The following is a 288,358-nucleotide window of genomic DNA, read 5'->3' as shown; positions in this document are numbered from 1 at the left end:
GGGAAAGAACCCAATAAGACCAGCAGAGGGAAACGAACAGAATGGGGAGCACAGGGACAAGACATGATAATAAATGACAAACATGACAGAAACCCAAAATTAATACATAAATATTCCCTTACCTTTGCTGTTCTTCCATCAGAAGACCTGTAAGGGATTATACTCACCAAATTAGCGTTCAGTTTTCAAGTCTGCGTCTTTCGGTTCTCAAAATAGCCTGATTTTGGTAAAAATGTGTAGGCAAAATTGAAGTCCCGAAACACAACATGTACAAAGTGAAAACACAAATGAACAGAAATATAACCGGACAGCGTGTAACCCAAAAATACAACAAAATACACTCAACCAACAAAACAGACGAACACAGAACAACGGATCGGCGATAGCTAGTAGACCGGCGACGACGACCGCCGAGCGCCACCCGAACAAGAAGGGGAGTCACCTTCGGTAATATTTGTGACAAAATAGTCAGGAAATGTTTCAACTTTAGTTTGAACACTGAAGTGACCTATGTGTCTCTTTAGGAAGGAAAAAACAATAAACATAGAAAAAGAGAAAAAAAAACAGAAACCCCACCCCGATTGTCGGACTAAAACAACAATCCCAACAATCAAACATGAATACACTTGTAGAGATACTGTCACGTTCTGACCTTTATTTCCTTTGTTTTGTCTTTATTTAGTATGGTCAGGGCATGAGTTGGGGTGGACAGTCTATGTTTGTGTTTCTGTTTTTCCTATTACTGTGTTTGGCCTGATCTGGTTCTCAATCAGAGGCAGCTGTTTATTGTTGTCCCTGATTGAGAACCATATTTAGGTAGCCTGGGATTCACTGTTGGTTTGTGGGTGTTTGTTTCCGTGTGTGTGTTTGTCGCCACACGGTACTGTTTTGGTTTGATTATTTCACGTATTCGTTTATTGTTTTTGTATTTCATAGTGTTCAGTGTTTTCTTATTAAAATCGTCATGAACACTTACCACGCCACATCTTGGTCCGATCCTTACTCCTCTTCGGACGAAGAGGAAGAAATCTGCCGTTACAGATACGTTGTTGCTCGCTTTCCATCTTGCTCTTACTAGCTTAACCTTGGCTTAAACTAAAACCTGCGAGCTCTCTAAGTTGAAAACAAACGTTGTGAATAGACATTTATGGCTGAATATTTACTGACCACAGCAAGGGCTGCTTGAGTCTCTTTTCAGGAGAGGAGAAAGATAAATGGGGGGGGGGGGGATCAGTGGGCCTAAGCCCACTAATTTGCTTCGCCCAGTGGATATTGACAAAATATACCCTCCTGTAAATGTAATAGAACTCACCTCGGGGGGAAAAAATTGGTTTGTTGAAAATGTACAAATCAATTATAGCGACCAGATAGCGGGGTAAACGGATCCAAATTCCAAGGAGATATCAGCCGTTCAGTTCCAGGACAGCAAGGATAAGAAAAAACAAAAAACTGCATCTTATCCCCCAGAGAAACCATCCTGGTTCAGACGCGGTTCAGTTCTTTGAGATAAGTGAACACTTCTCCCGGTGTGTTGAAGAGATGACTTCGGCCTTTGTATGGAACATTCATCCGCGCAGGGTGGATGAGGTAGCCGGTGATGTTCTTTTCCTTCAGTGCTTTGGCGGCAGGTCTGAACTGTTTGCGACGTCTGGCGCTCATATCCGGGAAAAGGCTGACCCTCTTGCCATTGATGGTGATGTCCCCTTTGGCTCTTGCGAGTTGCAGTATCTTCTCTCTGTCCTGAAAACGGAAGAACCTGTTCAGGACGGCCTGTGGGGGCTCATCTGGCCTGGGTTTCAGTGCTGATGTTCTGTGGGCACGTTCGATTTCCAACGGCTTGGTGAAGTTGATTATGCCTAGGACATCAGGGATCCATTGAGCGAAGAAACTGACCGGGTCACGGCCCTCGCTGTCCTCTTTCAATCCCACCACATGGATATTGCTACGTCTGTTATGGTTCTCCATCTGGTCTACCTTGTTTTTGAGGTTAGCATTGTCCTTCTGCAGTTGTATCAGAACCTGGTCATGTCGAGTGATGGTATCTTCAACTGTGCTAATGCACAGTCATTCTCAAAAGGAGATCATTCATGGAGGATTTCAGGTCATCAATGGAAGAATGGAGTTTAGATGATTTCTTGTACATTTTCAGAGAAAGACCTTTGTTACCACCATGAATTTCCCGGAGGAGAGTAGCCAGCATGTCGGCAGGCTCGCAAGAGCATGGCTCTTTGGGAAGGTAAGTACTTGACAATTTATCAGCTGATGTTAGAATATTGTTTCAATGTTGTTATTTAGGTAATAATAGAATAAATTTGAATAGCTCGGTTTGTCAACGTCTGCTCAGCTCCGTGGCATCACGAGCTCCCAATAAGGGGGCAGTTCTCCCCTGGTGTAGAGTCAAACAGCCTGCACTCCGATTGTGAGGTGTCCGCATGGTCCTTAAGCACACCGGTGAGCGTTTTTCTTTACAGCCTACAATTCCACAACTCTTCAACCATCAAAAGGTTTCGGGCTGGACCAAAAACATTTGGAGCTGAAGCCCTGGATGCCCACCCGTAACAACGCCAACGATCAGCTGCTTGGCACAGGCCTATAACCTGACTACACATCCACATCGCTTTGGCCAAACATCATGCCCACTAGCATTTCTTCTGGAGAGATAAGGTAGTGGAAATTGAGTCATCAGGCAAACACCTGCCTGCTCGCCCAGCATCACTACTCTGGACGGTTCTGACTTAGAATATGTGGACAACTACAAATACCTAGGTATCTGGTTGGACTGTAAACTCTCCTTCCAGACTCACATTAAGCATCTCCAATCCAAAATCAAATCTAAAATCAGCTTCCTTTTTCACAACAAAGCCTCCTTCACTCATGCTGCCAAACATACCCTCGTAAAACTGACTATCCTACCGATCCTTGACTTCGGCGATGTCATTTACAAAATAGCCTCCAACACTCTACTCAGCAAATCGGATGCAGTCTATCACAGTATCATCCATTTTGTCACCAAAGCCCCATATACTACCCACCATTGCGACCTGTATGCTCTCGTTGGCTTCGCTTCATATTCGTGGCCCACTGGCTCCAGGTCATCTATAAGTCTTTGCTAGGTAAAGCCCCGCCTTATCTCAGCTCACTGTTCACCATAGCAGCACCCACCCGTAGCACCTGCTCCAGCAGGTATATTTCACTGGACACCCCCAAAGCTTATTCCTTCTTCGGCCGCCTTTCCTTCCAGTTCTCTGCTGCCAATGACTGGAACGAACTGCAAAAATCACTGAAGCTGGAGACTCATATCTCCCTCACTAGCTTTAAGCCCCAGCTGCCAGAGAAGCTCATAGATCACTGCACATGTACATAGCCCACATGTACATTAGCCCCTCCAACTACCTCATCCCCATACTGTTATCTATTTGATTTATTTTGCTCCTTTGCACCCCAGTATCTCTACCTGTACACTCATCTTCTGCACATCTATCACTCCAGTGTTTAATTGCTATATTGTAATTATTTCGCCACTATGGGCTATTTATTGCCTTACCTCCGTTATCCTCCCTCATTTGCACCCACTGTATATATACTTTTTGTATTGTACTATTGACTGTATGTTTGTTTATTCCATGTGTAACTCTGTGGTGTTGTTTGTGTTGCACTGCTTTGCTTTATCTTGGCCAGGTCACAGTTGTAAATGAGAACTTGTTCTCAACTAGCCTACCTGGCTGAATAAAGGTGAAATAAAAAAAGATGTTTTTATTTTTGTAAACATACCTATACCCTGGTAATGACAAACACGCTGGCAACACTAGATGGCGATAGATTTTCATAAGAATGTACTTTTCCAAAATTCTCTGTTTATGCCTACAGAACAATTTAATCTGGAGTAAGTATTCCAAATACAGTACACCATGTAAGACTAAGGAGTTGGTTTACAATTTGATCACTGGTTTACTAATGCTGCTTTTGAATTTTGTCAGAGGCGTGTGTGTGTGTGTGTGTGTGTGTGTGTGTGTGTGTGTGTGTGTGTGTGTGTGTGTGTGTGTGTGTGTGTGTGTGTGTGTGTGTGTGTGTGTGTGTGTGTGTGTGTGTGTGTGTGTGTGTGTGTGTGTGTGTGTGTGTGTGTGTGTGTGTGTGTGTGTGTGTGTGTGTGTGTGTGTGTGTGTGTGTGTGCAGGACAGGGATGTGACATAACAAACATATGCCTTCTCTCAAAGAATCAGACACATCTTGTCGGTCCTCAGTTGAAAACACAAAGAATCATGCTGTGAACAATGCAACAAAATACATTAAATGTCATTTCTACGTAACTTTTGTAGTGTAATATACATAGTCTATAGTAGCCAGAAGCATCCCTGCTGCTCTGGAATTAAATAACTCAACAGAATAGAACAGTAAATATGTTGCAATGTATTGTTTTAGATTTCATTAGATGAGGAAAGACTATGTCAAAGTGTGAACACATTTGCACCTAATGCAATAAATATGAAAAACAATCAATAGTTAGTTCACAGTCCAAAACATACATGATCACAAACACTTTTGATTGATTATGTTCTGGTTAGATCTGCACCTTGAGATGAGGGTTGTGTAATGCTGAAAGAATGCATGAGATCATGTGACTACATCATCAGCAACAAGTGATTTCATTCACTATCGAAACTGCTGTTAGTGTGCCGATGCCACTCATTTGCCAAGCACCTAGGCAGTCCTTATGAAGACTATATGAAGCATCTGTAGTGCTTATAAATACTTTGTGAATTATCTATGAAGCTCTATTATACCTTTCTTCCTTGCCTCTCTGCTGTTTAGTTCCTGAGATCAGAAACCCAACATACCCATTAAAATTACGGGCTGTAGGACCCGCTGGCACAGGAGAAAGGCAAACTGCTTGACGCTGGTGTTCACCCTGTTTTATACAAACAAGCGGGGGCACAGAGTGGGCTCGTGTGCAAAGCCTGGTTTTGAGAGGTGGCATCCAGGCATGCTGTGCCCGAAGACAGAGAGTAACAATAGGTGGACACACCACAGGGCCCTAACCAGCCAGGCATGATACTCACGAAGCGCTATTAATCTCTCTCCCTCGTTTTCTCTTCTCTCTTTCTTTATCTCTCTCTCTCTCATATACACACACACACACACACACACACACACACACACACACACACACACACACACACACACACACACACACACACACACACACACACACACACACACACACACACACACACACACACACATAGCCTACACACATAAGCCCTGAATATACCTTTATTGAATCCAATTGATGTATTCTAGTTGTCCACAAGAAGGCGCTGTTTACTTTTGCTCAATATCTGCTGAATTGCTGAGCAGGGGTCAAATCTAGACTCCAAGATGTGCTAAGCTTTTGAGTAGTTGTCTGATAATAGGGAAAGGCTGACATGACCATTCTATGTTATTTTTATGAGAATTATGAGACTTAATCTGAGAAATAGTCCAGAAAACTACAAATATCTTTGACACTTCTCTGTTTTCTCAATGACATTCAAATCAGCATTAAAAAGGTGCAAGATTAAGTTTGTTCCACCTGAGCGAGTGATGACACACCAAATGTGTTTGATCGATCGAGGGAAAAGCGCAGGAATATGCTTTTGTAGGCTACAGTCCAAGTATGTCGGCATCCAAAGATGATCTAACTTGAATAAACGCTTGGAGGCAGTGGTGTAAAGTACTTAAGTAAAAATACTTTTAAGTACTACTTAAGTAGTTTTTAGGGATATGTATCTGTACTTTACTTTACTAATTATATTTTTGACTACTTTTACTCCAATACATTCCTAAAGAATGTACCTTTTACTCCTTACATTTTCCCTAACACACAAAAGTACTCGTTACATTTTGAATGCTTAGTAGGACATGAAAATGGTCTAATTCACAAGCTTATCAAGAGAACATCCCTGCTCATCCCTACTGCCTCTGATCTGGCAGACTCACTGAACACAAATGCTTCGTTTGTAAATGATGTCTGAGTGTTGATCCTGGCTATCCGTAAATTTAAAAAACAAGACAATCGTGTCCTCTGGTTATTTTACTTTTGATACTTAAGTGCATTTAAAATCAAATACTTTTAGACTTTTACTCAAATAGTATTTTACTGGGTGACTTTTACATTAGTCATTTTCTTTTGAAGTGTCTTTACTTTTACTCAAGTATGAAAATTGGGTACTTTTCCACCACTGCTTGGAGGTAAGGATGACAGCAGTGGTGTGGTCTTCGGCAATACGGATATCCCTTATTAAAGACATCTACATAGAGCATTAACGTGAATCACACTGCTGCTCGCTAGTTGCACCTTACGGATTGTGGCTGTTGTGGATGACTGTTCACAAATCTAAATGTGTATTTGAACTCAAGATGGTTGAATTCAAGAAGTTTAAACTGACTATCAGTCATTGTTTTTGAAACCAGTGGACAGCCAGTGAAAAATGCATTTTTGCAACAGCTGAATAGTGCGGATCCCAGCCTATGGAATAAAAGTGGGCTTTTATTGCTCAATCTACTTCATGCTGATAAAAACAAAATCCATATGCCTAATGGACACATGCTCAAACTTGCACACTTTTGATAGACTTAAAGAGGCAATCTGTAGTTGTTACATCCATTTTTTTTGTTGACTAATAAATTATATATCCATTGATTCTTGAAGAATATAACTTATAAATGCCTCATGAGCTTAGTTCAACTGTCATACTACATGAGAACCCAAAATATACACTTGTTTTTCTCCAATGTTTATAAACATTGTAAATGTAAACGCTGTATAGCCTCATAACATGGTTTAAACAATCATTTTGATATCATATCATGGATGGTCAGTCCTTGAATCGATAGCTCTGTCTATTCATCTCAGAGTGATTACATTTCTCCAGGCCCATCCCTCAACTTTTTACCAAAACAGAGGCGAGCCGACGATTTTGTTAATGTTTCATCTGTGGATTTGCCCTTTAAACAGCTGCATATTATCAAGATATCAAAGTGTCACCAACAAAAAGGTAAACAATAGGCCTATAGCAAATGCAGCATATGGCATTAATTTTTCACATGTAAATAGCACTTTTCAGTAGTGCTGAAAGCATGCCATGCCATAAGGGCAGCATTTATTTATCAGCAGGGTAGCCTAGTGGTTAGAGCATTGGACTAGTAACTGGAAGGCTGCAAGTTCAAACCCCCGAGCTGACAAGGTACAAATCTGCCGTTCTGCCCCTGAACAGGCAGTTAACCCACTGTTCCCAGGCTGTCATTGTAAATAGGAATTTTTTCTTAACTGACTTGCCTAGTAAAATAAAGGTTTTGGGTTTTTGCTCAGGTAAATCAATTTCGCTAATCTATACTTCCATTATTTATATAAATCCTATTCTGGAAGATCAAGGGGTATAACATTTTTCGGAATGACTGGAATTCTGATATACTTTGGTTTTTAATGTAAAGATATAATTTAATTGTATTATTATATGTATTAGAAAGCAATGGGTTAGAATAAGACTACATTACCAACCCATAAAGTAAAATGTTACATCTATATACGGCCTGCTATGTAAACTTTAACATTGATTTATCCTGCAATGATTTTGTTCAATTGGTAACATACATTTTTGTCTTCTTCTAATGCCTCTTGAGGAAGGAAGTAATCTGAAAGTAACTGGATGTAATCTGATTACATTACTGAGTTTGGGTAATCCAAAGAATTACATTACTGATCACTATTTTGGACAAGTAGCTAGTAACAGATTATATTTAGAAAGTAACCTACCCAACCCTGCCTATTATCCATACAACATCATGTTGCTCAGACAAATTTATCAGAAAGGCCTGCTATATATATATATATATATATATATATATATATATATATATATATATATATATTGATAATTGCAGAAAGTGCCTAATGTGTAGGGTATATGGAAGGCTTGTTTCCAAATATTTTTATAATCAGTGTTGCTGCTGCTATAATTCCAGGCCAAGACAACTGGAGATGGGGAAAGAAATATCAATTACCAAAAATATGTAAAGGCCAAATAATTATTCATGGGGAGGGGTTCGGTGGGTGATATACTAATACATTGCAATGATATCGTATTCTCAATTGAATAACCCAAGTGTCTCTGACAAAAACTGTCCTCCCACAAAACGTTCTGTCCGTGAAATCGAACAATAATTAAACTTTATCTAACTTTTCTCGAAACTCATCTGTTGGATTGAGTTAGCCCGGCCCATCTGGAGCAGCAAATGGCCCAACTCACCAGGGAGCAGGGAGGAGGTGAGGGGGTGAGAGTAGAGGGGGAGAGAAAGAGGGGATCGGATTGAAAACAGATCAGTCTGAAGATCTCACCACCGCATGTCTAGAACAACTGTCGATTAAAATCGAGTCTTCCAGCGAAAACACGCAATGCGCTTTCATATGAAAAAACGCAAAAGGGAGTGAGAAATTTACTACTTGAAGATGATGGATTGTAAAAGTTAGATGCGAGTATAAATGCGCCCCTCCGAATTAAATGAGTTATCTGAGGAATGCAGTGCCGGTAATTTCGAGTAGAATTTCAAACTTTTCTTGAAGTGCACCTCAATGGACTTTTTTCAAAGGGACATATCCTGTCCAAGCGGTTTTGATTGAAAAAGTAGAGTTTCAGTACTATAGTTCCCGGATTCTTTGCGGAGAATCATCGGACAAAGTGAACAAGAGTACGGGGTCTAAATAAATCATTCAAGGTAAGAAAAGTTTTTGTTGTGGTGTAGCCTAGATGACAGCTTTCACAACCGCAAATGTATTTGGATACATTTTACAATTCCAATTGTTCTTATTTTCTTATTTGACAACTCTTGATGTTGAATGTAATATGTGTTTAAACTTAAACCACTATCCCGCAGTCACAGTTTAATATTACGTGTCAAGGACAGAAGGGGTTTGGGGTAACTCCACATCTCATTTACTTTGAAATTATTTTACATAGGAATCTAAATAATTCTGTCCTGCAACTTGATCCAAATGTGGAGAGATGTGATCAGAAAGCTGCAGCGCCAGTCCTACTGACTTCCAAATGCCTCAAGAGTAGTAGAGCTATTGTGATCACTTACCATCTTTATCTATGATCCCAAAAGTTTGTTCAAAGTTCAGTGTAAACAATAACTTTTATTTTGCAATACATTTTGTGCATATTTTTTATGGTTGAGATTGAAGGACTCATTTTGAGAGGCTATAACCTCTGGAAGGTTTGTGTTTTCAAATATTGTTGTATTGTCAATCATCATTTTTTTGTGCATTCTGATAGACATATTGCATAGACTACATGCCAACTCAAGGTAGTGGATACAAATTGATAGTGTCGAAGAAAGTGAAAGGTAGGTGCTCAGGAGTGCTCTCACTTCACTCTGTGTACAGACTATTTCAAGGTCCCTCTCATTTAAACACTTGCAAATAAAGATTTAAAAAATAAATGCTTCAAGTGCTTGGCATGCTGTATAATTAAGGCCACCTTCTTGGATGTCCCTGGTCAGTAGGAGTTGTGTAGCTTACTTATTGTTGAAAGATTCTCAGTTAGCTTGTTTGCACTGTAGCCTGAGTAATCAACAAACACTTGATGCTTTTGTGCTGGGTAAAAACACCTATATTTGCGCTTGGCTTTTACCCATCTAGAGTGTGTGCTAATAATCCCTAGGCTCACGCCTGAACTAATAATATGAGCACCATTTTCTTCCTTGCTTTGGTCTCAGATCAGTTATAGAACAACTGGTTTTAGGGTTGTGTGTCATTTCATAGGATAGATTCCTTAATCAGTGACTTTCATCAACTCAATGTTAAATGTGATAAAAGTCATGTGAAAGTTATTTTATGTTAAAACTGCAGGGTTTTACAAAGGAACAATAGGAGTTTCTCTAGAGAATGAAGTGAAAAGAAAACAGTGAAATTACAGAAATGATTAAGAGTAAGGAAAAAGTAGGAGAGAACCAATGTTTCAGGAAAAATCTGACTTTTTCCAAAAGCATTTTTGGTCTTGTGTATTTCTACGTTGCGCATGGTGTGTGTCACTGTGCATGGTGTGTATCTCTGTGCATGGTGTGTATCTCTGTGCATGCACCGTGAGTGTGTTTTTAATTTAATATGATGATGCCCATGCAGTTGGAGGGATCATTAGCATAAGAAAAAAGGTTTAGTGCATTTGCCATTGTGCTGAATGAAGAGTTCCAGCAGTCAGACCCAGGGAGAGTGAAAGGATGTAAAGAAATGATGGGGCTATTCAGCTTATTCAGACCCTGCCTGGGGCTCCCTTCTCTGGGCTCTGAAACCCATGGTGGCGATGTCACTTTCATCTCCCGAGCCAGATCCAGCCTCTCTCTTTTCTGTTTCCCCGTACCCCGTTTCCCCCCGTTTCTCTCTTTCACACGTCTCTCCACAGCTAGACCCACTTTATTGATCTTCTCCTTTTCTTCTCTGGAAGTCTGCGTTAAATGTAATGAACCGAATACTGGAAAGGATGGGAGGGGAGGCTTTTCTGAAAGACAAATACCGATGAAGTCTAGCGTGCAGAAGGGAGAAGAGGAAAATAACCCCCCCCCCCTATGGAGAGATCTGAAAAGTTTAGAAAATAACAGGGTCTTCTTCTTTCTCCCTCACTCTCTCACCTCAGTGAGCTAAGACACTGTACTGTACTAATAAAGGCATTTCATTTACCGCTGCATGGTATTCCTAGATTGCTGTCCCTCTTAAACTTAAAGGGATTCTCTGATACTTTTTTTATACTTTTTAGCCAGTTTCTGAAAGTAGCACTCACCAGCCAAACGTGGTCCCTGAAAACTGTGTACTATGTCACACACTGTATGTTCATATATGCACACCACATCATTTCTCTCTGTCTGTCTGTTGTTACAAATACATTTTTACAAGCATTGGATTTTATATACACATTTGCATTGATTACATAAAAAATATTTTAAAAATGTTACAAGTCCGGTACAGATTATATATATTATTTTCAGTCATAACTATTACAGATGAATAACTAATACAGATTAAATCACCATGTTAATGTCCAAAAGTGGAAGGCTCTCTTTCCCCTGAAAACCGGAACATCCAGTTTTTGGGTGCCCAGCAGATGCTAGCTGTCACTCATATAGCAAGGGGCTGAAGCTCATTGGTTAAACTCGAATTGCCCCCCACGTGAGGGAAAATGGCACAGCATAGGTTTCAGAAAAACAATTGCTTTCAAACTAGGGATTTTGTGCTAATTGAGGTAAATCTGCACATAGATTATACATGTATGAACTACACATTGACACATCCAGCCCAAAGCGGGAGGTAAAAAATATACTTAGTAGTCACCAACGTACCAGAGCATGTCTTTAACTGCTCTGTTATATAGAGAAAGGTCAGTATTTCAGTTATTACGTTTAGAAAATGGTTGTGCTTACAAAATAATTGTTGTTATGCTTCTAAGAGAACTACAGCTGGTTCATCTCTCCATAGATTACATTTTGTTCCAGAAGGCTGATTTCCCACAATTATGTGCTTGTTTTGATTGTCAAAATACATGATTATATTAGGCCACTATGATTTTAAACCACACAGTTTAGATACACAGTGAAAACGTTGATGGTTGAATTTAATCCAAAGTGCCCTACAGTGAATTTAAAATGTATTTTCATCTTTCGATTATTGTTAAGGAAAATGAACATGCCAAATTCCCAACTTGTTAGGCCTGCTGTATGTTTTGGAACACGTTATTGAGGTCAACACTATTTCCCTTTTATCTACATGAAGTATATCCCTGACATTTTGTACAATGAGTGGTTGCTATGGAGTGAAATTAGCTTTATCATTCTAGACTAATCAGAGACACCACTTTGAGCCTGTGGGACTATACTGGGTGTCTAGCAGGATCTTGCAGCCTTCCTTCAGCCCAGCCCGTGGGGAGCTGTGGAGGGTGGCTGAAGTACACTCATGTATGGAGCTCAATTGGTGGGAATTTAATGGCCATTTAGGGAGCTGTAAAAAGACAGCTATGTGATGAGTTAGTCTAGTCGGCCGCGCCTTGCTCTTCTTACAACGAGCCTGTACTTGAGATGGGGGGGCAAAGTGGGAAGTGGGGAGAAACACAGAGACGACTAAAGTGCCAGCAGCCGGCAGAGTAGCTACACTCATTTATTTTCAGGGTCCCTGTTTGAGTTCCTCTCTGCGTTGGCTTGGATGGCAAGAGGACACAATCAAGGCTTTTTAGTGGCTGTTGTCCCACACCCTCGAGGCATCCGGCTCATTCTCTCTCAAGTGTCTGGGGTTAAATAGGATCACATGATATCCGGTCTGTGAGAGAGAGAGTGCAGTTCAGCCCTCCCTGACTGGCCTTGTCCCCTCATCCCCCTCTACATCTCCTACAGGTTTGGCTAGGAGTGAGCACTGAGATCCGACCTCGTCCCCTTCTCCATCTCATAGTGCCAGCCATGAATGAGACACACAGTCACATGGAAAGTGAGGTCTCATTGGGTTGAGAGCATTGACTTCTGTTGTCAAAAGAAAATGGGAAACCGGTATGGCCTAGTTCTTTGTAAAAGCCATATGTCATTGTAGAAGTAAAGGAGCGAGCCCGGTGTGGTTTTAACTAGCCATTTAAGTACTGTAAGGTAAAATCACTGACAACCTCCTTCCATCGCGATTGATGTCATCAATCATGGGAGGCGGTAGGCACAGCGAGTCCCCCTCATCAAAAGGCAAGAAGCTAGGCTGCAATTATGAAGGACCTAGTTTCTCTCGAGGAAACACTATTTCCAGGTTTCTGTTAGTCACGCAACAAGGCCTAATGATCTATTTCCTCTAGACCTACCCATTTATTTCACCAAATTGTCCCAGTCAATCACAATGACAGGCACTAAAGTGGAGATATTTGGGGGGCTTTTGGACTTTAAGTGAGTGTCCAGAATGCCCCCCTATTCCCTTTATAGTGCATTAGTTGTGAGAAGAGTCCGGGTTAAAATAAGTGCACTACATAGGGAATAGTGTGCCACTTTGGGGCCTCTGGACTCCATGACTCTGTAGTCTCAGCCTACCTTTACATGTCCAAGCTGTTCTCTGAGGGAGGATGGAATGAAACTTCAACAGATTAAACAATGTATACTCTTTACACTGTGTTATATATGTGTCAACACCAGAACATCTTAACAGCCCCCTTCCAGAGTTCTCCAAACACAGGCTTTTAGCAATGATTCTGCAGGTCAAAGGAAGTTGTCCAGTTTGTGGAGGGGATGACACAACATTTATTTAATTACTTCACCCTAAAATAAACCATTGGGTTTAAGCTGCAGAGCTATGCACTAGCACAGCAAAAACCACAACTGGACAGGCCCACTTTGCTCAACCCACTGCATGGCTTTAAAAAAATGACTGGTTGCATTAGTAGTACATCCACCAATACACTACTAGTCAAGCTTTTCTGGTGCACTGGCACTGTGCCTGTGCCTGGTTCTTGGAGTGACCTGAGCTCATCATGGCTCATCTGAGGGGGTTGCCTTGATCCTGCTGCTAATTACCTCCTATAGTGGGTTAGCTAGAGTAAAACTTGATCTCCTGTTACATCAGGGAAACCTTCTTCCACTGTAGCTGGCAGCAGCCCAGGCAGAGTAGCATTATTAACACCACTGTGTCTTCTCCTATCTTCCTCTCCATTGCCAATGAATGAAAAGATTCATTGTGTTGGTTGTCCTTAAGACTGACATGGACTCCCAGACAATGCAGCATTGTCTTGAATGTTTGCCGTCGGCTTTAATCTGATGCAGCAAGAGGCACTGGCAGCACACGCAGCACATTCAACAGTGTGTGTGTGTGCTGTGCATGCATGCTCTGTTTGTGCTTCCAACATTGGTGTTTTGAGAAAGGCGAGAAGAGTCAGTTGTAAGTTGTGATTTATCCGAAGGCCTCCCATAGCTACAAAGCAAAGTTGACTTGTTGACTTGCCCATAGGGGCTGGGCGGTTGGCTGGCTAGGCTCTTCTTATTACGTTTCATATAATGAGAAATATTAACTCCTTGACTCTCAGCCAGGCCACAGACTCCTCTGTAATAGACTGGGAGACGGGCTAAAAGCATTGAAAGCATTGAGCTGCTTGCTAAGAAACCATGTGGTAGTCTTTAGCAATCTCTCCCCTTCTTCTACGCCTTCTCCCTCCCAAACTCCCAAACACATGTCCACTTGCTGTCTGCTTGCCGCCATTGCATCGGCCTCTCTCTGACTCAGAACAAAACTGGTTCTGGGTTCAAGCCAGGTTGAGGTTACTCTTGTCTTGGAATCCTCTCATTACAGAGAGAGAGAACAGGATGGGATGATGATTGTATGTGTACATGCTGCCTTTGTCTTTGTTTTCTCTTTGAATGTAACTGGAAACATATAAGACTGTCAAATACAATGCCGTTGCACGATGTGTGCTGGTCAGGGTTGCATCAGCAGGCAGTTATGGCATAAAAGTCTTGAGGTTCTGATCGCCTGAGTTAAAATACCTTATGATAAGCTGTAGACCGCACTCATAGGGCTGTATAGGGCCATAAGCAAACAAGAAAATGCTCACCCAGAGGCAGTGCTCCTGGTGGCTTTTAATGCAGGAAAACAGAAATCCGTTTTACCTCATTTCTACCAGCATGTCCCCTGTGCAACTAGAGGCAAACATTTCTCTAGATCTCCTTTACTCCACACACAGAGACGCATACAAAGCTCTCCTTCGCGCTCCATTTGACAAATCTGACCATAACTCTGTCCTTCTGATTCCTGCTTACAAGCAAAAACAAACTCAAACAGGAAGTACCAGTGACACGCTCAATACGGAAGTGCTCCAATGAAGCGGATGCTAAGCTACTGGACTGTTTCTCTGGCACAGACTGGAATAGGTTCTGAGATTCATCCGATAGCATTGAAGAGTTTACCACATCGGTCACCGGCTTCCTTAATAAGTGCACCAATGACGTCATCCCCACAGTAACCGTACGTACATATCCCAACCAGAATTACAGGCAACATCCTCACTGAGCTAAAGGCTAAAGCTGCCACTTTCAATGAACGAGACACTAACACAGACGCTTAGAAGAAATCCAGACAAACCATCAAACAAGCAATGCATCAATACAGGACTAAGATCGAATCCTACTACTCCGGTTCTGATGCTCGTTGCATGTGTCAGGGCTTGAAAACTATCACATATTACAAAGGGAAACCAAGCCAGGAGCTGCCCAGTGCCATGAGCCTACCAGATGAGCTAAATGCGTTCTATGCTTGCTTCGAGGCAAGAAACACTGAACCATGCGTGAGAGCATCAGCTGTTCCGGACAACTGTGTGATCACACTCTCTGTACCCTATGTGAATAGGACCTTGAAACAGAATAACATTAACAAGGCCACAGGGACCAATGGCTTACCAGGATGAATGCGCTGACCAGTTGGCAAGTGTCTTCACTGACATTTTCAACCTCTCCCTGACCCAGTCTGTAATACCTATATGTTTTAAAAAGACCACCATAGTCCCTATGCCCAAGAATGCCAAGGTAATTTGTCTAAATGACTAACGCCTCTTAGCACTCGCATCATGAAATGCTTTGTAAGGCTGTTCATGGCTCACATCAACACCATCATCCCAGACACCCTGGACCCTCTCCAACTCCACAGATGACGCAATCTCTATTGCAACCCACATTGCCTTTTCCCACTTGGACAAAAGGAACAAATACGTGAGAAAGCTATTAATTGACTACAGCTCAGTGTTCAACACCATAGTGCCCTTGAAGCTCCCTGGGACTGAACACCTCCCTCTGCAACTGGATCCTGGATTCCTGACGGGCTACCCCCAGGTGGTGAGGGTAGGCAACAACACATCTGTCGCACTGACCCTGAACACATGGGCCCCTCGGGGGTGCGTGTCTACTCCCCTTCTGTATGACAGCGTGGCCGCGGACGATTCCAACACCAGCATTAAGTCTGCCGACAACACCGGTGGTAGGCCTGATCACCGATGATGATGAGACAGCCTAAAGGGAGGAGGTCAGAGACACTGCCAGGACAACAACCTATCCTTCAACGTCAGTAATACAAAGGAGCCGATCGTGGATTACAGGAAATGGAGGGCTGAGCACACCCCCATTCACATCGATGGGGCTGTATTGGAGAAGGTCCAGAGTTTCAAGTTCCTCGTGTCAACATCACTAAGGACCTCTCATGGTCCAAACACACCAACACAGTTGTGAAGAGAGCATGACAGCGCCTCTTCCTTCTCAGGAGGCTGAAAAGATTTGGCATTGGCCCTCAAATCCTCAAAGTTCTACAGCTGTACCATTGAGAGCATCTTGACTGGCTGCATCAGCGCTTGGTATGGCAACTGCTTGGCATCGGACCACAAGGCGCTACAACGGGTAGTGCGTATGGCCCAGTACTTCCGAGCTCTCTGCCATTCAGGAACTCTATACTAGGCGGTGTCAGAGGAAGGCCCAAAAAATTGTCAAAGACTACAGCCACCCAAGCCACAGACTGATCTCTCTGCTACCGCACAGCAAGTGGTACCAATGTACCAAGTCTGGAACCAACAGGCCTTAAGACTTCCCCAAGCCATAAGACTTCCCCAAGCCATAAGACTTCTAACAAGACTGCTAAATAGCAAATCAAATGGCTACTCGGACTACTGCATTGACCCATTTTTGCACTAACTCACAAACTTTTTTGCACATATGATTCTGCTACTGTCTATCTATCCTGTTGCTTTGTCACTTTACCCCTACCTATATGTACAGTACAAAGCTACCTCATTTACCTCATACCCCTGCACATCGACTCGGTACTGGTACTCCCTGTATGTAGCCATGTTATTATTTACTTGTTATTTCTATTTGTTATTCACTGTTTCACTATTAAAATAAAAAATAAAAGAACCGTGTCATGTTTAACTCTGAATGACTGGAAAAGGACCAGTAAGTAATCATTTCACTCTGTCTACACCTGTTGCCGTCAAAGCGTGTGACAAAAAGAGGTGATTGGTCTGTCCTCTTCTACACATAGCTCTCCTTTGTCAGTATGGAGAAGTGTGGAAGTTCCTTAAATTGCAGAGATTGTAAAATGTAATAAAGTCACTTGCGGTGTTAGACTGCCTACTACTGCCATCTCGTGTGGGTGGCTGATCTTTATACCTCAAAGTCGTGAGGTTCTGACAACTGCAAAAAGTAAAGTAATCTCTTCTCACTTCTTGGTGTACTTGGGCAGCTGGTGGTACAGAGCTCTGAACCCCCACACACACAGACAACAGCCAGGGCTGTCCCCTTCTTGTCACCAAGGCATCCGATCTGAGAAACAGCTGATACACTGACGACTCACACCACACACACTCACTACAGAGATACAGTCTAGTTTCAAAAGCACTCATACTGGAATGATAATCTCTTGTAATAACAATGTGGACGTCACCATTAGATAGACAAACTTAGAACGACAAATGGCAACTTTAGATTTTTGCCAACTTTGATTCAAAGGGATGCACACATGCTACACACCATACCACCCACACCACTCACCATGGTCTAAGGGGCCTAGTGAGGGTATTGACAGCTGTAACTGTTGAGAGTGAGTGCTAACAACACATTTAGGAGAAATGACCAGGCCCCTAATGTTACTGGGAGAAAGAAGACAACTCTGCAATGTGGCACAAACGACAGCTGATCTGAGCTGGGGGTTTCGCCCATATAATTATATGAGCATTTTTGGTTTGTCCTCTGGAAGGGAAGACAAGGGGATCTCCTGTCCTGAGCAGATGACCACTTCATTGACCATACATGACACAACTTGATAAAGTGCCCAAATGTGCTTGTTTCTGCATGGCCAGAGCATTACATAACAAAGACCTCCCCAACACACAAACCCCTCTGTAATTACATAGAGATACATTGAAATGATCACTGTTAGCGAACATCAAGCAGAAGTTAAATAACCAACAGTTAGGGAATTCCTTGGGTGATTGTGTGTAGGCTGTGTGTGAGTCTCCACATCTGTTTTCTATTGGTCAGGAGACAAAGAGATTAACCACAGGATATTACATTTACTAGCAGGGAGTGGTGGTGAGGAGGGTGGGTAACAGGGAACAGCTCATCCACATGACTTTTCTTTCTGTGTAGATCTTTTCATTATGGGGCTGACTGGAGAAACATGGCCTCTGAGGGACTGACTGATTGCTTCCCAGTTACTAAGGACAGGACACATGATCTAGTGGACCCCAGTCATTGACTGTATGTGTGTACAACATTTGTTTTCTAATAGGTAAAATCCAAAATAGCATCATATTTCTTATGTAGTACACTACATTTGACTTAGCTCTGGATAAAAGTAGTGCACTTATCATGAATAGGGTATATAGTCAACTGCAGGTTCTTTCAGGCTTCCTATGTGAACATGTTACGGCAGTAATAGTAGTATTTTCCTAGCCTGGGAATCCACACTGAATCCATATCACCTTTCACTGTTTCTCTTCAACTGTCAGTCTGGCCTTCCTCAAGCATTTGTGCTCAAATATCTTAATCTACTGTTGGTTCACTCAATCTTCCTTTGTGAAAATGTTATGGTAATAGTTTCCTTTCTCGGTTCATTGACCAGGAGGATGCCTATCTATCTGACATATCACACAACAGATATTCCTTCCTGGATCTGAGTCAGGCACATGACTAATGAAGGCTCCCAGGTCTTTTTTCGTCATATTTAAACATGTGCCCTTTTTAAACCAGGGCTTCAAAGTTTTGCAGGAGTGTATGTTTTTCTGAAGACAGTGATTCACCCATCTAGAATGTGCCTTTGTCTTAACCCCAGCTTGTCTTGTTTAACGGAGACATCTCCGTGTGTCATCAACCTAATAGGTCTAATGTGAAACATGGCTCCTGGAAAGGCTTGGACCGTAGACTAAATCAACTCCCATTTTGAAACTAAACAGAATGGTTGGAGATGTTGCTTTTTGTTTGAATTCAAATAAATCAAATCGCATGTTATAGTAAGACAACACACTTGTTTTTGTACAATATATGAGAGAGAGAAAGGGAGAGAAAATGTGCATTACACATGCTATCTTGAGTGAAGAATGAGATGAAAACCACATAAATGATACAGGGGCTCATCATCAGCCAAACCACTGTAGCAGTGGGATTGAATTATTATGATTAAAGAGGTAGATTATATTGAGAATAACTCACTGTGTGAGGCCTCCAGATGACCAAACCACCACATGCAGTGGGATTGAGTTATTACGATTAAAGAGGTTAGTACTGAGAATAACACACTGTGTGAGTGCCTTGACCCCAGATGTTACCCCTGAGAGAGAGAGAACAATCTGAGCTGTTTGTCCTGCTGATAGATAAGTACTGTAGTATTGTAAGTACTCTGTGGGTTTTAGTGAGTAATGTCCTGTAACGCCACATGTCCTCGGGGTCCAGAGGGCATGCGGAGTACACTGGGCACACGTGCAACGTCTAGGTACAACAATAGTAAGTAGGATAGGCCAATTTCATGTTCAACATTGTGTGGGTCTAAAGGGAGATGATACCTAGGCCTAAACCATTATGTTGTTGTGGTAAAATCATTGCTAAGGTTAGCCAGAGTAAATGCACATTTGCAACCTTGGAGGGAAAACTGTTGGTAAGTGAAAAGAGGATTAAATTATAGGTGTTTTGATGGTGCTGTATGTCACAAAGTCAGAAGGAAGTCAGCATCGGTCTGGCCAAGGCAGTTAAGTTAGGTCTGGCCATGCAATGGAAAATAAAACAGCTGTATTTTGTCTGAATTAGCCGGTGGCCTTCCATTTTTTTTTGAGGAGGAAATGGGTTGGATTTTGGGTTAGCTGAATGACTATGTTCATTCACTGTATTCTGTTAAGGCCTGGACAGGGGAGAGTTTTTGTATTGGCAGGTTGCCGAGAGAGAGAGAGAGAGAGAGAGAATCTTACCAGCATCAATATCATGATATAGGAAAAGTGGTGAGGAGTCTGAGAATCTTCAAATAAGAGAGCTGTCTTTGATGTCTGTTTGCATTCCTTTCAGTGTTGGTGAAAGAAGAGATGTTAAACGGAAGTGGAAGAGAGGGAGACACTTGAAATTGAATGAGACGCTAAGAAAAACACACACCAGGTCTCTGAACAAAAGCAATGGGGAGAGAGAGAGAAAGAGAGGGAGAATAATTGAGAATAAGAATGTATAGATCAAGGGATCGAGAGACTTAAGGAAGGGAGAGAGAGCGAGAGTGTGTGTGTGTGAGAGAGCAGAGAGAGGGTAGTTGTCCACTACATCTCTGTGCTGTTTTAAGGCTTTGTTGTGGTTAAGTGGCACGTCCTGGTGATCCATCTAGCTAAGTAAAGGCTGGCAGTATCAGGCTTAGTCATAAATTACGTCCTTTTCCTTAAGTAGTGCACTACATAGAGAATAGGGTGCCATTTGGGACATAGTGTCACATAACCACTGTTTAGGGCAAGGAAGCGTTCATAATGGGGCAGAAGTACAATATCTGGGTCTCCTCTCACTTGTTTGCGGTCCTCATGCTTTTCCCTCAAATGGGCTGTTACACATGCCTTTGTTTCCTGTCGATTGTCTCACTCAGAAACGCTATAATGACAATGTGCATGAAGTAACATGTATACAAGTTGTTCATGGCTTTTGAAAAATAAACTTGTGTAATGCAGTATGATAAAAACAGGACTAGAGGACCTTGAGCAGAGGCAGGGAATAACAACACGAAAAGCCTTCTCTCATTGTAGTTAGTGCACAGTAGAGTATGGATGGAAGAAGCTGCTTTTTACTATCCCAGGACCCAGCCTTGGCCAGGCGCAGACTCGCTCACTGAGAGGTGTGGTATTGGGAATGGGGCAGCAGAGGGACAAATTCAAGAAGGGGGCTGGGGGTCTGGTAAAGGGGATTATCCCCACCACCCAGCACCGTAGAGTCTTCTGCCTCTAGTACCGTGGGGTGGAGGAGGCCGGGGTGCCGTGATTCTGTTGGCACGCTGCACTAGGCTCACCAGCCAACCAGAAGAAGGGGGAAAGAAGAAGAAGAAGAAATGGCCTCTTGTTGTTTGTTCTCCTCGTCCTCCATCTGTCTGTTCAGTTCCTGACACCTGTACTGTCCTGTCAGAGCCTGACACCCTGACAGGGGCAGATAGGCCCCATCTTCAGGGACTGATGGAGGGAAGGATAGGGCAGCTAGCGAGACCTGCATGGTGGAGCTGTGGGGGGATGGGATGGGGGTGAAGTTGGGGCCACTTCGCTTCTATCCCAGCAACACACTTTCTAGCTCTATAACCCAAGCCTACCGTACCCTAAGATCCAAGCCCTACATTTTTTATAATGGACTTAACAGAACAAGCTTTTGTCTGTTAAATTCACAACTCGGAGCTTAATTTGTATTTGTGATAGGGAAGGGTAATTGATAAACCAATACTCAACTTGATTTAAAAGCAGAAAACAACTGCGATTAATGGGTTGCCAGCCAGATGTTCCTATAAAACATGAATCAAATAAAATGTTATTGGCCGCGTACACATATTTTACAGATGTTATCGCAGGTGCAGCGAAATGTTTCTATCTCCAGCAGGGCAGTAATACCAAACATAACACACATCTCAAGACTAAAAATGTATTAATGAAGAAATATCAGAACTAACAATGTAGCCGTCACTAAGGTGCATGGTAAAGGTGCAGGGTCTCTGCCTTCTGGATGGTAGCGGGGTGAGCTCGTTGATTATTTTCTGGCCTTCCTGTGATGCTATCAAGAAGAAACTCTCCTCTTTAGGGGTCATTCCATGGAACACAGTTAGACACTGACGTTGAGGGTTTAGTATGTGCTCTGGGGCTCATCCAAGAGCCTTTCATTGTTTTGATTGTAAAACAAACATCTTTGTTCCAAATTCCTAAATATAACACTTCTTACTACTTTGGATTGTGATCGGAAAAGGAAATGTCTTATGGTTGAGTTGTCAGCCTTAGTGACAAGATTGCTTTTATTTGCTTTTGGCATGACACTAAATTAACAGATGCTTTCTAAACCTGTTAGCTACCCACCTCTTAATCGGCTTACCTTGGCACAGGGACGGGCAGCGGGATGGGCGACTGGCACCTTTGAAGGGTCATACCAATAGCCAGTGGTCCACCCTTCCTCCAATAGAACATAACATGTTGGAGGACCACGTGATACCAAAAAGAATACTTCATACATGAGCACACATTCAATTACTTGATAGAGTTCTGTAAGTACTGCTCACAGTGACTTGTGTATAACGGTTGAGGAACAGAAAATACATATTTAATCAATGTATTACCAAAGCATATAGAATAATTCTTCGAAAGACATCATCAGTTGAGAAGTTCCTATTCGGTCTCTTAAAATATCCAAATACTGTGTATGCCATAACTCGAGTGCTGTTGATTTTCTTAAGCTCTGAACCTATCAAGTCATTTAAACATGTTTAGTATATGACAGTGTAAAATAAACAGTGTAAAAGAGTTTATGTTGCATTCATGTAAAGTTCTGACTGCCAAGTGCCCACGTCTGTTAATAAGTGTGTGGAAACTGTGTCACTTCACTTTGACACCACAGCAGAGCTGTTTTAAGTGTGTTTTACTACATTGAAGAATAATCCTAAAGTACTACAGAATTGTCAATATCCCACCTGTGAATTAGGTAGCACAAGTCGTCTGTTGTTGGGTAATCATGATTTAATAAAAGCTCATGAATTAAATCAATTAGGTTTGTTTAGACACTGTCAATACGGAAACCCTCATGTTCTCTCACTAAAGAGTAAAACCAGTGTGGATAACCATGACCACAAGCTAGTGCCTAGTGAGGGTGTGGAATGACCTCCCCTCTTAGCTTTAGACCGCTACTTGTTTGCACTTACCCGAGGATAATCGTGTAGGTTCCACAAACTCAAACAAATGGCTTGCTGCCAAGTCTTCTGCCGTTCAAACAAACATGTAAATGTGTTGACATAGTGGTGTCATAGTGGTGTCATAGTGGTGTCATAGTGGTGTCATAGTGGCTCAGGACAGACTGCTGTGTGTCTGTTCTTGTCTCATTTTTACTATGGAGGACATTAGGAACGTATTACACTGAAAAACCTGTATCTACGGTGCTTTCAGAAATCTACTGTACTCACACCTCTTGACTTATTCCACATTTTGTTGTGTTACAGTGGCCAAATCATTGGCCACTTTAATAATGCCACTTTAATCATGTTTACATATCTTGCATTACTCATCTCATATGTACAGTTGAAGTCTGCTGAAGTTTACATACACTTAGGTTGGAGTCATTAAAACTTGTTTTTCAACCACTCCACAAATGTCTTGTTTACAAACTATAGTTTTGGCAAGTCGGCATGACACAAGTAATTGTTCCAACAATTGTTTATAGGCAGATTATTTAATTTATAATTCGCTGTATCACAATTCCAGTGGGTCAGAAGTTAACATACACTAAGTTGCCTGCGCCTTTAAGCAGCTTGGAAAATTCCAGATAATGATGTCGTGGCTTTAGAAGCTTCTGATAGGCTAACTGACATAATTTGAGTCAATTGGAGGTGTACCTGTGGATGTATTTCAATGTCTACCTTCAATCTCAGTGCCTCTTTGACATCATGGTAAAATCAAAAGAAATCAGCCAAGATCTCAGAAAAAAAATTGTAGACCTCCAAGTCTGCTTCATCCTTGGGAGCAATTTCGAAATGCCTGAAGGTACCACGTTCATATGTACGAACAATAGTATGCAAGTATAAACAATAGTACGCAAGTATAAACACCAAGTATAAACATCAGGAAGGAGACACGTTCTGTCTCCTAGAGATGAACGTACTTTGCTGTGAAAAGTGCAAATCGATCCCAGAACAACAGCAAAGAACCTTGTGAAGATGCTGGAGGAAACGGGTACAAAAGTATCTATATCCACAGTAAAATGAGACCTATATCGACATAATCTGAAAGGCCGCTCAGCAAGGAAGAAGCCACTGCTCCAAAACCGCCATAAAAAAGCCAGACTGCAGTTTGCAACTGTACATGGGGACAAAGATCATACAAAGCCCTGACCTCAGTCCCATAGAAAATGTGTAGGCAAAACTGAAAAAGCTTGTGCGGGCAAGGAGGCCTACAAACCTGACTCCGTTACACCAGCTCTGTCAGGAGGAATGGGACAAAATTAACCCAACGTATCGTCGGAAGCTTGTAGAAGGCGACCTGAATCGTTTGACCCAAGTTAAATAAATGAAAGGCAATGCTACCAAATACTAATTGAGTGTATGTAAACTTCTGACCCACTGGGAATGTGATGAAATAAATAAAAGCTGAAATAAATCATTCTCTCTACTATTATTCTGGCATTTCACATTCTTAAAATAAAGTGGTGATCCTAACTGACCTAAAACAGGGAATTTTTAAATGTCAGGAATTGTGATAATCTGAGTTTAAATGTATTTGGCTAAGGTGTATGTAAACTTCCGACTTCAACTGTATATACTGTATTTTATATTATCTACTTCATCTTAACCTATACCACTCTGACATTGCTCATCCATATATTTATATTAGAGGTCGACCGATTATGATTTTTTAACGCCGATATCAATACCGATTGTTGGGGACCAAAAAAGCCAATACCGATTAATCTGCCTATTTATTTATTAATTTGTAATAATGACAATTACAACAATATTGATTGAACACTTATTTTAACTTAATATAATACATCAATAAAATCAATTTAGCCTCAAATAAATAATTAAACAAGTGTTGGAGAATAATGAGTGCTATGTGCTATGTAAGAAAGCTAACCTTTAACTTCCTTGCTCAGAACAGGAGAACATATGAAAGCTGGTGGTTCCTTTTTAACATGAGTCTTCAATATTCCCAGGTAAGAAGTTTTAGGTTGTAGCTATTATAGGAATTATAGGACTATTTCCCTCTATACCATTTTATTTCATTAACCTTTGACTATTGGATGTTCTTATAGGCACTTTAGTATTGCCAGTGTAACAGTATAGCTTCCGTCCCTCTCCTCGCTCCTCCCTGGGCTCGAACCAGGAACACAACGACAACAGCCACCCTCGACGCAGCAGCGTTACCCATGCAGAGCAAGGGAAATAACTACCCCAAGGCTCAGAGTGAGTGATGTTTGAAATGCTATTAGCGTGCGCTAACTAGCCAGCCATTTCACATCAGTTACACCAGCCTCATCTCGGGAGTTGATAGGCTTGAAGTCATAAACAGCGTAATGCTTGACGCACAACGAAGAGCTGCTGGCAAAACACACGAAAGTGCTGTTTGAATGAATGTTTCCGCGCCTGCTTCTGCCTACCACCGCTCAGTCAGATTATATGCAACGCAGGACACGCTAGATAATATCTAGTAATATCAACAATGTGTAGTTAACTAGTGATTGATTGTTTTTTATAAGATAAGTTTAATGCTAGCTAGCAACTTACCTTGGCTTACAGCCTTTGTGTAAAAGGCAGTCAGTCTCTTGTTGAGTGCAACGAGAGAGAGGTAGGTTGTTATTGCATTGGACTAGTTAACTGTAAGGTTGCAAGATTGGATCCCCCGAGCTGACAAGGTGAAAATCTGTCTTTCTGCCCCAGAACAAGGCAGTTCACCCACCGTTCCTAGGCCATCATTGAAAATAAGCATGTGTTCTTAACTGACTTGCCTAGTTAAATAAAGATTAAATAAAGGTGTAAAAAAAACTGCAAAATCGGTGTCCAAAATTACCGCTTTCCGATTGTTATGAAAACGTGCAATCGGTCCTAATTAATCGGCCACTCCAATTAATCGGTCAACCTCTAATTTATATATTCTTATTCCATTCCTTTACCTAGATTTGTGTGTATTAGGTATTTGTTGTGGAATTGTTCATGTTGCTGCACTGTCGGAACTAGAAGCACAAGCAGTTTTGCCACACTCGCAATTACATCTGCTAACCATTTGTATGTGACCAATAAAAATGTCTTTTATTTTGTTGTTTATTCCACCTTTATTTAACCAGGTAGGCCAGTTGAGAACAAGTTCTAATTTACAACTGTGACCTGTCCAAGACAAAAGCAAAGCAGTGCGACAAAAACCACAACACAGAGTATACACATGGGATTAACAAAATAGAAGAATCTGTATTCCGTGTGTGCAAATTAAGTAAGCAGTTAAGGCAATAAATAGGCCATAGTGGCAAAGTAATTACAATTTAGCAATTAACACTGGAGTGATAGATGTGCAGATGAGGATGTGCAAGTAGAAATACTAGTGTGCAAAAGAGCAGAAAAACAAAAACATGATGTAGATAGTTGGTTGGATGGGCTATTTACAGATGGATTGTGTACAGCTGCCACGATTGTCACGCCTTGGTCATTGTATTTTGTGTTTTTGTTATATGTTTGGGTTGGCCCGGATGTGCCATGGGTTTATATGTTGTGTTTCGTATTGGGGTTTGTATTATTTGGGATCGCGGCTGATTAGGGGTGTGGTATAGGCTTGGCTGCCTGAGGCGATTCTCAATTAGAGTCAGGTGCTTATCGTTGTCTCTGATTGGGAACCGTATTTAGGCAGCCTGACTTTCGCTTTGTATATTGTGGGTGTTTGTACCTGTCTCTGTGTAGTTGTCACCAGATAGGCTGTAATTAGTTTCACGTTCCGTTCTGTTGTTTTTGTATTTAGATTCAGTTATTTCATGTACCGCGTTTTCATTCATTAAAGGCATGAGTAACCTACACGCTGCATTTCGGTCCTACTCTCGTCATTCAACAGATGAACGCCGTTACAGAAACACCCACCACTCTCACGGACCGAGCAGCGTAGATAACTGGCAGGAGCTAAAGGAGGACGTTATGGACGGTAGAGGCATGGAGTATACAACGTGGGAAGAAATCGACAGGTGGGCGGCCGACCCAGAGCGAGTGCAGGAGCCCGCCTGGGATTCCCTGCAGCAATGCGAAGAGGGCTATAGACGAATGGAGTCCAAAAGGAAAACATGGCGACGCAGAGCGAAAATCGAAAGTAACCCCCAAATATTTATTGGGGGAGAGCGCAGAGAGAGAGTGGCTGAGTCAGGAGTCAGACCTGAGCCTACTCTCCCGGTTAATCGTGAAGAGCAGTTGCAGTGGGAGTGGCTGCACCACTTGGAGAATTGGACATGGGAGGAGGAATTAGACGGTAAAGGACCCTGGGCGCAGCCGCGAGAATATCGCCGTCCACTGGTATGAGGAGGCAGCACGGCGACACGGTTGGAAGCCGGAAAAGCAGCCCAAAAACAGTATTGGGGGGGCTAGAAGGGAGAATAGTTATGCCAGGTAGGAGACCTGCGCAAACTCTCTGTGCTCACCGTTGGGCTAGAGAGACCGGGCAGGCACCGTGTTATGCTATGGAGCGCACGGTGTTTCCAGTGCGGGTGCAGAGCCAGGTGCGGCACATACCAGCCCTTCCTATTGGCCGGGCTAGAGTGGGCATCGAGCCAGGTAAGCTTGGGCAGGCTCGGTGCTCAAGAGCTCCAGTGCGCCTGCACGGTCCGGTCTATCCAGAGCCACCTCTACACACCAGTCCTCCGGTAGCAGCTCCCCGCACCAGGCTTCCTGTTCGTGTCCTCGATCCAGTACCACCAGTTCAAGCACCACGTACCAGGCCTCCAGTGCGCCTCGCCTGTTCAGCGCAGCCAGCGCTTTTCTCCTCTCCTGCGCTGCCAGTCAGCCCAGTCTGCCCAGCGCGGCCAGTGCTCCCAGTCTGCCCAGCGCGGCCATTGCTCCCAGTCTGCCCAGCGCGGCCATTGCTCCCAGTCTGCCCAGCGCGGCCATTGCTCCCAGTCTGCCCAGCGCGGCCAGTGCTCCCAGTCTGCCCAGCGCGGCCAGTGCTCCCAGTCTGCCCAGCGCCGCCAGTGCTCCCAGTCTGCCCAGCGCCGCCAGTGCCGCCAGTCAGCCCAGATCTGCCCGACAACCAGTCTCTTCCAGATCTGCTCGACAACCAGTCTCTTCTAGATCTGCCAGCCAGCCAGGATTTACCGGAGCCTACTACCTGCCTGAGCTTCATCTCAGTATTGGGCTTCCTCTCAGTACTGGGCTTCCTCTCAGTACCAGGCTTCCTCTCAGTCCCGGGTTTCCCCTCAGTCCCGGGCTTCCCCTCAGTTCCGGGCTTCCCCTCAGTCCCGGGCTTCCCCTCAGTCCCGGGCTTCCCCTCAGTCCTGAGCTGCCCCTCTGTCCCGAGATGCCCCTCTGTCCCGAGATGCCGCTCTGTCCCGAGATGCCCCTCTGTCCCGAGATGCCCCTCTGTCCCGAGATGCTCCTCAGTTATGTGGGGATCTGGGTGAGGACTATTAGGCCATGGTCGGCGGCGAGGGTGGATTACCCCAGGACGCGAAGGGGAGGAACTATTACATTAATGGAGTGGGGTCCACGTCCCGAGCCAGAACCGCCACCATGGACAGACGCCCAGGAGTCCGCACCTTAGGGGGGGGGGGGTTCTGTCACGCCTTGGTCATTGTATTTTGTGTTTTTGTTATATGTTTGGGTAGGCCAGGGTGTGACATGGGTTTATATGTTGTTTTTCGTATTGGGGTTTGTATTTTTTGGGATCGCGGCTGATTAGGGGTGTGGTATAGGCTTAGCTGCCTGAGGCGATTCTCAATTAGAGTCAGGTGCTTATCGTTGTCTCTGATTGGGAACCGTATTTAAGCAGCCTGACTTTCGCTTTGTATTTTGTGGGTGTTTGTACCTGTCTCTGTGTAGTAGTCACCAGATAGGCTGTAATTAGTTTCACGTTCCGTTCTGTTGTTTTTGTATTTAGATTCAGTTATTTCATGTACCGCATTTTCATTCATTAAAGGCATGAGTAACCTACACGCTGCATTTCGGTCCTACTCTCTTCATTCAACAGACGAACGCCGTTACAACGATCGGTAAGCTGCTCTGACAGCTGATGCTTAAAGTTGGTGAGGGAGATATGTCTTCAACTTCAGTGATTTGTGTAGTTCTTTCCAGTCATTGGCAGCAGAGAACTGGAAGTAAAGGTGGCCAAAGGAAGTGTTGGCTTTGGGGATGACCAGTTAAATATACTGTACCTGCTGGAGCGTGTGCTACGGGTGGGTGTTGCTATGGTGACCAGTGAGCTGAGATAAGGCGGAGCTTTACCTAGCAAATACTTATAGATGACCTGGAGCCAGTGGGTTTGGCGACTAATATGTAGCGAGGACCACCCAACAAGAGCATACAGGTTGCAGTGGTGGGTAGTATATGGGGCTTTGGTGACAAAACGGATGGCACTGTGATAGACTGCATCCAATTTGCTGAGTAGAATGTTGGAGACTATTTTGTAATTGACATCGCCGAAGTCAAGGATCGGTAGGAGAGTCAAATTTACGAGGATATGTTTGGCAGCATGAGTGAAGGATGATATGTTGTGAAGCCAATTTTAGATTTAATTTTGGATTGGAGATGCTTATTTAATGGCATTGGAATTATGTTTTTGTCTTGAGTCAATAAGTATTCAACCCTTTTGTTATGGCAGGCCTAAATAAATTTAGGAGTAAAGATTTACTTAACAAGTCACATAATGTGGCCTCCCGAGTGGCGCACAGGTCTAAGGCACTGCATCGTAGTGCTAGAGGCATCATTACAGATCCGGGAGACTCATGAGGTGGTGCACAATTGGCCGAGCATCGTCCGGGTTAGGGGTAGGGTTTGGCCGGCTGGAATGTCCTTGTCCCATCGTGCTCTAGCGACTCCTTGAGACTACCGGGCTCATGAACGCTGACTTCGGTCGCCAGCTGTACAGTGTTTCCTCCGACACATTGGTGCGGCTGGCTTCTGGGTTAAGCGAGCAGTGTGTCAAGAAGCAATGTGGCTTGGCGGGGTCGTGTTTCGGAGGACTCATATTAATTACACTTTGGGGGGTGTATCAATACACCCAGTCACTAGAAAGATACTGGAGTCCTTCCTAATTCAGTTGCCGGAGACGACGGAAACCGCTCAAGGACTTCACCACGAGGCCAATGGTGATGTTTAATGGCTGTGATAGGAGAGAACTCAGGATGCATCAACATTGTAGTTACTCCACAATACTAACCTAATTGATAGACTGAAAAGAAGGCAGCCTGTACAGAATAAAACATATTCCAAAACATGCATCCTGTTTGCAACAAGGCACTAAAGTGGTACTGCAATACATTTGGCAAAGCAATTAACTTTTTGTCCTGAATACAAAGTGTTATGTTTGAGGAAAATCCAATGCAACACATTACTGAGTACCACTCTCCATATTTTCAAGCATAGTGGTGGCTGCATCATGTTATGGGTATGTTTGTAATTGTTAAGAATTGGGGAATTTTTCAGGATAAAAGATAAACCGCATGGTGCTAATCACAGGCAAAATCCTAGAGGAAAACCTGTTTCAGTCTGCTTTCCTCCAGACACTGGGACAAGAATCCACCTTTCAGCAGAACAATAACCTAAAACAGGCCAAATCTACACTGGAGTTGCTTACCAAGAAGTCAGTGAATGCTCATGAGTGGCCAAGTTACAGTTTTGACATAAATCGTCTTTAAAATCTATGGCAAGACCTGAAAATTGTTATCTAGCAATGATCAGCAACCAATTTGACAGGGATTGAAGAATTCTGAAAATAATAATGGGCAAATGTTGCATAATCCAAGTGTGCAAAGCTCTTAAAGACTAACCCAGAAAGACTCAGCCGTAATTGCTGCCAAAGGTGACTCTAACATGTATTGACTCAGGGGGTTGAATACATATCAAAGTTAAATTAGTGTTTAATTTTTCATGATTTTTCTTCCACTTTGACATTTTACAGAGTATTTTGTGTAAATCGCTGACAAAAAAAATGACAATTATATCTATTTGGATCCCACTTTGTAACACAAGAACATTTGGAAAAAGTAAAGGGGTGTGAATACTTTCTGAAGACGCTGTATTTAAGTGTACGTTTTCATATTGAGTGACCTCTTAAAACTATGTATAAACATGGAAGTTACTAGTTACAGTGCATTAATGTATTATTTGACAACTATATCCTGAGCGATACTTCTTATGACATACAATCAAAACGTTTTGTTTTTATTCTCTGCCGAAAAGTTAAATAACTACATTTAGTGCAAGAGAGAAGACTAGGACCAGACACGCTAGATGATGTAATATGTTAGCTAGACTAATTTCTCCTTTTGTGTCGTTGTTCCCAGACAGTGCCCGGTAACCAGCAACGCTATGCTTTACCTCAGAGAAGTCTGCTTCATGTCATAGAAATTAATAGTTATATATATATATTTATTTATTAATTTATTAAACGCAAGCATGTTCTTTCTTATTCATATCATATTTTATACACATTGTTGGACTGGAATACAGAGTGTAAAATCTGTAGAGCTCCCTCTGTTGGCAACTCGGGCACAGCTGGGGGAACTCACATAGGATAATTCAAGCAGTGAATGTGTTTTTTTCTGCGTGTGTGTGTATGTGTGTGTCCATGTGTTGTGACCAAAACAACCTCCATATTTCAAAATATCCTCGTTTAAAAAGGAATTGTGCCAACAACCTTTTTATTCACATTCCACATGTTTTAATCTCTCCTTCTCCCTCTCTGTTTCTCTAGGTTGACTCTGACTCCCTGCTGTCCACAATGGAGACCTCTGCTCCGACAGCCACTGAAAAAAAGGAGCATAAGGGATCGGGTCTAGATGGAAGCAGCTTCTCAGACCTGCCAAAGAAACCATCTCCCACTACTGTGACCAGAGGTATGAATGACTAAGCAGTGGTGGAAAAAGTAATCAATTGATTGTCATACTTGAGTAAAAGTAGATGCCTTAAAAGAAAATGAGTCAAGTGAAAGTCACACAGTAAAAGTCTAAAAGTTTCTGGTTTTAAAATGACTTAAATTCAGTGGTGGAAAAAGTACTACATTTTCATACTTTAGTTATATTTGGGGAAAAACAGATGGGGGAACAGTCAGACATCATTTACGAATGCATTATTTGTTTTTAGTGATTCTGCCAGATCAGATGCAATAGGGATGACAATGCGTTATATTGATAGATGCGTGAATTGGACCATATTGCTGCCCTGCCTGAGCATTCTGTAGCTCTGCCCGGTCCTTCTGTAGCTCAGTTGGTAGAGCATGGCGCTTGTAACGCCAGGGTAGTGGGTTCGATTCCCGGGACCACCCATACGTAGAATGTATGCACACATGACTGTAAGTCGCTTTGGATAAAAGCGTCTGCTAAATGGCATATATTATTATTATTATTATTATCATTCGAAAACGAGTAATTTGGGGGTGTCAGGGAAAATGTGTGGTATCATAAATATAACATATTTTCTTTATGAATGTATTGGACTAGAAGTAAACTTGTCAATGATCTATATTAAAGTATAGATACCCCCCCAAAAAACTTAAGTAGTACTTCAAAGTATTTTTACTTACTTTACAGCACTGTGACTCAGAGCTAACACCTTCAACTATACCTCAAGTCTCTGTCTGTACACTATAGCAGTGCTCCCAGTCAGAAGTTGGCGTCTTTGATACCCAAATCAAATACATTATAGTGTCCCCCTGTCATATGGTATCTCCAGAAGTATTCTTCCAATATTTTCATTCTGAAAATATTTTCAATATAAAATACTTCTTGACTGAAATTGATTGTGCAGAAGGTCAAATCTTGCCTTTTAGGTATTGTTTTTCTTCCGGTGCTCCATGTTGGTGTATGTTTTACATAGTGTCTTATTGACCCACTCAGTGGCACATCAAAAAAATAGATATGGAGAGGGACTGCATGTTTCAAGGATGTCAGAAACTGGGTGATGAAAAAACCCACTAATGAGGGCGAAAGACCTTGTTCTTACCTCGTGAGTATAAACGTTATAAATTACTAAAGCAGTCTGTGGTAACAGTGGATGGCACAGTGCATCAGAGTCCTCTGACACCGGCGAGGACCGGGAAGTACCTTTTGATATGCTAATGAGTTGTATCTGATATTGTGGCATTGGTAAGTTATATTTAATGATAAGCTTGGTGACCTGCCATAAGCAAAGCCATAAGAGCATTAATTGTTTAGAGAAATAGATTTAAGAAAAATAGGACGCTTCTCTCTGCCCTCAATGGCACCTCTTCAAAGAAATCGTAGAAGATTGTTTCCAAACATATTAATTATATTTATTGTACTGTATCCTATACAGGGTACCCTATTGCAATTATTCAAACCTACATAGACTAAATAATTGTGATAGTTGCAAATTATATTGTAAGTAATATAAAGCTGGTATAGTTTATCTTTATGGAAAGTAGCTGGCAGGCAACTCTTATGTGATGATAACTGTAGTGAGTTTCCATCCGGTCTGAGAAGAAAAAAGAGAGAGTGTGCGAGAGAGTGAGAGAAACAGAAAGTGTTAGAGAGGGAGGGAGGATGAGGGAGATACAGATTAAGGGAGAGAGAGACAGAAAGAGAGACAGGGAGAGAGACCTCTCGTCTATTAAATATGAGACCTCATGTTTTCATCAGTGAGTATATGTGATGAAATCTCCCCATAACGAGGACTGAGTACCTTGTTCTCGCCTCCAGAGGTTTAACATTATGAATTATAAACGACTCCATGGCGGAGCGGTTCAACTGGACTCTGAAGTCCTTCCTTCTGAGATGGACAAAGACATCTAGCGAGGGCCCACCACTGAAATGTTAATAGAACTTATCAGTTTTACATTTTTACTGTTTAATGAATGGCTTGGTGGCCTGCCATCGCCAAACTATAATCATCATGCATTCTTTATTCACACATTGGCAACAGCGAAAGTAGAACATTTACACCCATACTGACTTTGTTACATAGTTATACTCCTATGTTTATCATTTGTTTTTGTCCTTTTGATCAGTCTTTTCACTGGTCCTGCAATTAGTATGAATATGAATATAGGGCCAAATCTGTTCCTGGAGAGCTACCTTCCTGTATGTTTTCGCTCCAACCCCAGTTGTAACTAACCTGATTCAGTTTATCAACTAGCTAAATATTAGAATCAGGTGTGCTAGATTAGGGATGGAGTGAACTTACTCACCAGGAACAGGGTTGAAGAGCCCTGATATAGGGCATAATGTGAATAAATCAATATGATAGTGTATTATTCTTAGTACATTTCTCAAAGTAGCCAATATCAATGGCCTCATTCACTCAACTCTATTGAAACTACTATTAAGTCAAAGGGTAACTAACTGAAGTATCATCAGACCACTCGGTGAAAGGTCTAAGAAAAACTCTCTAGCTTGAAATGTAAAACATCCAAGTCCTTACAAATTAACATAGTTCCAACTACGGTACATCGTTTCCCTTCGCTGGCCTGCCCTGGACACGTTGGCAGGTTGAACATCAGTGTCTTACAAAGAAGACTCCCATTTCAGTTTCATGGAGATATGCCTTGCCTAGTTCAAGGGAAACTTCACCGCTGAACATTATTTGGGGTGTTTTTCCAGTTTCCTACATAATTATGAGTGATGAGGTGTTTCAGACATAATTATGCACCATAGCGGTATTTTAGCATTTTTGCCCGGGAGAGTTCAACCAATGATGTCATGGGTTTAGTCATGTTTTGTTGCAATTATTGTGGCCTTTGTTTTGACGATTGCACGACGATCACGCTAGCAGTGAGTAGTTATGATTGTCCTTGTTCAATAGATAGGATCAATGTTCCTAGCTGCCACATCATTGCAGGACATCTAGGTCAGGAAGCCAAATGACAAATAAGTCATTTGTTTGGCTGTTGGTATCTAGCTAGCAATAAAACCTCTCTTTTTACACAAGGCAGTGCTGTTCAGTAAAGTAGAATTTTGTGATCGATTCAACCAGAACAGGGCATTCTAGTAACACTACAGGCCAAGCTAGCCATGTTGAGGTAGCTCTGTTTGCTTTACCCAAAAATGTACTGTAACCTAATGTTATAGGTAATTAGCTAACGTTAGCTAGCTAGCCTCAATGTATCTTATTAGGATTAAAACTGGAGAAATGTTTAGATGATGATAACGAAGAGTAATGACATTACTTTGGCTTTATGACTCGTATTAGTCTTTGAATAACTATACCTGTGTGTTGTAGCTAGCTAGGTAATGTGTGTCTGATATGTGTAATATTCTTTATTGTGCTGCAATACGAATACAGACCGTACACAACAATTGCCCATAATAGCATTTTTGTAATTATTTTACAGACAATACCACTTAGTGGCCTAGGGATTATATGTGTAGTTTGTTCTATGTGGGGAGAAGTTAGGCACAGGACACCGAATCCCCTTGCCTACGTGTGTTGTTTGGGCCATTCAAACAATTTATCCTTCACACGATGGACAGTATGTCGGATACAAATAAGTGTATGACTCGGGGAGATGTGAAAGGTCCATAACACCAATCTCCCATTGTATCAAAGTGACTCCGAACATCTCACTGAACACACCAAACACACCATATATAAATATTCCCTTTGTAGACCTGTAGTATTTATTATAGGCATTAGTAGTATATTTGTCTTTACTGCATACAGTATATGTCATATATTGCCATAATGTTTCTGTGCACTGCTGTGTACTCACCTCGCTCCCCAGAGCAAATTACGTTTGTCTTGAATACAGTCCATGTCTACTTATTTGCTACATTGACAGACGAATCTACTGATTTATTCTAATATGTTTACAAATTGAAGTTGAAATGATACACCAACTCCCTGCATCATTTGTTTTAGCAGTAAGATTGTAGCTAGTTACTTCCCCCAAAAATGATGAATATCACAAAGAATATATCCAGAAGTAGAACTTTATTGGTTTCTGATGCAGCTGGAATCACTTAGTCACTTGTCAGTACACATATACAAAAATATTCTATAAACATTTGATCAAACTAAATTATATACATATGTAAAAGAGCTAGCAATATCTATACCACAATGCAATTGTGAGCATACTAGGCATTCTATATTATATGACAACATCAGTCTAATATGGATGTTGTGTTGGCTGAATATTCCAGGCTGAGTCCTGAATGTTCTTGTCTTATTTTAGGCAATGGCAGTTTGTCTGACAGAACTTCATGACCTTGGACTCATAGACTATACACATTTGCTCTTGCCAGCCCCATGCAGTTTTTTCCTCTTCCGAGTCAGATGATCTTGAGGTTGTTCACAGCTGAAATGGGTCTATAGGATCTCTACTACTAAAGCTGGTGTCACGGTCAGCAGCAGCAGGATTAGTCTGTAGTCTGTGATTAACCAACATTTTTTTTGTGTAAAATGGTAGTCTAGTGGTTAGAGCGTTGGGCCAGTAACCGAAAGGTAGCTGGATCGAATCCCCAAACTGACATGGTAAAAGTATTTCCATTCTGCCACTGAGCAAGGCAGTTAACCCACTGTTGCCCGTGCGCTGAAGACTTGGATGTCGATTGAGCCAGCCCCCCGCAACTCTCTTATTCAGAGGGGTTGGGGTTAAATGCGCAAGACACATTTCAGTTGTACAACTAACTAGGTATCCCCCTTTCCCTAATACACACTCAAACAAGGTTTGATATCCACCCATCCCCCTCGTGTCAATACATCAGGCTGACAAACCTTCACACACAATACCCACTGCCAGCAGACCTCAATCCACACCATCCCCTTCTTATTAATAACTCTGCTTTACTCCAATGAAGACTTCAAGTTTTGCATAAACAATCAACTAAGCCTCCATAATACAGAGAGAACTAAGTTGTAGCCTACTTATAAACATGTCAACTAGGACAAGACACAGGCCGTGTTTATGCCTAGCTCCAGCATATTTATTTGCTCATCGTGGAGTCATGGAAAGATTTACAGTAGCAAAGGTGACTTACAGTGCATTTGGAAAGTAATCAGACCCCTTGACTATTTTTAAATGCTTTACACCCTTATTCTAAAATTGATTCAATTGTTTTTTTCTCTCATCAATCTACACAATACCACACAATGACGAAGCAAAAACAGTTTTTTTGAAATGTTTGCAAATTAGTAAAAAAAATTAACTGAAATATAACATTTGTATAAGTATTCGGACCCTTTACTCAGTACTTTGTTGATGCACCTTTGACAGTGATTACAGACTAATTTCTTCTTGGATATGTCACTACAAGCTTGGCATACCGGTATTTGGGGAGTTTCTCCCATTCTTCTCTGCAGAGCCTCTCAAGCTCTGTGAGGTTGGATGTAGAGTGACGCTGCACCGCTATTTTCAGGTCTCTCCAGAGATGTTCGATCGGGTTCAAGTCCAGGCTCTGGTTGGGCCACTCAAGGACATTCAGAGACTTGTCCTGAAGCCACTCCTGCATTGGCTTGGCTGTATTCTTAGGGTCGTTGTCCTGTTGGAAGGTGAGCCTTTGCCCCAGTCTGAGGTCCTGAGCGCTCTGGAAAAGGTTTTCATCAAGAATATCTCTGTACTTTACTCTGTTAATCTTTCCCTCAACATGATGCTACCACCACAACATGATGCTGCCACCACCATGCTTCACCGTAGGGATGGTGCCAGGTTTCTTCCAGATGTGACGCTTGGTATTCAGGCCAAAGCGTTCAATATTCGTTTCATCAGACCAGAGAATCTTGTTTCTCATGGTCTGAGAGTCCTTTAGGTACCTTTGTGGCAAACTCCAAGCGGGCTGGCGAATGCGGCCAGCTCTAGGAAGATCCTTGGTAGTTCCAAACTTCTTCCATTTAAGAATGATGGACCTTCAATGTTCTTGGGGACCTTCAATGCTGCAGAAATATTTTGGTACCCTTCCCCAAGATCTGTGCCTCGACACAATCCTGGCTCGGAGCTCTACGGACAATTCCTTCGAACTCATGGGTTATTTTGTGTAATTTGATGAGGATTTTTAATTTAATATTTAATCCATTTTAAAATAAGTCCGTAATGTAACAAAATGTGGAAAAAATGGAAGGGGTCTGAATACTTTCCAATTGCACTGTATACTAGTTCCTGGTGTTGATGATGCTACAGATGTTGATGGTATTGGACTCTGTAAATGGACACACAGGCCAGTCACGTTAGCCTCTGCGGTAGTTAGCTGGCTGGCTATGGGTTAGATGCAGTCTGGTAGGCTGTAGCTAACTTTAGCTAACGTTCGCTTGCAAAGTTACAAATCACATTGCCAGATAGCAACAGAAAATTACATTGATTTGCTTTGGAATATCTAGCCAGCATATTAAGAAAACTAACTAGCTTGGTTTAGATAAACAAATGTAGTTCGCTAGCTACATTACCTCTGCTCGACTTCTTAGCAAGGTAACCAATGAAATGTTACCCCAGCAGTCTGTGCTTGCTTGTAGTTTGCACATCCATGTAATGAGCACCACACCATGACTAAACTTCACAGGTTGTCGACACAAAAATATGAATAAATAGTTGTTCGCAAGCTGATGTTCAATGAACGAGTGGCTGGTCCAGTGAGTCATTTTAGCAACCTGTTGACACCCATTCTCAGCTGGATCCACCTCGACAAGGGCAGTACTACATCCTGAAATCGCTATGAATGATGGATAGTGTGGTGTGCTTTTACCCAGGAAATTCACATGGCGTGTGTTATACAGGTGAGATGCAGAAATGCTTGTATTTGGATGTAGTGAGGAAATTCTAGATTTTTCTGACACGCATATAACATATACCTTGAAAGAGCAGCAGTGAAATGTCCCTTTTAAATTGGAGTCCATGACTCTTAAACCAGAAATAAAGTATGTGTAGCCCCTATAGCTCTTAGTGCAAGGGGCCCCGACTAGGAGGGGAGGGGATGATGTTGGCTTGGCATGAATCCGCCTGTTCCTTGATATGCATCAGGCTGTTTCTTTAGCCGGGCCTTGTTAATGATTTTAAATGGGCACCCACGTTCTCTGTGACAGCCCGCATCTGTCTGGCAGGGCAGGCTCTTACTGTGTGTGTACGTGTGCGTGTGAGCTGCAAGACTGCAACACGACCCCTAGTCTGTAGGAGTTATTGGTCTGTCTCTCAGGTTGTGGTTCGCCAGTTGTAGGAACATGTGCACAGAATAGGTACTTCATACCAGGACAGTAAAACATTCAAAGCTAAACCTGGCCTGGCTTTAGCAGATTCTCTTTCAGCAAGGGAAGAGGGATGTGTAGGCATAGATAGACACAAGCTGTGTTCAAATACCCATACTATCATACTGTATACTACATATTTAAGGAGTGTATATACTATTAGTTAATTTTAGCATACTGTGAACAAACAGTATCCCTTCAGTTGAGTGTACTAGCGCTTTGCCTGTCTACCGGAAAGTTGATGCTGTTGCTATGCAACTTCTTGCTAGCTTGTTAGCATAGCTAACAAATTACCAGCTAGACATTTTACTTCTTCATTAGCAATGTCCGTTAAGAACACACAACGACTATACCTTTTAGCTAAGCTAAGAATGCTGTGAATAAGTCAATAAACGTTGGGTAGTTAGTTAGATACCATTTAGTTAATATACTGGCAAGCAGGGACGGAACTAGAGATTCATGGATAGGGGGGCTAAGTTTCTTTTAGGGGGGTCTGGGCATACTCCCCCCTATAATAAGCCTAGTGACGTCCCTGCTGGCAAGTTGTATGTATTATTAGCCAACTAACATTAGGTAGCTAGCTAACATACCAGTACATACAACTGCTGTAATGATATGCTATGCGGTTGGTAAGGCTAGCGTAGCTAACAAAATGTCACATAACAGAAGTGTAACATAAGTTATTTGAAAAGGCATAATTTTTTTACATTGCTCAATATTTTCTTAACATTTGTCATAATTAGTTAAGGCAATGAATTTGTATGCGCTCTCGTCGGACTTGGCTGATTATTTTCTGACATTTTCTTCAAATGTGAAAATGTTGTGAAGCCATGCCCATTTTCGGAAAAATGCATTAAGGGCCCTAAAAGCACAGAAATAATTTCCACTTCTTGTATACTTCATATTTTGGAAAATGTAGTACGACATCCGGGAACCTTTTTGGCATAATTTGACCAATAAGCATACTACATACTCAATTTACATCACAAATAGTATGGTTAGTGCGGTTAGTAGGAGTATTTGAACTGTTTTGCCATTTTATTTTAATTGTCCTCTAGTTAGCAGGGTGCATTGTCTTCAATGTTATGTTAAAAAAAGAGGTTAGCCCAGAAAACCAGAGGTAGATTTTTCTGTTATACTTTTACACAATACCCTGTCTTTATGTAACCCTCAGATTGGAGTTGAGTTCAACAGGCACCATTGTGCCCTGTTGTGTCCCTCCCCCCACTCCACATACACTGGCTGTACAAATGTGGACTGTAGAGTGTAACCACTAACCTAAACTCTGGGTCTAGTGACTACACTAGATGGATGAAGTGTCATTAGTTTCGTTAAGAGAGTGGTGAGCTAGTGATAAGGATGGAGCAGTGTGTTAATCACGCCCTTGGTGTCCGTAAAGATGGTGAGTGAGTAAAGGTCAGGGTGAGATGGGTTCCGAGGGGTGATGGGGAGGTTAAGGCATCCGCATGCTTCCAATCTGAAACAGTTCGGGACAGTTTGTGAATCTATTATGACAACATTTTGTGAGGTTTTTGTTCATTTTGGTCTTCGGGCAAAGTGTTTCCCGCTGTTTGTGCACACACACATTTCTCTCTGTGCAACCCGAATTTCAGTAGCCGAAGTCTACGCCCATCGGTCATTGTTCAGCTGTGGGGATTCTTTAATGAAGTGTTTGTTGTTATTCAATTGTAGACGACTCATTTCCATGCACATTTTTTCACTTGAAAAATACTGCACCAAACATCTTAGTTCAATGTAAATTTGCGTAACTAAAATATCCTCAGAAAAAGCATAAACATTTGACAGATTTCTTAAATTATTTTAGACTTATTCTGACTATTTTGAGGAAGTGTATACTGGCTACATCATCTCAAGATGGACAAACAGTACTATTGCCACCTTTTTCTCGAGTTTGGCTAGTCGCCAGCTGACCAAAGCCTGCATAAGGCTTTTGAGGTGTGCGTGAGAGGCGGAGCAAGGTGCGTCTCTGCCATAGACCTCTCTCATGGTCCGTGAGATGCTCTGCTCTGGAGGAGGCGCTCCGAAGGTTAGTGACCAGAAAAAAAGGCTACCCGCCTGGTTGTCCACAGGCAGCATCACTCCAAAGGGACAGACCCAAATCTTCCTGAGAAAGGGATTTCTGCTCTTTCTTTCTTCCCCACTAAATGGGAATACCTAGTCAGTTGTACAACTGAATGCCTTCAACTGAAATGTGTCTTCCACATTTATCCCAACCCCTCTGAATCAGAGAGGTGCAGGGGGCTGCAATAATCAACATCCATGTCTTTGGTGCCATGCTCAGGGGCAGAGCAAAAGATTTTTACCTTGTCAGCTCTGGGATTCGATCCAGCAACACTCTAACCACTAGGCTACCTGAGGCCCTTACTCTGCTGTGGTACTGTGGCCGCATGAAAAAGCAGGGAGAGAATAGAGGATCTGCGACTCAGCCGTTAGCCAGTGCTGTCTGACCTCTACCTCCTCCCTTATATGTTGAACTAACTCTTCCTCTGGTGTTTTAAACTTAAAATCAAATAATAAATATCCTGATGAGTGGAATATTCTCTGTACTTTTTAAGATATTCATAATGTTACTCTAACTGCACAACGTGGATGAGTGCCTTCGTATTTGTTCCCTTTGTCTTTAAAAAGAGTAATCAAGACAATGCAAGAGATAAATAGTTCTGCTTACTGTCTTGCACAAGACACCACCTCAATTGACCTTATTATTTTGAAAACAGCTTGACACACACATTTGAAAAGCCCATAATATATGTATCTTTAGTTTCTCCAGTATATGGTCATGTTGGGGAAAGAAAGGACCAACTCTATCCAGTGTCATCTATTTCATGACATTGTATCAATATTGCATTTGTATCAATACTGCATTGGCTAAGACCCGATACCTGAGAAGACTATACCAGGCAGGTCTTACAGGAAGGCCAGGCTATTGACTGGTTCGGCCCAATTCTGCTTTCCTGTCAGGGCGCTCCTCTTCTATCTGTCTCTATACACACAGAGACAGATATCATTACAGAGCGGGAAAGACGTTCATTTTATTTTTATGGTCATGTTCTGTCAAACTGTATAGATCCTCCTAAAATGGTGTCTTATTTTACAGTAAATAGGTTATATTTCATATCTAATATGTTTTAAAATAGGTTCATACACAGTCTGTCCTGGGCAGTCAGCTCAATACATTTCTTCATACTTATACACTCCCTTGACTCTAAGTCTACATCAGTGTAAAACAGAGCTCCTTGGAAAACAGATTGTGTTATACTGAGGAGTTTCAGAAGTTACTCTGCCTCTGTCAGTAGTCATTATAGCAAGTTCAAGTCTGAAAAAGTTGTTACCTGTATAGGCTTCAGCACAGGGTCTGATACACTTCTGTTCTCTTGCCGGAAATTGGACACGGGTTTGGTTTTGCATTTTACAGTTGATTCTCTGGATAATTGTTACATGAAGTAAATACATTCCTATGCTGAGTTCAGATTAATATTTAAGATGTTTAGAACACTACTGTGATCACAATGGGGGAAAAATGTGTGTGTGTTAATTAATTACTTAAATCAGCACAGTATAGTACATCAATGCTTAAAGTAACAGTATAGTCTCTGTACTGTCTCTTTTCTATAGATTGACAGAGCTGAACACTTTGACAGAGTTATGTCTCTAATGTGGTTATGAAGCATAAATCATTCTGTAATAAAAATACATCTCTGATATTGGTTGTTTCTTTGGAACGTTCTTCTGCCTCTTGCTTCAAAGCTTCTAGTTAAAGTGAAGAAAATAAACTGTATGCTTTGGGCACCGTCTGCCTAACACACGTAAATCTCTCCTTACAAGATGTGTCCACACACTCGCACACACAGCGTCCAAAGACAACACGTTAGGAGTTCAGAGCAATATATGGATACTTTAGGGGATTTGCTGACAGCCTTTCTCTCTCTCTCTTTCTTTTTCTCTAACAGCACGCCGTTCCCAACATGCTCTGTTTAATCCAGGTCTCCGACTCTGAGATGTATATTTCCTGTTTTGGGTACCTGATATGGATCTGTCGGTCAGCCCTGGATGGGCTGTAGAGTTCTGGTTCTCCCCTTCCCCCCCCCAGTGCCCCCCCTAGGCAACCCCTGCCCTTTGCCTTTTCTAAATGGGGGGTTACACATCCAAAATAATAACAGTAGCTAGCTGGACAAAAACAAGATCCACTACATAGAGAAAACGGGAATGTCTGCTAAACGTAGACCTCTAAAAAGACCCCCACCCCTCACCCCTCACCCAATGTAACTCTAACTCTTATCAACCTGAACTAAGAGCCTTCCACGCCTGCTTTCATCCACTAATGTACCCCTTCACGCTCACAGTTCAAGTGAACAAAAATAAACCACTGAGGAGTTAAACAGAAATGTATATAAAACTGTAAACAGGCAGGGGTTCTTATGTAAACAGGTATGTTCCTATAGCTGGGGTACATGGGCTACAGGCTATTCATATGGCTGGTCTTCTAGGCTACAGCAGGGACAGGCTGAGGCCAGAGGAGTCCATCTTTTCTGAGAATGTTATCGGGGAAAGTTAATTCCAATATTGATTGTGAACAACCAGAGATATATTATTTCCACAACTGATAAAATCACAGTTCTTTACTGTGCTTAGCTAATTTGACACTTCACCTAAAAAGAGCTATTGGCCTATAGCCATCGCCAGTATTAGAGCGCTTTGACTGTGCTGTTGCAGCTCTGTTAAGCTCACAGGAAATTGACTTGTAGCGACACTAGAATTTCTCCTCAAGCTGGGGGAGTTAGTTTGCTAGTAATTACAGATCTAAGGTTACACTGCTGACAACGGCTGGTAATACCACAGCATTAGCAATTAGTCTCCTTATGGATGGCTTTTGGTAGTAGAGAGAGTCACATATCACATGTTCAATCCCCTGCACCTGTAAGCCAGACAGACGTTGTCTAAGTAAAATCCAGTCAAATAAACAGACAAAAGGAAGGGTTTTAAAACATGTTTCTTTAGGTTTAAATAACAAACTGAAATGGTTTAACTTTTTTTCATTATTTGTTGGGGTCGCCTTTGTCCGAAATAAGCGCCAGGTCAGCTTAGCTTGACGATGAGTAGGAGAAGAAATTCAATAAACATTGTGTGGTCAGTGCAGCAGTCAGCTGTGTGAATCCTGTCTGAAACAAGAAAGCACTACGTCCCAAATGGCACTCTATTCTCTGTAGTGCACTACTCTTGAACAAGGCCCACAGGGAATAGAGTGCCATATGGGACAAGCCCAGTGTGGCCCACGGCCCTGACACCAGGGCTACTGGCCTTCCTCCAAGGACAGAACGCATGCAGGCAGGCATGCAGACGGCATGACTACAGTAAACTGTGTGACCAGCAAAATAAGCAGACAGGGTAGCCTGAGTAAATGCAGCAGACCCAGGAATAACAAACAAACAGAGGCATCCCAGATCAACACTCTGTCCTGGCTGGAGACGAGTATACAGTTCTCCTAGAACAGGGTCAGGAAGGAAGGAACAGCCAATCCAAGAACCAATCTATGCCTTGTGTTTTTCATTGTGTAGCGTTGAAGTCTCCTCCATTTTTCTTGTTTGGTGGGTAGTGCAAATGAGGGCAGAATCAGTTCAGATCTGCACATATCCCCTGCACTATGCAATGGAGTAGCAGCATTTCCTCCACTTTGAGAAAGTCCTTTCTATCACTAGTTAAATTACAGTATATACAGTACACCCTGTAATTATACTACAGCCTTGAGACCTCAATGTATGGTTGTCATGGTCCTGAGTAACATGTAAACAAGCCGCTACCAGCCTTATGGAAAACTAGTTTGTAATCTCATACATCAGACAGCTCTGGGAAAAGTGTTGGAGGATGAGAAGAAGGATGGATTTGGGAAAAATAAATAGTAATTTTCATAACAACTGGGTAGGAATGGAGTGAGTGATTGAGTGAGTGAAATCCTTTCATGTGAGCTCTTTGGTTAGGAAGTATGGAGATTTTGAGGATTCCCTCATACCTTCTTTGTTTCATTAAAATTGAATTTACCCTGAACAGAAATACAAATGCAACATGTAAAGTGTTGGTCCTATGTTTCATGAGATGAAATAAAAGATCTCAGATATTTTCCATGCGTACAAAAAGCTTGTTTCTTTCAAATTCTGTGCACAAATTTGTTTACATCCCTGTTAGTGAGCATTTCTCCTTTGCCAAGATAATCCATCCAACTGACAGGTGTGGCATATCAAGAAACCGATTAAACAGCATGATCATTTCACAGGTGTACCTTGTGCTGGGGACAATAAAATGCCACTTTAAAATGTGTACACCACACAATGCCACAGATGTCTCACGTTTTGAAGGAGTGTATAATTGGCATGCTGACTGCAGGAATGTCCACCAGAGCTGTTATCAGAGAATTGAATGTTAATTTCTCTACCATAAGCCGCCTCCAACATCATTTTAGAGAATTTGGCAATGCGTCCAACTGGCCTAACAACCTCAGACCCCGTGTAACCACCTCATGTTTCAGCATGATAATGCCCTGCCCCGTATCACAAGGATCTGTACACAATTCGTGGAAGCTGAAAATGCCCCAGTTCTTCCATGGTCTGCATACCCACCAGACATGTCAACCATTGAGCATATTTTGGATGCTCTGAATCGACGAATCGATGTGTATGACGGCGTGTTCCAGTTCTTGCCAATATCCAGCCACTTCGCACGGCCATTCAAGAGGAGTGGGACAACATTCCACAAGCCACAATCAACAGCCTGATCAACTCTATGCGAAGGAGATGTGTCGGGCTGCATGAAGCAAATGGTGGTCACGTCAGATACTGGTTTTCTGATCCATGCCCCTACCTTTTTTTTAAAGGTATCTGTAAACAACAGATGCATATCTGTATTCCCAGTCATGTGAAATTCATAGATTAGGGCCTAAGGAATTTATTTCAATTGACTGATTTCCTTATATGAACTAACTCAGTAAAATCTTTGAAAATTGTTGCATGTTGTGTTTTTGTTCCGTTTAAATGCATCTTGTCCTTATGCGATGTACATAGTGGCAATAGTAGATAGGGTCATGCTCTCTGTATACTTATTGCAGTAAGGAAGTTTTGCCTTCCCTATTACCACTCTGACACTGTGACCAGTTCAGGTGAACAGGAGGTTAGTGTTGTTAGACTGGACCCATTATTAACCTCAGTCAAATGACATTTATTTTTCCAACGCGTTATGACTTACAATGTAAAGCCTGTGTATTAGCAGTATAGTCTGTGCAGTCTGTGTTGTGGCCTAGGTAATTTCCCACAGTAGGAAAAATGCGTGTGCATTCTTGGCCCAGGCTTCAAAGGATCAACAGGGTCATCCTACGGCTGCAGCAGATACAGACTTGTCTCTCTCTCTTGCTTTTTCTCTCTCTCTCTCTCACCCTAAGACCCCCCTCCCCACCCTCACCTCCACACGCACACAAACACACACATAAACACGCATGCGCACACACACAGACACATGCCTCCACCTCTTCCAAATCTCCTGTTCCCGCTGCTTTAACATGGGACTCAGAACAGGTCCTTATCTTATCAATGATAGTGAGGATGGCATCAAACTGTCATGGTAAACAAGGCGGTCGTCTCTGACATGTCGTGGCATGGTTATAGACTGTGATTAATATAAGACCCAGAGCCAACTTTCCACTTCAATTCTGGCCAATAGGGTCTCGACTCTCAATTTAATGGCACATACTGCATCATTGCACACAGCTGCATCTACAGTATGTTACATTTAATTAAGTTATTTCCTAAATACAGATTCCAAACACGTGGAATCCCAAACAATGAGAGTTCACTTACTCAATCTATAACAGTGTAGAAGCAGTCTGAGATGTACATTTGCAGGAATGTACATGTGTAAACTATATACAGTACATGTCCTATGGATGTGTACATTGTCCAAGTGTTAGCTTTGGCTCTGAGAGGGTTTGGATACTTAAGAGCTCAGTAAATCCTTCTTATTCATCAAAGTTGTAGTTCCTGCTCACTCTGAAATTCCCACGGCTGTATTCACTACACAGTGTACTTAACTGAAGAGGGGGGGAATGTTTACATTTCAAGCGTCCGCTTCTTTAAACTCCCATGAATAACAATAATTTAGCCAGTGAGTTTTTACAGTTTAATTTCTTCATTGTGAGGGGATAAACCTTTAATTATGACTGAGGAAGTTGCTTAATCCACAGACAGAAGGAAGCTGAGCTCACAGGCTGAGAGGTATCTGGGACTTTTTTCTTCCTGAGGCCACAGTTTAGTTTATTCCTCGTTCTCCGACTGTCTCTCTCTCTCTCGCTCGCTCGCTCTCTCTCTCATATTATTTGTTCAGTTATGAACATTTTGCCTGATCATTAGCACTGATCATTAGCACTTGCAGGGTGTCAGGGTCCCTTGCATTTAGTGTTATGCTCCAGGTAATATTTCCTTCCTCTAGGCCAGTCAGGCCAATCTCTCTTTCCTAGAGGGAACCAGTCAGGGGTTGCCAACAGCCAAGAGCCAGGCAAGCCCCATGCATGCAGGCCTCGAGGAACATAGAGCCAGGCAAGCACCATGCATGCAGGCCTCGAGGAACATAGAGCCAGGCAAGCCCCATGCATGCAGGCCTCGAGGAACATAGAGCCAGGCAAGCCCCATGCATGCAGGCCTCGAGGAACATAGAGCCAGGCAAGCACCATGCATGCAGGCCTCGAGGAACATAGAGCCAGGCAAGCCCCATGCATGCAGGCCTCGAGGAACATAGAGCCAGGCAAGCACCATGCATGCAGGCCTCGAGGAACATAGAGCCAGGCAAGCCCCATGCATGCAGGCCTCGAGGAACATAGAGCCAGGCAAGCCCCATGCATGCAGGCCTCGAGGAACATAGAGCCAGGCAAGCACCATGCATGCAGGCCTCGAGGAACATAGAGCCAGGCAAGCCCCATGCATACAGGCCTCGAGGAACATAGAGCCAGAGCTTTCCCAATACTGCTCCTTGGCCTGATGATCACTCCATAACCACATACTGGACTGTCCAGTGCAGGTTTGGAGTCAATTCCATTTCAGTTCAAGCCTCAAGGACAATTGGAATTGGTTGTAGATTTTATATGATTTTATATATATATATATATATATATATATATATATATATATATATATATATATATATATATACACACACATTAGGCTTACAGCAGCTACAAATGACTTACTACATAGCAGATCTGACATTTTAGTGTGTCAAGGAATGTACAAGTGTCTGCTTGCCGTAATGTAAAAAAGTATCATTTATGTTCACTAACACAGATTCCTTCAATACAGTCTTGTATGGTTTTGCCAGAAAATATAACTTTTAGCAAGTCAAGAGAAACAGTGAATAGTGTTTTTGCAGGTGTGCATGCATCGACTAACACTAGACAAGGCTTTAAATTATTCTTTAAATAGGGCCTTGTGTGTCTGTCTGTTTAGTTAGCTCATGTTCAGGACAACTTGACATGGCAGCTTGTCAGACCAATAGAGACAGTGTAATTGCCCTCAACTCCCTAAGAAAACCTAGTTTGACTGACGAAATAACATGAATACGAAACCTTTTTCCATTTCCAATTGACACAACTCTGCTACAATGAGAAAAGCCATAACAGTGTAGCCTAGAAATCAAGCCTTACTACAAAACTACACAAGCTGTACCATTATTCCTATAAAGTAAAAGATCTGTGAAAGAGCATAAGTAGTGTTGGTATGTAAATTAAATCCTTCAGAAACTGACACCTTGTCCTCCAGCAGTGTGCACACTGCTCGTATAAGAAAATAAACTCTTTGTCGAGAATGTTCTGTATTCTAAAGTTTTACATAAAACGCATGGTGAATTTTTTTTCCTCATAAACACTGTGAAATGGAATTGGTCTGAATTGAATGGCTCCAGTTTCTCTCCTGCAGGACCAATCGAAAAAAAGTCCCAATTAACCAGCTGCTTGTTTGTCACGATATTTAGCACAGGTGTGGAGAGGTCACACATTGAACTGAACAAGGCCCTTTTGTTTGTTAAGGACTGTGTTATTAAGGATAATTGTCACCGCCAGGGTTTTAAATGTACTGAAACATGCAGCCAGGCAGACATGTTCCTGTTGTGAGGCAGAGCATTCAAAAGCATTGGCCTGAACAAGGCACTGTGCAGATCCATTCAACTTGAACAGATACAATTAGTAGTTATTGGGGATGCTGCAGTACTGTAGCGGATTTGTAGATCAGTAATTCTGTGTGACTTCTTACTTAGGTTTATTCCCTCAAGCGCAGCAAATGTATTTTCTGTAGGGGGGAAAAGTATAGTTTCTGCTAGTCTCCCCCTCTCTCTGCCTCCACTCAGTTAATGGATCCATTACCCTGTCATATTACAATACATATAACCTCAGCCGATCTCAGGCCTCGGTGCATGTAAAGTCTCCTGAGACGGGGGACGGGGGGGATGGTGGGGCTGTTATGGGGGGCTGGGGGTAGAGACGTGAGGTTATGGTGGCTGGTGGAGGGGCTCAGTTACTCCATGGTTAGGGTGATTAGGACCACTACTTGGTATCTATAAGAGCTGATACGTGGCAGTCTGCAGCTCTGACAGGTTGCTGCTGGCTGCATACATGGTTTCAGACATGATCCTGTTCAGGCTCAGTGATAGAGCAGCGTCGAGACTCTAAAAGACAGTAAAGTAGGACCTGCACACACCATTGCTCCACCACATACCTTTAATTAGGCTAGTAGATGTGCAATGTTTTGATCAGGATCATATATAACTATTTTAACAGGATGAAGCTCTGTCTCCCCTACCCACTCCCCTACTCACTCCCCTACTCACTCCCCACTCACTCCCCTGTCTAGGCTGTTGCGGTGACCGGATTACCGCCACATTGGCAGTCATGAGTCATAAAATTCAACATGACCCTTGAGTCACGGTCATCTCCTCCTTACCATACTCTGGACACGTGCTGGTAGTACCCAACTCGCTAATGACAATCCGGTTGCTAATGGTTGCTAATGGCCTGGTACCACTCTGACGTTAATGTAAATGTGATTGAAAATCACATCAAACACTTATCATCAAAACAGTATGTGCTTCTAAAGCTCACCTCACTGTGATGATCAGTTTGAAGAAAGGAGTTCAACAACAGGTTGAAACTGAGTGGAAAACATGGTTGATGTGGATGTTGTATCAAAGCCTTAACATAATGAAGTGGATAGCGCTTTCTACGATGATCAATTCAAAACACCCAAAAGCATATTAGAGTTTATGCATCGGCCTATGAGCCCAAGCCTGAAAAAACTAATTAAAACAATGATTGCATTATACAATACATAGCCTACTGCATATTACGCACGGCAGAATATTTTTATTTATTTAAGATGTATTTGGTACACACTCCAAAATTAAAGAAATTCTAGTAATCGCCTTTGAATGTGAACTGTATTATTATGCATACTGGATGGACTGGTTACCCTATGCTACGTTCCAAACGTTCTATTCTGAGGGGGGGGGACCTATAAGCCTAAGCGATGCTGTTGGTTCATTGATTGTGCATGGCGGCATTCTCACATAGGTATTCATCTTGTCCAGATGGGTTAGGGCAGTGTGCAGTGTGGTTGAGATTGCATCGTCTGTGGACCTATTTGGGCTGTAAGCAAATTGGAGTGGGTCTAGGGTGTCAGGTAGGGTGGAGGTGATATGGTCCTTGACTAGTCTCTCAAAGCACTTCATGATGACGGAAGTGAGTGCTACGGGGCGGTAGTTGTTTAGCTCAGTTACCTTAGCTTTCTTGGGAACAGGAACAATGGTGGCCCTCTTGAAGCATGTGGGAACAACAGACTGGGATAGGGATTGATTGAATATGTCCGTAAACACCAGCCAGCCAGCAGTTAATGGTCAATTACTGTGAGACTGGAAGACCTTTGCATGACAATAACCAGCTAACAAAATACAATGAATGCCAAAGCCCTACCTCTGTCCATCCCACCCCACTTCACCCCAGCTATGGGTGTAAAATGCAGGAAATGCCCAGGAGTTAGTGGCCTAAGCGTAAGGGGAAAAGAGGTTGAGGTAAGACAAAGAAAGCAGCTCTTGAGTCAGGTGGTGGTGGTGGTGGAGCTAAGCTGTGTGTGGCTCTGGCAATATAATACGTCTTGGAGAAAAATATGAAATATAAGGCTATCAAAGCAACCACTGGATTTCTGCAACGTCGTCATTAATTTCCCACATCCAGCAGCTATGATGACTTCACGGTCACACGAGAACTCCTCTCTGTCGAGAGCAGCATGTGGTCGGCTTATTTAAAGTTTTGAGAATTAAAAATAACACGGGCAACACATGGCATGAACAATTTGTGTTGCGTCCCAAATGGGAACCTGTTCCGCCTATATGGTCCAAGGTAGTGCACTTTATAGGGAATAGGGTGCTATTTGCGATGGATACTTGGATTATTTAGGAGACATCTGTGGCACATGTGGATCATCTCATCATCAAGGCGGCAGCGGCGATTGTTAAACTTCAATGTGCTGCTCTTAGATTGAGGGCTTTCTTTGCTTTGAGTGGGAATGATTTTTTTTTATCAGAGCCTTGGAAAAACAAGCACTGTGCTGTTTTAACCCCGTCAAAACCATCCTAACCAACCAACCAACCATCCTAACCAACCAACCAATGTCAGGAGGCCAGATGTTTGCCTTACTTGTATGTATGGATACATTCTTGACATTTAGATCTCAAGTGCAGTATGTGAATGTATAGTACTTTATATTACATCGCTCTAAGGTAGGGACAAACCAAAAAGATGGGGCAACAGTCAGGTAATTTATTTTTTTGAAGTGGTTCGCCAGTCCTATGTGTCCTGCTTAAGAGTCTAGAGCTCAAACCATTGACACCTGTTAGGTTCTGAACAAACCGAGTGAAAACTCAAACCAAGTTTATTTAACCCACTGTGTGCTTTAGCTGCAGACACAACATACAATCACACAAGCATATATTTATACCTTCCCACTAGGTCGGAGTCGTCTCCTTGCATGTCTAAGATAAACACTCCCTCTTTGTCACTAGGCCAAAACACAGTAGGTTCCACTTACTGGTATTGTCATGGCCCTGCCTAAGTCTAGGACTCTCGCGTGTGTGTGTGTGTGTGTGTGTGTGTGTGTGTGTGTGTGTGTGTGTGTGTGTGTGTGTGTGTGTGTGTGTGTGTGTGTGTGTGTGTGTGTGTGTGTGTGTGTGTGTGTGTGTGTGTGTGTGTGTGTGTGTGTGTGTGGACTGTAATCAGATGGTCTTCAGGGTGGGTTCCACATGCTTCATGGTCCTAGTTCCACAGCAACTGGCTTTACTTATCAGGATTTAAAACCAGACGGCTGCTCTTTGCCTACTTCCTTAGAAATATCAATATTCAGCATAACATGTTTGAACAGAATATTAACTTTTGTATTTCCACTTGTCTCTCTGTAACTTTCCATACACAGAGTTCCTACTCAACCTTAATTGACCCCCCCAACATATACATTTCTTATACATGTAAAAGCATCAATAAGTTCTAGTATGGTAACATGAATAAGTACAGTATATTTCAAGCAAGAATCCAATACACCAAAATGATGTCATCCATGTTGTCACCACATACACACAAACAGCCTTGACAAAGTTCCACTTTTCCTCCTCACCTCCACATAAACATTAAGGAGTCCTTTTAAGTCTTGATGGGAAACATAAAACCTCTCTGTGCTCTTTGATAAGTTCCCTAAACGTCTCATTACGACAGTAGTAGAGGAGAGGGTCTCACCGGCTGGTAGTGATTTAGATGTGGGCTGAAGCCTTAATGACATACTCCTCAGTTACACTGCTGCGCTATCACTGGTGACAGCCACGTTGTGTGCGTGTGTGTGTGTGTGTGTGTGTGTGTGTGTGTGTGTGTGTGTGTGTGTGTGTGTGTGTGTGTGTGTGTGTGTGTGTGTGTGTGTGTGTGTGTGTGTGTGTGTGTGTGTGTGTGTGTGTGTGTGTGTGTGTGTGTGTGTGTGTGTGTGTGTGTGGGGAGGGGGGGCAACCATGTACCATTTCTGTAATCTAAATTACTCTAGGATAGGGTTTTTTTTTGTTGACTTTTATATGTTTAGAAAAATTCTATTGATCAGTGTAATGGTATATCTATACAGTATATAGTAAAAACATACTAGTTAATTTGTTCCAGATGCTGAGAAAGAAATATATAGTATATGAATTCAAAAATCCATTGGTTGCATGTCAAAATCAGTCTAGTCACTACGAAGCCTGGCTGAATAGTGCAAGGTGAGGACAAACACAAACACACACACACACACACACACACACACACACACACACACACACACACACACACACACACACACACACACACACACACACACACACACACACACACACACACACAGCCTTCCCGCCATCTCTTTTCACCTCTCATTCTACCAGAGAGTAATTGTACCTGTCATTAACGGTGTAATTACCATATTAATGTGTCTAGTGTGATGCCTGGCTCTTTTCTACAGGATAATGACCCTCCTGTTAGCTGTGACAGCACCTATTGAACACTCCCCTCTCACTGTCACTCTCTGCCTATTCACTCACACTCCTCCCCATTTAAACACTTGAGTCAGCTGCAGGCTCAGTGCTCCCTCTTCTACTTCACCGTCTCCCCTTACAAATCATTGACTATTATCAATCCTTCATTCTGGATACTTAGCATGAATCTTTCATTGTGACAATGGGAGGAGGTTTGACTTCTATTAGCAGATTGACGACCTCTATAGTTGTTAGACTGATTTGTATCTTCTTCCTGAGGACCTCAGATTGACAGACTTGGACTTGGGTCTGACTGGATCAATAGAACTACATTTAGAATGTTTCTGATTCTTAGAAGGATGGGATTCTATTTATATGTCTATGACTGGATCCGGTGAAAAAAGTTATTGACATTATCGCTGAGTAATACTGAATCATCAATGAGATTAGATGGCAAAAAGTGATGGAAATGCATGAGTACCGGCACACTCCTGTTAACCAAGTGTTACACTCAGTAGCACCCTTTCTATCACCAGACAGTCTCTTAATGGTAGTGGGTGAACAGATGATAACCGACTCTGGGCTGTGTACGTGTGTAAAGGGCACCGCTTGCTTAGCTAATTCCACTTCCTCCTGATTCAGCTTACACCGAGGCTCGAACCCATGTTCGAGCCTCGGCTTTGCTAGCATACATGACCGCCCTGCCAAAGTGTGTTACCAGTTGTGCCATGCGAAGAGCTAGCTATTCTGCAGAGAAGGTGGGGTACTTCAGGCTGAGGAGTAAGTTTCACACATCCTCATGTGCTACACCTGTGTACATGTGTGTATCTGTCTAGAACCCATGTAGGGTGTTTAGCCAGGAAGGCCTGTCTGTTCCACCCCCCTCACAAAACCACACATACCAGCCTCCCCCAGACCACACTAAGATCAATATGACACTACTTTGCTCATCAAGGACTGAAATCTGAGAGAGAGACGGAGAGAAGACAGAGGTACGCCATGCCCTCCTCTGACAATATATAACATGATGTTGAGAAGGATTATAGGAGTATGTGAAGAAAACGTAGTGGACTCACAATTGACTCCTGGGCTTGACTCCAAACACACTTCAACACATGGACTTTCTTTCTGAGGGGCCTTGATATGTATACTTATACAATCTTATTAGAGCTATATAGTGGCAAATAGTTTTTTTTACTATTTATTCTTGCCCCACACAAACTTTTTGGGAAGATAAAGGAGATCCCAGCAGACGAGTTCTGAGGTGAAAAAACTCGCCTCACCTCTCTCATCTGGGACTGTCTCACACACTGGGGAAGTAGCAGCTAATTTTATCACACAATGTAGCAGCTAGCTATTGTCACTGGACTCCTGGTGACAGATGATTAGTTATCATGAAGGTTGTTGTAGCTGAGTAATGTTCCAGCCACTCTTTCTCTCTCCCTCCCTTTTTCTCCCTTTCTCTCTCCCTCTCTCCCTCTCTCTCTCTCTGTCTCACTCTCTGTCTCTGTCTCACTCTCTGTCTCTCTCTCCCTCTCTCTCTCTCTGTCTCTCTCTCTGTCTCTCTCTCTCTGTCTCTCTCTCTCTGTCTCTCTCTCTCTGTCTCTCTCTCTCTGTCTCTCTCTCTCTGTCTCTCTCTCTCTCTCTCTCTCTCTCTCTCTGTCTCTCTCTCTCTGTCTCTCTCTCTCTGTCTCTCTCTCTCTGTCTCTCTCTCTCTCTCTCTCTCTCTCTCTCTCTCTCTCTCTCTCTGTCTCTCTCTCTCTGTCTCTCTCTCTCTGTCTCTCTCTCTCTCTCTCTCTCTCTCTCTCTCTCTCTCTGTCTCTCTCTCTCTGTCTCTCTCTCTCTGTCTCTCTCTCTATGTCTCTCTCTCTCTGTCTCTCTCTCTCTGTCTCTCTCTCTCTGTCTCTCTCTCTCTGTCTCTCTCTCTCTGTCTCTCTCTCTCTCTGTCTCTCTCTCTCTATGTCTCTCTCTCTCTGTCTCTCTCTGTCTCTCTGTCTCTCTCTCTGTCTCTCTCTGTCTCTCTGTCTCTCTCTCTCTGTCTCTCTCTCTCTCTGTCTCTCTCTCTCTCTGTCTCTCTCTCTCTGTCTCTCTCTCTCTCTGTCTCTCTCTCTCTCTGTCTCTCTCTCTCTGTCTCTCTCTCTCTGTCTCTCTCTCTCTGTCTGTCTCTCTCTCTCTGTCTCTCTCTCTCTGTCTCTCTCTCTCTGTCTCTCTCTCTCTGTCTCTCTCTCTCTGTCTCTCTCTCTCTGTCTCTCTCTCTCTCTCTCTCTCTCTCTCTCTCTCTCTCTCTCTCTCTCTCTCTCTCTCTCTCTCTCTCTCTGTCTCTCTCTCTCTGTCTCTCTCTCTCTGTCTCTCTCTCTCTGTCTCTCTCTCTCTGTCTCTCTCTCTGTCTCTCTCTCTCTGTCTCTCTCTCTGTCTCTCTCTCCCTGTCTCTCTCTCTCTGTCTCTCTCTCAGTCTCTCTCTCTCTGTCTCTCTCTCTGTCTCTCTCTCTCTGTCTCTCTCTGTCTTTCATCTCAGATCTTTTTTTCACTTCTATTTTCAGTGAGGAGCTGCAACAAACACGGATGGTGCTTAACAAGTAACATCTTAAACAAAAATGTTCCTTGAGTTGTAAATGGACTCCCCAGTTCAACATGACTTCACCCTCGGCCCTATACCACCCTACACGTCAAACCATATCCCCCAGTACTAGTAGTGTGTGTGTGTGTGTGTGTGTGTGTGTGTGTCTAAGGTCTCTGTAATGGGCTTACTCTCACTACGCTTTACTCAAGTCACTCGCAATGTTGTATGAACTCTCCAGTGCTTGATTTGCCTGCCCACTCAAACTAAATGAAGACTAATTAAGATGGACATATAGACTCAGACAGATTAACCTCCCTTCTCTTCTACCACATAGATCTACTGTTAAATATTTTGACCTCTCTGCCAGCCAGGAAGGGGCTGAAGAAAGAGACATGTGTTCCTCATAGACCCCTGTTTATTTGACTTTTATACTTGCATTACAGCGTAGTAAACATATCAGCTGCGCCTGGTACGTGAAGCCAGCTCAAAGATGCCGGCTTCTGTACTATGGCGTGACGGCTTATCGCTTCCCACAAGGCCCTCTCAATGCAATAGTTTGCTCAAGGGAAGAGAAGCATCTCCCATTGGTGGAATCGTGTATTACCTTTCTATTGGATTAAACACATTCATGTAATCAAGATGATGTCATCTGAGTCGAAGTAAAATGCAAAAGATTTTGGTACAGTTCAACATTTCAAAAACATTTACGATAAATCCACTGAAACTTGTATGAAGGGTCCATAAACATACCTTTCTACATCTGGAAAGCAGTACGGTTTCCAAAACATTTAGTCACTATTGATATGGGTACCATGCTGCTGTGGGTGCTCTGAGAAGTGTAGGCAGTGTGTTGATGCATTGAGCTCTCAGCTCGCCGCTCTCTCTCTCTCTGTAGTGCTTGATAGTGTTGGGGTAAGGAAAGCTCTTCTGCCTGAAGGGTTGGTCTACTTATACAAGCACTCCATGACAGACGACAGAAAGATAAAGACCACATTTACTTGGCTGTTCCTGAGGTTAGCCTTTTAATTCATGCCATTGTTGGCTCTGTGCCATTCCCCAATCCCACTCCACTCCTCCTCTACTCCAGCGTGAAGCTAGTCAGTGTGTTTATTTTTCTCTTACTGGGCCGAGGATGTTGTGAGAGGACGACTAGCTCTCATTTTGATTGAATGATTACCCGGCCGCATCACCCCCTCCATCTCACCCGCCAACCTCCAATACCCTCTCTGTACCTAATCATCACCCACTTCCTATACCTAGCCTAACCCAGCCCTACAAACATCCAACCCCCTCACCCATGGTTCATCCTCATGCTCCAGATTTATACAGTCCAGCCTGGTAATATCCTAACCACCCCAGTGAACACCCACTTAACAACCCAAAAATGCACCCCTATTGTCCAGGGAGAAAAGGTCCTCTCCTCCTCCCCCCTCCTCCTTCCCACCCCACTGTCCCCTTTTGAGACCGGGCCCTTCCATGCTGTGCTATTGGACATTCCCTTGGTTTTCCCCCACCCCTGACTGCCTTACTATAAACCAACCCGGATGCTCCAATTAAGAGCCTTAATCTCTGACTAGGCCCTCGGACAGAGAAAGGGGGAGAGCGAAAGGGACTGAGAAAGAGAAAAGGAGGGAGAGAGGGGCAGAGAAAGAAAGAGCGGGAAAGGTAGAAAGAGGAGGGGGGTGTAAGGGAAATGCGTCCCAAAGTTCAGTGGCTGTCACACTGGCACTGCGGGTCTTTGCTGTAAAAAAAATTATAAAATGAAGGCTGGCGATAAATCATTTAACTTTCTCCGTGTGGGAGATGGAGCTGTAGCCAACACTCTCCTAGTTTAAGAACTTGCTTGTTGTTTTTAATGTAAATGTGACATTGATTCCTTCAGTTAGCGTAGCCTGCAAAGCTAGCTGACACAAAAACCAAAGAGTAGTTGCAAGGCACTGAGTTAAATCCCCTACTAGACTAGTAGTAGTATATTCACAAACAAAATGGTTCTGTTTTAGGAAGAGAAAGAGTCCGAGCCTGGCCGGACAGCCTGTCTGAATTCTCAGACCCCTAAAAAAGCACCTGCGAACCAATCAGACAGAGGATCTCTGACCCTTACCCAATCACATCAACCATCTCAGATCCTCCACAGCTGTCTCTCATTGCTGTTTTTAAAATTCGTTCCCTGAGTGAGAGAGTTTCCTTCAGACCAGAAATCCCAGGAGTATGATCCTTAGACCAGACTGTCTGTGAGGAGGTGAGTCAGGTTCTTGTTCTGTGTCAGCAGCCTAGTGTTATCAGTGGCAGTTTAATAGAGTCCAGAATATGTCTCCCTCTGAGACACTCCCCGCATATCCTCTTGGCTCATCCCACCCCTGTCAGGCCCCAGTTAGGGCCCAGAACCCTGGCTACCCAGGAGGCCATCACCCCGGGGTGACCCCCAGCCACAACACCCAACCCCCCTCAGACAATGCTCCCACGCATTGTCTGGCTATGGAGGGCACTTCCTCTCTTTCTCCCACTCTCTCTCTTTTCCCGTTAAAAAATACCCTTTTAGTGAGGGGGAGAGGGGGGATGTGCTGAACCAGTGCTGACCATGCCGTCATCGGGCCGTTAGGGTTGTGAGGGCGTTCTTTGTATGAGCTGGAAGCTTTTCTATCACCTGTGATGCAGAGGTCAAAGGGTCAGATAACACTAGCTGTTGTGGCCAGGGTTCCCGCACTGGGTTTGATGTGAGACTTTGCTTAGTTGTTGCATTAGGAAGAGCAACAAAAAAAGACAATGTGCAATCAGTAAGAATAGAGAATAATATAGAAATGGCAAATCATGTCAACTGTGTTAGAATAAGAAATAATACAAGTAAGCTTGTAGATAGCATTGTGTCGAGGGACAGTTTTATTCACACAATCTTAATTCAACAGACAACCTCATTTTATCACCATGTCTGCTGTAGAGACAATATACTTAGTTATCTGTGCTCTAAGGTAATTAGTGAACCAGACCCACACCTGGGTGTGTTAACCAGGGTTAGGTCAGCTGATCCAGTGATCCATCAGAGTCTGGTCAGGTAGCTGATTAACCAGACAGACCATCAGTCTTACAGAGACCCTCGCTCCTCTCTGGTCCCCAAAGCTACAGCAAGCTAACGGTATGCTAACATACCAGTCATCAGTCTTACAGAGATGGCACGCTAATGCTAACATCTAGGCAGTGGTGGAAAAAGTACCCAGTTGTTATACTTGAGTTAAAGTAAAGTAAAGATACCTTAAAATGGTCCAAGTAAAAGTGAAAATCACCCAGTAAAATCTTACTTGAGTAAAAGTTTAAACGTATTTGGTTTTACATTTTCTTAATTATCAAAAGTAAATGTAATTGCTAAAATATACTTTAGTATTTAAAGTAAATCTATAAATCATTTGAAATTCGGCACGGTTTCTTTTCTTTTTTTACGGCGAGCCAGGGGCACACTCCAACATAATTTACAAACAAAGCATTTGTGTTTAGTGACCCAGCCATATCAGATGCATTAGGGATGGCCAGGGATTTTCTCTTTAAGTGAGTGAATTAGACCATGAATGTAAGCATTCATACTGTAATGAGAACTTTTGGGTGTCAGGGAAAATGTATGGAGTAGAAAGTACATTATTTTATTTTGGAATGTGGTGGAGTAAAAGTTGTCAAAAATATAAATAGTAAAGTACAGATACCCAAAAAAACTACTTAAGTAATACTTTTGTCTTTTTACTTAAGTACTTTACACCACTGCATCTAGGTTCAAAAGACTTAACAGCTTCTACCCCCAAGCCATAAGACTGCTGAACAGCTTCTACCCCCAAGCCATAAGACTGCTGAACAGCTTCTACCCCCAAGCCATAAGACTGCTGAACAGCTTCTACCCCCAAGCCATAAGACTGCTGGACAGCTTCTACCCCCAAGCCGTAAGACTGCTGAAAAGCTTCTACCCCCAAGCCGTAAGACCGCTGAACAGCTTCTACCCCCAAGCCGTAAGACTGCTGAACAGCTTCTACCCCCAAGCCGTAAGACTGCTGAACAGCTTCTACCCCCAAGCCGTAAGACTGCTGAACAGCTTCTACCCCCAAGCCGTAAGACTGCTGAACAGCTTCTACCCCCAAGCCATAAGACTGCTGAACAGCTTCGACCCCCAAGCCATAAGACTGCTGAACAGCTTCTACCGCCAAGCCATAAGACTGCTGAACAGCTTCTACCCCCAAGCCATAAGACTGCTGAACAGCTTCTACCCCCAAGCCATAAGACTGCTGAACAGCTAATCAAATTGCTACCCGGAGTATCTCCATTGACCCCCCTTTTTCCCCGCTGCTGCTATTCACTGTTTATTATCTATGTGTAGTTACTTTACCCCTACCTATATGTACATACTGCCTAAATGACCTCGACTAACCTGTACCCTCACACATGGACTCTGTACTGGTACCCCAGTGTCTACCATTATTGATATTTTATTGATACTTTTTTTTTAAACTTTAGTTTATTTAGTAAATATTTTCCTAACTCTTATTTTTCGTAACTGCATTGTTGGTTAAGGGCTTGTAAGTAAGCATTTCACCTGTTGTATGCCTGTTGTATTCGGCGTATGTGACAAAGAGGATTTGATATGAACATCTCAGGCCAGTGAGGCCACACGGCTGCCCCCCTCAAGCTCTCCTTTCTCTAAATGCTCAGCATAATGTAGTCCACTCCCAGCTGGGTGATGCATGGCGGTCATTAGCCCCTGATCCCCAAGACACGTCTGCCCAACGCTGATATCTGCATTTCCCTTCCAGCCATTGCCCCCCTTTCCCCTACACTACCATAACATACAGGCACCTACTGTTATAACTTGCTATATGGCAAAGAGAGTTGAGGTCCTAGTCTTATTACAGTGCCCTAAAGACAATTAAGAGCACCAGAGGAACAGTGCCCCTCCCTACCTCAGCTCAGGTATAGGTGATGCATCATACTGACTGGTGGTCAAAGATCAGTCAGATTTGGGGTTTGCTGAAACTGAGTTTCTTAGGAGTGATTGGTTGGATTAGGCCTGTTGTTTGATGGAGACTGATGATGGCAGAGAGAAGCCAGCTGGAGGGAGGGAGGGAGAGCGGGAGGGAGGGAGAGCGGGAGAGGGTGTATGATGTGAGAGTGAGAGGGTGTATGTTGTGAGAGTGAGAGGGTGTATGTTGTGAGAGTGAGAGGGTGTATGTTGTGAGAGTGTTGGCTGTTAAGGCCCATCATGCAGGCTGTGTTTAGGGCCAGTTGCCATGGGCACCCCAAGATGTGTCCGATGATCGGGCGTTGTGCAGCCGTGTTTCCTGTACACAACTCTTTCTCTTACACACACGTGGTCTAACATTTAAAATGGTGCTTCTCACACAAAGTTTCCCTGCCTGATATTATTTAATGAACACCTTCCAAGAATAATGAGTCCTTTCTATTTAAAAAAAAAAACATTTTCAAAGAACATTCTCCCATCCTCCCTACATAGTCTCCCTTCAGCCCCCTCAATCTGACTGTTTAACACGGTATATGGATGCCCTAGCCAAGCTGTAACTGTCACCAAATGGACAATGTACCGTTTGAGACGTCAACGTCTTCAAATAAATCATTTAACTCAACCACTTCCCGGAGTCAACAGAGCTGGAACTGAAAACAATGTTACTTTTCCATACTGTATGTTTATTTGAATATTAAAGTGAATTTCCTCTGCCTCTTAGCAGCCAGTCACTGGCTTCAAATCAGTCATAGAAAATAAACACAGGTTCTCTGATAAACATCCGTTCTTCATGTTGCTATGGAGCCAAGCCTTGACCTAATTTACTTACCTTTAACCCCAAATCCCCTATCAATAAAACATGTATCATTTTACCATCTGCCCCTGAGGGAGGGGTGTGAAGAGAAGAGCACACACACACAGTCTCTCTCTCTCGCACGCACACACACTTAATACTTCCTTTCAGAGGTGGTATGGTTGTTTCGTGCTCTGCTGTAAGCCTGTAATCCTTCTGTCGCCATGGCGAGCCCATGCCTCAGGAGGAGTCAGCACCGCCGTCTAAACCTGGGCCTGTGAACTTTTAAACTGGTCTTGGATCAGTCTTAATACATTGGCCTATTAACCTGTCGTGTGTGTGGATTTGGACTAGGATCTGACTAACCACACAGGCTTATTAACCTGGCTGGTTCATGCTGTGTGTGTGTAATAATAGTCATAGGTCAGTCTAAATACACAATAGGAACTGTTTAACCTCTCAAATGGGGCTAAACTGTTGTGGTTGAATGGATGTGCAGTACTATTGACCTCTAAAAAAAGGCCTTTCTCCCTCTATTTCTCCTCAGCTTGGTGTTAACAAATTGCACGCTAGCTACCGAAATCTTTCCTCCATTCACCGGTAGCCTTAGGCCGGTCAGACTGTTGCCTTGCTTCCCATGGTGCAGTGCAGCACAGGCCAAGACGGGACGGGGCCGTTCGTTCGTTGTGTGTAGAAGTTGGCATGGTGCTGTGTAGTTAGGACCCCAGCCAACTTATTCTGCTGGAATTTCCTGTCTGAATGGAACCCCCTCCTACTCCTCTCCTTCTTTCCCTCCCACCCTAGCCCCCTCCTCTCCTCCTCCCCCTCTTCCCCTAGCTCCCTCCCTCTCTCATACCCCTCTCTGCTAGCGTCCTCTCTCATTTTCTCAGAGAGCGAGACAGAAAAGCTGTTTTAATTACCCTGTCCAGGCTAGGTCTCTCTCTCTCTCAATATTATTATCACTAAGTACTTCCTTAGAGGATGAGCCCCTTGTGCGTTCCAAATGGCACCCTATTCCTTATATATAGTGCACTACTTTTGACCAAAGCCCTATGGGTTCTAGGTCAAAAACCTTGCACCATATAGAGAATCGGGTGCCATTTGGGATGCAGACCCTCTTCACTTCAATGTAGAGCCCTGATCTGATCCTTGCTACTGCTGGCTGTGTCTGGACATGAAAAGTGAATGTTTTCCCTTTGCTCTGAGCATCCCAGACAAAAAACACACACCAGTGCCCTTTGTTAATAACACATGTCTCTGTCTTTAGGGTGAGATCACACCCGACCACAACAAGAATAAAGATTGTTGTCTGGATGTTTGACACATCTGAGAAGATTATTACAGGGGATGGAATCCAATAATAAATAATCCAATAATAAAGACATTTAAGCAAATGTAATGATGAGGGAACATCTACAGGTGCTGAGAGCACACAGATATGTAAATGAACACAAACAAAGTTACCACAGTTTAAGAAACATGTTCCCATGAGGTGGGTGGATCAACTCGATCCACAGAGATGAAAGTAACTGCCTTGAAGTGACAATGAGCTGCTTCACGGACACTAACTAGACTCTGATGAGAACATCCTGAATGGATCTAAACCTTTCTGCACTGGAAGCTCACATTTACATTTGAGTCATTTAGCGGACGGTCTTAAGACCGCTAGGTGGGACAACAACAAATCAAATACATTTTTATTTGTCACAGGTGTAGACCTTACCTTGAAATTAGTCGAGGTAATTTGTACATGTAGGTAGGGGTAAAGTGACCATGCATAGATAATAAACAGCGAGTAGCAGCAGTGTAAAAACAAAGGGAGGGTCAATTTAAATAGTCCGGGTGGCCATTTGATTAATTGTTCAGCAGTCTTATGGCTTGGGGATAGAAGCTGTTAAGGAGCTTTCTAGACGTGACTTGGCGCTCCTGTACCGCTTGCCGTGCGGCAGCAGAGAAAAGTCTATGACTTGGATGACTGGAGTCTTTGACCATTTTTTTGGGCTTTCCTCATAGTAAAGTGGGGGTTAAGGGGGGGTGTTGTGGGATTATTTCAGATACTCTTTGAAGAGGTAGGGTTTCAGGTGTTTTCGGAAGATGGGCAGGGACTCCACTGGCCTAGCTTCAGGAGGAAAATAGGATCCCTTCTATCCATTCAAGTAGTTATATGTCTATGATTACATGCAGTGTTGTAAAGTCTACACTACTGTAGAGTCTACAGAGAGCAAAGTGAGAGGGTGTGTTCTAGACACTTTCAGCATTGTCCTGCCAGAGGACAAGTGTCAGGTTGCAAAAGTGTGTGAGGGGAGGCTGGGGCAGTGTGTCCATACATTGCTGCTCGCCCAGGGGGACAGCTGGCAGTCCAGTGCCTGTGGACCCAACCCTGTGTACCATGTACCCAACCCCTGTACCTGCCTCTTGTTGTCCCTGTGGCCCAAGAAACAATGCAGCTGTCTGGGTGATGGAACAGGCCTACTCAGTCTATCCCCCTAGATCAGAACAGCTCCTCTCTCTCTGGGGCTCCTTACTTTGTCTAATAAGAGGAAGTTGTTCCTATTTTCTTGTTTTCAAGTTAGGATATGCCAACTCCAGTAGACTCTGAGTACCACTGACCTCCTTGACCCAGACCCATTCCATATCACTCCATCCTCTTCAACAGCCCACTCTCCCTGCCTCGCATCCAGAATTGTTGGGAGCCAGGAGACATGTTTGGATAAACGCTGGAACTTCTCCGCACAATCATCCCCCCTTTATGTTTTTACAGGGTGGCTTTTTTGTTGCTTCCAACGTACAAGTTGACTTGTGTCTTCTCTTTCATATAAAAGGAAGAGAGAGGCTCGTTGGCAGACGTACAAAGTAGAACAGGGTTTCCCAAATAAGGTCCTGCCCCCTTGTGTAGTGCTAGGGCAAAAACCAAAAGGACCGAGTTTGGGAGACCCTGGTGTAGAACGTTACAGAGACTGAGGCCCTGTAACGTGGAGGGCGAGGATGTTCAATTACACTGACCTGATGTCATGATGAACACTGTTTTGTTGCAGTTGTGCTACTTGGCAAGCTGTCAATGAGGAAAACAAGAGAACATATCTCTTCTTCATGATTAATGCCACAACGCTTGTAAACAATTCCATGCAAGTCAACCATTTCTAACAACAATCACAGTTGTTGGGACAGTGCATACCTGAAACCATGGATTTGTATGTCACAATAACCCACAAATTAGGGTACGGTACAACAGGCAATCATGAGAACAATAGGCTCAATCGTGAATAAGTACCAGTAATGTCTTGCTTTGTGTTTGCAGTTCCCAAAGAAAAACATTCAAAACATTCCTGTTTGGCCTCCAGGCAGTCAGAGTCGAGTTACAGTGGCATGTTTTCTCAGCCATGGCTTCAGGAGCCTCCATGAGTCTTTGTGCAGTAATGAAGCTAAGTACATATCAAACAGGAGGCTGCCAAGGAAGGTGCCATCATGCTCAGAGAAGAAAGTTGAAGAAAGTTTCCTGTCTTGTCTTCAAACACCACTGCTCAGAGGCAAAGCTCTGCGGTGGGCTTAGCCTCCATCCTTATAGCTTTAGTAATTGTCCTCTCAGGTGAGACATGAGGCCACAACAATCTCTGTCATTTGCCTCAGTTTGTGCTCTGTTTGTGGGCTAAGCTTTGTAGTTTGGTGCCTGTCCATCAAAGTGACAGGGGGCTCTGCTGGGCTTTAGTGATGACCCAGGAATGCTGACTCTTGCAGGTAGAACTTCCCCTTGAAATCACACACACACAACCTCATTGCCTGCTTCCACATCCCCCTATCTCCTTCATCACCCTATCCCACACATGAGATAATGATCTGTGCCACCTAACCTCTGACCCCTGACCCCTATGGTCTCTGCTCCCCAGGTCATCTCTGACTCACTGGAGCATGTGATGCTGCACAAAGAATCTTAATATAGAGATCCCAGAGACCAACCAGCCAACCCAAGAGAGCTGGCCGCTGCCTCTTTCTCCTTCTTCTCTTTCTCCTCACTGCAATACACACACACACACACACACACACACACACACACACACACACACACACACACACACACACACACACACACACACACACACACACACACACACACACACACACACACACACACACACACACACACACACACACACACACACACACACACACACACACTAGCCTGGATTCAGTTATTACAACATATGCTTTCACTCAGGGCAATTGTTGGGGTGGCATGTGCTGCTGAATATCCACTCTGATTTTATTCAGCATACATTTAAAAGGGGAGGAGGAGAAACTGAACTGGTTACAGCATAGAAAGTGTTCATAAAGACAGCTAGAGATGGAGCTAATGATTGTGTAAATAGGCTCCGACTCAGATGTATTCATCACACTAATTAAGGAATGTCTGTTGTTTTTAACAAGACGTCCCATGAGCTATGAACCTTTTTTTATGGCAGGAAATTGTTGATTTGTGCATTTTTGTAGTCTTTCACACAAACACACTCATCGTGAAATAACTGTGTGTTTCATCCCTTTTACACATAGAGCGCTATTAAGGGACACAGTACCCGGGGCGAACGATCCAGACCAAACGGATTGTCATTTAAGGTTTCTATTATTGGGACTGTAAAAAGGTAGTTACACGCCATGCTGTGGAGGTATGGAGCAGGAGTACATAGTCCTTAGCTAGCTAGCTTGGTGAAATGCTGCTTCTCTTTTTTGACTCATTCCAGTTCAGGACAGCAAGTAAGTGCTCTCTCTCCTCTTATATGAACCACTACTAGTGTGTAGGGTAATAATGGTTTAGCTGCTGCTTGTAGCTGCTGCCTGTAAGGTGAGCACCTCCAATATAGCAGGGAGGATTTCATCTCAATCCTATTGTTCCGTGTTTATGTCCAGACTGAAGCACTCCTTCACATGGGCACCTCTATACACGCACACACACACACACACACACACACACACACGCACACGCACACGCACACGCACACACACACACACACGCACACGCACGTACACACTTACATACACACAGACACCAAGATCAAAGGGCTGGATCGCAGCAGGTCTTTGTCATCTCTCATGTTTGAGATGTAGGATTCCTCAGGACCATTCTTTATTTAGTCATTCTTCTTCATGTGTGATAGTGTCAATATTTGACACAAAACTTGATCAGCCAGCCCTCTGAAGTGGTTATGTTTGCTGCATTATAGAGTTTAGGTTTTTACCCTTTAAAATATTTTACTGGAAAGTCTTTATTGAGGTGGATTTCTTCTCTCCCTGCTTGCCCTGTCTCCTCCCTCTCTCGCTCTCGCTCCTCTTTCTTCATACAGGTCCTCACCATCTCTTCCCCACGTTTCACACACCGATCCCAATCGATATGCGTCACCACGAGGGGAGGTACCATTACGAGCCACATCCCCTCCACGCCATGCATGGGTAAGTAAGACTAATGTACTCAGTAATTCATAAAGCGGTGGGTTCAATTTAAGTTCAGATTTGCACCAGGAGGGCAGAATGAAAGTGATTATGGCCAAGGCATCTTGTTCAGTGGTGCCCAAAATTCTTATAGTCCCGTACCCCTTCATACATTCAACCTCCAGCTGCGTACCCTCTCTAGTACCAGGGTCAGCACACTCTCAACATTCTTTTTCCCATCATTGTAAGCCTGCCACACACACACACTATACGATACATTTATTAAACATAAGAATGAGTGTGAGTTTTTGTCACAACACGGCTTGTGGGAAGTGACAAAGAGCTCTTATAGGACCAGGGCACAAATAATAATAAAATAATAATCAATAACTTTGTTCTTTATTAATCAATAACTTTGTTCTTTATTTAACCATCTTACATATAAAACCTTTTGTTCATTGAAAATTGTGCCTAACTCACCACAGGTTCATGAGAAGGGTGTGCTTGAAAGGATGCACATAACTCTGCAATGTTGGGTTGTATTGGAGAGAGTCTCCGTCTTAAATAATTTTCCACACACAGTCTTTGCCTGTATTTAGTTTTCATGCTAGTTAGGCCCGAGAATCCACTCTCACATAGGTACGTGGTTGTAAAGGGCATCAGTCTCTTAACAGCGTGATTTGCCATGGCAGGATACTCTAAGCTCAGCCCAATCCAGAAATCAGGAAGTGGCTTCTGATTCATTTAAATTTTCACGGAACCATTGTTGCAATTTCGATGAGGCTCTCTTATTCAGATATCGGTAAGTGGACTGGAGGCAGGGCATGAAAGGGATAACGAATCCTGTTGTTTGCGTCATCCATTCCGGGAAAGTACCTGTGTAATTGCGCATCCAACTCACTCAGGTGCTTCGCTATATTGGGGGCGGCAGGGTAGCCTAGTGGTTAGAGCGTTGGACTAGTAACCGAAAGGTTGCAAGTTCAAATCCCTGAGCTGACAAGGTACAAATCTGTCGTTCTGCCCCTGAACAGGCAGTTAACCCACTGTTCCTAGGCCGTCATTGAAAATAAGAATTTGTTCTTAACTGACTTGCCTAGTAAAATAAAGGTAATATAAAAAATAAAAAAACATCACATTTAACATTGTCCGTAAGCTTGAGTTAATTTGCACCCAAAAAATCATACAATGATGGGAAGACCTGTGTGTTGTCCTTGTTAATGCAGACAGAGAAGAGCTCCAACCTCTTAATCATAACCTCAATTTTGTCCTGCACATTGAATATAGTTGCGGAGAGTTCCTGTAATCCAAGATTCAGGCGAGGAAAAACATCACCCAGATAGGCCAGTCGTGTGAGAAATTCGTCATCATGCAAGCGGTCAGACAAGTGAAAATTATGGTCAGTAAAGAAAACTTTAAGGTCGTCTCTCAATTTAAAAAAAACGTGTCAATACTTTGCACCTTGATAACCAGAAAACTTCTGTATGTTGTAAAAGTGTTACATGGTCGCTGCCAATATCATTGCATAGTGCAGAAAATACATGAGAGGTCAGGGGCCTTGCTTTAATAAAGTTAACCATTTTCACTGTAGTTTCCAAAACGTCTTTCAAGCTTTCAGGCATTCCTTCCCTTGGCAGCAAGAGCCTCTCGGTGGATGTTACAGTGTACCCAAGTGGCGTCGGGAGAAACTGCTTGCACGTGCCATACCACTCCACTATGTCATGGCTTTTGCGCCATCAGTACAGATACCAACATGAGCAGCAGCTAAACGCACTGTTTGAAAATGTGAAGAAAAAAATGTATTTGGCTTACCCCCGGTGGTATTGCATACCCCAGTTTGGGAATACCTGATCTAGCTGAATTGTTGGGCACTGGCTTCTGTTTAAGTTTGTTAAACCTTATCTTTAATTAAATGAAAATGTACTTGAATGTTCTTTGGAGTGTGTCCTGTTCTTTACAAGAATGTGAATGAGCAGGTCAGTCAGTCATCACCCTGTAGTGATTTACCCTCGGTGGTCCCGCCATCTCTCCCTCCTTTCATCCGAGTCAGAGAGAGAGAAACCTTTCCAAACGGAGAGAGAGAAAGCCAGGTCCATATTAAAGACAGATGATACTGAGAGAGAGAGAGCCAGGTCCATATTAAAAACAGATGATACTGAGAGAGAGAAAGGAGAAAATAAAGAACCAGTCGGTTTAGCACCAATACAACAGAATGTTAACATTTCCGTTCGTATCTCCCTTCCTTTCATTTCATGGTGTGGGACTTGGAAAGCTCTGTAGCCCGCTGGCATGGTGCGCTGAAACGCTAGGGAGCATTGCCAGAGAGACATCCTCTTCACATTAGAGGAGATCCACCGAGAGGGATTTGTCAGGCAGACAGACAGGCAGACTGAGGCAGGCAGGCATGCAAGCTATCAAGAAAGAAAGATAGACAGAACTTTGGCCAAATTGGGTTTATTTTTGTCATTCAGGCTCCACCCAAACTGACACATTTCTATCCAGTCCACACCTTTTAATTTGTTGTCCGTCCCAGTAAAAGTTTGGTCTGCTTAACATTGCTAGCTCTCCTCTCCTTTCTCCGCTTATCTTAAAAAACACAGAGGTGGATAAAACAAATCAATAGGTTTGTGGGACTTCTATTTGCATTCCCAGATCTGATGGTGATGGTGATACATACATTGTTCCTGCAGTGGAAAAGCTATTCATCACTAGACAAACCAGGGAGGAGGACGAGTGGAGTTGAAAACAGAGTCCTTACTCCCACTGCCATGATTAATGTGATTTGATCTTGACAGTGCTCCCCTAATTCATCAATGCCCTGATCTAGCTGTCTGTTCCTCCGCCTGTGCCAAAATCACCCTAATTACATATACCTTGCTCTGCAAATTAAGTAGCGGTGTCATATGTCGGTGGTGTATGTCGCTTTGTTACCCGCACTGCAGTATGTCAGGGGTTCTGCTTCCTGTCTACCTGAACAAGACAGTTCCGCACTGAGACCCTTCGTCACTGTTTGCTTGGAAAATAATGAGGGCATGGGTCATTTTTGTCAGAGCTGTCATATTTACAGCTATCGGACTATTCCTACTCTGGTAGAAGGGATGGATGCTGCCTTCATGCCTGTCTGGCAGCGCCTCAGAACAGAGCTAGCTATGGGACAGTTCCTTCTCTGTTTATAACTAGTTTCCATATACACTGAGTGAACAAAACATTAGGAGCACCTTCCTAATATTGAGTTGCAACCCCATTTGCCCTCAGAACAGCCTCACTTCATTGGGGCATGGACTCCACAAGATGTCAAGCGTTCCACATGGATGCTGGCCCATGTTGACTCCAAAGCTGCCCACAGTTGTGTCAAGTTGACTGGGTGTCCTTTGGGTGGTGGACCATTCTTGATACACACAGGAAACTGTTTAGCGTGAAATGTGCCTGGCACCTACTACCATACCCCTTTCAAAGGCACTTAAATATTTTGTCTTGCCCATTCACCCTCTGAATGGCACACATACACAAACCATGTCTCATGGACTAAAAATCTTTCTTCAACCTGTCTCCTAGCCTTCATCTACACTGATTGAAGAGGATTTAACAAATGACATCAATAAGGCATCATCGTTTTCACCTGGATTCACCTAGTCAGTCTATATCATGGAAAGAACAGGAGGAACAAGAGCCAGAACCCGTTCCTAGGGAGGAATGCTGCATCAGTCAGTACCTGGCTAGATAGGCCTCTTGGTTACTCATGGATATGGCTAGATGCACCAAAGACATAAGAGTAAAATGCCTGGAGCATTTCACTGGTCTGGACTAGGGGAATTTGGCAAAGTTCTTTGGCGAAAGATTGGGACATTTTGGGAAAGATGCATTCATCCCTCAACAGTACATTGCTTGCTTGCTCTGAGACAGTGTAACAGTACAGAGTTTTGCTTTGAGACAGTGCTTATAATGTGCGGTGTAGGCCTAAAGTGGATTGTGGGAATGGGCATCCTCTGTGTGAACCCACAAGTCAGTGAAGAGGGAAGCCAGCCTCTTCTCTCTGCCAACATGTTGGAGGGGGTAATTAGTATCCAAAATCCAGCCTTCCGTTCCCAGAACATAAACGGCAACACAACGAGAGGAAGCAGAAAACAGATCCCCACTCATTCCAGATCAGCAGGACCGCTATTTATTCTTTTGGGGAGTTGGATCCAAATTGCAGCATTGAACTGAACTGAATTCTGAAGGTTTTGTGAGGTGGAGCTGGAGAGCTGTGGCCTGCACCACCCCTGTACGCAAACACATGCGGTCCAGCTTTCCAGGCAATCATTCTAGGCTTGGAATGTGTTGATTAAATGGACTTTCCAGATCAGCTATTTGTTTTTTTGTCGTTTAAAGTACAGTTCCCGAGCGTGCGTTAGAAGGGAAGACTATCTTGAGCATGCTGATTGGTTAGCATTGAAGATTAGGTTGATCCTGAGCATGTTGATGGGGTGTCAGTCCATTGACACTCAGTTTTTTAAGATGTTGGTTCTAGCCTTCGCTCAGTACTAATGGGAGGGTTTAAAGGTTCCTGTGAATTATTGTGAGGAATGCATTCATGAAAAGACAGAAGCAGCTATCAATCAAATGGTTTGAAAATGTCAAGATTTATCTGGCAAATTTAGATCATTTGGTTTGAAGAATTGCAGAAGTCACCAAGTTGAATCAGAATAAAAGATAAGTGTGTCTTTGCATACTAGCTACTGTCCCCACTAGGTTTCTAGGTCATCCTCATTCCTTTGTCTGATGTACACAGAGTTCACTTGTTAAAGAATAGTATACCATCAAAGTTTGAGTCCAAATCCTCAGCATCCTGATGAAGAGTCCCAAAAACAACTAGGAGCTCACTGCAGCCCCATCCCCAGCCCCTGTGGGGTAACACAGCTTGCATCCCAAATGGCACCCGATCCCTTTTATAGTGCACTACTTTTGACCAGATCCCTATGGGCCCTTGTCAAAAGTAGTGCACTATATAAGGAATAGGGTGCCATTTGACACACAGACACAGTGATTTATCTCAATGGGAGTGGCTGCCCAGAAGTACAGATGAGAGTGTGTCACGTCGTAATTCATCTGCTGAGCCAGTAGGGAAAAACATGCCAGAGAGGCAAATACTAACTTGTTGGCGGTTCCAGACAGCCAGGCAAAGAAAGTAGAGAGAGAAAGATCCACTGAAACAGGATGCCTGAATTCACATAACCTTCAGTGTTGGGGAGGAGAGGTAAAGGCTGCTATCTGTCTGTCTGTTGGTCCAGAGAAAGGCTTCCTTAACGCCTTGTTCCACCACCCTGGAGTTGCCGTAAAGACTAAGGCTACTTAAAAAGAGGTGTTGAATACAGTAGGTCCAGGTGGCCCTAACCAGCCTATGTCCATTTACTGCCCTGCCCCACACCAAAAGGACCGCACAGAAACATCCCCCTCCCCTATCCTCTGTACTCCACATGTATACACACAGTTATGCACTTACTCATATGTTTTTGAAGCTCAAACAAGCAATCCCTTGTCCAAATGCACTTTTTCTCACACTAGGAATCCAACAATGGGATAGCAGAGAGTAGCTACATAAGCTAGTAATCATACAGTGAAGCAAACAACAATTACCTCAAGTAGAAATGTACTGTAGGTTGTGTGGCTTGTATTCACCCTCCACTTTCTACACCTCCTACAATATACAGTGCATTCGGAAAGTATTCAGACCCCTTCACCTTTTCCCCATTTTCTTATGTTACAGCCTTATTTTGAAATGGATGAAATAACAAAAATGTACTCCTCAATCTATGCACAATACCCCATAATGACAAAGCGAGAACTGTTTTTAATTTTTTTTTATTTTAGCAAATGTATTAAAAATAAAAACATACCTTATTTACATAAGTACTCAGACCCTTTATGTACTTTACTTTACATAAGTACTTTACCCTTTATATGAGACTTGAAATTGAGCTCAGGTGCATCCTGTTTCCATTGAGTCCACCTGTGGTAAATCCAATTGATTAGACATTATTTGGAAAGGCACATACCTGTCTATATAAGGTCCCACAATTGTGGGAGTGCACGACAGAGCAAGTGCACGTCAGAGCAAAAACCAAGCCACGAGGTCGAAAGAATTGTCCGTAGAACTCAGAGACAGGATTGTGTCGAGACACAGATCTGGGGAAGGGTACCAAAACATTTCTGCAGCATTGAAGGTCCCAAGAACACAGTGGCCTCCATCATTCTTAAATGGAATAAGTTTGGAATCAAGACTCTTCCTAGAGCTGGCCACACTGAGCAATCGGGGGGGAAGGCCCTCGATCAGGGAGGTGAGATGGAAGAACCTTCCTGCAGCATTCCACAAATCAGATATTTATTATAGAGTGGTCAGACGGAAGCCACTCCTCAATAAAATGCACATGACAGCCCGCTTGGAGTTTGCTAAAAGGTACCATGAGAAACAAGATTCTCTGGTCTGATGAAACCTAGATTGAACTCTTTAGCCAGAATACCAAGCGTCATGTCTGGAGGAAACTAGGCACTGCTCATCCCTTGGCCAATACCTTCCCTACGGTGAAGCATGGTTGTGGCAGCATCATGCTGAGGGGATGTTTTTCAGCGGCAGGGACCAGGTGACTAGTTAGGATTGAGGGAAAGATGAATGGTGTAAAGTACAGAGATCCTTGATGAAAATATGCTCCAGAGTGCTCAGGACCTCAGACTGGAGCAAAGGTTCACCTTCCAACAGGACAACAACCCTAAGCACACAGCCAAGAAAACGCAGGAGTGGCTTCGAGACAAGTCTCTGAATGTCCTTTGTTGGCCCAGCCAGAGCCCGGACTTGAACCCGATCGAACATCTCTGGAGAGACCTGAAAATAGCTGTGCAGCGACGCTCCCCCTCCAACCTGACAGAGCTTGAGAGGATCTGCAGAGAAGAATGGGAGAAACTCCCCAAATACAGGTGTGCCAAGCTTGTAGCATCATACCCAAGAAGACGCGAGGCTATAATTGCTGCCAAAGATGCTTCAACAAAGTACTGAGTAAAGGGTCTGAATACTTATGTAAATGTGATATTTCAGTTTTTTTTATACATTTGTAACATTCCTAATAACCTGTTTTGCTTTGTCATTATGTGGTATTGTGTAGATTGATGGGGGGGGACTATTTAATACATTTTGGAATAAGGCTGTAACATGTAAAAAGTGATTCTGAATGCCTTCTAAATGCACTGTACATAGCTACAGACAAAGATAAAGAGACGTCTGTCTTCCACTCTCTTTTATCCAAAGCGACTTAAAACCAATTTATGCTTGATCTGAAAATGTGGTCGGAGGATCCGTATGGACGGGGTGACACAATTGAGAAGCCTCCGGAGGCATGCAGAGGCCAAATCAAGCCCCGTGCCAAATCGAGCTCCGTACTGCATCACCGTGCACCTCCCACATTTTGTAACAATGTGGAGGGCTTTGTATAGCTGGTTGACAGTAGGTGGGGCCGGGAGGTCCTGTATAAACACAAACTCACTTTCTTGAAAACTTCCTTCGTAACAGCTCTGCAGTGCTACAGGAAGCGCATGAAGTATGAATGCCCTGAATTCTGCAGAGGCCGTATCGCAGTAAATGCTGTATGGCCACTGCAGGCATCAGATTGACCATGCAGGGCCTTTCACAGTCATGCTTTCATACATGTTATGTATGGGTGGTTCCGGAAATCAAACCCTCTATCCTGGCGTTGCAAGCGCCATGCCCTGCTAACTGAGCTACAAAGGACCACTTCAGTTTCATCAGTTTAGTCTGGTAGCCACCCATGGCGCTATGTATGATGGAATTCTCTTTAAATGACAGGTTCTGATGTAGAGACAGCCTGCTCTCACAGGCTTGTTTGTTCAGGATTGTTGCACTACATGCTCTGTCTGTGACTAAGACCTGTCTGTGGAGAAACAGTTCAAGTAACATCTTGTCAGAAAGAGGGCAGATTGACAAGACTTCAATAATAGTAGCTGTCAGAGAGGTCTCCTACTTGTTGTCTCCTGACAGGCCAATGTAGGACATTTTACCTCATTATCAAAGACTCAAACACGCACGTGTGTGATTAATGGTGTTTGTTAACATGTTCTGTGTCATACTGTGACAGACAAATAAGGTTTTGATGATGATTATGTGTGAAAACTGCAATGTTTTACTGCGGCATTTTGAAGCTCAAAGAACCCCATTGAAAAAGGCATTCAGAAACACTTCACCGTTGAAACAAAGTAATTCGAGGGGTTTAAGAAATGTATATGTGTCAATTGTATGTAATTTCTCCATTTGAGCTCTGATCAAATAACTAATTTAAGTCTGGGAGGTAGGGCACGACCAATTCATTTCTCCATTTGAGCTCTGATCAAATAACTCATTTAAGTCTGGGAGGTAGGGCACGACCAATTCATTTCTCCATTTGAGCTCTGATCAAATAACTCATTTAAGTCTGGGAGGTAGGGCACGACCAATTCATTTCTCCATTTGAGCTCTGATCAAATAACTCATTTAAGTCTGGGAGGTAGGGCACGACCAATTCATTTCTCCATTTGAGCTCTGATCAAATAACTCATTTAAGTCTGGGAGGTAGGGCACGACCAATTCATTTCTCCATTTGAGCTCTGATCAAATAACTCATTTAAGTCTGGGAGGTAGGGCACCAATTCACCAATTCATTTCTCCATTTGAGCTCTGATCAAATAACTCATTTAAGTCTGGGAGGTAGGGCACGACCAATTCATTTCTCCATTTGAGCTCTGATCAAATAACTCATTTAAGTCTGGGAGGTAGGGCACGACCAATTCATTTCTCCATTTGAGCTCTGATCAAATAACTCATTTAAGTCTGGGAGGTAGGGCACGACCAATTCATTTCTCCATTTGAGCTCTGATCAAATAACTCATTTAAGTCTGGGAGGTAGGGCACGACCAATTCATTTCTCCATTTGAGCTCTGATCAAATAACTCATTTAAGTCTGGGAGGTAGGGCACGACCAATTCATTTCTCCATTTGAGCTCTGATCAAATAACTCATTTAAGTCTGGGAGGTAGGGCACGACCAATTCATTTTGCACCAGTCAGGTTAGTTGTTGTTCATTTTTGCACTTCAAGCTTGTTTAGATTCCATCTAGGAGGGGGCTCCCATAAGGGAGAGCATTCACAGCCTCCACAAACTAGCCAATTTCAATTTCACAGTTTCAATTAAGTATATTGACTTATATTCCAAATACTTGAAAGGAGTCCAATACCACTGTATGTATAAACACAACATTGGCCTCTTATCTGGCTTTAAATGTTTATTAAGAAATGGCACATTTGAAAATGTTCACTTGTGTACTCTGTGTTGATTCTCTGTGGCTGAGGTCGGGACCACAGGCGAGTCAGTCAACGTCCAAAATTGTACCATATTCCCTATTTAGTGCAATACTTTTGACCAGGGTCCATAGGGCTTTGGTCAAAAGTAGTGCACTATATAAGGAATAGGGTGCCATTTGGGATCGCAGCCTCAGCCCGCTCTAAAGGCTCTTTGGGGTCGTTACACCTCAGATCCCACCGGTGCCTCCAAATGACACTCCCCCCACAGCGCAGCGATAACCGGGAACACTGTGGCTAAACATGAAGGACGGTGACCAACCAGCACGGTCCGTAGTAAATTACTCAGACAGATAAGAGCACTCTGGTGCCAGTTTTACGAAACCTGGAGCATCAGTGAAGCTGAACGCTAATCTGTGAAACTTGCACAGGCCTCTAGACCTGTGCCGGGTGGAAGCTCCAAGGGGAGGGAATCAGCTTGTGTTTTTGTGTATGGAGCGTCTGTTTCTTCTCAGCTCCCCCAGAACAGAGACCTCTTTATGGTCCGTCCATTGGAGGGGTTGACGGCAGAAAGTTGGCCATCAGACAAGGCTGGTTGTCTGTAGGCGTTTACTGGAAACGGAGGGAGCAGCAAGAGCTGGGTTGGGTGCAGGTTGGCTCCCATACAGAGAGGGGTATAAATGAGAGACTGAGGTGAACCCAGGCCTTGCCAAGAACGCTAACATCTCAGACCCACCTTTCAGACCCACAACCAGCCTCTGCCAGCTTCTCATCCCTATGGATTTCAGTGGGAGATCAGTATAACCAAATCCACAGATTTTACGGGAAGAAGCCATATCAGTATTTCAACTATTTTCTTTACCTCGTGTACTCCTGGCACATATCAGCATTTACTACAGAAATGTGTGTTGTAAGTCTAAGGTCCAAGTAGTATCTAATATGAATTCTTATCATTATAACTAATGGATGTTAAAACATCTTTGTGTATACTAACTTATATCGGCTTCAAATACTTTTTTCTTCAAAGCAAAGAGCATTTGAGTTGTTTCTGTGTGTTGCCTGCCTGCCCTGCAACTCATCAGTTGAGCAGACTGAAGTCTGGTACGCTGAGCCCCCAACCTCACCGTCCCCACTTTCTCCCATCCTCCCCCACCTCCTCATCCCACTCTCCCGAATCCACCCCCATGTCCCGCTCCACTTCATCAACCCTCTCTCCCCCCCTCCCCAATGGACAGCATACTGTGACTCATTACAGTGGTAACTTGGAGACTAATGAAGTGTGAGGTCGTGGTACTGGTCTGCTTTCTTTAAAAACGCCTCTGGACACATCTACTCCTTGGTTAAGAGAAGCAGCCTGTAGTATAGGAGAAGCCTGTAGGCCTGTATAGCAGCAGAAAGAGAGTGGAGAGGTGAGGATGTGGTACTGGCCTGCTTTCTTTAAAACCTGACATCTTCTCCTCTTCACCTGTTTCCAGGTGCTGTACTGCCTGGCTCACCACACACAGAGGTTTCAATTAGACCCAACAACCATATTAACACAAGGAGTAGCATGCCCCTTCAAAGAACAAGCTTTGCCAAAAACAGTTAAAAGAACTGTGCCAGCGGCCAGCAGACAGCCGGCACGGTATTCAGTGTTCTATTCTGGCTTCAGGGAGTAGCTATCAAGAGTTACAGCAGCCTCTTGGCTGTGTTTCTACAAGCAGACCTGCTAGTTACCTGCCAACAGATGACACATTTATATCCCACTGACTGTGACCTGTGGGCTATATTATCAATGACTCAACTTTAGTCAGGGTATCTTGTTCTATTAATCTGGTAGCTTGAAGGTGGCCAACTAGACGCCTCAGTTTTTTACAGTTACATCCGGATGGATGTGCTGACTCGTAACAGGGCTAAGTACTAATATGAGAGACACCTTGGCTGTGCCCACCCAAACAGACACCCAAACAGTAGGCTTTTTCATAGGAGTGTAGTCTGAGACACTCAGTCTCAACTTGTTCAATGCTTCAGGCAGGAGCGGTTCACTAGGACAGATCAGGAACGCTAGTAGTGGATCTGGATTGACATGTACATGTTTTCAGGGACCGACCTGAATGGCAGACATACAGCACATGTAAACCACTAACATGTTCAATTCACTAAAATCCTATTGTACAAAACACTGATTTGCATTACTCTTTCAAGGTATTCATGCTTGTGCATGGTTGTCTCTTTCACTCTATTTCTGTTTCTAACTCATTTTCCCTCGCTCTTTCCAGACATCATGGCCTAGCAGGCAGTCCGGTCATCTCAGACGGCATCTCTCTGATCCGTCTGTCCCCCCACGCAGCAGGGACGGGGGATTCCCCCTTCAGCCCCCCCTCACTCTTACGTCCACCCCCAGATGGAGCACTACCTCCGCTCCATGCACAGCAGCCCCACCCTCTCCATGATCTCTGCTGCCCGCGGACTCAGCCCTGCAGAAGGTGAGACACACATATACAAACTACTGGCAGTTATAGGGGAGCTTACTGTAACAGAGCATTAAAAGAAATACAAAATATTAAAAAGTGCATCATATTTTCTACACCCATATCTGTCAGATTGTACATGATATACACTGCTCAAAAAAACACTTAAACGACACAATGTAACTCCAAGTCAATCACACTTCTGTGAAATCAAACTGTCCACTTAGGAAGCAACACTGATTGACAATAAATGTCACATACTGTTGTGCAAATGGAATAGACAACAGGTGGAAATTATAGGCAATTAGCAAGACACCCCCAATAAAGGAGTGCTTCCGCAGGTGGTGACCACAGACCACTTCTCAGTTCCTATGCTTCCTGGCTGATGTTTTGGTCACTTTTGAATGCTGGCGGTGCTTTCACTCTAGTGGTAGCATGAGACGGAGTCTACAACCCACACAAGTGGCTCAGGTAGTGCAGCTCATGCAGGATGGCACATCAATGTGAGCTGTGGCAAGAAGGTTTGCTGTGTCTGTCAGCGTAGTGTCCAGAGCATGGAGGCTCTACCAGGAGACAGGCCAGTACATCAGGAGACGTGGAGGAGGCAACAACCCAGCAGCAGGACCGCTACCTCAACCTTTGTGCAAGGAGGAGCAGGAGGAGCACTGCCAGAGCCCTGCAAAATGACCTACAGCAGGCCACAAATGTGCATGTGTCTGCTCAAACGGTCAGAAACAGACTCCATGAGGGTGGTATGAGGGCCCGACGTCCAAAGGTGGGGATTGTGCTTACAGCCCAACACCGTGCAGGACGTTTGGCATCTGCCAGAGGACACCAAGATTGGCAAATTCGCCACTGGCGCCCTGTGCTCTTCACAGATGAAAGCAGGTTGACACTGAGCACATGTGACAGAGTCTGGAGACGCTGTGGAGAACGTTCTGCTGCCTGCAACATCCTCCAGCATGACCGGTTTGGCGGTGGGTCAGTCATGGTGTGTGTTGGCATTTCTTTCTGTGCTCGCCAGAGGTAGCCTGACTGCCATTAGGTACCGAGATGAGATCCTCAGACCCCTTGTGAGACCATATGCTGGTGCGGTTGGCCCTGGGTTCCTCCTAATGCAAGACCATGCTAGACCTCATGTGGCTGGAGTGTGTCAGCAGTTCCTGCAAGAGGAAGGCATCGATGCTATGGACTGGCCTGCCCATTCCCCAGACCTGAATCCAATTGAGCACATCTGGGACATCATGTCTCGCTCCATCCACCAACGACACGTTGCACCACAGACTGTCCAGGAGTTGTCGGATGCTTTAGTCCAGGTCTGGGAGGAGATCCCTCAGGAGACCATCCGCCACCTCATCAGGAGCATGCCCAAGCGTTGTAGGGAGGTCCTACAGGCTCGTGCAGGCCACACACACTATTGAGCCTCATTTTGACTTGTTTTAAGGACATTACATCAAAGTTGGATCAGCCTGTAGTGTGGTTTTCCACTTTCATTTTGAGTGTGACTCCAAATCCAGACCGCCCTCAATTTGATTTCCATTGATAATTTTTGTGTGATTTTGTTGTCAGCACATTGAACTATGTAAAGAAAAAAGTATTTTAATAAGAATATTTCATTCATTCAGATCTAGGATGTGTTATGTTAATGTTCCCTTTATTTTTTGAGCGGTGTATATACAAATCCTAAAAATAAGAAAGAAATATAGTGAGAAACTTGTTATGTAAGGGTGTGTGATGATAGATTTACAGACATTCGGTTCAGTTTTAAGGAGGTGAGATGAGAAGATCAGGCTGTGTTTAAGGGAAATAAGACTTAATGGATAATTCTCACTATAAACACAGAGAGAGAATGTCTGGAACACATCTCCCAGAACAAACCTGGATATATGTGTTATGTTGTTTACACACCAGATTACCCACCATACTGTGAAAATTTGTCTAACACCTAATACACTCCGCTATATTAAAACTTTTTTTCCCTTTCATCCTCTCATGTAATGGGATGTGTATGGTTTATACAATGGGTGGGACGCTCATTGGTTAAAACCGCATTCCAACCGGTGTTTATTCCACAAGTTACCACCGGCTAAAGCTATGACGTTGAAATGCCTATTTACTCTGTCCCATCTCACTACACAATCCACTAGCCAGACAATTTATGAACTTGATCTCCACTGTAAAAAGCATCTAGACATTAGCTCCCATTTCTTTTAGACTAGCAATTGGTTTTCAATAGCGGTAAAACTTGCTATCTTACCCTTTCATATTTGCAATATTATTTCAGTATTGAAATTCAATCTCTAACTGTCCCATAGTAATGAACGTGTTGGGAGTCAGAATGAGACAGACAGACAGGCAGGCAGCTTTTCTCAGCCAGTCGAAATCATGAATCAGCATCATTTTAGTGGATATTTACAAAGAAATGTCCATTTTAAAAACTGGTTAAAACAAAACTAAGTAAAAACAGGTCAAACGAAATGAAGTGCAGCTAGTTTGCAGTATTTCCAGCTTCAGTTTGAAGTGGTTGTGTTAGCTGTGTTGTTGGCTAGTTCCTCTGAACAACAATGTCCTGACGACAGAGCACATTATCTATTCCAGGTGAAATAGTGTATCATTAGCTATTATCATTGATGTATCCAAATAAATATCACTAGAAAACAGCTTAAACAAACGCAAACTCAGCTACTTTGTTGTTAGCCTGGCTGTGCTGTTTGACGTGACTGTAAAATATTTGTAGTTGGCTAGCTAGCAAGCAAGGGATAAGAACGTTGCCAGCCAGTATAGCAATAGAGCATTGAGAACAAAGTCAGGGATGCGTCCACAGATGCAGAACAAGAAGACTCAACGACTGGGTCACATCACCGGCAACCAAACCAATAGACCGAACGACCAGCCGGCTTGGGTAGCAACCCTAGATTTGTGTCAGGACTATATTTTGTGGAAGGATTAAATAATATGCTAATAATAGATTCAAATAAAGTTTTTAGTGAAAATACATACAGTTGAAGTCGGAAGTTTACATACACTTAGGTTGGAGTCATTAAAACTAGTTTTTCAACCACTCCACAAATTTCTTGTTAACAAACTATAGTTTTGGCAAGTCGGTTAGGACATCTATTTTGTGCATGACACAAGTAATGTTTCCAACAATTGTTTGCAGACAGATTATTTCACTTATAATTCACTGTATCACAATTCCAGTGGGTCAGAAATTATGTCATGGCTTTAGAAGCTTCTGATAGGCTAATTGACATCATTTGAGTCAATTGGAGGTGGACCTGTGGATGTATTTCAAGGTCTACCTTCAAACTTCAAAAGAGATCATCTAAGACCTCAGAAGAAAAATGGTAGTCCTCCAAATGTCTGGTTCATCTTTGGGAGCACTTTCCAAACACCTGAAGGTACCACGCTCATCTGTACAAACAATAGTATGCAAGTATAAACACCATGGGACCACGCAGCCGTGGAAGGAGACGTGTTCTATAATAATAATAATCTCCTAGAGATGAACGTACTTTGGTGTGAAAAGTGCAAATCAATCTCAGAACAACAGCAAAGGACCTTGTGAATATGTTGGAGGAAACAGGTACAAAAGTATCTATATCCACAGTAAAACGAGTCCTATATCAACCTGAAAGATCGCTCAGCAAGGAAGAAGCCACTGCTCCAAAACCAACTTAAAAAAGCAAGACTACAGTTTGCAACACCATATGGGGACAAAGATCGTACTTTTTGGAGAAATGTCCTCTGGTCTGATGAAACAAAAATATAACTGTTTGGCCATAATGACAATTGTTATGTTTGGAGGAAAAGGGGGGAGGCTTGCAAGCCGAAGAACACCATCCCCAACCGTGAAGCACGGGGGTGGCAGCATCATGTTGTGGGGGTGCTTTGCTGCAGGAGAGACTAGTGCCCTTCACAAAATAGATGGCATCATGGAGGGAAATTATGTGAATATATTGAAGCAACATCTCAAGACATCAGTCAGGAAGTTAAAGCTTGATCACAAATGGGTCTTCTAAATGGACAATGACCCGAAGCATACTTCCAAAGTTGTGGCAAAATGGCTTAAGGACAACAAAGTCAAGGTATTGGAGTCGCCATCACAAAGCCCTGACCTGAATCCTATAGAACATGTGTGGGCAGAACTGAAAAAGTGTGTGCGAGCAAGGAGGCCTACAAACCTGACTCAGTTACACCAGCTCTGTCAGGAGGAATGGGCTAAAATTCACCCAACTTATTGTGGGAAGCTTGTGGAAGGCTACCCAAAACATTTGACCCAAGTTTAACAATTTTAAAGGCAATGCTATCAACTACTAATTGAGTGTATGTAAACTTCTGACACACTGGGCATGTGATGAAAGAAACGAAAGCTGAAATAAATCATTCTCTCTCTCTCTCTATTATTCTGACATTTCACATTCTTAAAATAAAGTGGTGATCCTAACTGACCTGAGTAAGGGAATTTTTACTCAAATTAAATGTCAGGAATTGTGAAAAACTGAGTTTAAATGTATTTGGCTAAGGTGTATGTAAACTTCCAACTTAAAGTGTAAATTATTAAATGTTGGTTACCCGTTGTATAAAAGTCACTTAAGTGTGTGTGTGTGTGTGTGTGTGTGTGTGTGTGTGTGTGTGTGTGTGTGTGTGTGTGTGTGTGTGTGTGTGTGTGTGTGTGTGTGTGTGTGTGTGTGTGTGTGTGTGTGTGTGTGTGTGTGTGTGTGCGCGAGAGCTAGAGAGAGAAAGAAAGAGTATGTGTACGCATGCTAGAATGTGTGTATACGTTTCTGAACAAATGTTTGGGTATCGGAAACCATGGAAATTAGCAAAGACTAACAAAGCACATTTCCCTCCCCAATATGGAGCTCATATGATGACAGGCCTGTCCTCACGACCCTGTTACAACAACGGGTTGAAGGGAGTAGAGAGAGCTGCCTGAGAGGCGACAAAGGCTGAGAGATAGAGCTGTCTTAGAGGCCCAATGATAAATCACTGAGTGTACTCCCCTGTTGACTTTAATGGCTTTGTGGCTTTTAGGAGAAGCAATGCGGAAGAGATTCTGTCACTGATATAGTGGCAGCAGTGGCAAAGAAGTATGTCATAAAATGGAGGAGGGCATTAAGCTTGGAGCCTGTCGGAGAATACTGTAGATAATTCTAGAGATGGAATACCTGTAAAGTAGTTGTAGACGACTTGTTTTGAGTATAGTTTTAGTAACCTAATGCCTGGACACTACTGTTAGTTGTCCCAGAGATTATTATTTTTGTGTGTGGAGTTATAAAATCAGTCCATTTTATCAGCATATCAACTTGTTTATATCAAGAAAGGGACATATCTTCCAATTATAGGAAACATCCACACCCTTTATCGTCAATGTTGTCAATGTCTACTATATGTCTGATACAGCAGTGTAGGGTCACTCCAAACCATGTAAATGAGACAGAACGCAGAGCAAGGAGGCTCTGTCTGTTGAATTCCCTGGCTTTTTGAGCTGGTTTCACCGGGACGACTACTGGTTTTATCCTCTACCCTCCACTACCATGCTCCAGTCCTTATGTCTGACCTATCCACTACTCTCCACCATCCTCAGTCTGTCTGTCCAGTCCACTACTCTCCACCATCCTCAGTCTGTCTGTCCAGTCCACTACTCTCCACCATCCTCAGTCTGTCTGTCCAGTCCACTACCCTCCACCATCGTCAACCTGTCTGTCCAGTCCACTACCCTCCACCATCCTCAGTCTGTCTGTCCAGTCCACTACTCTCCACCATCCTCAGTCTGTCTGTCCAGTCCACTACCCTCCACCATCGTCAACCTGTCTGTCCAGTCCACTACCCTCCACCATCCTCAGTCTGTCTGTCCAGTCCACTACCCTCCACCATCCTCAGTCTGTCTGTCCAGTCCACTACCCTCCACCATCCTCAGTCTGTCTGTCCAGTCCACTACCCTCCACCATCCTGTCTGTCCAGTCCACACAAGCAGCTACTGGAAGTGGTTATGTGATCCGGGCAGGCGAGGAGAAACTAAAGCTTCTCTGTGGGCCTCCTAGCCAGCACAAACAGACCCCTGTTCTTTTTTTACCACAGCCAGCCCTAATTAGTCCTGATAGGACCGGTTTGGTGTGGCCCATGGTTTAGGCACTGCAGAGGAAGGAGGCTCAAACCTCCACCCCTCCTTCCCCCCCTCTCTCCTCCCCAGTTTATCTAACTAACAGTAGTCAGGGGTGTTTGGAGTAAAACATATTTAACTTCAAATGACTAAAACCAAATGGAAACTGTGTAGAAATGATAATAGTGTAAGGGTTTTCTGGTGAAAGAGAAGCGGACCAAAAAGTAAGCATGGTGGTTATTCATGTTCTTTAATTTATAAAGAAACTACACATGAGATAACTAACAAAAACAACAAACGTGAGAAAACCTAAAACAGTCCTATCTGGTGCAAACACAGAGACAGGAACAATCACCCACAAACACACAGTGAAACCCAGGCTACCTAAGTATGATTCTCAATCAGAGACAACTAATGACACCTGCCTCTGATTGAGAACCATACTAGGCCGAAAACAAAGAAATACCCAAAACCTAGAAAAACAAACATAGACTGCCCACCCAACTCACGCCCTGACCATACTAACTAAATACAAAACACAGGAAATAAAGGTCAGAACGTGACAAATAGACCTACATTCATACAGTTTCTTGACTGTGTCCATCTTGCTAAGAATCACCCAAATGAAAGCTAGACATTCAGGGAGCATCGGAAATTGTAAAAACTATAGATAGAGGACAATTTTTTCACATTTTTACGGCGAGGAAATATAGCACATTTTCAGTGCAGCCCTCCGGACCTCTTTGATGACTGAATGCGGACCCCCAGGGTAAAATTGGTTTGACACCGCTACATTAGGCCCTTTAAGGGAGTTCAAACTTCCACCCTTCCATCCCTACTTTCTTCCACTCCTCCTTTCTCTATCTGTGGAGACGTTAGCCTCTGATATATCCACAGGGGCAAACGGAGAGCAGGAAACTAGGGGAGGCAGCCACAGTTATGGATATAGGCCTCAGTGGCTCGCTGCAAAAGGAAAGAAAAATCTACATCTCCCTCTTACAGCTTGTGACACTTTTAAATGTGGGTTTACAGGGTGCAGGTGTTGACACGTTCTACATCAATATTTCCGTAATGCTCAAGGGTTTCCCTTCTCTACCACTATGGGTGTGTGTGTGTGTGTGTGTGTGTGTGTGTGTGTGTGTGTGTGTGTGTGTGTGTGTGTGTGTGTGTGTGTGTGTGTGTGCGCGTGCGCGTGCGGGTAATCTGTCTCAATGAATTTATGTGCGAGACAGGAGAAGAGCAGGAATGTTCTATTCCCTCCTTCTTTCTCTTCCTCGTTTACACCCCGAGGTCATTCACACACCTCAGCAAACCTCAAAGACTTCACCTATCTTTTATCAAAAGCCTTTTGCCCTCCAGGCATCTTCTGTAGCATAGATCTTCAAACCTGTGAAGCAACGCACCATGTCTGTTCCCCTCTGTCTCTCCGTCTGTCAAATCTACTACTCACTGTTTTGGTCTGTGTCTCTCTGCGTCCTCTCATTTAAACCCCCCCCGTCTCTCTCTCTGTTCCTGTGTCAGTCTTCCCTGTCCCCATGTCAGTTGTTCATTAGTTGACCTGTGACACGTCTCTCACATCTCACCCCTCACTCCATCTCTGTCCGACAGTGACCCATGAGCACCTGAAGGAGCATGGTCTGTTCAGCCTGCCCCCTCCACCTCCAGGTGCCAACCCTACAGATTACTACCACCTCATGGCCAGTGGCAGGAGCACTTACGGAGACCTCATCATGCAGACCGGGGCGGCCGCAGCAGCAGCAGCAGCAGCCGCACACCTGCCTGACTACATCAGCCCTGTGGATGGTGAGTGACCCTGAAATCCTGAAACACACCTTCCTGGGTTGTACCCCAAAAGACATCCGATTCCCTAGATCAGGGGTTGGCAACCCTGGTCCTTGAGTGCAACAGCCACTTCACTGCAGGATTCTTTCCCAGCCAGACACCACACCTGATTCTACCAATCACTCAACTTAATTGGCTAAATTCATTACCTGGTCTAAAGCAAAACATGAAGTGCCTCTACAGGGTTTCCTACCCCTGAACTACTTTTGACCTGACACAGCCCAGGTCACACTGACTATCATATGTGGGACTCTCCCACTTCACTGAGTGTACCAAGCATTAGGAACAACTTTGTAATATTGAGTTGCACCCCCCTTCCCCTCAGAACAGCCTCAATTTGTCAGGGCGTGGACTCTACAAGGTGTCGAAAGAGTTCCACAGGTATGCTGGCCCATGTTGACTCCATTGCTTTCCACAGTTGTGTCAAGTTGACTGGATGCCCTTTGGGTGGTGGACCATTCTTGATACACACGGGAAACTGTTGAGTGTGAAAAACACAGCGGTGTTGCAGTTCTTGACACAAACTGGTGCGCCTGGCAGCTACTACCATACCCAGTTAAAAGGCACTTAACTCTGAATGGCACACATAAACAATCCATGTCTCTATTGTCTCAAGACTTAAAAATCCTTCTTTAACCTGTTTTTGTCCCCTTCATCTACACTGATTGAAGTGGATTATCCGGGTCAATAAGAGATCACAGCTTTTACCTGGTCAGTTTATGTCATGGAATGAGCAGGTGTTCTTAATGTTTTGTATACTCTGTGTACATTGTGAAGTACCCATATGCCAGACTACTAAATACTAAGAGCCTCATCACCCTTTGTGCTTACCTCCAGGTATGTGGTGCTGTGCTTTTCATAGATGTCCTTTCTTCTTCTTGTGGCTTTCTGTGTGTAAGACTTCCCCACATCAAAGCAAGAGGAGCATTCCTTGACTTATAAAAACCCTCAGTCGTAGCAGGGGGTGTCTATAAACACAGGAAAGCCCATGACAGAAAGGCCCACCACTGTTCTCCCAACACAGGCCTCTAATTTACACAGCTAGTCACATAGTGTTTCAGGTGTGTTACTCTGTTATGAGTAACATCCTACAAATCCACAGTGGTAACCTTAAAAGGGCAACCATGTTGAGAGGGAGAGGAAAAGAGAGCAAGGGAGAGGAAAAGAGAGCGAGGGAGAGGAAAAGAGAGCGAGGGAGAGGAAAAGAGAGCGAGGGAGAGGAAAAGCGAGCGAGGGAGAGGAAAAGCGAGCGAGGGAGAGGAAAAGCGAGCGAGGGAGAGGAAAAGAGAGCGAGGGAGAGGAAAAGAGAGCGAGGGAGAGGAAAAGAGAGCGAGGGAGAGGAAAAGAGAGCGAGGGAGAGGAAAAGAGAGCGAGGGAGAGGAAAAGCGAGCGAGGGAGAGGAAAAGAGAGCGAGGGAGAGGAAAAGAGAGCGAGGGAGAGGAAAAGAGAGCGAGGGAGAGGAAAAGAGAGCGAGGGAGAGGAAAAGAGAGCGAGGGAGAGGAAAAGCGAGCGAGGGAGAGAGAGAGAGGAGAGGAATAGAGAGAGAGGGAGAGGAAGAAAGAGGAGAGAATGAGATGGAGAGAGAGTGAGTGTGTGAGAGATGAGACCGAGATGAGAGACAAATAGAGAGAGAGAGAGGTTTGGCAGTGGATAGACTATATTTCAGGCAGCAGCAGATGCCAGGGCTTCTGAATCTGTCTCTTCTCTGTTTCTCAGTCAGTGTTATGGCAGGTATACTGTAAATCTGTGGTCCCTGTTCTGCTTGTGCAATCTAACGGCAGGGATAGAGGAAGGGGAGATTTAGTGACAGTGTGACAGAAGAGACGTGGTGAACAACCCTGCTTTTCACAGGAGAGGTCTGACATGCAGACAGTCCCAGGCCTAAGAACAGAGTGACAAGTAAGGCCTAATAATGCTGCTAGGACCTGGAGATTATATCAACTCAGGAACCTTCCAGTTAGCTGTATGAATGGGCAATACAGTGCTACAGAGTGGAAAGCTAAACTAAACTGTCCATGAAAGTAAGCCTTTCGATGCCATTTGACCGTCAAACGCATACATTCTCTGCCTGCCTGGCACAGACTCCCGGTTAGGTATCCATATCACTTTTATCCGGTCTCAAACCACCCAAGGGAAAAGAGCGAGAACGAGCCATCTACCATCTAACGGTGTTTGCACCTCTTGTCACGCTCTCCGTCCACCCTGCGTGACGCTAAAGCACCAATCCTCATGTGCATGCTAGGAAAACCTTACCGCCATGATCCCTGCCAACGCAGGATCCACCTCGAAATGAACCGTTTAAATTACCCCTCAATCACTAAATCAAACATGAAGAGAGGGAGGAGGAGGGGAGGGCATGCAGATTTGGGCATAGGGGTTGTTGTCTTCCTCCTTCACTACTCCGTCCCTCCATTCCTCCATCCATCCTCCCACTTCTCACTCCCGGCGTGACCGCCACTGCTGCTGGCTTCCCACAGTTGTTTGGGGAGGCTGTTTGCTCAAACACCCACAGACACCGACTCACAACAGCACAGAACTGGGCCTTCTCCTCTCCTCCCCGCACCCCCCTCACCTCCACACCTCCCCCTGGCAGGTTTATTTGGTGTTCTCTACTTCTCAAACCTGGCTGGGTTTGATGTGGTCAGCGTCCTGGGCACTCTCTGGCTTGAAGCTCTCCGTCAGTGCGGTTAGCGAGGCTAGCAGCTCCACAGACACACACAGGCTCTGTATTGACCTAGCCAGCCAGCTAATGGCTCAGAGTCTCAGTTATAGGCCTGGCTGAATAAAGAACCTCATTTAATGGCAGAGAGGGCGATACATATGCATCGAGACCGCTACGTTTGTTTTGGAAGCCTAGCTCTGATAAAATAAAATAAATTCATATGCATATTTAAAAATCAATTTATGCTCTAATAAATTCATTGGACCTACCACAAGAGCGGAGTCCTAAGTGAACCCAAAGTTATAATATGGCTGGTTATTTTCCCTTCCCAATGATTCCTATTAGTACTGCAAACATGTGAGAGTGGGCTTAAAAAATAGTGCTGGTTAATAAAAGGGAGAAATGTGTTCATGGAAGATTCTGCAGACTAGCCCTAGTGCCGGGTGTACTTAAACGTTTTAAGACAGTCAGGTGTTCTCATAGTTCCATAGGGCTAAATGTATGGATTTACTGTAAGTTTTACCACTTGCCATTAAGCAGAGCTATAACCTGGGTATTTTCTCAAAAACATAGCTAAATGACACTAAACATGGCACCCTGATGCTGTCCAGTTTCCCAGAGCTAGCTGCTCAGGACAGACCATGTATCCCTGTCCCCATGCGTGGTACTGTATACAGTACGTTGACAATTGTATACAGTAATACAATTTATGAAACAGTCAATAATCTGATCATTAAACTGACTGTGCAAACCCATTCTCAGTTTTGGATCTTTTTGTTGAGGCCTTATGCTCCGCAGAGAGTGAAGGGGAGTAGGTAGCTAAGTAGTAATGCTTTCTCTAAGAACACATTATGGGCCCTGGTCAAAATTACTGCACTATACAGTATAGGGAACAGAGTGCCATTTGGGACACACACCAGTAGCTCTCTGCTCCTCTCCCCCGCCCACTGTGTGACTGATTGAGGCATATGGGTGCCATGTAGGCTACATGCAGTCTGCTCCAACAGGCCTACAAAACAAACACCGACAGATCCTCCTGCCATCCGTCAGTTGGTTGGTTAGCGTGGGCCGTGCTGAAATGCCAAGTGTGCCTCCGTGCCAGTGGCGTGCTCTGACGCGCTCATCCACTAAAACAACATAGACCAATTTCCAACGCGAATAGCAGACACAAATGTTTCCACCAGACCAGGCAGAGGCCAGTTGGGCCTTGTTCCCTAAAGCCCTTAGTAAATCTATTGCGTGTGGCGTGTGATGTTATGAGTGGTCTCACCCAGAGATCTCAGATAGATCGATGGATAGATGGAACAAATCGATCTGGAAAATAATCTGTACAGCCCTCCTCTGAATTTTTTTAAATACCAATGTGGCCCTTAAGACAAAATGATTAGCCACCCCTGCTCTAGCTGGATCAGCATTTTCACCCTTTTCAGTGTAAACTTAAATACTGTAAATCCTACAGATTACACTTCATCATGTCTTAATAGTAAGCTCACTGAGGAACGCGCCAAACAAGGCTGAACAAGGGGGGAGGGTTGTAGAGCACTAACAGCGTAGGACCCTGCTGCCGGGAAAAGAAACTCAAAGGTCCCATGACAATAGCTGCTGCCAAAGTAAATGTCTGCCATGCAGTCAGAGGAAAAAGAGATCTTAGTGTTTGGGGAGGAGGAGGGAGGAAGGGACTGAGAATGAGGGGGGTCTTGTCCAGTCCCTGCGGACTACATACACAAACACTTACTGTATGAGCACACATGAGCCCCCGGCAGAAGTGTGCACATACACAAAAACACACAGCTGGCTTTAGCAGGACACTGGGGGCTCATAGGGGAATCATCGCAGTGAGCTCCCTCTAATAAAATGTGCAGTGATGGTATTAGCGAGATTTACCAGGAAAAATAAACATTCCTCCCCACTCGGAGGAGAGCAGAGGGGATCGGGGGTGGCTGGACTTGGCTGGGGCTCTTGGCTGGCTGGTACCCAGGCTGCGGTGTTGTTTAGGGGGGATATTGGGCCTCGCGCTGGGCCTCTCTCCCTCGCCTCGGAGGACCAACGCCTGACCCCTCATGCTTTACCTCAGTCTGGGGTCATCTGAAAGAGAGAGAGCTAGAGCAGTGTAGGTAGTGGATCCACTGTACAGCAACCCTACTAGAGAGAGAGACCGAGTGAAAGACAGACCAGAGAGAGAGACAGACCGACATAGCCAGAGAGCAGCGGAGGTAGTGAATCAACACTCCTAACTAAATGACCCAACAAAGCCAGGCCCTCCACAGGGCTCCACTGGCTCTCCTGATGGGAAAACAGAGCCCAGATAAAGAGACCCTACATCCCATTGTAATATCATTCTCTCAGGCTAACTACTAACTACAGGCCTCTAAAGCCTGTTGCACTGAACAAAGGGAGACTACCTTTGTGTGCTGTGTGTGGAACCTGTGCCAACTCTCATTCGGGGGGCTTTGGTTTGGGGGTTGTACTGGGAGGGACGGGGGGGTAAAGGATTAAGGATTACTACCCTTCAATTACAGTATTCAGATTTTCCACAAAGCCATTTCCATCAAAACAGCAAGGCAGATGCTTAAAATAATCGCTCAGCCCCCTTTTAGTTTTTTTTGTTAATGTGCACTCAAGTGCCTGTAATTATGAACCTATATATCAGTCCAGATCCCCCAATTATAGCCAACCCTCCCTGTGCTCCACTCTGCTCCCACAGAGACAGAGTCCTAGACCTAGAGAACAGGACATATCCCTCGGGCCAGCGCCACGCCACCTCCCTGCTGCCAGAACCTGGCATACCCCTAAATTAGAGCCCCGCCATCGATAAAGCACTCCATCACTGTGTGTGTTGCCTGAGTGACCTCAGGCAGAGCAGATGCAACAATGACCTCACAGGGGTGCTTATTTTTGTCCTTTTACACACGTGTTTTTCAGCATATACCAACTCCCCCTGAGACACCCGCAGGGAGTGGGGTCACAGCCAGGGTCACCATTATACAGCTCCCCTGAAACAATTAGGGTTAAGTGCCTTGCTCAAGGGCACAGTGATAGATTGTTCACCCTGTCGGCTCCAGTATTCGAACCAGCAACCTTTCGGTTACTGGCCCAATGCTCTAACCTCAAGGCTACCTGCCGCCCTAATAAATTGCGGCTGTCTTCAGGCGCTGTCTCTCTAACATGGGAGGCCAGTGGAGGAGTGTATCCTTGGTGTGCCAGGTCCAGGCAAGAAGAGCAAACGCTGCGCTCTCATGCACATACTGTTGACTAACACATTAACTAGGGACTCCTGAGTGGATGGAGAAAGTTGTACTGAATTGATTAGGGAGAACCTACAGTTTTTCTGGGGATGGGGATTTTGGTGTTGGAGGTATCAGGTATGAAAGGGATTGATACAATATCTGAGGGTAGGGGTGTGGGATGGTGTGTTTAGGGGGTTATTACTATAGTATGTCTGGGGATATAGGGGTGGGTTTTTGGGGGTGAATCAGTATTTTGTGAAGGGGTTGAGACCATGTCTGGGGCTAGGGATATGGAGGGTTTTGGGGGTTGGGGTATGAGGTTTAAGGCTTTCTTTTGATAAGGGTGTCCAGGGGGTGAGGCAGGCGCCAGTTTCGCCAGGCTGTGAGCCGTACCTTGCTTAGTTTCCTTCTTTATAAAGTGGCACATTAATAAGCAAATCTCCCCTGAGGTTTCATTTCTGTTCTGTGGTGAGCAGAGATGAATAAGACCGCTGCACCACACACACAGACCCAGACACACACACAGACAAACACACGGCAGCTCCACAATGGGCCAGCCCATTCCCAGGCAAGAGAGAAAGAGCCATTACACTCGATGCAAATCTGAATCCACCCCTAGCCTTTCTAAAGAGTATAATATAAACCACTGTCGTATCCGGGTAGCAACCCACTCCTCTCCCCACTCCACCCCTCTCTCCTCCCCCTCTACTCCCCTGATAACCCCCCTTCTTACGCAATATGCCTAATGATACTTGACACATTTATTTTTTTTAGCTTGATAGAAGAACATTCTTAGGGACCGAATGTTGTTTTTGCCAACTTTTTCAGACATCTCTACAGCTGAGTTTTCATAGAGCAGCCAGAGTCCCTCTGAAGTCCTGCAGCTCTCTAAGTAAGCACATAAGCCTTTTTGTTTTACAACTCAGCAACATAAGTCTTTTTCACACACACCCACACACGTGCGCAGGCCCCGACACCTACCCACACACACACACCATGTATAAGACTACCGTTTTTTTACGGCCATAGGTATATAAGTATAGTGTTCTCTGGGTCCATATGGCCTGGAAGAAAGGATCACTAATTTACCCAATAAAGGGTCAGAGGATTGGCTGCAGGTTGACAGTGGTGTGTTTGACATGTTGGCAGGTGGTGGTGTGTGCGTCCGTCCGTGTGTTCTGGGGAGGTGTGATGGGAGCTATTAAGAACTTCCTGTTGCCAGCGCCTCTGATGATGCCCCCTGTTAGGCCTAATAACCCCCCATCCCAGACCAGTACTACCCCCACCACTCTGCCCTGGTATGTGTCCTGCCACGCCACATCACACCAGGGCTAATACTCAGCACCTGTTGGCCCACAGCAGCTGGCCAACGCTACCCCCCACCCTTACCCCGTATTCTGCTAGCCATTACCCTCTACCGAAAGGTTGCTGGGTCGAATCCTTGAGCTGACAAGGTAAAAATCTGTCGTTCTGCCCCTGAGCAAGGCAGTTAACCCACTGTTCCCCTGTCGCCAAAGACGTGGATGTCGATTTAAGGCTGCCCCCCTGCACCTATCTGATTCAGAGGGGTTGAGTTAAATGCGGAAGACACATTTCAGTTGAAGGCATTCAGTTGTACAACTGAATGGGAAATTATCCCACTTTCCCTTTACCTTCCCTACCACCATCTCTGTCTTTCTCTCCCTAGCTGTCACCCATTGCCACAGGAACAGCGTCAAACCCAATCCCACCAAAGAAAAATTCAATTAACTTTTTGAACAACCCTGAAAGACATCTTTCCAAATGTCTTTGAAAGGGACTTTCCATTGCAAAAGTCCCAAAGAGGAAGGTTAAAGTGAACTACGTGCTCAATTCAGGTCAGAATTACATGCACAGAACTCTGTTAAGGATGTCTACATGCATTCTTACAGAATAATGATGATTATATACACAACCTGAGGGAATTAGTTCCAAAAGGGTCAAATGTTACACAATACCAAATCAACAGTTTGTGGGAAAAAACATAATTTTTTTTTTTTTACTGTAATATTCGTGCTCCAAAAACAGCTTGGTAAAAGCCATCCATGACTCTCTGGGTTTACCTTTACCTTTTGTAGCTATGCTTCATTCTTTTAATGGTATTCTCAAATCAATTTGTTTAAATTGCCTCCATTTAACATGCTGAAATACAACTGACTGGGTGAGATTCTTATCACGGTAATTACACCAAATTATTGGGAGGGATTCATTATGCATAAGAGGATGTGAGCATTAAGGGGAGGAGGAGGGTTGGGGTGGTGTTAGAGAGATGATGGAGAGAGATATAGGATACATCCCAAATGGCACCCTATTAGCTATGTAGTGCACTACTTTTGGTCAAAAGTAGTGCCGTGCACTAAATATTGATAGGGTGCCATTTGGTACAGCATAGACAGACTGAGGGGACTGTACCTTAGTCTAGGCTAGACTAGCACTAGAATGACCTCTACTAGAACACCTCTGGATAAACAGGTTTCTTCTCTTTCATCTTAAATCTGTAACTCTTTGCGGGTTTACTGACTGACTGAAATTAGTGTTCTTAATTTTTAGTATGCTGTGGGAGTGTACTACTAGTGACATTTTGTTTTCTTCTCACAATTGTTGTAACACTTAGTCAGGATAGGGAGAAAGGGTCACTAGCATGTTGTGTGTATAGGCTTTCTCGTTGGGGTTTAGCTTGGGTACTGCAAAGCACTGCTGATGTTAAGAAGGCTTTATAAATATGTTTGTTTGATTGATTGGTGCTCTCGATCTGCAGTGTCCCGGTTCTCCAGCCCCAGACTGACCCCCAGGCTGAACAGAAAGCGAGCCCTGTCCATCTCCCCTCTCTCAGACGCCAGCATCGACCTGCAGACCATGATCCGTACCTCGCCCAACTCCCTCGTGGCCTACATTAACAACTCACGTTCCAGCTCTGCAGCCAGCAGCTCCTACGGACACCTGTCCGTCAGCGGCATCAGGTACAAGATACACTACATGACCAAAAGTATGTGGACACCTGCTCGTCAAACATCTCATTCCAAAATCATGGGCATTAATATGAAGTTGGTGCCCCATTTGCCGCTATAATAGCCTCCACTCTTCTGGGAAGGTTTTCCACTAGATGTTGGAATATTGCTGCAGGGACTTGCTTCCATTCAGCCACAAGAGCATGAGTAAGGTTGGGCACTGATGTTGGGCAATTCGGCTTGGCTCTCTGTCGGTGTTCCAATCCATCCCAAAAGTTGGAAACAGAATCGTCTAGAATGTCATTGTATGCTGTAGTGTTAAGATTTCCCTTCACTGGAACTAAGGGGCCTAGCCCGAAACACAGCCACCACCATTATTCCTCCTTCACCAAACTTTACAGTTGGCACTGTGCATTGGGGCAGGTAGCAGGCTCCTGGCATCTGCCAAACCGAAATTTGTCCATCGGACTGCCAGATGGTGAAGTGTGATTCATCACTCCAGAGAACACGTTTCCACTGCTGCAGAGTCCAATGGCGGCGAGCATGGTGATCTTAGGCTTGTGTACGGCTGCTTGGCCGTGGAAACCCATTTCATGAAGCTCCCGAGGAAGGCTTCCAGAGGCAGTTTGCAACTTAGTAGTGATTCTTGCAACAGGACAGATGATTTTTTACGCACTATGCACTTCGGCCCCCGGCGGTCCTGTTCTGTGAGCTTGTGTGGCCTACCACTTCACGGCTGATGTTTCTTTCCACTTCACAATAACAGCACTTACAGTTGACCGGGGCAGCTCTAGCAGGGCAGAAATTTGACAAACTGAGTTGTTGGAAAGGTGGCATCCTATGACAGTGCCACGTTGAAAGTCAGTAAGGCCTTTGTCTATGTACAGTATATTGCATGGCTGTGTGCTCGATTCTATACATCTATCAGCAATGGGTGTGGCTGAAATGGACGAATCCACTAATTTGAAGTGGTGTCCACATACTTTTGTATATAGTGGACATGTAGTGCACACACATACAGTACACAACAACTGTTCTACACATATACATCTCTAGAACTTATGTATTACTTCAACAATCTACACATAGGGCTCCACATACACCAATCAATCATAGAATAGCTGTACAGTTTTAAAAGTTATCTTAACTCTATAACTAAGTGATTACAGTTATTTTATTTGCTGTTGTACTTAAAATGGAGTGTCCTGTCCTTTCCTCTCTCAGTCCGTCGTTCACCTTCCCCCACCCCATCAACCCCATGGCCTACCAGCAGCTGCTCAACCAGCAGAGAGGCCTGAGTGCGTTCGGCCATACTCCTCCCCTTATCCAGCCCTCGCCCTCCTTCGCTGCCCGCCAGCATGCCCACGCCCTGGCAGCCTCCACCCTCAACACCACCCACAACACCTCCAGCTCTGAGTCCAACCAGGTGAGTAGCATTGTCTTACTTCAGATATCTGCACTTATATGTCTGATATCTCACAAACACTGGTTTAATTGTGACGTGCATGACGACGTAGTCCTAGAGATCCTATAATTTGTGTTTTATATGCAATTCTATGAATGGAGTTGTGAATACCCAGAGAGGGATACGGATGAATTCCATTCAGCTATAACACAGAAACCAAAGATCTCTAACGTGAATGGAATGTAGACTGTATATTGGCCAAAGTATACTACGTAAATTATGGATAAAATGATGGCATGCTAAATTAATCCAGCCCAAGAGTGTCATAAACTGTCAAGTGTATTTGTCTAGGGTTCGCTCAGCTATGAGTTGGGGGATGACTCCCTCCCATTAGCAGGAGTTTTTAACTGTCTCAGTTCATAGAAGTGTTTCCTCTGTCTCCTTTATCAACCTATTGTATACATGGTCTCTATGAATGTAAACTTCCCCCTCATCTACCGTCACCCCCTCACACACACACACCCATAAATTCCATCACTATGTCAATTTTAGTATACCAATGTACACACATATACACACACACACAGACACACACACACGGAGCTAAATCACCCCCCCCCCCCCTCACTGACATTAATCAGAACCACATTTCCCCTGGTTTCCAGCCATTGAAGTTAGTGTTAGTGAGAGCATGGGGCCCCTGAAGCACAGTCAGCGCCGTACTGTACTGTAGTGGCTGGGTGGGATTTGGATACTAGAGAGACCCCTCCTCACTGACCCACAACCCTCACTTCATATCCTTTTTTATGATGCTTAAACACACACACACACACTCACACTGAGCGTCTCCTCCACAGAGCCTGTGACTGAGGCGTAAAAAGGCCTGTCTGTCTGTTATGTTGAGAGTTGGTTGGAGGATCAAAGCTCTGAGCGTTGCAGTGTGGATAATAATTTCTCTCTTTTCATATTTCCCCTGGCTGACTCTCATAAAGCAGTCTAAACTGTTTAGTCTCTGTGTCGGGTCGCTATACGAGTTATGGGCCCTGAGCCTGGTACTTGGCTGGCTCTGGTTGACTCTGAAACCAACCAACCCTCACATCATCACGTTACCATAGAACAGAGCCAGTCAGCCAGCGCCAAGAACAATACTGTGATGTCGCTCTGACTTTGCTCTGAGTTATCTTAACTCTGCCTCTGTCTCTACACACTCCAGAGCACTGCATCTCTGACTCCTTCTTCTGTTTAGCCACTTAGCAGACACTTTTATCCAGTGAGTGCATACATTTAGTGTATAATCCCTGTGTGAATCGAACTTGACACTCTTACCAACTGAGCCATTAAGGACCACTCTATCTAACCTCTACTTCTCTCTCTATCAGAATGTCCTTCAGAAGGCTGGTATATTCTCTGTCTCTAACGTGTACCTCCTTCTCTCTCTACAGTATGTCCTTCAGAAGGCTGGTATAGTCTCTGTCTCTAACGTGTACCTCCTTCTCTCTCCTGCAGAATGCTGGTGGTGACCCGGCGGTGAGCAGCACAGTCAACCCCATGATCACCAAGAGGCACAAGGTCAAGACAGAAGCAGAAGGACCCCGGCCCATATCACCATGCTTTCAGGTATGTTATCTATCCCACAACCTATTTTTTTGCTTCCCTTTACAGTGAGTTGTGCAAAAGCAATCTTAGATCATTAAGATGCAGATAAGCGAATGCAGAATAGTACAGTATATGTAATGGGTGCGTGTTGGTGGCAGGGAAGTCAGGTGCAGGAGAAAAAACTTGGTAAAAACGGAGTTGTTTAATAAATGCTGATAAAACTCCAAAAGCCAAAATGTACTAAATAACAAAAGTGGATACAAAACCCGTCGCACACCAACATGATACATGCACAATTACATGCAATCAAAAAATCTCCGACAAGGACATGAGGGGAAACAGAGGGTTAAATACACAACATGTAATTGATGGGATTGGAACCAGGTGTGAAGGAAGACCAGACAAAACTGGAAAATGAAAAATGGATCAGTGATGTCTAGAAGGCCGGTGACGTCGACCGCCGAACACCGCCAAACAAGGAGAGGGACCGACTTCAGGCGGAAGTTGTGACAGTATAGTTGGTTATATACAGTACAAGCTATTGTCAACACACACACAAACTGTCTGCTTGCATGCACATAAGACGGTCATGTACCCCTCTCTGACTGAGTCCTCTCATCCACAGGAGCATGTCCTGGACCTGAGTGAGGAGCTGGACAAAGATGAGTGTAAGCAGGAGCCAGAGGCTGTCTACGAGACCAACTGTCACTGGGTCGGCTGCAGCAAGGAGTACGACACCCAGGACCAGCTCGTTCATGTGAGTAATTATTAAGTGATTTTTAGTAACCACACAGAGTTAGGACATCTGTGAGTAGGGGCCTGCTGGTGCTTCTACAGTCAGGGGATATGCTTGTGACTTTCAGTGGACAAAAACATAAGGCAAGAGAGAGGCACACAGATACAGGAATAAGTCTGAAAGACACCCTCTCATTTCCCCCTTTTTTTAATGTTCAAAATGGCTCTGCTCCTCATTAAAGCGTCATTCCAGTCAGGTTTAAGATTTAACCAGTCAAGGCAGTAGTAACTGATCCTTTCCTGTGGCGGACACGCGCAGGGTTAATGAGGCCTGTTGATTCCGACTGAGGAGACGGAGGTACTCTAACGCCCCTGCAGATGTGACCCCCAACCCCTGGCTCTCAGCCACCTCTGACCTCTGAACCCTAGAGGCATGGCAGTAAATCCATCGTCATACTCAGAGCTCTGGAACTCTGTCCTTTCCTCTCTAAGGAACCCCTGATGCAGCGCTCTGTACTCTACTCCAATAGGCTATGATTAACTGGGATTGTCAGTTCAGTACCCAGACTGGGAGTCTCTGAGCTGAGTCTGGAATGTTCTGAAGTCTCTAACTCCCAGTGTTACGGGTCAGGAGTGGATTCACCTTAGCCCCTTTCTCGTCCCCTTTCCAGCCTCCAGTCTGTCTTGACAAAGAAAGTCCAGGAGTAGAGCCACCTTAGAACCCCATTTAGCCCCTCTTTCCCCCATTTTCTCCCCTCTCCTCCCCCACCCTATCACTTCTCCCCCTCGTCCTGCCACCCTGCCCCAGTCGTCCTGACAGAGGGCATGTCCAGACCATCCCAGTAAGTTCCAGGATCCATTCCCCCTACACTGCATCTCTGTCAGGGATTGAAGGGATTAGGGAACAAAGCTGGGGCCTGGTGGTGTAGGGTGTGGATGGACATGGTGAAGTAGAACACATACCACAACTCACTGGAATAATGGAATAAGGGGAAGGCAGCAAGGAAGGAAAATATACAAATTAACAGTAAATGTCCATGTGTGAATGAGTCTCTTGTTACAGTGACTTCTAATTACATACCAACGTAGATGTAGACATCTGTAGATGTAATAACTGAGAGTCTGCTGCCAAGTATTTGATAGTACTTTATCCCTCCATCTACAGTACACACCCCCTGTACTGTAGTTCCAAGGTTTTACACAATGTTCTCACCAGTCATACAAGTGAAATCACTCACCTTGACAAAAAATACACAAAATTATGGCGTAGAACTTCTAAGTTCTATTTACCCAAAGTAATCCTTCCCCAATAGCCCCAAATTATGGTTTCAGTATGGTATGAAGAGTACATGGCTGAAAATGGAAGCCTGCTGCAGGCCACACACTTCACTTGTTCATCCACTTTTCCTCTGAAAAAGAACTGGGCAGGATCAGGACTGTCAACCACTAACCCAGTCAGTGGGTGGATGGCTACATCCCAAATGGTACCCTATTCCCTATATATTGCACTATTTTTGACCAGGGCCCAGCTTGTGACAAAGTGGCCACATTAGTAGGGTATAGTGAGGGTGAAGGTCCCCAGGAGACAAAGTGGTTTGTCTGGCTGTGTGAATATTTTCCATGTGGTTGTTTGTGTGTGTGTGCGTGTGGCTCAGTGAAAATGGAGGGATAGGCACTAAGCAGGGTAATCTTACCAAGTGGCCTTGCATGCCTAGACAATACAGCAGAATGAGTCTTCCTGCCCTCCTGACCACACACACTTAAATGAAAGACCGGCAGTTCCTCTGAAACAAAAACTCTGTGTTTGATTCTACGTTTGTTTTCTGTAATTTAATGGAATGTAACTCTAGACATTTCTGTCCAATCACTGTCATGTTTTTGAAATGCTCAGGCAAAAATGGATGCATGTCTACAAGGTCCTTTGACCATCTTTCAACCATGTCTGTGACGACTAACATTTTAAAATACCAACTCTAGTTCAGTTTGTACAGTACAGTACTGACTGACTGCCAGACTGACTGCCAGACTGACTGCCAGACTGACTGCCAGACTGACTGCCAGACTGACTGCCGGACTGACTGCCAGACTGACTGCCAGACTGACTGCCAGACTGACTGCCAGACTGACTGCCAGACTGACTGCCAGACTGACTGCCAGACTGACAGACAGACAGACAGACAGACAGACAGACAGACAGACAGACAGACAGACAGACAGACAGACAGACAGACAGACAGACAGACAGACAGACTGACAGACTGAGAGACAGACTGACAGACAGACAGACAGACAGACAGACAGACAGACGAAGAGAACAAGGGAGACAGACAGACAGACAGACAGACAGACAGACAGACAGACAGACAGACAGACAGACAGACAGACAGACAGACAGACAGACAGACAGACAGACAGACAGACAGACAGACAGACAGACAGACAGACAAAGAGAACAAGAGAGACAGACAGACAGACAGACAGACAGACAGACAGACAGACAGACAGACAGACAGACAGACAGACAGACAGACAGACAGACAGACAGACAGACAGACAGACAGACAGACAGACAGACAAAGAGAACAAGGGAGACAGACAGACAGACAGACAGACAGACAGACAGACAGACAGACAGACAGACAGACAGACAGACAGACAGACAGACAGACAGACAGACAGACAGACAGACGAAGAGAACAAGGGAGACAGACAGACAGACAGACAGACAGACAGACAGACAGACAGACAGACAGACAGACAGACAGACAGACAGACAGACAGACAGACAGACAGACAGACAGACAGACGAAGAGAACAAGGGAGACAGACAGACAGACAGACAGACAGACAGACAGACAGACAGACAGACAGACAGACAGACAGACAGACAGACAGACAGACAGACAGACAGACAGACAGACAGACAGACAGACAGACGAAGAGAACAAGGGAGACAGACAGACAGACAGACAGACAGACAGACAGACAGACAGACAGACAGACAGACAGACAGACAGACAGACAGACAGACAGACAGACAGACAGACAGACAGACAGAAGAGAGACAAGACAGACGAAAGAGACAGACAGACAGACAGACAGACAGACAGACAGACAGACAGACAGACAGACAGACAGACAGACAGACAGACAGACAGACAGACAGACAGACAGACAGACAGACAGACAGACAGACAGACAAAGAGAACAAGGGAGACAGACAGACAGACAGACAGACAGACAGACAGACAGACAGACAGACAGACAGACAGACAGACAGACAGACAGACAGACAGACAGACAGACAGACAGACAGACGAAGAGAACAAGGGAGACAGACAGACAGACAGACAGACAGACAGACAGACAGACAGACAGACAGACAGAGAAGAGACAACGGAGAGACAGACAGACAGACAGACAGACAGACAGACAGACAGACAGACAGACAGACAGACAGACAGACAGACAGACAGACAGACAGACAGACAGACAGACAGACGAAGAGAACAAGGGAGACAGACAGACAGACAGACAGACAGACAGACAGACAGACAGACAGACAGACAGACAGACAGACAGACAGACAGACAGACAGACAGACAGACAGACGAAGAGAACAAGGGAGAGAGACAGACAGACACAGACAGACAGACAGACAGATGAAGAGAACAAGGGAGAAAGACAGACAGACACAGACAGACAGACAGACAGATGAAGAGAACAAGGGAGAAAGACAGACAGACACAGACAGACAGACAGACAGACAGACAGACAGACAGACAGATGAAGAGAACAAGGGAGAAAGACAGACAGACAGACAGACAGACAGACAGACAGACGAAGAGAACAAGGGAGAGAGACAGACAGACAGACAGACAGGCAGACAGGCAGACAGGCAGACAGGCAGACAGACAGACAGACAGACAGACAGACAGACAGACAGACAGACAGACAGACAGACAGACAGACAGACAGACAGACAGACAGACAGACAGATGAAGAGAACAAGGGAGACAGACAGACAGACATCATTTATCTCCAGGTAGAAAATAAAATCAACCATTCAAGCATGGACATCTCAGAGTAGTGTACACACGGTATGTTACACACTATTGGTTTCCTGATCAAAGCGAGAGAGAGAGAAGGAGATGTGTGTAAATCTCAGTTGTCAGGAAGACAAGTAAGGATTGTGTGTGTGTTTAACTATTTATGAATAGTAAACAATCAACAATTTGACCAACTGGGGACATTTTGTTAGTCCCCACAAGGTCAAATGCTATTTCTAGGGGGTTTAGGGTTAAGGTTAGTATTAGTGTTACGGTTAGAATTAGAGTTAGGAGCTAGGGTTAGGAGCTAGGGTTAGTTTTAGGGTTAGGAGCTAGGGTTAGTTTTAGGGTTAGGAGCTAGGGTTAGTTTTAGGGTTAGGAGCTAGGGTTAGGAGCTAGGGTTAGTTTTAGGGTTAGGAGCTAGGGTTAGGAGCTAGGGTTAGTTTTAGGGTTAGGAGCTAGGGTTAGTTTTAGGGTTAAGAGCTAGGGTTAGGAGCTAGGGTTAGTTTTAGGGTTAGGAGCTAGGGTTAGGCGCTAGGGTTAGTTAGGGTTAGTAGCTAGGGTTAGGGTTAGGAGCTAGGGTTAGGAGCTAGGGTTAGTTTTAGGGTTAGGAGCTAGGGTTAGGAGCTAGGGTTAGTTTTCGTTTTTGGGTTAAGGTTAGGTTTTTGGGTTGGGGTAAGAGTACGGGTTAGGGGTTAGATAAAATAGGATTTTGAATGAGAATTGAATTGTGTGTCCCATTTTTAAAGACATAAACACATCTGACAACTTGTTGATTGAGAATATCAGATCCTGAAACAGATGAGGTTCGTGTCTATCTCCCAGATAGGTTGAGATACATGGATATGCCTGCTTTGTTTTACTTCCATGTGTTTTATTCCAATCCCATGTATCCCCATGTTCCCCTGTTCTCTCTGCAGCATATCAACAATGACCACATCCACGGGGAGAAGAAGGAGTTTGTGTGTCGCTGGGATGAGTGCTCACGGGAACAGAAGCCCTTCAAGGCTCAGTACATGCTGGTGGTCCATATGAGGAGACACACTGGAGAGAAGCCACACAAATGCACAGTAATGTCTCCAATTCCCAACATGCACCCGGGCATGTACACATTCTCCCAATACGCCCAGAGCCTTCTATAATAGGTCACGGATAAGCCACTCACGTAACTATCTCTGCTTGTATCACACACATTTATAAGTCCTACCTCTGGTTATGATTCTGCTTTGTGCACTATCATAACTATAGACCATAGCCTTAAAATGGTACTTTAGCTTCTCACCAGTAGAAATCCATCCACTCCACATAGAATAGTCTTCTGGGCCTTTACTAAGGGATTCATCTGTTGCACTGATTCACTCATGATAACATTTTTGTGTGTAGTTTCCTCAGCTTCAAAGCTCAATAATGAGGGCTTGTGAGTCCATTAAAAGATAACTTCTGAGAAGAGAAGACTTCACAAGGCTGATTGACATGAGAGGAGGATGTTAGTTATTCAAGTGTAAAGAGGACTAGGGGTCCATGGGTCCTTATTAAGATCTATTCTACTGTATAGTTTAGTTGCTAAATCCCACATGCATCTCATTCACCCTAGATATCTCCCTCTCTACCAAGTCTTGTGTTTTTGAAAGGGAGGATCTCAGGTCTTTTATGTCCACATATGAGCTAATCTAGTTTGATCCCATCTCTCACACTCTGTCAATTACCCACAGTGCACAGCATAGCACACTCTGACGGAATACCAAATCCTACCACATAACAATGCATAGCATACCAAAGCTAAACACAGAACTGCTCAGCTGCTTTGTTTCAACAAAGTGTTTCATGATGTCTGGCGCTTTGCTTAAATAGTTCTAATAGTCATTTTTCTCAAAGAGCAAATCATTTTTGTGCTATATGTCAGTCTCTTTTAATAGTCATTTTCTCAAAGAGCAAATACTTCTGTGTGATGCCAGAGTCTCTGAGGCTATTGCTAACGCTGACCTTTGTCTGTCTCTCTCTTCTCTCTCCCTCCCCCTTTCCATCAATCCATCTTTCCATCCATCCCTCCTCTCTCTAGTTTGAAGGATGCTGTAAGGCCTACTCTCGCCTGGAGAACCTGAAGACCCATCTGAGGTCTCACACAGGGGAGAAGCCTTACGTCTGTGAACACGAGGGCTGCAACAAAGCCTTCTCCAACGCCTCAGACAGAGCCAAGCACCAGAACAGAACTCACTCCAATGAGGTAAGGCTTCTATAGACACCCAACCATAGACAATCAAATGAGAGACATACTGTGAGCTACATCTATGCATTTACCCACTGCCATCATTTAAATAACCTAATGCACATTTAAGTTCATTGTGTTTACACTTTTCAAGGATTTTTATGTCCAATATGCAGTCAACATTCTGTTTTATTTGTGTTTTACGTTATGTGTTTTCAGAAGACAATGGATGAAAATAGTAATCAACTTTAACATCTGATAATACGATATTGTGTAAAATGATTCTTCCCAGAAACCCTACATCTGTAAGATCCCTGGGTGCACTAAGCGCTACACAGACCCCAGCTCTCTCAGGAAGCATGTGAAGACGGTCCACGGACCTGAGGCCCACGTCACGAAGAAACAACGTGGCGATGTGCCCCCCAGGGGTCCTCCTAAGGGGAATGGAGAGAACGAGGCAAACGCCAAACAGAGTCGTAGAGGGATGGATGGAAAAATGGAGGCTAACAGCACCATTAGAGGAGCAGAGGACTGCCTGCAGGTCAAGTCAATCAAGACTGAGAACTCAATAGTAAGACTGGATGTGACATTTTATTGTGTCATAACAGCTGCTTTTAACAAAGCATTGACTTTGACTATTGTCAAAATCCTATCATCTACTACTAACAACTTAATACTACAAATGCTAATCTTAACATTATCATTCATACATGTTATATGTTATTTGAGTCTTGTGATGCAAATGCAAGCCTTTCACCATTTATCATATCACCTTTCACATGAACTGATCTGTGATACAACTGCTGATGGTCTATCCTCTTCTTAACCTAACTAACCTCTCTGGTCACTGCTTGAATGTGCTTCTGTTTCCTTAACACTTTCCCTATTGGACAGGCTTCACTGAGGTGAGCACCAGCACCAGCACTGTTTCTATTCCTTTACATGCTTTTTAACACTGCATGTCAAACCTGAGTCAACAGTCAATATATTTGAAATGCACTACTCTGTTCCTCCATGTATTAAAAACAGAGGACTTTCCAAGAGCTTCTGGTTTTAAAGTGTATACTACCTACAGTTAGATGTTGTGATGTACTGTGAAATCTACCCAATGAGTTATACAGTGCCTTTGAAAAGTATACAGACCCCTTGACTTTTTCCACAATTTGTTACATTACAGCCTTATTCTAAAATGGGTTAAAAAATATATATATATATATGAAATCCTCAGCAATCTAAACACAATACCCCATAATAAAAAAGTGAAAACAGGTATTTAGAAATGTTTGCACATTTTTTAAAATAAAAAATAAATAAATAAATAAAAAATATACCTTAGGTACTATTCAGATACTTTGCTATGAGACTCAAAATAGAGTTCAGGTGCATCCTGTTTCCATTGATCATCGTTGAGATGTTTCTACAACTTGATTGGAGTCCCCTGTGGTAAATTAAATTGGAGATTATTTGGAAAGGCACACACCTGTCTATATAAGTTCCCACAGTGGACAGTGCATGTCAGAGCAACATGAGAGAGCTTGAGTGGATCTGCAGAGAACAATGGGAGAAACTCTGCAAATACAGGTTTGCCTCATACCCAAGAAGACTCGAGGCAGTAATCGCTGCTGTCTTCTTGTCAGAGCGAAAACCAAGCCGAAGGAATTGTCCGTAGAGCTCCAAGACAGGATTGTGTCAAGGCCCAGATCTGGGGAAGGGTACCCAAAAATGTCTGCAGCATTGCAGGTCCCGAAGAACACCGTGGCCTCCATAATTCTTAAATGGAAGACGTTTGGAACCACCAATACTCTTCCTAGAGCTGGCCGCCCGGACAAATTGAGCAATTGGGGGAGAAGGGCTTTGGTCAGGGAGGTGACCAAGAACCCGATGGTCACTCTGGCAGAGCTCCAGAGTTCCTCTGTTGAGATGGGAGAACCTTCCAGAAGGACAACCATCTGTGCAGCACACCACCCACTTGGAGTTTGCCAAAAGGCACCTAAAGACTCTCAGACTATGAGAAACAATATTATCTGGTCGGATGAAACCAAGATTGAACTCTTTGTCCTGACTGCCAAGCGTCATGTCTGGAAGAAACCTGGCACCATCCCTACGGTGAAGCATGGTGGTGGCAGTATCATGCTGTGGGGATGTTTTTCAGCGTCAGGGACTGGGAGACTAGTCAGATTTGAGGCAAAGATGAAAGGAGAAAAGTACTGAGAGATCCTTAATGAAAACCTGCTCCAGAGCACTCAGGACCTCAGACTGGGGTGAAGGTTCACCTTCCAACAGGACAACAACCCTAAGCACACAGCCAAGACAAAGCAAGAGGGGCTTAGGGACAAGTTTCTGAATGTCCTTGGGTGGCCCAGCCAGAGCCCAGACTTGAACCCTATTGAAAATCTGGCGATACCTGAAAATAGCTGTGCAGCAACGCTCCGCATCCCAACCTGACACAACTTGAGAGTATCTGCAGAGGACAATGGGGCAAACTCCACAAATACAGGTTTGCCAAGCATGTAGCGTCATACCCAAGAAGACTCGAGGCTGTCTTCGCTGCCAAAGATGCTTCAACAAAGTATTGAGTAAAGGGTCTGAATACTTATGTAAATGTGATATTTCTTTTTTTTCCAATTATAAATTAGCAAACATTTCTAAAAATCTGTTTCTGCTTTGTCATTATGGGGTATTGTGTTTAGATTGTTGAGGGGGAAAACGATTTAATCAATTTTAGAATAAGGCTGTAACGTAACAAAATGTGGAAAATGTCAAGGGGTCCGAATAGTTTTGAAGCCACCGTGCCTCCATCTTGGCACTCCCTCAACGTTGTAAGAAATATTTTAGAAGCTATAGAAATGCGTTTATAAATGTCAATTTAAAAAATCCATGTTTATTCTATTGCACACACCTTAATACTTACTTTTAAATTATGTTATGTGAGCTAAACATACAAATAAAACATTTAAAAAGATATATATTATCCTTAAAGTATATATTTTTTGAAAGTACTAATGTTACTGCCCCCACTGCAACAGAACAATACTTAAATACATGTAATTTTGTCCTTAAAACATTTAATTGAATACTGTGGAATTCCATTCATCCTATGGAGGACTGCTCTCCTGGGGAGTGCCTAAACAGGTGGCTTAAAACCCTCTCATGGGCCAATACATAGCATCAGCAATCCAGTGTTTGTATACTATAAGGCCCCCTTTGAACACACACACACACACTTTATTCAGTTCTATTCTTCTGTGGCCTAGAGATCTGACAGTAATGTCTATCAGGCCATGATAAAAGTAATTATCAAATTAATATTCAAACAACGGGACTGTTCAGCATGTGCGCCGAACAAATAGTTCCAGCAATCAAGCTGTGATCAAGACTCTTTCTAGTTCAGTCTGTGTCAGAAATAACCACTGTCAACACTTGACTATGATGAGAATCACAGTATCCCCCGTCCCTCCACTAGACATGTTTCCTTTAGAAAAAATCTAACAATTCTATGATAAATAAGATTATTAAACTAAAGCGAGGCTACATAATTCATTTAATTTATGGTTTTGCAAAGTTGACCTAATTTATTCATCTGAATTTTGAAACTTTATTTCATCTTTAAGCATCTTTTTTATAATAACAATGCTCTGTCTGACAGTGATAACCATTTCATACTACCATGCCAATCCAAACCAAATCGACTAGAGTAATGTTAAAAGCCCTTAATAGGCTTGATTCTGTGTCTAACCTGAACCACCTATCCTGTCCCCCTCTCCAGACGTATCAATCCAGCCCGGGCGGTCACTCGTCATGTAGCAGTGAGCCGTCGCCACTTGGCAGTGCCCACAACAATGACAGTGGAGTAGAGATGGCCCTGCACAGTGGGGGCAGCTTTGGGGACCTGAGTGCACTGGATGACCCTCCCATGGTGGACTCCTCCACCCTCTCCCCCCGCACCTCGGTGGGGGTGGGTCTTGGGCTTCATAAAGGGGGAGGAGTCACCATCAAGCTGGAGAACATCAAAAAGGAGAGGCTCAAGAATGTGAGGGACTCTTGTCCCTGGGCCAACTCTGGTCCTCAGGCACCTCAGGTCCGAAACACCAAGCTGCCTCCCATTCCTGCTGTTGGTAAGTGTGAAGTTCTATATTGGAACAATATAGTTTTTGATAACCTGCAATAATTCTGAAGGATTAGTAAACGATAATAAGGAATAAAAAAATAATTGCACATCCATAATAGGAAAGATTGAGTTGAGAGGAATATGTGAAGAAGCCTTAGAAACCTAAAAAGGGTTTTTTCTCTATAAGCTTGGCACATCTAGCCACTGGGATTTGCCCATTCTTTAAGGCAAATCTGCTCCAGCTCGTTCAAGTTGGAAACTTTCTGCTGGTTTACAGCAATCTTTAAGTCATACAACATATTCTCAATTGGATTGAGGTCTGGGCTTTGACTAGGCCATTCCAAGACATTTAAATGTTTCCCCTTAACCACTCAAGTGTTGCTTTAGCAGTATGCTTGGGGTCATTGTCCTGCTGGAAGGTGAACCTCCGTCACAGTCTCAAATCTCTTGAAGACTGAATCATGTTTCCCTCAAGAATTTCCCTGTATTTAGCGCCATCCATCATTCCTTCAATTCTGACCAGTTTCCCAGTCCCTGCCTATGAAAAACATCTCCACAGCATGATGCTGCCACCACCATGCTTCACTGTGGGGATGTTGTTCTTGGGGTGATGAGAGGTGTTGGTTTTGCGCCAAACATAGCATTTTCCTTTATGGCCAAAAAGCTACATTTTAGTCTCATCTGACCAGAGCACCTTCTTCCAAATGTTTGGGGAGTCTCCCACATGCCTTTTAGCAAACACCAAATGTGATTGCTTATTTCTTTTCTTTAAGCAATGGCTTTTTTCTGGCCACTCTACCGTAAAGCCCAGCTCTGTGGAGTGGACGGCTTAAAGTGGTCCTATGGACAGATACTCCAATCTCTGCTGTGAAGCTTTGCAGCTCCTTCAGGGTTATCTTTGGTCTCTTTGTTGCCTCTCTGATTAATGCTCTCCTTGCCTGGTCTGCAAGGTTTGGTGAGTGGCCCAATCTTGGCAGGTTTGTTGTGGTGCCATATTCTTTCCATTTTTCAATATTGTATTTAATGGTGCTCCGTGGGATGTTCAAAGTTTTGGATATTTTTTTATAACCCAACCCTGATCTGTAATTCTCTACAACTTTGTCCCTGACCTGTTTGGAGTGCTCCTTGGTCTTCATGGTGGCGCTTGCTTTATGGTGCCCTTTGCTTAGTGGTGTTGCAGACACTGGGACCTTTCAGAACAGGTGTATATATATATACTGAGATCATGTGACCGATCATGTGACACTTAGATTGCACACAGGTGGACTTTATTTAACTAATTATGTGACTTCTGAAGGTAATTGGTTGCACCAGCTCTTATTGAAGGGCTTCACAACAAAGAGGGTGAATACATATGCACGCACCACTTTTCCGTTTTTAATTTTTTTGATTTTTTTGAAAAGTTATTTTTTAAATTTCACTTCACCAAAATGGACTATTGTTGTATGTCCATTACATGAAATCGAAAAGAAGAAAAAAATGATAGGTTGTAATGCAACAAAATAGGAAAAATACCAAGGGGGATGAATACTTTTGCAAGCCACTGTATATGTTATAATGTGGTTCCTTTTGTTGGTTCCTCAGGTTCCCTTCTGGAAAACTCTAATATGATCGCTCCACCCGGGCCCTACCCTGGTCAGCGTCTTGGTGACCTGTCATCATGCGAGGTGACCATGCTGAACCAGCTAAACGAACAGGGCCGCCGGGACAGCAACACCAGCACTGCCAGCTCAGCCTACATCAGCCGGCGCTCCTCTGGCATCTCCCCCTGCTACTCCAGCCGCCGCTCCTCCGAAGCCTCGCAGTTCAGCAACCGCCACAACAACATCAGCTCAGCCGACTCCTACGACCCCATCTCCACAGACCTGTCCCGTAGATCCAGCGAGGCCAGCCAGTGTGGAGGTGGAGGTGGAAACCTCTCTAGTTTGCTCAGCCTCACCCCTGCCCAGCACTACCATCTCAAGGCCAAGTACGCTGCTGCAATCGGGGGAGCTCCACCTACACCTCTGCCCAACATGGAGCGTATGAGCCTCAGGACCAGGATGGCCCTGTACGGGGACCACTCCCAGGAAAGAGAGAGCTTATCCCACTCTCAACTGTTCCACCCACCTACCGCAGCAGTTCCCAGACGCTGCAGCGACATTGGCTATGGTAGCCATAGCATGATGCCCCACGAGGTCCCTGGGAACCTTCCCCGGCGAGCCAGCGACCCCGTCCGCAGACCTACCCTAGACCCACTATCCCTTCCACGAGTCCAACGCTACAACAGCATGAACAGTATGAACCCCAACAGTATGATGCCTCCTCCCTCTGCCGACCGCCGGGGCCTGGCCATGCAGAGCTACACGCGATCCGACGGAAGCCTGCACCACCACCCCTTCGCCCCACGGCCCCCCAGCATCTCAGAGAACGTGGTGATGGAGACCATGGCCGTGGAAGGGCTGGACCATGCAGGAGATGAGGACATGGTGCTGCCTGATGATGTCGTACAGTACCTGAGGTCTCAGAACACTGGCCCCGGCCAATCTGCAGGCCCCGCCAACTACGCCAACAGCCAATCACAAGGCGGCTTCCAGGTCCAGGGGAATATGACCTCCTCCCAACAGCAGTTCTATGGGCAGAGGAGGATGGCCATGGTGGATGCCAACATGCCCCTGCCTGGGTCAAGCCAGGTTCCCCTACCCCCCTACCAGATGAGCCCTGGGTCTGGCTCCCAGCAGCAGCAGTACCCAGCCTCTCACAGTATGAACAACAAGAACAACATGCCAGTCCAGTGGAACGAGGTCAGCTCAGGGACTGTGGATGCTACAGCCACCTCCAGACTCACCAAGCAGAACCTCCTCAGAAACAACAACCTGGCCATGGTCCAGCAGAGACAGAACTTTGGGCATTTCCAGGGTAGAATGGGTAGTAACAGTAACCAGCAGGTGATGCCCATGAACCAGAATATGGCGCTACAAGGCTACACCCAGAGAAGCAACTCCCAGTGGATCAACTCTGTCCAACAGCAACAAAGGCAGCCATGCAGCATGAACTATCCTGAGCAGATGAGTCCCCAGCAGGGATATGGCCAAGAGATCATCCCTGTCCCTAACTCTGGATCTGGGAATGGCAGCTTTCGACCCAACATTAATGGCATGGCACTGCCCAATGGCAGGGTGATGGCTACACACAACAATCCTGATACGCAGATCTACAGGTCAAGGACTCCGGTTGAAAGCTATGCCCCCCACATGATTCAAGTTGACCAGCAGAACTACAGTATTTCTTCTCAGCAGCAAGACGTCAATACTGGGAACAGAGCTGGGATGCAGCCCAGGCCTCCCATGGAGCCCAAGTCTATGAGCAGTAGACAACACTCAGGGTCCAGAGGTATGATGCAGCAGAACCGTTTCCCTCAGTCTGACTTACATCACAACACCTCTGAGGCCAGTCCAAAGAGACCGGGTAGCACCGCAGCACATACCGGCGGACATAACAGAGACTCAAACTCCAATGCTTCAATGTTTTATGCTGGCCAGATCCAGATGTTTGAACCCAATAACAACCACAATGTGAGCTTCAACTCCCCCATGTCCCCCGTCATGGGCCAGACTCCGGGAGGCACCACTGTTACCATAGCATCTCCAGGGGTCAACCAGGTCACCAGCACCGTTGACTCATCCGGCTCCTCTGGATCGATCTCAGGTGTGGAGCATGCCCAGATCGACTTTGACGCCATGTTGGATGATGGAGACCACTCCAGCCTGATGTCAGGGACCCTTAGCCCCGGACTCCTCACCAGCCTGTCCCAGAATTCCTCGAGGCTTACCACCCCACGTAACTCTGTGACCCTGGCCTCTGTGCCAGCAGGGATTGGTAATATGGCCATCGGAGACATGAGCTCCATGTTGACCACCCTGGCTGAGGAGAGCAAGTTCCTCAACATGATGAGCTAAGGCCTTGGCTGTGTCACAATAATCTCTCCTTTCTCCCGAACTGTGCACTTGTTCACTTCCCTTCTTGTATTTGAAAGAAAATATATTGGATCTCCCTCTAGCCTAGCCCATGCACCCCTAATCCAATGCTTTAATTTTGTGGGGAGGAGGGAAAGAGTGCACACTTCAGAAGGAAAGAAAGATTATTGGGATGCCCCATTGTGTATTCAGACCATTTCAAGGAAAATGTACTATAAAAGCACTGATTATATGTAACAATACTCTATGGAAATAGTCACTCTTCAGGAGCATGTCAATCTCCGCTGGCCTGTATAGAGACTTTGCTTATCCAGTAATATGTCATATTTGCTCAAGTACATTTTAAGTAGTGTTTATGTTGAGAAAGTAAGTATAGTAAAGACATAAGGAACATTTTAAAGACATAAGGAGCATTATCACTGTTTTGAAAAGCCATACTTTGTATCTACGAATAAGAATAGACAAGGGTATAAAACTACATCAGCAAATATATGTCCATTGCTCCGTATTTGTTGATGTTTGTTACTCTTTAAAAAGCAGTGCACTGATAGCAGTTCACGAAGTGCCTTGCTAAATAGATCATGTTTGAATAATATGTGAATTCATGAAACATACATACATGTAACGATGTTGCCAGGTAAAAAGGCATAAGGAAATATTAGAATAATTTTCTTATTACGACCTTTGATCATGTTTATAGATATACTGTATGGTACGTGCTTTAAATTATGTTAAAGAGACTTGATTATTGCAAGCTAAGTACAATATGATGCAACTATAGAACATTGTGATGCTACATTGCTAACATCCATCCATGTATAGAGGAGCTTGCAGTGGAACAGGATCCCATGCAGAGCTAGAGACGGTTTTCGTGGACCCAGATTAAGCCTAATGAAGGACTAAAAACCATGCTGAGTGGAGATTCTTATTTGAAAGTGATTTTTAGTCCAGGACTATGCTTAATCTGTGTATATGAAACCAGCCCCTAGTGTGGAGGAGATGGCCACTTGTCATACTGTATAAAATATCTTCCAAGTGCCCTCCAGAAGCTGTACAGTAACCCTCTAAGGACTCTCCTCTATGTGAGACTGACTGTATGATGAAAAAGGACAGAGATCTGCCTCAGTGTAAATCAGTCTGTGGAGACACACGCTAATCTGGACTCAGGGGTAGACGGGACACTCCTAATAGTATGATATGTTATGTATTAATTTGTGGATGCCCATCATCCATTTCGGATGGTATGTTATGAATAGCAATTTGTTCAATATGTTACAAATTTACAAAACGTATGATATGTTACGAATTCCAATTTGTTGTGCTTAGCTAGGTGGTAAGGTGGCTAATGCTAATGTTAGCTGGTTGGCCAATGTTTGCTAGACTAGGTGTTAAGGTTAGCAGTTGGATTAAAGGATTAGGATTAGGGGAAGGGTTAGCTAACATGCTAAGTAGCTAAAAGTAGTAGATAGTTGCAAAGTTGCCAAAATGCTAAAGTTGTGAGATTCGAACACTCAACCTTTGGGTTTCTAAGCGTTTGTGTTATACGCCTACCCATCCACCCTGACCAACCGCCCTACTTTAATTTTTGCCTTAAGTAACTGTCCCTCTTATGTAACCAATCCAAATTTAACATATCCTAATTTGAGTATTCCTGATTTACGTTTACAATGTTACATCTAGTCTATTAGACCAGGCTGTGCACACAGACCCTGTGCCTGTCTAGGATGTATCAGATCTCTGAAGGAATATGCTAGTACTCCATGTGTACTCGGTGGACATGATTACACACTAATTTGTGGATTCATTACCCCTCCCTACTCCCTGGGCTAGACATGGACTGTATAGAGAATCAAATAAGGGATGAATTACTTTGATTACAAATCATATCAAGAACAATGATACACCGCAACCTCCTCAGTTTTTATTTTAGTTTGCTTGCTGGAATTAAAGTAGCCTTACCGTATGTACAGGTATGCTGCCCATCCATTTTTAGTGTGTGTGTGTGTGTGTGTGTGTGTGTGTGTGTGTGTGTGTGTGTGTGTGTGTGTGTGTGTGTGTGTGTGTGTGTGTGTGTGTGTGTGTGTGTGTGTGTGTGTGTGTGTGTGTGTGTGTGTGTGTGTGTGTGTGTGTGTTGTATATAGCTTTTGTACATTTCAAATACAGTATCTCAGTTTTTTCTGTTTTAACCAAAGTGTTGTGTCTCCTTTGAAATCACATGGTCTCGTCCCTCTGGGACACATGAAAGCAGAGAATCGTTATTCAAACTCTTCAGCACACACCCTAATGAATTGTAGACACCATGAAAACCATCCTCATGTCAAAGAATTAATCTTGATCAAAAATACCCATAGAATACCCATAGAATTGCATAGGATCTTTATGATTCTACCCCCTTAACACTGCCCATACGTTTCATATCATACATCATTTTCTCCTGGTCATTTATACACGCAAACTTTTTACTGTTTATAGCTAATATTTGTGTTAGCTGATGGAAAAAATATGCATTTGCTGTTTGAAAAATATAATCTAGCTACAGCATTTGCTGCGTGGCGGTAAACGATGCCTATTGTTCACTTAGGGTAATTGTATCATAGATGAAGGTGAGTGGTGGTTAAAAAGAAAAATATAACAACATAAGTTACTACTTTTTCTCTTTGATCCCTTCTCTTTCATACATTCACAAAAAATATTTACTTAAACAGGCTCCATAGATATGTTTCTTATGAGGCTTTTACCGTTTTTTTTTTTACAACGTTGGCGAGGGCAAATATTCTACCTCTGAAAACCCAGTCGAAAAAGGATCCTCTTAAAACACAAATCGCATAAAGAGCTGGCATGTTGCCCAAAATCGACAGTGGCAGGCAGGCTCTGAGGAATGGTTTTTCAGGAATCACATAAAATGCACCAGTGGAGAAAGATAAAAAGAAAGCGAGACAGAAGGAAAAAGAGGGAGAACGAAGGAGTGTGTGTTGAAGAAGAGCCAGAGAGAGGGGGCTGTAAAAGCAATGACACGTGGAGAAAGTGTAAAGAAAGGGGGGAACAAATGATTTCACTCTGACAGGCAGAGGAACTCTGCTGAGCATCCTTTTGATGTTTGTCACTGATTGCTCTTGCCACTGGAATTCCTTATTCTCTCAGAGAAAAGATGGGAGCAAAATAGCCCGGGGTAAGAAGGGATCTCGGAGAACAAGATGTTAACACGGGAGCCAAGTTGATCAGTAACGGACAAGGCACTAACTAATTAGACAAGAACACAAACGAGGTGATACAAGACTCAGAGAGAGGGAGAACTGAAGATCCAAAGAGATGGCCTGCCTGCCTGGCCTGGCATGCAGTCTCAGAGCATCACATTCTAGTATAGTGTTCTCCATGCTGCTTGGTCCCATGGTTCCAGTGATTCCACACAGAGATGCAGTTTTCTAAGGACAGGGAGAGGGGGGGCTGTGATCTCTGACTCTTTCTCTGTCCCTCTCTCTCTCTCTCTATCCATAACCCCTCTCCACTCAGCTGCCCCCTAGTTGGTAGACTCTGGGCAGCTGGAGGAAGGAGAGAAAATGAGAGGAGGGAGCGCAGGGCTTTTAGCTGCTGAGGGAATGCATGAAACAATGCTACCAGACATTACAATTCACACTAGGTTCAGAGGCCTCACATTTTTTTTTTTTTATCTCAAGACATTTTCCTTTTGTGCATAAGTCTCCTTAGTGATTTGTATTGCTAGCAAAAGTTCACTAAGTAAGCACCTCTTCCTATCCTCATCCGCTCACATGTCAAGATCCACTGCTTTAATAGTAAGCAATTTTCATCAGCTCTCAAAATCCTCCCACTTTCTTATGGTATAAGGGAATCACGTCACTAAGCAGTTAAACTGAACTCGATCGGGTGTAAACAATAGATCATTGCTTATGGGGTGGAGTGAGTTAAGTACCTCAACATAATACAAATAAATCCACCAGGAGAACTGCATTTGGTGTTGAAAGAGACAATGATAAGCCTAAGAACAATGTCCCACACAATGTTTGATCTGTTGTCTATCTGTATATTTATAGATATAAATGGACAGAATATATATATATATATGCAATGCATTTGGTCAGTAATAAGTCCCTTTGACTTTTTCACATTTTGTTACATTACAGCCTTATTCTAAAATGGATTCAATAAAAAAAACATTTCCACACGATACCCCATAATGACTAAGTGAAAACAGGTTTAAAAATAAATATGATTAAAAATAAAAAACAGAAATATCTTATTTACAGAAGTACTCAGACCCTGTGCCATGGAACTTGAAATTGAGCTCAGGTGCATCCTGTTTCCATTGATCATCCTTGAGATGTTTATATAACTTGATTGGAGTCCACCTGTGGTAAATTAAATTGATTGGACATGATTTGTATAAGGTCCCACAGTTGACAGTGCATGTCAGAGCAAAAAACAAGCCATGAGGTCGAAGGAATTGTCCGTAGCACAGATCTGAGAAAGGGTACCAAAACATTTCTGCAGCATTGAAGGTCCCAAATAACACAATGGCCTCCATCTTAAATTAAATAAGTTTGGAACCACCAAGACTCTTCCAAAGCTGTCCACCCAGCCAAACTGAGAAATTGCTTTGAAAAAGGCACATGTGACTCAATAAAAGGTACACCGCTTGGAGTTTGCCAAAAGGCACCTAAAGGACTCTCAGACCATGAGAAATAATATTCTCTGGTCTGATGAAACCAAGAGTGAAATCTTTGGCCTGAATGCCAAGCATCACGTCTGGAGGAAACCTGGCACCATCAATACGGTGAAGCATGGTGGTGTCAGCATCATGCTGTGGGGATGTTTTTTAGCGGCAGGAACTGGGTGGCTAGTCATGATCGAGGGAAAGAGTAATGAAGTACTGAGAGATCATTGATGAAAACCTGCTCAGGACTGCAGACTGGGGTGAAGGTTCACCTTCCAACAGGACAACAACCCTAAGCACACAGCCAAGACAATGTAGGAGTCTCTGAAAGTTTTTGAGTGGCCCAGCCAGAGCCCAGACTTGAACCTGATTGAACAACTCTGCTGATACCTGAAAATAGCTGTGCAGCGACGCTCCCAATCCAAACTGACAGAGCTTGAGAGTATCTGCAGAGAAGAATGTGAGAAACTCCCCAAATACAGGTGTGCCAAGTGTGTAGTGTCATACCCAAGAAGACACAAGGCTGTGATATTTGTTTTTTTAAGTTTTTATAATATGCTAAAATTTCTAAAAACCTGTTTTTGCTTTGTCAATATGGGGTATTGTGTGTAGATTGATGAGGGAAACATATTTTTTAAATGCATTTTAGAATAAGGTAGTAACGTAACAAAATGTGGTAGAAGTCAAGGGGTCTGAATACTTCCCGAATGCATAATGTATATTTACAGTAACAGTCAAAAGTTTTGGACATACCTACTCATTCAAGGTTTTTTATTTATTTATACTTTTTTTTAAACATTTGTAGAATATTAGTGAAGACATCAAAACTATGAATTAACACATATGGGATTATGTAGTAACCAAAAAGTGTTAAACAAAACAAAATATATTTAATATTTTAGATTCTTCAAAGTAGCCAACCTTTGCCTTGATGACAGCTTTGCACACTCTTGGCATTCTCTTAACCAGATTCCAATGGTCTTGAAGGAGTTCCCACATATGCTGAGCATTTGTTGGCTGCTTTTCCATCACCCTGCGATCCAACTCATCCCAAACCATCGCAATTGGGTTGCGGTCGGGTGATTGTGGAGGCCAGGTCATCTGATGCAGCACTCCATCACTCTCCTTGGTCAAATAGCCCTGACACAGTGTGTATAAATAAATCCCAGACAATGTCACCAGCAAGGCACCCCCATACATCACACCTCCTCCATGCTTCACGGTGGGAACCACACATGTAGAGATCATCCGTTCATCTACTCTGTGTCTCACAAAGACACGGCGATTAGAACCAAAAATCTAAAATTTGGACTCATCAGACCAAAAAAAACAGATTTCCACCGGTCTAATGTCCATTGCTCGTGTTCCTTGGAACAAGCAAGTCTGTTCTTATTATTGGTGTCCTTTAGTAGTGGTTTCTTTGCAGCAATTCGACCATGAAGGCCTGATTCACACAGTCTCCTCTGAACAGTTGATGTTGAGATGTGCCTGTTTCTTGAATTCAGTGAAGCATTTAGTTGGGCTGCAATTTCTGAGGCAGGTAACTCTAATTAACTTATCCTCTGCAGCAGAGGTAACTCTGGGTCTTCCATTCCTGTGGCAGTCCTCGTGAGAGCCAATTTCAATAACACTTGATGGTTTTTGTGACAGAACTTGAAGAAACTTTCAAAGTTCTTGCCATTTTCTGGATTGACTGACCTTCATGTCTTAAAGTAATGATGGAGTATTGTTTCTCTCTGATTATTTGAGCTGTTCTTGCCATCATATGGACTTGGTCTTTTTCCAAATAGGGCTATCTTCTGTATACCACCCCTACCTTGTAACAACACAACTGATTGTCTCAAACACATTAAGAATGAAAAAAATGCCACAAATGAACTTTTAACAAGGTACACCTGTTAATTGTAATGCATTCCAGGTGACTTCTTCATGAAGCTGGTTGAGAGAATGCCAAGATTGTGCAAAGCTGTCATCAAGGCGAAGTGTGGCTACTTTTAAGAATCTCAAATATAAAATATATTTTGATTTGTTTATTATGATTCCACATGTGTTATTCCATAGTTTTGATGTCTTCAGTATTATTCTACAATGTATAAAATAGTACAAATAAAGAAAAACCCTTGAATGAGTAGGTGTGTCCAAACCTTTAACTGGTACTGTGTATGGATGTGTCAAATGTATCATTTGAAAAGTTCTTTATTAAAAATGTAGTTATTTGTCACATTTGACTGCTACTACTTATTTCTCTGAGAGTGAGGGGTATATATACAGTGAGGGGAAAAAAGTATTTGATCCCCTGCTGATTTTGTATGTTTGCCCACTGACAAAGAAATGATCAGTCTAATTTTAATGGTAGGTTTATTTGAACAGTGAGAGACAGAATTACAACAAACAAATCCAGAAAAACACGTCAACATTTTTTGGGATTTGCATTTTCATGAGGGAAATAAGTATTTGACCCCTCTGCAAAACATGACTTAGTACTTGGTGGCAAAACCCTTGTTGGCAATCACAGATGTCAGACGTTTCTTGTAGTTGGCCACCAGGTTTGCACACATCTCAGGAGGGATTTTGTCCCACTCCTCTTTGCAGATCTTCATTAAGGTTTCGAGGCTGACGTTTAGCAACTCGAACCTTCAGTTCCCTTCACAGATTTTCTATGGGAGAAAGGTCTGGAGACCGGCTAGGCCACTCCAGGACCTTAATGTGCTTCTTCTTGAGCCACTCCTTTGTTGCCTTGGCCGTGAGTTTTGGGTCATTGTCATGCTGGAATACCCATCCACGACCCATTTTCAATGCCCTGGCTGAGGGATGGAGGTTCTCACCCAATATTTGACGGTACATGGCCCCGTCCATTGTCCCTTTGATGCGGTGAAGTTGTCCTGTCCCCTTAGCAGAAAAACACCCCCAAAGCATAATGTTTCCACCTCCATGTTTGACGGTGGGGATGGTGTTCTTGGGGTCAAAGGCAGCATTCCTCCTCCTCCAAACACGGCGAGTTGAGTTGATGTCAAAGAGCTCCATTTTGGTCTCATCTGACCACAACACTTTCACCCAGTTGTCCTCTGAATCATTCAGATGTTCATTGGCAAACTTCAGATGGGCATGTATATGTGCTTTCTTGAGCAGGGGGACCTTGCGGGCGCTGCAGGATTTCAGTCCTTCACGGCGTAGTGTGTTACCAATTGTTTTCTTGGTGACTTTGGTCCCAGCTTCCTTGAGATCATTGACAAGATCCTCCCGTGTAGTTCTGGGCTGATTCCTCACTGTTCTCATGATCATTGCAACTCCACGAGGTGAGATCTTGCATCCGAGGGAGATTGACAGTTCTTTTGTGCTTCTTCCATTTGCGAATAATCGCACCAACTGTTGTCACCTTCTCAACAAGCTGCTTGTCGATGGTCTTGTAGCCCATTCCAGCCTTGTGTAGGTCTACAATCTTGTTCCTGTCATCCTTGGAGAGCTCTTTGGTCTTGGCCATGGTGGAGAGTTTGGAATCTGATTGATTGATTGATTGATTGATTGCTTCTGTGGACAGGTGTCTTTTATACAGGTAACAAACTGAGATTAGGAGCACTCCCTTTAAGAGTGTGCTCCTAATCTCAGTCCGTTACCTGTATAAAAGACACCTGGGAGCCAGAAATCTTTCTGTTGAGAGGGGGTCAGATACTTATTTCCCTCATTAAAATGCAAATCAATTTCTAACTTTTTTTGACATGTGTTTTTCTGGATTTTTTTGTTGTTATTCTGTCTCTCACTGTTCAAATAAACCTACCATTTAAAAGTATAGACTGATCATTTCTTTGTCAGTGAGCAAACATACAGAATCAGCAGGGGATCAAATGTTTTTTTCCCTCACTGTAGCGTTTTGCAATAAAACATGATCATTTGTCTTTCTGAAATGAAACTATCAAGTGATAGACGTCAAACAAATATGTGTCATTGAACAACCCCATGCCATGATTAGGTGGTGAAAAAACACACCAATCTCTTTTAGAAGTTCTTTAAACAGTAAAAGCTCATTCTAAAAATGGATATAGAGCGTTTTGGAATGAAACTCTTCATATCTACACAAGACCACTAATCATGCAAATTTATACATCCATTACTGAAACATTAGATAGCACACACAAAACGGAGATCAAAAGAGGCTGTACACTCAGAGAGTGGATGAAAGAATCTCATTCTATTTTAGACACAACAGTGTGTCACATTTTCACATTTGACCCAAGAGGGCAGGTCATCATAATAAAGTGGCTGGACTGGGGCCCTCTTTCTCTATGTCTCTCTCTCTCTCTGTTTCCCTCTCTATGTTTTTCTCTTTCTCTACCTCTCACTCTCGCTACCTCTCACTCTCGCTCATCAAAATCTTCCTGTACACAGCCCAGTCCATTGAGACCAGAGGGGCGAGAACTGTGTCAAGGGGCACCTTCTACACCAGAGAGGTCTTGGACTATCACCCAAGCCTCCAGGCCTATGCAACACAATATGGCTTAATCTGACACCATAAGTTATTATCACCCTAGTTTCAGCCCAGAGGATGTGCACACTCCTCCATGAAGGACTGCATTGTGGCCTGACTCTGGGTAGAGACCATAGAGAAACAGGACCTTGCTATGATCCGTGACCTTTCATTTATACGCTGCTACTGTGACGGAGCACCGGAGAGGTCAATGGCTACAAGGGGGCAAGAGCTGTGTGGGCTGTTAAAGAAGAATGCATTTGTGAATGGGGTTTTGGGTTGAGGGCAGAGGATTGCTGATTGAAGACTTCTGTGAGTGAGAGTGAGAGGTAAGGGAGAGGCGAGAATGGATGACCCTGTTCGAGCCCTAGCTGGTCAGGGAGGCTCATAGTTCCTTTTATGTTTATAATATATTTCCCTTTCCTGTTGTAATTGGGCTTTGGGATGGATACACCCATCACCACTCCACCCCTGACCACTCCACCCACATAATTTTCCTCCGGAAATTGCTGTTGTAAGGACTTTATAACTTAAGAAAGTGTAAGAAACAATTTTGTAATCATTATGTATGGAAAACTCAACTTTAAAATGCTTAATTGAGCCAAACATTCTGTTTAATTATTTTATAATCTGAAAGTAGAGGGGGAATTCCATTGGCAAAAAAATAGTCTGAGCAAAGAGTTATATAACAATCAAATTTAGTACTGTAAGTAGAGGCAGTAAGATTTTGGCTAACGTTCTACTGGTTTGGCTCACTTGTCTTTCTTAACCCAGGCCACTAACACAAGAACCTACCTTAAACCTCCCCTTAACTATAAAAGCACTCTAATTCCCTGTTTTTACATCTGGGGGAATCACACTAATAGGCTGAGCGGTGTCCACCCAAACCCTGACCCTGTGACCATCTAGTTCTGGGACTGAGAGACAGACCTAAACTAGGGATTCAACAGAGTGGAGCACAGTGGGCGGAGATGGAAACTCCTGCTAGGCTGTCCTGGGTGCCTATTTTCAACATTTCACCATTGCAATTATACCCCAAAATACAAACTGAAATGACAGTTTGAACAGCAGAACAGCTAGAATAATAGAGAAACAGGGTTTTAGGGTTAGAGGCACCTCAGGTATTTATGCTAGTGTTAAATATCCTCTACCCTTAATTTACATCCTGAGACAATATTCACAAAGCATCTCAGAGTAGTAGTGCTGATCTAGGATCATATCTCCCCTGTCCATTCATTATAATCTGAAAGTCAAAAATGATCCTAGATCAGCACTCTGAGATGTTTAAAAATACATGCCATGGTCTGATTTTGTAATGTGTCTTTCCTCAAGTCGTCATAAGAATGGGTCAGATGAGGATTTGCAGCAAGTAAATTACCCCTGATTACATTAAGTGGGTAAGGGACCTCAGCATGTCACAGGGATAATATACTCCCCCAGAATCCCCCTCTGTCACATGGTACACGAAACAAGAAGAGGTCATGATGCAGCAGAAACCAGCTGCCCAAACAAAACAGCCTGTTTCCCTCTATAATCTATACCAGGGGAATTCAACACTTACCCTACAGCCTGCTGGTTTTCTATTCTACCTGATAATGAATTGTACCCACCTGGTGTCCCAGGTCTAATACAGTCTCCGGCAAGAGGTGAACAATGAAAAAACGCAGTGGAACTGGCTTCGAGGTCCAGAGTTGAGTTTGATGGGTCTATGCCACAGGAGGTTGGTAGCACCTTAATTGGGACGGAGGGGCTTGTGTTAATGGCTGGAGCGAATAGGTGGTATAGTATTAAATACATGGTTTCTATGTGTTTGATGCCATTCCATTTGCTCCATTCCAGGCATTATTATGAGCTGTCCTCCCATCAGCAGCCTCCACTGGTCTATGCAATGGCACAGTAGTCCACCAGGCAAATCATTCATGTGTCTCCTTTAACACCAAGACTTACTGTGGGAGAAGTGGTCTGATGAACCACAGTGACATTGTTGGGTATGAACCAATGTAAATATCCTGAAAATAGCTCCATCCCATGAAGGGTGTGTATATTTGGCATGGGTCCTTAGATCCCCAAGAACTTCTACAGCTGCACCATCGAGAGCATCCTCACTGCCTGGGATGGCATCTGCTTGGCCTCTGACCGAAAGGCACTACAGAGGGTAGTGCATATGACCCAGTACATCACTGGGGCAAAGCTTCCTGCCATCCAAGACCTCTATACCAGGCCATCAGAGGAGGGCCCTAAAAATTGTCAAGACTCCAGCCACCCAAGTCATAGACTGTTCTCTCTGCTACTGCATGGCAAGCGGTACTGAAGTGCCAAGTCTAGATCCAAAAGACTTAACAGCTTCTATCCCCAAGCCATACTGTAAGACCCCTGAACAGCTAATCAAATGGCTGCTGAGACTATTTGCATTGCCCCCCCCCTTTTATGCTGCTGCTACTCTCTGTTTATTATCTATGCATAGTCACTTTAACTCTACTTACATGTACATATTACCTCAATTACATGGACTAACCGGTGCCCCCTCACATTGACTCTGTACCGGTATCCCCTGTGTACAGCCTCACTATTGTTATTTTACTGTTTCTCTTTTTATTGTTATTTTACTGTTTCTCTTTAATTATTTGTTACAGTTATTTTTTATGTAACACTTAATTTTTTCTTTAAACTGCATTGTTGGTTTAGGGCTTGTAAGTAAGCATTTCACTGTAGAGTTGTATTCGGCGCATGTGACAAATACATTTTGATTTAATATTTGGAGATTTTCTTGTCTTTCATTGTGATTCAATTTATTTTTATGTTTCTACCTCAAGACCTGGTGTGACCAGTTTGCTTTTGTGGTGGCTAACTATCACATCATTTTAAATTGTTTGCACACATATCGTATAATTTAGGTTGATGCGCTTACTTTTTACATATGACAGAGAAACCACTGGACACTGGTGGTTCAACGAGTCCACCAACCTTACATCTCCAAAACCATCAAAAGGGTTCATTAACTATCATAAGGATCGTGACAGAGTGTCATTGGCTCTCTCTCTCTCCATACATCGACCCCAAGTCAGGTTAGTGCCATGCACCAACATGAAAGGCATCTCTCCTGCAGTACACTGAACATCCCCCAGGAGAGGCCCTAGTGGTACAGACGGAAAATCTTCTCCGTAATTAAAATTTTACTGAGTGTCAGAGAGCTAGCTGAGTTAGCTGAGGCTCGACGCCTGGGGGTTTGTTCAGAAGGCATTTTAGATCGTGATCGCCTGAGGTGTCTTGAAGATGTTTCTATTGATATTCACTTTAACAAGCTACATGTGCAGACAACTAAGACACCCCAGAAAAGAAAAGCAGATGATTTTGCTAGCTACTAGCAAAACATAATCCCTTACATGGCCGGTGATAAAATAGTAGAAACCATTTTACATGGCCTTGTGGTTTTGCTTCCAGTTTATATGAGAGTATTATTCTTGTGAAAGTTAGGAAGGTCATTCTTTCAAACCACTTGCATGCGCCCTAACAAATACACAGTTAATTATGAAGTTATAAAACAATGTGTTTGTGTGTGCGTGCTTCTCCGCATTCGTGTGCTCTTCAGTTCTCCACCAGCGTGGCTTTACAAGGAATGCTAAATAAAACGCTGTGCTGTGGCCAGCAGTTCACATTTACCTAAAATGGACTCCAGCTGTACAGCAGAGTAGAGCAGTGAGGTTTCCCAGCTGTGGTGCGATGCAGACATGGGTTCAAATACTATTTGAGATCTTTCAAATACTTTGAGTGTTTTCTTTAGCCTGTCTGGAGTGCCAGGTGGGTGGAGTTGGTACTTTTGAGACTATTGTATTTTATCCATTGCGACAGGCAAGATCAATCAAGCCCAGATAATGTATTTGAAATTATGACAAATAGTATTTGAACCCACCCAGCTGTGGTGCGATGCTGACAGCCCTGACAGGCCTATCCGCCCAGAGCGCCCGCCTGCCTGCATGCCCTCCTGCCCTCACACAGGAACAGGAAACCCATCTCTGTACCAACAGCTCTAGCAGGAGCAATCAGCATACCCCAAGACAGCCATGTTATTTCACAACCAATCAGTTTTCAGGGAACTCAAGGAAGACACTTGTTTGGTATTCTCCAGTGTAGTGCCTATGTTGGGTAAAAGTGTTCACTAGTCCTTTTTCTTTTTCACTTTGCTCATACATGTCAGAATGAAAATGTACACACAATTGATGAACAAATAAAAGATGAACAGCAAACAGATAACTGCAAATAGAGACAGCTCGTTTTACTACTTTAAAATGTTTGATCTTTCCTTACACATAGACATGCTAACAAAGCTACCACCGTGGCACTTGAACCGTAGATCCCACTGGGCACAGACGTTAATTAAATGTCGATTCCACATTGGTTCAACGTCATTTAATTTAAATGACGTGGAAACAACATTGATTCAACCAGTGTATTCCCAGTCGGATGGCACTGTATAATCCACCTGTAATTATTCATGATATGGCCCTTTGCAAATCAGCATCTGTTGTTCAATATCCCTCCATCTGCCTAAGTGACTCTGTTGCACTTGGGAGTTTATTAAGAAAACATAAAACAAGCTCTGATTAATACACAGTAATGACTCTGATCATTATTTCCTCTAGATGCCCAAGACACTGAAATAGCACTGAAAAAACAAATCAATAAATTCATGAAATCAGCATTAGAAAGGCAATTCTAGTTACACTTTAAGTGTTGATTCTTATGTCGACCTGCGCTACTTGCTACTAGCCCCCCAGAACATGTACAATACCCTCAGTCATTCTGCCCATAGGGATGGAGAGAGACACTTACTAGTGTAATTTAGGCATAGTGCTAAACCCCACACCAATATCTGGGCTTTTAGCACTAGCAACATGTCAAAACCTTCCATTTTAGGTGGGAAAGGATTCTCACACGTCACATCAACATGGGTGGGGGTGCAGGGCCAAAACAGTTGGACTGGACTGGCATTATCACTAGCTAGAGGCTCTGGTGGCTATCACTGTGGTACTGTGCATTCCCCTGGACATCCTTGTTAGTGAATTTAGTCCTCACAGTTAAACCTGACTCTCATGTTAAACAACACATTTATCATAAACATATGAATATTATCATTTGCAAACAATGATTGACTATTTTATCCAGGAATCTTATAAGCAAACCACAAGCCTAAGTACAGTGCATTCGATAAATATTCAGACCCCTTGACTTTTTCCACATTTTGTTTGTTTGTTATACAGCCTTATTCTAAAATTGATTAAATTGTTTTTTCCACCTCATCAATCTAAACACAAAATCCCACAATGACAGAGCAAAAACATGTTTTTAGAAATTGAAATATCACATTTACATAAGTATTCAGAAGCACCTTTGGCAGCGATTACAGACTCACGTCTTGGATATGATGCTACAAGCTTGGCACACCTTTATTTGGGGAGTTTATCCCATTCTTCTCTGCAGATCCTCACAAGCTCTGTCAGGTTGGATAGGGAGCATAGCTGGATGGGGAGTGTATTTTCAGGTCTCTCCAGAGATGTTCAATTGGGTTCAAGTCCGGGCTCTGGCTGGGCCACTCAAGGACATTGAGACTTGTCCCAAAACTAATCCTGCGTTGTCCTTCCTGTGTGATTAGGGCTGTTGTCCTGTTGGAAGGTGAAACTTCGCCCCAGTCTGAGGTCATGAGCTCTCTGGAGCAGGTTTTCATCAAGGATCTCTCTGTACCCTACTCCGTTCATCTTTCCCTCGATCCTGACTACTCCCAGTCCCTGCTGCTGAAAAACATCTCCACAGAATTATGCTGCCACCACCATACTTCAGCGTAGAGATGGTGCCAGGTTTCCGCCAGATGTGACGCTTGGCATTCAGGCCAAAGAGTTCAATCTTGGTTTCATCAGACCAGAGAATCTTGTTTCTCATGGTCTGAGTCCTTTAGATGCCTTTTGGCAAACTCCAAGCGGGCTGTCATGTACCTAATACTGAGGAGTGGCCTCCGTCCTGCCACTCTACCATAAAGGCCTCATTGGTGGAGTGCTGCAGAGATGGTGGTCCTTCTGGAAGGTTCTCCCGTCAGGAACTCTGGAGCTTTGTCAGAGTGACCATTGGGTTCTTGGTCACCTCCCTGACCAAGGCCCTTCTCCCCCAATTGCTAGGTTTTCCCAGATCTGTGCCTTGACACAATCCTGTCTCGGAGCTCTCTGACAATTCCTTCGATCTCATGGCTTGGTTTTTGCTCTGACATGCACTGTCAACTGTGGGACCTTATATAGATAGGTGTGTGCCTTTCCAAATCATGTCCAATCAATTTAATTTACCACAGGTTGACTCAAATTAAGTTGTAAAAACATCTCAAGGATGATCACTGGAAACAGGATGCACCTGAGCTCAATTTCGAGTCTCATAGCAAAGGGTTTGAATACTTACATAAATAAGGTATTTCTGTTTTTTATTTGTAATAAATTTGCAAACATTTCTAATATGAAACTAATATGTAATCAATTCTAGATTAAGGCTGTAACGTAACAAAATGTGTATAAAGGCAAGGGGTTTGAATCCTTTCTGAGTGCACTGTATGTTGTCAAACAAATAAAGTGAAATATTTTTGACAAACCAATCATTCTTGAGAAAATCCACCATGATTGCTATGGGTTTTAGCCACTAATCATAGGCCAGTTTAATGGTCATGAAGACGCCCATTATATTATGTGGCAATTATGGGGCCAGTTGTTGCAGAGGGAACGTGATCCCCAGATCCAGGAATATTGGCCTCTTCCACCACTCTCTTCGGCCCTATCAACCATTGACTAAAGACATCTGTGGAAGACATCTTTATCACTGGACAACCAGAGGATATTGTGAGAACATTGGCCTGGCCTGGGCTGTCCCTTAAGTACACTGTTAGAACAAGATCTCGGAGGACAAAGGGGTTTCTGGTCTAAAGCCAGCTGGAAGAAGAATAAATGAGGTTAGGACATAACTGGAGTGATTGTCCTTTAAATGTGATCCAACTGTGGGGCAGAAAGAATGTGAGGGATGTTCTGTCACAGAGTGAGCATGTGCGCATCACACATACACATGCTCGCATGTTAACACTTATGGCTTAATACTATCTGTAGTTGGTATCAGCCAACAGTCAATAAATATGAGATACAAGAAGAATACAGCCTCTCCTATCCTAGTAAATCACTTGCCTGGCTACCCAGGCTCCTTGCACTGGCCAAATGCTACGGCAAGCCTACGGACATTAGTTTCTTGTCTGCAATGAGTTTGGATCTTAGCACCTCCCTGACCCTTCACTGAATGAGAACACATTCTGGGCTGTCTGATTGGTGCAGACACCAATGGGTTGTGGGCCAGAGCCAGATCACACATGGGTAAAGCGGCGGATTAAAAACGTGTCATTGGTTTTGATACTCTGGTTAGAGATGATTCAGTCGCCCCTCGTCACCACAAAGGACTTCAATGATGGCAGTCTTAGACTAAAGTATGTAGCAAAGAATTTTGTGTGAGTCGTCAGGCTAGTGAATCACATACGTGGACTAAAACAATAAAACATTTCATTTCATATCAGTGTAGTCTATACATCTCCTCTCCCACCAGACCACGTTTTAAAATCCATGGATAACAGACCAAATGAAGACAAAATGATGATCTGGCAGCGATACAGACAGAGCTCTCTCTGACTTAGTGACAGTCTGAAAATCCTGCTCTCTCACTCTGAATAGAATAAAAAATCTGCCTGCTTTGTATTTCAGAATGAAAAACCTTACTGTGGTTTTCCATTTTCCTCTTTCCGGCCACACCACTAGCCAGGGCCGGATTACCGAACAGGCACGCAGGGAAATGTGTAGAATAGCAGTACATTTTCTTTAAAACTGAAAACATTTATCTCAGCCTCATGGAAAAATGGGAACAGAAGCATGAGATGACCTATAAAAAAATTTAACAAATATTTGCCACATAGAAAAAAAGCATTGAATTAAAACATTTTCTCTTGAAATGCAGTAAGTTAGCTGAGGGTGGTTGGGAGGTCAGTGCCCTAGTGCCCCAAATGCAGTAGTCCGGCCCTGCCACTAACCTTTGTGACAGCACAGTTCCAGGACCCGGAATCCCTACTGGGTTTTGGCCATTAGCAATGCAGAGAAAGAGACATTTACTGAAAAACAAACAACAACAAACAAAAGTGAGCAGGGGGACAAAAATAAACTTGCACATGACATAAAATAATTGCCAGTCACAATTTCAAACAGATGTGTTTTTAGATGGAGTTGGCCCGGCCAGGCGGCTCAGCGGCTAGTGTCCCTGTTAAATATAGTAATTTGATTCGAAAAACAAGCAGTGAGTGAGTGTGAGATGGGCTGAGGGCCAATGGGACCATTCAGAGAGCATTCTAATGACTCTGGAGGTCAGGGGTCATCAGAGTAAAAGCAGATCAGAGAGGATGTGAGACCGGCGGCCAGGACAAGGCCCATAAATCCACCCATCTCAGCTCCCCTCTCTCTTTTGGAGGAAGCCATCTTTTCGCTTGCCATTAGAATTAAAACACAATCACAAGTCTCATATTGTGCTACAGCCAGGGCCAATCCTAGCGGTTATAATTCAAAGAGGTCAATGAGGTCATGTATTTTAAGAGCATTTGAGGAGCATTGTGTTGCTGGCTCCTCTCTGGGTGACTGAAGGGTTGTGGGAAACTGGCCTGGACTTTATTTGAATTTACAACTGAGTGAACAGTGCATGCACTCTGTAATGTGGAATACAACATGATTTGGGACATTTTCTGTAAGTAATTATTCCACAAATGCTGCAAATTACAAACATAAAAATGCAATATTTCAATCAATTAGGATAAAAAAATTCAAGAAGACTGCCATGAGAACAGTGTTGTATTAAATGTCCTCTAAATCACTGTAACAAAAAATATATGCGAGTGCAAGAAAATAAACAAACCGTCTCCAGGGAAAATCCCAGAATTAAATAGTTATTCTTCCTATTTTCAGCCAGCCAGTCAGCCATTCGTTCAGCCAGACAGCCATGCAGAAATGTTTTAACACTGAGCGGACAGCTGCAGTTTATGGCAGAAATGGTGCAAGACGATCAGGGTCATTTTCATGGCTTGGCCCTTGAGAGAACACACACACGCCTTTCAATCCTGCATGTAAAAACTTTCAGCAGGACGGCAAACAATGTCTGAGAAAAAGTGTGAAGAAGGGAAAATGGTTCTTTCACTCAACAACAGCTCAGGCCAATTTGAGTGCTCGGCGTACTTCACTGTAGAATAGCTGTGATATGCCCTCTCGTGGTGAAGGAGTAGAATGGTTCCTTTTAAAATTCCAAACTGGAGGAAAAAGCAGATTGGTTTTCTTTCCGATACAATCCATGAGTTACAAAGAGTAGATACAGACACCAAGTATCTCTGAAAAAGACATATAGAACATCCAATCAAACATTTCAAAGAATAAGCATGTGAAGCTAAGATCAGTCATTGTAGATCACATGTTTTACACAATATCAGCCATTAGCATCATGGACAGTATGTATATGTGTTCCCTTTCCACGTGAGAAATTACTCTCTGAAGCACACATTCCTAGCCCCCCCCACCACCCGGCCCTCAGGGGCTGACAGAAATAAACACAGAACAGGGGGCATAATGTCACACACTGTGGCCCTGCATGGGGCATGACCCTTGGACCTGATGAAGACCTGAGTGGTCAAAACATTGTTAAATAAATCACATGGGAGCATAGAATGCAATGACTGAACTGTAGAGACTCTTTTCACCCTTGGAGCCCCAACCATGACTATCTCTAGGACTCTGCAGCAACATGCCACCCCTCACATCCCAGTCTTCAACCAGCTCCAGTGGATTCACCTCTAACCTCTGACCCCTTACTTCTAACCTCCTGACCCTCAGCCCATGACATGGTGTGGATTCCTTTAAGCTTGGCCACTCACCCCTGTCCACTAGAACCCAGAACATGAACTCTGGGTAACCAACGTGCTATGGAGTTAATGCTATGTACTGACATCCACCAGGCCTCACCATATAGATAGCTCAACCTAATGTCAGATGAAGATCTGTGAGTTTGGCTGGTGTAAGAGGAGCTGGGGCATCTCTGGAATGCTTTAGAGCTGCTGTGATGTGTCGTTTTCCAGTGGCAGATATTGTAAAACGCAGGTGGACATCTTTGTTTTAGACCCTAGAACAAATCTCGGAAACGGAAACAGTCTGTCACAAACAAGAAATTACCCTAAATAATACAATACAAAACTATTTTTTGTTGTAATTTTGTTAAATCTAGAGGAATCTTAAATAATAGCTCTACCGTATGTTAAGTACTCTGATTCAGACTCCCACAGCCTAACACCCCCCCAACCCCCACCCCTGGACCAACTTTGGGAAACCCTGACCCAGAGAATACTGTCATAAAGAGATACGTTTGTCATCATAATATCATTCTGGCAGCTCTCAATCCCCTGAGCATGAGGGAGACCTCAGTCATGACCATAGACATACATACTTACATCATTGGCCATTACCACCACATCCACATTAAGCAGGTGTCTCCAGACCTTCATAAACAGGGAGAGCTAGCAGGGGACACGGTTTATTTGTATTGATGAGTAGTTACTTGTCATAGGTGACTTACTTCTTGTAAAACGCAAAATAAATAATGCATATACAATCCTTTTTGAACACTCACACAAAACAGGACAAACTATTTTCATGCCACACCGATACAGCTATGACCCGAAGTGGTTTTCCTAGCAGGTTACGAGAGCATTTTGTCACTAACCCATTTCCTAACCTTAACCTAATTCTCCTATAACATGCTACAAAAAAGTTACTTCTGGTTGTAGCTGTATCGAAGTGGCATGAAAAGGGTGTTTGAATTTCTCTTGGACCCATAGAGATAGTGACTCTTCATGGATATAACTTGTTTTAGCATTGACATTGCCATTGCTATTGGGCATTGCCATTACCCACCATGTTAAAGTAGTCAATTGTGTGGGGATTGCTATAGGTTGTAGCCTCAATGGTGTTGCTCATGCTGTCACAGACGTTACAATGGCACAGATATAAATATGATTCCTCTATCTCTATGGTTGGACCTTGCGTATAAGGGGAACACTCTTTTCATGGCACTTGGATACAACGATGACTGGAAGTTATTTTCCTAGCAGTTTAGGAGAGCATTTTCGGTATCCCTAAACCCTAACCCTTTTCCTAGTCTTAACCTAATTATTCTAACCTGCTACGTTCATTCTCCTAACCGTATGCCTAAATTCTCCTAACCTGCTACAAAAAAAAGTAACTTCTTCTTTTAGGGTACCTGTTAGTCCCCTCTTGTGCTTGAGGCGCCATCATCTGTCAGACTTGGGCAGTGCGTCCTTATTCAAAGAGAGCATGATGCCTCCGATGCCAGCATTATTGTGCTCTGTTTTTGGAAATGTACAAGTTAGATTTGACTCACTTCATTCAATGGAACCACATAGAACAGTTGATCACTGCCTGCAATCTTATGCTGTACTATGGGTAAACTGGAGCACCAATGTTGGATACTGTGACATATTTGACAAGTCCTCATGTCACTATGATAAACTAGTTCTTCGACTTTAGTCACTGCATCAATGTGTCTTCTTGCATTGTTGAAAATACAGAATCTGCCTATCAAATGCAGAAAGGCCATAGTAGCCTACATATATGATTAAACCAAAATAACATATACTAAAACCTGAGGCAAATAAAAGATACAGGGTTAATTTGGGAGATACCTGAGATTCTCCAGACGTTCTGTCTGGATAATGACGTTCTGTCTGGAGAGTCGGTCATATATTTATTATGGTACTTGCTTGGGGAATATATCGAAAAATGTTTAGCCATACAGTAGCAAGACATTGAGTGTTGGCCTGATGTGAGAATGTGGAGGGTAAGAATGGTCTGCAAATAAAGGTCTGAACTTTCAGCATGAGTGAAATATATCAGCATATACCAAGGTTGTACAGTACCAGTCAAAAGTTTGGACACACCTACTCATTCCAGGGTTTATCTTTATTTTAACTATTTTATACATTGTATAATAATATTGAAGACATCAAAACTATGAAATAACACATAGAATCATGTGTAACAGTATAATTTTAAACCGTCCCCTCGCCCATACCCGGGCGCGAACCAGGGACCTTCTGCACACATCAACAACGGTCACCCACGAAGCGTCGTTACCCATCGCTCCACAAAAGCCACGGCGTCTGCAGAGCAAGGGGAACTACTACTTCAAGGTCTCAGAGCAAGTGACGTAACCGATTGAAACGCTATTTAGCGCACACCGCTAACTAAACTAGCCGTTTCACATCCGTTACACTCACCCCCCTTTTGACCTTCCTCCTTTTTCCGCAGCAACCAGCAATCCGGGTCAACAGCATCAATGTAACAGTATAATTTTAAACCGTCCCCTCGCCCATACCCGGGCGCGAACCAGGGACCTTCTGCACACCATCAACAACAGTCACCCTCGAAGCATCGTTACCCATCACTCCACAAAAGCTGCGGCCCTTGCAGAGCAAGGGGAACTACTACTTCAAGGTCTCAGAGCAAGTGACGTAACCGATTGAAACGCTATTTAGTGCACACCGCTAACTAAGCTATCCGTTTCACATCCGTTACACATGTACTAACCCAAAAAAGTGTGAAACAAATCAAAATCAAAATACATTTTATATTTGAGATTCTTCAAAGTAGCCTTGATGACAGCTTTGCACATTCTTGGCATTCTCTCAACCAGCTTCATGAGGTAGTCACCTGGAATGATTTTAAATTCCAATCAAACTTTATTAGCCACATGCGCCGAATACAACAAGTGTAGACTTTACCATGAAATGCTTACTTACAAGCCCTTAACAACAGTGCAGTTCAAGAAGAAGAAAATATGCAAAAAAATAACAAAATTGCACAATTGCACAATTGAATGGGAGAATGTAAAACATCAGCCATGTTCTTTGGCGCCATCTTATATAATTAACAGGTGTTCCTTGTTAAAGGTTGTGGAATTTCTTTGAGCCAATCAGTTGTGTTGTGACAAGGTAGGGGTAGTATACAGAAGATGCCCCTATTTGGTAAAAAACCAAGTGCATATGATGGCAAGAACAGCTCAAATTAGCAAATAGAAATGACAGTCCATCATTACTTTAAGTGATGAAGGTCAGTCAATATGGAACATTTCAAGAACTTTTAAAGTTTCTTCAAGTGCAGTTGCAAAAACCATCAAACGCTATGATGAAACTGGCCCTCATGAGGACCGCCACAGGGAAAGAAGACCCAGAGTTACCTCTGCTACATATGATAAGTTCATTAGAGTTACCAGCCCAAATAAATGCAGAGTTCAAGTGACAGACACATCTCAACATCAACTGTTCAGAAGAGACTATGTGAACCAGGCCTTCATAGTCAAATTGCTGCAAAGAAACCTCTTCTAAAGGACAACAATAATAAGAAGAGACTTGCTTGGTCAAAGAAACACGAGCAATGGACATTAGACCGGTGGAAATCTGTTCTTTGGTCTGATGAGTCCAAATTTACGATTTTTGGTTCCAACCGCTGTGTCTTTGTGAGACGCAGAGTGGTGAACGGATGATCTCCGCATGTACGGTTCCAACCGTAAAGCATGGAGGAGGTGGTGTAATGGTGTGGGGGTAATGGTGACATTGTCAGTGATTTATTTAGAATTCAAGGCACACTTAACCAGCATGCCTACCACAGCATTCTGTAGCAATACGCCATCCCATCTGGTTTGCGCTTAGTGGGATTATCATTTGTTTTTTAACAGAACAATGGCCCAACACACCTCGAGGCTGTGTAAGGGCTATTTGACCAAGAAGGAGAGTGATGGAGTGCTGCATCAGATTGCCTGGCCGCCACAATCACCTGACTTCAACCGAATTGAGATGGTTTGGGATGAGTTGAACTGCAGAGTGAAGGAAAAGCAGCCAACAAATGCTCAGAATATGTGGGAACTTTAAGACTGTTGGAAAAGCATTCCAGGTGAAGCTGGTTGAGAGAATGCTGAGTGTGCAAAGCTGTCATCGAGGCAAAGGGAGGCTATTTGAAGAATCTGTCCCATCTCTGAAACTGCCGTACAGACTCAGGAGAGGCGAACGTCGAGAGCCGTGCATCCTCCGAAACACAACCCAGCCAAGCCACACTGCTTTTTGACACAACACCCGCTTAACCCGGAAGCCATCCGTACCAATGTGTTGGAGGAAGCACCATACACTTAGCGACCGTGTCAGTGTGCATTGCGCCCGGCCCACCACTGGAGTCACTAGTGTGCGATGGGTCAGGAACATCCCTGCCAGCCAAACCCTGCCCTAACCCGGGCAATGCTGGGCCAATAGTGCACCCCCACATGGGTCTCCAAGTCGTGGATGGCTGCAGCAGAGAACTGGATTTGAACCAGGTTCTCTAGTGTCACAGCTTTAGACCACTGCGCCACTCGGGAGGCCCTTTCCATAGACTTTTTTGGTTACTACATGATTCCATGTTATTTCTTAGTTGTGATGTCTTTACTATTATTCTGTAATGTAGAAAATAGTCCAAATAAAGAAAAACCTTTGAATGAGTAGGTGTGTCCAAACATTTGACTGTTACTGTATGTTTGCAAAGTAGATCCCTAGTCTGGATTTTCATATAATTTGTGTAGAGAACAGGGGATAAAACTCAATACAGCACTACATCATCAGTGCATATCCATTATTTTCAGGTCAGTAGAACAGATGTAGGACAGAAGATAAGGAGATTGGGGAAGCCACTTTTACTAGTAAGATACACCTCAAATTAAGTTTCGTTTCAACTGAAACGCGCCGAATTGAGGAAGTCGAAGGAAGGGAATACAATTTTTCCAGAAGAGACGGACAGCTAAAGCTCACCTCCGCATGCCATTTTTTCAGTATAACACATACTCGTTTAAAATACCTATTTCAACTAAGTCTTTGAAAATCTGTAATATTTCTATACTAGTGTTCAATTTAATTGGTTTGGAAAGACTTGCTGTTATTTACACCATATTTCAGCGAAGTAGAAAGCTTGCCAAATTTCCTACAGACCACGGTCCCCATCTTCCGCATTCTTAGGTTTATTCTCTTTCGACAATTTCCACACCGACTGCTTACCAGTGAGACCGGAAAACTCTTCCATGTTGCTGTCAGGAAAGCTATAATAATGAAAGGTAAGTTTGCAGTTTTACATAACGTTATAGGCTACATAGACAACGTTTTACATTGTAAAATATGTTCAGTCTGAAGAATCGAACACCTCTTGCAGTTAGGCTATACATTATCCGGATATTACATACATTTATAGAGTTAATGCCATTAAAAACGCCTATTTGAACCGATTTTCGCGCATTATGAAAATCAATGACATGATGCATATTAAACTTGAGAAGCCTAACATATAAAGCCTAAACTATAAGAAAAGTGGTGGCCTACACTACTTTTTAAACATGTAAAGCCTCAACACTCTTAGTTAAATAATTCAATTCTCAACACTCTTAGTTCGTGTTTCAGCCAAGATGCAGCCCTGCCACACTTGCTATAAAAGTGAGAAATGGGTCTGGAGAAATGTAACCACTCTCAAATTGATAGAGAGAGCTGGTATGGTTGCAATGACGGACAGCCCATGAGATCAACATGTTTACACACATTTGAACAAGAAGGCAGTTTGTTTACATGGGCCTAAATTATATTTTTTAAGAATCAATTAATCTTAATTGAAATTACTACTGAACAGCAGTTAAGATTGTATTTCTGTTACATGGTATTTACTTGGTACTTAGAAATGACATGGTAAAAGTAATGCATTTTTTAAATCAGACGTACATTTGCGGTTTTGTCTATTCTCTCCTGAACCAACCTGATTTTCACAACCACATCTTGCCTTATACAGAGTGGCTGCTATATAGTAAGCATTCAGAGACTGAATCCAAACTGAATTGCTTCATTTCACTTTTGTTTCACTTCATGATTTAATATATTCATTGAAACTGATTGTGTCTGTAATGAGGGGCATTAAAGCGATTGGATCAGCGAGTGCGCCACACCTTGGTTAGAATGTTTGTGGTGGTATCCTTACAGTTTCACAATAATATAATCTACCCTTCCTGGTTTTATGTTTACAGCATGTTGCAGCTACACAGCAGCACAGCATTTATGCGGAAATGGTGAAAACAGAAAACAAAGTGGTAAATCACGTTTTTTGTTTCATGGTATTTCTCTCTGGCTTATTCAATGGGTGACTGACTATATTGCATTTCATGTACTAAACTATTTTTCTATTTTTCCATCAGTTTGACTGAGAAACCAGTTCACTGACAAGGATCCAAAGGATTTCAGTAAGGCTGAACAAGTCCAAATGGAGGTATTTATCATCTAATTCATAACTAAAATAAGAATAATATTTACTGTACCAGTTTTACAATTTTCTGTTTACTACATGATTCCATGTGTGTTATTTCATAGTTTTGATGTCATCACTATTATTCTAGAAAATAGTAACAAAATAAAGAAAAAACCTTGAATGAGTAGGTGTACAAACTTTGGACTGGTACTGTATATATACACTACCGTTCAAAAGTTTGGGGTCAATTAGAAATGTCCTTGTTTTTGAAAGCAAGGCACATTTTTTGTCCATTAAAATCACATTAAATGGATCAGAAATACAGTGTAGAAATGTTTAATGTTGTAAATGACTATTGTAGCTGGAAACGGCAGATTTTTTATGGATTATCTACATAGGCGTACAGAGGCCCATTATCAGCAACCATCACTCCTGTGTTCCAATGGCACGTTGTGTTAGCTAATCCAAGTTTATAATTTTAAAAGGCTAATTGATCATTAGAAAACACTTTTGCAATTATGTTAGCACAGTTGAAAACTGTTGTTCTGATTAAAGCGGCAATAAAATTGGCCTTCTTTAGACTAGTTGAGTATCTGGAGAATGAGCATTTGTGGGTTCGATTACAGGCTCAAAATGGCCAGAAACAAAGTACTTTCTTCTGAAACTCGTCAGTCTATTCTTGTTCTGAGAAATGAAGGCTATTGTGTCTGAGAAATTGCAAAGAAACTGAAGATCTCGTACAACGCTGTGCACTACTCCCTTCACAGAATAGCGCAAATTGGCTTTAACCAGAATAGAAAGAGGAGTGGCAGTCCCCGGTGCACAACTGATCTAGAGGACAAGTATATTAGAGAGTCTAGTTTGAGAAACAGATGCCTCACAAGACCTCAACTGGTAGCTTCATTAAATAGTACCAGCAAAACACCAGTCTCAACGTCAACAGTGAAGAGGCGACTCCGGGATGCTGAGTTCCTCTGTCCAGTGTTCTTTTGCCCATCTTAATCTTTTCTTTCTATTGGCCAGTCTGAGATATGGCTTTTTCTTTGCAACTCTGCCAAGAAGGCCAGCATCTCGGAGTCGCCTCTTCACTGTTAAAATTGAGACTGGTGTTTTGTGGGTACTATTTAATGAAGCTGCCAGTTGAGGACTTGTGAGGCATCTGCTTTTTTTTGCTTTTCTTTTGAAAACAAGGACATTTCTAAGTGACCCTAAACTTTTGAATGTAAGTGTGTGTGTGTGTGTGTGTGTGTGTGTGTGTGTGTGTGTGTGTGTGTGTGTGTGTGTGTGTGTGTGTGTGTGTGTGTGTGTGTGTGTGTGTGTGTGTGTGTGTGTGTGTGTGTGTGTGTGTGTGTGTGTGTGTGTGTGTGTGTGTGTGTGTGTGTGTGTATCAGAAAAAAATAAACTCCTCTCACTTTCAACTGCGTTTATTTTCAGCATACTTAATTAACATGTGTGAATATTTGTATGAACATAACAAGATTCAACATCTGAGACATAAACTGAACAAGTTCCACAGACATGTGACGAATAGAAATGGAATAATGTGTCCCTGAACAAAGGGGGGTTCAAAATCAAAAGTAACAGTCAGTATCTGGTGGCCACCAGCTGCATTAAGTACTGCAGTGCATCTTCCCCTCATGGACTGCACCAGATTTGCAAGTTTTTGTTGTGAGATGTTACCTCACTCTTCCACCAAGGCACCTGCAAGTTCCCGAACATTTCTGCGGGAATGGTCCTAGACCTCATCCTCCGATCCAACAGGTCCCAGACGTACTCAATGGGATTGAGATCCGGGCAATGGCAGAACACTGACATTCCTGTTTTACAGGAAATCACGCACAGAACGAGCAGTATGGCTGGTGGCATTGTCATGCTGGAGGGTCATGTCAGGATGAGTCTGCAGGAAGGGTAGCACATGAGGGAGGAGGATGTCTTCCCTGTAACGCACAGCGTTGAGATTGCCTGCAATGACAACAAGCTCAGTCCGATGATGCTGTGACACACGGCCCCAGACCATGACGGACCTTCCACCTTCAAATCGATCCTGCTCCAGAGTACAGGCCTCGGTGTAACGTTCATTCCTTCGACGATGAACGCGAGTCCTGTCTGGTCCAGCGACGGTGGGTTTGTGCCCATAGGCCCTGTTGTTGCCGGTGATGTCTGGTGAGGACCTGCCTTAGAACAAGCCTACAAGCCCTCACTCCAGCCTCTCTCAGCCTACTGCGGACAGTTTGAGCACTGATGGAGGGATTGTGCGTTCCTGGTGTAACTCAGCCAGTTGTTGTTGCCATCCTGTACCTTCCCCACAGGTGATGTTCGGATGTACCGATCCTGTGCAGGTGTTGTTACACGTGGTCTGCCACTGCGAGGACGATCAGCTGTCCGTCCTGTCTCCCTATAGCGCTGTCTTAGGCGTCTCACAGTATGGATATTGCAATTTATTGCCCTGGTCACATCTGCCGTCCTCATGCCTCCTTGCAGCATGCCTAAGGCACGTTCATGCAGATGAGCAGGGACCCTGGGCATCTTTCCTTTGGTGTTTTTCAGAGTCAGTAGAAAGGCCTCTTTAGTGTCCAAAGTTTTCATAACTGACCTTAATTGCCTACCGTCTGTAAGCTGTTAGTGTCTTAACGACCGTTCCACAGGTGCATGTTCATTAATTGTTTATGGTTCATTGAACAAGCATGGGAAACGGTGTTTAAACCCTTTACAACGAAGATCTGTGAAGTTATTTGGATTTGTACGAAGACAGGTGTCACGTTCTGACCTGTATTTCCTGTGTTTTGTATTTAGTTAGTATGGTCAGGGCGTGAGTTGGGTGCACAGTCTATGTTTGTTTATCTATGTTTTGGGCATTTCTATGTTTCAGCCTAGTATGGTTCTCAATCAGAGGCAGGTGTCATTAGTTGTCTCTGATTGAGAATCATACTTAGGTAGCCTGGGTTTCACTGTGTGTTTGTGGGTGATTGTTTCTGTCTCTGTGATTGCACCAGATAGGACTGTTTTGAGTTCACATTTATTGTTTTTTGTAGTCAGTTGTTCATGTGTACCTTAACGTATTAAAAAGAACCATGGACACTTACCACGCCGCGCATTGGTCCTCTGATCCGTTTCGCCTCTCCTCTTCGGAAGAAGAGGAGGAAATTCATTACAGAATCACCCACCCAAATCGGACCAAGCGGCATGGTAAAAAACAGCAGCGACGACAGCAGCAGCAGCAGCAACAACAGCGGCCAGCATCACAGGAGGAATGGACATGGGAGGATGTATTGGACGGCAAGGGTTGCTACACCTGGGAGGAGATCCTGGCGGGAAAGGATCGCCTTCCATGGGAACAGGTGGAGGCAGCTAGGAGAGCAGAGGCAGACGGAGAGGGACCCTGGGCACAGGCTGGGGAAAATCGCCGCCCCAAAGCAGAGCTGGAGGCAGCGAGAGCTGAGCGGCGGCAATCTAAGGAGCCAGCACGGCAGTGCGACAGGTACGAGAGGCAGCCCCAAAAAATTTTTTTGGGGGGGGCACACGAGGTGTGGTACTAAGCCAGGTAGCAGACCTGAGCTCACGCCTCGTGCTTATTATAAGCAGCGCATTACTGGTCAGGCACCGTGTTATGCGGTTAAGCGCATGGTGTCGCCAGTGCGTGTCCATAGCCCAGTGCGCTATAGGGCAGCCCCCCGTAAGTGCCATGCGAGTGTGGGCATTGAGCCAGGGCGTATGGTGCCTGCTCAGCGGGTCTGGTCGCCGGTACGCAGTTTTGGTCCAGGTTATCCTGCGCCGGCTCTGCGTGCTGTGTCTCCGGTGCGCTGGGAGGGTGCAGTGCGTCCTCTGCCTGCGCTCCGCTCGTGCCGGGCAACTGTGGGAGTGGAGCCTAAGGGAGAGGTGTGTGTAGTAAGCACTAGATCTCCCGTGCTTACCCACAGCCCGGTTCAACCTGTGCCTTCACCCTGGAGGATCCGGGCTAGAGTAGTTGTCCAGCCTGGAGAAGTGGTGCCAAGGTTGCGCACCAGAGCTCCAGTGCTCCCCTGTCTCTTAGAGATGAACGTACTTTGGTGTGAGAAGTGCAATTCAATCCCAGAACAACAGCAAAGGACCTTGTGAAGATGCTGGAAGAAACAGGTACAAGAGTATCTATATCCACAGTAAAACGAGTCCTATATCGACATATCCTGAAAAGCTGCTCAGCAAGGAAGAAGCCACTGTTCCAAAACCACCATAAAAAAGCCAGACTACGGTTTGCAACTGCACATGGGGACAAAGATCATACTTTTTGGAGAAATGTCCTCTGGTCTGATGAAACAAAATAGAACTGTTAAGCCATAATGACCATCGTTATTTTTGGAGGAAAAGGGGGGGAGAGGCTTGCAAGCCAAAGAACAGCATCCCAAACGTGAAGCGGGGGGGGGGGGGGGGGGGTATCATGTTGTGGGGTTGCTTTGCTGCAGGAGGGACTGGTGCACTTCACAAAATAGATGGCACCATGAGGCAGGAAAATTATGTGGATATATTGAAGAAACATCTCAAGACATCAGTCAGGAAGTTAAAGTTTGATCGCAAATGGGTCTTCCAAATGGACAATGACCCCAAGCATACTTCCAAAGTTGTGGCGAAAAGGCTTAAGGACAACAAAGTCAAGGTATTGGAGTGGCCATCACAAAGCCCTGACCTCAATCCTATAGAAAATGTGTAGGCAGAACTGAAAAAAAGTGTGCGAGCAAGGAGGCCTACAAACATGACTCCGTTACACCAGCTTTGTCAGGAGGAATGGGCCAAAATTCACCCAACTTATTGTGGGAAGCTTGTGGAAGGCTACCTGAAACGTTTGACCCAAGTTTAACATTTTAACGGCAATGCTACCCAAATACTAATTGAGTGTATGTAAACTTCTGACGCACTGGGAATGTGATGAAAGAAATAAAAGCTGAAATAAATCATTCTCTCTACTATTATTCTGACATTTCACATTCTTAAAATAAAGTGGTGATCCTAACTGACCTAAGACGGGGAATTATTAATAGGATTAAATGTCTGAAATTGTGAAAAACTGAGTTTTAAATGTATTTGGCTAAAGTGTATGTAAACTTCCTGATTCAACTCTATATATACACTACCAGTAAATCGTTTTAGAACACCTAGTCATTCAAGGATTTGTATTTATTTGGACCATTTTCTACATTGTAGAATAATATTGAAGACATCACAACTATGAAATAACACGAATGGAATCATGTAGTAACCGGAAAAGTGTTAAACAAATCAAAATGTTTTATATTTGAGATTCTTCAAATAGCAACCCTTTGCCTTGATGACAGCTTTGCACACTCTTTGCAGTAGTAGTATACACATCACATATTTGGCTTGTGGGTAGAGATGAATATGCGCTAAAACACCAACAAATGTTGAGTAAACCTGCTCAATTGTGAATGATTTTGTTGTTAACATCTTTACGGCTTATGAATTTCAATCAAATCAGCCTATTTATTTTCAGAATGAAGAGGAAGGCAAACCAACTGACCTGCCAGATGAGATTAAGGATTGGAATAAACATCACGTGAAACAATGGGCTCTCAACGAGGCTTGTGTGGATGGTGATTCTGCAAATATCTTGCTTCAGCAGAACATTAATGGGCCCAGTCTTTTACTTTTAGAAAAATCTGATTTACTAGAGGTGGGTGTCACACTGGGGCCTGCAAAGTTGATCATTCACAAGCGGGATGAACTTTTGAAATTTAAGAAAGAGCAGTTGAGTAGCCCAACAACAAATCAGTCTGGGAGACCGTGCAAGCCGTACCCTTTTCATCGACACCATGATGCCTGCAGATACAAAGCGAACAGTGTTCTTGATGTAACAGAATCCGGTGCATCAGACTATATCGAACCCTGTCATGAATATAAAGGATACATCCATATGTCAGAGGCAGCTGTAGAGAGCAAAATGGAAAAGTTCACTGATGAGGTTATTCGATTTGCAGCAGCCTGCATGAATAGCCGCACTAATGGCACCATACATTTTGGAGTTGGTGACAAGCCAGACTTTGTTCATGGGCAAGTTTTGGGAGTTAGCGTCCCGGACAAAGAGGCATATGTCAATGCTCTGCCACAAGCCATTGAGGGTCATTTTGAGTATAAACATATCCAGGCAGCCAAGATGTGCATCAAACCACCTCGATTTGTTGAGGTTCTCAATCCTGATATGACATCCTCAGAGAAGTATGTGATAGAAGTGGACATCGTGCCAGACTTTGTGATCTGTCAAGAGAACTTCTATCACGTTTTCCGCTTGGATACAAGGAAATCAAAGAGGAAGTCCAAAAGCAAAGAGAAAGAGAAAGAGGAGAAAAAACTATTCTTCATTCGTGATCACAGCAGCAGCAGGGATCTCCTTGCACTAACCACTTCTGCCAAGCCAAAGGAAGAATACAATAGGTTTCTCGACGATGTGCCACAGCTGTCACTGCTAAGAAAACAAGCGGAGGAAAATCGCCTTAGTGTGGTTAAAAGTAGTGTCCAGGGCTCCAGACTAAGTGAAATGATAACAGGTGGATCCCAATCCTTAGACAAGTCCCACTTCGAGCGGTATTTGATAGTGACAAACAAATCACATTTAGTTCAATTGGAATCCCTGGGATTTATTCCTGAACTAAACCCAACTGCTGTTTTGGACTTTGACCCTGAGTCGGAAAAACATGGATTGATGAAGCACTTTGAAGACCAGAGTACAATAAATATCCACTTGCCAGTACAATATAAAATCACAGAGGCTGTCGAGGACATTGCTAGCAAGCTAAAACTGACTCGAAACACCAGCTGGATCCTCTGCAATGGGGGAATCGAAAGAGAGAGACCCTCAGATGTAGATGACTGGTTAATAGAGAAAGGAGCGTCTGTACGAAATGTGATTTCATTTCTGTGTCGGAAAGATGTGCTACCACACAAGAGATTCCTGGTTATTTTTATATTGCTGTCTACTGTGAGTGAGAAAATGGACCCTCTGCTTGAGACCTTCAGCACATTCTGGCAGGAGCTCAGAGGAACAGAGCAAATACTTTGCATCTGTGAAAATGAAGAAGCATTCACCTGCTGGAGGGACCTGATTGAATCCCGCTATGGATTAGACATTAAAGCAAGATCAATCTATGAGCTCAGTTTTGCTGAAGTTAACGGCACCGTCCTCAGCCTGTGGTCAGACAACCGGAAATCCAGCCGTTTCCTACCCTGTGGAGGAGGCAGCAAAGTGATGTTAACAAAGAAAGAAGAGGGCAGCCTAGACATCCTGAATGTTCTGTGTGTGAATCAGTGTGAGGGAGGAAATGAAGACAAGGCCATCATACAGGAGAAGTTCTACAAAGGAGGAAAGGTGTTATGGTGGAACTTCTATTTCTCTGAGCAGCCAGGATCCATGCCATTCATCAAACGGGACAAGTTTGACTTCATCATGAACACTGTCCTACCAGCTTTGAACTCTTTGAGAAAAGCTTGTGTGTCCTTCAAACTTTTGCATGTCCCAGGATGTGGTGGAACTACACTAGCTATGCATATATTATGGGCACTGAAAGACAAGTTCCGTTGTGCTGTTCTGAGGGACAGAACCGCGGATCATGTTGTTGTAGCAGAGCAGGTGGTCAAGCTACTGATGTATGAGACAAAAGAACAATCTCCCCGGATTCCTGTGTTGCTCATGCTAGATGACTTTGAGGAGATTGATGACGCATATGATTTGCAGCAGCTTATTGAGAAGGAATGTGTCAAGAAGGACATTGGATCTAGGTCCCCTCAGGTCATTCTACTCAATTGCATGAGGACTGAGTCTTGGGAGAAGACTGAATCAACTGAAGGCACTGTGTTCATTGGCAATAACCTCTCTGAAATGGAGCAGAGGCAGTTCGAGAAAAAACTGGAGGAGATTGAGAAGACCTACAAGAATGCAGACACATTCTACGCTTTCATGATCATGAAGAAGAACTTTTCACCCGAGTATATACAGGGTGTGGCTCGCAACACCCTAAAGAGCTTCAACATAAATCACAAACATGCACAACTCATTGCTGTTCTGGTCTTGTTGAATGTCTACTGCAAGGGTGCAACACTCTCAGTCTCTCTCTGTGAAGAGTTTCTTGGCCTCCAGACCAAGCCCCATAGTGGGTCCTCTGATGTTAAGGCTGGATTTGGGAAGTTTTCCACTCTAGTGACCTGCTGCACAGAGGAGGCTAAGGTTGTATTCGAGGCAGTGAGAATGATCCACTCAAGCATGGCCGTGCACTGTTTGAAGGAGCTTACAACCACATACAGTGTAACCAAAGCTGAGATCACTGATCTACTGCTCACCACAAACAAGCTTTATGAGTGCATACAGGGCAAAGATAAACTCATGAAGGATGTTCACACCATGTTAGTGAAAAGACATCACTCAGTCAAGGGTGAAAATTCTAAATTTTCACCTCTCATCCAGGATATTGCAAATGAGACACCAGGTGTTGAAGAAAATGTTCTATTCAATGCAGCCAAGCGCTTTGAAAAAGATGCTGTCATCTCTCAGCTTCTTGCCAGATACCAATACCTGAAGAAAAAGGATTTCAGGGAGGCAAAGGACTGGGCAAAGAATGCGAAAGATCTTTCCAGGGATAACTCCTACATTTCTGACACATCTGCACAAGTGATCAAGCATGAGCTAAAGAGTGAAATACAAAGTGACAAAGAAGATCCCATAAGACCTGAAAGGCTCAAAGGCTATCTTATAATGGCCCAGTCAGCAACAGAGGCCTTCAGGGATACACAGAACATTGCAAAGAAGGAGGCTACTCTGAGAGTACAAAACAAGAGAGACAACAGCCCTTTCAACACTGCAGGGTGCCTTGGAGAAATTCAGGTTGCAGTCATCATCATCAAAATACTGGAAAAATGTCCAGTGTTTTCTTCAGGCAATGTTCGTCATGACATTCTGAGTGAAGTTCTGTCTAGCAAAATTACAATCCAAGATGTTGTGAGGAATGATTCCAGACTCAACAAACATGCCTCATATTACCACATTCTCAGTCAATTTGAAGGTCTTCTGTGCAACCTTAAACATAACATGAAGAAGCACTTTGATTTTCTTGACAGCTTTTATGTCAACTTGGGTCCCAGGTTCACCCTGAAAGACAGTCGAGAGGAAAGAACTCGACAGGAGCTCTTCCAGTGCTTTCAAAGATACAGTGACCTCTTTTGCAAGACAGATTCCACAGAATTAATGAAAAACAAGAACCTGAGCATCATGCTCCAAATTCACAAGGCAAGGCAATTTTTGGAGATGAGAAAAGCTGATACTTACTCTGGGATTCTAAATTGTCTCTCTAATGTTACCTCAACTGACATGATGGTAAAGATAGTCCGGCAGTATGACTTAATTCTGAGTAAAACTCCTGAAAGGAGCGTGAGAGAAATGGTCAATTTCATCTATGCCAATGTTGTGCTAAGCTGTGTCAAACCTGAATCTCAACACCTTCGCCCGTATAAGATCCTCATTGATCTTCTTTGCCAGGTTCTTCAAGGTCAAATCCCATCTGGTGAGACCTTGGCATTGCACTTCATTGCTGTAGCTCTGCTGTGGCCACACCAGAACTTTATGTCACACACTGTGGAGTCTCAGAAGTTGGGAAGCTATGTGTCACAGATAAAGACATCATTCTGGAATGAGATGAAATCTGTGTTGAATGGAAAGTCGCCTGTTGTCCATTTCTTCTTGGGGAAGAAACAGGGCTATGACCGTCTTATCCACCTTGGAGAACTTGAGAGGTGTGTAAGCCCACAAGAAAACTTTGCTTCGCTCTGGGAAAATGGAAAAATATGGAAGCATGAGAGGGTCAAGGAGCTCCTTTGCAGGGTGACAGGATGGGTTCAAAGAGCATTTATTTTGGCAGTTCCCTTGAACACAGGCTCAAAGATTGAAGTCATTCCAATGTTCAAAAGCCAGCTTTGTGGAAAAATCGAGGGAGAAAATGTGTCTTTTGTCATTGGTTTCTCAATGAAGGGCCCACTGGCTTTTGACATATATTGAACATCTAGAACAGCGTAACGGATGCAATCCCGGCCAAAGTGTTAAAAATTGGTTCAACATTGAATCCTATTATAAACCTACTGTTAACATTAACTAACACTCACACTTTATCTCCCCCTTTTACCCTTTTAACTCTGACTTTGCTGATAGTACATTTTTCCTCAAAGTAGCTAACTATGACTGATATGAGGCTGTTCCATGTAGCTATTTTAAGATGAATGCACTAACTGTGTCTGTTAAATGACTAAAATGTACACTACCGGTCAAAAGTTTTAGAACACCTACTCATTCAAGGGTTTTTCTTTATTTTTACTATTTTCTACATTGTAGAATAATAGAAAAGACATCAAAACTATGAAATAACACATGGAATCATGCAGTAACCAAAAAAAGTGTTAAACAAATTAAAATATATTTTATATTTGAGATTCTTAAAATAGCCACCCTTCAACTTGATGACAGCTTTGCACACTCTTGGCATTCTCTCAACCAGCTTCTTCTGGAATGCTTTTCCAACAGTCTTGAAGGAGTTCCCACATATGCTGAGCACTTGTTGGCTGCTTTTCCTTCACTCTGCAGTCTGACTCCTCCCAAACCATTTCAATTTGATTGAGGTCGGGGGATTGTGGAGGCCAGGTCATCTGATGCAGCACTCCATCACTCTCATTCTTGGTCAAATAGCCCTTACACAGCCTTGAGGTGTGTTGGGTCATTGTCCTGTTGAAAATCAAATGATAGTCCCACTAAGCCCAAACCAGATGGGATGGCGTATCACTGCAGAATGTTGTGGTAGGCATGCTGGTTAAGGGTGCCTTGAATTCTAATACATCACAGACTGTCATCAGCAAAGCACCCTTACACCATAAACTCCTCCTCCTCCATACTTCACGATGGGAACCACACATGCAGAGATCATCCATTCACCCACACCGCATCTCACAAAGACACGGCGGTTGGAACCAAAAATCTCCAATTTGGATTCCAGACCAAAGGACAAATTTCCACTGGTCTAATGTCCATGCATGTCTCTTCTTATTATTGGTGTCCTTTAGTAGTGTTTTCTTTGCAGCAATTCGACCACGGAGGCCTGATTCACACAGTCTCCTCTGAACAGTTGATGTTGAGATGTGTCTGTTACTTAAACTCTGTGAATCATTTATTTGGGCTGCAATTTCTGAGACTGGTAACTCTAATGAACTTGTCCTATGCAACAGAGGTAACTCTGGGTCTTCCATTCCTGTGGCGGTCCTCATGAGAGCCAGTTTCATCATAGCGCTGGATGGTTTTTGCGACTGCATTTGAAGAAACTTTCAAAGTTCTTGAAATGTTCCGTATTGACTGACCTTCATGTCTTAAAGTAATGATGGACTGTCGTTTCTCTTTGCTTATTTGAGCTGTTCTTGTCATAATATGTACTCAATCTATTACCAAATAGGGCTATCTTCTGTATACCACCCCTACCTTGTCACAACACAACTGATCTCAACCGCAACTGTCTCAAACACATTAATAAGGAAAGAAATTCCATTTTGGGTGACTACCTCGTGAAGCTGGTTGAGAGAATGCCAACAGCTGTCATCAAGTCGAAGGGTGGCTATTTGAAGAATCTCAAATATAAAATATATTTGGATTTGTTTAACACTTTTTTGGTTACGACATGATACCATATGTGTTATTTCATAGTTTTGATGTCTTCACTATTATTCTACAATGTAGAAAATAGTCAAAATAAATTAAAACCCTTGAATGAGTAGGTGTTCTAAAACTTTTGACTGGTAGTGTAAATATAAAATGTACTGTATACATGATCTAATCTGGGTTTTTGTCACATTGTTGCAATATTATATCTCTAGCAAAGACTCCAGGATGTATTTCTTTCAAGCACATATTTAGATTTAATATTGAGTAAGGAAATATGACTATTTTACCATTTACTATTACTACTCTGTATATGTGTTCCAATTTCATTTGACTGTTTGTACTGTTTTGCTGTTCTTCTTGAGGTTTTACCATTTACTGTTAGTACTATATGCATTCCAAGTTTGATTTACTGTTAGTACTATATGCATTCCAAGTTTGATTTACTGTTTGTACAGGGCTAATGCTTATTTTTCCTTGGTTTTACCATTTAGTATATGCATTCCAATTTTATTTGACTGTTTTACTGTTTGTTTTTTAAATTATATTGATATAATTGTTTTATGTTTATATGTGCAGTGCAGCTATCCAGTAAACATTTAGATTAATGTGTTTCTAAATGCACTGATGTTTGTAGAAATTATTATTTGTTAAATAACTCCAAAGCACTCGGTATCATAACCCAATTAAAATCCAAACACTCTGTCAATTCACAAGGATTTGTATGACCCTTATTTGTATAAAATGGACAGAGCCCAGTCTTAAAGTCAACCAGCAGCTTTTATTCACGAGAGTACTGCTCATTACACATTTTACCACAGGTTATAAACTGAAAATGACGTCATTAGTTTCAGTACTAGCCCGTGTCATCTCCTCTCTAGTACAATGGCTGTATGGTTCTCACATGTCTCTCCCTATTAAGATAATATATGACTGAGCCAAGGTCAGTTTGTGTAGATAAGCCTTCTAGCCAGACTGGCTATAAGTTCATTAATTTCTACCATGGTACAGACAGTCATTGTTCTAATTCTTGATTATATTTACACACATTATATTCAGTACTAAGATTAAAAATAAAATTCATACATATACAGTAACATAATAGTATTCTGATTAGTACATATTCGGTAACATTATAGTATTCTGATTAGTCCGTCCTGATTGAAATGTATACATAATTAGTCATCATTGATTAAAAAAATTCCCTTAACAGTATCCTTCCTGAGCGGTATGATGGATGCGTGGTCCCATGGTGTTCATACTTGCGCACTATTGTTTGTACAGATGAATGTGGTATCTTCAGGTGTTAGGAAATAGCTCCCAAGGATGAACCAGACTTGTGGTGGAGGTCTACAATTTTTTTCTGAGGTCTTGGCTGATTCCTTTTGATTTTCCCATGATGTCAAGCAAAGAGGCACTGAGTGTGAAGGTAGGCCTTGAAATACATCCACAGGTACACCTCCAATTGACTCAAATGATGTCAATTAGCCTATCAAAAGCTTCTAAAGCCATGACATAATTTTCTGGAATTTTCCAAGCTGGTTAAAGGCACAGTCAACTTAGTGCATGTAAACTTCTGACCCACTGGAATTGTGATACAGTAAATTATAAGTGAAATAATCTGTCTGCAAACAATTGCTGGAGAAATTACTTGTGTCATGCACAAGTAAAAAACATTTTTACTTGTGCAATTTTTTGTTGTTGTCCTAACCGACTTGCCAAACCTATACTTTGTTAACAAGAAATTTGTGAAGTGGTTGAAAAACAAGTTTTAATTACTCTAACCTAAGTGTATGTAAACCTCCGACTTCAACTGTATGTAATAGTAGATCATCTGCATACAGTGACACTTTGTGCTTTTCACCAGCTCAGTGGATTCCAGTGAATGATGGTGATAAATTCAAGACCAAGGAATGTGGTTCTATCGCAAAAGCAAAAAGGATCGGGGACATAAGGCACCCTTGATGGGTCCCTCTGGAGAGGGGTCAGTATTCTGAATGTTGCAAGTTTGTGTGTACACTAGCCGTAGGAGCAGAATAGAGCAGACGTATCCATGAGATGAAATTGGACCCAAAACCAAATCTTCTCAAAATCTTAAATAAATAATCACACTCCACCCGGTCGAAAGCCTTCTCCGCATCAAGAGAAACAACTTTTTGGGGGTCTGGGGAGATAGGAGACAGGATAATTTTCAAAAGCCGTCGTACATTGGAAAACAGTTGTCACCCTTTAATGAAACCCGTTTGATCATCAGATATGAGATCCTGAAGGCAGGGTTCCAACTGACATGCTAGAACCTTAGCTAATAATTTAACATAAGCGTTCAAAAGTGAAATGGGCCGATATCCACCACATTCCGCCGGATCTTTATCTTTCTTAAGTATACGAGATGGAGGCTTGGGTTAGCGTCTGGGGGAGAGAGCCCTGTGATAACGAGTTGGTGAACATAGACACCTCACAAGTCCTCAACTGGCAGCTTCATTAAATAGTACCCGCAAAACACCAGTCTTAATGTCAAGTGAAGAGGCGACTCCGGGATGCTGGCCTTCTATCACATACTTCTCTGAGGATGTCATATCAGGGTTGAGAACCTCAACAAATCGAGGTGGTTTGATGCACATCTTGGCTGTCTGGATATGTCTATACTCAAAATGACCCTCAATGGCTTGTGGCGGAGCATTGACATATGCCTCTTTATCCAGGACGCTAACTCCCAAAACTTCCCCATGAACAAAGTCTGGCTTGTCACCAACTCCAAAATGTATGGTGCCATTAGTGCGGCTATTCATGCAGGCTGCTGCAAATCGAATAACCTCATCAGTTAACTTTTCCATTTTGCTCTCTACAGCTGCCTCTGACATATGGATGTATCCTTTATATTCATGACAGGGTTCGATATAGTCTGATGCACCGGATTCTGTTACATCAAGAACGCTGTTCGCTTTGTATCTGCAGGCATCATGGTGTCGATGAAAAGGGTACGGCTTGCACGGTCTCCCAGACTGATTTGTTGTTGGGCTACTCAACTGCTCTTTCTTAAATTTCAAAAGTTCATCCCACTTGTGAATGATCAACTTTGCAGGCCCCAGTATGACACCCACCTCTAGTAAATCAGATTTTTCTAAGAGTAAAAGACTGGGCCCATTAATGTTCTGCTGAAGCAAGATATTTGCAGATTCACCATCCACACAAGCCTTGTCGAGAGCCCATTGTGTCACGTGATGTTTATTCCAATCCTTAATCTCATCTGGCAGGTCAGTTGGTTTGCCTTCCTCTTCATTCTGAAATAAAATAGTCAAATTTCATTCAAATGTATAAGCCACTGTATATGGATGTTAACAATAAGATTATTGACAGCTGATTTAACAGAGTTTTATCCCATCTAAAACTATGACCACAAGCAGAACATAACTGATGTGTATACTGTATAAACCAAGCAGAAAGCTGTATGTAGTTTTAGTTTTTCTTAAAAAACAGCATATTGTGGAGAGATTGTTTATTATTTGTTATATACCTTGATTTCGACTTGTTCAGCCATACTGAAATCCATTGAATCCTTTTCACTGAAGTGGTTCTTCAGTCAAACTTCTAGAGAAGCTGAAAAACATTGCGACATTATACTCCATTACATGAAATTCAGTATAGTCACCCATTGAATAGGCCAGAGAGATTCAGAATTAAACCAACAAAACTTGATTTACCCAATTTCTTTCTGTCTTCACCATACCTGCATAAAGGCTGTGCTGCCATGTTGCTGTAAACATAAAACAAGGAGGGCAAGAATATATTATTGTGAAACTGTAAAAGGATACCATCACAAACATTGTAACTAAGGTGGTGCACACTTGCTGATCCAATCACTTCCAAATTCGTTTTGAATAATGCCCGAGGCACAAACAGTTTCAATGAACAGATAAAATCACAAGGTCAAACAAAGTTAAATGAAACAATTCAGTTTCGATTCAGGCTCTGAATGTAGGCCAACTAGCAGCTACTCTGTGTAAGACAAGATGTAGCCGTGGTCTGCAAATCCCAAAAGAAGGGAGCTGGGTGTCTAAGAAAACCAAAATGGTACAAATATGCAGTTCTAATGATCCCAAAGAAACAAATAATGAATACCTAATGCTGTTCAATGGTCATTTCAATTAATTATGTCATTTTGGGGGGGATAATGACAGTGAGAAAGTCCGTTTTGGTGACTTTTTATAAGGACATTCTACTCCAAAATGAATTAAAATAAAATGATGCTGACATCTTAAACATAAAATGCTCCCAATAACATATTTGTCAATATTATCAGGCAGGACCCTATGATCACTTGGCTACATAGCTGATGCCTGCTGGACTGTTCATCAATCACGGTACTCCATTCTGTTTATTTGTCGGCCCCAGCCTCAAACTCAGGCTCTGTGTGTAGTTAACCGACCCTCTCTGCTCAATCATCGCCATTTTACCTGTTGTTGTTGTTTTAGCTGATTAGCTGCTGTTGTCTCACCCATTGTTGTCTCAGCTAGCTCTCCCAATCAACACCTGTGATTACTTTATGCCTCGCTGTATGTCTCTCTCAAACGTCAATATGCCTTGTATACTGTTGTTTAGGTTAGTTGTCATTGTTTTAGTTTACAATGGAGCCCCTAGTTCCACTCATCATACCTCTGATACCTCCTTTGTCCCACCTCCCACACATGTGGTGACCTCACCCATTATAACCAGCATGTCCAGAGATACAACCTCTCTTATCATCACTCAGTGCCTGGGCTTATCTCCGCTGTACCCGCACCCCACCATACTCGTCTGCACATTATGCCCTGAATATATTCTACCACGCCCAGAAATCGCTCTTTTTATTCTTTGTCCCCAATGCTCTAGGCAACCAGTTTTGATAGCCTTTAGCCGTACCCTCATACTACTCCTCCTCTGTTCCTCGGGTGATGTGGAGGTAAACCCAGGCCCTGCATGGTACCCTCATTTGTTGACTTCTGTGATCGAAAAAGCCTTGGTTTCATGCATGTCAACATCAGAAGCCTCCTACCTAAGATTGTTTTACTCACTGCTTTAGCACACTCCGCCAACCCTGATGTCCTTGCCGTGTCTGAATCCTGGCTTAGGAAGGCCACCAAATATTCTGAGATTTGCATACCCAACTATAACATTTTCCATCAAAATAGAACTGCCAAAAGGGGAGGAGTTGCAATCTATTGCAGAGATAGCCTGCAAAGTTCTGTCCTACTTTCCAGGTCTATACCCAAACAGTTAGAACTTCTAATTTTTAAAATTAATCTCTCCAGAAATAAATCTCTCACTGTTGCCGCCTGCTATCGACCCCCCTCCGCTCCCAGCTGTGCCCTGGACACCATTTGTGAATTGATCGCCCCCCATCGAGCTTCAGAGTTCATTCTGTTAGGTGACCTAAACTGGGATATGCTTAACACCCCGGCAGTCCTACAATCTAAGCTAGATGCCCTCAATCTCACACAAATCATCAAGGAACCCACCAGGTACAATCCTAAATCCGTAAACATGGGCACCCTCATAGATATTATCCTAACCAACTTGCCCTCTAAATATACTCCTGCTGTTTTCAATCAGGATCTCAGCGATCACTGCCTCATTGCCTGCATCCATAACGGGTCTGCGGTCAAACGACCACCCCTCATCACTATCAAACGCTCCCTAAAACACTTATGTGGGTATTCTGGAAGGATATTGACCTCATCCTGTCAGTTGAGGATGCCTGGTCATTCTTTAAAAGTAATTCCCTCACCATCTTAGATAAGCATGCCCCATTCAAAAAATGCAGAACTAAGAACAGATATAGCCCTTAGTTCACTCCAGACCTGACTGCCCTTGACCAGCATAAAAACATCCTGTGGCGGACTGCAATAGCATTGAATAGTCCCCGCGGTATGCAATTGTTCAGGGAAGTCAGGAACCAATACACACAGTCAGTCAGGAAAGCAAAGGCTAGCTTTTTCAATCAGAAATTTGCATCCTGTAGCTCTAACTCCAAAACGTTTTGGGACACTGTAAAGCCCATGGAGAACAAGAGCACCTCCTCCCAGCTGCCCACTGCACTGAGGCTAGGTAACACGGTCACCACCGATAATTCCATGAAAGTCAAAACTTTCAATAAGCATTTCTCAACGGCTGGCCATGCCTTCCTCCTGGCTACTCCAACCCCGGCCAACAACTCCAACTCCAACCCCGGCCAACAGCCCCCCCCCCCCCCCTGGACAAAACCTGGACCCGTACAAATCAGCTGGGCTAGACAATCTGGACCCTCTCTTTCTAAAACTATCCGCCGCCATTGTTACTACCCCTATTACCAGCCTGCTCGACCTGTCTTTCGTATCGTCCGAGATCCCTAAAGATTGGAAAGCTGCCGCGGTCACCCCCCCTCTTCAAAGGGGGTGACACCCTAGACCCAAACTGTTACAGACCTATATCCTGCCCTGCCTATCTAAAGTCTTCAAAAGCCAAGTTAATAAACAGATCACTGACCATTTCAAATCCCACTGTACCTTCTCCGCTGTGCAATCCGGTTTCCGAGCCAGTCACGAGTGCACATCAGCCACGCTCAAGGTACTAAACGATATCATAACCGCCATCGATAAAAGACAGTACTGTGCAGCTGTCTTCATCGACCTGGCCAAGGCTTTCGACTCTGTCAATCACCGTATTCCAGACTCAATAGCCTTTTCTAATGACTGCCTCGCTTGGTTCACCAACTACTTTGCAGACAGAGTTCACTGTGTCAAATCGGAGGGCCTGTTGTCCGGACCTCTGGCAGTCTCTATGGGGGTACCACAGTGTTCAATTCTCGGGGCGACTCTTTTCTCTGTATATATCAATGATGACGCTCTTGCTACGGGCGATTCCATGATCCACTTCTACGCAGACGGCACCATTCTGTATACTTCTGGCCCTTCCTTGGACACTGTGCTAACTAACCTCCAAACGAGCTTCAATGCCATACAACACTCAACCGTTCGCTGCCCACACCCGCCCACCCGACTAGCATCACCACCCTGGATGGTTCCGACCTAGAATATGTGGACAACTATAAATACCTAGGTGTCTGGTTAGACTGCAAACTCTCCTTCCAGACTCATATTAAACATCTCCAATCCAAAATCAAATCAAGAATCGGATTCCTGTTTCGCAACAAAGCCTTCTTCACTCACGCCCCGCCAAACTTACCCTAGTAAAACTGACTATCCTACCGATCCTTGACTTCGGCAATGTCATCTACAAAATAGCTTCCAATACTCTACTCAGCAAAATGGATGCAGTCTATCACAGTGCCATCCATTTTGTTACCAAATCCCCTTATACCACCCACCACTGCGACCTGTATGCTCTAACCGGATGGCCCTCGCTACATATTTGTCGCCAGACCCACTGGCTCCAGGTCATCTATAAGTCTATGCTAGGTAAAGCTCCGCCTTATCTCAGTTCACTGGTCAATAACAACACCCACTCGTAGCACACGTTCCAGCAGGTATATCTCACTGATCATCCCCAAAGCCAACACCTCATTTGGCCGCCTTTCCTTCCAGGTCTCTGCTGCCAGTGACTGGAACGAATTGCAAAAATCGCTGAAGTTGGACAATTTTATTTCCCTCACTAACTTTAAACATCAGCTATCTGGGCAGCTAACCGATCGCTGCAGCTGTACATGGTTCATCTGTAAATAGCCCACCCAATCTACCGACCTCATCCCCATACTGTTTTTATTTTATTTACTTTTCTGCTCTTTTGCACAACAGTATCTCTACTTGCACATCATCATCTGCTCATTTATCACTCCAGTGTTAAACTGCTAAATTGTAATTATTCGCTCATTTGGCCTACTTATTGCCTACATCCTCATGCCTTTTGCATACACTGTATATAGACTTTCTTTTTTTCGACTGTGTCATCGACTTGTTTATTGTGCTATTGGCTTGTTTATAGTTTACTCCATGTGTAACTCTGTGTTGTTGTCTGTGTCACGCTGCTTTGCTTTATCTTGGCTAGGTCGCAGTTGTAAATGAGACCTTGTTCTCAACTAGCCTACCTGCTTAAATAAAGATGAAATAAATAAATAAAAAATTAAAAGGTGTGCTATTTAGCAATAAGCATTATCACCTGATGCAGCACAGCAGCTATAAATAAATAGGCTGGGGGTTTCCCATCTACATTTACCGGATTGGGATAATCAATAGCTAGATCACAAACTCTAAAGTCTAAACATAAGTTAGCAACATATTGATGACTTGAATGTCCAAAAGAAATGTTCAACTGGCATTCAGCCAACCAAGGATTATGTACTGTGAATATAATGTAGGCCTACCTGATAGGCTACACTTAGCCCTGGGTACATAGCCAGGATTCAACACCATTGGCATTCAACACCATTGGCAATCGCTAAAGTGCATAATTCAATTGAGATTTTTGTCACTGGCATACACACAATAACCCCATACTGTCAAAGTGGAATTATGTTTTTCTAAATGTTTTAAAATGAAAAGCTGAAATGTCTTGAGTCAATAAACATTCCACCCTCTTTTTTTATAGCAATACTACGTTCAGGAGTAAAAATGTGCTTAACAAGTCAACTAATAAGTTGCATGGACTCTGTGTGCAATAATAGCACTTAACACTAGAACCACCTGGCCTTTTAGCCTATTAGTGCCCGCTAGAGAACGTTGAGAAGGTTGCCAGGTGTCCCATTTAGCATACGCGTCAGATGCATACCAACCTGCAAGGTACGCAAACATAAGCACCAAGACTTGATAAATAGTGCATAAACAATTAATTATAAAACATGAATTTCATGAAGAAATATTAGTCTAAATATATCCATGTAAAAATATAACAATATAGTTATTGTTTTTAGATAGAGTCAAGGATATGTTTGTATAATTCTACAATGTCCTAGTGAAAAAAGTCCTAATTTTCCACACTTCCAGTCAATGACACATCAACATTATAACAGTCTAATAATAACATTTCATATATGCTATTGAAAGAATAATTATTTGGTTGTCTTTATAAAGGTCTCAGGTAACATTAGAAAACTAAAAAACAATTGTTTCAAAGAACATAATAGCATTTTCATTAGTTTATGTTACTCTAGACCCCTCAAACTCAACTCTGGACCTCAACTCTGGCCTGCATTTTTTTTCATTGTTCCCCTATAATCAGGGACTGATTTAGACATGGGACACCAGGGGTGTGCAATTCATTATCAGGTAAGAGCAGAACACCAGCAGGCTCCGGTCCATCATAGGGAAAGAGTTGAATACCCCTGCTCTAGGCTTTATGTAAAAACGAGTCCATCACAAAGAAGTCCATTATACATTTGTTTTGGCAGGTTTAAAGCAAACATTGTGGAAATAAGAAAATGTATTTAAAAGATAACAGAATGGAGAATTGTATGTTTATTATGTTACTCGTCTGCATAGCAGCCAGAGCATTGCTGCCACTGCTAGTGGTCAAGTAATGAAAGCATGGACAGCACAGATATTCTTGGAAAAAGTGACATTTGAAAATAGAGATGCATCTCTTGAATTTTGAGAGCTACTTGACAAAGGTAAGTGTCATAGAAACTGCAGAATATGCTCTTTCTGATACTACATAGAAATCTAAATGTTTTACCTGCATGTGACTGAAAGAGGATTTGATAAAGTAATGCTCCTTTCCCTGCATCTGTCAAATAAGATCTCTTCATGTATAATTTGACAACTGATAATAATGTCACTCATCAGACTACTGTCAATTTAATCGTGTCTATACGCGTGTCTATACGCTAACTCTTAAGAGAAATGAGTTTCGGTACATTTTAGTTGTAGTTTTGATGGGTCTGGCTGACTGACATCAATTGTTTCTCCTTGCTCATCAACTTGCATTATTCTAAAGGCCTACTGCAACAGGTAGCATGTTTTCATTTCCCTTACAATAGATCTAATTAGTAATAGCATTATAGTAAATAAAACAGTCATTACCATTCTCTTTAAAGTAAAACGAAAAAGTATCAATCTGCAAGGCGCGCGGTTAAATTATTTGCTATAAACATGAGCACCAAAGCTTATAAATAGGCATAACACAAACTAATCATTACACTATTGTCTTTCTAAATTAAATTAACCTCTTCACCCTTCTTATCATTCAGTAAGGTCTAATTTAAATTAAATTGTGAAGTAACGTGCACAATTAACACCCATTCATTAATTTGTCATTCATTCAGTGAGGAGAGAGATACACATTAGCACCTGGCTGGGTATCAATGTCCTACACTGCATCGTCTTGGCGGGTTAGGTTCAGAATAGGTGTGGAAAAAGAGTTTTCTGTTTGTGATATAAACATTCTGACAAACAGGCAATGTAAAACTCAAACATTTAGGAATGGTCAGGGAAGGAGCAGGTTATAGCTTTTTTGTGTGTGTGTGTGTGTGGGGGGTATTTACAAAATCAAACGTCAGTGGCCGTTAGCCTAATACCCTGACTACACCGCTCGTGCATGTGGCTGAAAAATACATGTAGAAATGTATGTTATTCAATCATTGCACCCACACTCCTCATGTGGGTCAACGAGCGTCTGCGTTGCCAAGGGCTAAACTAGAAGTCCTTTCTATTTCTGACGCAGATCGCGATGCAAGTCCTTCTGTAGCTCAGTCGGTAGAGCATGGCGCTTGTAATGCCAGGGTAGTGGGTTCGATGCCCGGGACCACCCATACGTAGAATGTATGCACACATGACTGTAAGTCGCTTTGGATAAAAGCGTCTGCTAAATGGCATATATTATTATTATATATTAAGTCCTGCCTCTCCTATCTCCTCATTGGTTTATAGGAGCAGGTACCCACGTGCCATCTCCTCATTGATTATACCCACGTGGGTGATTGAAAGACGAACTGTGTTGCCAGTCGTCGTGGTAATACTATGAAAGTTTCGATGCCAATCACCATATAAATTCAAAGATGAAAAAGCCTGGAAGGAGAAGAGATGACTAGAAACGATTCAGTTGACCGTTTTATGTGTGGATTAAATTTGTCGGAGTAGAGAACTTTGTGCATTTCAGGTAAAATAACAACTCAATGTTTATATCCCAGGACAAATTAACTAGAAACAGCAAGCTAGCTAAATAGGACAAATGAGCTCGAAAGTGCAAGCTAACTAGCTAAATTGCCATAAATGTCTAATGCTTTTCGACCTGTCCCCAAATTAAGGTAATTGGCTCAGAGTTTGTTTTGATATTTTAACCTGAGTGTCGTGATCACATATGGTGTAGGGGGACAAAATAAATGTATGCACGATGGCGCACGCGCGAGGCCAGTTTGGGTTCCGTGTAAGGCGTTCTACATGATTTTTGAGTGACTACCTCATCTCTGTTGCCGACACACAATTATCTGTAAAGGTCCCTCAGCCGAGCAATGAATTTGAAACACAGATTTAACACACTGCTAAACACTACAAAGATACAAGCGTCCTTCCTAACTCAGTTGCCGGAGAGGAAGGAAACCACTCAGGGATTTCACCAAATTGTGACTTTAAAACTGTTACAGAGTTTAATGGCTGTGATAGGAGAAAACTGAGGATGGATCAAAAAAATTGTAGTTACTCCACAATACTAACCTAATAGACAGAGGGAAAAGAAGGATGCCTGCAGAAAATAACAAAACATGTATCCTGTTTGCTTGGGCGAAATCCAATACCACGTTTTATTGAGTACCACTCTCCATATTTTCAAGCAGAGTGTTGGCTGCATCATGCTATGAGTATGCTTGTAATTGTGAAGGACCGGTGAGTTTTCATGATAAAAAATAAACGGAATGGAGCTAAGTACAGGCAAAATCCTAGAGAAAAATCTGGTTCAGTCTGCTTTCCACCAGACACTGGGAGATCAATTCACGTTTCAGTAGGACAATTTACCTAAAACACAAGGCCAAATCTACACTGGAGTTGCTTACCAAGAAAGACAGTGAATGTTCCTGAGTGGCCGAGTTACAGTTTTGACTTCAATAAAATTGCAAACGTTTCTAAAAACATTTTTTTTTCACTTTATCATTATGGGGTATTGTGTTAAGATGGGTGAGAAAAAAAATCTAATCCATTTTGGATTCAGGCTGTAACACAACAAAATGTGGAATAAGTCAAGGGGTATGAATACTTCCTGAAGGCACTGTATGTAGAAACTGTTTTTGTTGTATAGCACACTGTATTACTTATACAACTAATGCAAGGACATGTTACGTAGCTAGGAGTGGTGGGTGCGGAGTCAGGCGCAGAGAGCAAAGGGGTTTTTGGTTTGCAGTATTTTTTCCAGTAAGAATAAGGTCACGCCTACAACTCGGGGTCTCAATTTACTGTTGAGAGTTAGAATAGTAGAATACACATGGTGCAATTTGGTTGTGAATCAGTAGTTTTCCTCATGTTATGTCAGTCACTGACAGTCCCTCGATAAGCCACGTCAGCTTACATGTGTTTTTATTTTTACTATTTTCTACATTGTAGAATAATAGTGAAGACATCAAAACTATTAAATAACACATATGGAATCATGTAGTAACCAAAAAAGTGTTAAACAAATCAAAATATATTTTATATTTGAGATTCTTAAAAGTAGCCACCCTTTGCCTTGATCACATCTTTGCACACTCTTGGTATTCTTGCAACCAGCTTCATGAGGTAGTCACCTGGAATGCATTTAAATTAACAGGTGTGCCTTGTTAAAAGTTAATTTGAGGAATTTCTTTCCATCTTAATGCATTTGATTCAATCAGTTGTGTTGTGACAAGGTAGGGGTGGTATACAGAAGCTAACCCTATTTGGCTTCTGTAAAAGACCAAGTCCATATTGTAGCCAGAACAGCTAAAATAAGCAAAGAGAAGCAACAGCCCATCATTACTTTAAGACATGAAGGTCAGTCCATACGTAACATTTCAAGAACTTTGAAAGATGCTTCAAGTGCAGTCGCAAAAACCATCAAGCCCTATGATGAAACTGGCTCTCATGAGGACCGCCACAGGAAGACTCAGAGTTACCTCTGCTGCAGAGGATAAGTTGATTAGAGTTACCACCCTCAGAAATTGCAGCCCAAATAAATGCTTCACAGATTTCAACTAACAAAACAACAACATCAACTGTTCAGAGGAGACTGTGTGAGTCAGGCTTTCATGGTCAAATTTCTGCAAAGAAACCACTACTAAGCGACACCAATAAGAAGAAAATACTTGCTTGGGCCAAGAAACATGAGCAATGGACATTAGACCGGTGGAAATCTGCCCTTTGGTCTGATGAGTCCAAATTAGAGATTTTTGGTTCAAACCGCCGTGTCTTTGTGAGATGCAGAGTAGGTGAACGGATGATCTCTGCCTGTGTGGTTCCCACCGTGAAGCATGTAGGAGGAGGTGCGATGGTGCTTTGCTGGTGACACTGTCTGTGATTTATTTTGAATTCAAGGCACACTTAACCAGCATGCCTACCACAGCATTCTGCAGCGATACACTATCCCATCTGGTTTGCGCTTGGTGGGACTATTATTTTTTTCCAACAGGATAATGACCCAACACACCTCCAGGCTGTGTAAGGGCTATATGACTGAGGAGGAGGTGTGATGGAGTGCTGCATCAGATGACCTAGCCTCCACAATCACCCAATCTCAACCCAATTGAGATGGTTTGGGATGAGTTGGACAGCAGAGTGAAGGAAAAGCAGCAAACAAGTGCTCAGCATATGTGAGAACTCCTTCAAGACTGTTGGAAAGGAAATGACAGGTGAAGCTGGTTGAGAGAATGCCAAGAGTGTGCAAAGCTGTCATCAAGTTGAAGGGTGGCTATTTTAAGAATCTCAAATATAAAATATATTTTAATTTGTTTAACACTTTTTTGGTTACTGCATGATTCCATGTGTTATTTCATAGTTGTGATGTCTTTACTATTATTATACAATGTAGAAAATAGTAAAAATAAAGAAAAACCCTTGAATGAGTAGGTGTTCTAAAACTTTTGACCGGTAGTGGACATTTTAGTCATTTAACAAACACAGTTAGTGCATTCATCTTAAAATAGCTACATGGAACAGCCTCATATCAGTCATAGTTTGCTACTTTGAGGAAAAATGTACTATCAACAAAGTCAGAGTTAAAAGGGTAAAGGGGGGGGGGATAAAGTGTGAGTGTTAGTTAATGTTAACAGTAGGTTTATAATAGGATTCGATGTTGAACCAATTTTTAACACTTTGGCCGGGATTGCCAAGTGTGCAAAGCTGTCATCAAGGCAAAGGGTGGCTATTTTGAAGAATCTTAAATATTAAATATATTTAGATTTATTTAACACTTTGTTGGTAACTACATGATGCCATATTTGTTATTTAATAGTTTTGATGTCTTCACTATTATTCTACAATGTTGAAAATAGTAACATTAAAGAAAAACCCTTGAATGAGTAGGTGTGTCCAAACTTTTGACTGGTACTGTATGTGCGCAAGATCACGCATCATGGAGCAAGAGTTGTTCAACTTTGACGGAGAGTGCTTGGTGTGTTTGCAGTATTCTGAAGTGTACATGTATGTATTTGCAGAATCAGCAAAGAGTTGTTCAACTTTGATGGATAATTAACCGTGAAAAAGAACAGCACTGAGTCCTTCATCGATGAGCCACATGAGAGCCGTTACACAAGGTTTTGCACGCCAACAAAATCTTGCTTAGGGCCCCAAAAATGCTAGGGGTTGCCCTGCATAGAATGCAACAGGTTGAACAATCTAATTGGTAAACTATTCTACTACGGGATTGTCTGATTTTGCTGTTGCTTACAGGTGTTGTTGGCTGTGGAAAATTGAATGTGGACAAAAATATTTCATTACATAGGCCTACTACCGGGATAACGCTGAAACACAAATTCAGGGTTGTGGCTTTAATTATATAAAATGTAAAAACTCAATGAAGAAGCCTCTGTAGAAAGGGTTCTACATTGAACCCGAAAGGGTTCTACCTGGAACCAAAAAAGTTTCTTCAAAGGGTTCTCCAATGGGGACAGCTGAGGAACCCTTTAAGGTTCTAGATAGCACCTTTTTTCCCAAGAGTGTAGTGTAACACTTTTCTTGTAGTTTTCGCCCTATGTGTTAGGCTACTGTAGTTCAATCTGCAACATGTCCTTGATTTCCATAATACACGACAATCGGTTCCAACGGACGTTTTAATGTCATTAATAATAATAGGCCTATGGAAATTTGACATCCAGATCATGGATAACCTACATGCGCGGGCTCGTCGATGTCAAATGAGGATCGATATCAGACTGAACATAAAACATATTTTATGTAAATTATAATTATATTGGATGCTTTCTTATAATGTAAGACGTAATGCAAACTTACCACTCGTGATTATAGTTTTGATGACAGCTTTCAACATGACATAGTTTGCTGGTCTTTGTGGTGAGAAGAAACGATGGTCTGGTACTGAAAATATTTTTTTGAAAGGAGAAAGATCTGGAAGGATGCAGGAGACTCAAATAATATCACGGAGGGGCGGTCTGATGACAAACATCTGACTTCACTGAATTAGTGTAAACCAATATGAAGTTGTTGTTGACAAATTCAATCCAACACTATTATAGAAATATGAAAGATTTTCAAAGACTTTGTTAATTAAAATTGTTATTTTAAACGATTGTGTGTAATACTGAAACTGCGTGCGGGGGTGGGCTTTAGCGGTCTTCTCTGGGCAATCCCTTTTCTCGGTTTCCTCCTTAAACATTCGGAGCATTTCAGTTGAAACGAAACTTCACTTGGGGTGTAATCTCAATAGTCCTCAGTGGTCCTCTCTTGGTCTTCTCTTTTTCTTCTGTGCTACTGAGTTGAAAGGAGAGGATATGTCCATGATGTATACCTGTACTTTAAGTTAATATTCTTATTTTGTACTATTTCTTATTGTTGTTGTATTATCGAGATGTAACCTGCAAGTAAGCATTTTGTTGACAATGTATCCCAAGCCTATCCCATACATAATAATAATAAACTTGAAACGTGTACTGTGCCCTATCCAAATGTTCTCTACACAAATGATATGGAAATCCAGAGTAGGGATCTACTTGAAATGTATTAAAATGCAGACAAACCCAGCAAACATAGCCTACAACCTTGAAGCTGTAAGCTCAGACCATTATTGTGGATCATTCTTAGTCCTCCTACCCTGGTCACAGGATCCGAACCAGCTACAGGACTTGCATGCTGGAAGAAGCAAGCCAAGTTGGGGACATTGGTGGGAGGACAGCCTACTGTCTGCTGCTCAATAACGTACCATGAAACCTGATCGTATGACTAATTTGAACTTTGTTTTGTGACTACAAATGCAGTCCTGGAATACTCTGTAATAACTATATATCCTATCATTTATTCTGTATGTAATTCTATGGTGATAAAGTTATAAATACTTCATACACGTAATGTAAAACACCAATGAGTAGTGTAAACGGATCATCAGGTACAACTCAAATTGTTACTGTAGCCCAGCGAATTTATATTAAAAAAAAGATAAAATCAGCTGGGAGTATTAATGGTATTATAAGCAATTTTACATTGTTTTTCACAATGCAAATTGTTTATTACAATAATAATAGTAAGCCTTTAATCTGTCACATTCACTGATAAAATAGACTAAATTAGACAGACTAGATATTTTATGTAAAAAAATACAGAATGGTGGTCCTCAAGAGCTTTTGATAGTGATTCGGTGGACCCCGAAACGGAAAAGGTTGATAACCGCTGGCCGGTCCTACACAAAGTGGCATTGTTACCAAGTTGTCTGGTTCTGGTACTTCCTCTCTCTGTACCCCTTTTGACCAGACTGACCTCACTGCTACAGAGGAACTGGGAAGTTATGTCAGGGGTGAAGAAAACAGTGAATAGTCAACATCCCAATACCTAATGAGGGCCCTTAGACCAGGGATGGGCATCTTTGATGGGGGTGGGGGCCACCGAAAAACAGAACTCACCATGAGGGGTCGCAGTGGCTCGTGGGTCTGCATAACAGACCATCCACCTAATCAAAATCAAATCAAATTTTATTTGTCACATACACATGGTTAGCAGATGTTAATGCGAGTGTAGCGAAATGCTTGTGCTTCTAGTTCCGACAATGCAGTGATAACCAACAAGTAATCTAACTAACAATTCCAAAACTACTGTCTTATACACAGTGTAAGGGGATAAAGAATATGTACATAAGGATATATGAATGAGTGATGGTACAGGGCAGCATACAGTAAGTAGATGGTATCAAGTACAGTATATACATATGAGATGAGTATGTAGACAAAGTAAACAAAGTGGCATAGTTAAAGTGGCTAGTGATACATGTATTACATAAGGATGCAGTCGATGATATAGAGTACAGTATATACGTATGCATATGAGATGAATAATGTAGGGTAAGTAACATTATATAAGGTAGCATTGTTTAAAGTGGCTAGTGATATATTTACATCATTTCCCATCAATTCCCATTATTAAAGTGGCTGGAGTTGGGTCAGTGTCAATGACAGTGTGTTGGCAGCAGCCACTCAATGTTAGTGGTGGCTGTTTAACAGTCTGATGGCCTTGAGATAGAAGCTGTTTTTCAGTCTCTTGGTCCCAGCTTTGATGCACCTGTACTGACCTCGCCTTCTGGATGATAGTGGGGTGAACAGTTTGCCCCCGGTGATGTGTTGTGCAGACCTCACTACCCTCTGGAGAGCCTTACGGTTGAGGGCGGAGCAGTTGCCGTACCAGGCGGTGATAAAGCCCGCCAGGATGCTCTCGATTGTGCATCTGTAGAAGTTTGTGAGTGCTTTTGGTGACAAGCCGAATTTCTTCAGCCTCCTGAGGTTGAAGAGGCGCTGCTGCGCCTTCTTCACGACGCTGTCAGTGTGAGTGGACCAATTCAGTTTGTCTGTGATGCGTATGCCGAGGAACTTAAAACTTGCTACCCTCTCCACTACTGTTCCATCGATGTGGATAGGGGGGTGTTCCCTCTGCTGTTTCCTGAAGTCCACAATCATCTCCTTAGTTTTGTTGACGTTGAGTGTGAGGTTATTTTCCTGACACCACACTCCGAGGGCCCTCACCTCCTCCCTGTAGGCCGTCTCGTCGTTGTTGGTAATCAAGCCTACCACTGTTGTGTCATCCGCAAACTTGATGATTGAGTTGGAGGCGTGCGTGGCCACGCAGTCGTGGGTGAACAGGGAGTACAGGAGAGGGCTCAGAACGCACCCTTGTGGGGCCCCCGTGTTGAGGATCAGCGGGGAGGAGATGTTGTTGCCTACCCTCACCACATTTATTTTTTGTTTTAAAGTTCATTTCCGGCAATTCTACACATTTTGTCATGGGGCTGAGAGAAGATTTAGCAATTGTATAACTAATTTCATGCAATTCTACTCATTTTGCCATAGGGTGGCAGCAAATGTTTGCAGTTTTTAATATGATAGCTGATTATCAATGTGACTCACCCCGGTCGGTAATTCGACCATGCTTACTACAAGGTTAGATAGCTGGCCGGTAGACTAATTTACCACTCTAATAAAATGAATGCTGACATGGGCTAATTGAGTGACTGCTGACGCACAACCAAATTTCAAAATTGCACCTTGTGTATTCTATTTTTCTAACTGTCAACAGTAGGTGAGACCCCGACTGAGTTCCTAACATAAAACAACCCCGACTGAGCTCCTAACATGTAACTCTCCGTGAGCTAAACTCATGAAGAAGACAGTCTGATGGCAAACAGCTGATTTAACTGAATTAGTGTAAAACAATAAGTAATAGTTGTGCAAAAATTCAATGGAACACTAATATAGAAGTATAAAAGATTTTCAAAGACTTAGTTAAAATAGGTATTTTAAATGATTATGTGTTACATTATAGTGAAACTGCGTGCGGGGTGGGCTTTCACTGTCTGTCTCCTCTGGGCAATCCCTTTCCTCAGTTTCCTCTTTACAAATTCAGAGCATTTCAGCAGAAACAAAACCTCACTCCCCTCCCCTCTAAAGGGAGAGTCCATATGTTTTGTATAAATGCAAATAGCCATGTCTATGACGTAATAGCCAGGGCAATTTTCCCAATAGCGATGGAAAGCTTACAAGTGTTTTTTATTTTATCTTTATTTAACCAGGTAGACCAGTTAAGAACAAGTTCTCATTTACAACTGCGACCTGGCCAAGATAAAGCAGAGCAGTGCGACACAAACAACAACACAGAGTTACACATGGAATAAACAAACCTACCGTCAATAACACAATAATAAAAAATCTATATACAGTGTGTACAAATGAGGTAAGATTAGTGAGGTAAGGCACTAAATAGGCCGTAGTGGCGAAGTAATTACAATTTAACAATTAAACACTGGAGTGAATGATGTGCAGACGATTTTAACGGTTCATTGTTTCTATAACGGTCGAAGAACTCACGTTTCTCAAAACACCACGTACAGAGAACGTTCAATGAGTGCGTCTTTAAAGCATGTGTCGATACTGCTAGGATCCAAAGAAAGGCAGCACTGCTCTCAGATCAGTGTTCTCCATTAAAATCTTACCTTAACATTAGATACGACGGATCAGCTCCTAGAAATAAATGATCATCTATGGCTGCAAATATTGAGGCGGATTATTCTAATGCTTAGGCTATGCACTCAATCAAATATTTGGAACATCATTGAGCACATGTTGTTAGGCCTACACATCATGAAATTGAGGCAAAAATTAGATACATTAGCCTACAATTAGCTAAATAAATCTACATTTATTGAATGTGAAATTGATTTAAAATTTATTTAAATATATAGGCCTACTGTATCTTTTAATGTGGTCATGTGACAAAACTGCACATAGAGTGGCCATATGTTGCCAGCACAAGGTGAATCTGTGAAATGATCATGCTGTTTAATCAGCTTCTTGATATGCCACACCTGTCAGGTGGATGGATTATATTGGCAAAGGAAAAATGCCCACTATGAGGGATGTGAACAAATTTGTGCACAACATTTGAGAGAAATAAGCTTTTTGTGCATATGGAACATTTCTGGGATCTTTTATTTCAGCTCATGAAACATGGGACCAAAACATTACATGTTGCATTTATATATTTTTTCAGTACACATGTTCATTTCACAGAGGTAATGAACTGCACATTGATCAGCACAGCATTTTGATAAAACAGGACCATGTGTGCAAAACAACAGTTGCCGTACCAGGCGATGATACAGCCCTACAGGATGCTCTCAATTGTTCATCTGTAAAAGTTTGTGAGGGTTTTTAGGTGCCAAGTCAAATTTGTTCAGCCTCCTGAGTTAGAGGCGCTGTTGCGCCTTCTTCCCCACACTGTCTGTGTGGATGGACCATTTTAGTTTGTCCGTGATGTGTACGCAGAGGAACTTAAAACCTTCCACCTTCTCCACTGCTGTCCTGTCGATGTGCTCCTTCTGCTGTTTCCTGAAGTCCACGATCCTCTCCTTTGTTTTGTTGACGTTGAGTGAGAAGTCGTTTTCCTGACACCACACTCAAGTGCCCTCACCTCCTCCCTGTAGGCTGTCTCGTCGTTGTTGGTAATCAAGCCTACTACTGTTGTGTCGTCTGCAAACTTGATGATTGAGTTGGAGGTGTGCAAGGCCACGCAGTCATGGGTGAACAGGGAGTACAGGAGGAGGCTGAGCACTCACCCTTGTGGGGCCCCAGTGTTGAGGATCAGAGAAGTGGAGATGTTGTTTCATACCTTTACCATCTGGGGGCAGTCTGTCAGTTTTGTTTGATATACAATAGACCAACATACAGTGGCTTGTGAAAGTATTCACCTTGGCCTTCTTCCTATTTTGTTGCCTTACAACCTGGAAAAACCTGGGGGTTTGTATCATTTGATTGACACAAACAACATGCCTACCACTTTGAAGATGCAAAATATTTTTATTGTGAAACAAACAAGAAATTAGATGAAAAAACAGAAAACTTGAGCGTGCTTAACTACTCACCCCCCCCCAAAGTCAATACTTCATAGAGCAACCTTTTGCAGCAATTACAGCTGCAAGTCTCTTGGGGTATGTCTCTGGTTTGAGGTCTGGGCTTTGACTAGGCCATTCCAAGACATTTTAATGTTTCCAATTAACCACTCAAGTGTTGCTTTAGCAGTATGCTTGGGGTCATTGTCCTGCTGGAAGGTGAACCTCCGTCCCAGTCCCAAATCTCTTGAAGACTGAATCATGTTTCCCTCAAGAATTTCCCTGTATTTAGCGCAATCCATCATTCCTTCAATTCTGACCAGTTTCCCGGTCCCTGTCGATGAAAAACATCCCCATAGCATGATGCTGCCACCACCATGCTTCACTGTGGGGATGCAAATGCTTTTTTCTGGCCACTCTTCCATAAAGCGCAGCTCTGTGGAGGAAACGGCTTAACGCGATCCTATGGACAGATACTCAAATCCCAGCTGTGGAGCTTTGCAGCTCCTTCAGGGTTATCTTTGATCTCTTTGATGCTCTATTTGCCTGGTCTGTGAGTTTTGCTGGGCGGCCCTCTCTTGGCAGGTTTGTTGTGGTGCCATATTCTTTCCATTTTTTAACAATGGATTTAATGGTGCTCCGTGGGAGGTTCAAGGTTTTGGATATTTTTTTATAACCCAATCCTGATCTGTACTTCTCCACAACTTTGTTCCTGACCTGTTTGGAGAGCTCCTTGATCTTCATGGTGCCCCTTGCGTAGTGGTGTTGCAGACTCTGGGGCCTTTCAGAACATACTGAGATCATGTGACAGATCATGTGACACTTGCACAGATTGCACACAGGTGGACTTTAACAAATTGTGTGACTACTGAAGGTAATTGGTTGCACCAGATCTTATTTAGGGGCTTCATAGCAAAGGTGTGAATACATATTCACGCACCACTTTTCAGTTTTTTATTTTGTATATTTTTTTTAAACGTAAAAAAAATGTAATTTCACTTCACTAATTTGGACTATTTTGTGTATGTTCATGACATGAAATCCAAATAAAAATCCATTTAAATTACAGGTTGTAATGCAACAAAATAGGAAAAACACCAAAGGGGATGAATACTTACAGTGCAAGGCGCTGTATCTACTGTAGTAGCCCAAAGCTGTGTGCTGTAGAACCTTGGAAGAGCATGGGTGGAGTAGGCATTGTAGTGCTCATGTGAATGTCTTTTCTTTTTCTGCTTCAGTTTTTTTTGTTCTTAATTGAAGAGTAAACTGAACTCAGAAGAATAGTACAGAGCAGTGAAAAATATTTTATGTAGAGTGAAATCACATCATCGCAGTCAAGTCCAAATGTATGATTTGAATGTACGATGAACTTGAAACATTGGGGCGGTAATACTTTCCTTAACATGTTGGACAATATTAACCATTTACATTTCAGGACAGGTATGTGGAAGAACTGATATGCTGTACCTAAAATGCTACATTAAATGGGAGATAAATAACAGAAGCAGAATAGAATCATTAGCTAAACATTATAAAGCTATTACATCTATATTATTTGGAAATTTGAATTATCTGTAGTTCTGTATTGGAGCCTGAAATGTTTGTCTGGATTCTTTTAGCTCAAATATTTAAATCGTTAAAGCAATTCTGGTACGAAGCAAACAAAATACTTTACATCACTTTTGAAACATTAGTATAAAAAACAAGGCGCTTTTGAATAAACACACACCATGTGGATAGGAAAGATATGATAATTTGTAGATGAAATCTTGAATATGAGAATGAATACTTTAGTGACTCCAACAAAACAGCTGGTCCTGTCGTGGAAATTCTAATCAATAATGAGGAGCAACAAGGTCAATCACCAATCAGGATATTACTTTATTCAAAACATATTAATAAGGAAAGCACAGAATATTAAACGATGGCTGGTTGACGAACCACCCTTAGATTACATAAAACAACCATTTGATGCTATCACATAATCTTGTAATTTTGCTCTCACAGACCCCACTCAATATACTGTACGGATACTGCAGAAAATAATGTTTGCCTTCTAATACGTAACATCAAACAAATGAAAAACTATAGATTGTACCAAAGGAAGGCCAATCTAGTATAAAGTATTTGGGATTTCTTTGAACAGCATTTCATGATACATTTGACAAACATGACATGAGTGATTTTATATTGATTTTCATAGTATTGACTGAAAAACATGTCAATTTTGCAGGAGTAATAAAGGTATTTATAATTAACCATGTTTTATAAACTAATTACACATCTCATCAAAATGAACCAGAACAGAAAATTATATATAGGGTGAGCTATGAACAATCTATAGAATTGCACTATTTAATGTTACAAAGTCTAATGCTCCTCAATAAGACCTATAGGTTCCAGACACTTGGACAGCGATCTTAAACCATCCACTCCAGAACTTTCCTCTAGTCACTCCCTACACAACATGGTAGCCATCATTATTTTCATCTGCAATTTGAAGACAATCAGGAAAAACTATTAGACTTTAAAAAATATATTTCAAAATTGCATATCTAGATGAGGTTCTGTGCTATTAAGTGAGGGAAATATGACATTTTAGAGTGCTGATAACAAAGTTTCCTCAGTGAAGTTCTGCACCATCTGAGATTGTTGTTTTGTGATTAAAATGACATACTGTATCTTTCTCTCTATTGGTATGATTCTGGTAGTTAGAAAGAAAAGGTCGCCACACATTCTACTGCTCCGATCCAATTGATTTATTAATGAATCAACCAACGTTTTGACAGATGGCTGCCTTCATCTGGGTTTCGGTTGATGCTGGTAGTATCATCTACTTCACAGTATTATGAACAGTGTTATGTATAGAAGGGCCCTTCTGATATGTTGCCCCAGAGCTTAGAGACCCCAAATATATATCAGTCAATCAGTAACTAGACATCAAAATCAAGTGCATGGAAACAGCTGTGGCCAAAACAGCCAGGCCTGAGCAAGAGTTGATCCCGAATCCATAGGCCTACATACCCCTGTTCCCTACCAGACCAGGGCACAGAGGGACAAACAACCTACCGAGGGCCTCAGGATGTGGTTTACCTAACAACATGACGACCTCAAATCCTAGCTAGCACTCCTCACTGATCCCCGCCCTTATCACTACTCACAACTAGTAACATTATGACCCAACACACCTTGCTTTGGAGCATGTCAAAAAATGGTCTCATAAATAAATAAAAACCAATCCAACTCTGCGTCCATACTTTCTCACCTCATCAGAGACCAGCACGTGGATCCCAGTAGGTCCTTGTGTGTAGATGTGGCTGATCTGCTGGGGAGTTACATTGTAAAAGGAGAGCTAACTTCTCTGAGAGGGCTCACAGTGTTAGGTCCTCTAGATAGAGAGTGTGGTATACTGTGGACATGGGAGGGAAGAGATCCTAATCAGTTAAGAAATATCAGGCTGGTTTCCCAAACAGAGACAGATTTTGTACAGCCTAGTCCTGGACTAAGAGGAATGTTCAATGGAGATTCTGTGGGATGTAATAAGCTTGGTCTGTGGTGATTCAAGGCCTGTTGCTGACACATAGATTGTGAGGCGGGGCTGTATACACATGCACAGTGGATTCCACAGGAATAGGCTTGTTAAGATATAGAACTATACACTTGAACAAAGCACTTGCCATTTTGACAATTTACATTTAGACTGACGAGAGAAACTGAAGGAGAACCTAGTATGACCTCACAGCAGGCAGGTTAAATGTCATACTGAGGGTTTACATGAAAGAGACTGGAGATGACAATGTGGACTGGCTTCCCTGAGTTGACAGAGTGCAGTGAGGGAGAAATTTTGCGTATGCACACGGCCTGGAGACAACAACACACACACAGGGAGTGATGGACACACACACAGGGAGAGATGGACACAAACAAAGGGAGAGATGGACAAACACACAGGGAGAGATGGACAAACACACAGGGAGAGATGGACAAACACACAGGGAGAGATGGACAAACACACAGGGAGAGATGGACAAACACACAGGGAGAGATGGACAAACACACAGGGAGAGAAGGACAAACACACAGAGAGAGATGGACACAAACAAAGGGAGAGATGGACACAAACAAAGGGAGAGATGGACAAGGGCTCCATCAAACATGCATTGGATCTGAGAAAGGTTTGTCTTGGTTTTGCTTTTTTATTACAGTTTTTGGGGGTAATTTTTACTCCCTTTTCTCCCCAATTTCGTGGTAGTTACAGTCTTGTCCCATCGCTCCAACTCCCGTACGGACTCAGAAGAGGCGAAGGTCGAGAGCCATGCATCCTCCGAAACGCGACCCTGTCAAGCCGCACTGCTTCTTGACACACTGCTCGCTTAACCCAGAAGCCAGCCGTACCAATGTGTCGGAGGAAACACCGTACAACTGGTGACCGTGTCAGCGTGCATGCGGCCGGCACGCCACAGGAGTCGCTAGAGCGTGATGAGACAAGGACATCCCGGGCGGGCAAACCCTCCCCTAACCCGGACGACTCTGAGACAGTTGTGCGCCACCTCATGGGTCTCCCGGTCAAACCCAGATCAGTGCCTTAGACTGCTGCGCCACTCGGGAGGCCCAAGTAAGGTTTGTCTAAAGCAACTAGTAACATCATGACCTAACACACCTTGTTTTGGAGCATGTCAAACTGTGCATATTATACACAATGTATGATATTCGTTAGCAAAATCCCACATAAAATGTCTCTAGCATCATCATACTTGCAATCCAGCCAAGTAATATTCCTAAAAGTTTGGACAACAGACTGACGCTGAGAAAGTGATCTCTTTCCACAACAGCAGGAACTTGTCCCTAGATTAAGGAACAACCTTAGCCAATAATAACTCTTACTTTCAGACAGTCTTCACAAGCGCTTTGTTAGAATGTGGGCGGAAACTATGACCTTATTTTCATTGGAAGATGTTTGTTAGGAGAGGTCCTCCTTAGTCAGAAAATATTGCACTAGATTCTAGAACAACCGCATTACACAACAGGATAGGGGACAGCCATTTCTTTAAACAAACAACAAACTTTGGGTCTAGAAAGTCTCAGTGACATATAGATAATACAAGAGTAGACACAGGGGACTAAATATAGAAAACCAAGAGGTAGACGATTAGCTTGAGAAGCAGGCAAGACTAAACCTCAGCGACCTCTGACCCCTAACTCAGCAAGTGGAGGAAGAGGTATAGAGTTAGACATTAGTACCAGATAGGCAGGAGAGAGAGAGAGAGAGAGGAGTTGTGGGGAAGGAGAGAGATAGTGGTGACAGAGAGACAGGAGTGAAAGAGGTGAGTGAGTGGGAGAAAGAGGTCTCATTGGTAATGGACTGCAAGCAGGACACTCCACAGGGACGTGTTAGGTCAAGAACAGAGGGACAGCATCTGGATTGCAGCACGCTTCAGTATCAAACTGCGCCAATTTTCTTTTGGGGGGGGGGGGGGGGGGGGGTTCATCATTAATGATCACAATCAAAGCACTAAACACGTGAAGCTGTAAAGTGTTGCCATTTTGTTGGTCTGTTATAGGTACTTTTTCTGTAACTGTAGTCTAGTCTCACCTTCCTTTGATGACATTGAACAGTCAGATGCCATCTGCCAGACCACAGATTTGGATCAGGTCCTGTCTGCTCATCTTCAACAGGTCAGCGCCTACAACATTCACAAAAGATCCACAGCCACTTCCAAACTGGTCTGATGACGTTTTGGAGGAATAAAGACAGAGAGAAAATTCCCAGGTTAATTTCTTCAAAGGCCTTTGGCATTAGAAAGTGAGAATCAATTATAGATTTGTAGATGTGTGTCTGACAGTCATCTGAGTGCAATTCATGGGTGAATTATTTCACCTTTAAAATACATTTTCTAACCTATAACTTTGATTTTCACTGGAAAATAAACCCCTAGGCATCAAAACAAAAATATAAAACAGCTTACACTTAGAAACAAACATAACATCTTCAAGCAAATTTCTGGCAACAGTGTACAGGAAGGAACAAACTAACAGTAGGTTAAGTCTTACATTAGATGAATCACACATTAGATGAATCACAGATGTCTCTTTCCAGTCATGAAATGGCTGCTACACAATTTGGATTGATATATATTTGCTTGTCAGCAAACACACACACACACACACACACACACACACACACACACACACACACACACACACACACACACACACACACACACACACACACACACACACACACACACACACACACACACACACACACACACACACACTCTTTAAATACTTTACTTGAATCCACCAATCAAATGTACAAAAAAAGAATCCAAACATTTCAAAAGGTCCCTGTATGCATGGCACAGGTACAGAAAGCACCTTCTCCAAACAACTAGGCTGCCCACGACAGCTGAAAGAGAGCAGTACCTAGCCAATTGCTTTGCTCTAGTTTTTATCAGGCCTGCAATTTGGAGCCCGCGCACTGCAAGCCTGTGTACCTGGCCGAGACTGCTGAATATCAGCGCCACCAGCTTGCACCTACACCCTAGGCTGTCCAAGCGTACCGCGATGGGCTGGTACTTAAACAGCTTCTCGGCAAAGGCCGCTCTGTGTAGTCATCAAATGAGCAGCCCACTTTAAAATGAGCACACACACACTATAGAGTACCTGAGAAAGTGGAGATGATCCTACAGAAAGGGGGGAACCTGTGACACTGAAGCCACTGCAGCGTGTCCTGCGGTGAGGACGATGGCACAAGGTGCTACATGTCAAAAAGAAGAAGAGCCATTGAAATAACTAGCTATAGCACCCACTGACTGCCCATCGCCTCCAAACAATCACCTAAAAAGATAAGAGATGAGAGCAATGGCATTAATACTACTCCTGCTGTTACTTACTCAGAAGAGCAGCCAGACAGAATCAGCTCCCCCTGCTGGATTGGAGAGCTGTTGCTATAAAAGTAAAGTGTAACACAAATGGGGAAGAGAACAAGAGTTAGGTCATTGAGTAATGATTTGTGCTGATCGGACTAGTGCAAATAGGCAGTTCCAATGGATTGGACGGTAGATAATGGAGGATCTAATTTGGCTGAACTGAGACCTTGTCCTACATTTGCCTGACGAATCATACTGCATTTTATTCCGCCTTCCCTCCCTAAATGCATTTATCGCTACATACATTCAGTCTTTGACTACCACCGCAGTCCTTTCTGCTGACGTCAAAGTGAGGGGCATTGTACAAAACAAGTCATCAGCATTTGGATCGTTTCTAACCAATCAGAGTATCAAAGCCAATGACTATTTCTGAAATGCAGCTTTACCCATGTGTGTTAAGGCTCTGGCCCAATTCATCGGTTTTTGCTAAATGGGTTGTGCAACTGAACTGCCAAAGATGCAAATAGATACATCCAGATAGGAAAGACGTTAGCACACATGCACTCACTCACAGACACAACCCACATCCACAATAATGCTAACCCTAAACCTAAGCCTAAAATAGCCTCCTCACTTCTCTGAATTCTAGTTGGTTTACTATTCTTGTGACTACTTCTGGTTTCTCACAAGTATAGTAAAATGTGTGCAGACACACACACACATGCATGCACGTACACACCTGCTGCTACCAGACTCTTATTATTATTGCTAATTAAATACTGCACAATTAATCCCCCCTTCCCCAAAACACATGTAATTATTCGACTATAAATTCTGCCTTCAGTCTTCTCCTTGTATGAGCTGAAAGTTTAGAGGGACGGCCAGGTCTTGGTAGATTTGCAGTGGTCTGATACTCCTTCCATTTCAATATTATCGCTTGCACAGTGCTCCTTGGGATGTTTAAAGCTTGGGAAATCTTTTTGTATCCAAATCCGGCTTTACACTTCTTCACAACAGTATCTCGGACCTGCCTGGTGTGTTCCTTGTTCTTCATGATGCTCTCTGCGCTTTTAACGGACCTCTGAAACTATCACAGTGCAGGTGCATTTATACGCAGACTTGATTACACACAGGTGGATTGTATTTATCATCATTAGTCATTTAGGTCAGCATTGGATCATTCAGAGATCCTCACTGAACTTCTGGAGAGAGTTTGCTGCACTGAAAGTAAAGGGGCTGAATAATTTTGCACACCCAATTTTTCAGTTTTTGATTTGTTAAAAAAGTTTGAAATATCCAATAAATGCCGTTCCACTTCATGATTGTGTCCCACTTGTTGTTGAGTCTTCACAAAAAAATACAGTTTTATATCTTTATGTTTGAAGCCTGAAATGTGGCAAAAGGTCGCAAAGTTCAAGGGGGCCGAATACTTTCGCAAGGCACTGTATGCTAACATTGCAGTTTTAAAGCTAATCTCCATAATGCTGAGAGATAATGTTGCTGTTTTAAAGCTAATTTCCAGCAATTCTACACATTTTGCCATTGGGCATAGAGGAAAGTGTGTAATTTTAAAGATAATCTCAATCTACTCTACACAGTTTGCTATGAGTCTGATGGCCTTTGGATGTTTAGGTAAAAATAACATAAATAGCATAAGGAGCATTACAAAAACATTGTTCTATTCTACTGAGCCATTTACTTTATGTTCGTATCCTTATATTTTATTACTTCTTAATGTTGTTGCACTGTCGAGAACGAACCTGAAAGTAAGCATTTCGTTGGACGGTGTATTTACCATGTGTACCATGTGTATCTTGTACATTTGACTCATAAAACTTGAAACTTTAGTTTTACCTTTCAGTGAAGCTACATGAAGTAGGGGAGCTGTGGTAGGCTGGGAAAGGAGTGCAGTTAGTGCTACCGAGATTTGGGACATCAGGCCAAAGGAAACACTGAAACAAAAGAGGCAGAACGCTCTCAAATAAGATGGTCCTGGCAGAGAGCGTGGCAAGTCTGGTTCATGTTTTACTAGGACATTGTGATTGTAGTCTGACACAGACATAGGTGGGAAATCCAAGAAACCAAAACCAGGTTAGTAGAAAACCATCACTATTTGTTCTGGAACAATAAGCACTTAACTTGCCACACACTTGATAGGACTTTTTTTTAATCAATCCTTCCCCTGTCAGTCTTCAGTTTGCAATCAGCTCCTTTTGTCTTCAAGAAAAGACAAGAAAACATTAGTTAAGTACAGAAAGAAAATAAATGAACAAATAGCTCCCACCCACACCCAGTAAGAGCCCCTTTACCTTGAAGACCTCGACCTGACAGCTGGAGAAATGCACGTGCTCCAGGTACTCTCCGTGCTTGTTCGGAGTGAAGGTTTTCTATCTGGATGCAGAAGGGAACTCCCTTCTCCCCACCATGCTTCCTAGGGGTTAACTCGGTGCTAATGCAGTTGACCTGCACACAAACAAACATACAACATGCACAATCCATGAGTCATTCTATATGGTAATTAGAGTTTCAAATGCAAGAGACGTGTGGGATTGGAAAATAGTCACTCTGGGAAGTGGGAACTCACAAATACTTTAGAAATTCCTTAAATTCACCTTTAAAAAAAACATTTTATATGTCAACGTGATTTTACTTGAATCCCAATTCCACCTCTGGACCCAAATAAGCTAGAAAGCAGAGAAAATACAGTTATTTGACCGTGTTACCTGAATGAAGACGGATGTGTTCTTGACAGGATCCCAGAGAAACTTTACAGTGGTGTGCTGCAGCGAGTGGGCACGAGGCTTGACGACACCCACAAAGAGGGGAATATCTGGACACAATCAATACATCAGTCAATGAAACAATCAGTCAATCACAGCAGGCAAGAAGGAATTCTAACGCTCTATTTTACTCCCTGCCTTTTACCAGGTAGTTACTTAGAAATTACTAGTTAAAATGATAAATACCTAATAACTGAATAGTAATTATACTTCAACATCAGACCTGTTATAAAGTTGATACAAAAGGTAATGTAGAAATCCTCAGATATCATAGGTCAATTATCAAACATAGACTGTGGTCAGACTTTACTTAAGACATTCTCTGGTGTCATGACGTTTCCCTCTTTGGGTACAGCAAGCCCCATCCCCCTCTCCCTGCCATCCCCTTGCCTCCTTCAACTAGGCTGCTGTGGTCAGAGAGGTCGTAAATTCCTGAGAAGACCCTGCCTCATGGCCACACAGTATAACGACAGAGTGAATTTTCATAGAGAACAAAGGATTTTCTTCCACCTCACAGAACTTGAGGTCCGAACAACATTTATGTTCCGGAGAAGGTATAAAAGATTGGTGAAGAATCCAGCTACGAACTGGTCCGTTTGTTACATTTTGGTGAGGCTCATGGGAGACGGTGCGGCCACATTACCATAACGCTGTTTATATAATAGCCTCAGATATGAGATTTACATCTAATTGTTGTATAAGATGAATGTGTGAGTATGATACTGTTTGTAAAATTGTGTGATGTGATTTTGGACTGCTTAATGAAGGAAACTCCAATTCCCTTTTGAGTTGAACTGAATCAGAGGACCGCCCATGAGCCCAGTTAGGGTCAGGCATCCTGGGACAGCCCTTTTCTGCAATTCTGAATAAAACCCCAACTTTGAGAAGTTCTCACTTGACCATGTTTTTCTCCATTATGAGAGGATGAAGGTTGCAGACCATTGCTGAATATTTTAACCATAACACGTGGTTAAACTCTTAGACTATCGATACCGACAGAATAAGAACAAGTCTTTGATATTAATTACTAGTCTGCAGATAGGAATTCGGTATCATTGAACGCGAAGAACGACAACCACCGAAACATTCATTCTACAACAATGTTGTTGCTCTGAACTATCCCCTCTAACCACGACAGACAGAGAGAGACGGACAATTCTACAAAAGAAACTAACTTTTCAACAGCGATCAAGACGACACACTGAGCGTAAATATATTGATTGATTGCAATTGTTCCCGAATGAGTGAGCGTTCATGTGCAAAGGATTAGAATTTCAATTGTTATAATTATCACTCTAGTGACTTCTCAGCTGACCCCCACTCCCCCTTTTGGCCGCGATGCCGGTTTAGCCCACTCGGGCACATTTCTCTATCATTTCTGTAACCATATTTACTTTGTTTGTTTGTGTGTGCACTTCTGTGATTGTTTAGTTAGTTAATAAATAAATTATTTAAGACAATTGATGTATGGAAGATTCATAGTGAAGACTGGGTTCGTGCAGATAACCAACAATTTACGATGTTTGGAATGAGACTAACGTGAGGTAAAGTAAATAATTAATTAATTCAAAGACTAATTGATCAGATATAAAATATCTGAAAAGTTATTAGGAAATTATAACTTTGTAATCTGAATATTTTCCTTGGTGCCCAGACTTCCTAGTTAATTACAGTTACATGATTAATCAGTTTAAATCGCGGAATACTAATTACAGAGAATCTTTGATAAAAACTAAAAGTCTTCATTTAATGATAGTAAAGACACGACACTGGTCTGCAGGCAACCAGACTCACCTATATCCAGGATCCTGTCCCCGGTATGTTCCATTTTCATTCCTCCAGCTGCTGATGTTCTGTGTACTGCAGGCGGCAGTCGTGAAACACCACATGCACATTGCTCTGTGGACAAGCAGGACAAAGCATTAGTACAGAGCACAGTACCTAAGCAAGGCAGTCTCGCATGTGGCCAATCACCATGACGTTCGGCAAAGTGCGAAAAGCTACACACAATCCCCCAGAAGAACCATTTACAGATCATTTCATCAGGTAGCATTAAAGGAGTGGAAATTCTATGGATTTCATCACCCTTGGCTTCAGCTCATACGAGTAACACTTAAAAGAACAGCCTACAGATTCCCACAGAGTAAAAACATATAAAGGGAGATCATGCTGTCGTTAAAGATGGAATCCGCAGGGGGGAAACAGCGCCACTGGCTGCCCCACCACCATTGCTATTGTTGCCGAACTAAGGAGCCTTGCGCAGCATGGTAAAATGAAAATACACCGCGCAATGATGTCCGATGAATGTTTCGCCATGAACGATTCCGGCTTTAAAGCCATCGGAGTCCATTATGTCTGATTGTTGTGAAGTAGATAACTGCCTTTATATCACAATTATTTGTTGTGGGATAAAAACATCTATGAGTGCTATTAAGACATTAGTGCGGAATCAATAGTAGCCGTTTGAAATGTCACCATCTGACAACTTTTTGCAGAGCACATACATACAGCGTTGAATGTTTAAACCGCTGGTCTGGACAGGTAACAACAGAGTAGATAACATACTTTATTATTGTTTCCACACATACAAAAGGACATCAGTTCATGTTTCTCCTCTCGGTTGCATTAGTATTAAGTTAATCGCACACTTTTAAACCTACTAAGATGATAAAACAAATTGTAAAATGAACAGCCTGTAAAAACAACCTGTTTCCGTTCATTTCAGGCTTATTACACGGAGAGACTCAGGCATGACTGCCCAGAGCCCAAGGCCATAGACAGACCAACATGTCATATGTTTGTCCAAGTGCCACCAGTTCCATTCTAGTGTTGTTAGATTGCTTCATTGAGTACAACCGAAATCAGACGGTCCTTTCCTGACAGCCTGACGACACGGAACTTTCAAGTGGATGAAGCTGTGTATTTAGACATGTCTAAATGCAATCAAATGACTTCATTTTTGCATATGCATATCAGCCTTTGTTTTAAAGAAAGTCATTTGATTGACATACCTTTATCTATTACCAGTGAAATTCAAACTCTTGACTCCCATAATTTAATTCACATAGACAAACAAACATAGATCCAACATATTATAACAACCTGCAACAAAATGTACAAACAGTGGCAACTTGAGTTGTACTAATGGGTGTTATTCATAAACCAAATGGCATCTTCAATATACCACTTGTTATTTTTCAGATAATGAAATAAAAGTTAAACAAGGTTTCCAACAAACAAAACGTGTCTTACTGAAGATATAAACAAAAGGATTGTCCTAATTTCCTGCTATGAGATAAAAAAAAACCTCTTGATTTACATTTCAACAATGTAAAAAGATGTAAAAACTTTACAAGTCCCAGAAAGCAGAATTGTATGTAAGATAAACATGTGCAAAAAGAGCAAATAACACAACTAGAAGGTAAGTGAGGTGTTGTGTGATGAAGCTGGTGTGTTGTAGGGTAAGCTTAACTGAGTGGTGTGTGTAGTGGTGTCTAAGTTCAGAAGGGGAGAAGTTGGATGTTTACTACCAAGTCTTCAAAGATGGCACCTGCCCAAACCCTGAAGTGGAAAGAACAGTATTGAGGAGTCACCTGTGTGTTGACAGTTTCAGGAAATGGAGGATCCTTAAACAGATAAAGAAGAAAAGGTCAGAGAATAGGATACATGAAAGTCAAAAATACACACACAATACAATTAACCTACCTTTAAACATTTGCTGCTTATACCTGTATACTACACTAGTTCTGTTAACCATACGAATTTCGTAGGACTGACCTACATTTTAGAACATGAAAACAAACTTGATTAAAATGGAAAAATGTGAAATAAATTAATCATATAAAGGGGCAGTGTAGGAATAGGAATGTATTCAATTCAACACCTTTTCTTTTTTTTACTTTAAAAGTCAGTTGGTGCCTCTAGAGAGCCCTTGCAGTACCCCCCAAAGGTTTTCAACCACATTATGGTTGAGCCTGCCAATTGTAAACTGCAAATCTTTACTGTTACAATATCCATCCTAGCAAGCAAGTGCTTCTGTGGAATAGTAATATCATATAAACATATACAAGAGAGCGAATATGACCAATACATTAACTTCCTTTGCCTAAAGATGAGCTTGAAGTTGTGCGTGATGCAGTTGAACTGTTTAAGAGGGATGTTTATTCCACATTTTATCTGTGCTGAGGGAGAATGTTCTTCTGAGTGGGCCTACACTCAATGAAATGAGTTCTTCAATCCCATCCAACAACATGTGCATTTAGTAATAAAGAAAGATAGCTACCTTGGTTTAGATAAGTCAGTGTTTCATCCTGCTGTTTTACAGCGGACGAGGTTGCTGCACAGAGAACATATTGAAAAGGAGACAGTTTGGCACCATTATCTGTGGCGTGTCATTCCTCATCGTGTTTCAGGAAAGGTGACAAAATATCTCGAGAGAGCAGAAAAAGAGGGGAGGGAGAGTTGTGGTTGATCATTAGAAGATTTATCAAATCACAAATAAGTCCGAGGCTTCTTTATGGTCAGCCAGAGATTGATCTCATCAGCACCTCTTGGCCAAGGTGCAAAAGTAGGTAAAAAACAACAACTTGTTTGATGCATAATCACATTGCACAAAATGATTTAGGCATATGATGTGTACATTATATTTATTCCTGAAATAAATTGGAATAGGTCAATTTGCAAGGCCTCGGCCAAAGTTCATGCAAGCAAGACTCAAGTGTGATAACGGTGTAATGGGTAAAACAAGTTTAAAAAGTCAAGGGTGTCATGGCCTTAGTGCAATAATAAACAATTATTGTTGATTTCAGTCCCCTTCAAATAAAGCATTTAAGAAAAAAAGTCAAGTTTTTCTCTATTGCATGAAACTTTTCTGATGATAAAAACGTCTCCTAAAAACACAAACGTTTCCTGATTGGAGATGTCCACTTACCGAATATAATTTGCAGTTGAATGCTGATGGTAGTGCTTGGGCTGGTTGTGCCTAAACAACATGTTTTCCAGTGCAGCGTCTATGGTATCCCCAGAAACAGAGAATGGGAATAGGATATGGCACCCTTATCTGTCACTTCCACAGGTAGGTCTGCTAGCTCTCTCAGACATATGCTGGCCAGCACCCTGCTACAGGCTTATATACCCGCTATGACATTACTTTCACTTTATTAGGATACCTTACATGACCTTTCAGAAGCAGATTGGGACTTACCGTTTGTATCCCAAATGGCACCCTATTCCCAATATAGAGCACTACTTTTGACCCGGGCCCATATTGCTGTGGTCAAAAGTAGTGCACTATGGAGGGAATAGGGTGCCATTTGGGATACAATCACTGACCCACCTCCCCTGCCCCGTTGGTATTGGTAGCCTAAAATCAAATCTTTTTTTCCTAATGACAAGCACAGTCAGATATATCTTCATGTAACAAAAACATGTGGCTAACACGGCTGGTTAATATTTAGACGGAAGAACTAAGCACACCTCGGCACTCAACTCTGTAAATGAATGGGAGACTGAGCAATCCAACTGCAAACAATGCTGCCGATACCTCGAGTCAAAGTGGATCAACTAAATATACAAAGACCAACCTACATAAAGTATATTATAAAAAGGTGAATCAACTTTCATGGTTGTTTATTTCTAGAGCAAACAAATGTACATTGTTGCAAATCATCTATCACAGGTGGATGTTAACGAAACCCTTCTGTACAAGTTGTCATGAAAATCTAAATAAAACAATGATATAAATACAGATATGAATCTTACATGACAAAACAAACACAAATAATAACATGCATAGTGAACAGATTTCTAGGAATACCATCATCAATCAGTAGGTCCATGTGGACTGGAAATGAGCCAGATCTTCATGAGTCATCAGCCAATACAGTACTTTATGTCTGTATCACAATGACTGGCTTCTCCCTTACACACAATAAAATACAATTAACATACTTGTAAAAGGATGATGGGCCCCATTTCAAAACAAAAACATTTCTTTTGCGATTTGAAACTGTTAAGCAGATGGGAATCGTTGCCAGATACTGTACTTCCGTACCAAGGTACACACACAGCGCATCTTATAAAGCCACATGCCCAAATATGTAGTACTTTACTAAAGGACAACTAGGATGCTTTTACACTGCATGTCTGCTTGGCATTTTGAGCCTGTTATGCCCTGTACAGTGTACATAATTGTCTAGGGCAGACAGACTTAAGTTTTGGTCAATTTACAGAACTCAGTGAGTGTATTGCGACCAGGTGTCTTCCTCCCCTACCAAAATAATAACTTAATTGTTGTAAAGGCTGACCAAGCTGATGAGGTTACAAGTGCACTTCAACAGCCAAAACAGGACCCATCGATTTAAGGCAGCACAAATTGGATGTGTGCCCAAAAACATGCAAGCTAATTCGCTAACGAGCAACAAAGTGAGACAGCCAACCATTTTATTTCAATTCATGAAAGTTGCGAAGCGGTGATTGATCAAAAGTTATGTACAAAATACTTAGTTTGCTCATCATGGTATTTTCTTTATTGCAGAAGCTGTAGTTAGGTGAAGGGAAGGTGTGTGTAATACTGTATTATTATAAACAACTTATATTTGCATCATCATGGTGAATATGATTGTATCTGTTTGCGAGCCTGTTGAGTGTAGTTCATGGGGTAATGGTTTCACATTTTTAAGATCTGAGAACTTCTGTATGTACATCCATCCTCTTCTTTCAACAGTACAAGTGATCCAAACATTATTTAGGAAAATGAACATAAGGCCTGGTAGGGCCGGTTTCCTGGACACAGATTAAGATTATAAAACACACTTTCAATTGATATTCTGTATTGAGAATAGTTTCTAATCCAGGACTAGAATGAATCTGTGTCCGGGAAACCAGCCTATAGTTTCTTTAGATTATGTCTCAATGAATGCACTGATCTCCTTCCGAAACCGAGCATGTAACTTTCGCATTATCTACAAGTGTAGAGTTTTTACTCATCAGACAAGTACACATTATAAGCAGCGTCATAGTTAACAAGTTAAATGCCATAATCTGGCTACACAGGTGGAAAAAGGGGGGTAAATAAATAAATGTGACACTGGATTGTTTGTTGTCATGACTGATAATGGCCCATTCATTCAGTGTCTGACATCATTAGCAACATGGTCATTGAATAGGTTGAGAACACTCATTCTAATTTTAGGAGTTGGGAGGGATCCATTAAATTTCACTTGATTGATTCAGGGATTTTTTTTACATTTGATGTAATATTGTCTTTTCTTCCCTAAATACTGTTCTTTATTTGACAAATCCAAATGGAGTTAACCTCAACCATCATTTATTATGAGTAAGACAGAAACACAGTTGCATCTTTCTCTCTATCCTTATTTCACAAAAAAAAGTTAAAACATTTTGAACAGCTTTACATTTTAGTGATCATTTTGTGTTGAAAAAAATGTAGATGTTATTAAATGTATTTACTGTATTTGTATTTAATACAGTATTTATTTCTCAGGTTAGAACCAAGCTATTAGCTGCAAATTGGTCTCTGACAATGTTTCCGCCGTAATTTCTCACAAACGAATAGATAATAATAAAACATAACGTTTGCCTACCTGGGCGTAAGTGAGGCTTCATAATTGGCCAACTTAAAATGTTCAAACATTTCTTCTAACACTTTTTTATAGGATTTCATAACATCATCCCTCAGTTTATAAAGAAAAACGTGAGATTACTACTCATCATACTAATTTCAATTGCTGCCATATTTGGTTTTCAATGTTCCCACAAACACAAGTCTTCAACCTGGTTTATATCAGGGCTTTGTATCATCACTGGGCCAGCCATATGATTGTTAGTTTATCACAAACTGAATGCCATGTGGTCCCCATGGGAAAGAGGTATTCCGACCTCAATTGGCCTTCCTTGTTAAATGTGAAGGAATTCATTCGTCCAACTAGTACAACTGCATTTTAAAGGGATGTTTTTTTTTTTTTCTGAATCAATTTCAGGGCATGATTTGCTATTAGACCATATAATTGTTATTGGACCATATCATAACTCCTGGTTTCGCCTGTCCCCTCCTGTTACTTTTTGAATGCTCATCCAAAGTTACATTATGAAAAATGTCAATGAAATAGAGTGTTGCCATAGATGTACAGTAGCTTGACCCCCATTCGTTCTTATAGAGAATTTAAAAAGCGTTAAACCACCCTATACCCAGACCTCACATATATATATATATAAACCATTTAAAAAATTGACAAAACGGGAGAAAGAAATTTGATGACAAATGAAAGGACAAGTTCACTGGAGAGAAAATAAAGAAAAGGCCGGGAGCAGAAGTTGTGATTGAAGCAGAGGGTCATCCCGAGGAATCCACCGTGGTGAAGGAGAGAGAATCTCAGGAATGGAGAGGTCTGGAAGAGGCACAACTACGGTACCAGTCAAAAGTTTGGACACACCTACTCATTCAAGGGTTTTTCTTTATTTTTAGTATTTTCTACATTTTATAATAATAGTGAATACATCAAATCTATGAAATAACACATGGAATCATGTAGTAACCAAAAAACATACTTTATATTTGAGATTGTTCAAAGTAGCCACCCTTTGCCTTGACAGCTTTGCACACTCTTGGAATTCTCTCAACCAGCTTCATGAGGTAGTCACCTGGAATGCATTTCAATTAACAGGTGTGCCTTGTTAAAAGTTCATTTCTGGAATTTCTTTCCTTTATAATGCGTTTGTGCCAATCAGTTGTGTTGTGACAAGGTAGGGTTGGTATACAGAAGATAGCCCTATCTGCTAAAAGACCAAGCCCATATTATGGGCTCAAATATAATCATCAAAGAAACGACAGTCCATCCTTACTTTAAGACATGAAGGTCAGTCAATGTGGAAAACTTCAAGAACTTGACCTGGCCTCCACATTCACATGACCTCAACCCAATTGAGATGGTTTGGGATGAGTTGGACCACAGAGTGAAGGAAAAGCAGGCCACAAGTGCTCAGCATATGTGGGAACTCCTTTCAAGACTGTTGGAAAAGCATTCTTTATGAAGCTGGTTGAGAAAATACCAAGAGTGTACAAAGCTGTCATCAAGGCAAAAGGTGTCTACTTTGAACAATCTAAAATTAATTTTGATTTGTTTAACACTGTTTTGGTTACTACATGATTCCATATGTGTTATTGCATAGTTTTGATGTCTTCACTATTATTCTATAATATAGAAAATAGTACAAATAAAGACAAACCATTGAATGAGTAGGTGTGTCCAAACTTTTGACTGGTACTGTATGACTGTGTCCCAAATGACATAATATTCACTATATAGTGCACTACTTTTGACCAGAGCCCAAACGTAGTGGCCTATATAGGGAATAGGATGCCATTTAGGACACACACCATATCCCCTAATTCAGATGCAAAGTACAGACAGGCAGATCCTACAGCTAGCTGTGTGAGGACACATCCGAGGAACTGCTGCTGTTGCTGTTGGTCGTCTGGGCCCTCTTGATGTACAAGTTCAGCAGCTTCATCTGCAAGAAGAATATTATATGTTAAAACATAGTAATTATCATGGTGGAGCAAGAAGAAGTGGTAAGAGAAATAATAATGGCACTGTCAATTCGGAAGTAAACTGAAATTCCAATACCAGGAATTTAATTAGTAATTAAACACTAATTAAATGTTTCCTTTGCACAACGTTTTACTACAGTGTTCCCTAATGAGTACAACCCTGACAAACTGCAGTCCTTATGCAACCCAAGGACATGGGCCCCCGCAGATGGAACGTGGGGCAAAAATGACCCTCTCAACAACACACCATAGAGCAAACTAGTCGAAACCAGAGGCGAACTACAGACCAATGCTGGCACTAAAACTGCACTCAATGAGCTGTATACCGCCATAAGCAAACAGGAAAATGCTAATCCAGAGGCAGCGCTCCTAGTGGCCAGGGACTTTAATGCAGGGAAACTTAAATCTGTTATACCTCATTTCTACCAGCATGTTAAATCTGCAACCAGAGGGGAAAAAACTCAAGACCACCTTTACTCCACACACAGAGATGCAAACAAAGCTCTCCCTCACCCTCCGGTTGGCAAATCTGACCATAATTCTATCATCCTGATTCCTGCTTACAAGCAAAAATTAAAGCAGGAAGCACCAGTGACTCGGTCAATAAAAAAGTGGTCAGATGAAGCAGATGCTAAGCTACAGGACTGTTTTGCAAGCACAGACTGGAATATGTTCTGGGATTCTTCCGATGGCATTGAGGAGTACATTACATCAGTCACTGGCTTCATCAATAAGTGCATTGATGACGTCGTCCCCACAGAAATCTCTATTGCACTCTACACTGCCCTTTCACACCTGGACAAAAGGAACACCTACGTGAGAATGCTGTTCATTGAGTACAGCTCAGAGTTCAACACCATAGCACCCTCAAAGCTCATCACTAAGCTAAGGACTTGGACTAAACACCCCAACTAGAAGTCATGGATTACAGGCAACATCCGCAATGAGCTAAAGGGTAGATCTGCTGCTTTCAAGGAGCGGGACTCTAACCCGGATGCTTATAAGAAATCCCGCAACGCACTCAGACGAATCATCAAACAGGCAAAGCGTCAATACAGGACTAAGATGGAATCGTACTACACCGGCTCCGACGCTCGTCGGATGTGACAGGGCTTGCAAACTATTACACAACTGAGAGCAGTGACACGAGCATACCAGACGAGCTAATTTACTTCTATGTTCGCTTCAAGGCAAGTAACACTACGGCTGGGCGATATAGCCAAAATTTCATATCCAGATAATGATATCACGATACATCACATTTTCTGTAAATTCAAATATAAAATGACCACATTTATTATTACGTTTTGAATTATACTCAACAAATAAAAGGTACTTACTCATATTTGATTATTTATCCTTTTATTTAGAACCTTTGTGCACATTTTCAATTAAGCATGTAACAAAATATAAAATATGAATGTATAAAATCTAAAAAAGGTCAATTGAAACACTTAAACTATAGTTACAAACAAAATAAATATAGGCCTAAAATAAATAAATAAATAGTTTGTGTTGCAAATTTCCTTCCACACGGCACATGTGGAAGAACGTAAAGCGTCGTCCAATTGACAAAAATATTAACAATGTCTACACTGTATTTCTGATCAATTTTATGGTATTTTAAATGGACAAATTATTATTATTTTTTTCAAAAACAAGGACATTTCTAAGTGACCCCAAACTTTTGAACGGTAGTGTATATATGGGGCAGAAGGTAGCCTAGTGGTTAGCGCGTTGGACTAGTAACTGAAAGTATGCAAGAGGTAAAAATCTGTCGTTCTGCCCCTGAACAAGGCAGTTGACCCACTGTTCCTAGTCCATCATTGAAAATAAGAATGTGTTCTTAACTGACTTGCCTAGTTAAATAAATGTTAAATAAAAATATATCTTAGATTCTCCCCTTTTCACTATTTACCCCAATTCCAATGGTTATGCTGGGGAGAAAATCTGAGCTGTAAATGGTTTAACCTGTAATCAAGGCTTTGTAGTATTGTTAATCATGGCTATGCCACAATAGCAATTTTGCCACCTAATTGCAGGGTATGAGGTAGTAGGCCTAGTTGGATAAGGCTGAATATGTACATGATGGAAGTTAGAGGTAAATATGAATTATTTAATGGAAAATGCATCGACTAAAATATGACTAAAATGATCCAGTTTTACTCGACTGATAAAAACAAACTAAGAATGATGAAATTACTCAAATGTGACTAAGACAAAACCTAAATCTAAAATAGCTGCCAAAATTAACACTGGTGTGTATGTGTGTCTGTCCGTCAGTCAGGACTTTGAGATGCTGATTGAGAACATGACAGTGGTGGGAAGTGTACCTTGCTGCCTGTGAGTAGCTGCAGGTGTGGTTTGAGCTCTTCTCCAATCACGGAGTAGATGGCCACCAGACAGAACACACTGGCCTTGCGAACACTACTCTCCGTGTTGTCATAGCCCTGGGAACAGATTTACGACGATCAGTATTAATGGACTGGCTGCCAGAAGGAAATACAGACAGAGAAACAAGAGTGCACACACACACATACAGTACACTCTTACCAAACACTCATAATGCCAAACAGGACCAGATTCTAACCTGCAGTAGTCCTGGTATGATGTCAGGCAGCAGCTGGTGCAGGGACTCCTTGGTGATGCGTTCGATCACCTTGGTCTGCATCTTGATGGCAGCCAGGTTGATGGGATAGTCAGCCGTCTGGACGATGGGACACAGCACCTTGATACACTGCTCTGGGTGGATGGAGCCGGCCAGGGTGGAGGCAGCCTCCTCTGCTGCCCGCAACACCTAGACAGAGAGGGAAGAGATCACTCATAATGCCTTGGTATATGGTGTGTACAGAGAGAACAGGACAGGTCCTAGCACTGAGGCATGGGGGGGACACCCTTTCTTTTTCAGATGCCTATTGAGTAAATGGCTGTAGAGCAATAATGTAAAGAATAAAAGGAATTGTACCTCCTTGTGGGAGTCCTTGTGTGCCTCCAGTGTCTTCATGATGGTGAGTTCAGCATAGTTCTTGAAGCGGGCCGGTTGGTTTCTCAGGATCTCCTTCAGTACCCGCAGAGCCAGGGCCCGGATGGTGTGCTGTATGGAGGGAAGAGGAAGAATGAGTGCCCATTAAACCTCCAAATATACATATACTGTACAGCCTTCCTGGAGCCATGCATGCCCACCACACACACCCACAGCCAAACCAAAACCTTTAACCCGTAGCAAGGCTTTCAAGTTAGCAGCTTAATAAACAAGCTATTTGCTAGTACAGCTGCAGTCTAGTTATCCTGTATGCATGTGTTTGACACAATCACTGCAAGTAAAACCTTTGAAATAGCAGTGATCTGCATAATCAGAGCTGCAGGAGTATAGGATCCCTACGTCTTTATCCCCCAGTGTCTCCAGGAGCAGTAGGAGGATGGTCTTGAAGTGTTCGTCCCACACGGCCAGGCTATCCTCTCGTGTGATCTTCAGCAGCTCCACCAAGGCCCCCTTACGCTCATCCACACGCTCGTTGTGATTGGACAGCTCCTTCAGAAGATCTGCCACAAGGTCTGAGTGGTCCTGGGAACCTGAGGGGAGGACAGAGGGGAGCACTGGGTGAGTGGTATGGCCCATACACCCCTCAGGCATACTTAGCGAGCTAGTATCCCCATGAACACAGCAAAAGTGACAGGAAATCATTCAAGACATTGAAATGGATGGCAATGGAAACAGCAATGAAACACTTTAGAAAGAAAAGAAGAAAAAAATAGTCAGAGTAGTGAGTCTTTACCCGGAGCAAAGCCCTTAGGCAGCACCATCTTGTTCTCACCACTGCCATCCTGCCGACGGCCTGCAGTGGGAGGGAGGGAGGGAGGGAGGGAGGGAGGGAGGGAGGGAGGGAGGGGGAGAGGAGGAAGGTAGACAATCAGGAGGGAGGAGGACTGACTATAGCCAGCAGACTCACTATTCACTGCAGATAGAGGGCTATCCTATTCCCAATGTTTTTCATCAGCCACCATGTAACACTAGAATGAGCTAAACCTATTGTTCCTTTGTGCTGCCAAAACCTGAAGAAGCCACACATGTCATGACAATACAGGATGGATCAGAGTTGGTCAACATGGAGGTGGCGTCACAGGGTTAAGGGCCAAGCAGAGGTCAAAGGTGACTCACAGTCTCTGAACTGTTCCACGTCATCGTCGAACACGGCCTCCTTTAGGGCACTCTTGTCGTAGGATGAGGTGATGGGATCCCCATAGCCGTAGGGGGCGAACTCCCTGGCTCGCGGCCCGGAGAAGGAGCGGGGAGACGGAGTGTTGAGGAGGGAGGTCTTGTTATCCAAGGCCGTACGCCCACCCTCCACCACATCCAGCCCCAAACGGGCATCTGAGCCTGGGGAGGACGCCACACCTTCACGCCCCACCTGAAGAGAGAGAAAGAAAAGAAACATAGTTGTAGTCAGTTTTGAGGTCTTACAGATGACAAGTTTTGATGTAAAAAGAGCTTTATAGATTAATGTGATTGATTGTTACTCATGCATGTGAAAATGGCTATGATAACCAGGGAGGAAGAAACAGGAAGCAACAGATTAGCCTAAATCCTGATCTTGATTTAATAATGAGCTATATTTGTAATGTGCTTCTTGTTGATGTCCCTTTCCTTCCCCAACATCAGTCAGTCAGTCAGTTTAATTTCCAGAGCTGAGGTAATGACTCACAGCATCGTCCCTCTTCCCTCTTGGTTCGTTGAGGTCCTCCTGGCTGCGATAGCTGAAACTCTGGATGGCCTCTGTGACCCCTCGCAGGGAGCTGTATATCTCATCAGAGTTCATGTTCTCTGTGTCATACTCCAACATACTGAGACAGAGGACGACAGGGGTGAGGGGTTATATACAGGGTGGTAAGGACAAAAACAAACACAGAGACAAATACAACTAGTCTCTTCGTATGAGTATTAGTCTTATACCATGCATGGGCTCAAATTCATTGCTGTAGGTCAAATATGTATTTTGGATGCAGCTCTGACCATCGATGATTGGCGTGATGCTATAACTAAGAAGGGAGAGATAACTATCCAGAGAAGACTGGATGCCATAATGTAACATGAGACTTGAAGCAAGGAATCCCTATTGGTCGAGCGAAATTGGGAGGACTTCCAGTCCCGCCCCTCCTGGGGCCCCGCCCCCTAGGAGTGTTACCTGGGAGAGTATGCTCTGCGGAGGACCCTGAGGGCGGGGCCAGAGGGGGTGGAGGGAGGCGGAGGAGGATGAGGGGGAGGGGGGTGCTTAGACAGCCCATCGCCACTCCAACACCCACCCCACAACCGACTGTGGCCACAGCACAGCACGGCCAGAAGGAGGAGGGAGAGAACGGGGCAAGGTGGGGGCAACAACACAAGGGATCACACACACAGAGAAGAGAGAAAGAAGGAAGAAGAGAGAAAGAAGAAGGGAAGAGTGCAGCAGAGGGAGGAAAAAAGAGAAAAAGAAACTAGTCTGATCTGAGTTGAGGTTAGAGGTCGGCATGCATGAACAAGGGAAGAGGATTAGAATGCATGGTGAAGAAGAACAAGCCAGCAACCAGCACTCCGTGGTTTAGCCATGCATTAGGAGACACAATGACACTATCCCTGTAGACAAAGGTCAGAGAAAAGGGAGGTACGTACCTCGGAGACAGCCCACCATGGGAGCAGTTGGTCGGAGAGGTGAGGGGGCTGGTCCGGCTGGGGGTGTGGCGGGGTGGGGTCCGCCCAATAGTGTTGCTGGGAGAACTCTGAGAAATAGAAAGAGAAAAACAAGTTCATAACTTACAAAAGTTCATATCGAAGATCATGACCAAATGGAATGAAACCATTGGATCGCATACAAGTGAATTAACTAGTCTACCTCAGAAATAGGTTCAAAAGCTCAATCTTTCAAATCACCCCACTAAAATTGACATGGCTGCTAGTGTAAAACACATCTTATATTCCTGGTTGTATTCCTTTACCACGCTGCTGGTGTTGCTGGAGTTCTTGAGGTGGTTGTGGAGCAGCTTGGTGGCCCCGTCCTGGAAGGTCTTGGGCAGGGCTCCCAGCAGCATGGTGAACTCCGGGGTGTTCAGCTCAAACAGAGAAATCAGCACCACCTGGGCCGCCTGGGGGGCAGAGGACAGAGGGACATACAGTAGTCAATAGTAAGGTTACGGACTACCTGGGGGGCAGAGGACAGAGGGACATACAGTGGTCAATAGTGGGGTTACGGACTACCTGGGGGGCAGAGGACAGAGGGACATACAGTGGTCAATAGTGGGGTTACGGACTACCTGGGGGCAGAGGACAGAGGGGCATACAGTAGGGGGCAGAGGGGATAGGTACATACAGTAGGGGGCAGAGGGGATAGGTACATACAGTAGGGGGCAGAGGGGATAGGTACATACAGTAGAGGGCAGAGGGGATAGGTACATACAGTAGGGAGCAGAGGGGATAGGTACTTACAGTAGGGGGCAGAGGGGATAGGTACATACAGTAGGGGGCAGAGGGGATAGGTACATACAGTAGGGGGCAGAGGGGATAGGTACATACAGTAGGGGGCAGAGGGGATATGTACATACAGTAGGGGGCAGAGGGGATAGGTACATACAGTAGGGGGCAGAGGGGATAGGTACATACAGTAGGGGGCAGAGGGGATAGGTACATACAGTAGGGGGCAGAGGGGATAGGTACATACAGTAGAGGGCAGAGGGGATAGGTACATACAGTAGAGGGCAGAGGGGATAGGTACATACAGTAGGGAGCAGAGGGGATAGGTACATACAGTAGGGGGCAGAGGGGATAGGTACTTACAGTAGGGGGCAGAGGGGATAGGTACATACAGTAGGGGGCAGAGGGGATAGGTACATACAGTAGGGGGCAGAGGGGATAGGTACATACAGTAAGGGGCAGAGGGGATAGGTACATACAGTAGGGGGCAGAGGGGATAGGTACATACAGTAGGGGGCAGAGGGGATAGGTACATACAGTAGGGGGCAGAGGGGATAGGTACATACAGTAGGGGGCAGAGGGGATAGGTACATACAGTAGGGGGCAGAGGGGATAGGTACATACAGTAGGGGACAGAGGGGATAGGTACATACAGTAGGGGGCAGAGGGGATAGGTACATACAGTAGGGGGCAGAGGGGATAGGTACATACAGTAGGGGGCAGAGGGGATAGGTACATACAGTAGGGGGCAGAGGGGATAGGTACATACAGTAGAGGGCAGAGGGGATAGGTACATACAGTAGGGGGCAGAGGGGATAGGTACATACAGTAGGGGGCAGAGGGGATAGGTACATACAGTAGAGGGCAGAGGGGATAGGTACATACAGTAGGGAGCAGAGGGGATAGGTACATACAGTAGGGGGCAGAGGGATAGGTACATACAGTAGGGGGCAGAGGGGATAGGTACATACAGTAGGGGGCAGAGGGGATAGGTACATACAGTAGGGGGCAGAGGGGATAGGTACATACAGTAGGGGGCAGAGGGGATAGGTACATACAGTAGGGGGCAGAGGGGATAGGTACATACAGTAGGGAGCAGAGGGGATAGGTACATACAGTAGGGGGCAGAGGGGATAGGTACATACAGTAGGGGGCAGAGGGGATAGGTACATACAGTAGGGAGCAGAGGGGATAGGTACATACAGTAGGGAGCAGAGGGGATAGGGAAGCCCTTTGCTCCACTAAGAGCTTCGTCTGTTGTCAGGTATCCCTACCAGTGGGAGGCTTGGATCACAGTGAATAGTGTTATATGCTGACTAAAACAGTACTGAGTAACCGTTAGTCACTTTATCAAACACGTTTTTGCAACTATTGCTGTAATATAGTCCATTATATGTTGCGGTAAGAGACATCATGCTTCTATCAGGTCAGATATTGCTTCCAACTAGGACTGAGACATTCCCTTAATAAGCACAATGTTAAATGATTCATTCTACTACAAACGACCATGTTAGCATGCATATGGACAGGGTGTTAATGTGATTCAGAACAGACAAATGTGTTCGGCACAGAGAACAGAAGACGAAAAAACAGCAGTCAAGTTTTCACATTGTTATTTAGCAACGACATCAGCCGGTAGAACTCGCATTTCAAAAAAACAAAGCAACAATCCATTCTCACAGTCCTTACAGAAATACTGTTTAGTGTTGTAGTAGTGTTTTGTTGGCCAACAAAAGTATTTTCACTCTCAAACCAGTCCATTTATCCACAATCAAAGTCGCAAGGCATAGCTACTGCAGGTTAGAGCGAGCGATAGAAAGGGCTAGAGAGGGTAAAGATGAGGTGGGAGAGGCCACACTTGAGATCGTTTCCCACTCGTTGAGGCAGTTTGGTGTCGGTGCGGCTCGGCGGGCGGAGCGTGCTTGGCATTGGACAGTGATTGGTTGATGAGCCACTACCTGCTTACACCTCTCTTCCAGGTGCCCCTCCAGTAAGGCTGCAGTACCGGACCTGCCTGATAGCTCTTCCACCACCCAGTTATGAAGGGTCTGGGGCACAGTGGCAGGGGGGTAGAATTATGGGTATTGTAGTTTTGACAAAGGAAAGCAGATGTTTATAGTAGTACACTACTATAAACCTAGACGTGGTTATAGCTGTATGCCGGGTCCTCCTGTGGGATGCAGTTAAGGTATATAAAGTTTGTTTCTATTATAAAACAATAAAAAGCATTAAAAATATATATATTTCCCCCACCGTCAAAGGTCATTTTGAGTCTCCCTGTTTTTAGTACCCTACTGCGTGAGATACGCCTTGTGTTAAAACACTAGCTAGTTGAGGACTTCATTTGGAACGTCCTGCCTCAGCACAGGGAGATAGTGTTTGCTAAGGTCATTCCTGGTGGCACATGGCATCATTGACAACCGCTTAGAACATCAACTAATACAAACAAAGGAGGTGAACCCCACTGGATGGACAGCTACAGTACATAACTAGATCTTAATATCCATAACATTGAAAAACTATTGAATGCATTTCCTCTAAAAGGATGGGTTCTGAGTTTAAGATGAATCAACAAATGATAACACACTTAATCCAAGTGAATATATGATAAAAAACAGTTCAAGCTGAATTTGTTTGAGGAAGTAGGCTAATCCAGTTGCTGTACTATTAGCAGTGCAGTATTCGCATGGCTTTCTGCCTGGACAGCATGTGGTTCAGCTAGTCCTTATAGAGCAGACCATAGGGACTACAGCACCTATTGCAGCAGATACCTACATTAAGTAGTAGTTCCTACTTCCCACTGAGACATACCTTCCTGACGTCAGAGCTCTTGGGTTCTGTGGTCCACGTAATGATGCGAGATACAGCCAGTCGCGTTTCACTGGAGTTGACAAAGTCTGTAGGATCCATCTGTCTTCCCAGTGACTCTATGTACTTCAGGATGGCTACCTTCACCTGTGTGATACACACATGGTTTAGCTCCACGATACACACATGGTTTAGCTCCACGATACACACATGGTTCAGCTCCACGATACACACATGGTTCAGCTCCACGATACACACATGGTTCAGCTCCACGATACACACATGGTTCAGCTCCACGATACACACATGGTTCAGCTCCACGATACACACATGGTTTAGCTCCACGATACACACATGGTTCAGCTCCACGATACACACATGGTTTAGCCCACGATACACACATGGTTTAGCTCCACGATACACACATGGTTTAGCTCCACGATACACACATGGTTCAGCTTCAAGATACACACAGGCATTTAGCAAGTTTACTTTTAAAATGTTTGACAATATCACCATTGTACTGTAGTTACTGGCATATGAAATGTTAAATTGTTAACCCCCAAAACAAACAGGGAATGATCTAGTTATGTGATACTGTATACTGTACCTTGAGGTTGGGTGTCTGTGTCTGATCCACAATGAATCTCATCAGGATGTTAAACTGCTGATCAAACGGAAAAGACTCCCTGAGAAGAACAAAACAGAAAACAATATTAGTTACTAAATTAAATGAGTGAAATTACACTCAAAATGGTATTTTCACACAACTGAACCAAAAACAGCTGTAATGAGCTGGCCTAGTTACAAATCCACCATAGTCGCTAGAACAGTGCTGAAAAGGACTGTAAAAAAGAAAATATCCAAGTCAACACAGTTTGGTTTGGGTCGGCATGATAGTGTAAAAATGGTTTTGAGATGTTATCGGAGGGGGGATTTAGAGATCCCTACCTGGTGATGTCCAGAGCCTTCTGAACCTTGGCCTGGACAGACCCCAGCAGGTCAGCTCCCATCTTCTTCAGTAGCTGGGTGAGCAGGACGAACAGCCAGTCCTGCAGGTCCTCTCTGTGCACCAGGATAAAGTCTACCAGAGTCTCTAGAAACATACTGAACACCTGAGGAACACACACACACACACACACACACACACACACACACACACACACACACACACACACACACACACACACACACACACACACACACGCACACACGCACACGCACACACGCACACGCACACACGCACACGCACACGCACACAGACACGCACACAGCTACCATCAACAACTGACAACATATCATCTTTATAAGTAACAACACAGGCAATAAGTGTCTGTATAGTAGAAAACTGAGATTAAAAACACACACTTACTCTCTGTTGTTAAAATCCACACCAAAGCAGGCCATGCAACAAAACACACTCAATTAGTTTTCAGACAAATCACTGCTAAGCAATGGGTTTTTGGATTTCAAAAGTAAAAGCTATGAGTGAGTATCATTGTATTGATATGAAACGTTCAAACAGCTGAACATCCTGTCACCTACCTTGCTGTGTGGATCTGCGAACATCCTGGTGAAGATTTCACAGAGTCTCTTCAGCTCCACCCGGCTGCAACACACAACAGCATCCGCCGGCACACATCAATAAACATAGGCACACACAGACAGAGAGGCATGACGTTAAGCGCCTTCTTCAGGATACAGAATGCTGGTGGCCTGACAGGGAAACTAAGAGAGAGCCGACAATGAAACTGCTTTGTCTGAAATTGATCTTTAACTGCACCATCTGACAGGCGGCTTTATACCTGCAGGCTGCTCACAAAGTCATTTCTTCCCCAATTAAGGAAAGCTATAAAAAGAAACCCATCGCAGGACCCTTGACCTGCTCGCCTCTTCAAAAGTTGGACATTTTCAAAAAGGAAATGACCATGAAATATGAACAAACACAGCAGGCACAACACCCTAAACACAAACCATACCTTCTCCAAACTCTACATTATAAACACAAACCATACCTTCTCCAAACTCTACATTATAAACACAAACCATACCTTCTCCAAACTCTACATTATAAACACAAACTATACCTTCTCAAAACTCTACATTATAAACACAAACTATACCTTCTCCAAACTCTACATTATAAACACAAACTATACCTTCTCCAAACTCTACATTATAAACACAAACTATACCTTCTCCAAACTCTACATTATAAACACAAACTATACCTTCTCCAAACTCTACATTATAAACACAAACCATACCTTCTCCAAACTCTACATTATAAACACAAACTATACCTTCTCCAAACTCTACATTATAAACACAAACCATACCTTTTCCAAACTCTACATTATAAACACAAACTATACCTTCTCCAAACTCTACATTATAAACACAAACTATACCTTCTCCAAACTCTACATTATAAACACAAACTATACCTTCTCCAAACTCTACATTATAAACACAAACCATACCTTCTCCAAACTCTACATTATAAACACAAACTATACCTTCTCAAAACTCTACATTATAAACACAAACTATACCTTCTCCAAACTCTACATTATAAACACAAACCATACCTTCTCCAAACTCTACATTATAAACACAAACCATACCTTCTCCAAACTCTACATTATAAACACAAACTATACCTTCTCCAAACTCTACATTATAAACACAAACTATACCTTCTCCAAACTCTACATTATAAACACAAACCATACCTTCTCCAAACTCTACATTATAAACACAAACTATACCTTCTCCAAACTCTACATTATAAACACAAACTATACCTTCTCCAAACTCTACATTATAAACACAAACTATACCTTCTCCAAACTCTACATTATAAACACAAACCATACCTTCTCCAAACTCTACATTATAAACACAAACTATACCTTCTCCAAACTCTACATTATAAACACAAACCATACCTTCTCCAAACTCTACATTATAAACACAAACCATACCTTCTCCAAACTCTACATTATAAACACAAACTATACCTTCTCCAAACTCTACATTATAAACACAAACTATACCTTCTCCAAACTCTACATTATAAACACAAACTATACCTTCTCCAAACTCTACATTATAAACACAAACCATACCTTCTCCAAACTCTACATTATAAACACAAACTATACCTTCTCCAAACTCTACATTATAAACACAAACTATACCTTCTCCAAACTCTACATTATAAACACAAACTATACCTTCTCCAAACTCTACATTATAAACACAAACCCTTACTTTATCCTTATAGATTCCTTTGTAAAAGGTCCACCCTCCCTGCCCTGGGCTGACCTGAGTATTCTTTGACTCTTCAGCAGGTTCTGCAGTCCCAGCAGTCCCTCCTTCCTCTCAGACCAGTTGGAGCTGGCACAGTGGTTGAGTACCTCTGCCACATCCTCTGTCTGACGCAGGTAGTGAGGGATACCTAGATAATGACAATATATACAATTTAGCAGACGCTTTTATCCAACGTGAGTACGTACATTTTAGCATATGTACATCTAGTGGGAATCGAACCACTACATTTGTGTTGCTAGTGCCACGTTCTTACCAACTAACACAGGACCACATACCTCCGTTCCGGGAGCCGTACGACCGTTCCGAGCAGGCGCTGGACGCATCACTGTTAGCGTCATCGTCAGAGTAGATACCAGGAGACTCATAGCGCCGCCTCATAGGCTTCCGCTGTTGTGAGGGATGGGTTAATAGTGAGTTCACAGGTCATAGGAACAGGAGAAAAGTGGGACAGAGACTAAAACTCTGTAGGAAAAACGTGGTCACTCAAACTCAGCCATGATGTAGGATTTGATGAGCTACGATGCACAATGAATGAGGTATTGCCATGCAATATGTTCCAACTGTTGATTTATCATGATTGATGATGGACATGCATTGAGATTATTAAATTGTGTTATAAGAATGCATACTGTTAATCATAATATGGGAGATTTGATTGAATAATAAATCAAATCTACCAGTTAGGCCTAAGGGCAACATTTAGTGATAATATTTTGCATGTATAATCTCTGTTGATTAGTGAATAGAATGAATATACAAACGGTACACAAATTGGACAATTACCTTATTTCTGGAGTCTCCTAATAGCTGAAGATAACCAATGAGGAAAGAAGAAAAGAGGTGAACTGTCAAGAAGGGAAAACATGAGTGCAGTCCTGCTGGTGAGTAAGAGAAGCCATTTGAAAATGTTTTTCTCTACACTTTAGCAATGTTGAATTACTTGCAGTCTAAATTTATCCCCTATATACAGTGGGCTCCAAAATTATTGGCACCCCTGACTGGCAATACACAAACAATACTTAAAAAAAATATAAACAATATAATTATAGAGATAAACTCAAAATACCAACAGAAATACTATACCTTTTTAATGTTTCAATGGAACCCACCAAATCATATAAAATACATTTCACCAAAATCAAGGTTTCATAATTATTGGCACTCCTCATTTAGTACTTCGTGCCACCACCTCTGGCAAGGACAACAGCATGGTCTTTTCCTATAATGTTTGACAAAGTTAAGGAACACATTTGGAGGGATTTTGGACCATTCCTCTACGCAGATCCTTCACATTCTTGGGTTTGCGCTTATCAACTGCCCTCTTCAACTCCGCCCACAGGTTTTCGACTGGATTGAGGTCCGGCAACTGAGAGGACCATGGCAGAACATTGATTTTGTTGTCACAGAACCATTTCTGCGTGGATCTTGAGGTATGTTTTGTGTCATTGTCTTGTTGGAAAGTCCAAGGCATATGCCTTCTGGCGGCAACCAAAATTGCCTGGTACTTGGTGGAATTCATTATGCCATCAGTCTTAACCAGTGCCTCTGGACCTCTGGAATTAAAACAGCCCCAAAACATCACTGACCCACCACCATATATCACCGTGGGTACGAGGTGCCTCTCCTTGTATGCATCTCTGTTTCGATACCAAACATGCCGAAGCTGTATCTGACCAAAACGTTACATTTTGGTCTCATCTGACCAGAGCACCTTCCAATCATAAATTAAATGACGTTTGGCAAACTCCAAGCGCTTGCGTCTGTGTCTTGGGGTCAGAAAGGGCTTTCTTCTGGCAACCCTTCCAAAGAGCCTGTGGTTGTGTCTGATAGTGTTGTGTCTGACAGTGCTTTTTTAAATCTAGTGATTTAAGACGCCAGCAATTATTTCACAGTGATTCTTGGGGATTTGTAGCATTTCTCTCACGATCCTCCTCCCTATCCTGGGGGGCAAAATGCATTTGCGTCTTCTACCCGTGAGGTTTTCAACTGTTCCATATCTTTTTAGTTTTTAAATAATTGCCCCGACTTTGCTCAGTGTTATATTCAATAGTTTGTAGATCTTCTTGTAGCCATTACCATATTTATGAAGGTCTACGACCACCTGTCACTTTTGAACTGACAGTTATTTTATTTTCTTGATGGTGTTGGATGACAAAGGGATATTGCATGTGTGTTACCTCATTTTTATACCCTAGTGAAACAGGAAGTGATGTAATGGCTCAATATAGTTCCATAACACTTAGATGCACTTAAATAAGTGGAATTTAATTCCTGGTTTAATTTTGGTATTGTTATTTACAATAATCCTTAAGGGTGCCATTAATTGTGAAACCTTGATTTGGAAGACAATGATTTTTAATTAAATCAATAAATTATTTTGTTGGTTTCCATTGAAACATTAATAAAGTACAGTATTTTTCACATGTTGGTATTTTGAGTTTCTCTCTATAGTTATATTGTTTATATTTTTTAAAGTATTGTTTGTGCATTGCCAGTCACGGGTGCCAGTAATTTTGGAGCCCACTGTATATTCTGATAGTCATACACAAACACAAGCACTCTTGATGATTTCATGTCATTACATTTGACTTCTTAATGCAGTTATTTTCTGCCAAATGCAAAACCTCCTGGGAGTCCCTCGGCCATTAACTGTCACTCTATCTTGAGACAAACGGTAGTGATGTCTTCAGAACTGGCAACTAGTAAGAGTTGATTGGAGGGAGGAGAAGCTCTTTGCCACCTTCTCCTCCCTCCTGAAATCCTCCTCCCCCTTCCCCCTCTCTGCAGATGACTTCGTCAACCATTTTGAAAAGAAGGTCGACGACATCCGATCCTCGTTTGCTAAGTCAAACGACACCGCTGGTTCTGCTCACACTGCCCTACCCTGTGCTCTGACCTCTTTCTCCCCTCTCTCTCCAGATGAAATATCGCGTCTTGTGACGGCCGGCCGCCCAACAACCTGCCCGCTTGACCCTATCCCCTCCTCTCTTCTCCAGACCATTTCCGGAGACCTTCTCCCTTACCTCACCTCGCTCATCAACTCATCCCTGACCGCTGGCTACGTCCCTTCCGTCTTCAAGAGAGCGAGAGTTGCACCCCTTCTGAAAAAACCTACACTCGATCCCTCCGATGTCAACAATTACAGACCAGTATCCCTTCTTTCTTTTCTCTCAAAAACTCTTGAACGTGCCGTCTTTGGCCAGCTCTCCCGCTATCTCTCTCTGAATGACCTTCTTGATCCAAATCAGTCAGGTTTCAAGACTAGTCATTCAACTGAGACTGCTCTCCTCTGTATCACGGAGGCGCTCCGCACTGCTAAAGCTAACTCTCTCTCCTCTGCTCTCATCCTTCTAGATCTATCGGCTGCCTTCGATACTGTGAACCATCAGATCCTCCTCTCCACCCTCTCAGAGTTGGGCATCTCCGGCGCGGCCCACGCTTGGATTGCGTCCTACCTGACAGGTCGCTCCTACCAGGTGGCGTGGCGAGAATCTGTCTCCTCACCACGCGCTCTCACCACTGGTGTCCCCCAGGGCTCTGTTCTAGGCCCTCTCCTATTCTCGCTATACACCAAGTCACTTGGCTCTGTCATAACCTCACATGGTCTCTCCTATCATTGCTATGCAGACGACACAAAATTAATCTTCTCCTTTCCCCCTTCTGATGACCAGGTGGCGAATCGCATCTCTGCATGTCTGGCAGACATATCAGTGTGGATGACGGATCACCACCTCAAGCTGAACCTCGGCAAGACGGAGCTGCTCTTCCTCCCGGGGAAGGACTGCACGTTCCATGATCTCGCCATCACGGTTGACAACTCCATTGTGTCCTCCTCCCAGAGCGCTAAGAACCTTGGCGTGATCCTGGACAACACCCTGTCGTTCTCAACCAACATCAAGGCGGTGGCCCGTTCCTGTAGGTTCATGCTCTACAACATCCGCAGAGTACGACCCTGCCTCACACAGGAAGCTGCGCAGGTCCTAATCCAGGCACTTGTCATCTCCCGTCTGGATTACTGCAACTCGCTGTTGGCTGGGCTCCCTGCCTGTGCCATTAAACCCCTTCAACTCATCCAGAACGCCGCAGCCCGTCTGGTGTTCAACCTTCCCAAGTTCTCTCACGTCACCCCGCTCCTCCGTTCTCTCCACTGGCTTCCAGTTGAAGCTCGCATCCGCTACAAGACCATGGTGCTTGCCTACGGAGCTGTGAGGGGAACGGCACCTCAGTACCTCCAGGCTCTGATCAGGCCCTACACCCAAACAAGGGCACTGCGTTCATCCACCTCTGGCCTGCTCGCCTCCCTACCACTGAGGAAGTACAGCTCCCGCTCAGCCCAGTCAAAACTGTTCGCTGCTCTGGCCCCCAATGGTGGAACAAACTCCCTCACGACGCCAGGACAGCGGAGTCAATCACCACCTTCCGGAGACACCTGAAACCCCACCTCTTTAAGGAATACCTAGGATAGGATAAGTAATCCCTCTAACCCCCCTTTAAGATTTAGATGCACTATTGTAAAGTGACTGTTCCACTGGATGTCATAAGGTGAATGCACCAATTTGTAAGTCGCTCTGGATAAGAGCGTCTGCTAAATGACTTAAATGTAATGTAATGTAATGTAAATGTGACTTACCAGTGCGTCAGCCACAGCAGCCTCCACCTCAGTGCCAGTGTTGAGGACTCTCATGGCGTTCACCGAGGCAGAAATGCGGGCCTGGTGGATCAAACCAAACCGGTCTGGGGGAGGGAAGAGAGGGGAGAGGGGTAGAGGAAGCAGAGGAGAAAGCCATTGGAATTGCTGTCAGGGACTTACATCAGAATAAGGTAATCAAATCTCAGGTAAGATATGATGGGGTTTACAGGGCAAAGAAATTAAAGAGTTTGGCATGAAAACACCAAAAAGCTTGGAAATGAAAAACACCAAAAAGCTTGGAAATGCAAAACACCAAAAAGCTTGGAAATGAAAAACACCAAAAGGCTTGGAAATGAAAAACACCAAAAAGCTTGGAAATGAAAAACAACAAAAAGCTTGGAAATGAAAAACACCAAAAAGTTTGACTGATAAATGAAAATAATTATGCTGAAATAAAGATGAAGAGGCACCAACCACCAACAGAAATCACCACAGAATGACTTGTTTGAAACACCTCATGAAAAATGAAGAAAAAATAACCCCACTGACACTTGCAGACGGGAAAATAAAACAAATCTGATATGAGATACTTTATTGTATTAAGTACGAATACATTATACAACGTCCAAAAAGTCAATAACAAGGAGAAAATTATATAGGTGGGGATATCATGATTACGCAGTATGAAACACAAGCATTTTAAAATAAAATCACAAAACACATTGAAGCAGATGACCACAGCACATAATATGAAAAATCTTCTTGTCAATTAAAAGAAAAGACCATTACAAGCTTGAAAAGTTGGAATAAATGTTGCCTCAGGGTGGGCACAGCAGGGTGGGCACAGCAGGGTGGGCACAGCAGGGTGGGCACAGCAGGGTGGGCACAGCCCTCACAGTACTATGTATGGACACATGCTGGCATAGTCACTAATATGGGGGACGGAGAAAGGGGTGGGGCATGCAGGTCACCTGACTGGCTGTGGGGGTCAGCCGTGGATAAGGCGCTGGTAGAGCGGGAGGTACGTCGGGAGGCTGCAAGGGACAGGACGGGTGAGTGACACCAGTGGGGTTAGTGACACATACACGACAGGTACCGTCCTCTGTAGATGACTAAGGCTCAGCGCCTAGCTGCATTCTGCTACTATAGCTATGACCAACCAGCCAAACAGGGGGTGCTTATATTTGTCCTGTTTCACAAATGTACAAGTGTGTGTTGTGAAATGGAAGGGTGTTTGCATATCCCACGGCGACCCTGGAGCAATTCGGGTTAAGTGCCTTGCTCAAGGGCAGATTTAATCTAGTCAGCTCGGGGATTCAAACTAGCAACCTTTTGGTTACTGGCCCAATGCTCTAACTGCTAGGCTTCCTGCTGCCCACATCTACAACAGTCATAGGGTAGGAGGGGTATCCCTCACGCATCCCGCTTTGTCACACAATTTTGTTGCTTTTCCCCCCTCTGTCTCCCATGACAAAGCAGTGACAAAGTTGTGTCACTTCCTGTGATGTGACAGCAACACAGAAAAGAGCGGAGAAGCAGGTCAGCTATGGACATTGAATACGATGATGCATACAGTAAACTGTTTACTGTAGTCACTGCCTTTTTCTCTGCCTCTTGATTTAGATTTATTATGAGATATGTACGATAAATGATTGGGCCTAAGTGATTGGAGAAAAAATGGTGATCTTTTGGTGGTAATTTATTACACATTCAAAGACGCAGAAACTTATTTATACAGGATAACATTTGGAGCATTCCCAACAAAACAGACGGAAGACAGTGCAGTGATTATATTCCAGAACCTTCGAGAGGGTTAGTGCATGCAGACTAGATCACAACAGGCAAAAGGAGAGGTCTATACCCCTTAGTTCTCGAGTGGGATCTTCTATCTAGATGTCCTGGGGTGTAGAGAGGCTGGAACAGACAGTAGGGGTCTAGAGGAGGGGGACTAAGAGACTGAGGGGTGTGTACTAGTGGGCCTTGCTGCTTCCAAGAGGCTTCCTGGTGTCCGGTTGGTTGTGGTACTCACCAAGAGGCTTGAAGCCCCGAGCAGGGCTGGTGTCTCGGCTGCTTTCCCTAGATGTGTCCCTGCTGCAGCCCTGACTCATGCTGGGCCGGGGGATACGGCTCCTTGCTAGCGTGTTGTAGGAGGAGAGAGGAGTACCAGGAACAAGAGCTTTACCACACAGCCTGGCTGTCAGTAGGACGGTAGAACACAGGTTTGGGGTTAGTGAGGTGAGGCCTGGGGTGGGGCTGGGGTTGGAGACTGGGGGGAGGGGTAGGAGGACTCTGGGACGTGGTGCTGGGTTGGAGTATGCTGGACATCAGGTTAGATTTTAAACACCTACGTTAGCGCAAGTCATTTTTGATTTTTTTTTCTTATTTCACGACAAGGTTTAGTTGGTCTGTGAAAATACTTTTGGGATGACCGTAGCTTACAACAGAGTTAACATACAAAACAAAAACCAAAAAAGATAAACAACAACAAATAAAACATTTTTAAGAGGGTATAAAAAGATACGGTCAAATCGCCAAAGAAAATAAAAGACAAACAGTTATATTCAGTTGTTGTCATAAAAATACAAAACATATGATGAAAAAAAGACGACAAGAAGAAAACCAACTACATATCAATGGAAAACTTTCATTGCAACATGTAATTGATCATTGGGTGTGTCCAGAATGTTTCAATCTCATCCATGGACAGATAGAAAAAAAGGCACCCTTCCCAACTCAGACGATGGTATTGTTCACAACAGACTGACAGACAGACAGACAAGAGGGTGACCTCAGACAGCACACTGATAACCAGCCAAGATGGAGCGAGCTGGTTGGTCAACCCTGGCATTGAAGAAATACACAGACCAATCAATCACAGCGATAGGACAGAGTCAGAGAAGAGCCAGTGACTCAGACTGACTGGAAGGACATAAGCTGGGCTGCTGATGACCAGGCTAGCCCTACAGAGGCTCATCCACTTTCCTGAAAGAGGCGGCACCACCCCATTGATGTGACACGCCTGGAAGATGCTAACAAACACAACCAAGATGAGACCCTCCCACACAGTTCTACTTAGCTGCTAACCTAGACAGTTATAGTCTGAAGAAGTTGAAAGACAAACTCTTACCATTCACCTTCTACAAGGGGCCTTGACTTTGGCTAGTCAGCATTTTTTCATCCATTATTTGAGTGCAAAAGGTCCATTGGTACTTCATAATAGTACTATGAGGGTCCCTTGTTCAAGGCTTATCTTCTGTGTTTGTGTTTCCTTGTTTTGTGTTTATGACCAGGAAACCTAGATCATGTATAGATCATGTATACAGTACACTCTTGGTGTGCTGTATATACTGTTATCACTAGATAGATGGGAGTGTGCAATGAGGACGTTGGGCATATATATCATCGGTGTGGTATTATTTATCAAGCATTTCACTACACCCGCAATAACATCTACTAAATATATGTATGTGACTCATAAAATGTCATTTGATCAGCATGTGCTGTATGCTATGCATGTGCATCCGGTGTGTAGGTTATATAACACACTGTTTATTATAGCAGTTACTTAGTTACTATGTGCGTTGTTAGCAAATGACAAATGTACTTTTCCTAGTGTATAGAGTGCATGAATGCCCTATGTTGGGTTTACTTGCATGATGCTGATATTGTGATATAACTGTCCCTTACCTAGGCCCAGCCTGTTGGGAGAGGAGTCTCTACTGCAGCCCTGGCTGCGGGGGACCTTGCTCCTCTTGTCTGCAGGGGTGCTGGAGGCTGAGGGGGGCCTGCTGATCCTCCCGTACCCAGACGAGTGGCCGAGCAGCTTGCCAGGGGAACTGGAGCGGCTGCCAGCTGCAGCAAGGATAACACACAGGACCCACAGTCAGAGAGAGTGGGACATTACACCCTTTCAGACAAGATATGATGGGTCACAGCGAGTGACGCACCTCTCCATGGCATGCTGGGAAGGTTCTGTCACGGCTCAAAGCTGAACTCCCTCATGCTCTGCCTCCCTCTTTCTGGGGATGTTTCATTACTTCAATGTTTCTAAAGGCATATGTTGCTTTTATTGTGGTAATAACACCTAGCAGACACTTATCTAAAGTACAGTACAGTGAGTCCATAATATGTGTATGTGATCCCAGTGAGAATTGAACCCACGACCTTGGCTTTGCTAGCGCCACACTCTTACCAACTGTGCACATACAATGTGTTTAGAGTGCTTTGGGACACAGATATTCCCTGTATATCCTACAAGGCGGATAACATAAGCATGGGGTTTCAGCTTTGATGAGATAAATAGTGACAGACAAACAGATAATAAACAGTTGCAGGACAAACAAGATGGGCTTAAATCCAGTTTGTAACTGGGCTTTGGGAAAACAAACCAGTGATTACAACAACAACAACAACAACGACAACAGTTCAGAGGACATAGACAACCACCAATATTAACGACATTGGACAACAACCAACATAAATAACATTGGACGACAACCAATATTAACAACCAAAATTAACAATCGACAATTTAAGATAATAAGGCAATGCGGAAGGAACCACGTATTCGACAATGCAAACTCCAAACAGCTTGTGAGACTATAAAAAAAAAGAATACAGACACTTGAGTTGAATGGAGCATGCTGGTATGACGTGATGAGTCTAAAAACTAGAAGAATGAGTTGATTGACATGCAGAGATCTGCAGAGGATGAAGGGGCGAGACTGAGAACTGGACGCTTTACTCTGATTGGATGAAGTCCGGGCCTTACCACCCCCAGTGGGGTTAGCAGATCGGGATCCTGTGGTTGTTATGGTAGGGAGCGGCAGAACAGGACGTGAAAATAAAAACGGTCAATGTGACAGGAAGTAGTGTTTACCCAGCATGCACTGGGTCAGATGTCAACTGTGCATGTCATGTTTCACGTGCAATAATCATTGAAGCCCCTCAAGTCTTCACAGACACAGAGAGAGAAAAACCACATACAAGACACAAATACATCTTGTGGGCGCAGTAATAACAGTGGCTCCAAGTTCCTTCAGGATGCTGAAGTACATGAGGTAAAACATCAGACAGACTGACGAGAGAAACTGAAGGAGAACCTAGTATGACCTCACAGCAGGCAGGTTAAACGTCATACTGAGGGTTTACATGAAAGAGACTGGAGATGACAATGTGGACTGGCTTCCCTCAGTTCAGACAGATAACAGTGAGGGAGAGATTTTGCTTACAATGTGTGCGTGTGTGTATACTCACGCTGGGACTGGGACATCATTTTGGCCCGGCTGCGCCCCCTGCTGTCAGTCACAGTAGCGCTGGCTCCGACAGCATTGCCGGAGCTTGTTCTCCTCGTACGCACACGGCCTGGAGACAACATCACACACACACAGGGAGAGATGGACAAACACACAGGGAGTTAGTGAGAGAGTTGAAGACACTACACTACAAATTATACTGTATCCAGGAAGCTGTTCACCACAACACAAAACACTGAAAGAAACCACTATAAACAGATGGCGACAAAAGACCTGGCTGAGGAGAGAGTGTTCTGAAACACAGATATAGGGAGAAACAAACAAAAGATTCCCACAAAGACCACATTCTCACTTAAGGGCTCTATCAAACATGCATTGGATCTGAGAAAGGCTTGTCTTGGTTTTGCTTTTTTATTACAGTTTTTGGGGGCAATTTTTACTCCTTTTCTCACCAATTTCGTGGTAGTTACAGTCTTGTCCCATCGCTCCAACTCCCGTACGGACTCAGAAGAGGCGAAGGTCGAGAGCCATGTATCCTTTGAAACACGACCCTGCCAAGCCGCACTGCTTCTTGACACACTGCTCGCTTAACCCAGAAGCCAGCCGTACCAATGTGTCGGAGGAAACACCGTACAACTGGTGACCGTGTCAGCGTGCATGCGGCCGGCACGCCACAGGAGTCGCTAGAGCGTGATGAGACAAGGACATCCCGGGCGGGCAAACCCTCTCCTAACCCGGACGACTCTGGGACAATTGTGCGCCGCCTCATGGGTCTCCCGGTCAAACCCAGATCAGTGCCTTAGACTGCTGCGCCACTCAGGAGGCCCGAGTAAGGTTTGTCTAAAGCAACTAGTAACATCATGACCCAACACACCTTGTTTTGGAGCTGTGCATATTATACACAATGTATGATATTCGTGAGCAAAATCCCACATAAAATGTCTCTAGAATCATCATACTTGCAATCCAGCCAAGTAATATTCCTAAAAGCTAGGACAACACAGACTGACGCTGAGAAAGTGATGTCTTTCCACAACAGCAGGAACTTGTCCCTAGATTAAGGAACACCTTAGCCAATAATAACTCTTACTTTCAGACAGTCTTCACAAGCGCTTTGTTAGAATGTGGGCGGAAGCTATGACCTTATTTTCATTGGAAGATGTTTGTTAGGCGAGGTCCTCCTTAGTCAGAAAATATTGCACTAGATTCTAGAACAACCGCATTACACAATAGGATAGGGGACAGCCCTTTCTTTAAACAAACTTTGGATCTAGAAAGTCTCAGTGACATGTAGATAATAAAAGAGTAGACACAGGACTAAATATAGAAAACTAAGAGGTAGACGATCAGCTTGAGAAGCAGGCAAGACTAAACCTCAGCGACCTCTGACCTCCAACTCAGACCACTCACACACAGAGACCACAGGGTGGGCGAGTTTCCCTGCATGCAACATTCACCTTTACACAAACATCACAGGGTCCTTTCCCTTCACTAATCAATAATAAACAGTACAAAATGTAAAGGACAACGACTTAGGAGGATAACAAAATTAGTTGTGTATAACGTGCGGGGGAGGAGAGGTGTCATGGTGTGCTGTGTTGACTGCAGATAGCTATCTAACCATGTCTGTCGTCAGTAATCAATTATTATTACCGTATTGGTCAAACATGCAGACCTACCAGATATACCAGACGAAGAGGTCAAAATGATGTAGTAGTGCACTATGGGTTAAGTTAGTGTGTAGACAACACGGAAAAGAGGACAGACAGAAGGGAGGGGGGGCCAGTCCCCGACAGACAAGGATTACAAATACACAATCTTACCAGTATCAATTTTACCGGGTGTGCCATCTTTTGAGCATAAAGCAAAGCGGGGGGGGGAGGGGGGGGGGGCAAGTGGAGGAAGAGGTATAGTTAGACATTAGTACCAGTTAGGCAGGAGAGAGAGAGAGGAGAGAGAGACTGAGAGGAGGGGTGGGGAAGGAGAGAGATAGTGGTGACAGAGAGACAGGAGTGAAAGAGGTGAGTGAGCGGGAGAAAGAGGTCTCATTGGTAATGGACTGCAAGCAGGACACTCCACAGGGACGTGTTAGGTCAAGAACAGAGGGACAGCATCTGGATTGCAGCACGCTTCAGTATCAAACTGCGCCAATTTTTATTTTTTTGGGGTGGGTTGTTCATCATTAATTATCACAATCTTAAATATTGACAAAGGTCAGTAGCCATAACTTAGAGTGAATATAGGCAGCCATTTGTCATGTTTAGTTTAATTAGTTTACAGACAAAACTTCTGGCCTTTTTGTATGTTTCTCTTCAGAGCACAGCTTAACGATGTCTTACTAACAACATCACATGAATTAACATATTCACTCTGGCCATAAAAACCAGTGGTTTTCAGATTAATATTTCTTCTAAATAACGTAATTAAGACATCGTGGAGACTTTGAGAAATGACTGTTCCAGAACTGACATCCTGTGACCATGACATTTTGAAATATAGTGGTGTGTGTGGGGTAGTTAGGGCCTGGCATTGATGGACCTGGGGAGGGAGGGGGGTAGTGTGTGTGGGGTAGTTGGGGCCTGGCATTGATGGACCTGGGGAGGGAGGGGGTAGTGTGTGTGGGGTAGTTAGGGCCTGGCATTGATGGACCTGGGGAGGGAGGGGGTAGTGTGTGTGGGGTAGTTAGGGCCTGGCATGGATGGACCTGGGGAGGGAGAGGGGGTAGTGTGTGTGGGGTAGTTAGGGCCTGGCATTGATGGACCTGGGGAGGGAGAGGGGGGGTAGTGTGTGTGGGGTAGTTAGGGCCTGGCATGCATTGATGGACCTGGGGAGGGAGAGGGGGTAGTGTGTGTGGGGTAGTTAGGGCCTGGCATTGATGGACCTGGGGAGGGAGGGGGGTAGTGTGTGTGGGGTAGTTAGGGCCTGGCATTGATGGACCTGGGGAGGGAGGGGGGTAGTGTGTGTGGGGTAGTTAGGGCCTGGCATGGATGGACCTGGGGAGGGAGGGGGGGTAGTGTGTGTGGGGAGTTAGGGCCTGGCATGGATGGACCTGGGGAGGGAGGGGGGGTAGTGTGTGTTTTACCTAGTGAGGCGTAGGAGCCTGGGGGCAGGGCAGCTGCTGAGCTGAAGGGAGAAGCGGAGGGCACGGTGATCAGGCGTGACTTGGCGCTGGCCGCGGCGTTCACGTCGACATCACTACGGGAACGCTGAAGGGAACCGCCGGAGTTGGAGTTCACCCTGGAACTCACCATCTTACCTGCCATGGGAGTGAGGTTGAAATATCAACGGATTATAAAAACATATAAAATGGTGACATGGAATAAACCACACACTGAGAAATTACAAATGTATTTTAGTAGTACTCTTACCCCTTGTCATGCTGCCTCCTATGGCACTCTTGACAGACAGGGGCCGGCTGAGACAGAAGGACACACCACCATGAGGTTAACAAACAGATTTGTGACAAACAGCCCAGCATCGCTGTGCATCAAACTGTCAAAGCAAGACAAAGTCAGAGGGCAAAGGTCTGGACATTAGTACAGGGCTCGGACCCCTCTGGTGATGAGGCAGAAAAAACATCCTCAGTCTTAAGAGTAAAATGACATCACTCTGTCCAAATCCCAACCTCATCATAACAAACACTGTGCTGGTGAATCATGGTATATGAGATCAATGGTCAACAAGCAGAGGAGGATGATTCAACTGGATCAACCAATAAAATCACTCCCAGTGGTTTCCTAATCTGATAATAATTGCTGTGCATGAGGTAGACATATCCATTAGTGCCATCTTCAAATCAATGTTAAATACCCTTCTAAATCTCTTTCCACACATCCTTATGAATCATGGCAACATTTCACAGAAATGGAGGAAAGGGTGGATGGATGACGGGAGGAAGGAGATATCTTACTTGAGGCTCTCCTGTGAGGAGGAGGATGAGCGGTCTGATTGGGGGAGAGACACGACACTGTCAGAACTCTTCAGGTGAGACTGCAGAGCCTTCTGATAGGTTGACTCCAGAGCCTGGAACAGATGCTCCGCCTCCCGGCTGTAGTGGCCATGGAAACCCCAATAACACCTATGGGTGAGGGAGGGGGAGAAAGGTCAAAGGTCACATGAAGGTCACAGACGTCACAGCCCCTTGTTTAAGTAGATGAACATAACTGTCAGCACATGACTCATATGACAGCACACCTGACTCTGAATAAACTACATGACCAAAAGTATATGGACACCTGCTTGTCGAACATTTCATTCTAAAATCATGGGCATTAATATGGAGTTGGTCCCCCTTTGCTGCTGTAACAGCCTCCACTCTTCTGGGAAGACTTTCCACTAGATGTTGGAACATTGCTGCGGTGGCTTCCATTCAGCCACAAGAGCATTAGTAAGGTCGGGCATTGATGTTGGGCGATGAGGCCTCAGACCATTATTCCTCCTCCACCAAACTTTACGGTTGGCACTATGCATTCGGGCAGATAGCGTTTGCCTGGCATCGCCAAACCCAGATTCGTCTGTCGGACTGCCAGATGGTGAAGCGTGATTCATCACACCAGAGAACGTGTTTCCACTGCTCCAGAGTCCAATTGCGACAAGCCAACGCATGGCATTGCACGTGGCAAATGTTACAACCGAGAACAGATTATTTTTTACGCACTACACACTTCAGCACTCGGCGGTCCCATTCCGTGAGCTTGTGTGGCCTACCACTCACGGCTGAGCCGTTGTTGCTCCTGGATTTTTCCACTTCACAATATCAACAGTTACAGTTGACTGGGGCAACTCTAGCAGGGCCAAAATTTGACAAACTGGTTGGAGAGGTGGTATCCTATGACGGTGCCATGTTGAAAGTCACTGAGCTCTTCAGTAAGGCCATTCTACTGCCAATGTTTGTATATGGAGATTGCATGGCTATATGCTCACTTCTATACACCTGTCAGCAACGGGTGTGGCTGAAATAGCCGAATCCACTAATTTGAATGAGTGTCCACATACTTTTGTATATATACTGCACATCACCGCTGGAGAAAGTGACATATGAAACAATGCTTTGTAAATAAAAATCCAGAAGCATTAATACTTTTTCAAATGATCACTAGTAGTAAAATCAGAGACACAGACAGACGGCATATTATTCCATATCGTCATCCACTTGTGTCGGTCGTGAACTGCTAAGACTTGAAGACAAATTCTGACTCATTTACAAAAATAAACAACCCCCCCAAAAAAACTTACTTTCTCGCGACCGATCTGGCCTCTGAGTCAGCATCATGGATCCCTTTCTTGATGGTTTCAGTCAGAACAGCCACGTGCCTGGTGGGGTAGCAGGGAAACATGACAGAGACAACTTCAGGTACAGCAGCCAGGAAACCACAACTACACCAATGGAGAGGACACACAGACTTCCTCATTTCCCCGGAGACTTCAGTATACACTCCTCTCTTCTTCTCTTCTCCACTCTCCTTCTCCATGGGGGGAAAGTGACCACATAGCACGCTTTCTACATGCTTTTTAAAATCTCAGCAGGGTTGTCGCGGCAACCACTGGGGACGCTCCGTCGAGATTCTGATGGTGATGGCTTGCTCCAGCCCTCCAGCATCATCAATTTAACTAGGGATCATCAGTCGCCCAGTCAACCAACACCCAACTACTTACAGTAAATGTCACACGGCAGAGAGTAGAAGAGAAGTGAGGAGAGAGGAGAGTAAGAGCGGAAAGAGGGAAATCTGAAGCGCAGCACCAACAGGAAATGTGAATTATTATGTGGATTATAATTAAATGGATATTTTCATAGGGGTTGATATGATTTTTGTAAGGGAAATTTCTAAATGAAAATGATGAACTTCAGAAGCCTTTTTAAACCTCAAATACATTACATGTTTTAAATATCCTGCATTGCAGTTCTCCTGCAACAGGAAGATCAAATTAAGATCCTACATCTGTACACAAACACAAATACCGGTTGGATCCTGAGCAGAACAGCAGACAAGCATGCTACAGTCTGTTGTTAGTGTTTATATCCTGGATAAATAGTATTAGCATGCAAGGTGAATGCTGAAAGGGTGTGTGTTTACCTCTCCAGTGTGTGTGTGTCTGCACCTCTCCAGTGTGTGTGTCTGCCACTCCAGTGTGTGTGTCTGCCACTCCAGTGTGTGTGTCTGCCACTCCAGTGTGTGTGTCTGCCACTCCAGTGTGTGTGTCTGCCACTCCAGTGTGTGTGTCTGCCACTCCAGTGTGTGTGTCTGCCACTCCAGTGTGTGTGTCTGCCACTCCAGTGTGTGTGTCTGCCACTCCAGTGTGTGTCTGCCACTCCAGTGTGTGTCTGCCACTCCAGTGTGTGTGTCCAGTGTGTCTGCCACTCCAGTGTGTGTCTGTGTGTGTGTCTGCCACTCCAGTGTGTGTCTGCCACTCCAGTGTGTCTGCCACTCCAGTGTGTGTCTGCCACTCCTGTGTGTGTCTGCCACTCCAGTGTGTGTGTTTACCTCTCCAGTGTGTGTGTCTGCCACTCCAGTGTGTGTGTTTACCTCTCCAGTGTGTGTCTGCCACTCCAGTGTGTGTGTTCTACTCCAGTGTGTGTGTTTACCTCTCCAGTGTGTGTGTCTGCCACTCCAGTGTGTGTGTCTGCCACTCCAGTGTGTGTGTTTACCTCTCCAGTGTGTGTCTGCCACTCCAGTGTGTGTGTTTACCTCTCCAGTGTGTGTGTCTGCCACTCCAGTGTGTGTGTTTACCTCTCCAGTGTGTGTGTCTGCCACTCCAGTAATAACAGCTCTAAGAACTCATAACTGCGCCTGCAGAGAGAAGACATGATGAGAGTTAACACATTATAAGGGAAACCTCAGGAAAAGCTAGAAGATTTTTACAAAAAGTAATATCACACAGAAAGTCCTTGAGTCGTTACCTTCGGACGGCCACTGATTTGGACGTGCAGTTACTAGTGATGATGGGGATGAGACGTGAGTAGTGTGTGTGCTGGAAGAGAAGAGGAGGTCCCAGACATCATCCAATACAGCTTATTTCACACCTCCCAGTGTCTTAACAACATTTTGCAACTAGACATCATTCCAACTGAATAATAAATACATCAGGAAATGATTTATTTTACAGTAGAAAATGCATGAATCACACTCATCTACTGTCGGTCACTGACATATATGATTGCCCGTGCATATGTGTGTGTACAGTACTCACCCTGAGGATGAGACGTATGGCTGCCATGCCAGACGTGGCCATCACCTTGGCACTGTTGGGCACCAGGTTGAGCAGTGTGGGCATCAGGGTCTCTGCACAGTGGTCAAACTTGTTTCCCAGCAACGTGGACAGGTATCTGAAGAGGGGAGGGGAGAGATTCAAGACATCAAACCAATAATCAATCCGTTTTCAAATCCCCACAGATACATTTGATTTGAGGCTCTAGACTAGTGTACCCGTACTTAGATATGAAGCAGTAGCCGCCGACAAGTTGTCCAGACTCAGAGTGGTTAACTGTCAGTCAGTGATGTGCTCCTAATGTGGTAGTGATGATGAGCGATAGAGAGGAGAGATCCACATATAAAGAGTATCCGGGTTGATGGACTGACAGACCAGGCGAGACCAGGTCGCTTTCCTCGTGTTAATGTAACCCCTTCACGGAGGCATTTCACTGAGCTGCTACACCTCCAAATCATCTCTCTGGTCAACCTTTACTCAACCCGAGTCAGAGATAGCACCTCTTGGAACAGATAGGTTCAACAGTGTACTTAACTCTTCTTGGTGTGGAAGACTGAGGTTGAAAGCCGTTTTGGCTGCAGGTCCTTACCCCAGTGTGATGCAGGCCTCTCGTACCACCTGGGACCTCAGGTCTTTAGCTGACAGCTTGAGAGGGGCCTCCAGCAGACGGAGCTGCTGAGGGAAACTATCATAGTCCAGGGCTCCAGCCACGAGCAGAGAACGCACCTTCTTCAGCTAGAAAAAAAAAAAGGAAACACAAAGAACTATAATACGCTACAAACGTCGTGTCTTGCTGCAAGAATTTACAGTACGAGGTGCTGAAAGGTTCACTTAGAGACGGATCATTTGTGTGTGTGGTCCTTACGGCGACGACTCTGTGCTCCCAGTCGTTTTTGTCGTCAGATAGAACCTCCCGAACCTTGGAGAGATTGTCCTCCATATCTCTGTTGGAGTGGATCTGGAGATGTACAGAAAGACAAGGGCAGGAGTCAGACTGGGGTTGACGGCAATTCAAACTGTAAACCCACACACACACACACACACACACACACACACACACACACACACACACACACACACACACACACACACACACACACACACACACACACCGGCGCCTATCTGTGCAGGTTACCTGGATAGTAGGAACCTCTTCAAAAGCCTTGATGAAGTCCTCCTCATCAACAGCACCTGCAGCAGCATCTTTAGCAGAGATCTTGCCGGGTCCGGTGGCAGAGCTGGGCCTGCGGACAGAAGCCACAGCTACAGCCCTCCTACCACTGGGGGGCGCCTTGGAGGACGATGCAGAGGAGGAGGACCGGCCCCCGTCCACAGAGTCCTCATCATCAAAGTTCTTATCTGCCAGGGGAGAGTGAGAAGAAGTGGTGTTCATTCATTTTGATGTCATCTGCAGTGCTGAGTGTAGCTAGCCCATGTCATCTGCAGTGCTGAGTGTAGCTAGCCCATGTCATCTGCAGTGCTAGCTAGCCCATGTCATCTGCAGTCATCTGCAGTGCTGTCAAGTGTCATCTAACTAGCCCATGTCATCTGCAGTGCTGAGTGTAACTAGCCCATGTCATCTGCAGTGCTGAGTGTGCTAGCCCATGTCATCTGCAGTGCTGAGTGACTAGCCCATGTCATCTGCAGTGCTGAGTGTAAGCTAGCCCATGTCATCTGCAGTGCTGAGTGTAACTAGCCCATGTCATCTGCAGTGCTGAGTGTGCTAGCCCATGTCATCTGCAGTGCTGAGTGTAACTAGTCCATGTCATCTGCAGTGCTGAGTGTAACTAGTCCATGTCATCTGCAGTGCTAGCCCATGTCATCTGCAGTGCTGAGTGTAACTAGCCCATGTCATCTGCAGTGCTGAGTGTAACTAGCCCATGTCATCTGCAGTGCTGAGTGTAACTAGCCCATGTCATCTGCAGTGCTGAGTGTAACTAGCCCATGTCATCTGCAGTGCTGAGTGTAGCTAGCCCATGTCATCTGCAGTGCAGTGCTAAGTGAGTGTAGCTAGCCCATGTCATCTGCAGTGCTAGTGAGTGTAGCTAGCCCATGTCATCTGCAGTGCTGAGTGTAGCTAGCCCATGTCATCTGCAGTGCTGAGTGAGTGTAGCTAGCCCATGTCATCTGCAGTGCTGAGTGAGTGTAGCTAGCCCATGTCATCTGCAGTGCTGAGTGTAGCTAGCCCATGTCATCTGCAGTGCTGAGTGTAGCTAGCCCATGTCAACTGCAGTGCCAGTGTCATCTGCAGTGCTGCTAGCCCATGTCATCTGCAGTGCTGGAGTGTAGCTAGCCCATGTCAACTGCAGTGCTGAGTGAGTGTAGCTAGCCCATGTCATCTGCAGTGCTGAGTGAGTGTAGCTAGCCCATGTCATCTGCAGTGCTGAGTGAGTGTAGCTAGCCCATGTCATCTGCAGTGCTGAGTGTAGCTAGCCCATGTCATCTGCAGTGCTGAGTGAGTGTAGCTAGCCCATGTCAACTGCAGTGCTGAGTGAGTGTAGCTAGCCCATGTCAACTGCAGTGCTGAGTGTGCTGCCCATGTCATCTGCAGTGCTGAGTGTAGCTAGCCCATGTCAACTGCAGTGCTGAGTGAGTGTAGCTAGCCCATGTCAACTGCAGTGCTGAGTGAGTGTAGCTAGCCCATGTCATCTGCAGTGCTGAGTGAGTGTAGCTAGCCCATGTCATCTGCAGTGCTGAGTGAGTGTAGCTAGCCCATGTCATCTGCAGTGCTGAGTGTAACTAGCCCATGTCATCTGCAGTGCTGAGTGTAGCTAGCCCATGTCATCTGCAGTGCTGAGTGTAACTAGCCCATGTCATCTGCAGTGCTGAGTGTAGCTAGCCCATGTCATCTGCAGTGCTGAGTGTAAGTAGCCCATGTCATCTGCAGTGCTGAGTGTAACTAGCCCATGTCATCTCAGTGCTGAGTGCAGCCCATGTCATCTGCAGTGCTGAGTGTAACTAGCCCATGTCATCTGCAGTGCTGAGTGTAACTAGTCCATGTCATCTGCAGTGCTGAGTGTAACTAGTCCATGTCATCTGCAGTGCTGAGTGTAACTAGCCCATGTCATCTGCAGTGCTGAGTGCTGCCCATGTCATCTGCAGTGCTGAGTGTAACTAGTCCATGTCATCTGCAGTGCTGAGTGTAACTAGTCCATGTCATCTGCAGTGCTGAGTGTAACTAGCCCATGTCATCTGCGGTGCTGAGTGTAACTAGTCCATGTCATCTGCGGTGCTGAGTGTAACTAGTCCATGTCATCTGCAGTGCTGAGTGTAACTAGCCCATGTCATCTGCAGTGCTGAGTGTAACTAGTCCATGTCATCTGCAGTGCTGAGTGTAACTAGCCCATGTCATCTGCAGTGCTGAGTGTAACTAGTCCATGTCATCTGCGGTGCTGAGTGTAACTAGCCCATGTCATCTGCAGTGCTAAGTGAGTGTAGCTAGCCCATGTCATCTGCAGTGCTGAGTGTAGCTAGCCCATGTCATCTGCAGTGCTGAGTGTAGCTAGCCCATGTCATCTGCAGTGCTAAGTGAGTGTAGCTAGCCCATGTCATCTGCAGTGCTGAGTGTAGCTAGCCCATGTCATCTGCAGTGCTGAGTGAGTGTAGCTAGCCCATGTCATCTGCAGTGCTGAGTGAGTGTAGCTAGCCCATGTCATCTGCAGTGCTGTGTGTAGCTAGCCCATGTCATCTGCAGTGCTGAGTGTAGCTAGCCCATGTCAACTGCAGTGCTGAGTGAGTGTAGCTAGCCCATGTCAACTGCAGTGCTGAGTGAGTGTAGCTAGCCCATGTCATCTGCAGTGCTGAGTGAGTGTAGCTAGCCCATGTCATCTGCAGTGCTGAGTGAGTGTAGCTAGCCCATGTCATCTGCAGTGCTGAGTGAGTGTAGCTAGCCCATGTCATCTGCAGTGCTGAGTGTAGCTAGCCCATGTCATCTGCAGTGCTGAGTGAGTGTAGCTAGCCCATGTCATCTGCAGTGCTGAGTGAGTGTAGCTAGCCCATGTCATCTGCAGTGCTGAGTGAGTGTAGCTAGCCCATGTCATCTGGATTGTCACTGTTACACAAATACAAGCCGTTCTGTCACCTCTCCAGTTTTCCAGTTTACACGAGGGATTATGAATACAGGGAAAATATGATCCGGGAGATATGCCTCGACCAAGCCAGCATTATTTTAGAGCAGGCATCAATATAATAATAATAATTTAACAAGTGTAGCACTTTTCATTACAGAAAATAATCTCAAAGCTATATGTCTCAGCACGTAAAACAAATGCCCACAATTGACAATAATAAACCACTTTTAGGAACAAACCAAACATACAATAGGCCATCAGTCTGAACTAATATAGGCTCGTCTGTACAGATCACAATAGTAGTGATCATTCTGAAAGATAGCAAAACAACACTCACACTAAAAGACAAATAGCTCCATAAACAAAGCAACAGGCACAGATAGAAACGCCCCGTTCACCACTCCGATTTCCCTCCATGTCCCCCTCATCCTCCTCTCACAACCCTCCATTAGACTGCTAACCTGGAATTACCATGAAACTGATACATCTATCAGAGACAGAGAGACAGACAGACATTTGAGAAAGGCAGATCAATTGGGGGAAAGAGGAGGAAAACATTTGTAGAAATGTCAGTAGATAGTGTGAGAGGAATGGTGGAGAGAGAGAGAGACACACCACAGGAAGAGATAATAGCAGCAGGTTCTTACAGGCACAGATCTTCTTACACACCAGCTTCCTCAGCAGCATGATTTATGGCACAATCACTAAAGATTTCCCCAACCAGGCTTCTGCATCAACAGTGTGTGTGTGTGTGTGTCTGCATGACGCGTGCAGCTCTGATGACACGGTGCTAGACCAGCTTAAGCCCTTCTGGCCAAGGGTTAGCTGTCAAAAACAGCAGTGTGTGTGTGTGTGTGTGTGTGTGTGTGTGTGTGTGTTGTGTGTGTGTGTGTGTGTGTGTGTGTGTGTGTGTGTGTGTGTGTGTGTGTGTGTGTGTGTGTGTGCGTGCAGCAGGAGGATACTGGCAGCTCCTGCAGTGCCAGCATGGTGTGACATGTCCATAGGGACACTGACTCTCGACCACAGAGAGGGGGGGGGAGGGGCCAGCACCTGTGATGTCATCTCAGACCAATCATTGTTTACACAGGGCGTTGGGTGAGGAAAAACCAAAGAAACCTAGCCTGGTGGTCATTGGTCCTGGACAAACACTGTTTATAGTCCCACCGCTGTTATTTACACTGCATAAATGCATAGGAATGACATGTAAATTAATTGTTTGGCGCCACACCATAACACTATGAGAGCTCAACATTATGTTGGCTTTATTGTCCCCTGAAACCTGGTTAGCATGCTGTGAAACGCAGTAATCACACTGTCACCATCTCACCCAGCCAGAGATAAGAAGCTTTGGTTCTAACATAACATAATTCATCATGGATGAAATGATACATCGTTTGTCCCTTGAGTCTCACTGTATTCATCCACTTTTCGTTTATCTGGAGAAAGGTGGTGAACATGAAGCACATACTGGTGGTAGAAAACGTCTCTCTCATGTATACATACTCACCGCAGTGCTTTATCACTAGGACAGTGAGGATACACTAGTTATTAACCCCCGGCTCTCCAGTGAATTATGTGTTGAGTGTGGGGGCCAGCATTATCGTTATGAGAAGATAGTCAATACCGTGAGGACTGCGATTAGCATTATTGTACCAAAGACATCAGGAGGAGGCTGCAGAATGTGAAAAGGCTCAATCCTAATGTCAGCTTCGTCCAACGACGTCCATCTTATAGACGGCGCACTTTCCATTTGCTTTCCACTGAGGCCAGTAACATGACGATACCAGAGACAGGGAGGGGACTGCCGCATGTGGGATGGATCAATCCTTTGCTAGCAGTAATGTCATTGAGTGAGCATCTTCCATCCGTTTTTTTACTGATCGTTAAATTATCTGCAGAGAGGTTTTTAGAGAGCTGAAATAGAAACATTCCTTGAGACAAGATCCATGATGAATTTCACTGAATTTGAGCACAAGACTTATGGGATAAATACCAGCTCTAAACAGCAAGGCAATTAACCGAAAAACCTTTAGTGAAAGAGCAAAACACGATGATGCATTTAGTTTATTGATCAGAGCAGTCAGAGCAGCACTTGATCAAACGCTGACACAAATGTCGAGCTGATTTATACACACATAGGGACCAATTAACAAAGCCTGCAGAGACACGCGACTGACACACATGCCCTACGGGAACACACACACACACGCATCTGCCAACTCTGGGGGCAGTAGCCTGGGTGTTAGCTGTGTGCTTGGTGCCTGTGACAGAGCAGGGGTCGTGTTAGTGATCCACGTGGCTCGATGAGATCACGCCTGATCTGTCCAGTGATATGATTACTGTAAGCTGGACAGTCCTGTATGTAGGCTACTGTGTGCCCTGTATGTGGGCTACTGTATACATGTGCAGAGTATTACATATTTCCTGTGCTGAACTCTCAAAGGAAGAGAGTGGTGTAGCAGACAGGTAAGTTCATAAGTGTCATTGATGATAGAGGAAGTATAAAAGGTGATAATGTCATGGAGAGAGGTTGTCCTCTCTGGCTCCCTCTGCTGGTTGAGGTGAAACACTGCATTTTCTGCCCCTTTAGAGACGCATTCACATCATTGTTCGGCCCGATCTATCTTCATAGGAAGTTGTCTGACTGTGGTCTGCATCCTTCAGGAAGTTCAACGGTTCAAGTGTCCGCCGCACTGCAACAGTCTGACTGGGTTCCAAATGGCACCCTATTTCCGATGTAGTTAAATAAAGGTTAAATAAAAAGAAATAAAAAGTATTGCAATATATTTACATGTTTTATTTTTTTAAACCCAGACAACGCTGGGCCAATTGTGCGCCACCCTCTGGGACTCCCAATCACGGCCGGATGTGATGCACCCTGGATTCGAACCAGGTACTGTAGTGATGCCTCTTGCACTGAGATGCAGTGCCTTAGACCGCTGCACCACTTGGGAGCCCCATAATAGGGGATAGTGTGTCATTTTGGATGCATCCTCTCTCTTCCACTGTTAAACATCCCCAAACAGCACTGACCCCATTATGACTGCTGCTGGAATCTAGCTATAAAACAATATTGTGCAGGAAACTGCTAGCTAGAGCCAGACAACTACATGGAAGAGAAAATAAGCCAGGCGAGACAGTTCAGACAGACCAAAATAGCTCACAGTTCTCAGACTTCAGGAATGTTACTGAAACTTGGTTGACAATGTACTGTTCCGAACAGAGTTCTAAAGATAGAGAGGAGATGGAGGAAACAGAGAAAAGAGAGAGAATGGAGAAACAAAGATAGGATGATGAAGGTAGAGAGAGGGGGAAGTGGTTGCCCTGGTTATTATGACATTCTCTGAGAGGACTAATGAGGTAATGGTGGGCCATTCTCATGTTATGATTACTGTAAGGCCAGCATGACAAAAACTGTCATAAGAACTCACTTAGGGTGACTGTCATAAGCACAGAGTACAGCACACTATATTATGTGGCCACTAGCTGCAGGCTCCAGCGATTGCAGAAGCAGATGAGAATTCTAATTTCACTCCCCACCCAGCATCCTAACTGCAGTGCAGGCAGCACTGGTAGTCCCTGGGCCACAGATTCATATTGGGGGGATTTTTTAAACTCATGAGATGCTTTTTTTCTGTCTGTCCTAAACTGCGGGAGAGACTAAAGACACCCTGACACAATATATTTTATTTAGCTCCACCCAGGCCAGATTCTCCTGTCCTGTTCTGACTGTGTCAGGCTCAAGGTGCTCTGAGCACTCAGCTAATCTGGGGGGGGGGGGGGTTTAGCCTGGTCCCAGATTTGATTGTGCTGTCTTGGCATGGCAATGACCATAGGAGTTCGCTATACAGCACAAACAGATCTGGGACCAAGTTTACGGGAAAGTGTCATTCTGATTTCACCAACTCATTCCCACAAGTTGGTCTGTCAGTCTGCGAACCTGACACTCTAGCGAGCAGTTTAGAGAAGTATGAGGGCTAGAGGCTAATGGTTCAGCACAAATAGCAATGTTATTACAGTGATATCTCAAAATGTTGACGACTACAAAGAGCAAACAGGGACTACTCAGCCAAAACACTCTCCCCCATCCCTCGCTACTCTTAGGCACACAAACACGCATACACACACATTGTATACACACATATACAGTTGAAGTCGGAAATTTACATACACCTTAGCCAAATACATTTAAACTCAGTTTTTCACAATTCCTGACATTTAATCCTAGTAAAAATGTCCTGTTTTAGGTCAGTTAGGATCACCACTTTATTTTAAGAATGTGAAAATGTCAGAATAATAGTAGAGAGAATGATTTATTTAATCTTATATTTCTTTCATCATATTCCCAGTTGGTCAGAAGTTTACATACACTCAATTAGTATTTGGTAGCATTGCCTTTAAATTGTTTAACTTGGGCTTTGTGATGGCCACTCCAATACCTCGACTTGTTGCCCTTAAGTCATTTTGCCACAACTTTGGAAGTATGCTTGGGGCCATTGTCCATTTGGAAGATCCATTTGCGACCAAGCTTTAACTTCCTGACTGGTGTCTTGAGATGTTGCTTCAATAGAACCACATAATTTTTCTGCCTCATGATGTCATCTATTTTGTGAAGTGCACACGTCTGTCCTGCAGCCAAGCACCCCCACAACATGATGCTGTCACCCCCATACTTCACGGTTGGGATGGTTCTCTTCGGCTTGCAAGCCTCCCACTTTTTCCTCCAAACATAACGATGGTCATTATGGCCAAACAGTTCTATTTCTTTTTCATCAGACCAGAGGACATTTCTCCAAAAAGCACAATCTTTGTCCCCATGTACAGTTGCAAACCGTAGTCTGGTTTTTTTATGGCGGTTTTGGAGCTGCCTGAGCTGCCTTTCAGATTATGTCGATATAGGACTCATTTTACTGTGGATATAGATACTTGTGTGGATATAGGTACCCATTTGTTTCCTGCAGCATCTTCACAAGGTCCTGTGCTGTTGTACTGGTATTGAATTTAATTTCTCACACCAAAGTACATTCATTTCTTGGAGACAAAACGCGTCTCCTTCCTGAGCGGTATGACAGCTGCGTGGTCCCATGGTGTTTATACCTGCACACTATTGTTTGTACAGATGAACATGGTACCTTCAGGCATTTGGAAATAGCTCCCAAGGATGAACCAGACGTGTGGAGGTCTACAATTGTTTTTCTGCGGTCTTGGCTGATTTCTTTTGATTTTTCCATGATGTCAGGCAAAAAGGCACTGAGTTTGAAGGTAGGCCTTGAAATACATCCACAGGTCCACCTCCAATTGACTCAAATGATGTCAATTAGCCTATCAGAAGCTTCTAAAGCCATGACATCATTTTCAGGAATTTCCCAAGCTGTTTAAAGGCACAGTCAACTTAGTGTATGTAAACTTCTGACCCACTGGAATTGTGATACTTTGAATTATAAATTACATAATCTGTCTGCAAACAATTGTTGTAAAAATGACTTGTGTCATGCACAAAGTAATGTCCCAACCGACTTGCCAAAACTATAGTTTGTTAACAAGAAATGTGTGGAGTGGTTGAAAATGACTAACCTAAGTGTATGTAAACTTCCGACTTCAACTGTACCTCATGCAGCACGGTATAATAATAACCATGACTAAAGCGTTTGACAATTTTCTTCCCTATAATGCAGAGATTTGAAATACATGTGAATCTAATATTGGGACTAGGAAAAGAGAGAGGAAGAAGAGAATAGAGTTCTCTCATGATGTCATTCCTTGATAGCCCGCTATGGGAGGAGCTCACATTCACTCTGTTGCAATGGTAAAGTAACCATAGAACAGCTGTGACAAACCACTAAGTAAGACTCTTGGTTGAGCCTGTGTCACAGAGGACCAGAGCTCTTCTGACTGGTCAAACTCTGCCTGGTCAGCCAATGATAAGAGAGCACAAAAACTCTCCACTCCTTTCAATAAGAAACCACGGTTCATTAATGAAGGCCCTTCTGTGCTTGACATTACCTACTCATTAATTTTAGCCTAGCTGGGTGTTAGACTGCCAACAAAGTAAAAATGCTGTCCTCCGGAAGGTAGACTAATTCTGTCCCCAAGGAGCTGCCATCCCAGTGGGGTCTCTCCTACTTAAGGGCCATGATTGGCGATTACCTACATGGTTGCCAGGGTGAGCAGACAGGAATGAGCTAACCGCTGAAAAAGAGCAGAGGCAAAGTATTCATCCTAAAGTGTGGCCAAGTAAAGGGTAAATGTTTAGTGCTGTAGACGAGACTGTGTTAAAGTCAACAGAGTGCTGGCTCTCATCGTAAAGTACATCTCCTCTGCTTAAGAAACGCAAGTAAAGGCCTCTGACATTTTCAACCTCTCCCTGACCCAGTATGTAATACCTACATAGTTCAAGCAGACCACCATAGTCCTTCTGCACCAGAACGCCAAGGTAACATGTCTAAATGACATGTTACGGCCCCGTTGCACTCACATCTGTAGCCATGAAATGCTTTGAAAGGCTGGTCATGGCTCACATCAACACCATCATCCCAGACACCCTGGACCCACTCCAATTCAGATACCGCCCCAACAGCAGTCTCCTCTGAACAGTTGATGTTGATATGCGTCTGTTACTTGAACTCTGTGAAGTATTTATTTGGGCTGCAATCTGAGGGGCAGTTATACTAATGAACTTATCCTCTGCAGAAGAGGTAACTCAAAATTTTCCGGACTGACCGACCTTCATGTCTTAAAGTAATGATGGACTGTCGTTTCTCTTTGCTTATTTGAGTATTTCAAATATATTTTGATTTAACACTTTTTTGGTTACTACATGATTCCATGTGTGTTATTTCATAACTCTACAATGTAGAAAATAGTAAAATAAAGAAAAACCCCTTGAATGAGTAAACAGACGCCTCACAAGTCCTCAACTGGCAGCTTCATTAAATAGTACCCGCAAAACACCAGTCTCAATGTCAACAGTGAAGTGGTGACTTCGTGATGCTCGTCTTCTAGGCAGAGTTCCTCTGTCCGTGTCTGTGTTATTTGCCCATCTTAATATTTTATTTTTATTGGCCAGTCTGAGATATGGCTGTTTCTTTGCAACTCTACCTAGAAGGCCAGCATCCCAGAGTCGCCACTTCACTGTTGACCTTGAGACTGGTGTTCTGCGGGTACTATTTAATGAAGCTGCCAGTTGAGGACTTGTGAGACGTCTGTTTCTCAAACTAAACACTAATATACTTGTCCTCTTGTTCAGTTGTGCTCCCAGGGCCTCCCACTCCTCTTTATTTTCTGGTTAGGGCCAGTTTGCGCTGTTCTGTGAAAGGAATATAGTACACAGCATTGTACGAGATCTTTAGTTTCTTGGCAACATCTTGCATGGAAAAGCCTTCATTTCTCAGAACAAGAATATACTGACGAGTTTCAGAAGAAAGTTCTTTGTTTCTGGCCATTTTGAGCCTGCAATTGAACCCACAAATGCTCATGCTCCAGATACTCAACTAGTCTAAAGGTCAGTTTTATTGGTTAGTTAATCAGAACAACAGTTCCAGCTGTGCAGGGTTTTCTAATGATCAATTAGCCTTTTAAAATTATAAACTTGGATTAGCTAAAACAACGTGACATTGGAACACAGGAGTGATGGTTGGTGATAATGTGCCTCTGTACACCTATGTAGATATTCCATTTAAACAATCTGCCATTTCCAGATACAATAGTAATTTACAACATTAACCATGTCTACAGTATTTCTGATCAATTTGATGTTTTTTTTAAATGGACAAATTTTTTGATTTTCTTTCAAAAACAAGGACATTTCTAAGTGACCCTAAACTTAATGGTAGTGTTGTTGTTTTTCTAACACACCCCCCCTCTTTTCGGAGCTAAAAAAATAAATTTATTTCTACACACATTTTACATACATGGCACTGCTGTTAATGTTTATTATCTATCCTGTTGCCTAGTCACTTTAACCCTACCTATATGTACATATCTACCTCAATGACCTGTATATCCCAGCACATAGACTCGGTACAGGTACCCTGTGTATATAGAAGTGATTTATTCCTCGGGTTATTATTTTTCTATTATCTCTCTCTGCATTATGGGGAAGGGCCGTAAGAAAGGATTTCACTGTTAGTCTACACCGGTTGTTTACGAAGCACGTGACAAATAAAATGTTATTAGCAGGTTGTGTACTACTGTCACGAGGTCACCTATCAATTCTACCGTTGTACCCTTAAGCAGGGCAAAACTAGCTTAACTGTGCTCCTCTCAAATATGTGTTGTTTTAGTGTTGTAATAGGGATTTGATGGGAGCAGAAGATGAATTTCCAATGTAACAGCTGGACATAAAAGAAAGACTGACTGGGGCTACAGAGCATCCTAACAGTCAGGGTTAGGGGAAATGCTTAGTTATTTCTTCAAGTCCAGACAACATAGAACTTATTCTGAACCATGACATTAGCAAAAAACATTCAACAAAAAAAGATAAGGCCAGGCCTAGTTCAGACCGGGCAGTACACTAAAAGCTTGGGTTCAGGCTCTGCTATGATAAATGTGACACTAAAAGGGCAGATCTGAAAAGGGGGGGGGGGGGAAACAGGCTCTAAAATACCATGGACAGAAAACAAACAATGGCCATTTTGTGGGGGGAACTGTTATCACAGCACAGAGACACATTTGCACTGTGAGACACACTGCAGCCATTTCAATGGCCTGGGCTATATGACCTTATTATAACTAAACACATAGAAGTCAAACTTCACAGTTGCCAGTCTCTCTGCTTCACTCTCTCCCTTGTTCTCTTCATTTGCTTTCTCTCCCCTGCTCTCTCTCTCCCTTGCTCTCTCTCTCCCTTGCTCTCGCTCTCCCTTGCTCTCTCTCAGTCTGTCCGTCTGTCCGTCTACAGAGGAGCATAGTTCTAATGACAAGTCAATCAAAAAGGTTGAGATGAAAGACAGCAGCCATCTATCTGTCAGTGAGGAAGGCCATACAGCAGGCTGAAGGGCAACGCCAGTTAACCGAACACTGATAGAACTTTGAGATATCCCCCAGGTCTATGGCAAGACAGACAGTGATAGATCATGGATATTCTGTCACTGGTACTCCTATGGTTGTAGCAAGGGCAGTAAGAGGGGTCAGTGCATCAACTTTTCACCTAGGGGTCTGACTGGCACAGCCATAGCTTCAGCAACATAACGCAGTGAAATTATAGTCCCAGCGTTCTTTGTATAATACCCTTCTATGTTCATCTCATGTGTTAGCCTGCGGCCGGATATATATGTTATAATTTGTCTCATGCACCCCCCTACTGTCAAAGGCATTCATTTCCCGTTATCTCCCTGTAGGAAGCATAAACATGACTGTACTGGCAGCAGAGCAGAGTTCAGCTAATGACATTCAACAGTTAGTTAATGTGACTGTCTTAGGGCTCCAATAGTTCATGTGCAACTGAATTAAAGACTCAGAGCTTCATTTATTTCTGATGGCAGAGAGGTGATGATACGAAGGCAATGAGGCCGTGTGTTATGTAGCAGAAGCCATTTCCTCTGAGCAGGCAGCAGAGGGATGAGCAGAGAGAGAGTCACAGTGCATTGACTGCTGCTGTTAAGACTGTACACGTAGCAGCAGAGGGATGAGCAGAGAGAGAGAGTCACAGTGCATTGACTGCTGCTGTTAAGACTGTACACGTAGCAGCAGAGGGATGAGCAGAGAGAGAGAGTCACAGTGCATTGACTGCTGCTGTTAAGACTGTACACGTAGCAGCAGAGGGATGAGCAGAGAGAGAGAGTCACAGTGCATTGACTGCTACTGTTAAGACTGTACACGTAGCAGCAGAGGGATGAGCAGAGAGAGAGAGTCACAGTGCATTGACTGCTGCTGTTAAGACTGTACACGTAGCAGCAGAGGGATGAGCAGAGAAAGAGAGAGAGTCACAGTGCATTGACTGCTGCTGTTAAGACTCTGTACACGTAACAGCAGAGGGATGAGCAGAGAGAGAGTCACAGTGCATTGACTGCTGCTGTTAAGACTCTGTACACGTAGCAGCAGAGGGATTAGCAGTGAAAGAGAGAGTCACAGTGCATTGACTGCTGCTATTAAGACTCTGTACACGTAGCAGCAGAGGGATGAGCAGAGAGAGAGTCACAGTGCATTGACTGCTGCTGTTAAGACTCTGTACACGTAGCAGCGGCTTGTTTTGCATTTGAGACACACAAGTGACATCACACACAGTCCGATCAAATGAACACTGAAGCCGGGAAGAGATTTTTTGAAAACCAACACTGTTACAGCAGACAACAACAAACATACTTGATGAAAACTGTCTGAAGACCAGATTAGTAGGCCAAGCAAAAACCCAGTTGGTAACATGCACTGACTGTTTCCCCCGATGGGTGGCAAACCTTTAGTTACGCTTTGGCAGGACCGCCCATGCCCTGGCAAGTAGGTCCTGTAACCCTTACACAAACCTCAAAGACATCCATTCATTCATTACAAGGTCCACGTGGGCAAATTGGCTATTCACAGAATCCACTTGGTTGGCACCCTCATGGACAGAGAATGAAGTGGACAACGGGGACATTCACACAGTTTGTTTATGGTAAGTGATTTCAGACTCGCTTACTCGGTCTCTGGAATCAAAAACATAATACGTCATTCAAGATCCATCTTATCAAAACCAACAGTTGTATCTCTTATCTAATGAACAACATGCATGTCCATATTTATGCATCACATTTCCCAACAACAGTGATGGGGATATGATAGGGAGTCAGAGAATAAAAGCCATAACAAATGGTTGGTTTGAATGAACAAAGCTTCACTCTGTCCTTGAACTCTCTCTTTTATCCCCGTGGACACGTAGGCTACTTATCTTACATACTAGCACTGGAATTTGGAAGTCAATGAATGGGTACAGGTTATTCTCACCAGGCCTCTGGTGTTTCGTCCACCCTTCACACACACACACACACACACACACACACACACACACACACACACACACACACACACACACACACACACACACACACACACACACACACACACACACACACACACACACACACACACACACACCTGTCTAGGGTCTAAGTTACGTACACCCTGCCACCACCCCCACTCTGCCCCAGTGACCAGCACTGGAATGGTACTCTGCCCCAGTGACCAGCACTGGAATGGTACTCTGCCCCAGTGACTGGAATGTGACCCATATACAATGTGGACATTCACTCTAATGCAGCCTCTTGATGTAGCCTCTTGATGTAGCAAACAGGATATGAGATGTAGTGATCATATCCTGTCACTGTTAGTTTTGGGGTGGTTGTTACCTCGTACCCCTGCACATCGACTCGGCACTCCCCGTATATAGCCATGTTATTTTTTACTCGTTATTGTTATTCACTGTTTATTTATTCCTTGTGTCACTATTTCAGTTGTTATAATCTTTAACTTGAATTGTTGGAACAGGACCTGTCAGTAAGCGTTTTACTTTTAGTCTACATCTGTTGTTTACAAAGCATGTAACATTTGATTTGGTTGTCATGGTAACAGCAGGTCATGTGCATAAAAACCACTTCAGAGGAACATAAATCTGATCCGAGCGTCCAGACAGAGGTTGCATATGGAGGATCGGCTTTGTATTAGGATTCAGATCCACATATGGAGGTGGTATAAATCGGAAGTCAAAAGATCAGATTGCCTGTGTACATCTAATCTTCTCATTTCACCATAATATTGACCAACCCCGTCTGAAATTCCTAGCCGCTTTCAGCTCTCTGTCACAACAGACAAGATGGATTCTTCCAGGGAGGACCGAGGATCAACTGTGTGGTTATGTATTGACCCGGCCGTAGTCTAGCGTGTCTGACAGAGAAAGCTTTGATCAAAAAGCTGCTGGATGAAAATATGAGCTAAGCTTTTCCTTCCAAATACCTTCTGAATCAGGGAACAAACACAAAGCTTTCACGACAGGGTAAAAAGCAACTTGACCTGATGCATGACAGCCAGCCCCATGAAGTTACCCAGTCACAAACACGCACAACAAACAACTTATGAGTCATTGACCACTGTTAAGTGCAGAGCTGTTTGGGCCATTGGGTGGTTGTCGCATTTTAAGAGAGCAGAAAACAGCACTAAATTCAACCTGCCGTCTTCCGTCACCACAGGGAGGAAAGACAGAGACCGCGGTGAGCCATCTTACCTGAGCAGGTCAACGCACCAGGTCCAACACTCAGCACAAAACTGACTGAACTCTAGTGTTTACATAACAGTACAGCTATTAAACAGATTCTCTTCAAAAGGGCTCGCCACAGTGATTTCACAGTTTGCTTCTCGTTCCAGAAATTCTGCCGCAGAAAAGTAAGTAGAACTACTCAGAGACCAACGCAAATGATGCTCCGTCGAATCCTTTGCGTAGACCGTGTGGAGCACTTAACACTTCTTTATGCTGCACAGAGCTGCAGCATCCAGTGTGTGTGTGTGTGTGTGTCGCAGCTTGCACCGTGCGATCCTCAGTTCTTTTGAATCTTAATTCCATCTCTGGTCTTTGTTACCAGTCTCTTCCACTCCTTTAAAATGTCCCTTTCAAGAACCTCTGTGAACACACACACACACACACACACACACACACACACACACACACACACACACACACACACACACACACACACACACACACACACACACACACACACACACACACACACACACACACACACACACACACACACACACACACACACACACACACACACACAGCGCTCCCAGTCAGCACTACAACACTAGCAGTAGAAGGTGAGGCGTGTGACTCATAACAGGTACATGGTCTTAACTGTGACAACAAGGCAACAACTGGTGTTCTGCTTCCTCAGAGCTGAGCCTTGTGGGAAAGACAAGCAGGCCATCTCCAGTCTGCAGTGTTTAATATACACACCCACCCACAGGACCGTGTAGGAGACAAACAGTCTTAACATGAGCTAACGTACCATGGAACCCCAAGGATTTAACACAACAAGGATGCTTTCTAACCAAAGCACCAGCTGACTCATTATAGTTCCAGCATAATTCACAGTGAGTTGGCTCAGGCCCATCACCCAGGCAGAGTTATTAATAACACCCCAATGAGAGCCATCCTTCAGTCCTCTCACTGCATTATGTATATGACTTGTATATGAGAAATGTCCTGCAACAAAAATAAACAAAAACGGTTTTACACAGACGTCACAAAGTGTTGGGGGCACTGCAGCCTCCTGTTGTGAAGAGGGAGAGGGACATCTTGGAGGAGACCTCAATAAGAGATCTTTACCCGAGGTAGGCTATTAAACACATGTTAGTTAAAGTGCCCTCAACACTGCTTATCGAACAGGATGATCTGAGGTTAGACACAGGCACAGTGAGATTGAGCCGTGACCGACGACGCAGCATCGCCAAAGCAGCAGAACACAACAACAGACTCGTGAAGCAGCAGGCTGAGGGGGCGAAACAGTTCCTACATTAAAACTGCAGGGAGGCAAAGAGGCGTGAAACACAATGTTTAAAATGTTAGCAGTGTGATATAGGCTATATAAAACTACACGCCAAAACAGTGGTCTGTTTTATCATAATAACAACCCCCAGAGTCAGAATGGCTCACATAGTAAGTAACAACAAATCCTTCTCTAATCAGAGTGCTGGAATACAACAGCCCACCGTCTGGACAATATGAACTGAGCATACAATCTCAAACTGGTACATTGTCTCACAAAATAAATAGGAAAAGGGTTAATATGATTTTCTCTCCCTTGCAAAACACTGCCCCCCCCCCCAGTAGCAACTCTAAATAGGCCAGGAGAGAGAGAGAGGAAAGAGAGAAAGATGGAAGGAAAAGCTCTACAACCATTAGCACCTGAACCAGAGTCCAGTGTGTTTTGCCCTTGACATTAAAGAGTCCATCCATGCTCTTACCTTCCCCAGTTGTCATAGTGCAAAGCCTTCCTTCCTTCCACGCAGAGAGAAGAGTGAACCGTCAGGGAGAATGTTGCTTTACATCTGCGTGTCTCTCTCCCTGTTCTCCTCTCTCCATCCCCTCCCTTTCCTTCATCCTGTTCTAGTCTTGTGACTACTGCACCCGATACCGTTGCCATACCTCTCCCTCATCAGAACAAGAGGCTCAGGCTGCAGTGGCCCCCTCATTTTGCAGAGGAGTAACATTTGGGCTTTCAGCTGAAAAACATTTCTCCAACCACTTTGGCATGAGATTTAACAGAGACCCCATGGAGGGTGAACATACAGTACGACAAGCAGCACAAACCAAATCAATAGATGGCTGCTCTGTCTGTATCTTTATCTCATAAGTGTATCATCAACAGTACCTAGAAGCCTTCTGCAAGAGTCATCTGGAGAGTTAGGCCAAATCACAATGTAGCAATGTGACATCACTGTACGTTTTTATGAGATTCCAGGCCACAATCAGAAAGTAGCCAAGCGCCCTACATATCACAACCTTTCACCTCTCAGGGAGGAAAGCCCAGTGCTGACACCTCAGGAGTCAGGACAGTCCAAACATCATATTCCATCATCTCTCTATCCAAGGACGATTCATTGCTAAAGCTCCTATTTCATGTGAACTGAACTGGAGCATGGTCTACTCGCAGCATATGTATGATTATAGATTACGACTAGAGATAGAGATTCAATAGGTTTCTGAAGTGTGCTCTTGTGGAGGGAGATACTGTATACGTTTTCCTCCTGACAGTAGAAGAAGTACTCCGTCTCCTTGCTCTAACCAAACTGGCCCAGGGAGAGGGAGACAAATGTTTGGGCATGCAATTCAGAACATTATTTATAACGACTCCAACAAACAATCAATGCCCATTCCTTTGGTTTCAGTCCATTAGCCACATTTCTACTGTGTTCCTTTGGGGTGATACAGCTGGTTGAGGAGAGGCTGAGGTTAATCTCGTCCGAAGGAAAGGAACAGCTACTCCTTCAGTTCACTGACTAGCTGAGAGCATTCTGACCCCAATCTGTGTCTCCAGGCAACGGCTAGCGGGCCCACACAACGCTGCACAGCACAGGGCCATGGCAGTACTCATTCGAACACATTGCAACAACAACAAGCATCTCTTATTGGCCAAGTTCAGGTAGTCCCTCCCGGTTTCAGTCTGTTTGGTGCATAATGAATATGACCCACGTCTCTACAACAAAAAGGCCCTCATTACATGTTGTGTTCTGTTGACTGCACTCCTGTCCTCTGCCATTTACGTACCCACAGAAACTATTTCCCTCAGAGTGGAGAGCTGAGCTCCTTGTTGCAAGCTAAGGGGAACATCTTAGTCATCGCCTAATTTGAGCAGCAGCGTTAGGGGAGAACAAAACGACAGCGCCAAGTACATAATGAACAGTTTAATAAGTGTCATGGAATGAATCTTCTATTACTTTTCCTTTTGCAATGAAAATGTCATCAAAACCGTGTGAGCCCGAAAGTAATCTGGAAATATGAGTTGAAATGGTGAGGGGGTGAAGCAACAAAGCCCTTACACTGAGAGAGGTGTCCTTGAACAGTTTCCTCCCTTTGTAAAGTTGGACTCTGATCAACACGGAGCAAAAGCAGACATGATGGATTGTTAATGCTGTGATGCACAATAAAACAGAAAACGTATGGTGAACTTAAATATAATATATTTACTGGGCTACTTCTCAGGGTGGTTAGATTGCCATGATAGATGTGTTGTCTCTCAGTAAAGTCCATAGTAATTGTCCTCGAGGGAGAAGTTACTGAGGGCATGGAAAAAGAGTTCCTAAATGCTGAGCAGCTTCCACAGTTCTCCTCAGCTCAGCCATTCTACCTGTCCTGCAGACAAACACTACACCCAGTCAGCTAGAATGTGATGGAGTCGGCGAGCCATTGCCCATGACACTGCAAAGAGAACTCACAGCTCTGCTTATACACCGACAGTGAACACTGAAATTTCTATTAAACACATAGGACAGTCTTACGCGCACACACGCACACACTGAGGGAATGCGACATCTGAGGCCCAGAGGAGCCTGCCCTCCTGTGGGGAAACTCCTCCACTCAAGCCCCGGATGTCCGTCTGGCCCTCAGGCCTCCTCTCACCAACACGCTAACCCACACACTGGCATGACGGCTGAGTGGACCTAACATGGGCAGGAGACAGCCAGGCCACAAAGGTGCGAACAGCAAGGGGGAGGAAGGAGAGGACAGAAAACAAGTGGTGAGAGAGGGGGAAGAGAGAAAGCTGAGGAACGATTGAGGAGTGAGTGAGAATACAACCGTAGGAGAGAGGAACTCCATTTCTAAGCATAGCAGCCGACAGAGTCACGTGTAAGACTGAGAGAGATGGGGTAGATCTCCTCATTGCCATCACTGCAGAGCCCTCTAGCTTCATGAGAAACTGCTTTCAGCTTAGTCAACATCAGTCAATAACACCGTATGTGGAGTCCTTCAAATAGTTCCAGAAACTAGAAGCGCATACAAAATACACAGGAACAGGAACGAGAGAGGAACACAGGAAGCAATCATAGACAAACACCTCGAGAAGCCATGGTAAAAAACATGAATCAACAGCTGCATCACTCACCTGAACCGGAGGATGGGATCATGTTCCCAGATCTTTGTACTTCATCAAATCGGCTGAAGATTACATTCAACCTGCAAAAGGAGAGTTAGAGGGTTATATTCAACCTAAGAGATTGAGGAAAGGAAGAGAAAAGAAGAGAGAAAACAGGTCAGGAAACAGAGAGAGAGACAGGAAGATGAATCACAGAGACTCACTGATTCAACAGACTGTATTGATCTCCACCTGTCAGAGAGAACATTTCCCCCTGGCCTGCTCAGAAGGGTGGAGAGCCAAACTAGACCAAAAATAGACTAGGGACGGGGGGGACGAAACTCAATACAGTTACATATTGGGATGTTATTCGTGATGATTTCGACAATATCGGAATGGAATTGTTACACAAGTTGGCTGTACCTGCACCAAAACGCCTGTATTTTTCCTTCATAGCTTGTTCCCCATCTTCTTTTTAAATAGGGAGCCAATTTGTTTTCCGCACATTTATTTCAATGACAGATCAAAGCTCAATTGTCTTATGGCACTCTGGTCCCTCTACTGCAGATATATGGTGAGCAATATGTTTGGAACATCAAATCGCAATCAAAATCTAAGTATCAAATTGCAATATATGAAGAATCGTGAGAATCGCAATACATATCGTATCGGCATCTACACCACGGTTCAAAAGTTTGGGGACACTTAGAAAAATGTTGTCCATTAAAATACATCAAATTGATCAGAAATACAGTGTAGACATTGTTAATGTTGTAAATAACTATTGTAGCTAGTTGCAAGTATGTTAGCACAGCTGAAAACTGTTCTTCTGATTAAAGAAGCAATAAAACTGTCCTTCTTTAGACGATTTGAGTATCTGGAGCATCAGCATTTGTCGGCTCGATTAGAGGCTTCATATGGCAAGAAACAAAGACCTTTCTTCTGAAAATCGTCAGTCTATTATTGTTCTGAGTAATGAAGGCTATTCCATGCGAGAAATTGCCAAGAAACTGAAGTTCTCATACAAAGCTGTGTACTACTCCCTTCACAGAACAACACAAACTGGCTCTAACCAGAATAGAGGAGTGGGAGGCCCTGTTGCACAACTGAGCACTAGTGCATTAGTGTGTCTAGTTTAAGAAACAGACGTCTCACAAGTCCTCAACTGGCAGCTTCATTAAATAGTACCCGCAAAACACCAGTCTCAATGTCAACAGTGAAGAGGAGACTCAGATGCTGGCCTTCTAGGCAGATTTCCTCTGTCCAGTGTCTGTGTTATTTTGCCCATCTTAATCTTTTATTTTTATTGGCCAGTCTGAGATATGGCATTTTCTTTGCAACTCTGCCTAGAGGCCAGCATCCCAGAGTCGCCTCTTCACTGTTGACGTTGAGATTGGTACTATTTAATGAAGCTGCCAGTTGAGGACTTGTGAGACGTCTGTTTCTCAAACTGGACACTAATGTTTCTGACTTTCTGACTCATTGCTTTGCAGGTCTCCATACCCTCGACATAACTGTTTCTGTTTTTGTCCTGTCACTCTAGAAGTGCATTGTATTACTAATTAGGCATACAGTGATTTACCGTTCTCGTTCTCAGAGAGAAACATTGTAGAGTTCACTTCTGAGAAACACGTTTTGGTTTATTTCATAATCATCATTTACGAGTATAAATGTTTTCATTGTCTTTTGTTTGGAGTGCTTTGTTTTTCTCCCAGTCATTTTGGCTGGCAACATTTTTATTTATCAGCTTTTCATTATATTTTTTTATGACCAAAAAGACAACAATTACCGGCTAACGGAAACCCTGATGTGGACACACCCCAAAAACAGAATGGTGTGGGCATATAGCAATTCATACAAAATTTAAATCAGAGTAGATTGCTGATTGGCCAGCTGCTCCACCTCAGGAGGATGACATCATCCTCTATGAGGAAATAGCAAGCATTTTTGAGAGACCATTTTTAGGTGTTTTTTTTTTAAGTGTTTTTTTTCCCTCCAATTTATGCTTTGGACACAAATACAAAACACAAAATAGCATGAGTCAACAACATTATGTGGGTAACAGAACCTTATTTGAATTTTAAAAGTGAGATTTTCACTGGACAGTGACTTTAAATCACATTCATTATATCGAACTGTGGAAGACTGAGGTATTCAAAGCTTTATTAAAAATGTTGAATCAAATAAATAAAAGGTATTTCGCAGGAGGAATCTCCTCTGAACATATGGATATGAAGGCTTAGTTAGTATTTAACTGGATCTAACTAATCTCCATTGTAATTGCTCATGGATCTCTTGGAGTAAATGGATTGAGAGTGTGACTACAGACAGAAGGAGGGCACAGGTGGCCACAAGAGAGCCTCAGCACCCACCCTGGCCTACACCCCAGACCAAATCTAATCATGGGCAGAGGAAGCACTCCTAAAGGGAGACCAAATAAGCTTACCCTCTTCACGTTGCCTTTATAAAAAGGCATCTCTTCCCTTTGGGTCTGGGAAATAGTTTTGCAATACTAGCTAAAACAATGAAGAGTGGTATGATAACTAATACAAGGACCAAAAATGGCAGCAGTAAGCTAAATGGGAGGGGGGGCAATCAGAGAGACAGATGGCTCGGTCAGAACAGATGTTCCCCTTTAACTCTCGAACCACAGAGACAAATGGGAATTAATCAATCTGCTTCCCTATCCCCACTCAACCATGCAGGCACTTAGCTGGAGGCCAGGCTGAGTCATCACAATTGTCCCCATCACACCCACTACCATCATGATTAAATACTGTGGTATCACTTGGTATCATATCACTGAGAGACTTCAAGGGCAACTGAAGAGCCTCTGTGGCCAAAACTAGCCTATCGCAGGCCTGCGTCCTAGCTCTCCTCAGTAGCTGTTCTCCAATGAGGCATCACGATACAGTGGACGGTCTAATCCAATAACAAGTGTATTGGTGTATGGATTCATTCAATAAAGACTGACGTCTGGCTACAACACTCTATCCCTTCCCTACAGCCAATCCACAGGCAGGCTGGTGCGGCAGCGGTAACATTATATATTACCCATGGTGCTTCACTAATTGGAGGTCTGACAGCCACAGTGAAAGGGCAGCTAGCTAGCTTGTGGTTATGGTGGAGTGTTCCTTTATTAAACGCTGCAGGCCAGGGCAGAGCTCGTGGAGGGGGATCAGTAGATTATGACCGCTGATAGAAGACACTAGACAGCCATTCTGGGGTTATGGTCTGAGGCTACCAGAGGATATGAGGCTTTATGTGGATAGCTGGACACTAGGGACAAATGAAATGATCAGCTTTCAGGGAGGCACTGCAGAAAAGTGAGACGATCATTTCCCGAATGCACTTTTGATTGAAAGATTCTGTATTGTCAGTGTTATACAGTAATATTGAATGAAACACATCTAACACTTGATATCAACAGATCCTTTAGCTTAGGTTGTTTCCTTTACACGAGACCAACACCTCCTCCACATTGGTCTGGCCTACAGGGTTCTGGCCTACAGGGTTCTGGCCTACAGGGTTCTGGCCTACAGGGTTCTGGCCTACAGGGTTCTGGCCTACAGGGTTCTGGCCTACAGGGGCATTTCTACAGGGTTCTGGTCGACAGTGTTCTGGTCTACACAGTTTTGAGTGTTCTGGTCTACAGTGTTTTGACAGTGTTCTGGTCTACAGGGTTCTGGTCTACAGTGTTTTGACAGTGTTCTGGTCTACAGGGTTTTGACAGTGTTCTGGTCTACAGGGTTCTGGTCTACAGTGTTTTGACAGTGTTCTAGTCTACAGGGTTCTGGTCTACAGTGTTTTGACAGTGTTCTAGTCTACAGGGTTCTGGTCTACAGTGTTTTGACAGTGTTCTGGTCTACAGGGTTCTGGTCTACAATGTTTTGGTCTACAGGGTTCTGGTCTACAGGGTTCTGGTCTACAGGGTTCTGGTCTACAGGGTTTTAACAGTGTTCTGGTCTACAGGGTTTTGGCAGTGTTCTGGTCTACAGTGTTCTGGTCTACAGTGTTTTGACAGTGTTCTGGTCTACAGTGTTTTGACAGTGTTTTGGTCTACAGTGTTTTGACAGTGTTTTGGTCTACAGTGTTTTGACAGTGTTTTGGTCTACAGTGTTTTGACAGTGTTTTGGTCTACAGTGTTTTGACAGTGTTTTGGTCTACAGTGTTTTGACAGTGTTTTGGTCTACAGTGTTTTGACAGTGTTTTGGTCTACAGTGTTTTGACAGTGTTTTGGTCTACAGTGTTTTGACAGTGTTTTGGTCTACAGTGTTTTGACAGTGTTTTGGTCTACAGTGTTTTGACAGTGTTTTGGTCTACAGTGTTTTGACAGTGTTCTGGTCTACAGTGTTTTGACAGTGTTCTGGTCTACAGTGTTTTGACAGTGTTCTGGTCTACAGTGTTTTGACAGTGTTCTGGTCTACAGTGTTTTGACAGTGTTCTGGTCTACAGTGTTTTGACAGTGTTCTGGTCTACAGTGTTCTGGTCTACAGTGTTTTGACAGTGTTCTGGTCTACAGGGTTTTGACAGTGTTCTGGTCTACAGTGTTTTGACAGTGTTCTGGTCTACAGTGTTTTGACAGTGTTCTGGTCTACAGGGTTTTGACAGTGTTCTGGTCTACAGGGTTTTATAATAATAATAATATATAATAATATGACAGTGTTCTGGTCTACAGGGTTTTGACAGTGTTCTGGTCTACAGGGTTTTGACAGTGTTCTGGTCTACAGGGTATTGACAGTGTTCTGGTCTACAGTGTTTTGACAGTGTTCTGGTCTACAGTGTTTTGACAGTGTTCTGGTCTACAGTGTTTTGACAGTGTTCTGGTCTACAGTGTTTTGACAGTGTTCTGGTCTACAGTGTTTTGACAGTGTTCTGGTCTACAGTGTTTTGACAGTGTTCTGGTCTACAGTGTTTTGACAGTGTTCTGGTCTACAGGGTTCTGGTCTACAGTGTTTTGACAGTGTTCTGGTCTACAGGGTTTTGACAGTGTTCTGGTCTACAGGGTTTTGACAGTGTTCTGGTCTACAGGGTTTTGACAGTGTTCTGGTCTACAGGGTTTTGACAGTGTTCTGGTCTACAGTGTTTTGACAGTGTTCTGGTCTACAGTGTTTTGACAGTGTTCTGGTCTACAGTGTTTTGACAGTGTTCTGGTCTACAGTGTTTTGACAGTGTTCTGGTCTACAGTGTTTTGACAGTGTTCTGGTCTACAGTGTTTTGACAGTGTTCTGGTCTACAGGGTTCTGGTCTACAGTGTTTTGATAGTGTTCTGGTCTACAGGGTTCTGGTCTACAGTGTTTTGACAGTTTTCTGGTCTACAGTGTTTTGATAGTGTTCTGGTCTACAGTGTTTTGATAGTGTTCTGGTCTACAGTGTTTTGACAGTGTTCTGGTCTATAGTGTTTTGACAGTGTTCTGTAGGCTGTTGAAAGGATCAGAGAATGTGTACAATAAGCACTTTAAGATGAAATGGAAGAGGCCTTTAAATTAGACCACACCCCTCTTTTCCTTTGTTGTTGGCTACAGTATTTGCACAATAACCTGGGGGTGGGGCTGAGGTGTGTGTCCTACCCTCCATACACACACCGCCTCCCACTCTGGGAAGTGTTTACCTGATCAATGCACATTGTTTTTCACCTAAGAAATAAAATTCCTTTATTCTGCTTCTGTGTTTTTAACTATGATCACAACCTAACACCCTAACGCCTTGTGCTGGGAAGGCTGCTGAATCAGCACTATACCTGACCCATTTACACACTCGGTACAGTAAGAGGGAGAAAGAAGTATGAATAGTGCTGGGGGAGAATGTGAGCGAGAGGACGGACACACACACACACACACACACACACACACACACACACACACACACACACACACACACACACACACACACACACACACACACACACACACACACACACACACACACACACACACACACACAGTCCATCGTACCGTGACTGTGGCAGGCCCTTCTTGCTAAGATCCATCCTCACCCTCTCCCCCACGTGTCTGTAGATCTCCACCAGGCAGCCCATAGCTGCGTCTCTCACCTGAGGACAACGGGGGTAAGGTTCAAAAGGCAATCTTAGCGTTCTTAGACTGGATCAACTGTCTGTTAGAACTAGCTGGAGAATGAAATTATCATTCACTTATATAAACCCTGTTTCAGCCATATTACTTGAAAACGTTCAACAGATGTTTATACACCCAAAAGTATACATCTAATGCTCTTAAAACAGTAACTGTAGATAAACATTTAACCTGCCTCCACCAGCAGATGGCACTGTCATGTTGTATGGTTGTACATTGCTGTATAGCCACTAGGGGGCTCCATGTCCCTATGGTAAAATGCTGCTGAAGTCGACTCCTTTGTCTGTGCTATAGAGCTCTCTCTCTCCCTGGCCAGCAATGTAATAAACGGAGTCATGACACAGCAAACAGACTGGGACACAAATAGGCTGTACATACCTGACTGGTGGGATCTCCTAGAAGATTACATATGTGAGGGACTATTTTACTGAGGGTTAGGCCTTGGGCTCCGTACCTGGAAGAACAAAGACAGAGGATGTCAATGACATCATTGGGTAAGCATTAGCTATAGCATCACAACAAAATAAAGACTCCTGACTATAAAGACCTTACCATAATATCATTGTATAGTTCTCTATGATACACATCAGATAATATTGTCACATTTTAAATCCAATCAAGGCTCATCCATACTCTTGGCAGTCAGCAAAATGTCCATTGCTATCAGATACTTATACCCTGTCCATTACGCACTAATGACAAAAAACATCAGCAATGTTAAAATAAATCAGCTGAGAGCTGTAATACACATCTGGTGTACAGGAAGGAAAACCCGAGTCAAAGATGGGTGATTGAGAGGCCAGGCAGTCTTACATGTTGAGAGTTGAGATGAGACAAAGGCACGCTCCCTCTCTGGTCCTGTTGTTCTTGTGTTTGAAGCCTCCCAGCATTCTGTCCCAAACATACTAGGGAGGAGAGGACAGGATATGTGTACCAGGTCAACAATCAATCATTTTTTAATTTTTTTTTAATCATGGATCAGGGTCATATAAATTAACATACAATCGAGTCAGGAATCAAAGAGTACTAGGGATTCAGAAATCAATAAACTTGGAATTTATCAATTTGAGATTGTAAGATTGACCTTTGATAGTACTGTAGTATCACAACGAGAAAGCCAGGGAATCCTATGATCCTGGTTTGTCAATAACTTGTCTGTGTGTGTGTGTGTGTGTGTGTGTGTGTGTGTGTGTGTGTGTGTGTGTGTGTGTGTGTGTGTGTGTGTGTGTGTGTGTGTGTGTGTGTGTGTGTGTGTGTGTGTGTGTGTGTGTGTGTGTGTGTGTGTGTACCTGTGGGGAGGCAGCCTGCTCCATGATCTTCAGCAGCAGAATTTGATCTTGGTCTCTGACTTGGTCTTTGGAATCACCCAGACGATCTATCAGACTGGCCAGTACTAGAGACACAGGAGAGAGATGGAGACACAGAGAAGAGAAGAACAGACAGGGAAAGAGGTAGCATTGTTATCTAAAGGTGTGAACAAGGAGTTAAAATCCAATGAAGCTCAATAGTCTAGTCTATGCAGGGATACAATACAGTGTTTTTTAGTCAGACATTTTGTCTAGAAACCTAAACCTATTTATATTTGAACTAATTTAACCATGAAGAAAGTTATATTTTTTAAATAATAAAATGACAATCTTACCTGTTCCTACATGGTTCCTAAATCGGTCCTGTAACCTTGTCACTAAGGCAGATAAAAGGTCTATACCTAGCAAAGCCACCTGGAAAACACAAGAGAGACATTAAAAAAATAAAAAATAAACATAAAAATACAAAATGACAAAATATGAAAAGCCACATAGAAATTACAATATCATAAAATGTCATTTTTTTACCAACATTATTATACTAAAACGAACAATTTCCCCCACCTTCAAATTGAGTTCCGTATGCAAATTATTGTTGCAAAGGATTGTGGGTAAACTGAAATATCCTCACTTGATCTGCTCATAACAGAAAAATGGATGATGTTGCTGCTCTGAAACCTTCGTAATGTTGACCTATTACACTTTAGTACAGCACTGCCATAGAAAAATTATTTAAAGAATTGCCACCCACCATGGGAAAACCATGGCTGATGTAAGCTAAGTCCACTGCCCCCCCAATCTATTCAACTTTCCTTGTCATGGGGTGAGGGAGCTGCTCAATGAACGTCTAGTGAGAGTAGCACTGCTAACACCATAACGACACATAAGCATCACCTGAGCTTGCTCAGTCCATGGTGCAATTTTTGGAACCTAATCTTGTAAATAAAATGTCACACCGATCAAGGATCCCAGCTGCATTGAAGAATACTGGCATCTACTGGTATGTGTCAGAAATGTAGGATTTTCCAGACATCATTACAGCTTCAGTGATCATCAACTTCATTCAGCCACGGGTCGGGGGGCCGTTACTTATTTACAAATAATTTGCTGACTGTAAATTGACCGCAAAAATCCGAAAAATAGATTTAACATTTGACTAAAATAATAATTTTAAACCTTTATCATGTTCGGGAATATTTCGGGAGAAAAAATAATAATAAAATAAATAACTGAATAAATATTGGGGAACCCTGGTCCATGTTATCCAATTTAACAGTAAACAGTCAGCTTCATTATACTGCACAACTTTAACAAAATATATTTTCCTCAATTTAGGCTACAGACTGGTTAAGGTTTACTTGAACACTACCAGCAGCAGGCATGTCTCCTCTGGGGGTATAATCCTGATCCTTTGTTCCCAGGCGCAGACAAATGGGAATTACAGTAATTATACTGATGACAAGCCTGAAACAAAAGGCCTGGAGGAGAGAACTACAACTGGGTGGCCAGAGGAGAGGACAACAGTACAGTGAGTCAGACCTTAAAAAGAGCCCCAAACTGCAGCTCTAATTTCAACCACATTTAGTCTCTTCTTGAAGCAGAATTTAGATTCCCTCTATGGACAGAAACTACTCACCCCAGAATCCGCTTACCCCATTGCTGTCAAAAGCATATGATTACACTCATATGCACACTCTCTCTGTATTCATCTACACACAGACACACACAATGTCAGACTTGGGTGTTGGCCAATAATACCGGGAGGCAGGGTCATCAGGAGGAGAGGAGGATGGCTGCTGCAGTGCCCCCTTCCTGCCTGTTGGTAGTGTGTGTGGGTATGTGCGTCCTCTCTCTAGTCTCCACCCCCAGTCTGAGAGACAGACCCCTCCCACTCCCTGGTCCCTTCAGACAGACAGATGGCTTCCCCCTCCGGTCTCCCCCTGGCTCAGGGCTGGTAAACATAATAGGGATTTGTCCTATGATCATGAATAATCTACACTTCATTTCAACATGGCCTTCTCTGTCATTTCCCCACTCAGTTACTTTCACCAGGGGAATGTTGATGTCCTGAAACAAGCTGGCAGACTGACTAGGTCTACCATTCTACTTTTAGTCAACACTTTCTTTATCTTGTTTGTTTTAAAAGTTCACAAGAGGTGGTGATGAAGAATAAATAGAGGCAGAATGTACACTCTCCCCTCTCCCACCAGCCCAAATCAATTCTGACCGACAACACAATTAGACAATTCCCAGACCTGTCCGTCTGTCCCACCTTGGCTAACTAGCGAGTAACAGAGTATGGATACCCACCCAGACATATATGCTACAGGATATTGAGGCTGGTGGCCCTCCTGTCTGATGACACGCTGGTATAAATAAGCTCAGCTCAGTCGCTGTGGGACCCACGTCCCCATTAAACCTGCAGCTCTCTCTACAGCACTGTATGCTGTAGCCATCTCTAGCATGTAGCCATCTCTGGCATACAGTGGCATCACTTGCCAAGAGGACAAATGACTCAGACAATTATATGACAAACAGCACCTACAGTCCTACACACAGTGGTTGAATGGCTGTCAAAGATAATAAATAAGGAAGGGGACATCAGAGGAGTACATGCCCATCCTACTAGCATGAAGACATGCCACACAAAGCAAGTGGCCCCAGCCAGTAGGGCTAGCTCGGTATAGCCAGCCAGTAGTGCCAGCTCGGTATAGCCAGCCAGTAGTGCTAGCTCGGTATAGCCAGCCAGTAGGGCCAGCTCGGTATAGCCAGCCAGTAGGGCTAGCTCTGTATAGCCAGCCAGTAGTGCTAGCTCGGTATAGCCAGCCAGTAGTGCTAGCTCGGTATAGCCAGCCAGTAGTGCTAGCTCGGTATAGCCAGCCAGTAGGGCTAGCTCGGTATAGTCAGCCAGTAGGGCTAGCTCGGTATAGCCAGCCAGTAGGGCTAGCTCGGTATAGCCAGCCAGTAGGGCTAGCTCGGTATAGCCAGCCAGTAGGGCTAGCTCAGTATAGCCAGCCAGTAGGGCTAGCTCGGTATAGTCAGCTATATGTGTTCTCCATTAATAGACAGTTTCCTCGTGCCAAAATCCATCAGCCAATCTGTATTACAATGGACACTCAATGACGTCTCATTCACTCAAACATGTCTGCTATTCATCCCTGTGAGTCATGGAAAAGAAGGATTCCCCCCACACTCCTCTGATGTGGCTGGACCAGGCTTAGATTTAATCATGGCAAAGCCCATTCTCTTTTATTTTACTTCCAGTAGCTTGACAAACCACACACACACACACACACACACACACACACACACACACACACACACACACACACACACACACACACACACACACACACACACACACACACACACACGCAGAGTGACCTCCCTCCCTTTTCTGCTGAGACAGTAGAAGTACATATTAGATCAGACAGGCATGGATGTAATGCAGATTCATATGCACGTACCCCCCCTCCCCCCACACACACCGTGGGCTCTCACTGCAGTGATTTTCCATGAGTCAGGGGAACAGCTGGGCTGAGTGGTTGAATGGCTGGAGGAGAGGAGAGGACAGCCAGCCAGTTAGACAACCTGTCCCTGTCCAGACAGACAGAGCCCAGAGGCAGAGCTACACCATAGTTACCTAACACATAGCACCCTGTCATTACTCTGGATGCCTGACCCTCCTTCCCTCCCTCATATCAAAGGTTTAGCCGCTGATTCTGGATCAGTTTTGTGTTCTTAGCACTACCATGGTTGGAGTCAGAACTGGGGGTAGACTGGACTGGTCCTAGACCAGTGCTTGGGGCTGGTAGTGAGTGATCCTGATAATATTATGCTACAGCTACTGTGTGTGTTGTTCCCAGCAGCCTAGCACAGTGACTCAGCAATAGGTAGGCTAGTCAGCAGGCAGTACTCAGGAGCCTGAGGGAGAGCAGTCCTAAAGTAGGGTAAAAAAACAAACAAGTAAACACGAAACATAAACACACACCAGTATTTCCAGTCCACTTTACACATATGATGCTCCCTGACTCCCCCTGTTAATGCTTGAAATCCTGAAGTGAAAACCGTGAAATAAGAGTCTCCTCCTCCAGTTATAGAGATGAGTAGCCTACCCATCATATCTTCTCTCTGCTGAATGCAGCACTACAGGAGGTACTACGGCTAAGAGCTCTGGTATTTATCGTTTACTGGACATAGTAGACTTATCTTTTTTTATTTTACCTTTATTTAACTAGGCAAGTCAGTTAAGAACAGATTCTTATTTTCAATGACGGCCTAGTTAACTGCCTGTTCAGAACAACAGATTTGTCAGCTTGGTGGTTTGAACTTGCAACCTTCCGGTTACTAGTCCAATGCTCTAACCACTAGGCTACCCTGCCGCCCCAGGGTAGCGGTTCGGCCTGAACTTAAGCTCCAACGTGTATTCTTCATGCTTAGGCCCTATATGCATATTCACTAGACTCAGCCATTCCCTAGTGCTGTGTTATGGTCACATTTCAGATCGAGATGAGATATTACATGGGACAGGGCTTCCAGATAAGCGGTGTGTATCTGCGTGTGTGCAGAGGCTTTAGCCCTGGCTCTGTGTCTCCACACCTCCACATTACTGCATCTAGTAAAGGCTGCTGCTCCTGCCTGAGGCTGTACAACCATCCCTACAGAACTAACACTAGCCTGTTAGACAGCTCACTACCATCCATGAGTTACATTCCCCACACCTCCTCCATCTCACATAGTTCAGTATAGAGATGGTAGAGTTATAAGAGAGAGGCCATAGAGATGAATATAAACACTCCATCTATTTCTATGTATTAGGCCCAAACCATGGGACATCAATGTTCTGATAGTCTGAAGGTTTTAGGCAAACAGTGTGTAAGGGACCAATGTTCTGATGTTCTGGAGGTGCGCATGAGACCGGTTACTGCAGGCAGGATGCGTAGCAACGTGACCACACAACATACTGACACTATGTAAAAAAATACACTGTGATGATGAAGTGACGATAGAGAGGATTTGCAGGTTTGTTAGGTGAACATTATTGCGTAACAAGTATTATGCTCCTCCATGACAATCTGTCGGTGTATGAGCGCAGGATAAATTAAAAGCTGAGTTAAAGGGTAGCCTCTGACAACACATCAAACACAACGCTCTCACACACACACACACAAACAATGGCAGCTAGGGTTGCACATTTTCGGGAATATTCAGAGGTGGAAAATTTCCATGGGAATTAACGGGAATATATGCAACATTAATACCATTTAAATGTAGATGTTTTTTGCATTGGATATATTTACCATATCACATGATGGCCGAAACATAAACCTTATCATAAGTAGAAAATTGCAAATTATTAAATCCTTCCAATAGAAATTTAAAAAAACAATTTAGTTATGAATTGAACTGAACTAATTATGATTTCACTGAACCAACAAAAAGGGAATATTGAATGATCCCAATGATCCATCTCATCTCCCAAATACATTTTCAACATCTGTAAAATTACAGTCTAGAAACTAAAGCTTTGGTTGTCAACCTCTCAGGCTTCCATGTCTTTCCCTGGACCTCCTCAAAGTCCACTTCTTGATCAGACTGAGGCCTCATCTTCACTGTCACTTTTCAACCTTGAGGATGGCTCGTTGTCAGGCTCAAAAAGCCTCAAAATTGCCTGGATGGCCACCAATTTTTCAACCCTTGTATTGATCAGCCTGTTGTGTGCTTTGGTGTGTGTGTTCCCAAACAAGGACCACGTGCGCTCTGAGGCGGCTGAGGTTGGTGGGATTTGGAAAATGATCGAGGCAACAGGGGAAAGAGCCTCAGATCCACAAAGTCCCTTCCACCAGGTAGCTGATGAGATGTTTGGCACAACTGCCATATTGCATCACCATCCCAAAGCCCTTGTACTTCGCCAGACTGCCAAGAACCTTGCCCTCATCCAGGCAAAGGTGGCGAGACACAGTAGTGATGACACCATAGGCCTTGTTGATCTCTGCACCAGACAGGATGCACTTGCCAGCACACTTGGGGTCCAACGTATGCTGCGGCGTGTATGGGCTTCAGGCAGAAGTCTTTACACTTTTTGATGAATTTCAGAACTGCAGTTTCCTCTGCTTGGAGCAACAGTGAAGAGGGCAGTACGGTTTTCTTCTCTTACATTTGCAAGCAGAGTCTGAACATCAGACAGGAAGGCATTGTCTCCCTCAATCCGTGCAATGGCTACTGCTATAGGTTTCAGGAGTTTCAGGCTGCTTACCACTCTCTCCCAAAATACATCATGCAGGAGGATCCTCTTGATGGGGCTGTCCATATCGGCAGACTGTGATATGACCATTTCTTGGAGAGACTCCTTCCCCTCCAGGAGACTGTCAAACACCGAACGGGTGTTGCTGGGCAGCTTCAATGTGGTGCTCTTAATCTTATAATTTTGCTTGGTAAGGTAGATTGCTGCTATAACTTGATGACCATTCACATACCGAAGCATTTCCTTGGCTCTCTTGTTGAGTGTATCCATTGTTTTCAGTGCCATGATGTCCTTGAAGAGCAGATTCAATGCATGAGCAGCACAGCCAATGGGTGTGATGTGGAGGTAGGATTCCTCCACTTCAGACCAAGCAGCCTTCATGTTCGCAGCATTGTCTGTCACCAGTGCAAATACTTTGTGGTCCAAGGTCATTGATGACTGCCTTCAGCTAATCTGCAATGTAGAGACCGGTGTGTCTGTTGTCCCAGTATTTCTCTGAGACATTTCTTTGACTCCATTGAGTTAAAAAAAACATGATTCCAGGAGGACCATGAGCTGTTGCTACCATTTTCACCTCGAATAGAAGTAGAGGGACTTTTGTCAGAGGTTGCTTGTTGTGAGCGCTGAAGGAACTTTATGCACTTGGCCAGATTATTCTGCATCTTTGTTGCATTCTTCACATATGATTTGGCACAGTATTTGCAAATTTACACAGCTTTTCCTTCTACATTAGCTGCAGTGAAATGTCTCCACACATCAGATAGTGCCGGTGGCATTTTCCTATAAAGATGAGAAAAATATATATATTTTTTAAATATAAAAATTAAAAGAAATTCCATGTACAGATAAATAGTTAAGTAGTTAAGTAGTTACATTAAATGGTTAAGTAGTTAAGTAGTTACATTAAACAACTCCTTAACTTCTTGCGTCGAGCCAACCCGGATCCGGGATCATGACTACAGCCTCAAGCTCATTACCATAACGCAACGTTAACTATTCATGAAAATCGCAAATGAAATGAAATCAATATGCTAGCTCTCATGCTTAGCCTTTTGTTAACAACACTGTCATCTCAGATTTTCAAAAATATGCTTCTCTACCATAGCAAACTAGCATTTAGCATTTAGCGTTAGCATTTAGCGTTAGCATGAGCAGGCCACATTTTCACAAAAAACAAACTTCGGATGTTTTCAATGAGGAGACTCTCAGTTAGATAGCAAATGTTCAGTTTTTCCTGAAAGTTTTTTTGCGCAGGAGAAATCGGTCCGTTTGGTGCGTCACGTTTGGCTACCAAAAAACCCCGAAAATTCAGTTATCCAAACGCCAAACTTTTTTCCAAATTAACTCCATAATATCGACTGCAACATGGCAAACGTGGTTTAGAACCAATCCTCAAGGTGTTTTTCACATATCTCTTCAATGATGTATCGTTCCTGGAAGTATGAGTCTCCTTCTGTAACGCAAGGTACAATGGTTGCCACTGGGAATTACGCACCGATTTAGACAAAGGGCACCGGACGGCCCCCTGGCAAATGTAGTCTCTTATGGCCAATCTTCCAATGATGTGCCTACAAATACGCCACAATGCTGCAGACATCTTGGATGACTGGCAGAGCGCATAAACTCGTTCACAGCATATTCACAGCCATATAAGGAGACGTTAGTAAACACAGCGTCAAAAATCCTGTTCATTTCCTGTTTGAAGTTACATCTTGGTTTCGCCTGTAGCATTAGTTCTGGGGCACTCACAGATAATAACTTTGCAGTTTTGGAAACGTCAGAGTTGTGTCTTTCCGAGGCTGGCAATTCCATGCATAGTTGAGCATCTTTTCGTGACAAAATATTGCGCTTAAAACGGGCACGTCTTTTTATCCAATAATGACATAGCGCCCCCATAGGTTGAAGAGGTTAATAAGATAATTGTTTTTAAATGAAACAAGTATGGAAACAGGTGAATTAACACTCCTCAGTTAGCAGGCTCAAGCAAGCCAAAACCCACATGGTAGCAAAAAACTAACTAGCAGAAATTGTTAACAAGTTAGAAATTATTTAAACACTTTGCTGTAGGCTACTATTTATTATATAAATTATATTCACCCCATCCAGTATTGTAATCAAAACTTACCAGAAAGCACATAGTCCTTGGCTCAGACAGTGTAGTAGTGTGAGCTCAATAGCATCTCATTAGCATGCAAGATCTTGAGAATCAGCTTTACATGTGAAGCAAGTGATGGAAGAATGCACTGTGCATGCAGAAGGTTGCAATTCCATTGAATTGGGGATAGTTCAACCAAAATATGCCACAAGATCTAGAATTGCCTTTTGTGTATCCCACAAAAAAGGTTCACTGTTATAAGCTATCTTTTTTGATGAATTTAAGCAACATTTCCATGCAAGATTCCGGGGGATAATCTGGAAATTTACTGGAAAGTTTACGACCCTTTGCAACCCTAGTGGCAGCTGATGTTTTACTCAGCAGGTTTACCGCTTGCCCTCCCCTAGCCCTTTGTCTTCTCCCCCTCCAAGCCTATTCTTTGGGCAGAGGCAGAGTCAGTGAGTGAAAATGACACACCATCACCAGACGGGGCAGGGCAGGGTAGGGCCAGGCTGGGTCGACTTGGGCTGAGGACAGAGTGACCACACACATTCCCCTCACACACATGCACAGGGATAGATACACAAACACACACACGGACAGCAGAAGCACAGTGCCAGTAACGGGACAGGCCTGTCCTACAGGATAGAAAAGGGCATCCGTTTGCAACATGATGACAAACAGGAGCAGCTAATTTGTGATGTTTGACACTATATGACAGAAATCTGGGATCTACAGCCTGATCGGACTGCCTCTTCTCTGGGAGGACGTGTCTTAAAGTGACTAGTTTTGCAGGTCAAATGGGTCAAAAAAAGAGACTCCCTCAAGTTTGGCCCAAGCCACTAAATAGGCTAAGCATTGGCAAGCCCATGGAAACAAAGAAGAAGAGAACAGGGGACATATTTGATCAACCTTCCACAAACGAACACCATTCATGTTATTGAACAAAGAAGTCTCTTTCATGGAGAAGATGTGCTAACTGTTGTAGCCTAACTGTTTGGGTCTTGCTGGTATCGTGTGGTTAGTAGTTAGGGGAAACCTTTGAGATTGCCATCTTTCAGAATGCTATTAGTAGGTAAAGAATGAGGTTGTGGCTACCTGTAGAGACAGAAGGGCAGGAATGAAGCCCTGACTAGCTAAAACCAACACATAACAGAAGACAGGAGGGGAAGGCAGAATTACCACAAACATCCACACCCCGTCCTTATAGAGGAGGCAGGCCATTCCCTTTTCTCTGACATAGACTTACCCGTGTGTGTGTGTGTCAAGTATGTCCATGTGTTTGTGTGTTTCCTCAGTGTGTAGTCTCTGTAAGTCAGAATGGCAGACGGCAGCAGGGGGCTTTCACTTTGAGAGAGACAAGGACAGGGACCTCAGGCACCCGTCTGTGTTTCCCTAAATAGCCAAAATAGCCTTCCTTGTAAGAAACTGTTTCACTTACAGTGGGGTAAAAAAGTATTTAGTCAGCCGCCAATTGTGCAAGTTCTCCCACTTAAAAAGATGAGAGGCCTGTAATTTTCATCATAGGTACACTTCAACTATGACAGACAAAATTTAAATCACAAACGCAGTGATGTTTTGGGGCTGTTGCTGGGCAACATGGACTTTCAACTCCCTCCAAAGATTTTCTATGGGGTTGAGATCTAGAGACTGGCTAGGTCACTCCAGGACCCTGGGCAGTGTGTTTGGGATCATTGTCATGCTGAAACGACCCAGCCATGTTTCATCTTCAATGCCCTTGCTGATGGAAGGAGGTTTTCACTCAAAATCTCACGATATATGGCCCCATTCTATTTCTATTTTGGTTTCATCTGACCATATGACATTCTCCCAATCTTCTTATGGATCATCCAAATGCTCTCAAGCAAACTTCAGCCCGGCCTGGACATGTACTGGCTTAAGCAGGGGGACACGTCTGGCACTGCAGGATTTGAGTCCCTGGCGGCGTAGTGTGTTACTGATGGTAGGCTTTGTTACTTTGGTCCCAGCTCTCTGCAGGTCATTCACTAGGTCCCCCCGTGTGGTTCTGGGATTTTTGCTCACCGTTCTTGTGATCATTTTAACCCCACGGGGTGAGATCTTGCGTGGAGCCCCAGATCGAGGGAGATTATCAGTGGTCTTGTATGTTTTCCATTTCATAATAATTGCTCCCACAGTTGATTTCTTCAAACCAAGCTGCTTACCTATTGCAGATTCAGTCTTCCCAGCCTGGTACAGGTCTACAATTTTGTTTCTGGAGTCCTTTGACAGCTCTTTGGTCTTGGCCATAGTGGAGTTTGGAGTGTGACTGTTTGAGGTTGTGGACAGGTGTCTTTTATACTGATAAGTTCAAACAGGTGCCATTAATACAGGTAACGAGTGGAGGACAGAGGAGCCTCTTAAAGAAGAAGTTACAGGTCTGAAATCTTGCTTGTTTGTAGGTGACCAAATACTTATTTTCCACCATAATTTGCAAATAAATTCATTAAAAATCCTACAATGTGATTTTCTCAATTTTTTTCCTCGTTTTGTCTGTCATTAGTTGAAGTGTACCGATGATGAAAATTACAGGCCTCTCATCTTTTTAAGTGAGAGAACTTGGACAATTGGTGGCTGTCTAAATAAGTTTTTGCCCCACTGTATGTCTGAGGTCAGTGGGATAAGGTGGTAAAGGGCAAACATCTCGGGGAATCCCAACTCTGAAGACTGATAATAGATCAAATCAAATGTTATTGGTCACATACACATGGTTAGCAGATGTTATTGCGAGTGTAGCGAAATGCTTATGCTTCTAGATCCGACAGTGCAGCAGTATCTGTTGCTCCTTCTTCACCACACTGTCTGTGCGTGGACCATTTCAGTTTGTCGGTGTTCTGTACACCGAGGAACTTAAAACTTTCCACCTTCTCCACTGCTGTCCCGTCAATGTGGATAGGGAGATGCTCCCTTTGCTGTTTCCTGAAGTCCACATTCATCTCTTTTGTTTTGCTGACATTGAGTGAGGGGTTATTTTCCTGACACCACACTCTGAGGGCCCTCACCTCCTCCCTGTAGGCTGTCTCGTTGTTGTTGGTAATCAAGCCTACCACTGTAGTGTCGTCTGCAAACTTGATGATTGAGTTGGAGGCGTGCATGGCCACACAGTCGTGGGTAAACAAGGAGTACAGGAGAGGGCTGTGAACGCACCCTTGTGGGGACCCAGTGTTAGCAGAGTGGAGAGGTTGTTTCCTACCTTCACCACCTGGGGGCAGCCTGTCATGAAGTCCAGGACCCAGTTGCACAGGGTGGGGTCGAGACCCAGGGTCTCAAGCTTAATTATGAGTTTGGAGGTTACTATGGTGTTGAATGCTGAGCTGTCGTCAATGAACAGCATTCTTACATAGGTATTTATTTTGTTTAGATGGGATAGGGCAGTGTGCAGTGTGATGGCGATTGCATCGTCTGTGGACCTATTGGGGCGGTAAGCAAATTGGAGTCTAGGGTGACAGGTAAGGTGGAGGTGATATGATCCTTGACAAGTCTCTCAAAGCACTTCATGATGACAGAAGTGAGTGCTACGGGACGATAGTCATTTAGTTCAGTTACCTTAGCTTGGGAACAGGAACAATGGTGGCCATCTTGAAGCATGTGGGAACAGCAGACTGGGATAGGGATTGATTGAATATGTCCGTAAACACACCAGCCAGCTAGTCTACACATGCTGTGAGGACGCGGCTAGGGATGCCGTCTGGGCCAGCAGCCTTGCGAGGGTTAACACGTTTAAATGTTTTACTCACGACGGCTACGGAGAAGGAGAGCCCACAGTCTTTGGTAGCGGGCACTGTATTGTCCTCAAAGAAGTTGTTTAATTTGTCTTGGAGGAAGACGTTGATGTCTGCGACAGGGCTGGTTTTATTTTTGTAATCCGTGATTGTCTGTAGACCCTGCCACATACGTCTCGTGTTTGAGCCATTAAATTGCAACTTCACTTTGTCTCTATAATGACGCTTTGCTTGTTTGATTGCCTTACACAGAGAATAACTACACAGTTTGTATTCGGCCATGTTTCCGGTTGCCTTGCCATGATTAAATGCGATGGTACATGCTTTCAGTTTTGCGCAAATGCTGCCATTATTCCACGGTTTCTGGTTAGGGAAGGTTTTAATAGTCACAGTGGGTACAACATCTCTTATACACTTCCTTATAAACTCGCTCACCGAGTCAGCGTATACATCAACGTTATTGTCCGAGGCTACCCGGAACATATCCCAGTCCACGTGATCGAAGCAATCTTGAAGCGTGGAATCCGATTGGCCAGACCAGCGTTGGATAAATCTAAGCACAGGCGCTTCCTGTTTTAGTTTCTGCCTATAGGAGGGGAGCAACAAGATGGAGTCATGGTCAGATTTGTCAGATCGCGGAAGTTAGAGTAACAGTGGTCGAGTGTGTTACTCACTCGTGTACTGGATTCGATATGCTGATAGAATTTAGGGAACCTTGTTCTCAGATTAGCTTTGTTAAAATCCCCAGCTACAATAAATGCATCCTCAGGATATATGGTTTCCAGTTTGCATAAAGTCCAGTGAAGTTCCTTGATGGCCGTTTTGGTATCCGCTTGTGGGGGGATAAACAGGGCTGTGACGATAAGCGAGGAGAGTTCTCCTTGGGAGATAATACGGTCTGCATTTGATTGAAAGGAATTCTAGGTCAGGTGAAAAAAGGACTTTGAGTTATTGTATGATGTTACAATTACACCATGAGTTGTTAAATCAATTTGCACGCTGATAGCCACTGACCTCAGGGTTAAAGGTCACTCATAAAGGAGGTCATGATGGGGCATCTGAGATAGAATTCCAACCGCTGACAGTACAATCAGTTGTTGTGTAGGTCTAATCAGTGTGCAAATTATTGATGTTGGAGATGGGACCTGCTTGTTGGGTTAGGACAGTTGTCAGCTCTTAGCTACCTATAAAGTGTATTGTTGATAACGGATTTAGGCGTAACTGTTTGCACATGGAGCACCAGCTCATTTAACCAGAGCCGTTGAAACAATTGCAAATATGCTAGCTAGGAGCTACAGTACACACTCATACTGTTATGTAACTTTAAACCATGAATTCAGTGTAAATAACACTCAGCCTGTCCATCAGGTCCAGATAAGCATAATGCATACTGTAGTACTCATTTAAGAGAACGTATTCCATCATCAAGAGAGGCTATGGGCCTGTGCAACCCATGTAAAGTCATCACTCTGAATGATTGGATTACAGAGCATGGGTCAGGGAGAGGAGACAGGTCACCATCTTCACTTTTGTGTTTCTAACACATGAACAGTGTTTGAGATATGTTCCTCAGACATATATTAATTGGTGTAGGTGCTTGCTAAGGTGTTGCATTCTCGCCAGTGCTCGTAAGTTGGGAGGTACCGGAATGCCTGAAAACACCCCCACCTTTATAATAAAGCATTGCATGGCACTATCATCACTTTTGCATTCTGGCATAGCGCAGTAGAGACCCTTGCAGAAGATGCACACATGGGGACATTTTTTGTAGCCTCGGGTACGGGAAAAAAGTTGGCCTTTTATGAATGCATTTCATTTTGAGAATCTGAGATCAATAACAACAACCCTGTCTTGAATCCATAAATAGCCTAGGCCTAGGTGTGTGGAGACACACATACTGGACAATATGAGGAAATTAGTCCTCAAAAAGCTTTCCAGTTCCACTGACTCACCCAAGGATGCAAGGCTCACTCAGCCTTTGTGTAAAAAGCCTCTCTCTCATTTAACTTTGTAAAACAATGCTGTTCGCTCAATAGGCCTATTTGGAAGTTGATAACCTATTTGGTATGTTTGTCTTCTATTTTCAGCAGGAGCCATTTGCTTTCCAATCTGTGTTTTCCCGCAGATTTGGCCTGTTTTGGCAGCATGCTGTTTACTGACAGATTTGCCGCAAGTTCTCAGCCTATATAGCTTGTGATTGGGCTACACACAATCCACAGCTAGGCAATTTTTTCTAAATTATAGGCCTACTCCTGCTATATCCTGAACTATTTCATTTCTTTCTGAACTGACAACAGTAATTCTATAACTTCGGCAAAATGCATTTCCATTTATCAAGGGTGCTGCAGAACCTCCAGCATCCTTCCCTTCACCTATAACCCTATAAGGATGTAGATGTGAGTTGATCAGTAGAATGGTGGTACAGTTACAGTATCATATTGTTGTCGATCAGCAGAACCGTGGTGCTAGCTGTGTAGAGCTGCCATGACACAGCAACTCTAGCCTAACCTGTACTCACTTCCTCAGTAAGGCTGACTGGGCAAAACGGAACAACTGACAATGTGATATAGATAGAATAGATACACAGGGAAATGATAGGGCAGAATCCAGAGGATTAACGGAAGGTGTTCTCCTAAAAACCCATTCGAACAGAAACATCTAATCTGCACCAAGGGTCAATAACAATTTGCATGGATCTATGCCCAAGGGGTCTTCAGAAGAATCAGTATCTCAGGAAGTGCAGCCTTGACAGGCCCTTCTCCACTATAATCCTGTTTATCGGTGACAGAGCAGGTTCAGAGACAGCCAGTCTGCTTATTGAGTCTGTTAGGGCCTGGTTTCTACTTCAAAGCAGACCAGCCTAGCTCTATGCAATGCTGTGGTAATCCAATTGCTAAAGGAGAGGCTGCCACAAAGCCTAAGAAAACACATTGGAGTGTGCTGAGCACACAAGTCAGACAGATGTATTGTTCATCACAAGAAGAGAGGACAGAGAGAAAAGAAAACATCAAAGTCTGTCTGGAGTGATTGATTGACACTGACAGATCCTCGTCACTCAAACGACGACAGAGAAGCAGAATGTCAGGGAGAGTGTCACCTGTCCTGTAGCAAAGTTTGAATACCGATGACTTAGACAAGATATACCCAAGATAACCTTCAGACATCATCAAAGCACAGAACAGTGTACTGTCTACACTCAGTATGTGTTTTATGAAATAGTTTTTAAATCATAGCTAAAGTTCATACTGCTACAGATTCCGCGACGCGGTCAGCAAGTTTGTGTCCCGGATTCCTGTTTAGCAGCTAACTACTACTTGTCATCCTCAAAACGGAGCAGGTTAATGCTAGCAGCGCTAGCCCACTGGTGTTTTTATCCACGTCTGGGCAGAAATACTTCAGCTGGGAGAGGATTTCCACACAATCACAAGATCAAGGTGGAACTGGATGGACAGGGATTTGTCTGCACTAAATGCACCACCATCAAGCAGTTTAGGAACGAGATCCTCCGGCTGTTAGCTCGGCTGGGAGAAAAAGATGACCTGCTTTCTAAGTACACCGACCTTGCTGTAACCCAGGCAAACCCAATCTCAGTTTTAAATGCCTCCTGTAGCAAAGCTGTCAATAAGTCAGGTGGAGTTGATCTGTCCCAATCTAACGGACAGATGTTCAAAATCAACTCCGCGGCCTACCTGAGAAGATCCGATCCAGCTATCAAACAGCTTTGCCCCGCTTGAGATGGACCTACCAGCCCCGGGAGTCAGCACAGATCCTTGGTGTATACCAACAGCCAGCGGCCTCCCAGTGGCACCCTCCCCCACACCCACCCCAGTTCAGAAGGTTGCTTCCCCATCGGATTCCAGCACGATCACAATCATTGTGGGAAGCTCGAAGGTGAGAGATTTTGGCCTGCCTACGGTCTGTGGACCGAACAAGGTCCACGGTCATCCAGGAGCCCATGTCCATGACATCAACAGCCCCTTGCCCACGGTTCTGGCCAACTACTCCAATACTGAAACCATCGTCACGCTCATAGGTTTTAACGACCTACGTTTTAGGTAATCTGTGGAACTGAGGGAAGACTAAACTTTTTTTTTTAAACACTCTTGCTAGCACAGGGAAGAAAATAACTCTCTCAGGCTGCCGAAGGGATTCGGAACATTTCAGCCAACTCTTTGCCCTGAACAAGTACTGAAGAAAGTTTGCAACGACAGGAATGTCTCTTTTTGTGACAACTTTGATTTGCTGTGGGAGCAACCAGCACTTCTTTAAAAAAAAAAGAGACCGGATTCACCCCAACCGCAGGGGTTCCAGTATTATTTCCAGCAACATCGAAACTGTTTTAGAGACTGACGGACAGAGTCTGGAAGTGCTCCAGTTCTCCCTGTCAGAATAAGCAACAGAGGACTTGGAAAGCATACCAACTCCTGTAGACATGGCACTATGGTTATTATGAGTAACCTAATTTATGTTCCTTTAACACCGCCTTCTAGTAAGTTTATACAAACTGTCATCTGTTACCATTCTGATAGATTGGAGACTGTCAGAAAAAATGGTTGTAAAGTTAATAATTTGGTAGTTATTCTGTTCGTTACCTCGAGGCAGATGCCCCAGGGGCAGAGTAGCCCACACTCATTGAATATGGCTGTTTTAAATGTTCGAGCAATCACAAGTAAAACCTTTCTCGTGAATGACCTCATTACTGAGCACAAAGTTGATTGCATGTTTCTCACTGAAACATGGCTGTCTTCAGACTGTAGTGCTTCTCTTATTGAAGCCTCACCCGGACTACAGCTTTTTATACTCTATCAGAAAAGGGAAAAAGGTGGGGGGACAGCCTCTATTGTTACTAATGCTCTCAGCTGTAAGGACATTTTGATCGGCGTCTTTGGGTATTTTGAGAATCATGCTATACTGTTTAAATGTTGGCCACCAGTGCTGGCCATAACCCTGTATAGGTCACCAAGTGCTGTCCCACTTTCTTTACTGATTTAGCTGAACTATTGTCTAATGTCCTTGATAAAATCATTGTGTGGGGCGATTTAAATATTTATGCCGACAAAGCCCATTGAATTTATGAATCTTTTGAGCTCTGTGGACTAGAGGTCGACCGATTAATCGGAATGGCCGATTAATTAGGGCCGATTTCAAGTTTTCATAACAATCGGAAATTGGTATTTTTGGGTGCGGATTTGCCGATATTTTTATACCTTTATTTAACTAGGCAAGTCAGTTAAGAACACATTCTTATTTTCAATGACAGCCTAGGAACGGTGGGTTAACTGCCTCGTTCAGGGGCAGAACGATACATTTTCACCTTGTCAGCTCGGGGGATCCAATCTTGCAACCTTACAGTTAACTAGTCCAACGCAATAACGACATGCCTCTCTCTCGTTGCACTCCACAAGGAGACTGCCTGTTACGCGAATTCAGTAAGCCAAGGTAAGTTGCTAGCTAGCATTAAACTTATCTTATAAAAAAAAATCAATCAAAATCACTAGTTAACTACACATGGTTGATGATATTACTAGATATTATGTCCTGCGTTGCATATAATCTAACTGAGCATACTACAAGCATACAAGTATCTAAGTATCTGACTGATCAGTGGTAGGCAGAAGCAGGCGCGTAAACATTCATTCAAACAGCACTTTCGTGCATTTTGCCAGCAGCTCTTTGTTGTGCGTCAAGCATTGCGCTGTTTATGACTTCAAGCCTATCAACTCCCGAGATGAGGCTCATGTAACCGAAGTGAAATGGCTAGCTAGTTAGTGCTCGCTAATTGTCGTTGTGTTGCTGGTTCGAGCCCAGGGAGGAGCGAGGAGAGGAACGGAGGCTATACTGTTACACTGGCAGTACTAAAGTGCCTATGAGAACATCCAATAGTCAAAGGTTAATGAAATACAAAATGGTATAGAGGGAAATAGTCCTATAATTCCTATATTAACTACAACCAAAACCTCTTACCTGGGAATATTGTACTCATGTTAAAAGGAACCACCAGCTTTCATATGTTCTCATGTTCTGAGCAAGGAACTTAAACGTTAGCTTACATGGCACATATTGCACTTTTACTTTCTTCTTCAACACTTTGTTTTTGCATTATTTAAATAAAATTGAACATGTTTCATTATTTGAGGCTAAATTGATTTTACTGATGTATATTAAGTTAAAATAAGTGTTAATTCAGTATTGTTGTAATAGTCATTATTACAAATAAATACATTTTTTAAAAATCGTCCGATTTAAATCGGTATCATCTTTTTTGATCCTCCAATATTCGGTATCGGCATTGAAAAATCATAATCGGTCGACCTCTACTATGGACTTTCCCCCAACATGTTACGGGGCCAAACCATAACCGCGGCCATACTTTGGACCTGGTTATTACCAGGGGCTTTCTATTGAAATATCCTCTATTGTTGATGTTGCTTTATCTGATCACCACTGTGTATTTTGTACTACCATGTTGCCCATAGCACAGGGTAATACTGAACGCATTATTAAGAAACGCTATCTTACCTCTGAAGTTGCTACAGATTTTACTGAGTGTATGAACAGTACTCATCACATATTTTGCCTTCCTCGTGTTGATTTAGTTGATAACTTTAATAGCAAATTAAAGGGCAACCATTGATGCCATGGCTCCAGTAAAGTTGAAAAAGGCCACATCCAAAAGGGAGAGCCCCTTAGATGAGTGAGAAAACTTGTACATTTAAGAGAAATTGCAGAAAGGCAGAGCGGAAGTGGAGAAAGTCAAAGTTGCAGGTCAATTATGATATTCTGAGAGAGGAACTTGGCATATACAACAAGGCAATTAGAAATGCGTATTCTAACTTGATCACTATTAAATCAGAATAATTCAAGAGTGCTCTTCTCGACCATTGATAGCCTGATAAATCCTACCCCGCAAACCTATGTGAACTTTCCTCCTAATCTAAATGTGATGAGATTGCGGCATACTTCAGAGATAAAATAACCAACATTAGGCTGGGTATCAGTCAAGCAAGACCTGATGAGAAGTTTGATGATACGTTCCCTAGTTTACCACGCAAAGGCACTACTGATTTATTTACCCAGGTTGACACAGACATGCTCAGGAAAGTGATATCACAACTTAAGCCTTCTACCTGCCTTCTGGATCCTATCCTCACCACCTTCTTATAAAAAAAATAATTGCATATCTGAAGTGAAAGCTATTGTTAATCACTCCCTGTTCAAAGGCACTTTCTCCACTGCAAAAAACCCCCCAGCTAGGGTGAAACCCCATCTGAAGAAAAGTAATCTTGATTCTTCAGCGTTCAGCAATTTTTGGCCAATCTCCAACCTTCCATTCTTAACCTCACTAGGGTAGGGGGCACCATTTTCACCTCCGGATGAAAAGTGTGCCCAAAGTAAACTGCCTGCTACTCAGGCCCAGAAGCTAGGATATGCATATAGATTTGAATAGAAAACACTAAAGTTTCCAAAACTGTTAAAATAATGTCTGTGAGTACAACAGAACTGATATGGGAGGCGAAAACCTGAGAAAAATATATCCAGGAAGTGGGATTTTTTTTATGTTTGTAATTTTCTATTGAATGCCATTACAGTATCCATTGACTTAGGACTCAAATTCACTTCCAATGGCTTCCACTAGATGTCAACATTCTTTAGAAATTGTTTCAGTCTTGTATTCTGAAAAATGAGAGAGTAAGACCACTTTGAATGAGTGGACCCTGCAGTGTCCCAGAGTTGTTTACTATGCGCGACCGAGAGCGCACCTTTCTTGTTTTTCATTTATATTGACGAAGCTATTGTCCGGTTGAAATATTATTGATTATTATGACTAAAAACAACCTGAGGATTGATTATAAACATCGTTTGACATGTTTCTGTGACCTTAAGTGATACTTTTGGTATTTTTCATCTGCGTGTTGTGACCGCCTTGGAGCCATTGGATTACAGAACAAAACGCACCCAAAAAAAAACATATGTTTTTGGATATAAAGACGGACTTTATCGAACAAAATAAACATTTATTGGGCAACTGGGAGTCTTGTGAGTGCAACCATATGAAGATCATCAAAGGTAAGTTAATAACTTTGTCGCTATTTCCGACTGTTGTTACTCCTGTACTTGGCTGGTAACTGTTTGTAATGTTGTGTGTGCTGGGCGCTGTCCTCAGATAATCGTATGGTATGCTTTTGCCGTAAAGCCCTTTTGAAATCTGATACAACAGTTGGATTAACAAGAAGTTCATATTTAAGCCTATGTATAACACTTCTATGTTTTTTAAATTTTTATTATGATTATTTCTGTTTTTGAATTTGGCGCTCTGCAATTTCCCCGGATGATGGCCAGGTGGGACACTAGCAACAGCTAGCAACAGCTAAATGTTTTAAATGCCAACTGTATTTTTTTACAATTCCAATCAGATTTTTGTGCCCACCACACTACAGAGACAGCCTTAGTTAAAGTGGTAAATTATCTTAGGACCAACACAGATGCCAAACAGCTCTCTGTCCTTGTACTCAGACTGGAGAGGTGGGTGGCCTACCCGGTCAAGTTCTAAATTGGTTTAGCACCTATTTAACCAGTCAAGAGTTTTGTCACCCTTGGTGAACATAACTCAGATAAAATACATATCACCTGGCGTTCCAAAGTTCGATTTTGCATTCAGTTTATATGTTACCCCTTGGCAGCGTTATCAGAAAGCACAGCATTGATTTTCACTGCTACAGAGACGATACACAACTTTATATTTCTGTGTCACCAGAGGATTTTAGCTCTACGGATAAATTAATAAACCGTATTAGTGATTTAAATACTTGGATGGCTCACAACTTCCTCCAGCTAAATCAAGACAAGATCGAGGTACTTATTGTTGGAGCCAAAGCACAGAGAGAATATTTTATTTATTTACCTTTTACTTAGAATCTAGCCACACATTTGAAATCACAGGCAATACCGATAAAACACCAGGCAAAAAACCTAGTTGTTATTTTAGATTCTGAATTAAATATCACACACACACACACACACACACACACACACACACACACACACACACACACACACACACGGAATGTGACCAAAATAGCTTTTACCACCTTAGGAACATTGTCATGATGCGGCCGTTTCTCTCTCAGGCTGATACAGAGAGACTCATCCATGCTTTGATTACAAGAACGCTTCCCTACTGTAATGCTCTTCTGTCTGGTCTACCCAAGAAAGCCATTGGTCAACTGCAAAACATACAGAATTCTGCAGCACGGATACTGACCAAGACCAGACGGTATTATGGTATTATAAAACAGAAGGTAGAGTACATTTCTCATATAAACAGGGATTATATTGTACAGTGTCACAATTTAGAAATCTTTGATACAGAGGGGTCGAAAATGCTATTAGATGGTCAACGGGCACCTTCAGCTGTGCTTGAGTCATATTGAGTCTTGACAGACTGCAGCACTACGGACAGCAGCTACACTCAAAGGTTCTCTCTCCGCTCAACAAAGGGCCTGATGGAAAACTGTACAGTATGGTCAGAAGCCTCACTGACTCAAAACAAAACACATTGGAAATTCAACCCGTTTCCCATTACTATCACTTCACTCACTCCCAGATTTAGCAATCATTTTAATAATAATAATTTAAATACTAAAATAGCTGTGCAGCGACACTCCCCATCCAACCTGACAGAGCTTGAGAGGAAAGGCAGAGAACAATGGGAGAAACTCCCCAAATACAGGTGAGCCAAGCTTGTAGCGTCATACCCAAGAAGACGAGGCTGTAATCACTGCCAAAGGTGCTTCAACAAAGTACTGATTAAAGGTTGCGAATACTTATGTAAATGTCATATCAGTTTTCTATTTTTAATCATTTTGCTAAAATGATTAAAAACCTTTTTTTACTTTGTCATTATATGGTATTGTGTGTAGATTGATGAGGGGGGGGGGGTGATTTAATGCATTTTAGAATAAGGCTGTAACGTAACAAAATGTGGAAAAAAATCAAAAGGGTCTGAATACTTCCGAATACACTGTATTTGACGTTTCCGGGTACTCCATATGTCAAACGCTGCAAAAACACTTCCTGGCATTCTGATCGTTTTTATGTAACAACTTGAGAAAGTAAAGTCAGGTCTAACTTTGCATTGGGACTTTGTGTGTATACTAATGAAAATCCATATGTTACATATATCCTACTTACCTTTAATTAGAGAAATAGGCCTATTATCTTAGATAAATCTCACAGGAAACCAAACCTTCCTCTAATTGGCCTGATGAATAATATAATCAAATGTTCCCCAATCATCCCTGAAAGGGCTCTAATGAGCATCTGAGGGCAGGACTGAGTGAGTTAATGCCTATCCTTTCCCATCTCTTTTGTCTGGTTGCCACAGAGATCCCATATTTCACCTGCTGGTGAACGAGGTTAAGAATTTTAAGAGTGATAACATTGAATGTTTGCTTACTTTTCAAAATTGGTTCTCTTTCCCTCCAGCATAATGCTTTGACACAACCACCGAATACACAGAAAAAATGCAACGTAGAAGGAAAATGTAAGCATGCCTGGGATTGAGATGTGCAATGCTGCCTAACTCGACAAATAAACTACCGCACAGATTAAATAACAGCCCAAATTAAATATTAACAGTACAAAGAGGAGCGACAGACAAAGCAGAGATGCAGCCCATCAGGACACAGATGAGACCGCAGCAGGGACACTGACAACAAAGAGCTTGTCATGACTCTGGGTTGTGTTTAGCCTAGAGATGATGCCTTGACAGGGTTAACAAGAGAAGACAGAGGGGAGGGAGAGAAAAAGGGAGCTGGCAGGCTGCCAAAGACAGGAGGAGACACACACACACTAGCAGTCCAGTATCAGTTCATTAAGACATACTCCAGTCCCCTTTCTCCCCATGCTATCCCATCCTCCTCCCCTCTGTGTCAACCCCATCATGGCGCTGCCCTGCTGCCAGCCCGGAAGTGCTCTCGCTGGCGCTCCACATCACCACAGTACAGCGCTGCCACCTTAAAAACACCACTACCGCAGCAGCACCGGCATTAAAACCTGCTGCACAGCACACGAACAGGCACTTAGGTTAACTGCACACTCACACACATATGATCATGGATGCAGACACAAACACGCTGCAGCAAGATACAATATGATCATCCATCCAATGACTTCAGTTCAGAGAACAAGGACAGAATGTAGCTAGCTAAAGAAATGAAATATGATGCAGAAGGACTGCCATATGGGGGCTAGTCTCAGACAGGGTTAAGAGGAATCTCACAAGAGAACATGGAGGTAGATGGCAGTCTTCCAATAGTGCATTGGCTCAGATGGGGGGGGGGGGGGGGCAGAAAGACAGACAGTGTGTGGAGTACGTGTGGAGGCCCAGAGCAGAGGACAGGAAGCTAAGATAGAACACCTAACCCCCCCTGTAAATATCACTGACTGCAGCCTTGTGCTCCCTCCAACCGCACATCAGTGTTTACAGTCTAACGGCTGTTTGCACCAAATAAATAGCTACACTACATTACAAGAAGAACACGGAGAGGGACTGTGTCCACTCAGACGTCCTCTGCCTAATCCTTACACTGGGGCTCTGTGCATTCCTAAGGCTTCGCAAAACATAAATGTTAATCCAAAATATTTCCTTGTTAACACAGGCTTGTGTTTGTGCCGGTAGAACCAAATGACCCCAGAGACGTTTCAGTACTGAACCCTACAGTCATACCTGTCCCACAGTAGTGCTAGCTTCAACAGTCAGTCAGCTAGTCAGTCAGTCAGGTTTCCAAGAAGAAAAGGCTGGGCTTGCTGCTGTGCTGTACAGAGTGCATCATATTACAGTGACAAACAAGCCAGTGAGCCACACATAGTTCTGTGTTGCTCTGTACAGTACAGATCATACAAGGTGAATTAAGACCAGAGCATTAGCACAGGCTTTGGGGAAAGGTTCGAGGCTTACTGCTCCCATCACTCAAACAAGGGACATGTTCATCTCCTTGCCTCTCACCACCTGAAGCCAAGTGGGACCGTGAACAACTGCAGCTGAGCTAAACGAAGGAGCAGCTTTCCATGACAAATGCCATCTATCATAAAAGAACATCCCCAGGGGAAAGACAAGTAGCAGTACTGGATTAGCAATGCAGAATATACTGACTGAGGAAGTATGTAGAACATAGAATATGGTTTGGGGCTACATTGGACAAGCAGTATTGCGCAATTAGCAGAACATATTATTGAGGAACTAGTTGTATACATAGAATATGGTTTAAGGATGCGTTGGACCAGTGCCAGTTTGCCTCAGGTTTGTATGATTTAGGTGGCCTCTTCAGTGACAACTTAATGCTAATACACCTTCAATGTAGCCACAAGGCTTATTGGCTTATCCTGATTTTGACACTGCATACTGTATATCATGTCATTACAGCAACAAGGCCCATATCAGCCAGCCACTATAATGGTTTTGTGAGATTTGTGCCCTCTGTCCCCTTCTCTTCTCTTCAGGCAGATGGCCATCATCCTCAGAGGAGAGAGGGACAGTGGGGGCAACACACAGGACTCCTCCAGCCAGAGGACAGGACTACACCAGCTAGTGAGCCAACCTCTCACTGCTGCAGCCTGTAAGACACCGGGTATTTGTCCCAAATGGCATCCTATTCCCTGCAGTGCACTACTTTTGACCAGGGCCTATAGGGCACCTCAGTGTCACAAGGCTCTGTGCCTCGGTGCAAACAGAGACTTCACTAACACCCTGGCACAGGGTGACAACGCTTCAGCCCAATCTAGAGAGACAGGGTTCTTGCTGGGGTGTCTCTGAACCAGACAGAAAGAGAGAGAGAGGTATAGGGAAAGAGCGAGTCAGAGGGACATATGGGAGAAAGAGAAAGGGAGTGACAAAGGCAGAGAAAGAGAGAAAAACAGTTATTGGGAAAGAGGGAGAGAGAGAGGACCATTGAACCATCCACTGAGACATGGGGAGGGTAGGAGAGTTAAGAAGGCTGAGTGGAGACATTGAACCATCCACTGAGACATGGGGAGGGTAGGAGAGTTAAGAAGGCTGAGTGGAGACATTGAACCATCCACTGAGACATGGGGAGGGTAGGAGAGTTAAGAAGGCTGAGTGGAGACATTGAACCATCCACTGAGACATGGGGAGGGTAGGAGAGTTAAGAAGGCTGAGTGGAGACATTGAACCATCCACTGAGACATGGGGAGAGTAGGAGAGTTAAGAAGGCTGAGTGGAGACATTGAACCATCCACTGAGACATGGGGAGGGTAGGAGAGTTAAGAAGGCTGAGTGGAGACATTGAGGCGGAGTTGTCTAACTGGTTTCTTCAAGCCTCATCAAAACAGCTGATTCTGTGAGGTCATTGATTTGGTCAGAGAGACGGCCCAGCTTACCTGGTTTCCCAGGGTTACGGTGTGAGTGGCAGATTGATGGCTGAGAGAAGTAAGAGAGCGAGTAGCCCTATCCTGCTCAGATTTAGAAGTGGCAAAAATGTGAGACAAAGGCAAGAGCTTAGGTTCTATTTTGCTGAGCTTGGGGTTGAGTATTATTTCCTGAGCTATAGAATCTGCGTACGCTGCTGCTTTGGGTCACAAAACAGATTTAAATAGAGCTACAGGAGTTTGGTGTGTTTTGGTGGAGGGGTTTAGTCTGCTTTGGTGGAGGGGTTTAGTGTGTTTTGGTGGATTGGAGCAGGGCAGAATCAAGTGGCGATTGCTGCAGAAGACGTGATCCTGAGTTTGGATGCCTCAAGGGATACTGCAGCGCCAGGAGAGCAGGGCCAGCAAGCACTATACCAAACATAAACACACAGTACCGCAAGCAGGCCTATGTTCTGACAGGCCACAGTGCACAGACATTAGACACACATTCATCTTGCCTGGAGAAACCTCAGGATTAGCTGCTATAATGGCAGTGTAATATGCCTTTGAAAAATACTGCTCCCATCTTTGTGATATTTATTCAACATCAGACACACCTGCATCATTAAACTATCATTAGGTCTGCCATTACATGTTAAATGTTGTTTTAGAGTTGAAGTGAGGCAAGGCTGATGGGTCTACAGACACACCCTTGTATGGCAGAGACGTGAAAAGAAAAACTGCAGCAGAGAAACCATTGTGAGAAAGGAAATGTCAACTACTAGCACACTGATCACAGCTCTCCCTCGGTTGTTAGCCTGTATGTCCTCATTACATATGTACAAATCATGATGATGTCCACTGTGAGCTGAAAGTACAGACATATACGGTTGTTATCCCTGCCCTCCGTGTAAGTCTTAATGGGACAGTGTGCCAAATGAAGGACTAAATCACAGACCGAACATTGAGACAGATATTTCAGCGGATGTATAAATGTGAAGCATCCGGTTGGCGTTTCCACTCACTACCAAATATGGCGGGCAGTGGGAGTAGATGGAACGAGATGGATTTTGGCCGACATTCTGGAAATGTTCTCATCGATTAAACATTTGGATCTCAATACAGTTTTCTGTACCCAAAACTAAAATTTGCTATGAACAAAGTGGACTACATTTTGTAGACTTTACCCTTTGCAAAAGTTATTAAAAATTGCCCTGTTTAGGAGTGCAAAGGCGAATTGAGTTATTGCACATTCACACTTCACAGAGTAGGCGTTCCCTAACGGAAATATGCAGATGCATACCAGAACGAGCCAATAGGATAAATCGCTAGCGTGTGCTTGGCTCTGCCCACCTCCTTGCTTGTTATGCCCACTATGACTAATTTGTTCCCATTGGAAACGACAAGCTGTGGTATATCTTGGTTTAGTTACAAAAATCTTTGACTAAATACTACAGTACTACTACTACAGTAATTCCACACACATCACACACTAAGCTAGTGCAGTGTCAGTTACTACGTAGGCGGGCTAGGACTAGGCTACATGTAGAAGAGCAGGAGATTCACTATTCTTCCATGAGGGATTGGAGAGTATGCCACTTGTTCATTCCATGATATATTATCTTGATCCATCCAACAGAGACAAACAACAGGCCTGTAGTGACGACAGGACCAGATATAGGCCTAGTTCTCGGTTTGAGGATCAGTCAATGTGTTCAAAGTGAAAAGCTGTGGATATCCTTTGGTTAGGCTACAGGGCAATGTATTGGGAGATGTCAGTGACCATAAAGCCTGCACTACTTAGTCTGACCTTAAAATGTTCTCAGGCATCTACACCAATTCTCCATTTATGGAGAATGCCCCATACACAGACTCTCTCTCTGGTTCTACCCAAATACTTTCCACATTACTCGGCCCATTAACCGCAGTCTGCATCCAGGCAAGCATCGCTCCGAGGCACAGCCACTGCCTGGCATGCTGTTCAGAGGCACAGCAGAGAAATCATTACACTACCAGACAATGAAGACTTCCAACTTTTAACCTGTGACACTGCACTAGTGTCATCACTGTGAAGGATCAATATGGATTGTGGTACGTCTGGGCTGCAATCAAAAAGTGATTACAACCCTCTTAGGACCTGTGGAGCCCCATGCCTGAACCCCTCTCACTTAGTCATCACTGAACCTCTATGGAGCCCCTTCATCCGAGCAGTAGCCAGGCCAGGGCATCTCCAATGAGGCCTCTCTCTTTTGCAACACAGCTTTCAGGTCCTAAAGACCACCTTCTAGTGCTCTGCCTTAGTTTACCAGCTCAGAGGGCCTGAGGCAGAAACAGCTAAACACAAAGACTGCAAGGGTGCAAAACAGGGCAGACACAAATGTCTAAATCCAACTAATCTATGTAGGCCAGGGCAAGTATGGCTTTGTTTAGATAGAGATCTGCAGTACCAGCATACAATAAACTACGTATCACCACAAGAAATCACCAGCTTTGTAAATAATACCAGGAAATGTCAACACAGACAGATGGGAAAGAAAAGGCACATTGATAAATTGGCCTGTTGATGACCTCACTATTGTGATAGATAAGTCATAGGCCTATGTAATCATTTTTGTATGCTTATCTGTTTTTGAAGGGGAACGGTTCAGTTTATGTTAAGGTGCAATGCATCTCACGTTATTCAGGAGAAGTGATTCTTCGAGAATTGGGAAGGAAGGATTCAGGTAAAATGTCCGTACTGCCATTCTAATTCAGTGGAGTTCGTCCGTTTATCCCAGGCACATAACATATGCTACATACATAGGCCAGTTTATTGCTGTAAAAAACATGCATGGTAAGGAGGAGATTTTAAACCACTACCCTGTTAAGATATCCGCTCCAAAGCAGATATTATGGGACAGCAACATAATATATGACATTCATGTTTTAATCATGTTTGTGGATTCATGTCATTAAACTTAATGACACCACTTAATCGAAGATGCTTCCTTTACAAATCAGCATTAATTCTAACATAATTCTTCTCAGAGCACATAAAATGATCATCAAATGTGTCCAACTATCTGAAATGAAAGTGTGCTCCCCCCCCCCCCCCCCAAAAAAAAAAAAAACATGTCTATTCCAATCTTTCATCGGAAAAGCGTGATTATGTTGGTGACTATTGAATTACTCGGATGACATGGCAAATTTACTCTGACCTCTGAAAACCAACAGGCTAATGTTCGAATTCCAACACAGGATCGATGCCATTAGCCTACTCTGTCTACCAACTGAACATGCTCCACGACAGCCTAAGGACAAAGGATATTGGACAGTCTGACCAACCAGTAAAACCTCTCTTAACTTATTTTCCTTGCTCTAACTGTCCAATTCCCCTGAATCATCTCTTGAAAGCAAGCCCTTCAGCCTGCATCCATTTGATGCTCTCACATAGGGCTGTGGTGGTAACAAAATTTAGTCATCTGGTGATTGTCAAGCGAATAAATGTCGGCCTCCCGGTAATTGACCGTTAATTAGCAAACACATTTAGCATCTCCTACAAGCCACTGACGCAGACCTTTGGAACACCTTCACAATAAATCCATTATTTATTTTAGATAGGTCTAAAGAAGCATGTCGTCTATTTCAGAAGAACAGAATAGCATACTCAGTTGTCCTTATGTTAGGTCCTGATCTGGGCTACACTAGTTAATTTAGCAGACAAGATTTGCTTAGAATTTCGTGGCATTCTGACTTTTTATTTTACATGGCATTTATGCACTTTAATTAGCGAATTGACGACTATTTTCATTTTCATGCCAGCCTAGTAGGCTATACTCCAGTTGTAAAGATTAAAAATGTGCTTAATATTAGGAAAGCTGAGAAGTAGGCCTAGCCAATAGAAAGCTGATGGGATCCTCTTTTTAGTAGAGGCCATCACTCAGTTCTCTCACACAATTGCATAGCCTATAGAAATGTTGCGCAACATGAGCTCATGAAGTGTTTGATTAGATTTTCGAATACATTTGCATTGATGTTAGAGTGATTAGAGGGACCATAGAATGTAGAGAACAAGGCAGTTAGCAAGTTTGGTAGGCTACTAATGACCATGAGCAGCATCAGCGCTTGGAAAAACCTAATTACCGTGACTAAACAGTCACGTGGAATTTGACTGCTTTCATGACTCGTGACCGCCAGCGTGGCAGTAATACCGTCAACGAAACAGCCCTACTCTCAATTAGAGGTCGACCGATTAATCGGCATGGCCAATTAAATTAGGGCCGATTTCAAGTTATGACAACAAGGAGCCAAGGTAAGTTGCTAGCTAGCATTACACAGATCTTATAAAAAACAATCAATCTTAACATAATCACTAGTTAACTACACATGGTTGATGATATTACTAGTTTAACTAAATTGTCCTGCGTTGCATATAATCAATGTGGTGCCTGTTAATTTATCATCGAATGACAGCCTACTTCGCCAAACGGTGATGATTTAACAAAAGCGCATTCGCGTCAGGTAATATGCAGCAGGCCCGCCTGGCTCATTGCGAACTGTGTGAAGACCATTTCTTCCTGACAAAGACCGTAATTAATGTGCCAGTTTTTTACATAATTATGACATAACATTGAAGGTTGTACAATGTAACAGCAATATTTAGACTTAGGGTTGCCACCCGTTCGATAAAATACGGAACGGTTCCGTATTTCACTAAAAGAATAAACGTTTTGTTTTCTAAATAAAAGTTTCCGGATTTGACCATATTAATGACCTACAGCTCGTATTTCTGTGTGTTTATTAAATTATAATTAAGTCTATGATTTGATATTTGATAGAGCAGTCTGACAGAGTGGTGGTAGGCAGCAGCAGGCTCGTAAGCATTCATTCAAACAGCACTTCCCTGCGTATGCCAGCAGCTCTTCGCAATGCTTCAAGCATTGCTCTGTTTATGACTTCAAGCCTATCAACTCCCGAGATTAGGCTGGAAATACTATAGTGCCTATAAGAACATCCAATAGTGAATATCAATACTCTACTCAATATCTCCAGTGACTGATATCTCTCTCTATTGAACGATGCCATGTAGCTAGCTACACTCATGAAGGGTTTCATATCTCTACGTGATGACAGACATGGAGCTATCTAGCTTCTCTCTAACTGTACAGTGCATTCAGAAAGTTTTCACACCGCTTGAATTTTTCCACATTTTGTTGTGTTAAATCCATTTTAAATTCAGGCTGTAATTGAGATTTTGTGTCACTGACCTACACACAATACCCCATAATGTCAAAATGGAATTTTGTTTATTTTTTACAAATGACTTACAAATGAAAAGCTGAAATGTTGAGTCAATAAGTATTAAGTGCTATGGCAAGCCTAAATTAGTTCAGGTGTAATGTGCTTAACAATTCACATGGACTCACTCTACCCCCTTTTCTCCCCAATTTAACAAAGGGGTGATCTCCAATTGCGAGCTTGTCTCACGCCGCCAAACTTACCCTAGTAAAACTGACTATCCTACCGATCCTCGACTTCGGCGATGTCATCTACAAAATAGCTTCCAATACTCTACTCAGCAAACTGGATGCAGTTTATCACAGTACCATCCATTGTCACTAAAGCACCTTATACCACCCACCACTGCGACCTGTATGCTCTAGTCGGCTGGCCCTCCCTACATATTCGTCGCCAGACCCACTGGCTCCAGGTCATCTACAAGTCCATGCTAGGTAAAACTCCACTTTATCTCAGTTCACTGGTCACGATGGCAAAACCCACCCGTAGCACGCGCTCCAGCAGGTGTATCTCACTGATCATCCCTAAAGCCAACACCTCATTTGGCCGCCTTTCCTTCCCGTTCTCTGCTGCCTGTGACTGGGACGAATTGCAAAAATCGTTGAAGTTGGAGACTTTTATCTCCCTCACCAACTTCAAACATCTGCTATCTGAGCAGCTAACCGATCGCTGCAGCTGTACATAGTCCATCAGTAAATAGCCCACCCAATTTACCTACCTCATCCCCATACTGCTTTTATTTATTTACTTTTCTGCTCTTTTGTACACCAGTATCTCTACCTGCACATAACCATCTGATCATTTATCACTCCAGTGTTAATCTGCTAAATTGTAATTATTCGCCAACCTCCTCATGCCTTTTGCACACAATGTACAGTGGGGCAAAAACGTATTTAGTCAGCCACCAATTGTGCAAGTTCTCCCACTTAAAAAGATGAGAGAGGCATGTAATTTTCTTCATAGGTACATTTCAACTATGACAGACAAAATTAGAAAACAAATCCAGAAAATCACATTGTAGGATTTTTAATATATTTATTTTCAAATTATGGTGGAAAATAAGTATTTGGTCATCTACAAACAAGCAAGATTTCTGGCTCTCACAGACCTGTAACTGTGGGAGCAATTATTAGGAAATGGAAGACATACAAGACCACTGATAATCTCCCTCGATCTGGGGCTCCACGCAAGATCTCACCCCGTGGGGTCAAAATGATCACAAGAATGGTGAGCAAAAATCCCAGAACCACATGGGGGGACCTAGTGAGTGACCTGCAGAGAGCTGGGACCAAAGTAACAAAGCCTACCATCAGTAACACACTACGCCGCCAGGGACTCAAATCCTGCAGTGCCAGACGTGTCCCCCTGCTTAAGCCAGTACATGTCCAGGCCCGTCTGAAGTTTGCTAGAGAGCATTTGGATGATCCAGAAGAAGATTGGGAGAATTCATCTGACCATATGACAACCAAAATATAACTTTTTGGTAAAAACTCAACTCGTCGTGTTTGGAGGACAAAGAATGCTGAGTTGTATCCAAAGAACACCATACCCACCATACCGATCCGTGAAAAGGAAAGAATGAATGGGGCCATGTATCGTGAGATTGAGTGAAAACCTCCTTCCATCAGCAAGGGCATTGAAGATGAAACGTGGCTGGGTCGTTTCAGCATGACAATGATCCCAAACACACCGCCCGGGCAACGAAGGAGTGGCTTTGTAGGAAGCATTTCAAGGTCCTGGAGTGGCCTAGCCAGTCTCCAGATCTCAACCCCATAGAAACTCTTTGGGAGGGAGTTGAAAGTCTGTGTTGCCCAGCAACAGACCCAAAACATCACTGCACTAGAGGAGATCTGCATGGATGAATGGGCCAAAATACCAGCAACAGTGTGTGAAAACCTTGTGAAGACTTACAGAAAACATTTGACCTCTGTCATTGCCAACAAAGGGTATATAACAAAGTATTGAGATAAGTATTTGGTAAATAACAAAAGTTTATTTTCCACCATAATTTGCAAATAAATTCATTAAAAATCCTACAATGTGATTTTCTGGATTTTTCCCTCATTTTGTCTGTCATAGTTGAAGTGTACCTATGATGGAAATTACAGGCCTCACATCTTTTTAAGTGGGAGAACTTGCACAATTGGTGGCTGACTAAATACCTTTTTGCCCCACTGTATATACTTTTTTTTTTTTACTACTGTGTTCAATCAAATCAAATGTTATATGTCACATACACATGGTTAGCAGATGATAATGTGAGTGTAGCGAAATGCTTGTGCTTCTAGTTCCGACAATGCAGTGATAACCAACAAGTAATCTAACTAACAATTCCAAAACTACTGTCTTATACACAGTGTAAGGGGATAAAGAATATGTACATAAGGATATATGAATGAGTGATGGTACAGAGCAGCATACAGTAGATGGTATTGAGTACAGTATATACATATGAGATGAGTATGTAGACAAAGTAAACAAAGTGGCATAGTTAAAGTGGCTAGTGATACATGTATTACATAAGGATGCAGTCGATGATGTAGAGTACAGTATATACGTATGCATATGAGATGAATAATGTAGGGTAAGTAACATTATATAAGGTAGCATTGTTTAAAGTGGCTAGTGATATATTTGCATCATTTCCCATCAATTCCCATTATTAAACTGGCTGGAGTTGGGTCAGTGTCAATGACAGTGTGTTGGCAGCAGCCACTCAATGTTAGTGGTGGCTGTTTAACAGTCTGATGGCCTTGAGATAGAAGCTGTTTTTCAGTCTCTCGGTCCCAGCTTTGATGCACCTGTACTGACCTCGCCTTCTGGATGATAGCGGGGTGAACAGGCAGTGGCTCGGGTGGTTGATGTCCTTGATGATCTTTATGGCCTTCCTGTAACATCGGGTGGTGTAGGTGTCCTGGAGGGCCGGTAGTTTGCCCCTGGTGATGCGTTGTGCAGACCTCACTACCCTCTGGAGAGCCTTACGGTTGAGGGCGGAGCAGTTGCCATACCAGGCGGTGATACAGCCCGCCAGGATGCTCTCGATTGTGCATCTGTAGAAGTTTGTGAGTGCTTTTGGTGACAAGCCGAACTTCTTCAGCCTCCTGAGGTTGAAGAGGCGCTGCTGCGCCTTCTTCACGACGCTGTCAGTGTGAGTGGACCAATTCAGTTTGTCTGTGATGTGTATGCCGAGGAACTTAAAACTTGCTACCCTCTCCACTACTGTTCCATCGATGTGCATAGGGGGGTGTTCCCTCTGCTGTTTCCTGAAGTCCACAATCATCTCCTTAGTTTTGTTGACGTTGAGTGTGAGGTTATTTTCCTGACACCACACTCCGAGGGCCCTCACCTCCTCCCTGTAGGCCGTCTCGTCGTTGTTGGTAATCAAGCCTACCACTGTTGTGTCGTCCGCAAACTTGATGATTGAGTTGGAGGCGTGCGTGGCCACGCAGTCGTGGGTGAAAAGGGAGTATAGGAGAGGGCTCAGAACGCACCCTTGTGGGGCCCCCCGTGTTGAGGATCAGCGGGGAGGAGATGTTGTTGCCTACCCTCACCACCTGGGGGCGGCCCGTCAGGAAGTCCAGTACCCAGTTGCACAGGGCGGGGTCGAGACCCAGGGTCTCGAGCTTGATGACGAGCTTGGAGGGTACTATGGTGTTGAATGCCGAGCTGTAGTCGATGAACAGCATTCTCACATAGGTATTCCTCTTGTCCAGGTGGGTTAGGGCAGTGTGCAGTGTGGTTGAGATTGCATCGTCTGTGGACCTATTTGGGCGGTAAGCAAATTGGAGTGGGTCTAGCGTGTCAGGTAGGGTGGAGGTGATATGGTCCTTGACTAGTCTCTCAAAGCACTTCATGATGACGGAAGTGAGTGCTACGGGGGCGGTAGTCGTTTAGCTCAGTTACCTTAGCTTTCTTGGGAACAGGAACAATGGTGGCCCTCTTGAAGCATGTGGGAACAGCAGACTGGTATAGGGATTGATTGAATATGTTATTGACTTGTTTATTGTTTACTCCACGTGTAACTCTGTTGTTGTCTGTTCACACTGCTATGCTTTAACTTGGCCAGGTCGCAGTTGTAAATGAGTACTTGTTCTCAACTAGCCTACCTGGTTAAATAAAGGTGAAATGTAAAAATAAAAAATAAAAATCGCTGCAACTCCCCAACGGGCTCAGGAGAGGCAAAGGTCTAGTCATGCATCCTCCAAAACATGAACCGCCAAACTGCTCTTTTTATTAACACCCGCCTGCTTAATCCAGAATCCAGCCGCACCAATGTGTCGAAGGAAACACCATTCGCTGATGACCGAAGTCAGCCTGTAGGCACCCGGCCCGCCGCTAGAGCGCAATAGGACCCCAAACCGCTGAACCACTCGGGAGGCCCCTACAATAATAGTGTTTAACATGATTTTTGAATGATTACCTGATTTCTGTACCCCAAACATGTAATTATCTGTAAGGTCCCTCAGTAAAGCAGTGAATTTCAAACACTGATTCAACCAAAGACCAGGGAGGTTTTCCAATGCCTTGCAAAGAAGGGAACCTATTGGTAGATGGGTAGCAATAAAAAAAGCAGATATTAATAGCCCTTTGAATATGGTTAAGTTATCAACTACACTTTGAAAGTTCAAAGTATCAATACACCCAATCACTACAAAGATACAGGCTTCCTTACTAACTCAGTTGCTGGAAAGGAAGACACTGCTCAGGAATTTCTCCATGAGGCCAATGGTGACTTTAAAACAGTTACAGAGTTTAATGGCTGTGATAGGAGAAAAGGATGGATCAACAACATTATAGTTACTCCACAATACTAACCTAAATTATATATAGAGTGAAAAGAAGGAAGACTGTACAGAATAAAAATAGTATTATATATGCTTCCTGATTGAAATAAGGCACAAAAGTGCAAAAAACATGGCAAAGAAATTAACTTTATGTCCTGAATACAAAGTGTTATGTTGGGGGCAAACCCAATACAACATATTACTGAGTTCCACTCTCCATATTTTAAATGACTTAAATGTAAATGTAAATATTTTCAAGCACATTGGTGGCTGCATCATTTTATGGGTATGCTTGTCATCGGCAAGGACTAGGGAGTTTCAGGATAAAAATAAACAGAATAGAGGTAAGCACTGGCAAAATCCTAGAAACCCTGATTCAGTCTGCTATCCAACAGACAATGGGAGACAAATTCACCTTTCAGCAGGACATGAACCTAAAACGCAAGGCCAAATATACACTGCAGTTGCTTACCAATACGACATTGACTGTTTGAGTGTCCTAGTTACAGAAAATGTTTTATTTAACAAATTTTCATTTCAGGCTGTAACACAACAAAATAAGGAATACATCAAGGGGTATGAATACCCTTCTTACCTTGAAATTGGAGGAGTTGACCCAGGTGGTAGCGATGCCGTCCACCATCCTGTCCAGAGCCGTCTGGTCTTGCTCCAGGTCCTGGGACTTCTCCTTATCCACGATGTAATCTATGAGCTCCTGTCCCACCTGCACCTTCCGCCCCAGGTCTTTCTGCACCACCTGGGCCAGACAATACTCCATATTGACCTCCATGGTCTCTGCCTCGTGACTCTCTCCTCGGTCCCACCACTAACTACCACTGCTCCAGGCAGAGGGAAGACAGAAAACAAATGGGTGTGACCCCTACTAGGCGTGTGTATGACCCGGGAAAAAAGAAACAAGTGCACACTCCACACACTAGCTGGATGCTGCCTATTTATATCCCTTGGGCAGGCCCTGGGCTGGGCTAGGCTAGGCTATGTGATGTGTGCCAGGAGCTAGCTGGAGGCCGGGTCACAGGGATAGATGGAGCCTAGAGAATGGCAGCTATGCACCATGTGTGTCTGGATGGCAGCTGGGGAGGGATCTCTTCTCCCTCTCTCTTTCTTTTTTTTTCTCTTCTTTGTGATGAAGTGAGTCTGAGCCAAGCTGCTAGTACCAGGCTGAGCAGAGATGGTGGTTGGGAGAGCAGAGATGTTGGTTGGAAGAGCAGCAGCAGGTAAAGCTTAGGCTGTGACAGTAACTGGAGTACAGGGAAGGTCTGGAAGGAAAGAGCTTCATAACTTAGTGGTCCCTGGTTCCCAGGAAGCCCTACCGGGGTCAAGGATAGAGAAGGGGAGACAGTTAACACAATCCCACCCTCCTCTCTTCAAATAGTAAATGCTCAACAACCTGCCGCCATGGCAACTGGGGTAAGTGAAGAGTTCACGGGAGCCCCCAAACCCAGTGTGTTACTGCAGCGTTGACACATGCCATTTCAAACACATTCATACCACTTGCTCTCTCTCTCTTTGACATGCTGACAGCTTGTTCACTGCAAATAAGATGGCTTTGTTTGTGTATGAAGTGACCTGCCAGCGAGCAATGCCTACTTCTCCTAAGTACGTAGAATAGGTCTCTGTCTGGACAATACATTTGGAGTCAAAGTGTTTGGTCAGATATACCAAACTGGTAAAGGGCTAGAGATTTGCACTGCCAGAAATTCTGACATTACCCACATACTAAGAACCATAAAGTATATCTTATATGAAATATCTGTCAAATAAATACCTGTAAATGCAGCAGTGATATACCCTGGCCTAAGTCTGTGTTGTTTTACTAACTCCCATGGTAGTTGTTATGCCATGTGAGTTTTGGGACCAGGTTACATCATCTAATTTCATGTCAACTGTACGGTTTTATTAGCATGGTTCTCAGTTTGTGGGTACTGTCAGATTGCATGAATAGACACAGCACACTCACAAAGGATTATTCAAACAAAGACTTTCAGACCCACAACCTAGCTCTGGGACACATCATCGTGAGTCTTAATTGGTTGGTGTCCAATCAATACACAGACTCCCGATGCAGTGTCCTAAAGCTACCCACAAACTAAGCAGTCATACAACAAACGTAGGACTTGTAAGACACCATTCTTTTGTTTTGTTATTTACACTGTCTGAATGTACGTCAGAGAAACCAAACGTTTAGCTAAAATGAATGACCAGATATAATTCTGACCAACATCCTTGTGTTTGAATCTTTGTACAGTAGCCTAGTACTGTAGTTAACATTACCTAGCTAGTTTTTGTATTTGCTTGTGGCTGACAGATAACTAAAAGCAACAGCAGCCGTATCCATTCGTCTCACTCATATTGCTAAACCGTTATTACTTAGTCAGGCGCTATCTGGTTCAAATAAACCAAAAATGCAGTAGTTCAGTGGAAACACAATAAAAACAACCGCATATTTTGACGAGTGTTCCTATGGATCGGAGTCAACCGCTACAGTAGAAACCCTATATTTGAACGAACTAGCTAGCTAGCAAGCAAGCTAGATGGCGCTAACCCTTTTTCATTGATTAGCTAGCTAAACGTCCGATCACACACAGCTAGTGTAGCTGCCAGAACACACAATGTGAGGATCTACTCTGAATGAAAGCATGCATGAATACATTTGAATAGGTTAATATCGTACTTACCATACCCTGTTCAGAAAGAGCAACACAAATATCTGAAGTCTGACAGCTTTGTAAATATTGTCGGGTTATGACAGTAGCATCGAGGCACCTCAGTCTCCACCCCGGAATGCCGTTTGGTGGACAAAGAATGGGATTGTCGTGCGCACGCGTCAATCTGGGGATTTTGGCACTTGGAAATTGACGCATGCACATTTCTGTTGTTCACTACTTCACTCTACTAGAAAACTACATTTCATTTCCTGGATCATATGGCCATCTATGTAACCAGTACTTCCGTGAATGCACCGTTTCTTCATTTGAAGAGAGTGCTACAGCAACTCAGAACCTTTAGAACTAAAGGGAGGCGAAATTGTGCCACCCATTTGACTCCCATTCCGATGCTCTGAAACCTGTCAAGCCAGTGCTACGAGTCTTTAGTGACATCGTGTGGCCTAAATGGAGAATAGTTTTACATTTGGTGTCAATGGTGTCAAATTGAAATGTAATTGAATAGTATATATTATATTTATTACAGATCATATGTTAAATACAGATCGCCCATCCACATCGAATGGGCCGCTATGGAGAAGCTAAAACGCTTAAAGTTCCGAGGCGTGCACATCACTGAGGACCAAAGCCCATAAGACCCTCACAAACTTCTAGATGATGTAACGCCGCATGATACGGCAACAGCACTGCCCGCAACTGCAGGGCTCTCCAGAGGTTGGCGAGATCAGCCCCAGTACTTAAGTATAAATACTTTAAAGTACTACTAAAGTAGTTTTGGGGGGAATCTGAACTTTTACTTTACTTACATTCCTAAAGAAAATGATGCACGTTTTACTCCATACATTTTCCCTGACACCCAATAGTACTCATATTTTGAATGCTTAACAGGACAGGAAAATGGACGAATTCACACACTCATCAAGAGAACACATGGCCATCCCTACTGCCTCTGATCTGGCGGACTCACTAAATACAAATGCATAATTTATAAAAGTATAGATGTCTGAGTGTGTGCCTTTGGCTATCTGTACATTTTTAAAACAAGAAAATGGTGCCATCTACTTTGCTTAATATAAG

General features: G+C 43.4%; 3 protein-coding genes, 1 long non-coding RNA gene, 1 other non-coding gene and 1 pseudogene across 34 annotated transcripts; 3 read left to right on the top strand and 3 right to left on the bottom strand.

The window, feature by feature from the left end:
- The first annotated feature begins 8,311 nt into the window (after nucleotides 1-8,311).
- Nucleotides 8,312-117,695, top strand: LOC124044002 (zinc finger protein GLI2-like). The gene is given in 15 exon segments (XM_046363274.1): nucleotides 8,312-8,751; nucleotides 31,635-31,776; nucleotides 67,321-67,426; nucleotides 78,979-79,075; nucleotides 79,077-79,185; nucleotides 86,885-87,079; nucleotides 95,784-95,985; nucleotides 97,198-97,399; nucleotides 98,885-98,995; nucleotides 99,600-99,731; nucleotides 104,679-104,828; nucleotides 105,818-105,982; nucleotides 106,257-106,535; nucleotides 109,731-110,079; nucleotides 111,657-117,695. Coding segments are annotated over 14 exon segments (4,566 nt in total). The 5' UTR covers nucleotides 8,312-8,751; nucleotides 31,635-31,661; the 3' UTR covers nucleotides 114,011-117,695.
- A 20,275-nt stretch (nucleotides 117,696-137,970) lies between these two features.
- Nucleotides 137,971-149,922, top strand: LOC124044001 (sterile alpha motif domain-containing protein 9-like). Of its 2 annotated transcripts, none has more exons than XM_046363273.1 (4): nucleotides 137,971-138,396; nucleotides 139,348-139,410; nucleotides 139,516-139,586; nucleotides 145,048-149,922. In XM_046363273.1, exons 3-4 carry the CDS (start codon nucleotides 139,581-139,583, stop codon nucleotides 149,590-149,592), a joined length of 4,551 nt encoding a protein of 1,516 aa, XP_046219229.1. In that variant the 5' UTR covers nucleotides 137,971-138,396; nucleotides 139,348-139,410; nucleotides 139,516-139,580; the 3' UTR covers nucleotides 149,593-149,922. The 2 variants fall into 2 exon arrangements, with proteins under 2 accessions (XP_046219229.1, XP_046219227.1); XM_046363271.1 differs by having other exon boundaries at nucleotides 145,033-149,922.
- A 3,010-nt stretch (nucleotides 149,923-152,932) lies between these two features.
- On the bottom strand, nucleotides 152,933-166,911 carry LOC124044000. Its single transcript, XR_006840418.1, has 4 exons — nucleotides 166,590-166,911; nucleotides 154,932-154,984; nucleotides 154,745-154,827; nucleotides 152,933-154,511 (listed from the first exon to the last, which is right to left on the bottom strand). It is a non-coding gene; the product is annotated as an uncharacterized LOC124044000 (long non-coding RNA).
- Nucleotides 166,912-174,148: 7,237 nt separating this feature from the next.
- LOC124042939 lies at nucleotides 174,149-186,820 on the bottom strand (annotated as a pseudogene).
- A 4,278-nt stretch (nucleotides 186,821-191,098) lies between these two features.
- On the bottom strand, nucleotides 191,099-287,546 carry clasp1a (cytoplasmic linker associated protein 1a). Of its 29 annotated transcripts, none has more exons than XM_046363239.1 (45): nucleotides 287,294-287,545; nucleotides 285,193-285,924; nucleotides 249,428-249,506; nucleotides 249,075-249,178; nucleotides 248,599-248,690; nucleotides 248,164-248,239; nucleotides 247,648-247,745; nucleotides 241,724-241,794; nucleotides 222,215-222,438; nucleotides 221,945-222,037; nucleotides 221,669-221,814; nucleotides 221,062-221,197; nucleotides 220,772-220,842; nucleotides 220,602-220,661; nucleotides 219,109-219,186; nucleotides 217,784-217,951; nucleotides 217,242-217,288; nucleotides 216,956-217,129; nucleotides 215,697-215,723; nucleotides 213,875-213,982; nucleotides 213,363-213,419; nucleotides 212,306-212,470; nucleotides 210,648-210,812; nucleotides 209,590-209,652; nucleotides 208,619-208,722; nucleotides 204,772-204,795; nucleotides 204,264-204,375; nucleotides 203,983-204,115; nucleotides 202,198-202,261; nucleotides 202,025-202,027; nucleotides 201,604-201,767; nucleotides 201,263-201,341; nucleotides 200,656-200,799; nucleotides 199,803-199,892; nucleotides 197,373-197,519; nucleotides 197,050-197,156; nucleotides 196,583-196,711; nucleotides 196,103-196,241; nucleotides 195,559-195,808; nucleotides 195,176-195,235; nucleotides 194,782-194,972; nucleotides 194,365-194,493; nucleotides 193,990-194,196; nucleotides 193,733-193,849; nucleotides 191,099-191,359 (listed from the first exon to the last, which is right to left on the bottom strand). In XM_046363239.1, the coding sequence occupies exons 2-45, from the start codon at nucleotides 285,385-285,387 to the stop codon at nucleotides 191,273-191,275; spliced, it is 4,977 nt and encodes a 1,658-aa protein (XP_046219195.1). In that variant the 5' UTR covers nucleotides 285,388-285,924; nucleotides 287,294-287,545; the 3' UTR covers nucleotides 191,099-191,272. The 29 variants fall into 29 exon arrangements, with proteins under 29 accessions (XP_046219195.1, XP_046219196.1, XP_046219201.1 ...); XM_046363240.1 differs by having other exon boundaries at nucleotides 287,299-287,545; XM_046363245.1 differs by having other exon boundaries at nucleotides 210,648-210,752; nucleotides 287,294-287,544.
- LOC124044801 lies at nucleotides 249,899-250,023 on the top strand. Its single transcript, XR_006840738.1, has one exon. It is a non-coding gene; the product is annotated as a U4atac minor spliceosomal RNA (small nuclear RNA).
- Nucleotides 287,547-288,358: the final 812 nt, after the last annotated feature.

This window comes from Oncorhynchus gorbuscha, linkage group LG09, assembly GCF_021184085.1.
Source record: "Oncorhynchus gorbuscha isolate QuinsamMale2020 ecotype Even-year linkage group LG09, OgorEven_v1.0, whole genome shotgun sequence".
Lineage (NCBI taxonomy): Eukaryota > Metazoa > Chordata > Actinopteri > Salmoniformes > Salmonidae > Oncorhynchus > Oncorhynchus gorbuscha.
Note: the sequence above shows the minus strand (reverse complement) of the source record. Positions and strands in the feature narration are given on the sequence as shown.

Excerpts from the sequence above, each read along its gene's own strand:
- clasp1a (XM_046363239.1), bottom strand. The coding sequence starts at position 285,387 with ATGGAGGTCAATATGGAGTATTGTCTGGCCCAGGTGGTGCAGAAAGAC. Across the intron at positions 212,471-213,362 it reads CCGGACTTCATCCAATCAGA|CTGGCAGCCGCTCCAGTTCC; the intron begins GTAAAGCGTCCA and ends TCCTTGCTGCAG. Across the intron at positions 204,116-204,263 it reads GTACGGCTCCCGGAACGGAG|GTATCCCTCACTACCTGCGT; the intron begins GTATGTGGTCCT and ends GTCATTATCTAG.